Source organism: Macaca mulatta, chromosome 7, assembly GCF_049350105.2.
Source record: "Macaca mulatta isolate MMU2019108-1 chromosome 7, T2T-MMU8v2.0, whole genome shotgun sequence".
Lineage (NCBI taxonomy): Eukaryota > Metazoa > Chordata > Mammalia > Primates > Cercopithecidae > Macaca > Macaca mulatta.
This window is the reverse complement of record NC_133412.1, coordinates 144,024,954-144,313,311: the sequence shown is the minus strand read 5'-3', so window position 1 is coordinate 144,313,311 and position 288,358 is coordinate 144,024,954. Positions and strand designations below refer to the sequence as shown.

The following is a 288,358-nucleotide window of genomic DNA, read 5'->3' as shown; positions in this document are numbered from 1 at the left end:
AGGTCAGAATCATAGCCATAGCAAAGGCAGCAGCTGCCTCACTTACCAACCCCGTCTCACCCCCGTCTCACCCCCCCCCCACCCGGCAACCAGCAGAGAATGTAAGGAGCAGCTGATTAAGCAGAAAGGGACATGCTCCAGCTGAGATCAGATGTTCACCAAGGACTCCCTTGGTCGGGAGAGGACAAGTGCCATATGTCCCCTGCTCAGCACCTTTGAGGTCTGACTCCTGCAGGTGATGGGCCCTGAAGTGCTGCCAACAGCAAACAAGACAGAATTTGCTGCTGAAGGCAGAAAAAGCCACCCCTGGGCTCACGTGGCCATTGCCTGAGCCAGAGAATATGTGCTTAGCATCACTAGGTGCCATGGACACAGACAGAGGTGATGAAGACCAGGTTCTTGTCTTTGGGAACCCACTACCCTGGGCAATGTGAAGTGTAAATGACCCGTGGGCCATGGCAGGGTGAAAAGGAGGCCCCAATACAGAGCAAAACTGCTTGGGAATAGGGAGACACATGCCAGTAGGGAGAAGACACTCCCTTGGAGAGGGTTGCATCAGAGCTGTGTCTCAAAGTGTGGGTAGGATTGTAGTGGGTGGAGATGAGCGGAGAGAGAGATCACAGTCTATGTGGGAGGAAATGTGGAAGGGGGATGTTGAGCGCACATCTGAGGAATGGGGGGTCTGTATGTGCCTTTGATAAGGAAAGAGATGTGCAGTGCACCGTGCCCATTAGCATCTGCTGTGTGCCGATTAGCATCTGCTGTGTGCTAGACACTTGGTGGACATAGTAGAGGCTACAGGAAGTGAAAGAAAAGCAAATACTCTTAAAATGACAACACATTTGTGCATTATAAAATATCCAGAGGTCACAGGCAGAAAGGTCCATGAGCAAAAGATAGAGCAATAGAGTTCAGAGAAGGGGTTACATTCCTTGGGGCCTGTTTTTGGAGAACTGTGGGTATCTAGGAAGCAGCCAGGCAGGCAGGCAGGTAGACTATCTGATTAACCAGGAACTGGCCTTCCTATAAATAGAACTAGAAAGTGTGGCCCTTTTCCCTTGGTGTTCTACCTCCACGTTCAGCAACTTCTCCCCGGCTGCCTGACACTGAAGGATCTGTTCAGTATCCCCGGGCTGTGCCCTTGACAAGCTGCTATGGCTGTAAGGGTGACCTGGCAAGTAATAAGGAAAACTATCTAAAGCCTGGAAATAAGGCCAAGAAGATATTTGTATGTCCTTTCAATGTTGTTCTGAAATATTAACAGGCTTGCCTAACAATTATTAATCTTCTGGGAGAATGTACTATATTGTTTGACTATCCTGTTTACTATTAACTGAGGCCTCAAACTCTGAAGTTACATGTTAGCCTGCAGAGTTGTGTAGATGCAAATGATTCCCATCCAGTAGAAAAGATAACCTCAAATATTAGGGTTAATTGCCCTGTAGCGTGTTAACCAGTTTTGTACCTAACCTATGTATCCAATATTCTTTCTTTAATGGGACTATATAAACTCCAATGCTTCAAATGCTTTTTGTTTGTTTATGGTTTTTAAAATTTTCTTTCCAACTGTGTAGCTTTGAAACTAGTTTTGGCTGGGCATGGTGGCTCGCACCTGTAATCCCAGCACTTTGGGAGGCCAAGGAGGGTGGATCACGTGAGGTCAGGAGTTTCAGACCAGCCTGGCCAATATGGTAAAACCCTGTCTCTACTAAAAACACAAAAATTAGTGTGGCATGGTGGGTGGGTGCCTGTAATCCCAGCTACTCGGGAGGCTGAGGCACAAGAATCGCTTGAATACAGCAGGCAGAGGTTGCATTGAGCTGAAATCTTGCCATTGCATTCCAGCCTGGGCGATACAGCAAGACTCTATCACCCCCCCCCCAAAAAAGAAAAGAAAAAAAGAAAGAAACTAGTTTTAACAATGTTTTCTTCTTAATTCAAGCCATTATTCTCATTAACATCTGTTTCCTGTAGCAATTTCCATTAGAAAGAGTTTTTTATTGTTATTGTTAAAATTTTAAATTATATTTTATTTTTTATTGATATATCATAGTTGTACATGTTTTGGGGATACATGTAATATTTTGATACATGCATACAATGTGCAATGATCAAATACAGGTAATTGGAATATCCATCACTTCAAACATTTTTCTGTTGGGAACATTAGAATTCATCTTTTCTAGCTATTTTGCAATATACAATAAATCATTAACTATAATTTCCCTACTGTGCTATTGAATACTAGAACTTATTTCTTCCATCTAACTGTATTTCAGTCCCCATTAATCAACTTCTCTTTATGCCCCATTCCTCCTTCCCTTCTCAGCCTGTGGTAATTACCATTCTAATCTGTACCTTTGTACAATCCACATTTGTTTTTTAGCTCCCATATACGAGTGAGAACATGTGATATCTCTCTCTGTGTCTGGCTTGTTTCAGTTAACGAAATGACCTCCAGTTCCATCCACATTGCTGGAAATGACAAGATTTTATTATTTTTTGAGGCCGAATAATATTCTATTGTGTACATGTCGCACATTTTCTTTATCCATTTATCTGTTGATGGACACTTAGGTTAATTCCATGTCTTGGCTATTGTGAATAGTGCTGCAATAAACATGAAACTACGATATCTCTTTGATATATGTAAATCCTTACTTTTGGATATATACCCAGCAATGGAATTCCTGGATCATATCGTAGTTTTATTTTTAGTGTTTTTGAAGAACTTCAATACTGTTTTTCATAATGACTGTATTACTTTACATTCTCACCAACAGCATATGAGCATTTCTCTGTATCTTCTCCAGCATTTTTTTTTTTTTTTGTCTTTTTGCTAATAGCCATTTTAACTGTGGTGAGATAATATTTCATTGTGGCTTTGATTTGCATTCTTCTGATGGTTAGGGATGTTGAGCATTTTTTCATATGTCTGTTGGCCATTTGTATGTCTTCTTTTGAGAAATGTCTATTCAGATCTTTTGCCCATTTTTAAATTAAATTATTCAATTTTTTGCTATTGATTTGGGTTCCTTATATATTTTAGTGATTAACCTTGTGTTGGATAGATCATTTGAAAACATTTTCTCCCATTCTGTAGGTTGTCTCTTCACTTTGTTAACTGTTTCCTTTGCTGTGCAGAGGCCTTTTTAGCTTGCTGTAATCCCACCTGCCTATTTTTGCTTTTGTTCCCTGTGTTTCTGAGGTCTTCTCCAAAAAATCTTTGTCCAGACCAACGTCCTGTAGCATTTCACCTATATTTTTTTCTAGTAGTTTCAAAGTTTCAGGTCTTACATTTAAGCTTTTAATCCCTTTTGAGTTGACTTTTGTAAATGGTGAGAGATGGGGGGTCTGGTTTCATTCTTCTGCATGTGGATATTCAGTTTCCCCAGCACCATTTATTTAAAAGACTGTCCTTGTCCCAATATGTGTTCTTGGCACCTTTGTTGAAAATCAGTAGGCTGTAAGTGAGTAGATTTATTTTTGAGTTCTTTATTCTGTTTCATTGGTCTGTGTGTCTGTTTTTATGCCAGTGCCATGCTATTTTGGTTACTACAGTTTTGTAGTATAATTTGAAGTCAGGTAGTGTGGTGCCTCTAGCTTTTTTCTTTTTGCTCAGGATTGCTTTAGCTATTCAGGGTGTTTGTGGTTCCCTACGAATTTTAAGTATGTTTTTTCTATTTCTGTGAATAACATCATTGGTATTTTGGTAGGGATGGCATTGAAAATATAGATTGCTTTTGGGAGGATAGACATTTTGACAATATTAATTCTTTCAATCTATCAGCATAGGATGTCTTTGCATTTGTGTGTGAGTTCTCTTCAATATCTTTCATCAGTGTTTTACAGTATTCCCTATAGAGATCTTTCACTTCTTTTGTTAAATTTATTCCTAGGTATTTTATTTTTTATTTTTGTAGCTATTGTAAGTGGGATTGCTTTCTTGACTTAGTGTCAGCTAGTTTGTGATTGTTGTATAGAAACACTACTGATGTTTTTAGCTGAGCATGGTGCACACACCTGTAGTCCCAGCTACTGGGGAGACCAAGATGTGAGGATCGCTTGAGCCCAGGAGTTTGAAACTTCAGTTAACTATAATCACACCACTGTACTCCACTGTACTCCAGCCTGAGTGACAGAGCAAGATCCCATCTCTATTCAAAAAAAAAAAAAAAGATGGCCAGGCATGGTGGCTCACACGTGTAATACCAGCACTTTGGGAAGCCAGGGTGGGAGGATTGCTTGAGCCCAGAAGTTTGACACTAGCCTGGGCAACATAGGGAGACCTCATCTCTACAGATAATTTTTAAAAATATCTGGGGGTGTGGTGGCATGTGCCTGTGATCCTAGCTACTCTGGAAGCTAAAGTGGGAGGATCAGCTGAGCCTGGGAGGTCAAGGATGCAGTGAACTATATTTGCGCCAGGGCACTCTAGCCTGGGCAACAGAGCAAGACCCTGTTAAAAAAAAAAGAAAAGAAAAGGAATTACTGATTTTTGTATGTTGATTCTGTATCTTGCAACTTTGCTAAATTTGTTGATCAGTTCTAAGTCTCTTTAGGTTTTTTAAACTTAAGATCATGTTGTCTGCAAACAAGGTTAATTTGACTTCCTCTTTTCTGATTGAATGCTCTTTATTTCTTTCTCTTGCCTTATTGCTCAGACTAGGACTTCTGGTACTATGTTGAATAAAAGTGCTAAAAGTGAGCATATTTTCTTGTTCCAGATCTTAGTGGAAAGGCTTCTAATTTTTCACCATTCAGTATATTAGCCGTGGGCTTGTCATATATGGTCTTTATCATGTTGAAGTATGTTCCGTCTATACCCAATTTGTTGAGGATTAAAACAAATATTTTTTAGGCCAGGCATGGTGGCTCACATCTGCAATCCCTGCACTTTGGGAGGCCAAGTCAGGCAGATCACTTGAGCTCAGGAGTTCAAGACCAGCCTGGGCAATATGGCAAAACTTCAACTCTACAAAAAATTACAAAAACTAGCTGGGCATGGTGGCATGTGCCTGTAATCCCAGCTACTCAGGAGGCTGAGATGGAAGGATCTCCTGAGCCTGGGAGTTTGAGGCTATAGGGAGCTGTGATCACACCACTGCACTCCAGGCCGACTGACAGAATGAGTGCAGCAGCAAAATCATAGCTCACTGCCACCTCAAACTCCTGAGCTCAAGCAATCCTCCCACCTGAGCCTCTGGTGTAGCTGGGATTACAGGTACAAGTCACCGTGCCTGACTTGTTGAGGATATTTATCATGAAGGGATGTTGGATTTTATCCAATGCTTTTTTAGTACCTACTGAAATGATCATATGGCTTTTGTCCTTGATTCTATTGATATGATGCATCATGTTTGTTGATTCACATATGTTAAACCATCCTTGCATCCCTGGGATTTATCTCACTTGATCATGGTGAATGATCTTTTCAATATGTTGTTGAATTTAGTTTGCTAGTATTTTGTTGAGAATTTTTGCAGCGATGTTCATCAGGAATATTGGCCTGTAGGTTTTTTTGTTGCATCTTCCAATGCTCTTTGAACCAGCCTTACCATTTCACTGTTTCCCTCATTAATGAATGAGTTGAATAAAGTTGTCAACCTGTGTTCAGTAAGAAAGTCATGCTTTTAGCTGGGTACAGTGGCTCACACCTGTAATCCCAGCACTTTGGGAGGCCAAGGCGGGTGGATCACCTGAGGTCAGATCAGCCTGGCCAACATGTGAAACCCCGTCTCTACTAAAAATACAAAAATTAGCCAGGTGTGGTGGTGCACACCTGTAATCCCAGCTACTTGAGAGGCTGAGGCTGGAGAATCGCTTGAACCTGAGAGGCAGAGGTTGCAGTGAGCTGAGACCTCGCCATTGCACTCTAGCCTGGGTGTCAAGAGTGAAACTCCATCTCAAAAAAAAAAAAGAAAGTCATGCTTTTAACTTTTGAACATTATACTTACTCAGTTAGAAATTGGGGGTTCTAAGTATTATGAGAGAAAAAAATGTGAATTGACATTATAACTTTATGATAGACTAAGAGAGTCATTACTCAGTTCCACTGTTAACAAAAGGAACCAGAGATCCCAAGGCGGGGATCTATCAGAAGGAAGAGCTTATATAGACTAATTCAGTATGTTCACAGGTGAGGTTTGAGATTGCTTTGCTCATGATGTGTGGCTCAAGCTGTAAGCACTCCCCAGACTTGGAAACCTTAGGAAACAACAGCAAAATATGTGAGTGTAACATTTAAAGGACAGTCACCTTGGTGCCCCCATGTGCAGGCATCTGGACCAGGTTGAGTGTCATTCCAGCAGGGCAGGGCACTGGTCACATTGATCTGTGTAGGACTAGTTTGCATCAAGGCACCATTAGCAGCAATGACAATGGAGACCTAGGTCCCATGCGTGTCTGATCAGATATTCCCACCCCAGTCCCACTCTGCCTGACATTTGTACTCCAAACTGGTAAACTTGGTCACACCTATTATATATACATGAGGGCATGTAAGAGATTTCCTTTCAAATAAGAAATCCTGGCCAGGCATGGTGGCTCACACCTGTAATCCCAGCACTTTGGGAGACCAAGGAGGGTAGATCACCTGAGGTCAGGAGTTCAAGACCAGCCTGGCCAACGTGGTGAAACCCCATCTCTACTGAAAATACAAAAATTAGCCAGGTGTGGTAATCCCAGCTACTCAGGAGCCTGAGGCAGGAGAATCACTTGAACCCAGGAGGCGGAGGTTGCAGTGAGCCTAGATTGCGCCAGTACACTCCAGCCTGGGTGACAGAGCAAGACTCCATTTCGAAAAAAAAAAAAAAGAAAAATTTGGAAAAGTCTTCTCTGGATCTGTAGGCAAGCATAAATAACCAACCAACCCCATGAAGGAGGAAAGGAAAACCCCAGAGAGCATGAGCATCCTCCAGTGGTCACTTAGATCAGTCTGTGGGGCAGACCACGGCAGCTAGGTTGGGGTTGTGTATCAGTTTTGCCATGTAACAAATCATCCCACATTAGTGGCATAACATAACAATCAACATTACCACGAATCTGTGCATTGGCTAGACGGTTCCACCAGTCTAGGCTGGACTCTGCTGGGTGGTTCTACTCCTTGCTGCAGACCTGTGGGTCGGCAGGGGTTGTTCTGCTCCCTTGCAAGAGGGCAAATGGAAGAACATGAGGCCTGTTAGGCTCAGAACCATGCACCATTACCTCCATTGGCATCATTGGCTAAAGCAAATCACACAGCCAAGGTTAAGGTCAAATTTTTGCCTATAATTAGGCCATGGCAAGGGTTCGGATGCAGGTGCAGGGTTCAGGAGAGGTGCAGGATTGGGGCCATCATTCCTAGGAGAGGAAGGGTTCGTGTGAAACCTGTGCTAATGGCCTATGGAAGCCCCAACCTCCTGCGTGCTTGCCTCCTTCTGGTGCAGCAGGCAGGGCTGGGCTCCCTGTCAGCTGTACCTCCACGTGCCCAGCCAGTCTCCAAGGGAACCAGGGCCAAGTCACACAACTGAATGGCACTGGGCCTGTGAAAAAATAATCATCTCCTCACTCTTTTTTTCCTTCTTTCCCTTCCCTCCTCTGATGAATATCGTAATCATTTCAGAGTCGGTTCCTACAGCCCATTAAATTGGTTCTTGTTCCACCTCATTGTGCAGTGGAAGTTTCAAATCAGTTTAATTACCGTGTTGGCATCCAGGGACAACGCGACATGTCAAGTGGATTCTAATGGAGGCCTTGTGTTTACTGTGATGGTGTCTACAATTATCAATAAAATTTCTTGCAGCCCCTGTTGCCCTCCCTCGTGAGGATGGAGAAGAATTCTAATGACTAGACTGTGGACTGTGAGTTGGGGCCTCAGGACATAGACAGATAATCAGGGAACCAAACAACCACAGTTACTGTTTATTGGGTGTGACCCAATGCCCAAGCCATGGTTACTATTTATTGGGTGTGACCCAATAATATGGTGAGCCCTGGGAGGTATGTAATTGTGTGGGGGTCATGGACCAAAATTCAGGGAGCTGGAGGGGGTGAGGAATTTCTGGATGTGGCTGAAGTCAGAAACTGTTTCACACCAAATTTCCTGGCACTGTAGAAAAGAACCGTGTGCGTGCATGTGTGTGTGTGTGTGCGTGCGTGTGCACCTGTGTGTATGTGTGTAAGAAAGAAAGAGAGGAGAGAAACTGGATGCGGTGGCTCATGCCTGTAATCCTAACACTTTGGGAGGCTGAGGTGGGTAGATCACTTGAGGTCAGGAGTTCGAGACCAGCTTGGCCAACATGGTGAAACCCTGTCTCTACTAAAAAATAATACAAAAATTAACCAGGTGGGGTGGTGGGCACCTGTAATCCCAACTACTGGGGAGGCTGAGGCAGGAGAATCACTTGAAGTCAGGAGGTGGAGGTTGCTGTGAGCCAAGATCACACCACTGCACTCTAGCCTAGGTGACAGGGCAAGACCCCGTCTCAAAAAAATAAATAAATAATAAAATAAAGAGAGAGAGAGAGGAGAGAGAAAGAGGTCAAAGAGCTGAGTAATTAGAGAACACACTTAAGCCTTGGCACTTACAGCCAGCAGCCCCCAGCCAAGGCCATGCAGATGGGGGGAGGTGGAGTGGAGGAATGTGAATTCCACACACTCTGCAGTCATGGCCACTCTGTCCCCATCCTCATTGTCCAGAGGAAACAGAGACCATGGTGGCCAGGGCTTGCAGCAGCCAGCAGGAGCCCTGGCTGCAGTGAGGTGCCTAGCTAGCTCTCTACTGGTCCACAAGGCAAGACAGGAGGACAGTGCAGGAGCAGCCCAGAGTTCCAGTGCGACTCAAGTGACAGCAACCACCCAGATTACTGCTCTACAGCAGGCTGGTGAGATTCTCCAAGTTCCTCTCCACAAGGAAGTTGCAATCAGGACCTAATGCCTTCAGCTGATTCTGCCCCTGGGGGTAGTGGATTTATCAGGGAAGGACGCCCCGGGAGCAGAAGGCTCAGGTCATGATAGTGACACAGATGACCAAGCCATTTCTTCTGAATAGTAGATGAAATGTGTTCTTACATATACTGCACACTGGAGACATAGAACATAACAGCTGTACACATATTCTCCCTACTACTTCACAACCTTGGGAAACAGACATGATTATTACTATCACTCCCATTTTACACATGAGGAATCAGAGGCTTAGAGGGGTTAAATAAATTGCCCAAGTCACATTTCTTTGATCCCATAAGGAGTTTTCAGTCCTTCTCCTCTTTGTTCTAATTCTCTGAGGTTAGACCCATTTTCATCCAGCAAGAACTGGCCAAAGCCTGGTCAGTCCTGTGCATGGACAGAGCAGGGCAGCAGGCTGGGAAGAGAAAACAGCCTGGAGCAGGGCAGATGAGCTGGCTGGAGGTGATGGGGCAGGCTGCATCCCACAGTTCAGTGCCAGGGTGACAACAGACACTCAGAGGATCTCTAAGGAGACTCAGATGTGCTTGAAGGACACAGGGCTTCCTGACGCTCCCAGGATGTAGGTTTAAATGGCAGTTATCCAAATCTCTAAGGAATGGTTGGCTCTCAAGGGCTGGGGAAAAGAGAATCTACAGAAACCTGGACTGTGTGTGCTGCATTCCAGATATATGGTAAGTGCCGTGGCTTTTACATACATTAACAGGTTTTATCATCGAATTTTTTTTTTCTTTTGAGACAGAGTCTTGCTCTGTTGCCAGGCTGGAGTGCAGTGGCATGATCTCAGCTCACTGCAACCTCTGCCTCTCTAGTTTAAGTGATTCTCCTGCCTCAGCCTCCCGAGTAGCTAGGACTACAGGTGCGCACCATCACACCTGGCTAATTTTTGTATTTTTTGTAGAGACAGAGTTTCACCATGTTGGCCAGAATGCTCTGGATCTCCTGACCTCATGATCCACCCTCCTCAGACTCCCAATGTGCTGGGATTACAGGTGTGAGCCACCGCACCCAGTCTACCACATTCATTTTTAACTGCTGCATAGTGTTCCACTGAACAAACATATCCCTCTTTCTTTAATCAGTCCCTTACGGGCAGATGTCATTCAGACTGTTACTAGGGTTTTTCAGTTACAAAAATGCTGCAGTGAGCATCCTTAAGCCTATATCTTTACGTACATATATGAGTGTCATATAACATCCCTGAATTTTAGTACATTTATTTGAAATGCTTTAAACTAGATGTGCTTTGGATTTCCATTTTCTTCTGGATTTTGGAATAGTTGCACACTGGTTGCATATCCCAAATCTGAAAATCTGAGATTCTCCAATGAGCATTTCCTTTGGGTGCAATGTGGGTGTTCAAAAAGTTTCAAATTTGGGGGCATTTCAGATTTCAGATTTTTTTATTTGAGATGCTCAACCTATAGGCACATGGCTCCCAGAATAAAGACTACATTTCTCGGCACTCCTGCATTCAGGTATGGCCAAGTGACTAAGTGCTAGTCAATGGGACATAGCAGAAGCGATGCGTGTAACTCTGGGATTGCTGCTTTAAAGGGAAGAAGGGTGGCTGTGTACCTTTCCCCATTGGCCCTGGCTGGAGTGTGGATGTGGAAAGGAGCTCTTTTCTATTATGCAGATGAGGGTGGCAGTCTAAGATAGCAGAGGAACAAAATATGAACCCTGGGCCCGCAACATCATGGAATCACACACTCCCACACCAACAACTGTAGATTGATTAAGCTGGGCTACTATGTCCAGAAAGAGATATGCCTCTGTTGTGTTTAAGCCACTGTTATTTGGGTTCTCAATTACGGCAATCAATCCAATACTCTAATTAAAATTAATACATTCATAGGAGAAATTCAGAGCAGTGGAATTGTTACATCAAAAAGTATATGCATTAAAAAATTTGATTACTAATGCCAAATTGCCTTCCACAGCTGCTGCACTAATTTATACTCCCACTAAGAGTACATGATGGCACCTGTTTCGCCAGAGCCTTGCCAACACTGCACATTATCAAGCTTCAAATGTTTGCCCGTAGTTGAAAAATAGGTAATAATTAAAAATTTTACATTAATGTAATTATGATGGAAAGGCAGAGTCTATGCCTATGTTTATTATTTTTTGCATACATTATCTTCCATCCTTATGCCAATTATATGGCATGTTATTATTATCAACATTTCGTTTACCTCTAAAATATTAACTGTGCAAGATGGCACAGTGCGTAAGTGATGGAGCCAGCTCCGAATTCGAGTCTGACTCACTCTAAAACCAGAGCTCTTTTATCTGCCTCGCCAGGGTTTCCACCTCCCTATCACCACCTGTATGTGTACTGAACAGGAACATGAGGGCCCAGACAGGCAGATCGGCCTCCATGGCCAGGTCCACCTGGGCCCACTGAAGCATCGATAAATTACGATCATCAGCTCTGACCTCAGGTAGTTGGACTCATGAATTCCTGCTTAAGACAGAGGTAGCTGTGAGGTCTTTTTCTGCTTTTCTCATTGAATGGGAAAGGCTACCAAGCTTGACCAACTTGTAAGCATCTTCAAAAACACTTCTTTTCCTTTAGTTGTGTTATGTCTAAAACCAGTGGAGAAAATTGCCGTTCAGAATAAAAGTTGTAGCATGATCATCGATACCCTACATTCTAGGCAGAGAACAGCATCCTGACCAAAAGAAGAGGCCTTTGAGCTTCAATTTCCTCATCTTTATATGAGAATAATCATTAGCTTCTTATCTTTGGTGAGAGAGAAGAAGTAAATGTAAACGTATGCTTTGTAAATAGTAGACACTCCATAAATTGTACCTGTTACTTTTTAATTGTTAGGACTTCTTTCCAATACCCCTGCAGCTCACAGGTCTATGAAGTACACACATTCATACTGATATAACTAGGCCTCATTTACGAATTCATTCAGAAAATATGTATTGCTGAGTCTTGACATCTTTGGGCATGACATGAGGATAAGAGTCATAACACCAGCTAACACATGCATAGTGCTTACACCAATCCAGGCACTGTTCTGTTCTTTTCATGTACTGACCCACTTAACCATCACAACCACAACCCTAATCTGGAGGATCCCGATCTTACAGATGGAGGAGTCTGAGTTGAGAGGGGCCAGTGATGCCCACCTCTCAGAGCTTAACACTGGCGGCCTGGGTGAATTTCTTACACCTCCTGTAGCCACACCAGGCTTCTCATCATTCTCACTGCTGTTCCCAGGTGTTCCTCCCCTTGGAGAATATCCTAGTCACCTGTATTAGTCCATTCTTACACTGCCATAAAGAAATTCCTGAGACTGGGTAATTTATAAAGATAAGAGGTTTAATTGGCAGGGCTGTGAGACAATTAAACCTCTTTTCTTTATAAATTATCCAATTAAACAGGAAGCAAAGCAGCTTCTGCTTCTGGGAAAGACTCAGGAAACTTAGAATCATGGCGGAAGGTGAAAGGGTAGCAGACACGTCTTAACGTGGATTAAGCAGGAGGAAGAGAGAGAGCAGGGAGGTGCCACACACTTTTAAACAACCAGATCTCATGAGAACTCACTCACTATACAGTACCAAGGTGGGGATGGTGCTAAACCATTCATGAGAACTTTGCCCTCATGATCCATCCAATCACCTCCCACCAGGCTCCACTTCCAACATAGGGGATTACAATTGAATATGAGATTTGGGTGGGGACACAGATCCAAACCATATGATTCTGTCCCTGACCCCTCCCAAATCTCATGTTCTCACATTCCAAAATACAATCATCCCTTCTCAAAGGTCCCCAAAGTCTTTTTTTTTTTTTTTTTTTTTTTTTTTGAGATGGAGTCTCGCTCTGTCGCCCAGCCCAGGCTGGAGTGCAGTGGCACGATCTCGGCTCACTGCAAGCTCCGCCTCCCGGGTTCACGCCATTCTCCTGCCTCAGCCTCCCGAGTAGCTGGGACTACAGGCGCCCACAACCGCGCCCGGCTAATTTTTTGTATTTTTAGTAGAGATGGGGTTTCACCGTGGTCTCGATCTCCTGACCTTGTGATCCGCCCGCCTCGGCCTCCCAAAGTGCTGGGATTACAGGCGTGAGCCACCGCGCCCGGCCGGTCCCCAAAGTCTTAACTGAGTCCAGCATTAACTCAAAAGCCCAAAGTCCAAGTCTTATCTGAGATAATCTAGTCCCTTCCACCTATGAGCCTGTAAAATAAAAAAAAAAGAGAGTTATTCCCAAGATACAATGAAGTTACAAGCATTGGGTAAATACTCCCATTCCAAAAGGGAGAAATACGCCAAAAGAAAGGGGCTGCAGGCCCCATGCAAGTCTGAAACCCAGTAGGGCAGTCATTAAATCTTAAGCTCCAAAATAATCTCCTTTGACTCCATGTCCCACATCCAGGGCACACTGGATGCAAGGAGTGGGTTCCCAAGGTCTTGGACAGCTCCAGCCCTGTGGCTTTACAGCCCCTGTGACTGCTCTGATGAACTGTTGTTGAGTGCAAGTTGCTTTTCTAGGTTCATGGTATAAGTTGTCAGTGAATCTACCATTCTGGGGTCTGGAGGATGGTGGCCCTCTTCTCACAGCTCTGGTAGGCAGTGCCCCAATGGGGACTCTGTGTGGGGACTCCAACACCACATTTCCCCTCTGCACTGCCCTAGTAGAAATTCTCCACGAGGGCTCTGACCCTGCAGTAGGCTTTTGCCTGGACATTCAGGCTTTTCCATACATCCTGTGAAATCTCAGTGGAGGCTCCCAAACCTCAACTCTAGCACTCTGGGTACCCACAGGCTTAAGACCATATGGAAGCTGTGAAGGCTCATAGCTTGCACCTTCTGAAGCAGCAGCCTGAGCTGTACCTGGGCTCCTTTGAGCTAAGGCTGGAGCTGAAGCAGCCAGGATGCAGGGCACAGTGTCTTGAAGCTGCTCATGGTGTCAGGGTCCTGGGCCTGGCACACCAAACCATTCTGTCCTCCTAGGCCTTTGGGCCTGTGATGGAAGGGGCTGCCATGAAGGTCTGTGAAATGCCTTGGAGGCCCTTTCCCCATTTTCTTGGCTATTAGCTCTTGCTTTCCTTTTAGTAATGCAAATTTTTGCAGCTGGCTTGAACTGTTCCCCTGGAAATGGGCTTTTCTTTTCTACCACATGGCCAGGCTGAAAATTTTCCAAACTTTTATGCTCTGCTTCCCTTTTAAATATAAATTCCAGCTTCAAGTCATTTCTTTGCTTGTGCACATGAGCATAGGTTGTTAGAAGCAGCCAGACCACTTGCTGAACACTTTGCTGCTTAGAAAATTATTCTGTCAGATCCATAAATCATGATTCTCCAGTTCAAAGTTCTACAGATCTGTAGGGCAGAGGCATAATGCAGCCAACCTGTTTACTAATACATAACAAAAGTGACCTTTGTTCTAGTTCCCAATAAGTTCCTCATCTCCATGTGACACCTCCTCAGCCTGAACTTCACTGTCCATATGACTATCAGCATATTGGTTACAACCATTCAACAAGTTTCTAGGAAGTTCTAATTTTTCCCTCATTTTCCTGTCTTCTTCTGAGCCCTCCACACTCTTCCAGCCTCTGCCCATTATCCAGTTCCAAATCCGCTTCCACATTTTCAGGCATTTTTATAGCAATGTCCCTCTTCTCAGTACCAATTTTCTGCATTGCCGAGACCAGCTCAGTCATGGGGACCCTAACACAGTGGTGCTAGAGGAATTAAAAGCACACACACAGAAATATAGTGTGTGGAGTGGGAAATCAGGGGTCTTACAGCCTTCAGAGTTGAAAGCCTCAAGCAGAGATTTACCCACATATTTATTGACAGCAAGCCAGTGATAAGCATTATTTCTATAGATTGTAGATTAATCAAAAGCATTCCTTACAGGAAATAAAGGGATGGGCCAAAATAAAGACATGAGTCTGGCCAGTTATTTGCAGCAGGAACATGTCCTTAAGGCACAGATCACTCATGCTATTGTTTGTGGTTCAGGAACACCTTTAAGCAGTTTTCCACCCTGGGTGTGCCAGGTGTTCCTTGCCCTCATTCCAGTAAACCCATAACCTTCAGTGTGGGCATCATGGTCATCATGAACATGTCACAGTGCTGCAGAGATTTTGTTTATGGCCAGTTTTTGGGCCAGTTTATGGCCAGATTTGGGGGCCTATTCCCAACACTGTATTAGTCTGTTCTCACATGGCTATAAAGAAATAACTGAGACTGGTAATTTATAAAGAAAAGAAGTTTCATTGGCTCACAGTTCTACAGGATATACAGGAAGTATAGTGGCTTCTGCTTTTGGGGAGGCCTCAGGAAACTTAGAATCATGGCGGAAGGTGAAGGGGAAGCCAACATGTGTTATGTGGATGAAGCAGGAGGAAGAGAGAGGGGGGCAGGTGCTGCACACTTTTAAACAACCAGATCTCATGAGAACTTGCTTACTATACAGTACCAAGGGGGGCTATGGTGCTAAACCATTCATGAGAATTCTGCCCCCATAATCCAATCACTTCCCATCGAGCCTCACATTGGGCATTACAATGGAACATGAGTTTGGATGGGGACACAGATCCAAACCATATCACTGCCATTTCCTTCCTGGCGCACCTCCAGCATCACCTTCTCCTCCCTCCCTTTGTATTGTTTCCTACCCTGCTTCTGCCTCCCCTCAAGCCTTCTCAATTCCCTGCTTTATTGTAGGTCTTCACTGAGACCTATGACAGCCCTCAAGGGCAGGGATGTGTCTGATTCATCTGCACATCTTGGGCCTGGTCTATCCAGGCAGAGGCAGCCTTTCCAGAGAAGAACTAAGGGAACAAGAACTCAAGGGAACAGGCCAGGAGCTCCCTGGTTTAATGGAACTAGGGAGAATTTTGCAATAGTATCTGGATTCTTACAGTACTGGTCCATCTCTGTACTTCTTAGAGTATAGGAGAGAAGAGCTGACATCCACAGAGCCATGAGACCTCATTGAAACAGGGGGGAAATCTGCCATTTGGAAGACATGGCAGGAACATCTCCCACCCGACTCCCTTTTCTGAGACAGAGAGAAGCACTCACAGGAACATCTGCCCACACAGCCTATGGGAGCAACCACTTCCTGTAGACCCTGGTGAGCGCTGGCTGGGGAGAAGGGGAGAGCGGCAGCAGCCCAGCATGTTGCCAGGTGGCTAAACCTCAAGGACAGTATGTGCCCAGTGGATCCCTATGCTGATGTCTCCAGGCTGGCTTTAGGCTGGCCCCTTCTCTTGTGTTTGGGCTTTGTATTCTGGGAGAAGTTTCCCAAAGATTATGTCCTAAGACAAGACAGTCAGGTCAGGAGAAAGAGTTCCTGAGTCTCCCTGAACCTAAGCACCAGGTGCAGGGGCCCAAGGCTTCATGGCCATGGGGTGCCATGTGCCCGCTTTGGCATGTCCAGGAGAACTAAAACCCATCCAATACAAAAAGGGAAAAGTCCAGGGGATTTCCATCAGACAAGAAATCATAAAGTTGTACATGTTTTGCCTGACTTGAATCCAGCCAGATTTCTAGGCGGACCCGGGGAAGAAGTCAGTGGGTCAGAAGGGCACTTTCTTGTGGGACTTTGGCCTCTGACTACTGCCGGCACTACTGGACCAGGAATGCCTTGAGGATGGGGATGGAGTATGACTCTTTTTTGCATCCCTAGCCGTTAGCACAACCCGTGACATACACTGAGCTATCAATAAGTTTTTATTGATTGAATTAATGAATAGAAGGATAAATAGATAAAAATGAATGAAATGAAGATCATTAATGGATCTTTTCTTATTATTATACTTTAAGTTCTAGGGTACATGTGCACAACGTGCAGGTTTGTTACATATGTATACACGTGCCACATGAGTGTGCTCATTCTGAACAAACTGTCAAGGACAGAAAACCAAACACCGCATGTTCTCACTCATAGGTGGGAACTGAACAATGAGAACACTTGGACACAGGGTAGGGAACATCACACACCGGGGCCTGTCGTGGGGTGGGGGGAGGGGAAGGGATAGCATTAGGAGATATACCTAATGTAAATGATAAGTTAACGTCCATTAGGATCTTGATGATTCTAGTTTAAAATGCCAGTCATTAGCTAGACCACCCCTCCCACCACCACCACCTGGTAACTAACATCATCTTCTTTCCCAATAATTAGACACGTTTTATGATAACTTAGGTCACACCTGCCAAGATGTCCCACATTTTACCTACTGAGACTAGAGAACAAGAAAATTCCCATGTGTGCTTCCAGGATAAAATCATTAGACCTTATTAGTTGAAAGACTTTGAAGAACATTATAACTTCCTTTTCCCAATCTATAAAATGGAGGTAAAAAGCATAACTATCTCCAATTATCTCCGAATTAAATGAGATAATTCATGTAAAGCACTGAGCTGAGTTCAGGGCATCTATTAAGTTCTTAATAAATGCTAGCATCATTATTACTGTCATTCCTGGTAGTCCAGGATACCTTTTCTTTTCTTTTTTCTATTTTTTGCTACAGGGTCACCCACTCAGTCTGTTCCCCAGGCTGGAATGCAGTGCACAATCATAGCTCACTGTAACCTTGAACTCTTGGGTTCAAGCAATCCTCCCACCTCAGCCTCCTGAGTAGCTGGAACTACAAGCATGAGCTATCATGCTTGGCTAATTTTAAATTTTTTTTGTAGAGACTGGGTCTCATTTTTGTTGCCCAGGCTGGTCTCTAACTTATGGCCTCAAGCAATCCTCCTGTCTCAGCCTCCCAAAGTGCTAGAATTGCAGGCATCAACACTGCACCCAGTCAGGATACTTTTTCAGTGGACTTTAATTCCTTCATACTTCCTGTTTTATAATATTTTAGAAAATGGGATTTCCCACTGTCAATGTTATTCTTGCCTGCCAAGCACAGGTGTTCTGTCTTTGAAAAGGACAGAGGCTTCTCTTTGAAAGACAGAGCCTCAGGACGGTGGTGGCTGCTGCCTCCAGACTGTGGTCTCCCCAGAGCAAGCTGGACTGTGAAGTCTGCCAGCCCCAGAGGGACTGAGCAGGAACTAGGTCGAGCAATGGCCTGGTGGCCACTCTGGATCTCCCGCCACTCTTGTCCCGCCACTCCCACCTGCAACAGAGGGCACTCCTCGCTCCTCTGGGCTGCGGCTCCCCAGGAGAGCTGCAGGGGGAAGGTGCTCTCACTCTGGCCACAAGACTGCTGAACGCTGTTAATTTCAGAGCCAGAGGGTGGATTCTTCTTCAGGTTGTCAGCAGCATCTATCCCCAGCACGGATCCCTGTCAGCTCCTGCAGGCCCCATTCTGTGAAAGGAAATGGGAGACTCAGGGTCAAATCATTTGGAAAGACAGGAGTTCAGGCCTTGACAGAGTAAGAAAGAGGTCAAAGCCTGAGTTACTGCCTTTACTGGGCTTCATTTCCATACAGGAAGGTAAGGCAAACACAGCAGCATAGCACGCTGTTGCTGAATGGAACTCAGGTTGATCTGGTCTGGCTTTTCCATTGTTCAGCTGAGGACACCAAGAGGCTTGGTAGCCCTGCCCAAAGTCACAGAGACACCTTGGGCTGAGCCCGGACCTGAGCACCCAGGTCTCAGGCCTCGTGCTCGACTATCCTTTTTTGTAGGGTGTAGTTTTTGTCATAAGGGAATGGCCACACTTTGCTGAGGCAGCCTGGGACTTGTTGCTACCGGCATCTAGTGGGTAGAGGTCAGAGATGCTGCTGAAAACGGTACATGTATGACGGCTCCACAATAAAGAACTGTCATGCCTGGAGCGTCAACTCAGCTGGCCCTGTCAGCGAGTGTAGGTGACACTCTAGGCTGACCCCCCATTCTTCCTGGAAGAATGGAATTGCAAGAGGGGAAAAAACGGAGGAGAAATAGCTTGTAGTTGAGCATTTCCGCTGTTTGGTGAGAAAACAGGTGTAGTGTTTTTTTCTGACACTTCTGATACCAAGTGTGTGGAGTGTGTTCCACACTTGTGACCCGTGACTCTGACATCAACAGGAATCCGACAATCAGTTCAGTTCTGACACTAACTCTGGAGTTAGAGCCGACCGCGCATGTCCAAGGCTCCGTCCCAGACTGCCCCCGCTTCAGACGCCAGCCACAAGTCCAAGAAGCCGCCCATACTTCTGACCGACTATACATTTGGGAGTTTCTACAACCCCTTCCTCAGTTTTGATAATTCACAGCTCATAAAACTCAGGAAAACGCATTAACATTTGCCCATTGGTTATACAGGATACAATTCAGGAACAACCAAATGGAAGAGCTGCATAGGGAGGAGAGGTTTCCATGCCCTCTCCAGATGCACCATCCTTGAAGTGCATCAATGTCTTTCTTTTATTTTTTACACAGCGTCTCACACTGTCACCCAGACTGGAGTGCAGTGGTGAAATCGTAGCTCACTATAGCCTCGACGTCCTGGGCTCAAGCAATCCTCCTGCCTCAGCCTTCCAAGTAGCTGAGACTACAGGCACGTGCCACTATATGGCTAAATAAAAAAAATTTGTTTGAGGGGCTGGGCACAGTGGGTCATACCTGTAATCCCAGCACTTTGGGCTTAGGTGGGAGGATTGCTTAAGACCAGGAGTTTGAGATCAGTCCGGGCAACATAGTGAAACCTCGTCTCCACTAAAAATAAAAAAAGTTGGCTGGGCATGGTGGCACACGCCTGTGGTCTCAGCTACTCAGGAGGCTGAGGTAGGAGGATCACCTGAGCCCAGGAGGTCAAGGCTGCAGTGAGCTGAGATCGTGCCACTGCACTCCAGCCTGGGCAACAGAGTGAGACTCCCATCTCTTAGAGGCTGGTCCTGAACTCCTGGCCTCAGGTGATTCTCTCACCTTGGCCTCTTAAAGCAATGTTTTTCTCAACCCAGAAGTTCTCTGAATCTCTGTCATTTAGGTTTTGTTCTTGTTTTTATTAAAACAAACTTTTTTAAAGAGATAGGGTCTCTCTATGTTTCCTAGGCTGGCCTCAAATTCCTGGGCTTAAGCAATCCTCCCACCTCAGTTTCCTCAGTAGCTGGGATTACAGGTTTCAGCCACTGCATCTGACTTCACTTAGGAGTTTTTTGGGAGATTTTTATCTGACTTCATTTAGGAGTGTTCTTGCGGGGGTGGGGGGGTGGGGGCAGGGATTTTAAACACAGCTATGCTGCTGTGCTTCTCTTACTTTCCTACATGGAAATTAGGCCCTTTAAAGGTAGTAACTCAGGTTTTGACCTCTTTCTTGCTCTGTCAAGGCCTGAATTATGCAGGCATGATTGATGAAATCATTGGCCTTTTGATGACTGGACTTAATCTCCAATCCCTTTTCTCTCCTTGAAGGTCAGGAGTGAGGAGGCGGGGCTGAAAGTTCTAACCCTTAATCACATGGTTGATTTTTCTAGTGACCAGCCCCCATCCTGGAGCTATCTAGGGCCTCTCCGTGATTCATCTCATTAACATACAGGGCAATCAATTCCAAGGATTTTGAGGCGCTGTGTCAGGAACCAGGGACAACGACCAAATAATTATTGTGTATTATACCACAGCAAGCCCCGGATGGCTCAACGTCTTGGGCTGAAAGGGAGGGGCTGCTTGAGTCATGAGACAAGAGAACAACAGTGGGAGGTGTCCTCTGTGTTCATACTCTCCTGTGCAGCTTGGTGAGCCTCAGGCTTTACAGGATGTAGGTGGTGTGGGCCCTCCATTACCTCATCCTATACTCAGGCTATGAAATGCGTCAGATGCCAGGATTCTTGTAAAAGTTCGGGAGAGGCTGCTATGGTCAGAATGTTTTTGTTCCCTCCAAAACTCACGTGTTGGAAACTTACTCCCCAGTGCAACAGCATTGGGTGGTGGGGCTTACTGGGAGGCGTTTGGTTCATGAGGGTGGAGCATGAGTGGATTAAAGCCAGTCTAAAAAGGGCTTGGGGATGTGGGTTCTGTCTCTTCTGCACTTCTGTCCTGTGAGGAACAGTGATTGCCCTGCTCTGGAGGATGTCATGTGTAAGGTACCATCCTGGGGGTGGCCCTCTCCAGACACCAAGCCTGTTGGCACCTTGATCTTGGACGTCATAGCCTCCAGAACTGTGAGAAACAAATTTCTGTTCTTTATGAATTACCCAGTAATGTTTATAGCTGCACAAAATGGTTTAAGAAAGACGTCATAGCAAGCTTCAGTTTTTACTTTTTCCCCTTGCATCTGAACAATTGCAAGCAGAAGGAACAACTGAGTGCTTTATTTCTGCAACCACCATGCTGCTACTGAGTGAAGGGAAGGGAGGGATAAGAGCTTGCCTTCTTTCCTTGTGTTAATTGCAGCATCTTCCAAAACCCAGCAAGGAAGGCATGAAGTGAGCCTACCCGGGCCAGTCTCCAGATGAGGGGACTGTAGCTACAGATTGCTATGCTTCCTGTTGGTGGTGGTGGCAAGATTTCATACTGTCCTGAGCTTGCCTTTGCTCAAAATGAAAGGCATTGACACCAAAGGAAGTGATGAAACTGTGGGCATTCTACGCTTTAGAAATTTGATATTTGGAAACCTGCAGACCTGAAGAGGCAGTAGCGTCTCCTGAAGATCTGATACCCAAGTGCTACCCAGACAAGGAGCTGACTTGTCAGGAAGTGTGGTGGACCTTGACGCAAAAACTCAAACCACAAATGTTTCACTTCTAAATTTTGCAGCCTTTGTTATACAGACATTTTTGTTAAGCCCTGTATAAAACAATGGGATGACTGAGTTCTTTCCCTTCCTCATGGTGACTATGTGCATCTTCTATGAACATTCCCATGTCATGTGGTCAGCTTCCAAGAAAGACTTTACCAATGAGTCTGTTTACAGATTCTCAACCAGAGGACTTACAAGAATACACAGTAGCTATTCTTTTGGGATGCAGAGATACATGAGCCCCAGACCTCGTCCCCAATCAGGCAATTGGGTGAGAATGGTGTGGTTGTTGATGGTGGGAGGACAGGGATGGTGGGGAGTTTCCTGGGGAGGGTCCACCACTGAAGAAATCTCTCTACCTCCTGGTTTGATCCAGGCTTTCCAGGGATAAAATAAGAGGGGAAAACAAAGAAGTAATCATTCCCCAGCCCCGAATATGCCCCATCTCTGACTCAGCTCCCAGCAGAGCAGTAACAGGTCCCGGCTTATCAGATGGCTTCAGAAGTGGGTGGGTGCCTGGCTGTGTGCCGTTAGGAGGTCTCAGCAGCAGCCTCTGAAGTCAATTGCTTGGCTGGAATCTACACGTGCTACTCACTAGTGGGGGAACTTACAGCAAGTTACTTTACCTCTTGTAAAAGCCTCAGTTTTCTCATCGGTCAAAAGGTAGAACTAATAGCAGCTTCATTCACAAAAGCTGAAAGGTGGAAGCAAGCCAAGTGTTCACCCACTGAGAAATGCATAAACAAAATGTGACCTAGACATACATGGAATACTATTCGGCCTCAAAGGAAGAGAATCTGGACACGCGCTACAACACAGATGAACTCTGAAGACCTCCTGCTGAGTCCAAGGATTCCACTTAGATGAGGTACTTAGAGCCATCAAATTCATAGAGATAGAAAGTAGAATGGTGCAGTTCAGGCGTTCAAGACCAGCCTGGCCAACATGGAAAAACCCTGTCTCTACTAAAAAATACAAAAATTAGCCAGGCGTGGTGGTATGCACCTGTAATCCCAGCTACTCGGGAGTCTGAGGCACAAGAATCACTTCAACCCAGGAGGTGGAACCAAGATCACACCATTGAACTCCAGCCTGGGCAACAAGAGCAAGACTCTGTCTAAAAAAAAAAAAAAAAAGGAAAGTAGGACAGTGGTTGCCAGGGGCTGGAGGAAGAGGGAAATGGGAAGTTCTTGCTTAATGAGGGTAGTTTCAGTTTCGCAAGATGAAGAGTTCTGGAGATGGCTGGGAGGATGGATGCACAACAATATGAATGCACTTAATGCCACAGAACTGCACACTTAAAAACGGTTACAGTGGCAAATTTTGTGTATGTGTATTTCACCATAGTTTTTAAAAATAAATTAAATAAGTAAGGAGAAATAGTACCTACATCAGGGTTGTTCTAGGATTAAATGAGTTAATTGAGTCAATTCACTGGTTCTCTACCAGAGAGCTTTTGTCCCCTCCACTATGCCCCCCCAGGAGACATTTTGTTCTAAACTGAGGGTCAGGCTGCTATTTCTCGCTGCCCAATAACGAGATGCAGATGAACTGGGGGGCAAGAGAGGTTTTATTTTCTGCAGTCGGTTACAGGGAGAAGGCCTAGAAATTACCGCCAGACCAACTCAAAATTACAAAGTTTTTCAGAGCTTATATGCTTTCTAAGCTATACGTCTACATGTAAGTGTGCATTCATTGAAAGACATAAGTGATTAACTTCTTTTAATCCATAACTAAGGTCTCAGTCCTGAAGACCTTCCTCTGGAGCCTCAGTAAATTTACTTCATCTAAATGGGTCCAGGTGCTGGGGTGATTACCCTTATCTTGTCTCCTGTTAAATCACGGAGGTTTGAGGAGTTCCTTTAGACCCCCAATAAACTTATTTGTGGAGGCCTGGGGAGTTTCTTCAGACCCCCAATAAAACTCGTTTAATCCTAAAAGGGTCCTGTTAAGAATTCTTTCGTTATTCTGTCATGCTTTAAGTCCCAGGAAAGGCCTAGGCAAAACTCTTGGTGGGCTTGTGTTACATTCCAGCCTTTGTATAAGGGCACTGGCTTTTTTTTTTTTTTTTTTTTTAGCTTTTAATGTTTAACTTAACCATGCAATCAGTACTGAAACAGTTGTTATGGAGGCCTGTGTTAGTGAGACCTGGCCTGCCACAATTTGACAAAAGTTGGTTACCACAACTTGTAGAAGGCGGGTTGGTGCTACTGGCATCTGGAGGGTAGAGACCAGGAATATGGACGGGACAGTGCTCCACATCAACACATCAAATACCTGTCCTGCCCAGGATGCCCAGGTTGAGAAGTTTCAGTGTAAAGTACCTGGTGCAGAGGCCAGAGGCGGTGGCTCACGCCTGTAATCCCAGCACTTTGGGAGGCTGAAGTGGGCGGATCACCTGAGGTCAGGAGTTCAAGACCAGCCTGGTCAACATGGTAGAACCCTGTCTACTAAAAAATAACAAAAATTAGCCCGGCATGGTGGTGCAGGCTTGTAGTCCCAGCTACTCTGAAAGCTGAGGCAGGAGAATCGCTTGAAGCCAGGAGGCAGAGGCTGCAGTGAGCTGAGATTGCATTACTGCACACCAGCCTGGGCTACACAGTGAGGCTCTGTTTCCAAAAAAAAAAGAAAAAATAAACCTCCCTCGTAATTTCTATTCGTTGTCCTCATTAAGATTGGGTGTGTGCACACATCCCTCACCTGAGTGTGTGTCGGCAGCACTGAGGCCCCTGCACCCAGAGGCTGGCTGCCTGCGAAGTCCTCGTAACCCAGGACGCAAACGATCGTTGTGGCATATTAGAACACCAGACGCTAGGCGTCCTTCGCTGCAGCGCAGTCACCTTGTCGCCGTCAGCGGTCCCTCTCTGTGCGGATGGAAGCAGGGCAGTTTGCTCTTTGTTCTCTACAGGCTGCCCTCACCTCGCTGTCCCCTGAGAGGAAAGGGTTGGTGGCCGAAGGCACGTCCAGAGCCATCCTTACAGCCCCGCGTGCAGCCTCTGGTGAGAGTCAGTGCACCTTGCACACAGATTCTGCAACACCCAGGATATTTCCACCGGCGATTGTGATGGTAAAGTTTAGGGTGGCAGGGGTCGTATTTAACCAGGAGAAAACTTACACGTGGCAAATGCGCAGAAGTATAGGAGTCACGCAATAGATGTGCGCACGAGAAACGGCCACTGCCAGTAGTGTGCAAACTCCTGGCTTAAACAGGTCCTAAGAGCCTTTCATTCATTGATTTTTCCTTCCTCACCTCTCTTTTGGGAGGCGCGCATGTCTTGGGGGTCACTTTTCCATTCCTCTGACCCCAGCACCCCACCCTCAGGCTCTCGCCAGCGTCGGCTGAGCTCCTGCTGCCATCTTGTGGCCGTTCACGCAAGGTGCACCAGAGAGGCGGAGCCCCTGCTGTCCTTGTCCTAGGACTTGATTTGCAGATTTGGGAGCCTTCCTGACTCTAGGGTGCTCATTTCCTTCACGAACAGAAAGAAAAGCCACTCCTGGGCACACTGCTGTCATGTGTGAGGCTGGAAGCACTCCCTACCATGGGATTCTCTCAACTGTCCCTAATTTGCATCTCTAGTCCTCACGTGCAGTGCAATTCACTGTGTGTGTGTGTGTGTGTGTGTGTGTGTGTGTGTGTGTGTGTGTGTGTGTGTGTGAGAGAGAGAGAGAGAGAGAGAGAGAGAGAGAGAGAAAGAGAGAAAGAGAGAGAGAGAGAGAGATTATTGATAAGGGGCAGGTACAAGAAGCAGGGTAGGCACTGATGCTAGTACTGCACTTCAAAGTCCTCAAGGAAGAAGTTGCCTCATTTTGAACCAAGGATTTGGTTGTCTCTAGAGAGGAAAAATGGGAGCTGCAGAGCTCATGAAAAGCTCCATCACAATGAAGGATGGTCTTGTCTTTTTAGCCACATCTTCCCATTCACATTGCAGCATATTGAGATCTCGACACTGTCTCCACTCTTTCTTTGGCATATGCCTTCCAATTTGAGCTCCCCTGAGGTGAAGAACCTTTCAAGTCCACAAGCTGCATCTCACACAGGGGCTGAGCCTAGGGAAGGTATTAAATGTTTCTTGAATGAAAGAACCTTATCTTCATTCAGATGCTATGTGATCAGCATATCCTGTCAATTTTTCTTCCAGAAATCATTTTCCTATCCCTAGCCCCCTCTCTTTATTCCCAGTGTCAATGTAATGCATGCCATGTGCCATTCAGCCACCCAGATTTTCCTTTATGATGAGATGCTCATTCCCCTTGACTGCACAAAGTTAAGTCCCTCCCCAGGGATTGCCCTCCATCCAAAGGAAACGGATTCACCCAAGGTTACATCTCCTCCTGGGGGCAGCCCACATTCCATAACTAATCAATGCTGGCGGGGGTGGCCCCAGCCCTTGTACCTAAAATCCACACAACTCCAAAGGACCACCAGAGACCCAGAACTTCCTGTGGGATTGGCTGAGGCCTCTGTGGTGACTGCATTGCAGTTCACCTTCTCCCTCTGCCCAAAGTGCTTCCTTTGCTCCTCCCAGGTTGAGGGCTATGGTTGCCCTGGAGAAAGACAGCAAAAGGCCGAGGGCAGTTACTCTTTGCAGAGCACAAAGTGTCAAAGTCCAACAGGCCTCCTTGGTAGCATATAAAGAGATCGTTGTCTTCTTCAACCAGAGGGCAGAAGCAGCTGAGGCTCCGAAGGGAATGGAGCTCCAGAGAAGACTGAACTCTCAATTTAGACAAGTCCACTATGCCAAGGCCCCAGCTGGGAAGGAGACTTGAGATGGGAATCATGGCAGTTCTAGAGTTGTCTGTGAGATTGGCTGAAATCTCTGTCATAACTGCATTACAGTTCAACTTGAGGTTCTTGAAACCCCAGGTCCTCCAAACACTGGCCTACAGATGTGACCCATACCCCTCTGCTTAAAGACAACTGAAAGACTCCTCATCCCTTTCATAACCTACTCCCACCTCCCTGTGTGGCTAAAAACTATGGTCAAGCCACAACATAAAGAGGCCAGGAATGTACTGGGTCCCCTGAGGGAGAAGGAGACCATACATCAAAGAAGCTATAGGGCCTAGCCAGCATGTACTGGCAGAAGCAGAGAGGATATATATGGGATGGGGTCTGGAGGGCACTGAATCTAGAGAAATAGAACATAAAGTTGGATAATAGAGAGTTTATTAATATGAGGACATTCTTCTATGATACAAGATGAATATCCTGTTGATATAGACAGGAGACAGGGAAATACTGGGTAGAAGAGGGCAGTTCCTCAGTAAAGGCCCCACCCTCAAGCCTGGATACCCATGGCCCTAAATGGGAACAGTCATTCCTGTTTTCACGTTCAAAAGTTGCCTTTTGGCCTGCCACACCTGGTTATCCTGTACCCATATAAACCCCCAGCTCCAGGAGTGGATGAGCAGATGAACAGAAGAGCAGCAGAGAAGGAGAGAAGAGAAGGAACATTGGGAAGAGTTCAGCTGGGGACAGTTGGAGAGGAAATCAGCCTCAGGACAGCCAAACTCCAGGGAAAGATCACCTTCCTACTTCATCCCCTTTCCAGCTCCCCATCCATCCCACTGACAGCCACTTCCACCACTCAATAAAACCCCCGCATTCACCATCCTCCAAGTCTGTGTATCACCTGATTCTTTCAGAACACTGGACAAGAGCTCAGGATACAGAAAGCTGTCACACTGGCCCTCTGCCCTTGTGAAAAGGCAGAGGGTCTACTAAGCTGTTTAACACTTAAGCGATCAGTGGATGGCAAAGCTAAAAGAGCGCACTGTAACACATGCCCGCTTGGGCTTCAGGGGTCCCAGGTGTCCACCCTTAGATGCTGCTGTGGGGCCGGAGCCCAGAAGTGCTCGCCCCGGCTCCTGCACCTGCCTGTCTGTGTGCTTCCCCTCCCATAAGGGGTTTGAGCAGTGGCTGTGGCCAAACAGACAAGCCACACCCCATTGCACGTCCTGCGAGGGGGGTCAGGGAACTCTCCCATGTCCCTATCGAAGCTCCTATATGCAAATATTCTGCTAGGTTGATTCCTAGAAGCTAGGAAAAATCACCAGCCCATACTAAGTGAAGTAGAAATGCCAGAATTGCCATGGCAAGTGATAGAGAAAGGGGCCAAAGGCCCAGAGAAGCGGGCTTGATAACACAGGCATTTTATATAAGGTGAGAAAACCCACCAGCCAATTATGTTTCGTAGGATGGAGGCCTAGAAAGAATACTTTGACTAGCAAAGTGATCAAAAATGTGTTGATAAGAGGGGCACCAGCATGATTGAAGAAGCTCAGTGGTGGCCGTCCTTTGTATACCAGGGCTGAGACTAGCAAATGCTCTTATAGAACTAGCTTTCCCTATAGCCACGGGATGATGGGGTTTCAAATTAACAGAGGCCAGGAAGCACGTGGCATCAGAAACCAGGTGTATGTAATTACTGTAATAAGGAACAAGGTTGGAGTGGCAGCCAGGGCAGCCTGATCCAGAGAGAATATGACAATTGTTAATAGAACATGGCATTCTGAAGGTCAAGATAGATATGTGGGCAGCCACCAAGGGTCTCACTCAATCTATACAATCAAGGAGTCTGAGGGAAGCACTCTTATAAAAAGTCACAATCTGTTGTCTAGTTTCTGCACCTGGGTCAGTTTTCAGACCTAGAACTTAGTGGCTGAAAGAAGAGCTGGGCCCTCAGAAGAACCTTGCAACACCACAGCAATGTATATGCTATGATTATCTTTATTTAGCCTTCCCCACAGGACCTATGGGCCAAGGGCAATATCCAGAAACTTTGAGGACTGGTTGGACACAGACACAAGGCCTGAGCTAATAGATATTGGACACCCAAGCCACCACCAGGGAGAATGGAGGGTGAAGAGGCCATACGGGGACCAGCTAAGAAAGTCCTGGTGCAGGTCTCATGGTGGGCTCGTTGGGTCAGAGAACTGTCCCATGGTTATTTCCCATGTCCTTAAGCATATAAGCAGAATGGACATATTTGGCAGTTAGGTGAACCAACTAGTTAATCAACCACATTGGGGAAGGCCAAGTGGAAATCTATGAAATTTCTCCCCACTTCCAGCCAAGATGGTAAATCACAAACAATACTATTAACATATCCTGTGGGGACTAGAAGGGACATAAAGGAGAGGGTTTGTGGCCTCCATATTCCAACTGATTCACTAGTCATCCAGCCGCCCAACAGGTTCACGTTGCCCACTGCCTAGACAGAGCCGATTTATCAAGACAGGGGAATTGCATCGGAGAAAGAGTAATTCACATAGAGCCGGCTGTGTGGGAGACGGGAGTTTTATTATTACTCAAATCAGTCTCTCCGAGCATTTGAGGATCAGAGTTTTTAAAGATAATTTGGCAGATAGGGTCTCAGGAAGTGGGGAGTGCTGACTTGTCAGGTTGGAGATGGAATCATAGGGGGTGGAAATGAGTTTTTCCTGCTGTCTTCTGTTTCTGGGTGGGATGGCAGAAATGGTTGAGTCAGATTATTGGTCTGGGTGATGTCAGCTGATCCAGGGAGCACAGGGTCTGCAAAATATCTCAAGCACTGATCTTAGGTTTTATAATAGTGATGTTATCCTCAGGAGCAATTTGGGGAGGCTCAGACTCTCACAGCTGGAGGCTGCATGACCCCTAAACTGTAATTTCTAATCTTGTAGCTGGTTTGTTAGTCCTACAAAGGCAGACTGGTTCCTGGGCAAGAAGTAGGTTTTTTAGGGAAAAGGCTAGTATCAATTTTGTTTCAGAGTCAAATCATAAACTAAATTCCTTCCCAAGATTAGCTTGGCCTATGCCCAGGAATGAACAAGGACAGCTTAAAGGTGAGAAGCGAGATGGAGTCAGTTGGGTCTGATCTCTTTCACTGTCATAATTTCCTCAGTTATAATTTTTGCAAAGGTGGGTTTCAGTCAGGCCCCTACAAAAAGCATACAAATGTGGTATCTTTCCTAGAGCAAATTAACACTGTATCAGGTACACGGCATACAGCCACTCTGGCAAGTGTATTCTTATCCACCCCTGCAGAAAATGAGCACCGGAAGTAGTTTGCATTCGTGAGGTGAATAACCCTTTGCATTTGTAAGCTTGCCCCAAGGTTAATTCTCTGCCCTCTGTCAAAATATAGTCTGAAGAAAGCTGAACCTTCTGGACATGCTGCAGAACATTACATTAACCCACGACATTGATGACATTATGTTGATCAGACTGGATGAGCAAGAATTGGGAAGTCTAGTGGGAGATAAACCCTATCAAGATTCAGGAGCCTGCTGGGACATCACCTTCAAATTAAAGGACTCAAAAGGAATCACATGCCCTATACGATCAACCTGGGTTCTGAGGTCAGCATAGTCCATTCATGGGGACATTAAACATTATTCTGGCCCATTTGCCAAGACACATGGAAAGCTACCAGCATTGAGTAGGACCCAGAGGAGGAAATAGCTCCACAGCCAGTCCAGGCTGTGGTATAAGCAGTCTTGTCACTTGGTCCATGCAACCTGGTATTCAAATTATCTGTGATTGAGAAAAGATGCTATATAGAGTTTATGGTAAACCTAACTGGAGAATCACAATGTAGACCCATAGGGTTCTGGAGTAAGGCAACAGAGAACTATATGCTACAGTTTATATATTTGCAACAGATAATTACATACTATTTAGAAACAGCTCCAGGTTTGCCACTGGGGCTTGGTAAAGAGTATTTGATCACACAACTTATCAGACACTAAGCCACATGTCTGAGGGGGCCTAGCAGGAATCCATCCTAAGATGGAAGGGGTACAGAGGACCTACACAGACTGTATGAGCAGGTGGTGCAGACCCTCCCATGTCATTCACTACTGTCACACAAGGACCTTTCCTCAGCTCACGCAGATGGCCAATAGGGTGAGGGGTGAATCCCTTATAACCAACTGATGGAGGAGGAAAAAAGCCAAGTTTGGCTCAAGATGGGTTGGTTCGATGTGTGTATGCAAACCATTAACGGGCTGCTGCAGCAATACAGCCCCATGCTGGTGGCCTTTAAAACAGTAGTGAGGGAAATCAGAGAGAGGCAAACGTCAGGCTATCAGGTCATCCACTTTATGTGGAAAGAGAACAGAGGCCAGAAAAAAACACGGACTCAGGGGAATAGCAAATGGCTGGGCTAGTTGGTCAGGGGCCTAGGAGAAAGCAAAGACTGGGGACAAGGGTAGAGGCACATGGACGGATCTCCAGGAGTGGGAATGGGATGTAAAGATCTTTGAGTGCATGTTCATGCTCACCAGAGAGTACCTGCTGTGGAGGAGGCACTCAACAACCCAGTAGTCCGAATCATTGGTAGTGGTCCAAACAAGTAGTAGTCTAGTTGACATCAGCCGTCTTCTTCAATGGCCACTCTTGTGCTGGCAAAATGGGTGCATGAGAGGAATAGCTATGGTGGCAGCACGGACAACATGTAAAAAGATTCCATTCACCAAGAGTGATCTAGCTACTTACTGATGCTGCCAAATATTTAACCTGAGTGCAACAGTAAGCAATGCTGAGTCCTGATACAATACCCATCCCTTAAGGAGGGCAGTCATCGCTCTGATGGCTGGTTGCTCACGCTGAGCCCCTTCCACTCTAGATGGGAGCAGTTGTTTATCTTGACTAGAGTTGACACATGTTCTAGGGTTTTGCCTTTTCTGCTTGTATAACTTCAGCCAACAGTGTCATCAAGGATTTATCGTGTGTCTGATTCACCAAACACATGACCATGGGACCCACTGATCCTATCACATACTGTAGAAGCTAGTGACTTGATAGTGCAATTGGATGGTCCTTTAAAAGTACAGCTGAGATGCCAGTTTGGAAACAATATTCTTTGAGGATGGGGTAGCATCCCTTAGGATGTGGGGTACACCCTAAATCAATGACCATTATTGTGGTTATGTGGCCCCAATGGGTGGAATACATGAAACTGAGAACCAATAAGTAGAAACAGAAGTGGCCGCACTTACCATCTTTACCAGTGACTCACTTGGAGAATTTGTTCTTCTTACTCTTGCAGCTTTAGGCTCTGTGGGTCTAAAGATCCTGGTTTCCACAGGGGGACACTTCCATCAGGAGAGACAGCAAGAGTCCCATTCAACTTGAAGCTGTTGCTGTTGTAGCTGGACCCAGGTTCAGCTGCTCACGGCTAGAAAGCCAGACATGAGAGGTGAGAGTTGGTGGAAGGAAAAGTTGGCTTTAAGCAAGTGCTAGCAGGCTTGTGGAGCTGGTCTTTACAACTTGGTTATTTTTCCTTCCACCACCCTCACTTCTCATGTTTGGCTTTCAAGGGGTGAGCAGCCAAACCTGGGTCTGGTTACAAACATGGCACCCCATTAGATACGAACTGACCCCCAGCCCCAGCTCTGCCAGCCATGACTACAGCTTTAATTAGACAAGAGACTGATTTTAATAACTTTCTGCTAATAAGAGATCATGAGTATGCACTAGTTCCGCCCTGCTTAGAGAAATTGTGCACATGTATGCCTTTGTGTCCCGGAAAGAACTTTTTTTTTTTTTTTTTTTTGAGACAGAGTCTCTCTCTGTCACCCAGGCTGGAGTGCAGTGGCACAATCTCGGCTCACTGCAAGCTCCGCCTCCCGGGTTCATGCCATTCTCCTGCCTCAGCCTCCTGAATAGCTGGGATTACAGGCGCACACCACCATGCCTGGCTAATTTTTTTGTATTTTTTAGTAGAGACGGGGTTTCACCTTGTTAGCCAGGATGGTCTTGAGCTTCTGACCTCGTGATCTGCTGCCTCGGCTTCCCAAAGTGCTGGGATTACAGGCATGAGCCACTGTGTCTGGCTGAAAAGAACTTTAGACATATAGGGCCTAATTGTAATAGATTTAAATGTAAGTCTCCACCCCAAAGGGAACATGGGTCATGTTACATGCATATTTGTTACATGTCATGAATACACTTTCATGCATATTAATAGCTCCTCCTATAACCTGTCACATATATGTTTAGCTAACCTGTCATGTTGTCCCCACAGGAGCTCTGGGTACAATTGACAGCAGGGAATGTGCACTGTAATTAAGACTGAACACTGTGTGTACATTCCAGATAACTCTGGAAATACATGCTCAACCCTACAAGATAGGCACAAGCAAATTAATGCTATGTCTGATCCCACAGTGTCCTTAAATCAATGGCCCTCTTCATGATCTATAATAGGTCCCTCCTGGTGAAGAAAAAAAAAGTTGCTCATAATTTTGTTACCAGGAAGGGGTCTTGATCCAGACCCCAAGAGAGGGTTCTTGGACCTTGCACAAGAAAGAATTCAGGGTGAGTCCATAAAGTGAAAGTGAGTTTATGAAGAAAGTAAAGGAATAAAAGAATGGCTACTCCATAGGCAGAGCAGCAGCATGGGCTGCTCAGCTGAGTATACTTATAGTTATTTATTGATTATATGCCAAACAAAGGGTGGAATATTCATAAGTTTTCTGGGAAAGGGGCAGGGACTTTCTGGAACTGAGGATCCCTCCCCTTTTTACACTATATAGGGTAACTTCCAAACGTTGCCATGGCATTTGCAAACTGTCATGGCTGGTGGGAGTGTCTTTTAGCATGCTAATGCATTATAATTAGCATATAATGAGCAGTGAGGACTACTAGAGGTCACTTTCACTGCCATCTTGGTTTTGGTGGGTTTTGGCCAGCTTCTTTACCACATCCTGTTTTATCGGCAAGGTCTTTATGACTTTATCTTGTACTGCCCTCCTATCTCATCCTGTGACTAAGAATGCCTAACTTCCTGGGAATGGAGCCCAGTAGGTCCCAGCCTTATTTTACACAACCCCTACTCAAGATGGAGCTGCTCTGGTTCAAATGCCTCTGACAACTTTAGGCATGATTATAGGGATATGTTTATTCTTCTGCTGTGGGCTGTATTGCTGTTACACACTCACTGTGACGCTCCAGCAGATGTCTTCTGTAAGTCCAGGGACTCACAAATACTTTCAACTCCAGGAAGACAGGTTCCATTCCGCGGCCCCCTAACTATGCTGTTTTTCAGCAGGAAGTAGCCAGATGAACACGCCATCCCTATTCCATAGAGATGGAATACAACTCAACAGTGGGGGAGTTTGTAACCAGGAACCTCAGTTTTAAAAAGTGCCCACTTTCTTCTTCCTTCCCTCTCTAGGCACTCCCCTCTGACAATGCATGCTTATCTAATTATGCTTTTGCTTAAGAAATCCCAGAGGCTAATCTTGAAACAAACCAGGCATGGAGCTTCCACTGTGGAATTCTCCTGCTTAAGGGGAGTCACGAACAATTAATCCACCACCACTACCAAGGTGGAGGGCGGGTGGGTTAAGACAATGCCAACTAGACCTTGAGAAAAGTGATGATCTAAGAAAGCCCTCGGAACAGGACACACAGATTCTGCACCTGCACTCTGCCTGCATGTCTCCCATACCCAGTTTCCCTTTCAAAGCCCTATGGTAAAATTTAAAATTTAAGGTGGTACTTCAGAACACTAGTTCACCATCTTCTTGGTTTGCTGGCTCTCCATTTAAACCTGCTTTTCCTCCCTTCAACCCTCTGTCTGGCTTTTGCATGGTGAGCAGCTGAATCTGGGTCCGTTTACACTGTCACCTAGTCACTTGTGTGGAGACAAGCAGGCAAGGAAAGAAGCTACCACCATGGCAGGGGTAACCCACCAGGATCACCAGGAGGAGGCGGGGCTGTCACACAGTGGGGGTAGGAGGGCACACGTCTGGCATTCAAGTGATCCACTAGGGTGTCTCATGCAATCCCTGCCCAATTTAAATGCAAGATTGTCAGCCATGTAGAGCAGACACTGAGAATCAGGGCATGCGGACTAGAAGTTCTGAACTCTCAAGGATGAGGGAGCTTGGGTCGCACCAGGAAGTAATCCACTTTGACTAGCAGAGGTGCTGGCTAAGGGGAACTCTCAAAAGGGTAGTAGGGGAGTGAGATATGCAGAGATGAGCAGTGCAAGAACTAAGAGGGATGTTGTGGTATTCTGCCCAGATTCCACTTCAGGAGGGAGGTCATCGTTCCCCTAGATTCCAGAAGTGATCCCTTCCCAGGAATCACCCTCAGCATTCTTTTTAAAATTCAGGACATCTTAGAAGGGCCATCTAGCTCCAGGCCTCCCCATGGATTTTGACTAAAGCCTTTGTTGTAACTGCACTGCAGTGCCATTTTTTTCTCTGTCCTATTTGCTGCTGCTGCTTTTTTTTTTTTTTTTTTTTTGAGACGGAGTCTCGCTCTGTCGCCCAGTCTGGAGTGCAGTGGTGCGATCTTGGCTCACTGCAAGCTCCACCTCCCGGGTTCATGCTGTTCTCCTGCCTCAGCCTCCTGAGTAGCTGGGACTACAGGTGCTCGCCACTACACGCAGCTAATTTTTTTTTTTTTGTATTTTTAGTAGAGATGGGGTTTCACCGTGCCAGCCAGGATGGTCTCCATCTCCTGACCTTGTGATCCACCTGCCTGGGCCTCCTGAAGTGCTGGGATTACAGGTGTGAGCCACCACGCCCGGCCCTATTTGCTTCTTTCACTCCTTCACACACATTGTTCCTAAAAGCACTCTACCCCAATAAACTTCCTCTGCAAAAATGTCAGGCTCAGAGTGTGCTTCCACAGAACCTGACCTACTGCAGTCAACATCTTAGTTAGTCCAGGCCAACGTTGCCTGGCAGCTGAATTACTGTAATAGCCTTCAATGACTTCCTTGGGGACTCCCTTTCAATGCAAATGTCCTTTAGGTCTGCAGTCTAGCTCCTAAAACTAAAAAGTCTGTTCAATTTAGCACTGATAATGTCAATTATAAGCTTATCTTCCCAGATGCAGAACAAAGACAGATGAGATCAATGTTGCATAATCTATTCTTTTTTAACTCCCCTTTTCTTCTTCAAACACTTTTTTTTTTTTTAGACAGGGTCTTGCTCTGTCACCCAGGCTGGAGTGCAGTGGTGCAATCATAGCTCACTGCAGCCTTGACCTTCCAGGGCCAAGTGATCCTCCCACCTCAGCTTCCTGAGAAGCTGGAACTACAGGCACAAGCTACTGCACCTAACTAATTTAAAACAATATATGTATTTTTTTTTGTAGAGACAGGGTCTTCCCATTTTGCTCAGGCTGGTCTTGAGCTCCTGGGCTCAAGTGATCCTCCTAACTCAGCCACCTGAGTAGCTGGGACTACAGACATATGCCACCATGCTCAGCTAATTTTTAAAATTTTTTGTAGCGATGAGGTCTTAGTGTTTCCCAGGCTGGTGTCAAACTCCTGAGCCCAAGCAATCTTCCCGTCTTGGCCTCCCAAAGTACCGGGATTATATGTGTGAGCCACTGCATCTGGCCTAAACTTTCTTTTAAAAATTAGACTTTACTTTTCATGTCTTTGAAGTATTTGTTTGCTCCTAGTTTAAAAGTTATAAGAAAAAATATTTGATATAATTCTCCCCCTGCCCTAAATTGATGGTATATTTGGGAAAAATAATTATTCTTAGTTAGAAATGTAATAAAGTAGGAGGTCTTGTAAAGAGGTATCCTTTGAACTGTAAGATGAAGGGAATTTCCAAGACTTAAAACTAGTAAATTTGACACCTGTGGTTAAGATCTATTCTCCCCAAAGCAGGAAGGACAAGGGCTGCAATAACCCAATTAAAGTGGCTAGGCAGAGGTAGGAGGTGGATGTGAAAGCTGGAGCCTAACTCAGTTGTATGAGCATAACCAAAGCAAGAATTTGATCGTGGAAGAAATGGGGTTGTTCTGCTTGGAGTCTTGCAAAAGGAAGTCACGTTGGGCGCAGCGGCTCATGCCTGTAATCCTGATACTTTGAGAGGCCAAGGCAGTTGGAAAAGGAAGTCAACGAAAATTTTTGTGTTTGCTGGAGTAAGGATAAAAATGAAAATAATTATTCTATTACTAGTGATTCAGGATTTTTCTCAGCCCCTTCATGAGACTTGTGACAGGGGTTCCCCGTTTACTTGGCCTGCCGCACTAAACCCCTTGTGGGAGGCAGCATGTGAGTGAGTGTGGGATCCAGCAGGCCACTCTGGGTGCCAGCAGGAGCAAGCTCCGTGTGAGGGTGCCTGTGACTCCAAAGCCCCAAAGGGAATGTTACAGTGCTCTCTCAGCTATGCAGTCTGCAGACGGCTGTGTGTTAACAGCTCAGTTGGCCCCCTGCCTTGTCACGTGGGGTGGCTGCCCTCCACCAGTGAGGGCAAAGGGCCAGTGTGACAGCCTTTTTGAGTGCTTGCACTTGGTGGCTCCCAAGCTCTTGTCCAAGAAGAATGCAGTTGCACAGATACTTGAAGGATGGTGAAGGCAGATACTTTTATTGAGTGATGGAAGTGGCTCTTAGTGGAGAGGGGAGTTGGAGAGGGGATGCACAGGGCAGTTAGTCTTTCCTGAAGTCTGACCACCTCTTCCCTGAAGTCCAGCCATCTCTCCTCTCTACCAATTGAATCTGGGGTCTTTATAGGCACAGGATGGGGGTGGGGTGGGCCGTAGGTAGTTTTGGAAAAGGTAACATTTGATTGGTAAAAAGACATTACTCAGAAAGAACCAATCAGGATATGGTGGGCAAACAGGAATATTAGTTCTCACTTTGGGCTGTGAGTTTCAGGCTAATTTGACTTGAAGGTGGGGTTTCATCAGGACCTGCCCATCTGCCTAGAATTTCTCTGTCGCTCGCCTCTATCACTAGAACAGTAAAAAAAAAATAATAAAGCATGTGTCTCCCAACACCGGAAGAAAAAATATACTTCCTTGTGCTCTGTGTTCATTAACTTCTGATGCCAGTGTGGCCTCTCAGTTATCTTCTGACAGGAAGCTGGGAGTGCCCTAAATCTCTAGAACTGTAAATTAATAAACTGGCATATTGATCAACATATTGATCTGCTACTTTTATTACCATTAGTTGGTTCTGAGGCTAATTCAGGTTAGCAAAAAAATTAAGTTTATAAAATCTTTAGGTTCTGAAAAAATCACGTTTAAGTACTAACTCCTAACAAACCCTAAAACCAACCATATTTCAACAGTCAATCTGTCCCTCTCCATCCACATTAATTCCAGCTCTTATGTCAGCTTTCTCCTTTATCTAAAACACATCTTGTACTTTTGAGGAAGTAATGTTAATAAAAATTTCATTATGAAAAAATGCATCCCAAATTTGATTTTATTTTCCATGTTATCTAGAAGAGCAGAGACTGAGGATCTTGGATTTTTAAAGGTCTCATTTGCAGTTTCCATGAGGCTTGCTGTGTGGCCATGGGCAGGTGAGCCAGGAGAAAAGGTGAGCCTTGGTGTTATGCCAAGCCATCTAATTACTAGAGACACCAATGCCTCCCGTATGTTTCGCTAGCCACCATTTTTTTCTTTTTTCTTTTTAAAAAATTTTTTATTATACTTTGAGTGCCAGGGTACATGTGCACAATGTGCAGGTTTGTTACACAGGTATACATGTGCCATATTGGTGTGCTGCACCCATTAACTCATCATTTACATTAGGTATATCTCCTAATGCTATCCCTCCTCCCTCCCCTCACCCCATGACAGGCCCCAGTGTGTGATGTTCCCCTTCCTGTGTCCAAGTGTTTTCACTGTTCAATTCCCACCTGTGAGTGAGAACGTGCAGTGTTTGGTTTTCTGTTTGCGATAGTTTGCTGAGAATGATGGTTTCCAGCTGCATCCATCTCCCTACAAAGGACATGAACTCACCCTTTTTTATGGCTGCATAGTATTCCATGGTGTATATGTGCCACATTTTCTTAATCCAGTCTGTCATTGAGAGACATTTGGGTTGGTTCCAAGTCTTTGCTATTGTGAATAGTGCCACAATAAGCATATGTGTGCATGTGTCTTTATAGCACCATGATTTATAATCGTTTGGGAATATACCCAGTAATGGGATGGCTGGGTCAAATGGTATTTCTCGTTCTAGATCCTTGAGGAATTACCACACTATCTTCCACAATGGTTGAACTAGTTTACAGTCCCACCAACAGTGTAAAAGTGTTCCTATTTCTCTACATCCTCTCCAGCATCTGTTGTTTCCTGACTTTTTAATGATCACCATTCTAACTGGTGTGAGATGGTATCTCATTGTGGTTTTGATTTGCATTTCTCTGATGACCAATGATGACGAGGATTTTTTCATGTGTCTGTTGGCTGCAAAAATGTCTTCTTTTGAGAAGTGTCTGTTCATATCCTTCACCCACTTTTTGATGGGGTTGAGTTTTTCTTGTAAGTTTGTTTGAGTTCTTTGTAGGTTCTGGATATTAGCCCTTTGTCAGATGAGTGATTGCAAAAATTTTCTCCCATCTGTAGGTTGCATGTTCACTCTGATGGTAGTTTCTTTTGCCACACAGAAGCTCTTTAGTTTAATTAGGTCCCATTTGTCAACTTTGGCTTTTGTTGCCATTGCTTTTGGTGTTTTAGACATGAAGTCCTTGCCCATGCCTATGTCCTGAATGGTATTGCCTAGGTTTTCTTCTAGGGTTTTTATAGTTTTAGTTCTAACATTTAAGTCTTTAATCCATCTTGAATTAATTTTTTTATAAGGTGTAAGGAAGGGATCCAGTTTCAGCTTTCTACTTATGACTAGCCAGTTTTCCCAGCACCATTTATTAAATAGGGAATCCTTTCCCCATTTCTTGTTTCTGTCAGGCTTGTCAAAGATCAGATGGTTGTACATGTGTGGTATTATTTCTGAGGGCTCTGTTCTGTTCCATTGGTCTATATCTCTGTTTTGGTACCAGTACCATGCTGTTTTGGTTACTGTAGCCTTGTAGTATAGTTTGAAGTCAGGTAGCATGATGCCTCCAGCTTTGTTCTTTTAGCTTAAGATTGTCTTGGCAATGTGGGCTCTTTTTTGGTTCCATATGAACTTTAGTTTTTTCCAATTCTGTGAAAAAAGTCATTGGTAGCTTAATGGGGATGGCATTGAATCTATAAATTACCTTGGGCAGTATAGCCATTTTCATGATATTGATTCTTCCTATCCATGAGCATGGAATGTTCTTCCATTTGTTTGTGTCCTCTTTTATTTCACTGAGCAGTGGTTTGTAGTTCTACTTGAAGAGGTCCTTCACATTCCTTGTAAGTTGGATTCCTAGGTATTTCATTCTCTTTGAATCTATTGTGAATGGGAGTTCACTCATGATTTGGCTCTCTGCTTGTGTGTTATTGGTGTATAGGAATGCTTGTGATTTTTGCACATTGATTTTGTATCCTGAGACTTTGCTGAAGTTGCTTATCAGCTTAAGGAGATTTTGGGCTGAGACAATGGGGTTTTCTAAATATACAATCATGTCATCTGCAAACAGGGACAATTTGACTTCCTCTCTTCCTAACTGATTACCTTTATTTCTTTCTCCTGCCTGATTGCCCTAGCCAGAACTTCCAACACTACGTTGAATAGGAGTGGTGAGAGAGGGCATCCTTGTCTTGTGCCAGTTTTCAAAGGGAATGCTTCCAGTTTTTGCCCATTCAGTACAATATTGGCTGTGGGTTTGTCATAAATAGCTCTTATTATTTTGAGATATATTCCATCAATACCAAATTTATTGAGAGTTTTTAGAATGAAGGGCTGTTGAATTTTGTCAAAGCCCTTTTCTGCATCTATTGAGATAATCATGTGGTTTTTGTCTTTGGTTCTGTTTATATGCTGGATTACGTTTATTGATTTGCATATGTTGAACCAGCCTTGCATCCCAGGGATGAAGCCCACTTGATCATGGCGGATAAGCTTTTTCATGTGCTGCTGGATTTGGTTTGCCAGTATTTTATTGAGGATTTTTGCATCGATGTTCATCAGGGATATTGGTCTAAAATTCTCTTTTTTTGTTGTGTCTCTGCCAGGCTTTGGTATCAGGATGATGTTGGCCTCATAAAATGAGTCAGGGAGGATTGTCTCTTTTTCTATTGATTGGAATAGTTTCAGAAGGAATGGTACCAGCTCCTCTTTGTACCTCTGGTAGAATTCGGCTGTGAATCCGTCTGGTCCTGGACTTTTTTTGGTTGGTAGGGTATTAATTATTGCCTCAATTTCAGAGCCTGTTATTGGTCTATTCCAGGATTCAGCTTCTTCCCGGTTTAGTCTTGGGAGGGTGTATGTGTCCGGGAATTCATCCATTACCTCTAGGTTTTCTAGTTTATTTGCATAGGGGTGTTTAGAGTATTCTCTGATGGTAGTTTGTATTTCTGTGGGGTTAGTGGTGATATCCCCTTTATCATTTTTTATTGCGTCTATTTGATTCTTCTCTCTTTTCTTCTTTATTAGTCTTGCTAGCGGTCTAACAATTTTGTTGATCTTTTTAAAAAAAACCAGCTCCTGGATTCATTGATTTTTTGAAGGGTTTTTTGTGTCTCTATCTCCTTCAGTTCTGTTCTGATCTTAATTATTTCTTGCCTTCTGCTAGCTTTGGAATGTGTTTGCTCTTGCTTCTCTAGTTCTTTTAATTGTGATGTTAGGGTGTCAATTTTAGACCTTCCCTGCTTTCTCTTGTGGACATTTAGTGCTATAAATTTCTCTCTACACACTGCTTTAAATGTGTCCCAGAGATTCTGGTATGTTGTATCTTTGTTCTCAGTGGTTTCAAAGAACATCTTTATTTCTGCCTTCATTTCGTTATTTACCCAGTAGTCATTCAGGAGCAGGTTGTTCAGTTTCCATGTAGTTGAGTGGTTTTGTGTGAGTTTCTTAATCCTGAGTTCTAGTTTGATTGCACTGTGGTCTGAGAGACAGTTTGTTATAATTTCTGTTCTTTCACATTTGCTGAGGAGTGCTTTACTTCCAATTATGTGGTCAATTTTGGAAGAAGTGCGATGTGGTGCTGAGAACAAAGTATATGCTGTTGATTTGGGGTGGAGAGTTCTGTAGATGTCTATTAGGTCTGCTTGGTGCCGAGCTAAGTTCAATTCCTGGATATCTTTGTTAACTTTCTGTCTCATTGATCTGTCTAATGTTGACGGTGGGGTGTTAAAGTCTCCCATTATTATTGTGTGAGAGTCTAAGTCTCTTGTAAGTCTCTAAGGACTTGCTTTATGAATCTGGGTGCTCCTGTATTAGGTGCATATATATTTAGGATAGTTAGCTCTTCTTGTTGAATTGATCCCCTTACCATTATGCAATGTCCTTCTTTGTCTCTTTTGATCTTTGTTGGTTTGAAGTCTGCTTTATCAGAGACTAGGATTGCAACCTCTCCTTTTTTTATTTGTTTTCCATTTGCTTGGGAGATCTTCCTCCATCCCTTTATTTTGAGCCTATTTGTGTCTCTGCACATGAGATGGATATCCTGAATACAGCACACTGATGGGTCTTGACTCTATCCAACTTGCCAGTCTGTGTCTTTTAGTTGGAGCATTTAGCCCATTTACATTTAAGGTTAATATTGTTATGTGTGAACTTGATCCTGTCATTATGATGCTAGCTGGTTATTTTGCTCATTGATGCAGTTTCTTCCTAGCATCGGTGGTCTTTACATTTTGGCATGTTTTTGCAGTGGCTGGTACTGGTTGTTCTTTTCCATGTTTAGTGCTTCCTTCAGGAGCTCTTGTAGGGCAGGCCTAGTGGTGACAAAATCTTTCAGCATTAGCTTGTCTGTAAAGGATTTTATTTCTTCTTCACTTATGAAACTTAGTTTGGCTGGATATGCAACTCCGGGTTGAAAATTCTTTTCTTTAAGAATGTTGAATATGGCCCCGACTCTCTTCTGGCTTGTAGAGTTTCTGCTGAGAGATCCGCTGTTAGTCGGATGGGCTTCCCTTTGTAGGTAATCTGACCTTTCTCTCTGGCTGCCCTTAACATTTTTTCCTTCATTTCAACTTTGGTGAATCTGACAATTATGTGTCTTGGAGTTGCTCTTCTCGAGGAGTATCTTTGTGGCGTTCTGTGTATTTCCTGAATTTGAATGTTGGCCTGCCTTGCTAGGTTGGGGATGTTCTCCTGGATAATATCCTGCAGAGTGTTTTCCAACTTGGTTACATTCTCCCCGTCACCTTCAGGTACACCAATCAGATGTAGATTTGGTCTTTTCACATAGTCCCATATTTCTTGGAGGCTTTGTTCATTTCTTTTTACTCTTTTTTCTCTAAACTTCTCTTCTCACTTCATTTCACTCATTTGATCTTCAATCACTGATACCCTTTCTTCCAGTTGATCAAATTGGTTACTGAATCTTGTGCATCTGTCGCGTAGTTCTCGTGCCATGGTTTTCAGCTCTATCAGGTTATTTAAGGACTTCTCTAGATTGGTTTTTCTAGTTAGCCATTCGTCTAATCTTTTTTCAAGGTTTTTAGCTTCTTTGCGATGGGTTCGAACTTCCTCCTTTAGCTTGGAGAAGTTTGATCGTCTGAAGCCTTCTTCTCTCAACCCGTCAAAGTCATTCTCCATCCAGCTTTGTTCTGTCGCTGGCAAGGAGTTGTGTTCCTTTGGAGGGGGAGAGGTGCTCTGATTTTTAGAATTTTCAACTTTTCTACTCTGTTTTTCCCCCACCTTTGTGGTTTTATCTACCTTTGGTCTTTGATGATGGTGACGTACAGATGGGGTTTTGGTGTGGATGTTCTTTCTGTTTGTTAGTTTTCCTTCTAACAGTCAGGACCTTCAGCTGCAGGTCTGTTGGAGTTTGCTGGAGGTCCCTCCAGACCCTGTTTGCCTAGGTATCAGCAGCGGAGGCTGCAGAAGAGTGAATACTGCTAAACAGCAAATGCTGCTGCCTGATCTTTTCTCTGGAAGCTTCGTCTCAGAGGGGTACTCGGCCATGTGAGGTGTCAGTCTGCCCCTACTGGGGGGTGCCTCCCGGTTAGGCTACTCGGGGGTCAGGGACCCACTTGAGGAGGCAGTCTGTCCATTCTCAGATCTCAAACTCCATGTTGGGAGAACCACTACTCTCTTCAAAGCTGTCAGGAACATTTAAATCTGCAGAGTCTTCTGCTGCCTTTTGTTTGGCTATGCCCTGTCCCCAGAGGTGGAGTCTACAGAGGCAGGCAGCCTCCTTGAGCTGCGGTGGGCTCCACCCAGTTCGAGCTTCCGGGCTGCTTTGTTTACCTACTCAAGTCTCAGCAATGGTGGGTGCCCCTCCCCCAGCCTCGCTGCCGCCTTGCAGTTAGATCTCAGACTGCTGTGCTAGCAATGAGGGAGGCTCCGTAGGCGTGGGACCCTCCGAGCTAGGCGCAGGATATAATCTCCTGCTGTGCTGTTTGCTAAGACCCATGGAAAAGCACAGTATTAGGGTGGGAGTGACCCAATTTTTCAGGTGCTGTGTGTCACAGTTTCCCTTGGTTAGTAAAGGGAATTCCCTTACCCCTTGTGCTTCCCAGGTGAGGCGATGCCTCACCCTGCTTCAGCTCTCGCTTGGTGGGCTGCTCCCACTGTCCTGCACCCAATGTCCGACATGCCCCAGTGATATGAACCTGGTACCTCAGTTGGAAATGCAGAAATCACGTGTGTTCTGTGTCGCTCACGCTGGGAGCTGTAGCCTGGAGCTGTTCCTATTCGGCCATCTTGGAACCACCCTTCTCTTTTTTCTTTTCTTTTTTTTTGAGATGGAGTTTTGCTTTTGCCACCTAGGCTGGAGTGCAATGGCACAATCTCAGCTCACTGCAACCTCCGCCTCCCAGGTTCAAGCGATTTTCCTGCCTCAGCCTTCCAAATAGCTGGGATTACAGGCTTGTGCCACCATGCCTGGCTAATTTTTGTATTTTTAGTTGAGATTGGGTTTCATCATGTTGGTCAGGCTAGTGTTGAACTCCCGACTTCTAGTGATCTGCCTGCCTTGGCCTCCCAAAGTGCTGGGATTACAGACGTGAGCCACTGTGCCTGGCTGCCATCATTTTTTCCGTTGGCCCTCTCATCCATGACCCACACTACCTGTAGGTTGCCTTTGTGACCTGAATTTCAAGGGGGTGACTATAGAGAAACAGCAATGTTAATGAGGAACATGTTGGAACTTACAGAACTGAGTATTTTTCTGGTTTCCAGAAAGGAAAATATTTGACCCCAGTGAAGTTATTTTTGGCTTTCTATTTTCTGGCCCCAAATCTTCCAAGAAAAAGTCTAAGGTCACACAAAATGAATCATATGCCTGTGGATTGGGTAGTTTTCAGTAGTTAAACCATTTAACTTTTCCAAACACTCATCCCACCAAGCTCAGGAAAAACACAAATTTCACTCCCTTCTTACCTGAAACCTATTTCAGTCCTTTGGTTACCTGTGGAGATTTTATTTCATTTAGAATGAATGGAAAGGTTAAGCTAGGGCTGGAAAAGCACCCTGCATTGGCTAAATCCTGTCTCTGCTATTGCTGCAGCTGTAACTCCCCAGGGGGTCCTGTCTGAAATGGAGGAGAGTCAATAAGACCTTAGGCTAGGCTGGGCCTGGTGGCTCATGCCCGTAATCCCAGCACTTTGGGAGGCTGAGCTGGGTGGATCATGAGGTCAGGAGATCGAGACCATCCTGGCTAACACAGTGAAAACCCTGTCTCTACTAAAAATACAAAAACAATTGCCAGGCGTAGTGGCACGCACCTGTAATCCCAACCACTCAGGAGGCTGAGGCAGAAGAATTGCTTGAGCCTGGGAGGTGGAGGTTGCAGTGAGCCAAGATAGACTCCATCTCAAAAAAAAAAAAAAAAAAAAAAAGGGGCCGGGCATGGTGGCTCAAGCCTGTAATCCCAGCACTTTGGGAGGCCGAGACAGGCGGATCACGAGGTCAGGAGATCGAGACCATCCTGGCTAACGTGGTGAAACCCCGTCTCTACTAAAAAAAAAAAATACAAAAAACTAGCTGGGCGAGGTGGCGGGCGCCTGTAGTCCCAGCTACTTGGGAGGCTGAGGCAGGAGAATGGCGTGAACCCGGGAGGCGGAGCTTGCAGTGAGCTGAGATCTGGCCACTGCACTCCAGCCTGGGTGACAGAGCCAGACTCCGTCTCAAAAAAAAAAAAAAAGAAAAAGAAAAAAAGAAGACCTTAGGCCAGGAAAGTCACTGCCTAGACAAGTGAACAGGAAAAAACTCACTGTACTGTAACAAAAAACACTGATTTCAAAATCCCAAGTAATGTGACTCTGTCATCTAACCAGAGCCTGCAAGAGTACAAAATGTTGGTCAGATCTTGTGTATGTCTCACTGGTCTAGACATCTCTGCTTTACCTGAGGTGTCTGGCCTACCTCTATGATACATTTTGGACTGGATGGGACACAAACTTCAGATAGCCGCCATGCCCACGCCCACTTCTGAGGCCACTGATCTTGTTTTCCCTCAGCTCCTATTATTCTAGTGGATTGGTTTGTACTACAAAACCCTGTGCACTACTCTCACTACTCTAACCCTCCAATAGTGGCTGGGTACAATCTGTAGGCTAGCTAGCAACTGAGGCATGGCTGAACCTGAAATAAAAGAATATAGTAATTAAAGTCAAGGCAAAGGCAAGTCAAAGCTTAAGTAATTAGATGTTATAATAGATGGGTGAGGATGCCAATTGACATCGAGAAAAGACTTGACAAGAGGTTAGCTTGTTTCAGATCAACGCTTCAATCAAAAATAATGAGGAAAGCTGTACAAAGCATAAAAATATACTTGAAGGCATTTTAGTGCTACCACGGTAACTAACACTTTAGGGGTCAAGAACCCAGAAAGAAGGGAAGCCCAGAGAGAGAAGAGCGGTATTTGGTGTTGTAACAGAACTGTCAGGTTTGTATGTCAGGTTTGTTTGCCAGAAGTAAAAGTAGATAATCTTGAGGAAGATTATAACATCTACAGCCTCAATTACGTACAGATTTTCATATACAGTGTCTGGCATTTAATCAGAAATACACAGGCAAACAAAAGACAAAACAGAACCAAGAGAAAAAAAAAAAAAAACAGACAACAGAAACAGAATTACAGGAGACCCAGATGTTGGAATTATCATATACGAGCTTTAACTGTAGTTAATATGTTTAATAAATTAAATAGGGAGCAAGAATATCAGCAGGTAACTGAAAATATACTAAAGAATCAAATGCAAATTCTGGAACTGAAAAATACACAAATTAAAATTAAGAACTCAATAGATCAGTTTAGCAGAATATTAGATATAGATGATGAAAGAAAAATAAAAACTGGAGGATATGTAGAATAAAATATTTAAACTAAATATGGAAAGACAAAAGATAGGAAATTCAGAAAACAACATGAGATAAGGGACATGGTTAAAAGGTGTAATATACGTGTTTAAATGTGGTGTGAGAGGAGGAGAGAAAAATAATATGGCAGAAGGAATATTTGAAGAGATAATGGCCAAGATTCAAGAGATAATAAAAAAACACTTTGGCAAGATAAATACAAAGAAAACTACACATAGGCACTATATGGAAAGCTATTAAAAATCAAAGACGAAAATAATTGGTGGATTAAAAATACATTGCCCTTAAAGGAGCAACAAGACTAAAAAAACCATGAAAGGTAGAAGACAATGGAATGATTCCTTTGAACTGCAGAAAGAAAATAACTACCAAGCCAAATCTCTGTATCTCACAAAAACCTTCAAAAATGAAAACAAAAAGACATTTCCACAGTAAGAAAAAGAAAAACACAAGGAATTTGTCACCAGCAGACCAAGAAATGGTAAAGGGAGTTCTTCATGTAGAAGAAATATAATTCCAAAGAAACCACAAAGATACAGAAAGGGTTAAATAGCAGTGAGAAGAATAGGCTGGGCGCAGTGGCTCATGCCTGTAATCCCAGCACTTTGGGAGACTGAGGCGGGCAGAACACCTGAGGTCAGGAGTTCAAGACCAGCCTGGCCAACATGGTGAAACCCCGACTCTACTAAAAATACAAAATTTACCCGGGTCTGGTGGTGTGCTTGTAATCCCAGCTACTCGGGAGGCTGAGGCAGGTGAATCACTTGAATCCAGGAGGTGGAGGTTGCACTGAGCTGAGATCGTGCCACTGCACTCCAGCCTGGACAACAGTAACATGAGCAAAACTCTGTCTCAAAAAAATAAATAACAAATAAATAAATATGTGGGCAAATATAAATATATATTAAATAATATATTTAAAGTTTAAAATATACAAAGTTACAAATGCATGACAGAACAGTACAAAAGATGGAAAGGGAGTAATGGAGTTAAAGGTTCAAAGGCTCTTACATAGTTCAGGAAGTGTTAAAGTACTCAGTAGACAAGTTGTAATTTTGATAACCACTAAAAGAACAGTAAAAATATGTACAAGTAATATGCAAAGGGAGGGACATACTAAAGCAAATGATTTATTCCAAAATGTGATGAGAGATATGCACACAAAAATGGGACAAACAGGATACAGTAAGATGGTAAATTTAAGCTAAAAATAACAATAATTATCTTAAATATAAATGGACTAAATACTCCATTTAAAAGACAAAGATTGGCCAGCATGGTGGCTGATGCCTGTAATCCCAGCACTTTGGGAGGCCAAGGCAGGTGGATCACCTGGGGTCAGGAGTTCGAGACCAGCCTGGCCAACATGGTGAAACCCTGTCTCTACTAAAAATACAAAAATTAGCTGGGTGTGGTGGTGCGCACCTGTAATCCCAGCTACTCAGGAGACTGAGTCAGGAGAACTGCTTGAACATGGGAGGCAGAGATTGCAGTGAGCCAAGGAAAAGAAAAAAAAAAAGGTTGACAACAAGATTAAAAATCCTAACTATATGGTGGTTTATACTGGGCATGGTGGCTCATGCCTATAATCGAGCACTTTGGGAGGGCAAGACAGGTGGATCACAAGGTCAGGAGATCAAGACCATCCTGGCTAACATGGGGAAAGCCCATCTCTACTAAAAATACCAAAAATTAGCCGGGCATGGTGGCAGGTGCCTATAGTCCCAGCTACTCAGGAGTCTGAGGCAGGAGAATGGCGTGAACCCGGGAGGTGGAGCTTGCAGTGAGCTGAGATTGTGCCACTGCACTCCAGCCTGGGTGACAGAGCAAGACTCCGACTCAAAAAACAAACAAAAAAGGCATACCTTACATATAAAGCATACAGAAGTTGAAAGTAAAATGACAAAGCTATCCTATATAAACCTGATATAGCTATACTAACACCAGACAAACTAACTTTAGGGCAAGAAGTATTACTAGAGAAGAAGAGAGCATTTCATACTAAAGGCGACACTCTATAAAAAAAACCTCCAAATTTATACGTATCTAATAACATAGTCTCAAATATATAAATCATAAATTGATGAGTAACAAATGTAGAACTATAAATTTTTCCCAAAAAGTCTATAATATACAGAATCTGAATAACATAACAAAACAGAATTGATATATATATATATATAAAATATATAAGGCTATCATTGCAGAACATGCATTTTTCCTCAATTGCCAATTGCAACATTTACTAAAATTGACAACATACTGACCCAAAAAGCAAGGCTAACAAGTTCCAAAGAATTAATATCATACAGTTTATCTGACTACAGTTAAGTAATAACTAGAAAATAATCTCTAGAAAATCATCCGATATTTGGCAACTAACAAACATGAGTCTAATTAATCCATGGTCAAAGAAGAATTCATAATGGAAATTAAATAATAGTTGAACTGATTAGTTTTAAAAAAGACATATCAAAACTTGTCTAATGCAGCTAAAGCCAACGCTTAAAGAGAAATTTATAACCTTAAAATGTATACAATAGAAAAGAACAAAAGCTGAAAACCAAAGAACTGAGTGTCCATCTTGAGAAGCTAGAAAAATAACTAAATAACAGAAGGAATAATTATAAATGCAAAAATGAATAAAGTAAAACAAACAAAACCAAAAATGATCAACATAACCAAAAACTGGTTCTTTGAAAAGGCAAGAGAAGGCAAAAGTAAGCAGTATCAGGAATGAAAAAGGGGACTTATCTACAGCTATTACAGAAATACTGAGTTACTTTATGTCAATAAATTTGAAAATGAAAATGAGATGGACATATTCTTGTAACAGTGACCCTCACAGCATAGTTTACAGTCCTCTGGGAGTGTTCAAGACTGTCTTAGATAATCAAGGAGGTCAAAATTATTTTCATCATACTACTAACATATCATCTTCCCTTTTATTAGCTATATTAACATTTGTAATAACTGTGCAAAAGCAGCGGTAAAACTGCATAATTTGTCAGAGCCCATCATGGCAAGTCTATTTCTCTTGCCAGTGATTGGTTTAGAAAACCAGGGCATAGGAACAAATTAAGGATCTTGTATACCTCAAATGTTATATTGACGAGACGCAAGAATAAACACCCTGTGGTTTAGGAGAAGTTTTTCCTTTCAAGAAAGGTAACTGGAAGTGGTTTTTTCCTTTCTGGATGATGATGTGTGTGGAATGCAGCCCAGAACTACAGGCAACTGTCTCTCACCTGAAAAGGAAGTGGGCACACAGAGGTTGGAGTTGAGAAAATTACAGATACACAGAGCTGAAGTAACATGAATAACCCAATCCTGAAAGCTCAGTTTCATTTTGTAGTGAGCCAGTTTTCTGTTCCAGCAACTTTTAAGTTTTTGCTTTCTTGAAATTGTTAACCCAATTAAATTAACATTATAGAATTCACTGCTTAAATAAATCCTGTTTCATAGTGCAAATGTAGAAAAGGAGTCTCTCCAATTTACAAGATAGACAAATTTTTCTCTAAACAAAGGTGCACCTTAGACATTTGTACTACACTGTAGAGTTACCACTGCAACATTTGCGGAATTTTGTATTATTAATTGGTATACAACTGAGAAGTGGTGTGCGGTGCATTATTAATGAGTAAACTCATTAGCAGTACAGCCGACACTTTAAAAAACACAGGTTTGAACTGCATGGGGCAACTTACATGTGAATTTTCTTCCGTCTCTGCCATACTTGACAGTAAGACCAACTCTTCCTCTTCCTCCTCAGCCTATTCAATGTGAAGGCGATGAGGATGAAGACTTTTATGATGATCTGCTTCCACTTACTGAATAGTAAATATATTATGATTAACATTTTCTTTTCTCTAGCTTACCTTATTGTAAGAATATAGTATATAATACATATAACATACAATCAATCAACTGTTTATTGGTAAGAGTTCCAATCAACAGTAGGCTATTAATAGTGTGAAAAACATGAACCTGAAAGAGCCAATTCTTCCAGATGAATCCCAAGTGGCTAATTGGCCCTGGATTTAAAATGGAGCCAAGCAGCCATTTGCTGACTGGGATCACACAGAAACTCTAAGTTCCCTGACAACCCATACCTTTTTATCTTTGGAACTATCAGAGCTCACCTGAGCCAACCAATCAAGGCTCCATTGTATTGACCAATCGGAACTGAGCAAGTTTCAATTCTTCATTTGCATAAAAGGACCTGATTGGGAACCTTGGGTAGGAACTTTTGCTATAAAATCTCAGTCTTGGGCCCCGTGCGGGGCTCACGCCTATAATCCCAGCACTTTGGGAGGCTGCCCGGGGAAGATCACCTGAGGTGGGGAATTCGAGATCAGCCTGACCAACATGGAGAAACCCCGTTTCTAATAAAAATACAAAAATTAGCCAGGCGTGGTGGTGCATGCCTGTAATCCCAGCTACTCGGGAGGTTGAGGCAGGAGAATCGCTTGAATCCGGGAGGCAGAGGTTGTGGTGAGCCGAGATCGTGCCATTGCACTCCAGCCTGGGCAATAAGCGAAACTCCGTCTCAAAAAATAAAAATAAAAAAATAACACCCCAGTCTTCCCTTTGTTCTCTGGGACGTACCTCCATTTTACACCAAATGCTGCATTTCCCCAATTTGCAAATTGTTCACTGAAATAAAGTCTCTTTCCTCCAAATTCAAGATAGCCTTTGTTCGCAGGAGTTGGTTTGGAGAAGTCAAAAGTTATACGCAGATTTTCAACTGTGCCAGGTGTTGGCACCCCTAATCTCTGCGTTGTTCAAGGGTCAACTCTATTACAAACACACAGAGGCACTATTGGGTATCTGGTTAAGTTCAGTGTTACCCTGGGATGCCGACTTTATATGATAAAGACAGGTCAAGAATATTTGCTTTAAGATGAGGAGTATTTTATATAGGCCAGTTGCTTCTGCATCCGTAAACAGTGCTCTCAGAAGAAAAAAGAAACCTCGGACTGAAAGATGACTTTTCCCTTTGGGCATGGTTCACTGGGCACTGAAACTGAACGGAATCTTTAAAAGTTTCACAGACAAGGTAGATTCATCTCGTTATTTGCTGTCAATGCTTATCTTGAGAAATTGCAAAGCAACCTAGGGATCCTCTTGCATTAAATTACATTTTCCCAAGGATGAAGCTTAATTATATTCAGTCGCCGTGGATAAGCACATATGAAGGAGGAATTTTTTTTTTTTTTTTTTTTTTTTTTTTTTTTTTTTTTTGAGACAGCATCTCGCTTTGTCACCCAGGCTGGAGTGCAGTGGTTTGATCTCAGCTCACTGCAACCTTCGCCTCCTGGCGGAGTGATCTTCCCACCTCAGCTTCCCAAGTAGCTGGGACTACAGGCACACACGACCGTGCTCGGCTAATTTTCAAATTTTTCTGTAGAAAAGGGGTCTCTATTGCCCAGACTGAGAAAAAATATTTTATGTAAGTGCTGATTAAATACCCAGGAAGCCACCATTCTGTCATGCCCTTAACTTCACAAAGTGTTGCTTTCCACTCTACCCCAGGGAAAAACACACCTAACATGGCAAGATTCATTGGCTACAGTTCAGCAAAACATTCTTGGATCCTTTAGGAGGAAAAATCTTACACAAACTGCACTTTAAGAATAAGGTTGTGCAGGATCTGGATTTAAAAAGAAAAAAAAAAGGATAAGGAAGAAGTTTTATGGGACCTAAATTTCATGTCAATAGCCCTTTGAATCTCTGGCTTTACGATGAATGCAACTTATCCAGGGAATGCTTCTCTTTGAAGATGTGTTTTATGCCACTGTGACCCTAGAAGAAAGATACCAAATTATTTGAACTCTGATGCAAAAGGCATATAATCTGTATCCTGCTGGTTCTGGTTCTAATAGTTAAAATGATGCATTAAAGGATTATAAGTGATTTAATCAAGAATATGTCTATTCTCATTTTAAATTAGCTTGCATTTTCTTTAAGTATATGTGAAATCACTGAGTTATTACACACTGCAAATATAAACAAGTTTGTACCTGCCTGATTTTGAAGACCATAATCCAAATGTTCTTTCCATTTTCTGTATTGTAATTTAGTCTGTGATTGAACACACATTTTTATCCTACATGTTCCATCTAATATTGTTAATATGTAACATCCAGATAAATTCAGAAGATACAAACTACAACCCTTGTACTAAGAAAAGTGTGAAACAGACTATCTTTTAACATGAAGTATGATATATGCTTTTGATCTACTGTAAGCTGAAGCACATGTTTACAGGCCAAAGCTTGTTTAAAATTATTTCAGAACCAAGTGTGAACATGCCATACAGAACTTAATATAGTGTACTCTAATTTTTCTCAATTTGACAAAAAATGGACAGAAAGCAAAATGAAAAAAAATTTATTTCCTCAGTGTTTTATCCACTGTCAATACTGTATTTTTGATGCAATATATTTGCCAAAAAAACTCAGCCTTTATTTTCCATTTTAAACAACTACAATATTTACAAGCTGTTCAGAATAACACTCAGACACACACACAGTCACAGACACACGTAAGTACATATGTCCTTATCTCTGGTTTATGCTGAATGCTGGTAAAGGCCATGAACTTTCCAGAGCCCATGATCAGAAAAGGAAAACCCATTTTCCTTTCTTACGTTCACTTTCCTAGAATCATTTTCAATATTCCTCCTTCCATTTCCTCATGCTGAGCTCATTGCCAGACTTGTATAGGGTTAATCAGTTTTTACATTTTACTTTTACTTAAACCACAAGCTTTTGAAAAGCATAAGCAGACATGATCCCCCCACCCATTTCTATTATTTTGGTTGTAGAATCAAGCTTCATATATAAAAAGTCTTGTTCAGTCACAAGTACACTAAACCCAAGAGTCATCTGGAGCAGCCATCTTATGCTCTATTACTACTCTGCTCTGAATTCCGGGGCACCACCTCATTGTGCAGGTAACACCCAGGAATTCATCCCCATCACAGTGTTAGATGACCTTTGTTCCTTTCTAGCTTGGCTCCACTGAATCATAAATTGTCAGGTACAGAGCTGAGGCATAAGAAAAAAGGTGTAACCCTATATAATAGGTATAAGTCTTAGAACGGAGTTGTCATATAACTTTGTGGTGACGATCAGCTCTAGTTCCACCAAACAATGTGAGGTTGATTCCATAAAATGGCAGATAATGAAATTCAACTCACAAATGTAAGTTATTTATCTTAATTCAGAAAGAGTATGTGGCTTGTAGGCAATAAACTGTTATACATAATTCTTGACAGATGACTCTGGTGAGGTGATTCAAAGAAGAAAATATACTTCTGTTTCAAGCACTTACTCCACTCATATCCTACCTGATTTATTTGTATAATAATTAATTCCTTTCCAATTGCAATTCTTCCTAGACATTTAACAAGTAAAAATAAGACGGACTGGGTGCATATCAACCAAATTAAGAAAAAAAAGATAAATGAAGAAAACGATTGGCTTTTTAATACTTATTTTTAAAAAGCCACATTCAATGCAATATTAGAATTATGCTGTCCCAATGCATGGTAGTATCTAATTTTCTTCTTCCTCAACACCAATAAAGCAATATCCACGTAAGACTGAAACAGAATGTCCAAAGTCCATTAGCAAGTTCCATGTACCACATAAGGCTTGACTGACGTTATTCTCTCCACTAATCTTTGAATTAAAGGAAAAGCCTCTAGAATAAAAAGGGACATTTTATACCTTATCTAAACCATGTATCCTATCAAAAGAGAAAATTAACTGGGTCTGTTTCCAAAGTAACTTTATATGATTACATTACACAGAAAAAGAATACAAATGAATAATGAGGACTTAAAAAACAAACCACACACACACCCCAGAAAAGGCTTTGTCCATATTCATGAAAAATTAATTAAAATAAATATACATGAAATTAACAATCTGGACAGCAGTTTATAGTTAAGTAGCTAGTAAATACAAGTTCAAATAATTCTGACAAAATCATTATTACCTTTTTCTCAAGTCACATATTTATTTAGGCGGAAAAATGCTTGAAAGCTAGCTATACGAAAAGGACATTTTTAGACACTGGGTGAATCTTCAGCTTAAAAGGCCCAGTGCTGGATGAATGACTCACAACAGCAATCCACCAAATGCAGAGCTGCTAAGCAGAGGCAGAAGGATGCTACTCAGAAGCACAGAGGAATTTATCAAGGCTAAGCTAACCTTGCTGAAAAATGTGAGGCTGAGTTTTATATTTTGGTATGTGATCGAAAAATAAACTCATTCAGAAAGAAAAACACATCTTCTTACTAGGTTTCCTACACAAAAACTTATATTTTCATTGCCTGACATTTAGTATACAGAGTAATTCTCCACATCTCACTTAGGATACAAACATTGTCTGACTACTTCTGTTTTAAGAATTAGAAGTATTTCAGATATACTTGAAATATTTTCCAAAATACTTCAAATCTAATAGAAATAGATTATCATCCTCCAGTAACAAAGTCAAAAAAGGCAGAACACTGGTTAAATTTGTCCACTCATTTCCTAAAAGGTAATCTCTTAAAAAATATACATACAGCCTCACCACTTACTCTTCCAAGTTCCTTAAATATCACCATCTTATGTTAATCTAGATTCTTGGAAAAATTAAAGTTCTTTACCAAAAGTCAACATTAAAGTTTTATCCAGTGTTGAAACTGGTGAAAAAGAGAGTTCATACCAAGGTATAAGTTGGAAGATTAACCAAAAGCTTAGTGAGGAGTTAAAAAATGTTTTTTTGCCACTGAATGAAAGAAATAAAGGAAAAAAAGGCAACAATTTATAACTCATTCCATGATTACCTTTCTCTCAAAAGAGGAGGTGGGAGAAGAATTAAACAAGATAAAACAAAGATTTCAATCGTACAATTCCATTAAAAGGAAATGAATAAAAAAGCTAGTATTTTAGTTACATCTTTTAACTTTCAAATTATGGAAATCAAAGCCTTGGCAATTTATAAGCTAAAGACATTAATGTATGCTGAAGTCTTGTACATAACTGAAAAGAGTTAAGCAGATAATCTAAACGAGTCACTTACTATTCTCTGGGGGGTGAGGGGTGAGGCAGGAACAAGAATTTATGATCAATTTAGTTAACACAAGTATGTTTATTTCCATATAATAATTTAGATCAAATTATTCTTAAGAATGAATCTTTCTTCAATTATCACCATTTCCCCGATGCAATTACTAGAAAAGTATTATGATTTTTAAAAGGTTGTCAGTTTTAGACTCTTAAGAAAAACAACAGGGCTTCTCTCAGGTTCTAATTTATAAACTCACTAAAGAATTATATGTTAACAAAATTCAACTTGTTTTGAGAAAAATATATACCAATTGTTACCCAAAATCAAAACCCAACATATATGTTCCATATAAAATCTAGTCTTGCATTTGAAATCTGACTTTTTTCAGAGTACGTGATGTGTTTAAATTTTTTTTTGGAGGAGGGCTAGAAATTAAAACATTCTAGCCCTTCTGATTAAATCATGTAAAGGTCAGATTTTTTTTCTGTGTGGGAAAATGAATTATCTTCCATCTAAGATTGAAAAGCCTCTACTTATCTCTTATCTAGGCAATGACCATGAAAAGATCATATTCACTTCAGGAAGGGAACAAGCAGCAGGGAACATAGTTCCTTTCAGAAGATTTTAAAAATATATGTATATAGAGAAATAGATTATAAATTCAGTTTCAGAAAAAAACCCTCCAAAACCGAAAACAACACTAAACTTCAATGGCATACTGTAGATCTGCCAAAATGAGGCAAATGCAGAATATAATGACAGTATCAGAAAAATACATTTTTAAATGGTCAATTTAGAAAGGGTACCTTTGTACAAAGGTTCAGTAAATCATTTCACAAGTATTTTTAAACAGTAAATTTTGTAAAGTGTGAAGTCTATGGAAATGTCAACACAAGGCACATTAGGTTCTGGATGACCACAGAAGTTTAAAATTAGAAAAAGGGAAAATAAATAGGTTTTAAAGTGGAAATGCAGTAAGATTTGTATGTTCACTATTTACTTTCTTAGTTTTCATTCCTTCTACTGTAATGTTATGCTATAATGTGAGATCTACATCAGAATTAGTAGGAAAAACAGCTTCTCTCTTCTGTCACCTCCACAAAAGATACTTTAAATCTGTACTGTCTAATAGAGTAACCACTACTTACATGTAGCTACTGAGTACCTGAAATATGGCTAATGACCTATGATGAAATAGTAATACTTTGACTATACTGGATTAAACAAAATGTGTCATTAAAATTAATTTTACCTGTTTCTTTCAATGTTCTGTTCACAAGGGGTAGAAAGATGGCTGCTCCTAAATGCTCAGAGGAGATGTACAATTTTCTTTGGAGTTTCACACCAAAAGGGAAAATTTTATCAAGGATTTAAAAAAATGCTAAATTTGCAAATTAAATCTAAATTGAAGTTCCCATATCACCCAATTGTAAATATGAGTAATATATTTCCCTGAATATACACTTTAAAAAAAATAAAATTTAAGTTATGACACAACATATGAATTAAGTCAATTTCACAGTTATAAATATTTCAATTTACAGCTACACACTATAAATTACAAGAAATAAAATTCAAGTAACAGAAAAAGAGGGGAAAAATAAAAAGCAAAATTATTAAAGAAGGATTTAATAACAATAACTGCACCATTTGGATAATTTTATTTGAAAAAAATTTTACTTGATTAACTGAACTGCATGTGAATAACTTCAAGAGCTAGAAACTCATAAATAAAAGGCAATCGAGCCTTTCTTTAAATTCCTGGACATTCATCTGCTTCTTAAATAAAAGTGTTTTCTTCCCAGAAGCACGCCCAGCAGAGCTTGCCCTGGTGGAGAGAAGCAGAGCGCGTGGGCTCCTCTGAGATGTAGACACAGGAGCTGGCAGTGGTGTTCACACGACCGATCCGCTGACTATTGGCTCTGGGCAATGTCAATGATGAAGCTATGTATATCTTGAGATTCCATATTCACTTTAAAGAAAATATCCAATGTCCTGGCATGAAGTACACACTACTAACAGAAAAATGAGCAGCACAGTTCCTGCTACCTATGTTTATAAGGAAAGGGAAGGGGCTAATCCCAAAGGCAATTTAAATAATGGTATTTTATTTTTATATATAAATAAATGATCTGAGAAATCTCAGACTTTAGTGCATTGCTGTAAAAAATTAGTGCAGTTTTTTCATTAAAGTTTTTAGCGCTCAAGGAATAAGATAAATCTATGTCTGTTCATAGTCTCTTTCACTGTACATTAAACTTTTATACTGCTATAAGTCAAACGGAACATTTCTACACTTGTCTGTTTTTAAAAATTAAGGTAAATGAATTTCATGTTCTATGACAAAACATGGCAATTATTTTTGGCAAAGAAATTAGAAAAATATGAGATCATAGTTTAGAAATGAAGAGTTTGTTGATTTAAAGCATAGGCAATGCGTAGGAAAAACTTTTTTTAAGGATGTATTTTAACAGAACTTTATCCTTCATGCAAAATGTTTTCTCGGCAGCTAACTTAAAAAAATATTTCAGCTTTATTTGGGGATGGAGACAGTGACAGGAGTCAGGGTGAGGGGCAAAGGAGAGGCGCTTAACCAAGCTCATTCTGTTTTCAGTCTCTCCCACATAGGATCAAAGTGATACTTGCAGGCATCTTCTGCTCGCTCCTCTCTTTTTCCAATGCCTTGGAATTGAGAGGGATAAAGAAATGTCTTTATAAAACACTGGCTCACACTTCAGCCCCAAGTTCTAGTACCCCAGTTTCAATTACAGTCACATATTTATCATCAATCTGGACCAGAAGTACTGCCTTGTCGATGTGGGATCTAGTACCTGGATCTCTGCTGCAAGGCACCCATCGGTGAATCACCTAATGATTTAGAATAAAATAAGAAGTTAGTGCTGGAGACCTGGAATATACTCACAAACTCTTACCCTCACCTAGGATTAGTAGTAGCAATTTTGTCTGAAAATTATACATAAGTATAAAATCAGCTAAAACCATGCATCCAAGTGAGGCGGACTTCAAAAAAGGCAGAGCCCCAGACCGCTAGCTTGTAAAAGAACTTACATGGCCTTCCATGCCCTCCTGCGGACTCCAGTCTTTCCAGCTATTTCTCCCAGCTTTTAACCGAAGTCCTTCATCAGGCCACTGTAGCTCTTTCCTTTTAGATAGGTTGATCCCTTCCAGAATTTGACTGGGATCTACAATCTACATGGTAAATAAAAACATTTCCAATTCTTTTTTTTCTTGATGATGAAAAATTACATAATCTCAAACAAAATGTTTTTCACAGGACTCTGTGTCTCAAGTTATTTTTTAAATTCCTATAATGAAATTTAAAAAAAAATCTGAAGAGCTACCTATTGAATTCTTTTCAGTCTCTGGTAGACCTCACTGCAATGGCCATGTGACAATGGCTGAACAAGGAACATGTATCACCACCACAAAAACCATTTGCTTTCAGCTTTTAAGTTTGAAGCAATTTTTCCCCAACATTCAAAAATATTCTAGTCTTGAGACAAAGTGAGATAAGGTGTGTTTTCACAAGAGTCCTTCATTCAACAAATAAGAAATAAAAACCAATAAGCAACAAAAACAGCACAAGACCACCTCTGGGCTTACTTACTTGGACTCTGTAAATCACTTCTCCCTTTCTGGCATGTGAATTATTGGCAGGACTTAAAGTGTTGCCTGGCTGTGCATCAGTGGCACTGCTCTGACCTCCCTCTGTTGCAAGAAAGCCCACGAGAGTGTGATGTTTGCAGGCTGGGATGCTTTGGCTGGAGCTGCTGGAGGAAGGGAGGCCGTGCTGCACACAGGCCAGGCCACTCTGAACTGAGGGTTCCATTTGGTTCACCATCGACAGTCGGGATTGGATGGATGATGGCAAGTTTCGAAGCGATATCTGACTGGTGGAAGAGCGCCGACAAGGCACAAACCCAGTGGTGGACATCCGGAGGGACGAATGCCGGCTGCTGTAGCAGTAGGAAGACTGGCTGGCTACTGAGGCCCGGGCAGGAGACTGTCTGACCAGGCCCGATTGCACAGAGTGAGAGCTGTGGCTAGTGCCTAGGAGGAGAAACAGCAGCACTCACTCAAAGTAGAATGACTCAGACACAATACTTTTTTGCAGCTTCTAAGACTTTTTCCCCTAAGCAATTAATTGGTGAATTGATAGAACTTAATGTTTATGCCTAAAACTTTTAAAGTTAAGAAAAGAAATATGTATCTGAGATCTGTTTTCTTCTGTGGTTTCTGTAATATATTTTTTATTTGCTAAAGTTTTTTAAAGTTCAAATTCTGGGGCATACGAAAGATATAATTAATAACTAAATATTTTACAGCAAATATCAGGACTTAAGGTTGTAATAAATCCTAAAATATGTTTCACAGAAATATTTTAAAAGAACAAGAATACTTCCATAATATATCAGAAATGAAGTATCTCACGGAAATGAGAAGGTCAGAAGGATTTACTAAGAAATACTGCATTATCTCACTTGTGGAATCTGAAAAACCCAAACTCACAGAAGCAGAGAGCAGAATGGTGGTTGCCAGGGGCTGGGGAAGAGGAGGTGTTGATCAAAGGATCAAAATTCCAGTAAGTCAAGAGGAACAAGCTCTGGAGGTCTATTGTACAGCCTGGGAACTAGCGTTAATAATAATGTGTTGTATGCTTAAAAATTGCTGAGTAGCTCCTAAAATGTTCTTACCACAAAGAAATAAGTATATGAGGTGATGGATATGTTAACTAGCTTAATTTAATCATTTCACAATATATTCACATATCAAAACATGATGTTGTATACCATAAATACATATAATTTTTGCCAGTTAAAAAAGAGAAATATTTATTAAGGCCCTACTATGTGGCAAGCTCTATAACTACTATTTTTCAAAGTATAGTATTACTGCCCTTTCAACTTCTACCAAGGAAAAGCTACACTGCCTATAGAGAGACAGTGAATACCACGCACTACTAAATAGGAATGATTAGTGGCACTGAAAAGCAGGTTCTTCTGCCTTTTTCAAGTGGCTTGATATAATTCTTTGGACTTGTCTTTTTCTTGACTTATAAGAGTAATGTAAAATTAATTACATTGAAAACATAGTTACATGTACTTTTTACCTGAAAAGAAAAAGAGCTCATCAAGGTAAGAACAAAAAGTACATTTAAAGAACACTGAAAGTTTTAGGTTTTCACTCAGAAGCAAAAAAAGAACATCCAAAATGTTGATCTAACAGGTCTCTTCACTTAAATCCCATTGGAATATATCTTTAAATTTAATAAATGTCTTTAAATTTAATAAATGTCTTTAAATTTAAGTAAATGTCTTAGAACTTTATCTGATTCATGTGAAGCAATCAGGGGGGCAGTCGGGGAGAGGATCAACTTCTCCATCTGGCTGGATCAACTGCCCAGCCATATGGAAACAGTTGAGACCTTATTCCTTCTGCACACCAGGTGGATTGCGGATCTCATGTCAAAGGGAAATTAATAAAAGCATACTTTGAGGGCCTAGGGACAGGGAAAATTTTCTTAATTAGGACATAAAAAGTACTAATGACAAAATAAACGATTAGTAAGTTGTTCTCACTAAAATTAAGGACTTCTCATCAGAAGAAGGCAAGTAACTCTTCACAGTAGGAGAATGAAAAGACAAGGGACAGCATGGGAAAAGATATTTGTGGTACAGAAAACTGAAAGAGCTCAAATCCAGAATATAAAACACAAATCAATAAGAAAAAGATAACCAAATAGAAAAATAGGCAAAAGATGTAACTAGGCACTTTAGAAAGGGGAGCTGCTGATAAATTCATTAAAAACTTCCATTCTTAGGTATCAGAGTAATGCAAATTAAAAGAATAAAATTAAAGACCACCCCTTCTCCTGCCACCCTGGAGCAAGCCTGGAGCAAGCAAGAGCAGAGGCAGGAACTGACAATCTTCAAACTTACTAATCATTTATTTTGTCATTAGTACTTTTTATGTGCTAATTAAGAAAACTGTCCCTGTCCCTAGGCCCTCAAAGTATGCTTTTATTAATTTCCCTTTGACATGAGATCTACAATCCACCTGGTATGCAGAAGGAATAAGGTTTCAACTGACTCCACATGGTTAAAAACAAAACAAAACCTTTCTGGAAAGATTTTTGGTATTATATATCAAGAGTCTTATTCTCATAAGCTTTGGCCTAGTGATTTCATTTTTAAAGTCTCTGACCGATGAAAATAATAAATGATTACAAAGACTTATATACAAAGATCATTACAACATTATGTTAGAAGAAAAACCAAGTCATTGTCCAACAGGGGAGAAGTTAATTATAATAGTTAAATATTGTTAGCCTTTAAAAATTATATTTTCAGCTGGGCATGGTGGCTCATGCCTGTAATCTCAGTACTTTGGGAGGCCAAGGCGGGCAGATCACAAGGTCAGGAGACCGAGACCATTCTGGCTAACATGGTGAAACCCCGTCTCTACTAAAAACACACACACAAAAAATTAGCTGGGCATGGTGGCATGCACCTGTAGGCCTGGCATGCACCTGTAGGCCCAGCTACTCAGGAGGCTGAGGCAGGAGAATGGTGTGAACCCAGGAGGTGGAGCCTGCAGTGAGCCGAGATCATACCACTGCACTCCAGCCTGGGCAACAGAGTGAGACTCCATTTCAAAAAATAAAAAATAATAAAAATAAAAATAAAAATTATATTTTCAAAGAATCCTTAATATACTAAAATGTTTACATTGAATTATCAAGTTTTAAAAGTATATATACAAATAAATATATATTTTATATATATAAAATAATATGAACAAATGGAATAATGTACAACTTGGAATAAAAAAAATTCTATTTCTGGGCCGGGCGTGGTGGCTCATGCCTGTAATCCCAGCACTTTGGGAGGCCGAAGTGGGCAGATCACAAGGTCAGGAGATCGAGACCATCCTGGCTAACACGGTGAAACCCTGTCTCTATTAAAATTCAAAAAATTAGCTGGGCGTGGTAGCGGGCGCCTGTAGTTCAAGCTACTCGGGAGGCTGAGGCAGGAGAATGGTGTGAACCCAGGAGGCAGAGCTTGCAGCGAGCCGAGATTGTGCCACTGCACTCCAGCCTGGGCACCAGAGCCAGACTCCGTCTCAAAAAAAAAATTCTATTTCTGAATTTCCAAGTAGATCACATATATATACTAATCAGCCTCTATGGCTAAGAAGCTAACGTTAGACATATAACTTTGTTTCATATTACCTAGTGTTGGAGGATAAGATGTGACAGGTGGGTGGAGTCCAGTTCCTGATCCCTGCCCAGGATTTGCAGTGCTTCCCTGGGACACGTTGCTGTGGGGATCATTGGCGGTAGTTGCGCTGTTACCAGTGCAGGAAGTCCCGCCTCCAGTATCAGAATCTTCAATATTGCCACCACTGTTACATCCAGCTCCGCAACCTTTCCTAAGCCTAGGAACAAATACCAAAGTAGGAAGCATTATCCCAAGATCCCAAGGAACAAAAAAACTCATTACGTTTTCAAAGAATGGCTTAATTAAGAACTATACCCATCATATTCACTGCCTCAAATCTTTTATAAACTCTATTATCTTTCCTGCACCATAATAAAGAACCATATATAACTCAGTTGTACCATTAAGATCATAGCTGGAAGTGGAATTTTTATTTATTTATTTATTTTTTTTGGGGGGGGGGGGGACGGAGTCTTGCTCTGTCACCAGGCTGGAGTGCAGTGGTGCAATCTTGGCTCACTGCAACCTCGACCTCCCGGTTCAAATGATTCTCCTGCCTCAGCCTCCTGAGTAGCTGGGACTAGAGGTGCCCACTACCATGCCCAGCTAATTTTTGTATTTTTAATAGAGACGGTGTTTCATCATGTTAGCCAGGATGGTCTCGATCTCTTGACCTTGTGATCTGCCCGCCTCAGCCCCCCAAAGTGCTGGGATTACAGGCGTAAGCCACCGCGCCAGGCCTGGAAACAGAATTCTTACCAGTGCCAACGTCTGTTCAGTGACTCTGAAGTATGTAACCCCTGAAAACCTAATTCATTTATACTGTTAATATACTACACTTGAAGAGAGGTGCTGAAATCATTTTTTCCTATTTTTAAAAAATGGAGAGTGACTAAGCAAACAAGGACAATTGGGCACTCTATCTCTCTCTATGCCATTTGTCTTAGGGGGAAAGAACCTCTTTAAGGTATCCAGCATATTAGATCTTTTTTGGAAAGAAAATTTCTTTGAACACTCCCCTGGCTTATATTGTGCCTTCTGTTTGGGCAGAGATTGAACATTTGAGAGTTTGCTAATTTAATTGCCAGATTTGGTTTTCTTAAGCTATATTTAAGAATCTGAACAACACTTATGTTCTGCAATATTTCTTCATCATCCAAACTATGATGTTCCTACACCAGACATCATAATTTACTAGACAAAAGACAAAGAAAAAACATCATGTGAATATCTGAAAACACTGTAAATTTCAGATCTGAATGAGAATGTATTGTTAAAAAGTCAGTAGTATCTCTGTATTGCCATCAAGTCTCAATGTGTTCAGAGTGCTCCCCCTAGTGTTGGAACAGAATGGTAAATCAGAAAAAGTAATCAACTTGCATGTTATGTTTTTCTCTTAATTTTCCGTTTGTATAGAAAAAATATCCAAATATTCTAATAGTGGTAATATAAAATAGAAAGTTAAAAAAAAATTAAACAAATAAAGGGTATTTTCCAAGATTCTACCAAGTAACAGAGCAATGGTTCTTAAACCACAGTTATACATCATATTTATCTAATAAGATTTTGAAGGTAAGAATGCTCAGATTCTACTTCTTGAAGTTAAGAAATAATGGGTTCATATTGTACCATGGCATCTGTACTTTTTTCTACAAGCTTCCCAGGTGATGCACACTGCCTAGATTGACAGGGTCAGGAATACACCAGCACTGAATAATGCAACCCCTTGGCTCACCTGTGCCAGGTTGACACTATGAAGTTCCTGATATTTCCCAAGCTGATAGGACCCCCAAGAATGTCTTTAAGCTGTTCGTGGCTGTCAGAGTAAGAAGTTGTCAGGGGTGAGACAAAGATTGGGTAGCCAATAGGTTGATCACAGGATGAGTTTATCATGTTTCTCAGGGCTTGCTTTGCATTTTGGATGCTACCTCTCTCTGGGTTACGGTTACGTAGAAAAACAAGCTCCTGCTGTTGCCCTGCCCAAAGACCCCGGACACATTCCTTATTCACCTGAAAACCAGAACACAAGGGAATTAGGTTAAGGGGCCAAGAATAAAATTCACAGAAACAGAAGAGCAGAAATGGGAGGAATACAAAAGATATTATGATAACCAGTTGTGAAAAGCAGGGAACAAATATAAGTAGGTCACGTTTAAATAGGAGGTAATCAATTTCCCTTTGTCATTAGCAGATTGCTAAATAATAAGTATCTACAGAGCTCTTTCTTCATGCTCTGTCTTTAAAGTATTAAGTAAAATGAAGTCAATTTAGTTTTTTAAATTGGCAGAGCACTGATAAATAGGATAATAGGTATCTTTTACAGAAATGAGAGATAAATATTTAGAGTTGAAAGAATGTTTATGACATTTGTGGGCTGATTAATGTAAATTAAAAAATAAATAACTATAAACTATCAAAATTTCAGAAATTAAGTGTCTTAAAGCCCTGAGATGTTTAAAAAAACAAACAAACAAGAAAAAGTTAGAAAGAACTATTTAACTTCTGATCTCTATTAAGTACATGGTATGCTATCATTTTGCAACCTAGGAATCATATTATATTAGCAATATGGTGCTGACTTTTTAAAAAGAAATGCTGCTCAAATTGCATATATAAAAGATACAAGACCTGCCATTTAATGGATAAAAGACTGTCAAAACTGAAATAACCAAAAATTTTAAGGCTTTATGGCACATGAGAAACTTTCAGAGGACAGAATAAAGTACTGAAAAAAATAAGTCAAATCAAGTGCTCATAAACAAGAAAGACTAATGTAATATCGTCATTACTTTTTTTTTCTGTGAAAAAACTTTAAATCACTTTTTAAAAGTTTACATAAAGGCTGGGCGCGGTGGCTCACACCTGTAATTGTACAGTTTTGGGAGGCTGAGTCAGGTGGATCACTGGAGCCCAGGAGTGTGAGACCAGCCAGGGCAACATGGCAAAACCCCATCTCTACAAAAAACACAAAAATTAGCTGGACATGGTGGTGCATGCCTGTAGTTCCAGCTTCTCGATAGGCTGAGGTGGAGGATCACCTGAGCCGAGGGAGGTCAAGAGCCTGCAGTTAGTCATGATCATGCCACTGCATTCCAGCCTGGGCCACAAAGTGAGACTCTGTCTTAAAAAAAATAAAAATAAAAAATAAAAGTTTAAATCAAGTTATTCAACTTTTAATTTTTGGACACAAATAAATACCTCAAACACTTACTTTAATGACCCTGAAGCTCAGGTAGCGTCTGTTGAGCATGATGATTTTATACTCATTGGTGCCATCATCCATGACATGCCGCAGAGCAAGCAAGGAGGGAGAGTTGGCAAGTACTGCACTCCGCCACGCAGGGTCCCCTTCATGGGCTATTACGAGGTTTTTCTCATGAGATACTATGGCTTCATACAGCACAGTAGGGTCATCATATTCATCTGGAGAAGTAAAATGATCCTAAATACAAAAATAATATATAAATTTTTAAAGGAAAATAAGAGAACTGATAACTTCTACAGTTACTTAGTGAAAGTTCTTAAAAACTAGTTTAATATGAATACTTCAACACATGTTAATATTAGAGATAAATTATAGATTCTCAATCATAACTGGGTTAGGAATTAGCTCATTACTGCTATAATATTTTGGTAAATTCCTCAATCCAACCCTCTCCTCTAAGTTCCAGATGAATAAATATCATTTCTGGTTTTTATGTGTTTTGTTTTTCTCTTTCAAGTTGGTTTTTCATATCTTTGCTCATGTTTTTTTTCTGTTGAAGGATTACGTCACTATTAGCCAAGGAAGGCTAAAACTATATAAAAGGTCTCTATATTGTGTTTCTTTTTAACTAGGTATTTTTCGTATAAAGTCATATCTCTAAAATGGGTTCTAATATACCACTTTATCCTGCCTCTCATCTAGTTAAGATACAGCTCCAATCTATGAGCTTTGATCACAGATCTGCGGTCCTAGTCCTAGAGAAGTTGGTAAAGTTTTCTCGGAAAAGCCTCTTGGTCTTAATAACTAATCATTCATTTGATAGTTATTCAGTATTTACCATGTACAAGACTCTATGGCAGGCAGCATAGATGAAACAAAGAAGATACGAAATGTATCTCCCTATTATAAAACCCACACATTAACAGGGACAGGACATATACTGAAACAACCATAATATAAATCTGTAGTTTTGAAATGGTATATTAAAGAAATGTAAATATTATAGGCTGCTTTCATGCTTATAGTTGGGAGGTTGACAAATTTCTGTATCCAGGTAAAGTAATCCATTTGCACTCAAGTCAACTGACCAGAATTTGTGCTATGTGAAAGGAGAAGAGGGAGAGTAAGAGATCTATCTTAAGGATAGAGCCTGTTAGCTGGGGGGTTGAGATATGTGAGATAATACTGTACACATAAATAATGCTTCACAATATAAAATGTTCTACACTATTTCACTGGAATCTTACCACAATCTTGTCAAGTAGGTTGGGTTGATAATACCTGCATTTTGGATGTTTAAAAATTGAAGCTTAAAGATGCTTAATTGCTTCCTAAGTTTAGGAAGTTAGTAAATGCCAGGCAGAAGATTTTGGACCTTGAAGACTGGTATTCTGGAATAACTCAGTCAGACAAAATAAAGAAAAAAGAATAAAAGAAATGAACAGAGTCTTTGAGGAATATGGGATTATGAAAAGCAACCAAACTTACCAATTAATGACATTCCTGAGAGAGGAGGTGGAAAAGTAAACAACCTGAAAAACATGTTTGAGGGAATAACTCAAGAGCATTTCCCTAATCTTGCTAGAAAGGTAGACATCCAGGTACAAGAAATCTGAGAACAGCTGTGAGATACTATACAAAATGAACATAACGAGGCATACAATCACCAGGGTGTCCAAGGTCAATACTAAAGAAAAACTCTTAAAGATCAGATCACATACAAAGGAAATGCCATCAGGTTAATAGTAAACTTCTCAGAAGAAACTTTATAAGCCAGAAGAGATTGGGGCCTGTTTTCAGCATTCTTAAAGAAATTCCAACCAAGAATCTCACATCCTGCCAAACTAAGCTTCATAACTGAAGGAGAAACAAAATCTTTTCCAGACAAACAAGTGCTAAGGAAATTTGTTACCACTTGACCAGCCTTACGAGAGATCCTTAAGGGAGCTCCAAACATGGAAACAAATAATACCTGCTACCACAAAAAGACACTTAAGAACACAGCCCACAGACCCTATAAAGCAACCACACAGTAGAACTATGAAGTAACCAGCTAACAACTTCATGATAGGACCAAAACCTCACATATCAATATTAACCTTGAATATAACACCCTACTTAAAAGACACAGAGTTGCAAGGTGGATTAAAAAAAAAAAAGATTCATTTGTCTGGTATCTTCAAGAGACCCATCTCACATGCAATGACACTCATAGGTGCAAAGTAAAGGGGTGGAGAAAGATTTATCATGCAAACAAACAAAACAAAAGAGCAGGGGTCACTATTGCTACATCAGATAAAATAGATTTTAACAACAGTAAAAATGAGCACAAAAGGTCATTACATAATGACAGAGGGTTCAATTTAACAAGAAGATATAACTATCTTACATATATACGCACCCAACATTGGAGCAACCAGATTCATAAAACAAGGTTTTCTCGGCCTACAAAAAGACTTAGCCACAATAGTAATAGTAGGGGACTTCAATACCCCACTGACAGTGTTAGATCATTAAGGCAAAAAACTAACAAAGAAATTCTAGACTTAAATTTGACACTTGGCAGCCAACTGAATCTAATAGAAATCTACAGAATACTCCACCCATCAATCACAGACTACACATTATTTTTATCTGCACATAGAACATACCCTATGACTGACCACATGCCTGGCCATAAAGCAAGTTTCAATAAATTAAAAAAATCAAAATAAAAGTAACCATACTCTTGGACCACAGTGGAATAAAAACAGAAATCAATACCAAGAAGATCTCTCAAAACCACACAATTACATGGGAATTAAACAACTTTCTTGTGAATGACTTTTGCGTAAAAAAATGAAGTTAAAGCAGAAATAAAAAAAATTCTTTGAAACAAATGAAAACAGAGATACAACATGCCAAAATCTCCAGGATGCAGCATCTATGACAAACCTACAGCCATCATACTGAATGGGCAAAAGGTGGAAGCATCTCCCTTGAGAACCAGAACAAAACAAGGATGTCCACTCTCACCACTCCTATTCAACACAGTACCAGAAGTCCTACCCATAGCAATTAGACAGGGGGCAAAAAAAAGGCAAGCTAATCGGAAAATAAGTCAAAGTATCTCTCTTTGCTGCTGATATGATTCTATACCTAGAGAAGCGAGAAGACTCTGCCAAAAGGCTCCTGGAACTGATAAATGACTTCAATCAAGTTTCAGCATACAAAATCAGTGTACTAAAATCAGCAGCATTTCTATTAATCAATAATATTCAAGCCAAGAATCTGGAACTGTTGACTTCAATCAAGTTTCAGCATACAAAATCAGTGTACTAAAATCAGTAGCATTTCTATTAATCAATAATATTCAAGCTGAGAAGCAAATCAATAATGCAATCCCATCTACAATGCACTCACACACACACACACACACACACACACACACACACACACACACACACGAATACATCTAACCAAGGAGGTGAAAGATCTCTACAAAGAGAACTACAAAACACTGCTGAAGGAAATCAGACGTGACACAAATGGAAAAACATTCCATGCTTACGGACTGGATGAATCAATACTGTTAAAATGGCCATACTGCCCAAGGCAATCTACAGCTTTAATGCCACTCCTATCAAGCTACCAATGTAATTTTTCACAGAATTAGAAAAAGCTTCTAAAATTATATAGAACCAAAAAAGGAGCCTGAACAGCCAAAACAATTATAAGTAAAAAGAACAAAGCCAGAGGTATCACATTACCTGACTTCAAATTTTAAGGCTACGGTGACGAAAATAGCACGGTACTGGTAAGAGACAGACACACAGACCAATGGAACAGAATGAAGAACCCAGAAATAAAGCTGTACACCCACAGCCATCTGAGCTTCAACAAAGTTTTGAAAAAATACACAATGGAGAAAGGACTCCCTATTCAATAAATGGTGCTAGGGTAGCTGGCTAGCCACATGCAGAACAATGAAACCAGACTCCTACCTTTTACCATATACAAATATTAACACAAGATGGAATGGATTAAAGATTTAAATGTAAGACCTTAAAATATAAGAATCCTAGAAGACAATCTAGAAAACACCATGCTGGACATCAGCTTTGGGAAATAATTTATGACTAAGTCCTAAAAGCAATTGCAACGAAACCAAAAACTGACAAGTGAGACTTAATTAAACTGAAGAGCTTCTGCACAGGAAAAGAAGCTGTCAACAGAGTAAACTGACAACCTACAGGATGGGAGAAACTATTCACAAACTATGCATCCAACAAAGGTCTAATACCCAGAATCTATAAGGAACTTAATTCAATAAGCAAAAAACAACCCCATTAAAAAGTGGGCAAAAGACAAGAACAGATACTTCTCAAAATAAGACATACAAGCAGCAAACAAATGTGAAAAAAAATGCTCAACAACATGAATCATCAAAGAAATGCAAATCAAAACCACCATCTCACACCAGTCAGAAAGACTATTATTAAAAAGTCAAAAAACAAGAGAGGCTGGCAAAGCTGAGGAGAAAAGGGAATGCTTATACACTGTTGAAATGCAAGTTAGTTCAGTCACTGTGGAACGCAGTTGGAGACTTCTCAAAGAAACATAACTACCATTTGACCCAGCAATCCCATTACTGGGTATAAATCCAAAAGAAAATAAATTGTTCTACCAAAAATACACATATACTCTTATGTTCATTGCAACACTATCCACAATAGCAAAGATGCAGAATCAACCTAGGTCCTCATCAATGGTAAATCTGATAAAGGAAATAAGGACTACTATGCAGCCATAAAAAAGAATTAAGTCACTTCCCTTTGCAGCAATATGGATGTGGATGGAGGCCATTATCCTAAGCAAATTAGGGTAATTCTTAGAAGGTACCTCTCTTCTAGGAATTGCCTTCAGCTAATGGAGCTACCTGGTTAGGAAACGCTGGTGTTGGGGGCGGGGAGGGGTACATCCTTCTCTGTATGGGATGAGAAGTAAGGAAGTACACAGCATAACTTTTGGAGATACTGCTAACTCCAGAGCTGCTTCTAGAATCCAGCTAAGGCTAGAATTCAGCTAAAACACATTTTGCTGAGCTGCTTCCCTTTTTCCATCCCACTTCTAACACTTCTTTACAAACATTTCTTGAGTGCACCCCTCAATTAATCTCTTGCACAAGAATCTTGGACTCTAACCTGTTTTTAGACCACTTGATCTAAGATAGCATTCATAATATACTGATAAGCAGTTCTTAACTTCTGTATATCATACACCAACTCTCCTAATTTTTATTTTAAATACTGAGTTCATATTTTCCTATACAAGCAGACAGTCAGATGTCATCTGATACACTATCTTTTAGCAAATAGTTCTACTAGGTAAGGAATGCCATCTTTGTAGAGTAGTATTTTTACAATTACTTGAATGAAAAATAAAAGTCCAGACATAAGCAGTAACATTTTTTTCTACTTTTTTTTTTGGAGACAGGATCTCACTTTGTCACCCAGGCTGGAGTGCAGCGGCGTGATCATACCTCACTGCAACCTTGACCTCCTTTGCTCAAGCAATCCTCTCACCTTAACCTCCTAAGTACAGGCACACGCCCCCATGCCCAGCTCATTTTTTTTTTTTTTCTTTTGAGACGGAGTCTACCTCTGTCTCCAGGCTGGAGTTCAGTGGCACAATCTCAACTGACTGCAGCCTCCTAGGTTCGAGTGATTCTCCTGCCTCAGTCTCCCAAGTAGCTGGGATTAAAGGCACACACCGCCACATCCAGCTAATTATTGTATTTTTAGTAGAGATGGGGTTTCACCTTGTTGGCTGGGATGGTCTCGATCTCCTGACCTCGTGATCCACCCACCTTGGCCTCCCAAAGTGTTGGGATTATAGGCATGAGCCACTGTACCCAGCCCAGCTAATTTTTAAAAAAATTTTTTGTAGAGACAGGGTCTTCCTATGTTGCCCAGGGTGATCTCAAACATCTGAGGTCAAGCGATCCTCCTCCTGCCTCAGCCTCCCAAGGTGCTGGGATTACAGGCATAAGCTACTATGCCTGGCCAATAATCACATTCTTAAGAAAATGAACAAAATGCTGGAAATTATCAGGCATGCCCAAAGTGGAAAATGTTTCATCTTGTTTAAATATCTCTTCACTGGCTTTAAAATGCTTGAATAAATATGTAAAGTTCTACGTACACTGAAAACTGTGAGGTGCCTCTGTATGTGGTGATTTGGAAAGATGTCTATGTCATATTAAATGAAAAAAATAGCATGTTACAATTAATTTGCATAGCAAAATTACATTTTTAAAAAGGAGCATATCACACACATAGATGAAAATGTATGTGCTTAGAAGAAATCTGAAAAGATACATCAAATTACTGGCAGTGATTGCTTCTTGGGGATACTGTACAATAATATGGAGTGATGGAAAGATGTTTATTATTGAGCAATGTTTACTTTTTAAGAATATTCAAGAGACATTATCAGTTTTACTGGTAAAAGTTTTCAGAAGAATTTTAGAAATATACTTGAGATGTTATAAGCAGATGCACAGGATACACTTTTTTAGAGCAATGAAACTCATTCATTAAACATCTACAGTCCACTGTCCCAAGCAAGGAGAACATAAAGATTAATAAGAAATTATTCCTGTCCTCGAGGATATCACAGACCATAACATTTTTAGCACATAGCATATGTAAACTCATTTGGATTTTGATTGGTTTATTTTAGTTCTAACAACTATGTAATCCTCAAAGAGTGCTAATAAAGGAAAATAAATAAGGAGGAAATATATTTTACAAAAGCAATTAGAGGACAAGAAAGAGAACAGATGAAAAAAGGAATTTGCTTAATCTGAGTTTTGGTTAATCTTCTTCTGCAAAACTGGGATTAAAATAACTTTCTGGGTTGTGGTGATTTAATGCATATGAAAGTACTGTGTACATGTAGGACACTATACAATAGTAAATACTGTACAGATCATAACAGTTTCTTCTTGGGGTTTTTTTTTTAGAGACTAGGCGTTGCTTTGTCGCTCAGGCTGGAGTGCAGTGATGCAATCATAGCTCACTGTAACCTCAAACTCTTGGACTCAAGTGATCTCCCATCTCAGCCTCCCAAGTAGCTGGGACTAAAGGCATGCGATACCTTGCCTGGCTAATATTTCTGTTTCTTTTTTGCAGAGACGCAGTCCCGCTATGTTGACCAGGCTGGTCTCAAACTCCTGGACTCTAGAGATCCTCCCAACGGTGCTGGGATTATAGGCGTCAGGCACCACGTCCGGCATACCATAACAGTTTTAGTTACCAAAAAGTAAGCACATGTAATACATAAGGTTGGAGAGGGTGGGGAAAGAACTATAAAGAAAAAAGTCCAAAAACACCTATGAAGTACTAAAAGTACATCATCAAAGACTATGTCTGAAAGGCAAAGGTTAACAGAAATTTTGTATTTTCAGCTCTCTGGAAACAGAATCTTCTTAAAAGTCAAATTGAAATACAATTTACAACAAAATGCACCCATTTTAAGTGTACAGTTAGATGCATCTTGACAAATGTGCATACCCAGGTAACCACTGCTGCAATCCAGATATAGAGCATTTCCATCACCTCAAAAAGTTCCTTCCTGCCTCTGGCATTCACTCTCTAAACTCCAAGTAACCACTGATCTGCTGTTTGTTATTAGTTTCTTTTTATTGCTGAGTAATATTCTTTTGTGTGGATATACCATAATTTGTATGCCTGTCTGCTGATGGACATTTGAGTACTTTCCAGTTGGAGGTTATTACGAATAAAAACACTATAAACATTTGTGTTTAAGTCTTTGTGTAGACATATACAGTTGACCCTGGAACAACGCAGGGGTTGGGATGCCTATCCCTATGCACTCTAAAATCCATGTATAACCTTTGACTCTCCAAAAAATGTTAACTACAAATACCTCACTGTTGACTGGAAGCCTTACCAATAACATAGTCAATTAACACATAGTTTGCATTTTACACATATTATATACTGTATTCTTACAATAATGTAAGCTAGAGAAAAGAAAATGTTATTAAGAAAATCATAAGGAAGAGAAAATATATTTACTGCTCATTAAGTAGAAGTGGATCATCATAAAGGTCTTCATCTTTGTCATCTCACATTTGGAATAGGCTGAGAAGGAGGAAGAGGTGGGGTTGGTCTTGCAGTCTCAGAGGTGGCAAAGGTGGAGGAGGTGGAAGGAGAGGGAAGAGAAGCAGGTACCCTTGGTGTAACTTTACCAAAAACCATTATACGTTTCTGACATTTTTCCTTTTTCATTTCTTTAAAAATGTTTCTATATAGTACCAATTCTTATTCTACCTTTTGCTTTAGTTTTAGTGTCCACATCACAGAAGGGTCCATGCTGTAAAATAAGTCAAAAATCAGTCTTGAATAATCCGAATCACTCTGCCAGACTATGTAAAGTCAGCTTGTTTTCTGGCACTGCTTCCTTGTCGTCCTCATCATCTGGTGCTGGCTTGGAAGCATTCATCTCCATAAAGTCATCTTCTGTTAATACTTCTAGTGTGGTGCTTAATACCTCTTGAATCCCTCCAAGAGCCACACCTTGTAATCCTTCATCCTCTACCTTTTTTTTTTTGCCATATCAACAATCTCTTTCATGATTTCCTTGATTGGCTCTGTCATAAATCCTGTGAAGTCATGTACAACATCTGGGCACAGTTTTCTCCAGCAGAAATGTTTTATTTTGTGTTTGATAGCTTCCATGGCTTTTTCGATAACAGCAATGGCATCTTCAATGGTGTAATCTTTCTAGACTTTCATGATGTTCTATCAGGGTTCTCTTCCATAGCACTGACAATCCTTTCCATTGAGTACCATGTGTAATGAGCCTTAAAGGTCTTTATTATAACCTGATCTGGAGGCTGAATTAGAGAAGTTGTTTGGAGGCAAGCAGACCACCTCCGCACCTTCGGTGTTGAACTCATGGGGTTCTGGGTGGCCACAGGCACTGTCCAATATCAAAAGAACTTTAAAAGAAGGTCCTTTACTGGCAAGGTACTTCCTGACTTCAGGGACAAAGCATTGGTGGAACCAAACCAGGAAGAGTTCTCTTTGTCTAGGCCTTCTTGTTGTACAATCAAAATAGCAGTTGGTGCTTATCTTTTCCCTTCAAGGCTTAGGGGTCTGCGGCTTTATAGGTAAAGACAGTCCTGATCATAAACCCCTCTCTGCATTTGCACAAAACAGTAAACTTAGCTTACCCATTCCTGCCTTAAATTTTGGTGCTTGGTGCTCTTCCTTACTAAAAAGTGTCCTTTGTGGCTTCCCCACCCCCAACCCCCACTGCAGAATAGGGTACTTTCACCTGCATTAAAGATCTGTTCAGGCAGATATCCTTTCCCCTCAATGATTTTCTTAATGGCATCTGGAACTCGTCTGCTGCCTCTTGGTTGGCAGAAGCTGCTTCTCCTGTTATCTTGACATTTTTAAAGCCAAAGCTCTTTCTAAAATTATCAAGCCATCCTTTGCTGGCATTAAATTTTCCAGCTTTAAATCCTTCACCTTCCCTATGCCTTAAGTTGCCATATAATGACTTCACTTTTTCTTGAACCATATTAGTGTTTTATATAGGTATGCCTTTCTTATAGAAATCCTGCATCCAACATAAAAGCTCTATTTTCAACATGAGATGAAAATGTATTTTGTAAAATGTGCAAGGTTTTCCACCTGCTGGTGCAGTAACAGTGGAAGCTTCACAAATTTTTTTTTTTCCACACTGGTCCTTAAGATGGATTTACTTATCTTGGAATGGTGGGCAACCACAGTTGCAGACCTCAATCTATGGCACATATCAAGCAACTCAACCTTTCCTTTTAATGTCGTGACTTTTCTGTTTCATGGGGGCCCTTTCAGCATCACTAGTGGCGCTATGTATGGATCCCATGGTGTTATTTCAGGTTATGGTACTGCACTAAACACAATGAGAAATACAGGAGAACTGCAAGTGAGCTCTTTTTATTGAAATACACAATTTACTGGAAAGGCGAACTGCTCACACAGAGATGATCAGTGCCACACGGCGTTTTAAGCACATTCCCAACATTTGAGCTCACAGAAAAAGCAACAGAAGGTGACTATGACATTACTGTAGTGGTATAATATTAATATGTACCACAGTTAACTTTATGTAGTTACGATTTAATACTGCATCTTTGTTTGTTTACATTTCTTTCAACTGCAGATGGTGCCACGTATAGTCTATAAGTGTTTTTGTAAGTTTTGATAAATTTTAACTTTTTATAATAGATTTCTGTGTGTTTTATGGTAGCAAATAATAAAATAAACTAGTATCTATGTGTATTTTATGCATTCATGACATACCTAAGTTTGTCTTATTTTATTGATAATTCTAGGCTTTGTAGTTCATCTTTTTCAAAGTGTTGTAAATTTCCAAAAAAGTTTCCAGTACATTTACTGAAAAAAAATCTGTGTATAAATGTAGCTATGCAGTTCAAACCAGTGTTGTTCAAGGATCAATTGTACTTTAATTCTCTTGTATAAACATCTAGAAGTAGAATTGTTGGGTTGTAAGGTAGATGCATATATCCTTTCTTTTAGTATATGAGCCTATTGTTCACTTTTATGGATTTTCATGAGCACATGAACTTTGGCAATGACCAGTACTGATTTACACATCTAGATTTTCCTGCCTGAGAGATCCTCATAGACAACCTAATGTCTTGCTCAAAGTGATGATCAATAAATGGCTGTTGTTTGTGACTTTATAGGTCAATCTCCACCCTCCCAGAAGGTATATCAGAATTAAGGAACTTCTTCAGGTTGCATTACATTGTCCACCTCCTCTCCTCCCCTCATCCCTCCATGGTTCCTGGGTTCCAATTCTACATTCTCACCTCCCTGTTTATAAATGTTGTCAGTCCTGGGGCATCATCCTCAAACAGTATTCCATTTTTTCAAAGAGATTTTCAAATAATGTGTTCCTTATTAGTAATGTTCCTAAAGAATGTGAAGTTTTTAATTTAATTCCCACACTTTATATTATACTATAATGACTTGAAAAGTAAGTTACATTTTATTTGGGGGCAAAATATTCAATTATATTTGAGCACTGCAGATACACTTTAATGAGTCTTATCACGAAGTCTCTATCATCAGATCTGGTAACTACCATCCAGTGGAATGGAGGAACAAGTGCCAGTACTTAATTTCACAATATATTCTTGCAATCATCTAGGGCTTTAGAAATGCATTGTAGGGCCTCACTTTAATGTCATTACCCTATTAAGATATTTAGGTAAGCCTAAGTCTGTCCTAATCACCTATTATTCTATAAAACACATAGAATGAAATTCATCCTTCAGTAACAGCAGTACTTGTAACACTCCTGAAGTTTACTACACTACATTTAGAGTTGGCAAATATTCATACAGGGAATAGGCAGGAATTACAATGATATGAAGTCAAAATAAGTATTATGGAGACCAAGGACCTTTACTTATTTCATGCCTATATCTGTCACTCTCTAATGTTAATATTCAAATTTACTATTAGAAACATAGGTTCAGGTTTTAAAGATTTAATATATCTTGTCATGAAATCACATTTTTCTTTTATTCAGATCAGAATATTTCTCAAAAGGTTCCTAAGACACATAATTTGGAAGCTGATATGCTTTGGTTGTGTCCTCACCCAAATCTCATCTTGAATTGTAGTTCCCATAATCCCCACATGTCCTGGAAGGGAACCAGTGGGAGGTAATTGAATCATGGGAGCAGTTACCCCATGCTGCTGCTCTCGTGACAGTGAGTGAGTTCTCATGAGATCTGATGGTTTTATAAGGGGTTTTTTCCTCCTTTTGCTTGGCACTTCTCCTTGTTGCCACCATATGAAGAAGGATGTGTTTGCCTCCCCTTCCGCCATGACTGTAAGTTTCATGAGACCTCCCCACCCCTGTGGAACTGTGAGTCAATTAAACCTCTTTCCTTTATAAATTACCCAGTTTCGGGTATTCCTTACAGCGGCGTGAGAATGGACTAATACTGAAATCATGTGAAGAAGGATCAGTAAACACCAGTAATGAATTAGAAAAATCTCATCTTACCTGATGGAGTTTAATGGACATACGGATCCCAGGGACTACTACTTTTCTTAGCAATTCCATGTCAGCAAAGATCCATTCATCTCGAATTGAAGAAATACGGAAATCTCCTTTAAATAGGGCATGCAATCCATAGAGGAATGACTCTAAATTACTGTTAAGATTGGAGATAAAAGTTCACATGTTTTGACAAAGGTCTTCCATGACATTGATTCTTACATCTGCGTGTGCATCAGAATCACCTGGAGTGTTTTGAAAATACAGATTCCAGGAACTAATGTCAGAACCCTGAACCAGAATCACAAGAGATAGGGCCTGTCCGACCTGGGACCCTTATTTATGAACCACTGTAATAGTGAATCCATGAAAATAAACAACAGGCAAAGAGCCTATAGATTTGGTTAAAGTTAAAATAAATTAAGAAAAGCTTAATGGAAAACATGTAGTTATCACAGAAAAAATTCAAAATATGTGAAATTCTGATTCATTTGGATGTATATGTTAGGAAATTCAGTTTAGATTTAGAGTCTCCAAATCTACTACTATATTAGAAGTATAAATACCCTGGACAAAGACTGCAAGGAAATACGGAAAAATAGAAATGAATGAATTTGTTAGAAAAATAGATGTAAACAGGAGGAGGCCAATCAAAATTCATGGGTGGTTATATTTTAAAATTTCTTTAATTCATTATATTCTCGTTATCAGTGGCTACCCACACATGTGTGAATTTTAAAAACCAGTTCTGTTAACCAGTTAGGACAGCTCAACTATGTTCAAGAAGATGATGTATAGAAATATAAAATCTAAAAAGACTTTACAATAAATTAGCATAGAATACAGGCTTCCACGAAAAATGATTTCAGATTTAGGTAATACAGCTTCCCATACTCTCTTCCTCAGAACAGAAATGCCTTCTTTACCTGGACATATGATGGGATGCAGTCCCCAAAGCTCTCCGTCCCAGTACACAGAGTCCATAACAGAGAGTCACCAGGGATGAATCTTTGTCCACATCCAGTGGCTTTAAAAAACAAAAAAACATTTGTTATCAGAAAGGCATATAAGTATTTAACAAATCATAAATCTAATTAATATAGAGAAAAGACAAAGAATTTTAAAAGTACATAATTTCTATCTCCTCAAAATAAACTTAATAAAACTGTATGAAATGAAGCATGAATGTGTATGGGGAGTTTCTTTGGAATCCTTAAATAAAATATAAAATTTCATAATAATGGAACATAATTAAAACAAAAAAAACTGACTCTATTATAAAATGTTAGGATTTTAGCTAAAGATTTCAAAGTACTTACTGGGATTATTGATACTACCCTCTCCTGAAAATACAATATTTCTATTTATTAGTTACTTATTTCTTTTCTTTTTTTTTCTTAACTACTTATTTTTTACCATAACTTGACAAGCAGGCAATTAGTGGCAGATGAGTTAGCCTATTAGTGACTATAAACATAGTAAAGAAAATCAGGCTGGGCGCGGTGGCTCAAGCCTGTAATCCCAGCACTTTGGGAGGCCGAGACGGGCGGATCACGAGGCCAGGAGATCGAGAGACGATCCCGGCTAACACGGTGAAACCCCGTCTCTACTAAAAAATACAAAAAAAAAACTAGCCGGGCGAGGTGGCGGGCGCCTGTAGTCCCAGCTACTCGGGAGGCTGAGGCAGGAGAACGGCGTAAACCTGGGAGGCGGAGCTTGCAGTGAGCTGAGATCGGCCACTGCACTCCAGCCTGGGTGACAGAGCAAGACTCCGTCTCAAAAAAAAAAAAAAAAAAAAAAAAAAGAAAATCAAGTTGATATTCACAAATATTGTTTCTCCTCAACCTTTTTATTTTTTAACAATTACATACTTTACAGTTGAAAGAAGCTGGTAACTGTCCTGTTTCTCCCTCTAAGAAAGTCGAAATAATAATCACTGATTACCTTACATAATACTAAAGAAAATCTTGGTAGCATCTCAGTTACCAAAAAACAATCCAGGGCAGTGCTTCTCAAAGTATAGTCCCAAGACCAACAGTATCAACATCACCTGGAAACTTGTTAGAAATGCAAATCTCTGGCCACTCCAGATCTCTGATATCAAATTCTAGAGATGGAGTCTAGCAGTCACTCTCCAGGTGATTCTAATCCATGCTAAAGGTGAAGAATCAATGATACAGGCTAATAATTAGCTTAATTATTCTAACTTTGCCAATGGTATTTATTTTTGGCTTTATAAACCATTAACTTATAAACACAATAGGGGAACACTCTAAGATATTAACTTACTATAGATAGGTTAATTATCATGAACTTGATAATTTAGTTAATGGCGACTGTGTTAGAGATGTCCTAGTTACTTGCCAATTAGATTGTTTCTAAAGACATATTACCTCTTACAGCACATACTCTAGTTTCATCAAGTAGGCATTTTGAAAAAAATTTTGGGTCCAGGTTACAAAACAGCAAATAAAGAGTATGAGAGCACTAGTTTAAAGAAATACAAAAGAAAAATATAAGAGAGTGGGTGTAGAGTTGAAGTCGTATAAAAAAAAAATACTAAAGGTAGTTACAATGGGTGATAAAATGACAGGTGATCTTCACTCTTTTTTTCTTCTTCTCTACCTCCCTTTCCCTGTCAACTTTCCAGATTAAAAATGTATTGTTTCTGTGATGAGAAAATTTTTTTTTAAATTCAGTTCAGATTTACCTCAGCCAAGATGATTCAATAGAGACCATATCTACCCTCCTACCTGAAACAGCCAAAGAACTGGGCAGAATACATGACACAACAGTTTTCAGACACTGGACACTGGTTCCTGAGAGACAGGAAACAAATGAGGTAGCCCTACAACTGACTGAGCTTATTACCTAGAGAGTTTCCAGACCACAAGAAAGGGGAGCACAAATTGAGCCAGAGGCCTCTGAGTCAGCTGGAGCTCACAGGGCAGAGTGCTAGAGAGAGAGCTACTGAGAGAGGGAGGTGAGGGAACTCAGAGATCTGCAGCAGAGTGCTGATCAGCACACGCACAGAGGACCCTAGGCTGAGAAAAGAATCATCCCAACGGAATAGAAAGGAATAGCAGAAAACCTTGGGACTGGCTAGAACACTCAGGATGGCATTGTCTTGGTCATGGGGAAGAATTAGCCCCAGACTAACAGCTGCTCTGATCCCTCCAAAGCAAGCCCTGAAAGGATCAAACTGTCCCCAAAGAATTTAACTGTGTCACAAAATGAAGTTCAAGAATTATTTACAGGAATACAGAAATATCCAGCACCCTTGAGGGTAAAATTCAAAAGAATGACATCTAATAAAAAATTGAAAGGCATGTAAGTAGCAGGAAAATAGGATCCATAATAAGAATAACAATCAATTAACCACTCAATCAAAACTGACCCACAACTGACACAGATGTTAGGCTTAAACCACAAGGATATTAAAACAACTATTTTAACTATATTCCATAAACTTAAGAAGGCAGAGGAATGACTGAGCATGTTGAATGAGACATAGAAGATTTGTAGAAAGGACCCAAATCAAAATTCTAGAGATACAAAATGAAGCAATGTCTAAGATAAAAAATATACTGAATGGGATTATTGGTATATTAATTCAGAAGAAAAGATAAATGATCTCAAAAAGTTAGCAATAGAAACTATGCAAAATGAAATACAGAGAGAAAAAAGACTGAAAATAAATGGGGCATCAGGGAGTTGTACGACAATCAAGCAGCCTAATATAAACATAATTGGAGTTCCTGCAAAAGGGGGAGAAGAAAACAGAAAAAACTATTTTTAATAATAGTGGAGGGAGAGTATTGGAGTAATCCAGAATTACTCTGATCCTTGTTGATAAGGAAAATAGAGAACCAGGCACCCGTGTGGCTCCTAAGGATGGGCTGAAGCTGGGGTCTGGGCCTTGTGACTGAGAAGACTGTTAAAGCTAAAACCACCTCTATTCCTGCCTTGATGACACCTATCCAGAAGTAGAAAAATGCTCCCCTTTTAATCCTATAGATTTTGAGAATTTTGACCTGCCTGAGAAGCACCGGAATGCACACCTCCCCTTGAATGGCGTGCCTCTCGTGGTTCTGGATGGGAGAGAGAACTGGAAAAGCTGTTACAGCTGGGGTCCCCCCTCACCAGTGAAGATGCCCTCTCCACCGTAGGAATCCAATTTGTTGCCGTCTCCTTTGATCATTCTGTTGATCCTGAATGTTTGCTTATGACACAGATATTTATATTTCTTAGTCTTTTATAGTTTGTGTTTTTATTAATAAAGCATTTACTAGATTTTTAAAAAAATCATGAAAAGTCTCCAAATCCGAAAAAAATTATGTACCTACAGATTCAAGAATCTCAATGAACTTCAATAACCACAAACAGGTGGCTGGCAAGATGGCCAAAGAGGTGGCTGGCGAGATGGCCAAACAGGAACAGCTCCAGTCTGCAGCTCCCAGGAAGATCAAGGCAGAAAGGAAGTGGTTTTTGCATTTCCAACTGAGGTACCTGGCTCATCTCATTGGGACTGGTTAGACAGTGGGTACAGCCCACTGAGGACAAGCAGAAGCAGGGTGGGGAGCTGCCTCACCTGGGAAGCACAAGAGGTTGGGAACTCGTTCCCCTAGCCAAGGGAAGCCATGACGGACCGTGCCATGAGGAATGGTGCATTCCAGCCCAGATACTATGCTTTCCCCATGGTCTTCACAAGCCAAAGACCAAGAGATTCCTTTACGTGCCTATGCCACCAGGGCCCTGGGTTTCAAGCACAAAACTGGGCGGCCATTTGGGCAGACACCAAGCTAACTGCAGGAGTTTTTTTTCATACCCCAGTGGCACCTGGAACGCCAGCGAGACAGAACTATTCACTCCCCTGGAAAGGAGGCTGAAGTCAGGGAGCTAAGTGGTCTAGCTCAGTGGATCCCACCCCTACAGAGCCCAGCAAGCTGAGATCTACTGGCTTGAAATTCTCACTGCCAGCACTGCAGTCTGAAGTTGACCTGGGATGCTCAAGTTTGGTGGAGGGAGGGGCATCTGCCATTACTGAGGCTTCAGTAGGCAGTTTTCCCCTCACAGTGTAAGCAAAGCCGCCAGGAAGTTGGAACTGGGCAGAGCCAACCACAGCTTAGCAAAGCCCACTGTAGCCAGACTGCCCTTCTAGACTCCTTCTCTCTGGACAGGGCATCTCTGAAAGGCAGCAGACCCAGTCAAGGGTTTATAGATAAAACTCCCATCTCCCTGGGACAGAGCACCTGCACCTGGGGGAAGGGGTGGCTGTGGGCGCAGCTTCAGCAGACTTAAACATTCTGCCTGCCGGCCCTGAAGAGAGCAGCGGATCTCCCAGCACAGCATTCGAGCTCTGCTAAGTGGCAGACTGTCTCCTCAAGTGGGTCCCTGATCCCTGTGCATCCTGATTGGGAGATACCTCCTGGCTGGGGTCAACAGACACCTCATACGGGAGAGCTCTGGCTGGCACCTGGCAGGTGCCCCTCTGGGACGAAGCTTCCAGAGGAAGGAACAGGTAGCAATCTTTGCTGTTCTGCAGCCTCCACTGGTGATACCCAGGCAAACAAGGTCTCAAGTGGACCTCCAGCAAACTCCAGCAGACCTGCAGCAGAAGGGCCTGTTAGATGGAAAACTAACAGACAGAAAGGAATAGCATCAACATCAACTGAAAGGATGTCCACACAGAAACCCCATCCGAAGGTCACCAGCATCAAAGACCAAAGGTAGATAAATCCACGAAGATGAGGAAAAACCAGTGCAAAAAGGCTGAAAATTCCAAAACCCAGAAGGCCTCTTCTCCTCCAAAGGAACACAACTCCTCACCAGCAAGGGAACAAAACTGGATGGAGAATGAGTTTGACAAACTGACAGAAGTAGGCTTCAGAACGTGGGTAATAACAAAGTCCTCCAAGCTAAAGGAGCATGTTCTAACACAATGCAAGGAAGCTAAGAACCTTGAAAAAAGGTTAGAGGAATTGCTAACTAGAATAACCAGTTTAGAGATGAACATAAATGACCTGATGGAGCTGAAAAACAGCACAAGAACTTCGTGAAGAATACAAAAGTATCAATAGCTGAATCGATCAAGCTGAAGAAAGGATATCAGAGATTGAAGATCAACTTAATGAAATAAAGCATGAAGACAAGATGAGAGAAAAAACAATGAAAAGGAATGAACAAAGTCTCCAAGAAATATGGGACTATGTGAAAAGACCACACCTACATTTCATAGGTGTATCTGAAAGTGATAAGGAGAATGGAACCAACTTGGAAACATTCTTCAGGTTTATTATTTAGAAGAACTTTCCCAGTCTAGCAAGACAGGCCAACATTCAAATTCAGGAAATACAGAGAACACCGAAAAGATACTCCTCGAGAAGAGCAACCCCAAGACACATAATCGTCAGATTCACCAACGTTGAAATGAAGGAAAAAATGTTAAGGGCAACCAGAGAGAAAGGTCAGATTACCCACAAAGGGAAGTCCACCAGACTAACAGCGGATCTCTCTGCAGAAATCCCACAAGCCAGAAGAAAGTGGGGGCCAATATTCAACATTCTTAAAGAAAAGAATTTTCAACCCAGAATTGCATATCCAGCCAAACTAAGCTTCATAAGCTAAGGAGTAATAAAATCCTTTATAGACAAGCAAATGCTGAGAGATTTTTGTCACCACCAGGCCTGCCTTACAAGAGCTACTGAAGGAAGCACTACATATGGAAAGGAAAAACCAGTACCAGCCACTGCAAAAACATACCAAATTGTAAAGACCATCGACACCATGAAGAAACTGCATCAATTAACGGACAAAATAACCAGCTAGCATCATAATGATAGGATCAAATTCACACATAACAATATTAACCTTAAATGTAAATGGGCTACATGCCCCAATTAAAAGACACACACTGGCCAACTGGATAAAGAGTCAAGACTCATCGGTGTGCTGTATTCAGGAGACCCATCTCATGTGCAAAGACACACACAGGCTCAAAATAAAGGGATGGAGGAATATTTACCAAGCAAATGGGAAGCAAAAAAAAAAAAAAAAAAAAAAAAGCAGGGGTTGCAATCCTAGTCTCTGATAAAACAGGCTTTAAACCCACAAAGATCAAAAAAGACAAAGAAAAGCATTTCATAATGGTAAAGGTATCAATGCAACAAGGAGAGCTAACTATCCTATATATATATGCACCCAGTACAGGAGCACGCAATTCATAAAACAAGTGCTTAGAGACCTACAAAGAGACTCAGACTCCCACACAATAACAGTGGGAGACTTTAAAACCCCACTGTCAATATTAGATCAACAAGATAGAAAATTAACAAGGATACTCAGGACTTGAACTCAGCTCTGGACCAAGCAGACCTAATAGACATCTACAGAACTCTCCACCCCAAATCAACAGCATATACATTCTTCTCAGCACCACATCGCACTTCTTCCAAAATTGACCACATAGTTGGAAGTAAAGCACTCCTCAGCAAATGTAAAAGAACAGAAATCATAACAAACAGTCTCTCAGACCATAGTGCAATCAAATTAGAACTCAGGATTAAGAAAATCACTCAAAACCACACAACTACATGGAAACTGAAAAACCTGCCCCTGAATGACTACTGGGTAAATCACGAAATTAAGGTAGAAATAAATAAGTGCTTTGAAACCAACGAGAACAAAGACACAGTGTACCAGACTCTCTGGGACACAGGTAAAACAGTGTTTAGAGAGAAATTTATAGCATAAATGCCCATAGAAAAAACTGGGAAAGATCTAAAACCAACACCCTAACATCACAATTAAAAGAACTAGAGAAGCAAGAGCAAACAAATTCAAAAGGTAGCAGAAGACAACAAATAACTAAGATCAGAGCAGAACTGAAGGAATCAGAGACACAAAAAACCCTTCAAAAAATGAATCCAGAGCTGTTTTTTTTGAAAAGATCAACAAATAGATAGACTGCTAGTTAGATTAATAAAGAAAAGAGAGAAGAATCAAACAGACACAATAAAAATGATAAAGGGGATATCACCACTGATCCCACAGAAATACAAAGTACCATCAGATAATACTATAAACACCTCTACGCAAATAAACTAGAAAGTCCAGAAGAAATGGATAAATTAACCTGGAAGAAGTTGAATCTCTGAATAGACCAATAACAAGTACTGAAATTGAGGCAGTAATTAATAGCCTATCAACCAAGAAAAGGCCAGGACCAGATGGACTGAGAGCTGAATTCTACCAGAGGTACAAAGAAAAGCTGGTACCATTCCTTCTGAAACTATTCCAAACAGCAGAAAAGAGGGACTCCTCCCTAATCATTTTATGAGAACAGCATCATCCTGATACCAAAACCTGGCAGACATACAATAAAAAAAGAAAATTTCAGGCCAATATATCTGATGAACATCAATGAGAAAATCCTCAATAAGATACTGGCTGACAGAATCCAGCAGCACATCAATAAGCTTATCCACCATAATCAAGTTAGCTTCATCCCTAGGATGCAAGGATGGTTCAACATATGCAAATCAATAAACGTAATCCATCACATAAACAGAACCAATGACAAAAACCACATGATTATCTCAACAGATGCAGAAAAGGCCTTTGATAAAATTCAACACCCCTTCATGCTAAAAACTCTCCATAAACTAGGTATTGATGGAACCTATCTCAAAATAAGAAGAGCTATCTATGACAAACCCATGGTCAATATCATACTGAATGGGCAAAAGCTGAAAGCATTCCCTTTGAAAACCGGCACAAGACAAGGATGCCCTTTCTCACCACTCCTATTCAACAGAGTACTGGAAGTTCTGGACAGGGCAATCAGCCAAGAAAAGAAATAGAGGGTATTTAAATACGAAGAGAGGAAGTCAAATTTTCTCTGTTTGCAGATGACATGATTGTATATTTAGAAAACCCCGCTGCCTCAGCCCAAAATCTCCTTAAGCTGATAAGCAACTTCAGGAAAGTCTCAAGATACAAAATCAATGTGAAAAATCACAAACATTCCTGTACATCAATAACAGACAAACAGAGAGCCAAATCATGAGTGAACTCCCATTCACAATTGCTACAAAGAGAATAAAAAACCTAGGAATACAGCTTATAAGGGATGTGAAGGACCTCTTCAAGGAGAACTACAAACCACTGCTCAAGGAAGTAAGACAGGACACAAACAAATGGAAAAATATTCTATGCTCATGGATAGGAAGAATCAATATTGTGAAAATGGCCATACTGCCCAAAGTAATTTATAGATTCAATGCTATCCCCATCAAGCTACCACTGACTTTCTTCACAGAATTGGAAAAAACTACTTTAAATTTCATATGGAACCAAAAAAGAAACCACATAGCCAAGATAGTCCTAAGCAAAAAGAACAAAGCTGGGGGCATCACGCTATCTGACTTCAAACTATACTACAAGGCTACAGTAACCAAAACAACATGGTACTGGTACCAAAACAAATATATAGACCAATGGAACAGAACAGAGGCCTCAGAAATAATGCCACTCATTTACAACCATCTGATCTTTGACAAACTTGACAAAAACAAGCAATGGGGAAATGATTCCCTATTTAATAAATGGTATTGGGAAAACTGGCTAGCCATATGTAGAAAGCTGAAACTGGACCCCTTCCTTACACCTGATACAAAAATTAACTCAAGATGGATTAAAGACTTAAACATAAGACCTAAAACCATAAAAATCCTAGAACAACAACTAGGCAATACCATTCAGGACGTAGGCATGGGCAAAGACCTCACGACTAAAACACCAAAAGCAATGGCAACAAAAGCCAAAACTGACAAATGGGATCTAATTAAGCTAAAGAGCTTCTGTACAGCAAAAGAAACTATCCTCACAGTGAACAGGCAACCTACAGAATGGGAGAAAATTTTTGCAATCTATCTATCTGACAAAGGGCTAATATCCAAATCTATAAGGAACTTAAATTTACAAGAAAAAAACCAACCCCATCCAAAAGTGGGTGAAGGATATGAACAGACACTTCTCAAAAGAAGACATTTATGTGGCCAACAGACATATGAAAAAAAGCTCATCATCAATGGTCATTAGAGAACTGCAAATCAAAACCACAATGAGATACCATCTCATGCCAGTTAGAATGGTGATTACTAAGAAGTCAGGAAACAACAGATGCTGGAGAGGATGTGAAGAAATAGGAATACTTTAACACTGTTGGTGGGAGTGTAAATTAGTTCAACCATTGTGGAAGATAGTGTGGCGATTCCTCAAGGATCTAGAACCAGAAATACCATTTGACCCAGCAATCCCATTTTGGGTATATACCCAAAGGATTATAAATCATTCTACTATAAAGATACGTGCACATGCATGTTTACTGCAGCACTGTTCACAATAGCAAAGACTTGGAACCAACCCAAATGCCCAGCAATGATAGACTGGATAAAGAAAATGTGGTACATATACAACATGGAATACTATGCCGCCATAATAAAGGACGAATTCATGTCCTTTGTAGGGACATGGATGAAGCTGGAAACCATCATTCTCAGCAAACTAACACAGAGACAGAAAACCAAACTGCATGTTTTCACTCATAAGTGGGAGTTGAACAATGAGAACACATAGACACAGGGAGGGGAACATCACACACCAGGGCCTGTTGGGGTATGGGGGGGCTAAGGGAGGGATAGCTTAGGAAAAATACCTAATGTAGATGACAGGTTGATGGATGCAGCAAGCCACATGGCTTGTGTATACCCATGTAACAAACCTGCACGTTCTGCACATGTATCCCAGAACTTAAAGTATAATAATAATAAAAAAAGAAACATGAGAAAACTACACTAAGGCACATTGTATTTAAATTGCTTAAAACCAGTAATAAAGAGAAAATCTTAAAAGCAGCCAGTGAAAAAAGATATTATATTGTACCTACCATTTTTTCAGAGGAACAAAGAAAAGAATGACAGCGGACTTCTCATCAGAAACAATGCAAGCCAGAAGACAGTATAGCAACATCTTTAATTTGCTGAAAGAAAAAAACTAGTTCAAGCCTGGTAGCACTATTTTGTTACTGTTGGAGAAGGCATGTGCCCTACTCCCGAAATTGCATTAGAAATTCTCACCAAAAATTCTTGCTAATACTAACAATAAAGTGAAAGAAATACTTATCGTTTGAAAAGTAGGAGAAAGAAACTGAGATGAATCCTTTCATTTTGGCATTGAAGGTAATTTTAATGCAGTTAGTTCAGGATCAATCTTATACTATCTTGAAAGGGAACTACAGAAGAAGGGTCTGAGGCAGTTTTTAAACATTCAGATGAGGGCACTACAGCTTGAGTCAGCAAGTCTGGCCTGATTAACGTCCCCAGGAAGAGGTTATTCCGGGAATGCTGATTCACAGAATAGCATCCAAGATCTTAAGGAGATGAAGATAATCTTGTTCAACTTAAAAGAAAAACTAGGGCAAACGGGAGACCATATAGCTGGAAAAATACAACTGATAATCTTCTTCTACAGAGACTGTAAGAATAGAAAATAAAACAGACCAGGATTAGTGAAATAAGCTACCTGAAGAGACTGGGGATACCCAAGTTTAGAGGTAAACCTTTTGAATATATGATTTATTACCAATCAGGACTTCCTTGAGCCATGTTCATGACCTCAGCAATAATCTCTAAAGGTCCTTAAGGTAGGATGGAACCCTGTTCCTGAGTGGGTACACTGTGAACCCCTAGCAAAAAACATCATGACTAAATCACAACAAAATAACCAATATCATCTGAGCCAAAGAAGAGCTATAGGATAATATGACTGTTCCCATTACTTCTCCCAACAAAAGTCAGTCCAAGGATTTGAGAACAGTATGCAAAACATTTTAAGTATATTTTATTTATGAAAAAATAAAACTACTTGTTATATGTTTGGAAGAAAGAAGTTTAGCTTTGAGGTCCTCTATTTCCAGCCACTGTCTACTGGTCTTCTGAGCCTTCTGTGAGGTTCTTTTATCCAACTCACTATCCCTTCTTTTAAGATATACTACTCTGCTCCATATAAACTGCACATCTAGTACAAAAGCTCAAAGCCACCACTCAGAGAGGAAGTACAAGATGCTCCTGTTCTTACTGATGGAGTAAAAAGAGGCTGATATGATGGCTGTCTTACTCTAAGTGGTGGCAAAGGAAGGACTAAACCAAGTGCTAAATCTGAAGATGGTCAGTATGTACCTCCTAGACCATGATGAAGGCACCAGTTGTCAAGATAGCTCACTACGCTACATGATAGTGGGTAAATCTGTACATAGGATGCTGGTGGTTCAACTACACAAGTCTTTTGCTTAAAAAGCAGTAGTAGTGGCAGGAATTAGCTTTGTAATCACAGGCCTTGGCATTGCGATTATGTTACATGGAGTCTGATCAGGGGTGTGATACTACCACAAAAATCATGAGACCTAGAAGGAAGCCATAGTTGCTGAAGTCCCTAACTCATCTTACTTTTAGGATAAAACATGTTATCCTAATGTGTGGATTGGGAACCACCAGAATTTAAATCAGCCCTAGTGATTCCCAGCCTAGACCTAGATCAGAATCTTATAGGTGGGGCCCAGGAATCTGAACTTTTACAAGTTCCTATGCCTTTTTTACTCACATTTGAAATCAATGGTCTAGATCCACACTGTCCAATGTGGTAGTCACTAGCTACACAGGCTCCTAAATTTAAATCAGTTAAAATTCAATAAAATTTACAATTCAGCTTTTTAGTTGTACTAGCCACATTTCATGTGTTTCACAGCCACATGTGGCAGTGACAGCACATTTCCAACACTGCAGAAAGCCTATTAGCCAGCACTGGTCTAGACTTTGTATTTGGGACAAACACATCTAATTATCCTTAAGTGTGGCAGAGAGAGGTAGAATTTCTTAAGGACTAGATTTTGAAGTGTAATGCGTGGAATGTGAATGTATGTGCATGCTTATGCATGCCCAGGGTAGAGGAGGTGCTACCTGGACAATGAGACTGGGACACTGCAAATGAAAGAAAGCGGGAGGTCACTTCCTTTAACCTGTTTCGGCAGAGTTGGTTTGGCCTAACCATAATGAACCAGTTAGGTTATCTTAACCAGAAGATCAGAAAGAGGAAGGTCTGGAAAAACTGACCTCATAAGAACAGGGACATTCTTTGCATCTTTGGAGAAACTTGGATTCAAAGAGTTGTAAATGAAATAAACTCTACCTTTGCTCTTCGGGAAGAGCAGTACTCTATCCAGTTGAGGTAAATCACACAGAAACTCTCCCTAGATATGCCTGCCAGTCGGTGGTCATAGTCTTCATCAATGTTTGGATTAAAGGTTGGGTCCACATCAACATAATTGCGATCGGCACACAGACGAAGTCCTTCCTGCATTGTCTCATTAGCTAGCCACTCCTCTAGCTTAGAAGAGGTCGTAACATAATAAATGATACCCTAACATGAACAAGACAAAAAAAAAAAAAAGAATTCAGATTAAATTACAATTTCAATTTACTCAGATTCATCAATGAAATAAATTCCTATTATTTATAATGATATAAATTCCCCCATTACAATTATTTATAACGATATAAATTCTCCCTCAATATTCTACATATATATTTTAAGAATACTATAATATACCTCAGGCCTTACTGGATGAAAAAACATCTAATACTTTAAAATCACAACCACAAATTCAACAAAGCAACTTCAAAACAATTCTGTTTATTTATTTTATTTTATTTTATTTTACTTATTTATTTATTTATTTAGAGACAAAGTCTTACTCTGTCGCTCATGCTGGAGTGCAGTGGCGTAATCTCGGCTCACTGCAACCTCTACCTCCTGAGTTCAAGCAATTCTCATGCCTCAGCCTCCCAAGTAGCTGGGATTACAGGCACCTACCACCACACCCAGCTAATTTTTATATTTTTAGTAGAGATGGGTTTTCACCTCATTGGCCAGGCTGGTCTTGAACTCCTGACCTCAAGTGGTCCATCCGCCTCAGCCTCCCAAAGTGCTGGGATTACAGGTATGAGCCACCGCACCTGGCCCTAATCTATTGATTTTAGAGCTTTTGAACTTAGGATATTTCAAAAGAGGTAAAAAAAACTTTACTGTAGTGCACTTATCTTGAATAATTTATCATAGAGAGTTATTAAGGCCATCTGGTGGTCCTAGGCCAAGTTATAGAGATATATATTTATAACTAGAGAAAAAAATGCCACACACACACACAAGTAAAAAATATTGTGAAATCAATCTCTAGCTTCCTGAGGTTAGGTTTAGCCAAACATTAAATGGAAGGCTCAATGTTCATCCCAATCAGCAAATAAGGTGGTGAGGAGAGGTAACAACATAAGATATGAAAATTTCAGGCTGGGGATGGTGGCTCATGCCTATAACCCCAGCACTTTGGGAGGCCAAGGTGGGAGAACTGCTTGAGCCCAGAGTTTGAGAGCCTGGGCAACATAGCGAAACCTCATCTCTACAAAAAAATAAAAAATTAGCTGGGTGGCATGCACCTGTAGTCCCAGTTACCCAGGAGGTTAAGGTGAGTGTATTGCTCGAGCCCTGGAGGTCAAGGCTGCAGTGAGCTACAATTATGCCACTGTACTCCAGCCTGGACAACAGAATGAAACCCTGTCTCAAAAAAAAAAAAAAGAAAAAGAAAAGAAAAAAAGGTGTGAAAAATTCAGATGTTGGTTATTAAAGCTTAGCACACGTTTCCTCCTTAAAAATACTGGTTTTACCTGTAAGCCCCTAAGTCGCAACCATACTGTATTTCTATAAACTCTTTAGCAAAAATAGAATCTCTTGTGCAGTAAAGGATTAACCTTGCCCAATGAGGGATTTGGCCTTTACCCTTGGGTTATAGGGGGTAACCTCTAAGCCTTGGCATGCCCTTCCTGTTAAACAGTCTTTGTTCAGCTGAGGACCTAGAGCCACACAGTATCAGCACGACCTCTGGACGTCCTGGAGACTTATGTTGGCCATGTGGATGGTCAACCATGCCTACATGACAGGACACCAAGCTCAAGCAAGCTTCCTTGGTGGACAACACCCCGTGAGTACTGCCATGCTTCACTGCTGGGAGAAACAGGCATCTGCACAACTCTTAGCAACTTACTGAACCTATGAGTGGTCTTGGGGACCCCAAAATTACAGTTGATGTCAGAAGCGAGGGTGGTCTTGGGGACCTCTTGAATTTTGCAATACTTTTATTCAGTTTGTTGAATGAAAGCTGTGCAAAGCAGTGGTCAAGAGCAAGGGCGCAAGAGTCAGACAAGCCTGGGTTTTAAGCCCCAAACTCTACTTGTTAGAGGACCTTGGCCAAGTTAACTTCTGATCCTTAAGTTGTTTATTTGTAAAATAGGGAAACACTTATTTACAGAATTAAGTAAGACAATCATGTGTGTATGCGTATTTGTGTGTACATATTCCTTAGCACAATGCCTAAAACACAAGCTACAAATGTCTAGCTATTATTAATGAATGAATGGAATGAATTTCAGTAAACAAAGAGAAAGCAAGACATTAGTAGGTCTATTTTTATGGACTTTTCTGGATGCTAGAGAATTTAAATAAGTACTCAGAAGCAAAGCATAAGTTAAAAAAAAGTATATACATATATATACTTACATATATATATATGTTATTCCCAAGAAGAAACTCTTGATTATCTGAAGATCTAAGTAGACACATACTCTTACCTTGACATAGTAAGTTGTGAGTACTTTCCGAAGATCAAAAACTTGAAGCATAGAAGCAGCACTATTATCAGTGATGCTATACCCCTCTAGAATATACTTTGTGACTATCACTTCCCAAGCTAGCCATCGCTGGCTAAATGCAGCATTAAATGAAAGCATGTGAGGAATATGGCCAGGTTCACAACAGCAAAATCCTTCATCTTCCTCTACACCTTCAGTAATGGCCTCCACTTCCCGTTGTTGACAGTAGGTACCTTAAAGAGAGACAGAGAGGGAGAGAGAGAGACCATTACAAAGGGGAAAAACCAGAAAGTGGGAAAAATGAATGCAAGGACACATGAGATTTAGAAAAAATACATATTTTATCACAATTGAAAGTATATGATAGATTTGCCTTAGAATATTCATTAATGAATTATAGCAAACACCAGAAATCACGCATATTCTATATTCATATCCTGCCAAAACACAATGTGCATTAACATTAGCACACTACAGTTTTTTTGTTTGTGTTTTTGTTTTGAGACAGAGTCTCCCTCTGTAGCCCAGGCTGGAGTGCAGTGGCGTGATCTCAGCCCACTGCAATCTCTGCCTCCCGGGTCCCAGTTCAAGCAATTCTCCTGCCTTAGTCTCCAGAGTAGCTGGTATTACAAGCATGCGCCACCAGGCCCAGCTAATTTTTGTATTTTTAGTAGAGACGGGGTTTCACCGTGTTGGTCTTAAACTCCAGACCTCTTGATCTGCCTGCCTCAACCACCCAAAGTGCTGGGATTACAGGCCTGAGTCACTGCAACCACACTAAGGTTCTGATAATTCATGTGGTAAAGTAAATTTGTATTGACTTACTGATTTCTAAATGTTTCAAATGGGTTTACAATTGTGTTTGTATCAAATGAAGCACCAAAGAGTAAAGGCACATCTCCTGAAAGTCTGAGTTAATTTTAAAAATACAAAAACCAGTGGAATGTTATTGAAGTAAAAATACAAAAACAGATTAAATATACAATGAGACCCATAGCAATCTAGTGCCAGCAAAGTATCATCTATTACACTAATGTCAGTTTTCATTTTGTTCTGTGGTCTTGTTTCAACTCAATTTGTAAATTCCTTATATTATGTAAAGACTATAATCATACTTAACTGTATAAAAATCATACTTAACTGTATAACTTACCATGACACCTAGTCCCAGCTGATGGTGGTGGTGGTACAATGAAAGATAAGGCTAAAAAGGTTTTTATGGCCAAGCTGAGGAGCTGTGCATTTAGCCCTCTATGGCCCTCAATAATTCCACTATTTCATTTTTTTGTTTAATAACTGTCACCAACACTTCCATAATAATGTTACATAGTGTCGACAAGAAAAACCCTTGACTTGAACCTGACACTAACAGGAATACATGCTGTGGGTGACCATTTTATATGATACTCCCTAAAAATATATAGGCATATCTTGTTTTACTGTGCTTTGTTTTATTGCTCTTTGAAGGCACTATGATATCTACAAATTGAAGGTTTTTGACAACCTTGTGTCAAACAAATCTATTGGTACCATTTTTCCAACAGCATGTGCTCACTTCCTGCTCTGGATCACATTTTGGTAATTCTCTCAATATTTCAAACATTTTATTACTATTGTATCTATAATGGTGAGTCCTCATGACTCCCTATCACGAGAACAGCAAGGGGAAAATCCACCCCCATGATCTAATCATGCCCCACCAAGCCCCTCCTCCAACATTGGGGATTACAATTCAACATGAGATTTGGGCAGGGACACAAATCCAAACCATATCACCGGGATGGGCCAAAAAGTTAGGCCTCATGTACCAAATGGCCAAGTTGTGAATGCAAAGGAAACATTCTTGAAGAAAATTAAAAGTGCTACTCCAGTGAACAAACAAAAGATAAGAAAGCAAAAAAGGCTTATTGCTGATATGGAGAACGTTTGAGTGGTCTGGAGAGATCAAACCAACTATAACATTCCCTTAAGCCAAAGTCTAATCCAGAGCAAAGCTCTAACTGTCTACAATTCTATGAAGGCTGAGAAGCAAGGAAGCTGCAGAAGAAAACTGGAAGCTAGTAGAGATTGGGTCATGAAGTTTAAGGAAAGAAGCTGTCTTCACAACGTAAAAGTGCACGGTGAAGCCGCAAGTGCTGACATTAAAGCTGCAGCAAGTTATCCAGAATATCTAGCTATGATCATTGACGAAGCTGGCTACACTACAACAACAGATTTTCAAAATAGACTAAACATCCTTACATGGAAAGAAGATGCCATCTAGGACTTTCACAGCTAGAGAGGAGTCAATGCCTGGCTTCAAATCTTCAAAGGACAGGCTGACTGTCTTTGAAAGGATCCAATGCAGCCGCTAAGTTTAAGTTGAAATGCTCATTTACCATTCCAAAAATGCTAGAACCTTTAAGAATTATGCTAAATTTACCCTGTGCACTATAAATGGAATAACAAAGACTGGATGACAGCACATCTGTTTATAGCATGGTTTACTGGATATTTTAAGCCTACCGTTGAGATCTTCTGCTCAGAAAAAAAGATTCCTTTCCAAATATTACTACTCATTGACAATGCACCTGATCACCCAAGAACTCTGATGGAAATGTACAAGGACATTAGTGTTGTTTTCATGCCTGCTAACACAACATCCGTTCCGCAGTCTGTACATCAAGAAATAATTGCAACTGTCAAGTCTTACTACTTAAGAAATAAATTTTGTAAGGCTATAGCTGCCACAGAGGGATTCCTCTGATGACTCTGGGCAAAGTAAACTGACAATTTCCTGGAAAGGATTCACCATTTTAGACGCCAGTAAAGACACTCATGATTCATGGGAGGAGGTCAAAATGTAAACACTAATAGGAATTTGAAATAAGTTGATTGTAACTCTCATGGATAACTTTGTGGGGTTTCAAGACTTCAGTGGTGGAAGTAATTGCAGATATGGCAGGAATAGCAAGAGAACCAGAATCAGAAGCGAAATCTGAAGGATGTGGCGGAATTACTACAATATCCCAATAAAACGTAAAGAGATGAGGTGTTGCTTCTTATGTTTGAGAAGAAACCAGTTTCTTGAGAGGAAATTGACTCCTGGTGAAGATGTTGTGAGCCTTGGTTAAAACAACAACAAAGGATTTAGAATATTACATAAACTTGATTAATAAAACAATAGCAAAGCTTGAGAGCACTGACTCCAATTTTGAAAGAAATCATACTGTGGGTAAATGCTATTAAACAGCATTGCATGCTACAGAGGAATCCTTCATGAAACAAAGAATCAATAAGTGTAGCAAACTTCATTATTGTCTGATTTTAAGATCTTGCCAAAGCTGCCCCAATGTTCAACAATCACCACCCTGACCAGTTAGCAGCCATCAACATCGAGGCAAGACTCTACATCAGCAAAAAGATCACAACTCACTGAAGGCTCAGATAATCCTTAGCATTTTTTAGCAGTAAATTTTTAAAATTAAGATATGTAGTACATTCTTTCTTTAGCCATAATGCTATTGCACATTTAATACACTACCATATAATGTAAACATAACTTTTATATGCAGTGGAAAACCAAGCAATTTGTGTGACTTGCTTTATTGCAATATTTACTTTATTGCAGTGGTCTGAACCCAACATGCAATATCTCCAAGGTATGCCTGTAATACATATACATGTATTTCAAAATAGTAAGAACATATGCAATATTATAAAGTGTCTTTTAAACCAATAATAGAAATGAAATTTAATCAAATGTTTTCTGACATCTTTTGAAGACCATGTTTTACTACAGTGACCTATTAAAACAGAAAGAATTCTATTAATTTGCTAATATTTAAATTGATGTAAAAACTGAAAAATGGGTGAATATTTTTAGAGATACTATATGGTTTGGCTGTGTCCCCACCCAAATCTCATCTTGAATTGTAGCTCCCATAATTCCAAGTGTTGTGAGAGGGACCTGGTAGGAGATAGGTGAATCATGAGGGCAGTTCCCACATACTGTTCTCATGGTAGTCAGTCTCGAGAGAGCTGATGGTTTTATAAGGGGTTTCCCCTTTTGCTTGGCTCTTATTCTGTCTTGTCGGCTGTATTGTAAGATGTGCCTTTCACCTTCTGCCATGACTGGGAGCCCTCCCCAGACACGTGGAACTATAAGTCCATTAAACCTCTTTTTCTTTATAAATTACTCAGTCTCAAGTGTTTATCAGCAGTGTGAGAACATACTAATATAGGCACTTATAAAAAAGGACTGCTAGTTTCTGCTTACTTTGCAATTGCAGGATTTTTGCATCTATAGTCACAATCAAAATTAAACTATACTTATTTTTTATAAACATATATACGTATATATACACATATATACACATATGTGTACATGTATATATACACATACATATATACACATATGTGTACATGCATATATACACATACATATATACACATGTGTACATGTACATATATACATATATTTGCCTATATGCACATATGTATATATCAATGTATATTAAACATAAATTATATATATTTATATATGCACATATACATGCATGCATGTATATTTATGTGCATGTATGTGCATGCATATTTATACATGTATGCATATATACATGCATGTACATATACACTTATGCATACACACATGTATGTATATATGCATGATGCATATATGTATACATACATGTGTACGTACATGTATATATGTACATAAGTTCACATAGAAATAACTAGTTTAATTTTGCTTGTGACTACAGATGCAAAAATATATGTATATATATTTTTGCATACATATATACATATGTATGTGTGTGTGTGGGTGTGTGTGTGTATATACAAACCTAAAAAGCCTACCAACAAAAAGAGTCCAGGACTGAAGGATTCACACAGTATATGTATACATACATATGTGTATATATACATGTATACATGTGCATATATGTGTATATGTATATATACACACGTGTATATATATATATGTGTCTGTCTCTCTCTATATATATATATTTTGAGATGGGAGTCTCATTTTGTCACCTAAGCTGAAGTGCAGTGGTGTGATCTCGGCTCACCGCACCCTCCACTTCCTGGGTTCAAGTGATTCTCCTGCCTCAGCCTTCTGAGTAGTTGGGATTACAGGTGCCCGCCACCATGCCTAATTTTTTTTGTATTTTTAGTAGAGACGAGGTTTCGCCATGTTGGTCAGGCTGGTCTCGAACTCCGGACCTCAGGTGATCTGCCCACCTTGGCCTTCCAAACTGTTGGGATTACAGGCGTGAGCCACCGTGCCCAGCCCACTTAGTCGCATTTTGGTATCAGTATTACACTAGTTTTTTAAAAGCTTGGAGAAATTCAGCTTTTTTCTCCATGTGCTACAACGAGTTAGAAATTTCTAGAATAAACTTTCTGAGCTTTTTTTTTTAAATTGCAAAACTGAACAAACTGCTCCTGAATGAATACTATAATGACTACTGGATATATATAATGAAATGAAGGCAGAAATAAATAAGTGCTTTGAAACCAATAAGAACAAAGACACAACGTACCAGAATCGCTGGGACACAACTAAAACAGTGTTTAGAGAGAAATTTATAGCACTAAGTGCCCACAAAAGAAATCAGGGAAGATCTAAAATCAACACCCTAACATCGCAATTAAAAGAACAAGAGAAGTGAGAGCAAACAAATTCAAAAGGTAGCAGAAGACAACAAATAACTGAGATCAGAGCAGAACTGAAAGAGAGACCCAAAAAACCCTTCAAAAAATGAATCCAGGAGCTGTTTTTTTGAAAAGATCAACAAATAGAAAGACTGCTAGCTAGATTAATAAACAACAAAAAAGAGAAGAATCAAATAGACACAATAAAAAATGATAAAGGGGATATCGCCACTGATTACACAGAAATACAAAGTACCATCAGAGAATACTATAAACACCTCTACGCAAATAAACTAGAAAGTCTAGAAAAAAATGGATAAATTCCTGGACACATACACCCTCCCAAGCATAAACCAGGAAGAAGTCGAATCCTTGAACAGACCAATAACAAATTCTGAAATTGAGGCAGTAATTACTAGCCTACCAACCAAAAAGGGTCCAGGACCGGAAGGATTCACAGCTGAATTCTACCCGGGGTATAAAGAGGAGTTGGTACCATTCCTTCTGAAACTATTCCAAACAATAGAAAAAGGATTCCTCACTAACTCATTTTATGAGGCCAGCTTCATCCTGATACCAAAACCTGGCAGAGACACAACAAAAAAGAAAACTCCAGGCCAATATAGCTGATGAACATCAATGAGAAAAATCCTCAATAAAATACTCGCAAACTGAATCCAGCAGCACATTAAAAAGCTTATCCACCATAATCAAGTCGGCTTCATCCCTGGGATGCAAGGATGGTTCAATATACGCAAATCAATAAACGTAATCCATCACATAAACAGAACCAATGACAAAAACCACATGATTATCTCAATAGATGCAGAAAAGGCCTTTGATAAAATTCAACACCCCTTCATGCTAAAAACTCTCCATAAACTAGGTATTGATGGAACCTATCTCAAAATAAGAAGAGCTATCTATGACAAACTCATGGTCAATATCATACTGAATGGGCAAAAGCTGGAAGCATTCCCTTTGAAAACTGGCACAAGCCAAGGATGCCCTCTCTCACCACTCCTATTCAACAGAGTATTGGAAGTTCTGGACAGGGCAATCAGGCAGGAGAAAGAAATAAAGGGTATTCAAATAGGAAGAGAGGAAGTCACATTGTCTCTGTTTCCAGATGACATGATTGTATATTTAGAAAACCCCAATGTCTCAGCCCAAATTCTCCTTAAGCTGATAAGCAACTTAGCAAAGTCTCAGGATACACATCAATGTGCAAAAATTACAAGCATTCTTATACACCAATAACAGAGAGCCAAATCATGAGTGAACTCCCATTCACAACTGCTACAAAGAGAATAAAATACCAAGGAATACAACTTACAACGGATGTGAAGGACCTCATAAAGGAGAACTATAAACCACTGCTCAAGGAAGTAAGAGAGGACATAAACAAATGGAAAAACATTCCATGCTCATGGATAGGAAGAATCAATATTGTGAAAATGGCCACACTGCCCAAAGTAATTTATAGATTCAATGCTATCCCCATCAAGCTACCACTGACTTTCTCACAGAATTAGAAAAAACTACTTTAAATTTCACATGGAACCAAAAAAGAGCCTGCATAGCCAAGACAGTCCTAAGCAAAAAGAACAAAGCTTGAAGCATCATGCTACCTAACTTCAAACTATACTACAAGGCTACAGTAACCAAAACAGCATGGTACTGGTACCAAAACAAATATATAGACCAATGGAACAGAACAGAGGCCTCAGAAACAATGCCACATATCTACAACCATGTGATCTTTGACAAACCTGACAAAAACAAGCAATGTGGAAATGATTCCCTATTTAATAAACGGTGTTGGGAAAACTGGCTAGCCATATGTAGAAAGCTGAAACTGGACGCCTTCCTTACACCTTATACAAAAATTAACTCAAGATGGATTAAAGATGTAAACGTAAGACCTAAAACCATAAAAAATCTAGAAGAAAACCTAGGCAATACCATTCAGGACGTAGGCATGGGCAAAGACTTCACGACTAAAATGCCAAAAGCAACGGCAACAAAAGCTAAAATTGACAAATGGGATCTAATTAAACTAAAGAGCTTCCGTACAGCAAAAGAAACTATCATTAGAGTGAATCGGCAACCTACAGAATGGGAGAAAATTTTTGCAATCTATGCATCTGACAAAGGGTTAATATCCAGAATCTACAAAGAGCTTAAACAAATCTACAAGAGAAAAACAACCCCATCAAAAAGTGGGCAAAGGATATGAAGAGACACTTCTCAAAAGAAGACATTTATGTGGCCAACAAACAGATGAAGAAAAGCTCATCATCAGTGGTCATTAGAGAAATGTAAATCAAAGCCACAATGAGACACCATCTCACGCCAGTTAGAATGGTGATCATTAAAAAGTCAGGAAACAACAGATGCTGGAGAGGATGTGAAGAAATAGAAATGCTTTTATACTGTTGGTGGAAGTGTAAATTAGTTCAACCATTGTGGAAGACAGTGTGGCGATTCCTCAAGAATCTAGAACTAGAAAAACCATTTGACCCAGCAATCCTGTTAATGGGTATATACCCAAAGGACTATAAATCATTCTACTATAAAGACACGTGCACATGTAAGTTTATTGTGGCACTGTTAACAATAGCAAAGACTTGGAACCAACACAAACGCCCATCAATGATAGACTGGATAAAGAAAATGTGGCGTATATATACCATGGAATACTATGTAGCCATAAAAAAGGGTGAGTTCATGGCCTTTGCAGGGACATGGATGGAGCTGGAAACCATCATTCTCAGCAAACTAACACAAGAACAGAAAACCAAACACCGCATGTTCTCACTCATAAGTGGGAGTTGAACAATGAGAACACATGGACACAGGGAGGGGAACATCACATACCCAGGCCTGTTGGAGGGTGGGGGGCCATGGTAGGGATAGCATTAGGAGAAATATCTAATGTAGATCACTGGTTGATGGGTGCAGCAAGCCACCATGGCATGTGTATACCTATGTAACAAACCTGCATGTTCTGCACATGTACTCCAGAACTTAAAGTATATTAAAAGAAAATTGCGACATGAAGTTGAAACTATTTCTTAGGTTTTATGTGTAATTACTTCACTTTTCTTTCTTTCTGGGAAGTTTATCGAATGTTTTTAAATGAAGAAAAAACACAAGAGTTGTATTTTGTGCAGATCACTGTTAGTGGTGGACAGAAATCAGATGTGGCAAGAGGAAATGTAAAAGTTTGGACAGTTACTCAACTGAGGTCTCTTTGTTCATAGCAGCAGAATAAGGAGAATGGGATACCTGAATTAAAGCAGAATGTTTTTACTCTACAATTCTAATCCCAAGAGTATTTCTACCCAATATGCCCTACTAATATATTTTGCTCAGAAAATGAAGTCAATAAGTATAGGAATATTAATAATTGAAAAAAGAATTTTTTTCTGAGCAAAATATATTATGAGGAAATATTCTATTTTCAATTATTAATATTAATTAATAGGGATTCTAGGGTATCTATAAGGAACTATTACCAATTGTTCCCTGGATTAGCTAAATCTTCCAGCCACTTCATAATGAATATACTGATAAAACTAAATAAAACAATCATGAAAACTAGATATGTTTAAACTAATCTGAGTAAAAATGGAAAGGAATCCAGTCAGCCAAACATACTATTGATGTGTAAAGTTTGACTTGTAAAACTGTACCTGGTAGTTTACACTTAGCAGTAAAAAATTAATATGGAAGAAGGTGTTATCAGAAAATTCTGATATAGACAAAAAAATGACTCATAACCCAAATTTTTCACATAAAGTTTACATGTAAAGAATCTAGAGCATCTGTAAAATAAAAATGGAAATGAGAAGTATGAATTGGTTTAACTAAGATCTATAAAAACTGACCAAGAAACTTGTTTCGATATTACTTAAAAGTAAGCATCCAGGATAGACAAATAAAATTTAAAAATAATAAATTGGCTGAATGGAGTCTGTCTCAGAAAGTAGATAAAATGCTCAGCAGATCCAAATATCTGCCTGGCAAAATAATGACACTTTGGATTAATATTTGGTGGAGGGGTAGGTGAGACGGGATCACACTATAAAGAAAAGAAAGTAACCAAAGATCACATTGACATGTGAGCAAGAATATACTCATCCCTCATGAGAGCTCTGGAATGAACAGAAAGAAGAAAAGGCTATACACTTATATTATTTAATCATTCTACGAAACTAACAAAATACCTATTATATACTAATTGCTGTGTGTGATAGGTACTGGGTATATAATGATAAATGAAGCACATGTGATTCCTGCCCTTGGGAATCTGCCTATATTCTAAAACAAAGATTGATCAACTTCAGCCCTGGGCCAAATCCAAGCTTAGAATGGTTTTGATATTTTTAAGGGGTAATTTAAAAGAAAGAAAAAACAGCAAAGAAGAATATGCAACAGAGAATGTGTATGGCTCTCAAACCCTAAAATATTTACTGTCTGGTTCCTAACAGAAAAAGTATGCCAACCCTTTGGCTAGAGAAAAAATAAACTTTAAACAATAAACACAGTCACATGTTGCATAACTCTGGGGATACATTCTGTGACATGCACTGTTAAGAAATTTCGTTGTGCAAACATCATAGAATGTACTTACACAAACCTAGATGGTACAGCCTACTACACATTTTGGCTATATAATATAGCCTATTGCTCCTAGGCTAAACACACCTGTACAGCATGTTATAGTACTGAATAATGTCGCTAACGGTAACACAATGGTAGGTATCTGTGTATCTGAACATATTGAAACACAGAAATGGTACAGCAAAAATATGGCAAAAAGATAAAAAATGGTACATCTATATAGGGCACTTGCCACAAATGGAGTTTGCAGGACTGGAAGTTGCTCTGGGTGAGTCACTGAGTGAGTAGTGAGTGAGTGTGAAGGCCAAGGGCGTTACCATACACTACTGTAGACTTTATAAACACTATACCTTAGGTTACATGAAATTAATTATTTTCTCCAACAATAAATTTACCTAAGCTTACTGTAACTTTTTTACTTTATAAACTTTTAATTTTTTAAAACTTTTTGACTATTTTGTAATAATGTTTAGCTTAAAACACAAACATATTGTATAGCTGCATAAAAATATTTTTTCCTTATATCCTTATTCTGTAAGCTTTTACCTATTTTTAAAATTTTAATTTTTTTTTTGCTTTTTAAACTTTTTTGTTAAAAACTAAGACAAAAACACACACATTAGCCAAAGCCTACACAGGCTCAGGGTCATCAAGATCACTGTCTTCCACCTCCACATCTTGTCCCACTGGAAGGTCTTCAGAAGCAATGACATGCATGGAGCTGCCATCTCCTATGACAACAATGACTTCTTCTGGATACCTCCTGAAGGACCTGCCTGAGGCTCTTCTTGAGGAGGTATCACTCTTTGAAAAATTGTGTCCACAACAGTTTGCTTGGTTTGTTTCTTTCATTCATCAGAGATTTGCTTGTATGCAGATAATGCAGCAAGAACATTCCTCTCTATTAATGAAAACCTTTTGGTGTTACGGTCCATGTTTTCAAAATTTTAAGGAGCTTGTTGAGGTCTGCAAAAGATTCTGCTAAAACCCTTCACTGTGAACTTTCTTGGGTTTCATCTTTTTCTTCTCTAGCAGTTTCCCTTTCTCTTGTCTGTTCTTCAGCTATGAGTTCCTGTTCCAGTTCCAACAACCCCTCATTAGCCAGTTCCTCAGGAACCACCTCTAGGAGCTCATCAATGTCACCCTTGTCCACACCATGGTTAAAGTTGTTTGCCATCTCCAAACACAGCCATGTTGATTTTTGCAATCTCTTCATCCTTGGCAAATCCTTTGAAGTCACAGATGAACCTCTTGAGTGTCTTCTTCCAGATGCCATTCATACCCGCATTGGTGACATCACCCTAAGCAAGGTTCTTGATGCAGTCATAGACATAATCCTCCCAGAATTGTATCAGTGTCTTTTCAGTGTCTTCCTCAGTTGCAGAAATAGTCTGGGTAAATGTCCTTCTCAGGCAGTAGGTCTGAAAAGCTGCTATAACTTCTTGATCCATTGGTTGGATCAGAGAGGTGGTATTTGGAGGCAGAAATACCACTTTGATACCAGGATAAAGATCCCCAATAAAAGGAGGATGTGTGAAGCATTATCAACAACAGGCACAATCTTGAATGGTATGTTATTCTCCAAACAGTACTTCTCCATTGTGCTGGCAGAGTAATTCAGGAGGGCATCTAGGAAGAAAAGCTGGGTCATTCAAGACTTCTTATTGCTCCTGCAATACACTGGCAGTGTGTGCTTAGTGACAAGCTTGAAGGCCCTGGGGTTCTCACTGGGCCAGATCATGAAGGGCATCCATTTGTAACCTGCAACATTTCTCCCATGCAAGACTGTTATCCTGTCCTTAATGACTTGAAAGCTGGCATTGACTTGGCCTCTTTATGGATGAAAGTCCTTTCCAGTATGTTTTCAGAATAGCAAGCTTTCATCTATACTGAAGATTTGCCCTGTGAAGTAATTTTCCTCACAATCAGCTTATCTAGAGTTTCCAAAAATTCTTCGGCTGCTTTCACATCAGCATTTACAGACTCACCATTCACCAGCTTTCACATTATGCAATAAATAACAATTCTTGAATAAAATCACCCAGAGCTAGCAGAAAATTCAACACTGTAGTTGTGTTCAACCTTTTCTTTCAATATCCCAAACAAACTTTTTGTTTTGTCTGTGATTGTCGTGATGCTGAGAGGTATAATATGCTTCTGTGTCTGGTCTTCAGTAGTTTTTCCATATATGATTTAGGCCCTTTTCAAATTTTTGTTCATCTTTTTGTCTTCAATGAAGCAGATCCTTTAATGGCTTCTGTCACTTTGCTCTTGTTCTTCAAGATCACAGCTATGGTGGAATGTGACACAATTACCTGGCAATAACCATTGCTGATTTGCCACCTTCATAGTCCTTAACCACTTTTAATTTAGCTTCCTGGTCAATCTACTCGATGTGGCCTCTTCCCGGCAACATTAGCTGTGAATTTGGTACATGTAGGGGCCATAAAACAAAATGACACAAGATCAAATCAAATACAGAGAAAATGATGCAATAAAGAGATACAGTAAATGTGAGATGTATGACTCTGCCACTGGTATAACAAGACATACTGCTCTAAAGTAAACTTTTTTTTTGTAAGTACAAGGAGGACATTCTAACCATAAAAAGTATAGTATAACATAGTAAATGCATAGTTGTTTATTATCATTATCTAGTATTATGTAGTGTATATAATTGTATGTGCTAGATTTTTATATGACTGGTAGCACAGTTTTGTTTATACCAGCATCACCATAAACACAAGTAATGCTTTGTGATAGGACAGAATGGCTACGATGTCACTAACAGGAATTTTTCAGCTCCATTATAATGTTAAGGGACCACTGTGATATATGCAGTCCATTGCTGCAGTCCATGACTGTGTAAGAATCTAACAATAAAAACATGGTAAAACGAGATAATCACATACGATAGGTGGCTAGAGAAGGCTTCTCTGGGAAAGCGACATTCAGGCAAAGGAATTAGCCAGACGGAGGATTAGGGGAGGAAGAGAGATGACTGGTACTTTCTGGCAAAATGAAGGGCAATAAGGAGTCCTTAGCAAAGAATTTAGCACATCTAAGAAACTGCAAGAAGGCCAATGTGGCTACAGTGAGTGCGGATAGTGCTGTAAAGTGAGGATGGAGAAAATGGCAGAGGCTAGATCACAGAGTACTATATGATGTGTTCGGGCATTTGAATTCTATCTTAAATGCAATGAGAAATCACTGGAAAATTTTAAGCATAAGAATGCCATGATCAAATGTGTCTTTAAAAAAATCCCGGCTGGGTGTGGTGGCTCACACCTACAATCTCAGCACTTTGGGAGGTCAAGGTGGGAGGGTCACTTGAGCTCAGGAGTTCAAGACCAGTCTTGGCAAGATGGTGAGACTCCCATCTCTACAAAAATTAAAATTAAAAAAAAATTAGCCAGGAGTGGTGGTGTGCACCTGTAGTCCCAACTGCTCAGGAGGCTGAGGCAAGAGGCAACTCCTTGAGCCCAGGAGTTTGCGGATGTAGTGAGCTGTGATCATGACACTGCATTCCAGCCTGGGTGACAGAGCAAGACACCTGTCTCTTAAAGAAAATAAATGCTCATGTCTGAGTTAAGAATTAAAGGTATCCCTTGTTACCCAAATCTATAGGATTTCAAATAGTCAAGGTTGCTGTATTTTCAAATTTGAGTTTCGATTGGCAAATAATTAGCATTTACATAGCAAAAGATTTATCCAAAAGTTTATCTGAATCTACTCAATACCAGAGACTGAAAATCTGGATAACTTTTCTGATTTGGAGAACTACTGATCAATATGATGGAGTGAGTAGACGGTAAGAAGAACACTCCCCTTCCATTTCACATATGTAGAAATGTTAGATAAAACAGCCTCCCAACACATTTGTTTTAAAAATTAAATTAAAATTTAAAAATAAGGATGAAGTCTTCAGGTGCCAAAACTTAAAAAGGAAGCTAAAAGTCACTGCAGTAGTAGGAATGGTGGTAAGGGTATGCTAACTTTTGGATGAGCCTAGTTGGATTAGGTTTGAACATCCTGGGGTTAAGACTCCAGAAGGTCCTAGGCTTCTGATGGGAGAGGCAGAAACAAATATTCATAAGACAAGAACAGGATATTTTGAAGAATGAGAGAATATGAATGGATTATAAACAGATCACAAGTAAACATCAACATTTACTCCATTGAGTGCTGCACAGCTAAAGATTTATTTCTAGCCAACAATGTAACTTCTAGACTAGTACTTGCTCCACTAACATAGACACTCCGTAGCTAAGGTGCAAGCCTTCTTATGCAACACTAGGATGAAAATAAAGCTGTGGGGTTATAGATCTGGCTTCGCCCTCTTTCTAATCAAATGCCTTCTTGTTTCTATTCCAGACTAAAAATGCTCCAAAGCACTTCGAATAGATAAAAAACTCTCTGAAAACTCTTAAGTCAAAATGTTTCCTACACTGGAAAGATATTCAGTAACAGGACTTGAAACATCCAATGAAACCAGTTTCTACTCGTGCTTACATGTTATTCAGTTTTACAGGAATTGATAATATCAAGTTGATGTTTCTGAATGCATGATTTTCTGTAAAGAAATAACTTTATCAGTACATAAAACTGTAGAGGGCTGATCGAAAGGAAAATGGCCAGTAACTACTTAATGGGTACAGCGTTTTATTTTGGAGTGATGAAAATGCTCTGGAATGAGACAGAGGTGGTGGCTGCCCAACACTGTGAATGTACTAAATGCTCCTGTGATTTCTTCGCCCTAAACATTAATTTTATTTTATGTGAATTTCACCTCAATTTAAAAAAATTGTTGAAGACAAAGGCATGGTGTCTATATGAACGTAACTCAGTTAACTATTCTGCCTCACACAAAAATTCAGCATTCCATGCTGCTAGCCGTCCAACAAATTTATGCAACTGGTCACAAAAGGGACCAGCAAGAAACCATGCACAGAACAACAGAAATTCAACATATCCAGGAAAACAAATCAACTATACACTAACACTACTACTTTTATATATAAAGCCATACTGCAAATATGATTCTTCTTGGAATATGGAATGTGGGTGAAAAAATCTAATACTTACTCTTTAACAACTTTTCTCATTCCACAATCCCAAATATCTAATTCTATGACAACTTCTGGTTTGAGAGAGAAACATGTAAAAGTAAGGTGCCACAGGAGTATGCTACAGAAATAAAAGGTGAATGAATGTCTTACCTCTGAATTCAAGTCCCCGCAGCTGAAAAGTGACCAGACCATTGCCTATCTCTATAAGGTGTACTAATGCATTGAGATAGTCAGAGGCAAGGATGAAACAGTCCCCTGTACTGTAGTTTCCCCATCGTCCTAGCAGCAAATCACCACAGAGGCTGTGTTGTAGGGATCTAGTTAAATGCTCATAAAAGATGGAATTCAGATTGTTGTCATCTGATCCTATAAAAAGGGATTTAAAAAAAAGTTAAATTTCACCTTAAGTCCTCTTGACAAACAAGATTGTTAAAAATATTAAAAACTTCTCGCACATATTTATTTGACAAGGAAAATAACATTCATACCCTTACAGTTTCTACATAAGTAAAACACAGGAAAATGAATTTAGATTTATAAGTCACATAACCTCCCAGAATCTATGGTTCTCATTCACAAAATGTGAGAATTTGACTTGAAGCAATCTAAGGACTTTTCGACCTCCTCAACAGTTAGCAATTATTCAATAAAATATGCCTTATAATTAAAACCATGTAAGAGAAATGAGAAAAATAAAAGAATTCAGAAGAAGAACAAAAAGACTATTTAGTAAAGGAAGCAGATAAAATAATACAAGATTTGAACAAATAAAACATAATACAAGATTTGAACAAATGAGACAATCAAAAAGAAGTTGGTTAGTCAATATTAGCCATGTTGAGACGAAGGGGAGGGGAGGGGAGGGGAGGGGAGGGGAGGGGAGGGAAGGGAAGGGAAAGAAAGAGAAAGAAAGAGAAAGAAAGAGAAAGAAGAAGGAAGGAAGGAAGGAAGGAAGGAAGGAAGGAAGGAAGGAAGGAAGGAAGGAAGGAAGGAAGGAAGGAAGGAATTAAAATAAACATCACTTAATAGATTATATGACCATCTCTAGAAGTAACTCATGCAAAGCAATAATCTGTAAATGCATGCCCCAAGTATAGTATTGCAGAACGGTAAGATATTCAAAGTGTAATAATCATTTTAAACCTAGCCTAACTGAATAAAATAATGAAAGGAAACTCCAAATTCTAATGTCAACACAATGGCTGTATCAATTCTATGTCAGCACAACACAAAAATGTATATACTGATTCAGGACATGGCCTTTGGTTATGCAGAATGGCGTCATCAGCAAGATAAATCTAGCCCCTTACAAGCACATACTAGAGCTGAAATGCTTATTTTCTCTACCAGAACATGATGATGATGGTCATTAGTATCAAATAACTAGTTCTCCTTAGTCCAATGTTATCACTGAGAATTAATCAGATTTGAGGGAATTTATGAGTCAAATGGACGCAAATATTCCAGTGTATTTGAGAGTAATATTCATTTTAGTAAATTAATACACTGAGGTTCTGGTTGATATGCTAATCTCTCATTCTCTGTGACAGATTACTATTGAGTGGGCCAATAAAATGATGTTTCCCAAATGATAAGACTAAGAACCACACTTTAGATAATGGTAACACCAGCAAGGTGTCACCCACTAAAGCTCTATCCTGACTGGCATATGCCCCCACTTGATGACATCTCTGTACACAATAAACTGAATCAAATTAAATTAATATTGACCTAAACATTGAGGGAAGGGTGGAAGGAAACATATTAATAAAACGTGTCAGTCTGATTACAGACCCTTGAAAACATCTGACCAGTTTTATTTTAACATTTTTCTACATTTTATCCTATGTAAGAACTATCTTTGAATGGAATTTTTCATTCTTATAAGCTTTCTTAAGATGCATTTTATAAACGGTGGATATATAAATTGTAGATACTGTAATTCATATATGTTTTGCAAAAGTAAAACAAATACTTAGTTTTTAAAAGTGAATATTTGGGATTCATAGAGGATTCCCAACAAGTTAGGAGTGAATATAAACATATATATATATAAAAACAAATCCTTAGACTTGCCTCCTTATTCACAAATAGAGCTATTACCTGGATTTCTATCAAGCTGGGAAGCCAGTCTGGTATTTGAATGATCCACTCGTTTTGTGCTAAAGAAAATAAAACATTTTTAGTAACTTTCTTTACATTAAAAAATATTTAACAATTAAGAGTGAGGGAGAAACTATAGGAAACATATAAAATAAAGGTTACCACTTTATGAAAATCTCTGGAAAAAACCTGTGATTAGTATAACAATAAAACGCCTTGTTAGCACACTTTTAGGAATTAAAATTCTCCCCCCTTCACCACACATGAACACAGCAGATTTTTTTTTTTACTGTACAGTGTATGGAAAGATATCTATGCACGCACTGTGATAAAAAAGCTGACCAGGATGAAAAAAATGTATACTGTACATGGTTCTTAAAAATTCAAAGAGGTGAGAACATTCTTTGCCAAAGGAAGGTATAATCTATTAATGCTCAGTGATGCAATGTTCTTTGGAACAGTAGTTCCCAAAATGTGGTCCATAGAACCTAAGGCTCTTTTGGGCAGTTTTCCAGATCAAAACTATTTTCAAAGTAACACTGAGCTGTTACTTGCTTTTTACATTGTGTTGACAACTGCACTGGTGGTACTAAAGCAATGGTGGGTAAGACTGCGGTGCCTGGGCATGAATCAAGGCAGCAGCACCAAACTGTTCTACCCTTCGCTGCTACACTTGCACAATAAAGCAAACAAAAAATCCAAGTTGCACATAAATATGTCCCTAATGAAGCAGTAAAAAGTATCAAACTTATTAAATCTCAACTCACAGTACAGGCCTTTTTAATACTCTGTATGGCAAAATGAGAAAATATATATGAAGCACTTCTGCTGCCTTCTGAAGTACATTGCCTGTCATGAGGGGAAGCATTTGTGCAACTGCTTGACCTCTGAGCTGAACTAGCTGTGTTTTTTTCTTGGAACACCATTTTTACTTAACCCTGATGGAAAAATTATGAGATTATTTAGATGTGGTCATTTGACAGATATTTCCCAAAAATAAAGAAAGTGAGCCTGTTATTTCAAGGAAAACAACCGGCAATACCTGTTGACAATAACAAAAATCTGAATTTTCAAACAAAAATGAAAATTTGGGAAACTCCTATCTACCACGATAAGCTTGACAGCTTCCCAATAATTAAAATTTCTTTCTGATTGGTGGTGATACCAATGAACATATTTTAAACATCATTACATAATAAAATGTGTCAACATTTAGAAAATCTACATTACTCAGTGAAGTAGTATTTTCCAAATGACCAATATAAAATGTTACAAAAGTATGCATGGGTAAAAGATCCATTCAGGGTGTAAGACAGATGAGTGGATTTTGATGTCATATAGTTCCAAAAGTTCACAGGCATGGTTTTAGATTCCATATTGCAAGTAACTTTTAAGAAGCTCCCATTTCTTGGGTTTCAGTGAAAAATCAAAGAAAAATATCCAGGATTGTCTTAAAAGGCTACTAGAATATTTCTTTTTTGCCTGGGCAAGGTGACTCATGCCTGTAATCCCAGGACTTTGGGAGGCCAAGGCAGGTGGATCACTTCAGGTCAGGAGTTCCAGACCAGCCTGGCCAACACGGTGAGTGTGAAGCTGAATTTTTTTTTCAGATACTTCAATCAAAACAATATACTGCAGATGATTGAATGTATAGGTAGACACGAGAATCCACCTGTCTTTTAATATGCCAGACATTAAGAGATTTGCAAAACTATGTAACAAGGCCACTCTTCTCACTAATTTTTTGGGGGAGTGTAAATATAGTTATTCATAACTTTAAAATGTTATTTACACAAATATACAATAGATACATCATTGTTATTTTTAAATTAGTTAATAAGTAAACATTTGAAATTTTTGAGTTTTTCTTCCCACTCTAGTAAATATTAGTAGATAAAATCCGTATTTTTAAAACTCTAGTGTTTCCAATAACTTTTAAGAGCATAAGGCCGGGCACAGTGGCTCACGCCTGTAATCCCAGCACTTTGGGAGGCCGAAGCGGGTGGATCACCTGAGCTCAGGAGTTCAAGATCAGCCTGGTCAACATGGTGAAACCCCTCTCTACTAAAAACATAAAAAATAGCCAGGCGTGCTGGTGGGCGCCTGTAATCCCAGCTACTCGGGAGGCTGAGGCAGGAGAATTGCTTGAACCTGGGAGGCGGAGGTTGCAGTGAGTCAAGATGGCGCCATTGCACTCCAGGAGGCGGAGGTTGCAGTGAGTCGAGATTGTGCCATTGCACTGCAGCCTGGATGACAAGGGCAAAACTCTGTCTCAAAAAAAGAAAAAGAAAAGAAAAAAAAGAGTATAAAGGGGTTCTAAATCCAAAAAGTTAAGAACTGCAGCCATTGAACATTACTTTGGGCTAACTGGTCCAGAATAATAATAATAATAAACAACACCGAAATTCACCAAAATGGGAAATACCATGTGTGGTTTTAGATAAAGGACCAGAGATTTAGTTTCAAACCTACAAACTAGTCCACTGTTTAAAAGGTGAGATTACAATTTTCACCTATTAAATATGCCAATTTGTGAAAGTATAGAGAGAAAGACAGTAATGGAGATGGTCAGTAGAATTATGAATTAGTACAAGCTCTTTCTAAACCAATGTGTTAATATACATTAAAAGCCTTTAAAATGTTTATGCTCCATAACTCATAACTCCTAAAAGCATTCCCTTCTAGGAATGTTTTCTGAAATAAAATGAAATTTGGAGAGATTACATACAAATACAGTTACTAAGCTTTAGATTAAATAGCTAGCCCAAGGAACTAAGCCTAAATGGAGAAAATAATTCATGCACAAAGATGGTCATTAAAAACTTATCTTCTCAAAATAGCAGAAATAACCTATAAAAATTTAGCTTTAGAAATAGCCAGGTATTTCTAAAAAAACTATAACTCATTATGATGACTGTTATAATGATATTATATAGCAAAAAGTTGCAGAGTATTATTAATGTGAAATAATTCTAATATCACTGAAAGAAAAAAATATAAAAATGAACATATTCAATCAGAACAATGTTTAAAAATATCTTCTAAGTAGAAAAAAATGGTTGGGCACAGTGGCTCAAGCTTGTAATCCTAACACTTTGGGAGGCTGAGGCAGGTGGGTCGCTTGAGCTCAGGAGTTTGAGAGCAGTATAGGCAACATTGTGAAACTCTGTCTCTATAAAAAATACCAAAATTAGCTGGCGTGGTGGCTCAAGCCTGTAGTCCCTGCTATTCGGGAGGCTGAGGCAGGAGGATCACTTGAGCCCCCAGGAGGCGGAAGTTGTAGTGAGCCGAGACGCACCACTGCACTCCAGCCTGGGCAACAGAATGAGATACTGTTTAAAAAAAAAGACAAGAAAAATAAAAAAATAAAAAGTAATTTCCTCTGGCCTCTTTTTTTATACACTTTTCAAATTTTAAAAATATTTATAAAGTTTTAGCAAAAACAAATATTTCAACACAATAAATTATGAACTATAAATTCTAATAATAATGCTGTCAATAGTTTTTCCTAGTAGAAAAGATAAAAATTGTCTTTCAAGTGTTTTACTTTACTCACTTATAGTCTCTCTCCCAGAATTTCACAGGTCGGACATATGAAGTGATGAATATTGCACTTCCCAGAAAGGGGTTCAGTGGAGTAGAGAAGAAGGCCGAGACAGCAGCCTGAATAAACAGCATGGCTGAATCTATGAGAAAACTAGTTAAGGACACTGAAATTCATCTGAGCACAGATACCAAAAAAACCTCACAAAAACCTAGCAGATACATTTAGATTACATCAATTAGAGAACTGAGGGTCACCAGAAGAATACAAAAGAAGGTATCGCTGGGCAGCCATTAAGGGGTCACCAACAGAAAGACGTACAGAAAGTTCAACCTGGTATGATGTTTTCAAAGAAGCCAAATCAATATTTGCTAATACGTATTTAGTAAAAGTTCATATATTAATCTTGGGAAGAGATGTTAGAGTTCAATTTTCCACAAGGTTAAAACTAAAGCTTGCAGATACCGTAAGTCTGTCTTTCCATATCAATGTGGTTACTAACCCTTACTCCCTTACTATTATTTAGAAAACACTAAGAAATAGTGGGAGTAGAAAATTTTTTACAGAAGTTTAATTCTATCAGTTTCATATCACATTATGAAAAAATGTTTTGTACTTTCATTTATTAAAAAATAATACTAAACATTTCTTTTATGTATTAAAGATTCCTGGACTTTAATATTCACATATGCAAATGTAAGATTTAAAATCAGCATTACTTTCTTACAAAACCTGAATACTTTTCTTATGTTCAGATGATCTGTGGGCTACAGATATTAATACAAGTTAAACAATCAACAGTATAGGTGTGGATATAAAAGGTTATGGTTGTTTTTTTTTTTTTTTTGAGACAGAGTTTCACTCTTGCTGCCCAGGCTGGAGTGCAATGGCGCGATCTCGGCTCACCGCAACCTCCACCTCCTGGGTTCAAGAGATTCTCCTGCCTCAGCCTCCCGAGTAGCTGGGATTACAGGCATGTGTCACCACACCCGGCTAATTTAGTATTTTCAGAGGAGATGGGGTTTGTCCATGTTGGTCAGGCTGGTCTCAAACTCCCAACCTCAGGTGATCCGCCCGCCTCGGCCTCCCAAAGTGCTGGGATTACAGGCGTGAGCCACTGCGCCCGGCCAAGATTATGAATTTTTGACAATTTATTACACAGTAAACTTTATCTATGCCTGTGAAAGATTATGCCTATAAACCAACGTTCTTGTCAAGGATATGACTGCCCATTCTTATTAAACTTTAATTAGAAGGATACGAGGAACTGCAAAAGGCTGAGCAAAGGCATGGAAAGCAGAACCCCATGTGATCTGCCACGGGGCAATATAGGTATACACGAACTGCAGTTTATAAAGGAGTTCCCAAAGCTGCAGGAGGAAAAGAATAGCTGTCAGTAAAAAAAAAAAAAAAAAAAAAACTTATCAGATATTTGAATTAGAAAATGAAAAATCTGTAAAATGTATTTTCCTAATAGGGAAATGGCATTGAAATTATTTGCCATTTGCATAATAGGAAAAGATATATCAACTGCCTAAATGCTGCACTTATTTCTGAGTAAAGACACTTTCTAAGTAAAGATAGGTAGCTATATATGGATTTATGTTTCATCTGTTTAAAAAAAAAAAAAAAATTCTATGCCCTCTACTGGCCATATTACGCTACTACAAGCAAAACAAAGAAAGGTAGAAAGCAGTCAAATAATTGTTCTTGAAAAAAAAAATCAAGATGTCTGCAAAGCTAAAGTAATACATATATTTATTTTATTCTAAGACACATTTTTCCGCAAATTTTAGTGCTATGGAAACTGAGTATGTTTTAAACGTAATGTCAAAAGGAATGTGAAAACAGCAGCTGTAATACAGTTGTCACCGTCTGTTTCCATAGAAATTTAGTTGTGTATACTAGGCATCTGTTCATAACCTTAATTGCTGTCAGTGGAAACAGGATACACATTTTAATTTTATTTAAGATTGGATATGTTACAGTTGAGCAGTTTTTCAATGCTGAATCAGAGTTGCTGTACTTGTCCAAGACTGCCTCTGCATGATTAGGCAACGATCCCCTCATCCTTTAAAATACTTTAACTGATTTACAAATGAACTTACTTAACTTCCAATTTAAAAAAAGAAATCACAACTCCAACCAATTAAAAAATTGTAGATGAACTGCAGTATTTTTGCCATGATTCAAAATTATTTTTGCCATGACTCAAAATTATGCAGACCTCGGCACTAATGTAATCAGGATCATGGTAAGTAAAAGCAGCGTGTATATATCATCATGATGCCATTACAATGACTTAAAAGCAATGACTCAGAAACCTCTTCAGATTCTAAGTGTGAAACAAACTGTACTTCAATTTTAACTGTAACATTAAAGAAAAGAACAATATGTAACAATATGTAAGGGTTGGTAGGTAAAGGGATTTTTTTATACATGTAATTTTTATTAAAAGGTTATTAAATCCATGATATACCTTACAATGATATCTTAAAGTAAAAAATATATCTGAAGAAATCCCTTGAATACCACCGATTGTCACTGTTAAATTCTATCTACTGACCAATTCGAATACAAACTCAAAGGGACAGCTTTCTCTGTTTTGTTCATTGGTGTAGCTTAAGCAACTAGAACAGTTCTAAAACAGTTTTTTGTTTTAAAAAATATGTTTAACAATAAAAGTATTAAGAAAATCCAAACTAATGCAGAGTTAAGTGTAGCAACTATATTTCAAAGATTATTTACTTTATATTTTACTGCAACTTTCACTTTATTCCAACCAGTATAAGATGAAATACAATTTTCAATCTAAATATTTGAGTTTGTGAGAAACCACATGCTTCTTTATACAATTCTCTGATTAACTTTCTGGCTTCCTCCTTTGGTTAATAACCATACTCACTAGAAGAGGAAATAAATGATAAAAATGCAAATTAGTGACTGAACAGATATAATACCGAAATATTTTCGAAGCTATTTATCACAATATTGAAATTGACTATCAGTGAAATGGCTTTCCATTTTTACTGTTCCCCATCCTAGATCAGACTACTATCACATCTGAATTACTGCCATCATCGCTTAAGCTGTTCTCCGTACCTTTAGGTTCTCTCTTCCCCAACTGAAGCCAAATGTGGCTGACCAGGCTAACTTTCCTAAAATTGGAATTTCATTGTGTTTTGTAGCTGTTCATTTGCTTCAGCTCTCTGTTACCTATCAAATGGGATAATATATGTCAAAGTCCTTTGTATGTGGTCAGTGTTAACATGAAATTTAATCACTATTTCACTGACAAATAATCTGACTGTACAGCCTATTTCATTGAGAAAGGTAGTGTGATTCAGCAAAATGATTCTTGGGTTAGGAGGCAGAGGACCAAGATTTTACCATCTAATTTGTAAAAGGCCTAAGAACATCTATCTTATGGGTGGATAATGAATTTTAGCAGCAGCCTGTAAAGTTCAGAGTATTCTGCAAATGTCACATCAATCTAATTTCTGACTGCTCCCACCTAGCCTCAATCTCCTCAGCATCTACCTGTTTCACTGGCCTACAGAGCCCAATTCAATTATTACCACTTCTGTTTCTAAAATTATTCAAAACTATATACTTTTTGAGAGATTCTATATATTTCAAAATATATACTTATTAATGTTTCTCTAATTGTTTTATATAACTTAATCTTATCTTCTCAGTGATAGCAAGAAATATATCTTTTATAAATCACAGTGACTATCTTTGTTTAGGGATTCCAATGTGCTCCTAAATAACTGGTTGAAGAGAGATAACTTAAACAATAATAAATCAAATGAAATGTAAGAAAAATCCTGACTAAATAGCGTATAACTCAGGGAGATAGTTTTTATAGATAAGGATATTCCTTTCAGTGATAAATTACCTTGTTGAAGAGTATGGACATAAAGAAGAGATCCAACAGCATGGTCTCTGAAAAAGCTTCATAGTCAAATTTGAAAAAGAGCACAGTAAAGATGACTGTGACATACTGATATGTAGGGCTGCTAAAAGAGGATCGTAGCAACTTCAAACCAGCAATGGTGATCATTAAAGCACCTAATCTGTGACGCAAAGAAAACACAAATCAACTCATGACTGAAAACATTAGAAGAGACAGTAACTTAAAATAAAATTCACCATTTACTTTACTAAGCCTACAATATATACATTAAATGTAAGCTTCCAAAAATGATGTATACAGCTAGATAAATCACATCCTGAAAGTATCTGACTATTCCCTTTTAATTCTATTCATTATGATTCTTATCCTTTATATAAGGGACCATGTTTTAAAAATAATCGTATTATAATTCTGACATCTGATTCTCTATTTTCTCAATATTTCTATTACTTTAACACCAACTGCATTTAGCAAATGAAAAACATTAATGCAGACTCAACAATAGGTACCTACTCTATTAGGCAGGCTCATCAGATGACTATGGAGGCAACTGACCATTTATATAAGTTACACAGTGCATCAAAATAGCCATCTAATATTAAAAATTAACCTTATTTTTAAAATGTCCTCTCATAAAATATCAATTGACAATGAGATGTCTGGAGTAGAGAATATGCTAACAGCAGAAACAAATGTTTAAAAAAGGGAAGTCAAGGACAAAATGTCACCTAAATTTTTAATCTCACAGTGCCTTGCATGAAGGAAACAATTATTTAATATTTGATCAACAACTTAAGACATTGTTTATAACAGCCCCCAGTAGTCAGACAATATTAGAAGACTATTATACTTACTCTGTATCCAGTTTCTTTGGACTAGCAATTGTCTCTGCACTGCTGCTCAGTTCATTGAGAACAATCAATGGATAGATTATATTCTTCTCCACAAAAAGAAGCCACACATGAAGTTTCTCAAACCACATCATCGTGGCTGCATCTAACAAGGCAGTATAAATCAAGAAGACTACATGTCATCTAACGTATGAAGTAGTTTGTCAATGTGATGAGAAAGAAAAATTTTACAACTCAAATTTAGTACCAAACTACAAATAAAATGTTTTTAAAAAGCAGTACTTTAATCAACTGTCAACTTCTGTGAGCTCTCAGATACTTACAAATTTGCAAGTTAGACACGATTTATCATTTAGATGAGTTTCAAACTTTAATTCTTGAAACCTCAGTTTTTAACCATAACTTTTCTCATTTATGCTTATAACTTATCAAAAAAAGATTACTGAAGATCATTAGATTGCTCCTTCCAGCCAAAATAAAAATACGATATGATTTGAATTCGCATACTTAAGAGCAATTTTCATTGCCAATAATTTTTTTCCAATGCTACAATATTATTTCATCGGGGAAAGTGTCTGGGATAAACTAAAAGATTTAAAACATGGTTCTTTGGCTATCTGAAAACAGTATCACCTGGTTTTAGGAAGTTCTCTAAGATATAATATTTTTTCTTTGAGTTGCTAAAATCAGTACAACGAAAAAAACAACTTTGCTGTTAGTAGTATAAATGTCAAAATGTTATGCTGAAACAAAATTTGTATTTAGACTAAATATTCTAAGGTTAAAAAAATAAGATCAATAATTTATTTTAACGAAAAGTGTTGGTCTTTAAAACAAACTAGATATGTGTCATCATTTATATATGAAAGCAGTAATAGTTCACCATTAAAAACATATCTCATTCTGAGTTATTTTCCTGATGGTATAAATGGGCCAGATTCTTATGCAGTTTCATGTCATTTTCCTTTTTGAGGAAGCTTTCAAGGGCTTCAGAGTTCTCTAAAAAAGTTATCTTCAAGCAATTGAATGATTTACTCTACAGTAATTTGCTAACTGAAAAAAAAAGTGTGAGAAAAAAGTTGGCTTATTTAATAATCATTGGTATACAATAAATTATGACATAGGTATAAACATTATTATTTCTCTAAACTGAGGAAGTACAATATATTATAGATAATGGGGCCAATGAACAAGAGCTGAATACTTGAACAGGAAAGAAACGTCAGGGTTTACAGTGGTAAGGAAAAAGCTTGGCGAGTGAATTAGCCTTCTATCTCTTTTCCATCATTTTATACCTTATTGCAAATCTGAACTAATAACAGCAATTAAAAATGTTTTTAATTTCTTTTCACGTTGTCAACTCTTTTACACTCCTCTCTGGTAGGACACAGTGTCTCTGACAGAAACAGGAACAAAGACCTTTCCACCTCCCTACACATTAAGTTAAAACTATTTCAAGTAGAGAGGCCTTAAGAGGACTGGATTGCCTGTATGGCACTGAAAACTAATTAGGGGGAAGAGTAGGGTCAGGAAAGAGAAGTAATGGACATACAAAAGAGGATTCATCAATGAGAAGTCTGTGAAGAACAATTTAGAGAGGCGAGAAGTAAGTTTCTTCTGTGGAAAATTGGCATTGTAACACTGACACTCATATTTCAGCTAAATTAATGCATCCTGCAAGAGATTAGATTCATTAACAGCTTCAAACTTAAGCAAAAAAACACAAGCCAAATGTTCCGTGATGATATTCATTTAACTCAGTCATCTATCAATATAGCAAAGGGAAAAACTCGGAATATTAAAAAGAAAAGTGCTAATGAAATACTTACTTCGAACTTCATACTGATTATACTCGAGTGTCTTTAGCAGAGGATGAGAGAAACAGTGCCATGGTAGCTGTTTTCTAACTTGAGGCAGCACATAATGGGTTACAAAACCCACAAAGCCAACCAATGTATACAACACATACTTGAGGGCAGGCTAAAGAAAATAATAATAAAAGTGATAAAATTAGGAGTGATTCTGAGACTTACCGTAGAAATTCTAATTTGTCAGTTCAGTTTTCCATCTGATAATGGACAATGTCCATTTTAGAATATAAGAACTAAACATTTTTCTACGGTTAACATTTCTAAATTATGTAGTTTGTTCTAATCAGCCTTGAAAGTTAGTGACTATTCATGTATCACAGATATTTTGAAATGTGTTAACTACTTTCTCTGGTGTCTTACACTATTGTATAACAAGAGAGTGGCCTAAGGTGTATTGCCTATTACATGAATGTTCTACGAGATGTTCAGAGCAATGTATTAAATTGTTTTTAGTAGCAGAGATGATGGGGTAAGGCGGGGTCCACCCGGAGCAGTTGGCTACGTGCACTGGTTCACAGTACATGGCTTAGCACACGGCTGTATACCTGTCCCCTGGCATAGAGACCCAGGTGCCCTGCGGCCGCTGGCTTTGGTCACTGTGGTAATGTCATCTATAACCATCACTGACCTGTTCATCACAGCCAGCAAGAGCCCAGCCCAGTCTCTCCACTGCTACCCCTCATGCTTCGCAGCAGGGTCATCTGTTCCTTCCTGGATTGCATCACCAATTACAACAAGGCCTAAAAGCTTGATGCATACCTGTACAAGTGCACAGGACAGAGACCATTTGTGACTATGAAGGTTGTGGCAAGGCCTTCAACAGGGATTGCCATCTGAGTTGCCATATCCTGATTCATACTGGAGAAAAGTCATTTGTTAGAAAGACGTATGCATCTTAAAACTTTTCTTCCCTGCTACCACCAATAGCCAAGTATGCTGACTGGAGACTCATGGACCAGCCTGCCCAGACCCAACACCACAGGCACCCATGTATGCCGATCCATGGGCCAAGGACTAGTACACCTGACCCACTGCAGCCACTACTGGCGTCTGAGGACTAGCCAACCTAGCATCTGTATCCCCGGCAATGCCTCACCACAGCCTCTATGAACAAATGCAGCCTGAGTCACTGAGGAATTCACAGACATGACTAACGCCGATTATGGCCAAAGAAATCATATGGAGAATACGCTACCATGCACAACCAGAATCAAAGACAAAGCATCCTGTCCAACCAACACTATACATATATCTAAAGGAAATAGTCTTTCTCTCCAAACGCCAATCCATACAATTGGAAAAACTGTTATATCAGATGTATCAATGTAAGGACACAAGAAACATGAAAAAGCAAGAAAATGTAACACCTCCAAAGGAACATAATAATTTTCCAGTAATAGATACCAAAGAAAAGGAAATCTATGAAATGTCTGAAAAAGAATTCAAAATAATGATATGAAGGAAACTCAGTGAGATACGAGAGAACACATAAGAGTAATACAAAGAAATCAGGAAAACAATTCATGATCTAAATGAGAAACTCAACAAAGAGATATATCATAAAAGGGAACCAAACAGAAATTCTGGAACTCAAGAATTCAACAAATGAAATAAAAAATATAAGCAAGAGCTTCAACAATAGATTAGATCTAGCAGAAGAAAGAATTTCTAAACTTTAAGATGGATCTTAAAAAAAAAAAAAAAAACGGAAGGAAGGAAAGAAGGAAAAAAAAAGCTCACATGATATATATGACACTGCAAAAATGACCAAATATTTGAATTTTGGAGTTTCTAGAAGAAATGAGCAAAGGCATAGAAAGCCTATTTAAGGAAATAATAGCTGAACACTTCCCAAGTCTTAGACATCTAGATACAGGAAACACAAAGTTCTCAAATACAATTCACCCAGTAAGGTCTTTTCCAAGGCACATTATAGTCAAACTGTCAAAAGTCAAAGACCAAAAGAGAATTCTGAAAACAGCAAGAGAAAAGGGTTAAGTTATATACAAGGAAACCCCCATTAGACTAACATCTAATTTCTCAGTAGAAACCTCACAAGCCAGAAGAAAATGAGGTGACACATTCAAAGTGCTGAAAGAAAAAACTCTCAGCTAAAAATACTATACCAAGAAAAGCTTTAGCCTTCAAAAATGAAGGAGAAATAACATCTTTAGCAAAAAGCAAAGACTAAGAGAATTTATTACCACTAGACTGGCTCTACCAGAAATTAATGAGTCCTATAATTAGAAGCAGAAGGATGATATCTACAATCATGAAAACACATGAAAGGATAAAAACATTGGTAAAGAAGATAAACGAATGATTTTTTTAAAAAAAAGTCAAATGTTATTACTACAAAAAACCAATCAAATTGGAGAGTAAATAATAAAAGAGGAAGAAAGGAACAAAGGATATATAAAACATTCAGAAAACAATGAACAAAATGATGGGAGTATGCCTTCACCTAGCAAAAAACCTTGAATGTAAATGGCTTAAATTCCCCAGCTAAAAGATATAGATTGTCCAGATGTGTATACTGATATCAACATAAATAAATAAAAATATAGTCTGCTTGAATTTTTTTTTAAAAAACAGTCAAATTATATGCTGCCTATATGAAACTAATTTCCCCTGTAGACACACACATAGATTGAGAGAAGACATTTAAAAATATATTCCAGACAAACAGAAACTAAAAGCATACTGGCAGAGCTATACTTGTCTTAGGCAAAATAAACTGCAAGTCAAAAGACATGAAAAGAGACAAAGAAGGCCATTATAATAATAATAAAGGTATTGGCCGGATACAGTGGCTCATGTCTGTAATCCCAGCACTTTGGGATGCCACGGCAGGTGGATCACGAGGTCAGGAGATCGAGACCATCCTGGCTAACACGGTGAAACCTCGTCTCTACTAAAAATACAAAAAATTAGCTGGGCGCAGTGGCAGGCACCTGTAGTCCCAGCTACTCAGGAGGCTGAGGCAGAATGGCGTGAACCCGGGAGGCGGAGCTTGCAGTGAGCTGAGATCGCACCACTGCACTCCAGCCTGGGTGACAAAGTAAGACTCTGTCTCAAAAAAATAAATAAGTAACAAAGGGATCAATTCAGAAAAGGGTATAACAACTATAAAGACATATGCACCCTACACCTGAGCACCCAAATACATAAGGCAAATATTATTAAAGCTAATGAGATAGACCCCAATAGAATAATAGTTGGGAATATCAACGCCTCAATTTCAACATTGCACAGAGCACCTAGACAGAAAATCAACAAAGAAATATCAGACTTAGTCTGCACTATAGAACAAACAGACCTAGCAGACATTTATGTCATCCAATAGCTGCAGAATACACATTGTCCTCATTAACACATGGGACATTCTCCAAGACAGACTATATGTTATGCAACGAAACAAGTCTCAGCAAATTTTTAAAAATTGAAATCATATGAAGTATCTTCTCAGACCATTATGAAATAAAACTAAAAATAAATAACAAGAGGAACTTTGGAAACTGTACAATTAAACAGATATTAAACAATGTGCTCCTGAATGAAAACTGGGTCAACAAAAAAACTGAAAATAAAATTTAAAAATTTCCAATACAAATGAAAATACAACATACTAAAACCTATGGAATATAGCAAAAGCAAATGCTAAAGGAAAGAGTATAGTATAGTATAGTATAGTATAGTATAGTATAGTATAGTATAGTATAATATGGTACAGTATAGTAAAGAATATAGGCAATAAATGCCTCCATCAAAAAAGTAGAAAGACTTCAAACAACCTCATGATGTATCTCCAGGAACTAGGACCTAAGAAAGGTAAGAGCAGAAATAAATTAAATTAAAATGAAGAAACAATACAAAAGATCAAGGAACCAAAAAGTTGGCTTTTTGAAAAGATAAATGAAATTGACATACCTTTAGCCAGAAAAAGAAAGACCCAAATAAATAAAATCAGAGATGAAAAAGGAGATATTACAACTAATAGTGCAAAAATTCAGAGTATCATTAGTGGCTACTATGAGCAACTATATGCGAATAAATTGGAAAATCTAGAGAAAATGGATTAAGTCCTAGACACATACAACCTAACAAGATTGAACAATGAAGAAATCCAAAAGCTAAACAGACCAATAACAAGTAAAAAGATAGCAGCCATAACAAAAAGTCACCCAGTAAAGAAAAGTCCAGGACCAGATGGCTTCACTGCTGAACTCTTCCACTGTTGGTGGAAATATAAATTAGTAAAACCACTATGGAGAACAGTTTGGAAGTTCCTGAGAAAACTAAAAATAGAGTTACCGTATTATCCAGCAATCCCAATGCTGGATATATACTCAAAAGAAAGGAAATCAATTTTATTGAAGGGATATCTGTACTCAATGTTTGTTGCAGCACTGTTCATATCAGCCAAGATTTGGAGGCAACCTAAGTGTCCATCAACAGATGAATGAATGGATAAAGAAAATGGGGTACATATACACAATGGAGTACTACTCAGCCATAAAAAAAGAATGAGATTCTGTCATTTGCTATACCATGGATGGAACTGGAGGTCATTATGTTAAGTGAAATAAGCCTGGTACAGAAAGACAAACTTCACATGTTTTCACTTATTTGTGGAAGCTAAAAATTAAAACAAATGAACTCATGGAAATAGAAAGTGGAAGGAGGGATGGTTATCAGAGACTGGGAAGGGTAGTAGGGGTGGTGGGGGGAGACAGTGATGGTTAATAGGTACAAAAAGTAGAAGAAAGAATGAATAAGATCTAGTACTTGATAGCACAACAGGGTAACTACAGCCAATAATCATTTAATTGTACATTAAAAATAACTAAGAGTAATAACTGGATCATAACACGAAGGACAAATGCTTGAGGGGATGAATACCCCATTTACCATGTGATTACTACACATTGCATGACTGTATCAAAGTATCTCATGTACCCCATAAAAATATACACCCATTCTGAAAAAAATGAAGAATGTCTAGAGAAATAATGGCCAAAATTTTCCAAATTTAATAAAAACTATAAACCACAGATTCAATAAACCCCAAGCACAAAGACATGAAGAAAACTATGTGAATGTACATCATAATCAAATTTCTAAAAACTAGTGATAAAAAGATAATCTTCAAGCAGTAGAGAAAAAGTTATCTACATAGGAATAAATTCAGTCAGAAGCAATAAAAGGGAGAAGACAGTGGAACAACATCTTCATGTACTAGAAGAGAAAAAACCTGTCGTCTTAGAATTTTATACCCAATGAAGTATCTTTCAATACCAATAGTGAAATAAGGACTTATTCAGAGCTACAAAAGCTAAGGAAAGTTGCAGATTTTCACTACAAGAAATGTCCCAGGACAGCAAGAAAGGGGGATTTTAAACTGGAGAGGAAGCCGGGTGCAGTGGCTCATGCCTGTAGTCCTAGCACTTTGGAGCCAAGGCGGGAGGATCACTTGAGCTCAGGAGTTCCAGACCAGCCTGGGAAACATAGTGAGACTTCGTCCCTAAGTAAAAAAGAAATGTCCTAGGAAATCTTTCAAGCAGGAGGAAAAATGACACCAAATGGAAACATGGATATGCACAAAATAATGCAGGGCACTAAATATGATAATTACATGCCCTACAGATGAAAGAAATAGTCCTTGATGAGCTGTACTTAAGGAACAACACCTAAGAAGCCTTACCCATACCTGAACCTGATTTAGATTATAACATTCTAGACTTCCAACTATACTGGAATGAGACTTTTGGGGGATATAGGAGAGGGTATGTGCACTTTGCATTTAGAAGGGATGTTGATCATGGTGGTCTACTGATGGACTGCGGTAGTCAGCTTCTGAAGTGGTTCCCATGATCCTTGCCTCTTGCTTTTATACTTGAGTATATTCTCTTCTCACAATGTACCAAGGTTAGTCTATGTGCACAACAGAATATGGAAGAAATGGTGGCATGTCATTTCCAATACCAGGTTATAAAACAGTACAGCTCCTGTCTTGGGCTTTCTCTCTCAAGGATCACTTGCTCTGGGGGAAACAACTGCCATTTTATGAGTACAGTTAGGTAGCCTATGGTGAGGACCACATGGAGGGGAACTGAGGTCTCCAGCCAATAATCAGAAGGAACTGAGGCCTATAAACAGTGAACCTCAGATGATTGTAGCATCATGAAAGATCCAGAGCTAGAATCATCCAGCAAAGCCACTCCCAGATTCATAACCCAGAGAAATCATGAGAAAATAAGTATTTGTTGATAATAAAAAAAAAAGTCATGTATTTCAGCACTATGGACAAACATTAAAATCTAATCAGAAATTAGTCCAAACAAAGTTATAAGTCATGTGCTGCTTAACAACAGGATACATCATGAGAAACGTGTGGCTAGGAAATGTCATCATCGTGCAAACATCAGAGTGTACTTACACAGACAAGACACTGAGGCTATGTGGTAGAGCCTATTGCTCTTAAGCTACAAAAATGTACAGCATGTTACTGTACTGAATACTGTAGGTGACTGTAACACAATGGCAAATATTTGTGTATCTAAACATACACAGGCTGGGTGCAGTAGCTCACAGCTGTAATTCTAGTACTTTGGGAAACTGAGACAGGAGAATTGCTTGAGCTCAGGAGTTTGAGACCAGCTTGGGCAACACAAGAAGACTCAGTTTTTACAAAAAACAACAACAACAACAAATTATTTAAATTAGCCTGGTGTGGTGGCGCACATCTGTAGTCCTAGCTACTTGGGAGGCTGAGTGGGAGGATCGCTTGAGCCCAGGGGTTCAAGGTTACAATGAACTGTGATCACAACAATGCACTCCAGCCTGGGTGACTGAGTGAAACCCTGTCTCAAACAAACAAATAAATAGAAGGAGAAAATGATTCCTTACCTGCAATACTGTGAAGACTGTGCTTACATGAATAGCAAAATATAGCACACCAATTACAATGCATACTACCAGGTCAGACTGTAATCGCTCACTCTGTAGGGAAAAAAAGAATTATTAAACAATTACATAAAAATTTTTAAAATCTTTTACCTTTATTCCCCATTGGCACAGTTTAAGAATTAACTTTTTGCCAGGCTAGCTCAGTCAGTATTAAAGAAAAAAAAAATAATTTTTCATTGATACTTTCACACTTCTAGATTCATTCTCTCTCTCTCTCTCTCTCTCTCTCTCTCTCTCTCTCTCTCTCTCTCTCTCTCCTCTCTCTCTAAGATGGAGTGCAGTGGGACAATCTCGGCTCACTGCAACCTCTACCTCCTGGGTTCAAGCGATTCTCCTGCTTCAGTCTCCCAAGCAGCTAGGACTATAGGCACACACCACCACGCCCCACCATACCTGAGTAATTTTTTGTATTTTTAGTAGAGACAGGGTTTCACCATGTTGGCCAGGCTGATCTCTAACTCCTGACCTCAAGTGACACGCCCATCTTGGCCTCCCAAAGTGCTGGGATTACAGGTGTGAGCCACCACACCTGGCCACACTTCTAGATTTCTTACACATATTAACCACAAAAAATCTTATTTATCCTCAATTTCCTCATATTTTGGCTTTGACACTGTAATACTAAAGAATTGAACAACTTACCTAATTCTGCATGCCGTATAACATATTGCAATAAAGTCTTTTAGAATGAAGATTTTATTCCCCCATTGGTCTGTAAGTTTTACTTTTACATATGGGGAAAGGAGATAAGGTACCTTAAGGTACTGTAATTTTTCATTTAGAGCACTAATGCTCTACTCATATATGTTTGTTTTTGAGACAGGGTCTCACTATGTTGCCCTGGCTGAAGCGCAGTGTCTATTCACTGGTACAGTCATTGCACACTAGAGCTCAGAACCCCTGAGTTGAGGGGATCCTCCAGCCTTAGTATATCCTTTGGATAACTTATACTTTCATTGGTCTTTTGACATGTGAAAACTGTTATGCTTAAGTCCATTTTACTTATTAGATTTTGGTTCTATCAGTGGTTATAGAAAAATCAGAAACCTCTTGATATCTTTGGTCATCAACAGACCTCTTAGATTTATGCTTATAAGCCAGATTCAGAATATCCTACTATACTTAACATGAAACATTCTCTGTCCACATGGAAACCGAAGTTAGAAAAAAGTCATTCTAACATCTTGATATAGTTTTGTATTTCTAAAGTTTCTGAAAGAATATGTGAACAGGTCAAGTGCACTGAAAGTAAATGTGTCTAATTCAACATCTATATAAATTCAGTCTTTTGCAAAGGAAAATGACCTAAAACTGAGAAAAAAGATTTTGTTTTATTCCACAAATAGATATGAATTTACAGAAATCATTTTTCAAATAATTACTAAAAGAATACAAGCAACATTATAATTCATGAAATTAGAAAATTTTAAAAACTACTGCATTTACTTAAGTACATTAGTACAGATTATTGTTCTCTCCTTCAGCCTAGAATACACACACAGTTTTAAGACTGGCCTTAAGAAATAAAACAACCTAAAAAACTAATAAATGACTTACAAAGGCCATTTTTTTCAACAAGACGAACAACAACAACAAAATGAATCTAATTTGTGTTAATGCTGATCTTTCAGATCCTAGTCTAAATCGAATAGGAATAAAAATTCTATGGCCAATGAAATGACTTAATTTCATCTGACCTAAAAATAAAATGCTTAGTATTCTGTTCTATGCACAAACCAAGTCTGAGGAATGAGCATTTCTTACATTTTAATATTTGGAATAAAGACAACAATGTACAACTAATCCTATAAATTATAATTATACATTTTTCTCCAATTACTAATGACTTTCAAAAAGTGTTCCTCATACAACATGATCAACTGTCTAAGATTTAAGTCTTTTAGGTGATTCTAAATGTTAAAACTTACAACAGAATTTCTAAGTTTTTCAGGCAGTGGATCTTTTACTTCAGATAGAGGGTCTTCTGGATTTTTCTCTTCCATTTTTGGAAAAATCTTGGATTGCACTAAAGAGCTTTATGTGAAAAAAAAAAAGAAAAAAATAATAGAAAATACACATATAATCTGAAAATCAGTGATTCAAATGGGCAATGAAGTTTATGATAGAAAACCAAATGATTCGAGTATATTTAATCATTACCAAATGAGAAATTCTAAAATGTTTAGGATACCATAAATAAGCATACAGTGAAAATATTTTTATTAAAACATAGTTTCAATAATTGGGAAGGAAAACACTAATATTCCCAGCCAACCTGATTAGAATAACCCAAAGTTAATATATTTTGAAACTTATTATAGATTAGGCCAAAGCACTTTGGAAAGGCATTGGAAAAAAGAGATCTTGAAAGTTATTTGAAAAAAACACCAACTTACTTAAATTTCTTTAGTTCAGTAACAATTGGGTTCACTTACAAAAGTACAGACGGATCACTGCTTTGTCGGCTGAGATGGTAAGACACTGCCACTAATAAACCACAAAAAATGGAGAAAAGTACTGGAATATGCTGGCCATCCCAAGAATCCTGTAGAAAAACAAATTTAACAGAATAATATGCTTCTAATTTACAATACTTCACATAATCCTTTTGTGTCAGTATTTTGGAAAAAGACAATGAACTTAAATTCAACAAAAGTTTTTAGCCATGTTATTAATTGCATTTTATTCCAGAAAAATTTAGATTTATTACTTTCTGATAAGCTAGAATCTGGCCACTAGATGTCTTTGGTACTAAAGCTACAGATTTTTTTCAGGGGGAGAGCACTAATGCTCTACTCATATATGAGGAATAATTTGCTTTTGATGAATATGGCTATCAATTCTTTCACATTTTAAATGCTATTAAGTTTGCAGTAAACTGTGTTCCTTTTGGAAGAATAAGATATCTTGGTATAGTAAATTTTATATACAATAATAGAGTAGGAAAAGACAACACATGATACATTAGGCAAAAGAAAAGGCTGACATTTGGTGTGTTACTCTCTTGATGCCTTTGCCCATGTAATAAACTACTATGTCCTCCACAGCACTGAGCAGGCATTCAGTAACTGTTTTCTGAAAGAATGACTACATATACCCAGAAGGAAATACTACAAAGGCTATCTTCCAAGGCCAACCACACATGTGGTCACTCCATGTGAGCTCTGCTCATTGTAGCATCTCTGGAGTCTATCAGCATGATACCTGGCAGAGAGTGGGCAATACGCTAACTGGAACAGGTTACAGTTCTTAAGTATGTCCTGTGTACGTAGACACTATTCTAATCCTTCATTGTTCTCTGGAGATTCGGAAAGGAAACATGGTAAGAGTGGGGACCCAAATGGCAGTTTTTAATACAACTTGCCTTTTTCCCACTTAAAAGCAGACTTGGAAATTGTTTCACATCATAACGCAGACATTTTTTTTAATGGCTACATCAAAACCTTATCATCATATTGAACACTGTGTAGAGCTGCATCCTTAGATCTTTATTTCCCAAATAATTTTTACAGTAACCTTGAAAATATACACTATTACCCCCAATTTATAGATGAGAAAACTAAGGCACAGAAGAGGGTTTAAGTAATTTGTCCAGTTAAGCAGTAGAGCCAGAAAGTGAACTCTTGATATGTTTGAATATACTGAAAAGAAAGTTAAACAATATCTTAAGAGCTTGAGAATGAAAGGGAGATAAATACATACAAAAGCAAAGTATAGCAGAAAACAAAAGATATGAAGGAAGAGCATTTACACAGTGATAATAAAGTAAACACAGGTATATAAGGGAGACAAGAGAGGCTACATGTGCAGTGCAAGCTGGGGTGAGAGAAAGTAAGTCAAGCCTCTGGGAGACCCTCTCTTGAGCAACCCACTTTCTCAGCATGAGAAAACTCTCTCTCTCTTTCTCTTCTTCTTTGTCTACTAATCTTTCCACTCCTAAACCCACTCCTTGTGTGTGTCCGTGTCTTGAATTCTTTCTTGGCGCGAGACAATGAACCACAGTGCCTAGAAAGAGCCATGAAGTTTGCCTTTGAGGAGTTCCGCCTGTGGTACCAGTTTGCTCTGTCCCTGATGGCTGCTGGAAAATCTGCTCGTGCTGTGAAGGTGCTGAAAGAGTGACTCTACCCGAAGCCAGACAATGCCACCATCCCTCTCCTCACTGCCAAGCTATACATGGGCTCCCTGCACTGGCTGGAAGAGGCTGAAAAGTTTCCCAAAAGTGTCATTGATGTGAGAGAGAAAACATCAGAGTTCAAGGCCAAAGGCCACTTAGGTCTGGGGCTCATGTACAGACATGAGCAGGACCTGCTGACGGTGAGAGACGTCCTACCCACAGAGCTGTTGAGCTGCAGAGCTGGGCTGCCTAAGTCTATACTGCAGGATTACCACAGTCCCCTTCTGTCTCAGGAGGTGGTTGAAGTTGGGGCATTCTTGTGTGCTGTCCTGTGGAGCCCTAGGTGCTGCTGTCCTCTTTGTTTGGTCTGATGGGAGAATGTGAGGGCAGGCAGAAAGGTCCTGTGCCAGGGCTTCTGGACCTTGTTTTCAGGTGCATTATGCTGTTGGTGCACTGGGCACCTCGCTGGGCTTTGAGGGATGACTAGCCCACTCAGCCTTGCACCTGCACCTGTCCCAGCACTTGGACCCCAGGCCAAGGGATGTTGGATTTGACGTATAAGAATATAGACAAGTCAGGGACAGACACTTCCAAGGAGCTTCCCTTGACTGGTCAGGAAATGTCCCTTCTCCATTGGCACGTTTTAATTCGCAGATATGTACATGTGCAGTGTAGCAGCTCACCAGACACCCAGGGCTCTTGGGTGCAGTGATTTTGGATGTGCTTAGAGTTCTGGTGGAAGGGCTTTTGGCTAAGAAAAAAGTCTTGTATACTTCGTGAAGTTTTCAGTGATGTTTGCAGAAAGTTTAAATTAACAACCTTTTTCTGAACTGTTACTGCTCCTTAATTATGTTGTTAAATATAACACAAATGTAAAAAAAAGAAATCTCAGAAACAAATGGATAACTTAATGAATTTGAATTAGTATAAGATAAAATATTCTTATAACCATCGCCTTGCTCAGGACCTCATTTATGATGATGAGGGAAGGAATACGGGAGACAAAAGCCATAAATTCCTGGACATAAGCAGGGAATTTGGCTTTGAGCTACTTAATGGCCAAGGGAATTTTAAAAATAACACTGGTTATATGGGGAAAAAACAAAAAGCCAAAACCAAAATGCATGCTAGATTTCTTGGGAAAACAAACAAGAATTGGCTGTCATCAAGATTTAAAAGAAACATCTTGACTGAGTCTTTACAGAAGGGACGCTAAACAAAGCATTGAAGGACATCAACATGACAGCCCCATGATAAAGGGACCACCGTTTTCTCACACACACTCTTGGAAGATGCCTCCGTGCAAATGACAGGCATAATACTGAAAGGAAATGTGGGCAAGGAAACCCTAGAGGCGGTCAGACAGCCTGGTCCAAACATGCAGCTCTTGGATGGTTTAACCTAATCTAGGGATGTAAACTAGAATACTCTGAGGAATAAATGGAACACATGCATTCTAAACTAGCTTCTAAAAAAAAAAGAAAGAAAGTCAAGCCTCCAACTTTCATACAAGGCAGTCCACAGGTTCTGCTGAAGATGTCAGAAAATACAAGAAGCAGAAATGAAAGGTAGATCTATAGAGGTAAATGCCAAAAAGAATCACTTAAAAATAGTAAGTCTGAGGAACGTAAAATGGGTTAGGAGATTGCTGTTCTTGCTGTAAGTCTTGTAAAACTATTTGACACTGTGATATATGAATGTACAACTTTGATAAAAATTAAAACTAAAAAAAAAAAAAAAAAAAAAAAAGATGTCCAGCACAGCCACTTTGGAAAACTGTTAATTCCATTTCTAGGTATTTACCCAAAAGAAATGAATACACATGTCCACAAAAAGACTTGCACAATGATGTTTACAGCAGGCTTATTCATAACATTCCTCAACTAGAAACAACTCAAATGAGCATCTCTAAGACAGTAGGTAAACTGTGATACAGTCATACAATGTGGGTAAGAAGGAATTAAAACTAAATGGAATACTTATCTACAATAAAAAGAAACAAGCTTCTGATACACACAACTTGGATGAATCTCAACAGTATCACACTGAACAATTAAGTCAGATACGAAAGAATACATATGGTACGATTTCATTTATATGAAGTTCAAGAACTGCAAACCTAGTGTATAGTGAAAGATAACAACAGTGAGGATTAGGAGAGACAGGACAAAATACGAGGAAATTTTCTGAGGTAATGCAACTATTTTATATCTTGATAAGCGCATGATTACACAGGTGTATGCATTTGTCAAAACTTACCAGATTGTGTACTTCAGATATTTGGATTTCACTATATGTAAATTTTGCCTCAACTAAAACGAGTATTTAAGAAACAAAAAAAAAACAAAAGATGCCTGTTTTCATTTGACAAATACTTGACACTACTTACTACTCTCAGATAAAAGAAGAACATTCTTAAGTTTATCTCAAAATGACTTGTTTATTTTATTTAGATTAAAAATTCAGAAATATGTATTGAAAGCAATTCATGAACACCACCTGTTGTCTGCCTCCCTGCTAATTCGTATGTTGAAATCTCAATGCCCTGTGTGATGGTACTAGGAAGTTGCACCTTTGGGAGGTCATAAGGTCCTGATGGTAGAGCCCTCATGACCAGGATCACTGTCTGTAGAAAAGGAACCCCAGAGGGCAAGTCCTGTTTCTGCCACTGAGAATATAATAAGTTAGTGTCTGCAACTGGGAAGAAAGACCTCACCAGAACCTGACCATCCAGTACCCTGATCTCAGACTTCCAAGCCCCGGAACTGTGAGTAATAATTTTCTATTGTTTATAAGCCACCGTCTATGGTACTTTGTTAAAGCAGCCTGAACTGAGACACATCCTTAACTTACAAATTATATATAAACACACAGACAGTTAACTACTACTCTGTTGAATCACTAACTAGAAGAATCAAAAGCAAACCAAAACCTAGATGCCTTTAAGTTCTTAATGGATTCTGATTCAGAAGTGAAAGAAAGGACATAAACTATGAAAAACAAAACTGCCCAGGGAAATTGGCCTAGGTCAAAAGGTAGATCTGCTTCACCCACTGTAGTGGACCTTGACTTCCTTCAAGGTCTAAATGTTTTTATTTCATTACATAACAGCCTAAATATCTTAAAAATATGAAAACATCAAGAACATTTAAACTTTATTAATAGGATGTACTAGGATGGTTTTAAAGAAAAATTTTTAGCTTTTAATGAACTATGCATCATACTAAAACGTTTAAGAAAAAAAGAGTAAATACAAGGAAAGCAGATGTCACATAGATGTAAAAGCCTGTATTTGTGAACAGATTAAAAATAAATAAATTATTCCTAAAGGCATGCAATAAAGTCTCCAAATAACTCTAACTATCCAGAAGTAACCACTGTTTTCAAATTCTTGTATATTCTTCCATTATTATTCTATGTAACTACAAACTTTCATGTGGGCTTTTAAAAAAGCACAAAGGAAACACTGATTTTTTTTTTTTTTTTTTTTGGCCTATTACTCTCCCTTAAAAAAAAAAATAGTATGTCTTAAAGATCACTTCACATTAGCATGTAAAAATGTATTTTATTTTTTTTCATGACCAGTCACAAATGACAGATATTAGGTTATTACCAGCTTCTGCTGTTACAAAAACTGCTTTAATGAAATCCTTGTACAGGCATACCTCGGAGACATTGTTGGTCCAGGTCACCTCAATAAAGCAAGCTGCAGTAAAATGAGTAACACAAAATTTTTGGTTTCCCAAAAGTTATGGTTACACTATATTGTAGTCTATTAAATGTGCAATAATGTTGTGTCTTAGAAAAAAATGCGCATACCTTAATTTTAACATTAATACTTTAATGTTAAAAAATGCTAAGGATCATCTGAGCCTTCAGTGAGGTGTAATCTTTCTACTTGTAGAGGGTCTTGCCTCGATGTTGATGGATGCTGACTGTTCAGTGTGGTAATTACTGAAGGCTTGGGTGGCTGTGGCAATTTCTTAAAATAAGACAATAATGAAGTGTGCTGCACTGATTGACTCTTTGTTTCATGAAGAATTCCTCTGTAGCATGCGATGCTGTTTAATAGCATTTTACCCACAGTAATGATTTCTTTCAATATTGGAGTCAACCCTCTAAAATCCTGCTGCTGCTTTATCAGCTAAATTTATGTACCATTCTAAATCCTTTGTTGTCATTTTAACGATGTTCAAAGCATCTTCACCAGGAGTCAATTCTATCTTAAGAAACCCCTTTCTTTGTTCATCCATAAGAAGCAACTTCTCATCCGTTCTAGTTTTATGTGCTTTCGGTAATTCACTCCTATATATTCAAGCTACACTTCTAATTCTCGTTCCCTCGCTATTTCTATCACATCTGCAGTTACTTCCTCCACTGAAGTATTGAATCCCTCAAAGTCATCCACAAAGTTTGGAAACAACTTTTTCCAAACTTGTGTTAATATTGATATTTTGATCTCTTCCCATTAATCCTGAATATTCATAATGACTTCTAGAATGGTGAATCTTTTCTAGAAGGTTCTCAATTTACTTTGCCCAGATTCATCAGAAGAATTACCATCTATGACAGATACGGGCCTTACAAAATGTATTTCTTAAATAGACTTGTTAGTTGAAATTACTTCTTACTGCACGGGCTACAAAATGCCCATTTGTGTTAGCAAGCATGAAAACAACATGAATCTCCTGTACACCTCCATCAGAGCTCTCAAGTGACGAGCTGCATTGTCAATGAACAGGAATATTTTGAAAGAAATCTCTCCTATGAGCAGTAGGTCTCAACAGTACACTTAAAACATTCAGCAAACCATGCTATTAAGAGATGTGCTGTCATCCAGGCTTTGTTCCATTTACAGAGCAGGCAGAATACATTTAAGGGCCCTGTGATTTTCAGAATGGCAAATGAGCACTGGCTTCAGCTTACTGTCACCAGCTGCATTAGCCCCTAATAAGAGAGTAGGCCTGTCCTTTGAAGCTTTGAAACCAGGCATTAACTTCTCCTCTCTAGCTGTGAAAGTTCTAGATAGCATCTTCTTCCAATACAAGGCTGTCTACAATGAAAATCTGTTGTTACTGTAGCCACTTTCATCAATGATCTTAGCTAGATCTAATGGGTAACCTGCTGCAACTTCCATATCAGTACTGCTGCTTCACCTTGTACTTTTATGTTATGGAGATGGCTTCCTTCCTTAAACCTCATGAATCAATTTCGGCTGGCTTCCAAATTTTCTTCTGCAGCTTCCACAACTCACTCAGCCATCAGAGAATAGAAGTGTTAGAGCCTTGCTCTGGATTAGGTTTTGGCTTAAGGGAATGCCGTGATTGGTTTGATCTTCTATCCAGAGACCACTAAAACTTTCTCTGTATCAGCCATAATTACGGCTGTTTCTTTTTCTTTTTTTTTTTTTTAATTTATTTATTATTATTATAAGTTGTAGGGTACATGTGCATAACGTGCAGGTTTGTTACATATGTATACTTGTGCCATGTTGGTGTGCTGCACCCATCAACTCGTCATTTACATCAGGTATAACTCCCAATGCAATCCCTCCCCCCTCCCCCCTCCCCATGATACGCCCCGGTGTGTGATGTTCCCCTTCCTGAGTCCAAGTGATCTCATTGTTCAGTTCCCACCTATGAGTGAGAACATGCGGTGTTTGGTTTTCTGTTCTTGTGATAGTTTGCTAAGAATGATGGTTTCCAGCTGCATCCATGTCCCTACAAAGGACACAAACTCATCCTTTTTGATGGCTGCATAGTATTCCATGGTGTATATGTGCCACATTTTCTTAATCCAATCTGTCACTGATGGACATTTGGGTTGATTCCAAGTCTTTGCTATTGTGAATAGTGCCGCAATAAACATACGTGTGCATGTGTCTTTATAGCAGCATAATTTATAATCCTTTGGGTATATACCCAGTAATGGGATGGCTGGGTCATATGGTACTTCTAGTTCTAGATCCTTGAGGAATCGCCATACTGTTTTCCATAATGGTTGAACTAGTTTACAATCCCACCAACAGTGTAAAAGTGTTCCTATTTCTCCACATCCTCTCCAGCACCTGTTGTTTCCTGACTTTTTAATGATCGCCATTCTAACTGGTGTGAGATGGTATCTCATTGTGGTTTTGATTTGCATTTCTCTGATGGCCAGTGATGATGAGCATTTTTTCATGTGTCTGTTGGCTGTATGAATGTCTTCTTTTGAGAAATGTCTGTTCATATCCTTTGCCCACTTTTTGATGAGGTTGTTTGTTTTTTTCTTGTAAATTTGTTTGAGTTCTTTGTAGGTTCTGGATATTAGCCCTTTGTCAGATGAGTAGATTGCAAAAATTTTCTCCCATTCTGTAGGTTGCCTGTTCACTCTGATGGTAGTTTCTTTTGCTGTGCAGAAGCTCTTTAGTTTAATGAGATCCCATTTGTCAATTTTGCCGTTGCTTTTGGTGTTTTAGACATGAAGTCTTTGCCCATGCCTATGTCCTGAATGGTACTACCTAGGTTTTCCTCTAGGATTTTTATGGTATTAGGTCTAACATTTAAGTCTCTAATCCATCTTGAATTAATTTTCGTATAAGGAGTAAGGAAAGGATCCAGTTTCAGCTTTCTACTTATGGCTAGCCAATTTTCCCAGCACCATTTATTAAATAGGGAATCCTTTCCCCATTTCTTGTTTCTCTCAGGTTTGTCAAAGGTCAGATGGCTGTACATGTGTGGTATTATTTCTGAGGACTCTGTTCTGTTCCATTGGTCTATATCTCTGTTTTGGTACCAGTACCATGCTGTTTTGGTTACTGTAGCCTTGTAGTATAGTTTGAAGTCAGGCAGCGTGATGCCTCCAGCTTTGTTCTTTTGACTTAGGATTGTCTTGGAGATGCGGGCTCTTTTTTGGTTCCATATGAACTTTAAAGCAGCTTTTTCCAATTCTGTGAAGAAACTCATTGGTAGCTTGATGGGGATGGCATTGAATCTATAAATTACCTTGGGCAGTATGGCCATTTTCACGATATTGATTCTTCCTATCCATGAGCATGGTATGTTCTTCCATTTGTTTGTGTCCTCTTTTATTTCACTGAGCAGTGGTTTGTAGTTCTCCTTGAAGAGGTCCTTTACATCCCTTGTAAGTTGGATTCCTAGGTATTTTATTCTCTTTGAAGCAATTGTGAATGGAAGTTCATTCCTGATTTGGCTCTCTGTTTGTCTGTTACTGGTGTATAAGAATGCTTGTGATTTTTGCACATTAATTTTGTATCCTGAGACTTTGCTGAAGCTGCTTATCAGCTTAAGGAGATTTTGGGCTGAGACAATGGGGTTTTCTAAATATACAATCATGTCATCTGCAAACAGGGACAATTTGACTTCTTCTTTTCCTAACTGAATACCCTTGATTTCTTTCTCTTGCCTCATTGCCCTAGCCAGAACTTCCAACACTATGTTGAATAGGAGTGGTGAGAGAGGGCATCCCTGTCTTGTGCCAGTTTTCAAAGGGAATTTTTCCAGTTTTTGCCCATTCAGTATGATATTGGCTGTGGGTTTGTCATAGATAGCTCTTATTATTTTGAGGTATGTTCCATCAATACCGAATTTATTGAGCGCTTTTAGCATGAAGGGCTGTTGAATTTTGTCAAAAGCCTTTTCTGCATCAATTGAGATAATCATGTGGTTCTTGTCTTTGGTTCTGTTTATATGCTGGATTATGTTTATTGATTTGCGAATGTTGAACCAGCCTTGCATCCCAGGGATGAAGCCCACTTGATCATGGTGGATAAGCTTTTTGATGTGTTGCTGAATCCGGTTTGCCAGTATTTTATTGAGGATTTTTGCATCGATGTTCATCAGGGATATTGGTCTAAAATTCTCCTTTTTTGTTGTGTCTCTGCCAGGCTTTGGTATCAGGATGATGTTGGCCTCATAAAATGAGTTAGGGAGGATTCCCTCTTTTTCTATTGATTGGAATAGTTTCAGAAGGAACGGTACCAACTCCTCCTTGTACCTCTGGTAGAATTCAGCTGTGAATCCGTCTGATCCTGGACTTTTTTTGGTTGGTAGGCTATTAATTATTGCCTCAATTTCAGAGCCTGCTATTGGTCTATTCAGGGATTCAACTTCTTCCTGGTTTAGTCTTGGAAGAGTGTAAGTGTCCAGGAAATTATCCATTTCTTCTAGATTTTCCAGTTTATTTGCGTAGAGGTGTTTATAGTATTCTCTGATGGTAGTTTGTATTTCTGTGGGGTCGGTGGTGATATCCCCTTTATCATTTTTAATTGCGTCGATTTGATTCTTCTCTCTTTTCTTCTTTATTAGTCTGGCTAGTGGTCTGTCAATTTTGTTGATCTTTTCAAAAAACCAACTCCTGGATTCATTGATTTTTTGGAGGGTTTTTTGTGTCTCTATCTCCTTCAGTTCTGCTCTGATCTTAGTTATTTCTTGCCTTCTGCTAGCTTTTGAATGTGTTTGCTCTTGCTTCTCTAGTTCTTTTAATTGCGATGTTAGAGTGTCAATTTTAGATCTTTCCTGCTTTCTCTTGTGGGCATTTAGTGCTATAAATTTCCCTCTACACACTGCTTTAAATGTGTCCCAGAGATTCTGGTATGTTGTATCTTTGTTCTCATTGGTTTCAAAGAACATCTTTATTTCTGCCTTCATTTCGTTATGTACCCAGTAGTCATTCAGGAGCAGGTTGTTCAGTTTCCATGTAGTTGAGCGGTTTTGATTGAGTTTCTTAGTCCTGAGTTCTAGTTTGATTGCACTGTGGTCTGAGAGACAGTTTGTTATAATTTCTGTTCTTGTACATTTGCTGAGGAGTGCTTTACTTCCAATTACGTGGTCGATTTTGGAGTAAGTACGATGTGGTGCTGAGAAGAATGTATATTCTGTTGATTTGGGGTGGAGAGTTCTATAGATGTCTATTAGGTCTGCTTGCTGCAGAGATGAGTTCAATTCCTGGATATCCTTGTTAACTTTCTGTCTCGTTGATCTGTCTAATGTTGACAGTGGAGTGTTGAAGTCTCCCATTATTATTGTATGGGAGTCTAAGTCTCTTTGTAAGTCTCTAAGGACTTGCTTGATGAATCTGGGTGCTCCTGTATTGGGTGCATATATATTTAGGATAGTTAGCTCTTCCTGTTGAATTGATCCCTTTACCATTATGTAATGGCCTTCTTTGTCTCTTTTGATCTTTGATGGTTTAAAGTCTGTTTTATCAGAGACTAGTATTGCAACCCCCGCTTTTTTTTGTTCTCCATTTGCTTGGTAAATCTTCCTCCATCCCTTTATTTTGAGCCTATGTATGTCTCTGCGTGTGAGATGGGTCTCCTGAATACAGCAGACTGATGGGTCTTGACTCTTTATCCAGTTTGCCAGTCTGTGTCTTTTCATTGGAGCATTTAGTCCATTTACATTTAAGGTTAAGATTGTTATGTGTGAACTTGATCCTGCCATTATGATATTAACTGGTTATTTTGCTCGTTAGTTGATGCAGTTTCTTCCTAGCCTCGATGGTCTTTACATTTTGGCATGTTTTTGCAATGGCTGGTACCGGTTGTTCCTTTCCATGTTTAGTGCTTCCTTCAGGGTCTCTTGTAAGGCAGGCCTAGTGGTGACAAAATCTCTAAGCATTTGCTTATCTGTAAAGGATTTTATTTCTCCTTCACTTATGAAACTTAGTTTGGCTGGATATGAAATTCTGGGTTTAAAATTCTTTTCTTTAAGAATGTTGAATATTGGCCCCCACTCTCTTCTGGCTTGGAGAGTTTCTGCCGAGAGATCTGCTGTTAGTCTGATGGGCTTCCCTTTGTGGGTAACCCGACCTTTCTCTCTGGCTGCCCTTAAGATTTTTTTCTTCATTTCAACTTTGGTGAATCTGGCAATTATGTGTCTTGGAGTTGCTCTTCTCGAGGAGTATCTTTGTGGCGTTCTCTGTATTTCCTGGATTTGAATGTTGGCCTGCCCTACTAGGTTGGGGAAGTTCTCCTGGATGATATCCTGAAGAGTGTTTTTCAACTTGGTTCCATTTTCCCCCTCACTTTCAGGCACCCCAATCAGACGTAGATTTGGTCTTTTTACATAATCCCATACTTCTTGCAGGCTTTGTTCATTTCTTTTTCTTCTTTTTTCTTTTGGTTTCTCTTCTCGCTTCATTTCATTCATTTGATCCTCAATCGCAGATACTCTTTCTTCCAGTTGATCGAGTCGGTTACTGAAGCTTGTGCATTTGTCACGTATTTCTCGTGTCATGGTTTTCATCTCTTTCATTTCGTTTATGACCTTCTCTGCATTAATTACTCTAGCCATCAATTCTTCCACTTTTTTTTCAAGATTTTTAGTTTCTTTGCGCTGGGTACGTAATTCCTCCTTTAGCTCTGAGAAATTTGATGGACTGAAGCCTTCTTCTCTCATCTCGTCAAAGTCATTCTCCGTCCAGCTTTGATCCGTTGCTGGCGATGAGCTGCGCTCCTTTGCCGGGGGAGATGCGCTCTTATTTTTTGAATTTGCAGCTTTTCTGCCCTGCTTTTCCCCCATCTTTGTGGTTTTATCTGCCTCTGGTCTTTGATGATGGTGATGTACTGATGGAGTTTTGGTGTAGGTGTCCTTCCTGTTTGATAGTTTTCCTTCTAACAGTCAGGACCCTCAGCTGTAGGTCTGTTGGAGATTGTTTGAGGTCCACTCCAGACTCTGTTTGCCTGGGTATCAGCAGCAGAGGCTGCAGAAGATAGAAATTTCTGAACAGCGAGTGTACCTGTCTGATTCTTGCTTTGGAAGCTTCCTCTCAGGGGTGTACTCTACCCTGTGAGGTGTGGGGTGTCAGACTGCCCCTAGTGGGGGATGTCTCCCAGTTAGGCTACTCAGGGGTCAGGGACCCACTTGAGCAGGGAGTGTGTCCCTTCTCAGATCTCAACCTCCGTGTTGGGAGATCCACTGCTCTCTTCAAAGCTGTCAGACAGAGTCGTTTGCGTCTGCAGAGGTTTCGGCTGCGTTTGTTATTGCCCTGTCCCCAGAGGTGGAGTCTACAGAGACAGGCAGGTTTCCTTGAGCTGCTGTGAGCTCCACCCAGTTCCAGCTTCCCAGCAGCTTTGTTTACCTACTTAAGCCTCAGCAATGGCGGGCGCCCCTCCCCCAGCCTCGCTGCTGCCTTGCCGGTAGATCACAGACTGCTGTGCTAGCAATGAGGGAGGCTCCGTGGGTGTGGGACCCTCCCGGCCAGGTGTGGGATATGATTTCCTGGTGTGCCTGTTTGCTTAAAGCGCAGTATTGGGGTGGGAGTTACCCGATTTTCCAGGTGTTGTGTGTCTCAGTTCCCCTGGCTAGGAAAAGGGATTCCCTTCCCCCTTGCGCTTCCCAGGTGAGGCAATGCCTCGCCCTGCTTCAGCTCTTGCTGGTCGGGCTGCAGCAGCTGACCAGCACCGATCGTCCGGCACTCCCCAGTGAGATGAACCCAGTACCTCAGTTGAAAATGCAGAAATCACCGGTCTTCTGTGTGGCTCGCGCTGGGAGTTGGAGACTGGAGCTGTTCCTATTCGGCCATCTTGCTCCGCCCTCTCTCTCTTCTTATCATTTCCTGGAGTAGTACTCTTAATTTCCTTCAAGAACTTTTTGTTTGCATTCACACCTTGGCTAACTGTTTGGCACAAGAGGCCTCGATTTAGGCCTTTCTCAGCTTTCAATATGCCTTACTCACTAAGCTTAATCATTCCTAGCTTCTGATTTAAAGTGACAGCTATGCGACCATTCCTTTTGCCTTGTGAACACTTAGAGGCCATTGTGGGGTTATTGATTAGCCTAATTTCAACATGGTTGTATCTCACAGAATAGGGAGACCCAAAGTGAGGGAGAGAGATGAGGGAATGACCAGTCAGCAGAGCAGTCAGAATACACACCATGTTGATCTGTTAAAGTTCACCATCTTCTATGGGTGCTGTTAATGGCACTCCAAAAACAATTACAATGGTATCAGACATAACTCATCACCATAATAGAAAATAACAATAAAAATTTTAAATATTGCAAGAATTACCAAAATGTGACACAGAGACACAAAGTGAGCACATGCTGTTAGGAAAATGGCACCATTAGACTTGCTTCACACAGGGTTGCCACAAGCATTCCTTTTGTAAAAAACACACTATCTGTGAAAAGTAATAAAGTAAAGCACAATAAAATGAGGTATGCTTGTACATAATCTCTGCTTGTGCATAACAAGTATATCTATAGATTTACCACACTACAATGAGTGATATTTAAAACTAAAATTGTCTAATGCAAAAGTGATGCCCCAGAAAGAAGAAAAAAACTTTACCTTCCTGCCTGCCTTAGGATGCAGGAATCTACCTGGCAGCTTTATAGCTGCTGCCATTCTGCTGTATAATTATAGTTGAATAGGCCTTTCTAAACGAGGCTAGAAAACTTACCACACTTATTAACTTCTGTGACTACAATTTCCAAATAACAATTCACTTTCCAAACCCTGATTCAAAACACAAATCTACAACTTGAGCTAGGACCGTTTACAGGTGGCACATGTGGGAGAATCCTGGATTTGGACCTTGTTGCCGCCAGTTCTTTCCTGGGCTTAGCTCTATCAATTATCTCCCATCCACTAGATTTCCCCTCCTTGCCTTTTAGAGCAATTAAGTCTCAGATCTTTTTTAAAAACAAAAACCAGAAAACAACCCCCATTATGTGTGCAAGCTTTCCAACTGCACTCTAGAAAGAGTAGAATATATTTCCTTAATATATATTCAAACCTACTTATATTAATCTGGCTTCCTTAATCCAAAACACTAATATCCTATAACTGCCAAATTCAATAAAAACTTTTTTCAGACTCATACTGCCTCTGAAATTTCCTTTGTGTGATTTTGTTGTAACCAACACTTACATACTGGTATTTCCCATAGTCTTTCCTCATCCATTTTCTCTTGTCAATCCACATTAAGAGTCTTTTTCTTACATTTTATTCAATTTTATGGATGACTTCTAAATCCATTAATCATGACATCAAACCTCTGTACATGTAACTAGCTACTATGTATCTCTGGATACCCCATAAATATCAACAAATCAAGTGTTCCAACATAAACAATCACCTTCCTCAACAAATGCCAAGGTTTCCAGTCTTGTGCATTAGCACCATATCTAACCAGCTGTTCAAGTCAGCACCCAGAATCATCCTGGATCCTCTTCTAGCTCATATATCTTTATCCAGACAGTCTACAAATATATTCATGAAATCTAATTTTAGTTAAGTACCTCATAATTTCAAGATTAAAGTGGAACAGTCTCCTTTGATCCCTCCTGCTTAGACTTCAATCTTCACAATGGAGAAAAGTAACCTTTCTAAAATGCAACTCTGATCATTTCCTTTCACTGCCTCAAATAAATTCATGGTTTTGCATCTTTACCCCAACACATTCAGGATAAAAGCTATTTCATGATCCAGCCTTTGCTTACCTTTCTAGCCTTAGAGGAATGACCTTAGATGTCATCTTTCCTCATGTACCCAAACCTCCAGAAATTCCAAATCATTTGCCATTTCCTCTACACAACACATTTTCTTTACAAGCCCATGGGTCTTCATCTCTTGCTTCAATTAGCTAATGCTCAAAATCTGGTTATATCACCTTCCTGGAAAATTGTCTTTAATCTCTTTTGGCAGAATAAAGTAGTCTTAATTTGTATACCCACAGAACTGCTTTCATAACCTTCGTTATGCTGTATTGAACATGTTGGTTGACTTGTTAATCACCGCTAACCTACAAGTTCCTTCAAAGCAGAAAACGGTTTAGCATAACAGCTGGTACACATAAATGCTCTACAAATGCTACTTAAATGAGGCAAAGAAGGATCTGTGAGTCACTTGTCATAGTCCTTTCAAACCTAACATTCTCTGGTTGTCTTGCACTAGTTGCCAAACAAAAAACGAAAGCAACCCACAAGTATGCGTGAGGAGCTGAAAGCTGTCTACAAAAATGTTTAAATTTTTATGTTTACAACTTGTTGACCATCTTTTAAAGGGAAGTTCATAAGGCTCATTCAGATCTTCTAACCCAATGACATTAAATTTCAGTATATTACTTTTTATTAGCATGTATCTTAAATTGCAGTCCTTGAACTTGTTTTTATAAGTTTAAAAAACTGTGATATGAAAAGTAGTTAAATTCTTAAGTAGAATTTTAAAATTGACTTCACATTCTGTAATTACTATGCCTACCCTTATACCAGATGAGCCTAGTTTTCAATAATCTGTTTCTAATATTAACCTATGACTACTGCAGGAAAAATAATTTTCTTTTAGTAATGGTTAACTATTAAACTGTTTTCAAATTCAAAGTAGTTGAGAATGAGAATAATGTTTAACATATGAAGACCACGAAAATTAATGCTAAGTGGCCCCAGGGGAAAAAATCATTATTAGTTGATTTTAAAACAACATTCATATAGAAATACAGCCTTAAAGACAAAACATACTATAATTTATTGCTCACCTTTAAAGCTCCATAACATAATCCATACAATAAGGCTACTGCCACAATGCTACAGATAAAACTGTAAAGTGCTGCAAGCAGGCTTGTAGTGGCTAGACAGGAGAAGAAAAAGGAAAGAAATATTTTATTAAAATATATGAAAAAAATTAAAAGGTCACTGAAAAGCATTTAAAATATTATAATGGCAACTATCATTAAATATCTACTAATCTAAATTTTAAAAATTCAGTTACTTCATTTTGTTCTTTCAAAAAGATTTTGACATGACAGAGATTTGCTATCCTGAATCTTTGTTACGAGATAAACTATATTCATCTTGGAAGTAATGAACATTTATATGTAGCAAGAAAAAATTTTATCTATATTATGCTTCAAAAATCTATCTATTAACAAAAAATGTGGAAAAATGAAGCTTTCAGAGGCCTGAAAAGGAACTGGAGATGTATTAAGTGTTCACTGAAAAATATTTATCTATGTAAACAGAACCTGTGTTACCCACAGAAGTAAATCTGTATTCCCATGTGTTAGTTTTCAGAAAAAAGTGTAGATCTAATTGCTAACAATAACAACAACAAAATAGATACTTTAGATACTGTAGATCTAATTGCTAACAATAGCAACAACAACGAAATAGATAATTACTAATACTCCAATGGGCATATTAGTAATAAGGAACAGGAGATGGCTAAGATATCTAGACTTTACTTTTAAAACATGGGTAACAGACTTTCTTTAATTTAATAATAATAATCATAAAAGAAATCTACAGAAAAAATTCCTTGAGATATCAGAAACCTAATACCTTGCACAAGTTTGTAAATTATAGTATGACAAAAGCCCATTATCATAAATTACCTACACTAAGCCCTCCCCATAGTATTTAGGGTAATATAACACCAGTAATAGTCCCTAAATATTCAAACTGTCTTCTACCCATTAAGCCATGCTGATTGATGAAATGAGTTCTGTCTTAATTCATACTCATTCAAAAAATTTTCAGAACATTAAAAATTCTCTAGTATGATATACAGCAACACAGAAAAACTCAGTTTCTATCTAAAATTAAAGCCATGATGTCAACTTTTCATCAGCAGAGAGGATTTCAATGCATATGCTTGGAAAATATATGAGGCCTGAAAATGTGAAATGTGTAGAGAAATGAACTATAAAGTTACAGTAATCTCTTTCCCTTTCATTTTCTCTACTTGCACACTCATCTTTCAGTAAAATTTTAAATGGTTAAACTAAATAATGGTATATTTTAACCATGGTGTATGCTGATATGATTATTTTCAAGTTCTACAAACCATTATCTATACCAGGGTAATATGGGTATTATCTTATTTTTAAAATAAAATATACATATGATATGGAAATAGATTTTCTAAGTATATCAATTCATAGCCACATATTCTACTCAATGAACAGAGATAGTTCTTAAAAGCTTATTTATTAGTAAAATGCTTTTATTTTGGTGTTACCATTCTAAGGATAAAACAAGGCTCTGAAACCAAATATGAAGACCTACTAAATGCACATACTGGTTTAAAATCCAAATGTAATGCTATGTATCAAACCTCAATCTATTCAGGATAGATCATCTTTTATAAATACCTCTTAAGTACATATAGGTTCCATGTAAACTCACTACAACTTTTAGTTGCAGACATTATTTTATTACTTCTTACACATCTGCTTCATTATACCTGGCTCTTTCTCTAAAGTAGCAGACTTGACTATTTTTTTCTATCCACAAATTAATTGCTTCTCAGTCTTCAATTACTTAATGTCTTTTTTTTTTTTCTAATTTCAAGCCTGAAGTGAAAACTGGAAAAGCATTTTAATGGTCAGTTTATTACTTCATGATCTATAAAGGTAATACTGTCATCTATAATTTTTATAAAGAAACACTCACCATTACCACCAAAAATATGAATATCCAATTGTTCACAAAGGTACATTACAAATGTATTCACCTGAGGCAGGAGACCAATGAAAAACACTATTGGGAAACAGAGTGTAAACACTATAAAAAGAAAGAAAAGTATATTTAAAAATATTATACTATATCCATTCTTGTGTCTACTGAGAGGTCATAATTCATTTTTTTGGTCCACTGAGAGGTCATAATTAATTTTTTTTAAATCCCAAATTAACATAAACTACTAGGCAATTTTTAAAAGACAGTATTTTAAATTATACATCTCAACAAAAATTGCTTGGTTAGTAAATAACATCTTTTCAATCATAAACAATACTTTTTAAAGTTATTTCAACCATTTTCACATAATAGAAACCTAAGATAACAAAACCAAAAAAAAATTATCCATTACATTTACTCCAAGAACAAAAGAATTACTATAATATTTGCTCATCATTAGCTTTATTCACTCATAATAGTCCTATCACTTTGTTTCTCAGAGCAGATAACAACAGCAAAATAAGCTTATTAAAAACTATTTAAAGCTGTATAATTGATATATTTATCAGAAAAATGTTGATATACAAATAAATTCATTTTAAGATTAGAGATACTTTAAGATGACTCACCTATAACTAAATCCCTGGCTGATATAAACACCAGTGGATTGGTAAAAGTTATTCCATATAATTTGAACTTGGTTGCAGTCAGGTTTCTGCTACCATAATCCAAGAGCCAAATAAGACCACAACATAAGCAGAAATAAACTGGTCTACTGTAGGCAATGATACGATTATGACCCTGAAAATGAGAAAATGATATTTTTTAAAGTCAGTTTAGTTAATTTTAAGAGTCACAAATAACTACTGAGATCACTGATGGCTTCATTCTAAGGATTCATAATTTTTCCATATGGAAGCCAGATTTCTGACAATCACAGAAAGGATTAACAAATATAGAGAGGAGGAAGAGTAATAGAATGAACTCTTGAGATACTGGACTGAAACAGAAGTATCAGTGTGAAGTTTTTTTGTTGTTGTTATTATTTATTTATTTATCTATTTATTTTGAGACAGGGTCTCTCTCTGTCACCCAGACTGGAATGCAGTGGAGCGCTCACAGCTCACTGTAGCCTCGGCCTCCTGAGCTCAAGTGATCCTCCCGCCTCAGCCTTCCAAGTAGCTGGGACTACAGGCACACATCACTGCGCCTGTTTAATTTTTTTAGAGATAGAGTTTCGCCATGTTGCCCAGGCTGGTCTCAAACTCCTGGTCTCAAGTAATCTGCCCACACTGGGCTTCCATAGTCTCATTATTTTTAATATGCATATAGACAGATATAGGAATAGGTTATATATATGTATACATGTGTGTATATATGTACATACATACATACACCTCCTAGCTTTATCCACTAAGAGGACCTAGATGCAATGAGATTCTAGCAATAATGATTACTAGCAACCAGATCTTACTTTATAAATACCCTTACCTACCAAAAAAGGTGGGGGGGGGGCTCCATAGAGAAAAGACTGGTTTCTGGCTACGACAGGGAAAGTATAAGATGACCCTGGAACATATTGTTGTGACAAAAAGGTAGAAAGTACTTAAAGAATGACAGAGATATGTCAAAAGGACACAGAAAGCAGTGTGATGGACTCCCAATGGCTAAATCAGGGACAATTTGAGCATCAAAATAAATACTACTAGTAACATTATAGTCCATTGAATAAAATAATCAATTTATCCACACCAATATATACATACATATATAAGAAAGAGGGGAAAGCTCTTCCTTATAGTATTAATAAAAGGTCAACTAATAAATGTAGAAGGAATGATGGGATGAGAAAAACCATCATTTAGCAACCAATAAGTAACTGAATCAGGCAAGAAACATCAGTAGATACTAAAACAACTGGATAGAAATTTATGGAGGACACATATACAGTCTCAAGGTATCTCTCCATGAGGTATTTATTTTATTTATTTATTTGAAGTATTTATTATCTGTAAGAGAAAAACAGTAACGTTACAGTAGAGTACTGGTTCTTAAGGAAGTAGGAGGGGGTTTTGCTCCCCAGTGCACATATGGGAATCTGGACACATTTCTGTTGTCACAGTTGGTGAAGTGGTGCTACCAGCATTTAGGAGGTAGCACCAGAGAGGATGCCAAACATCCTACAATGCATTGGACAGCATCCCCCACCCTCAAACAAAGAATTAGCTGGCCAAAATGTTAATACTGCAGAGATTTCAGACACCCTGCAGACAATACTCTTAACCAGAAGATCAAACTTAATATCACTAGTAAAAGGATAAATCAATATGTGCTTCCTAATACGATGTACTTTTGTAGTATTCCTACTTTAAAAAGCATGGCCTTATCAAATCAGAAAGAAACATCATCAGCACCATAAGACAGGGTGAAAAAATAAAACTTAAAAAACATTTTTTAAAAGAAAAAAACATCAGACAAACTCAAATTAAGGGATGGTCTATAAAATAACTGGCCTATATCCATCAAAAATTTCAATATAATGAAAGATAGTTACCGAAGAATTGCTCCAGATTAAAGGAGATTTAAGAGACCAAACATAATCAGGGACTTTCTTTGCCAATGAAGACAATAGGCAAAATCTATTTGAGTAAGATCTACATATTAGAAGACAGCATTGTATCAACATTAATATTCTAATTTTGATAATTATCTTGAATTAACATAAAGGAATATCTTTGTTTCTAAGAAACACACACTGAGACACTTAGAGGTAAAGGGGCATCATGTCAGCTAGCACAGAGAAAGAAGGAAAAAAGATCACGTGCTAGAAAGGGATTAAGCAAATATCATAAATGTTAACATATGGATCTGGATGAATGGTATCTGAAATTCTTTGTACTACCCTTGCAACTTTAAGTTTGAAATTAGGCCAAAATAAAAAGTTAAAAAGCAATGTTTCCATATATTATTGCACTTCAAAAATATTCTTGCAAAATAGTAAACATAATCAGTCAAAAAAAAAAAAAAAAACTTGCTTCTTTGTTTCATTTTGCTCATCCATTCCCATTATTCATTATTCCAGCAAAAGGATTAAAAAAATTATATTCAAGGAAAAAAATCATAAACTATTCTTGAAGTCTGTTTTTGAACTACTTTAAATAGAATATCCTTTGTTCTATTAAAAACTCAACGTAGATCTAAAATTGGATTCCACTTCACAATACATAGTGCTAGGCAGATAATATTTTTGTCTAGTCACAAAGTGAATAACAAAGTTTTTATTCAATGGTCTTGACACCAGACTCATGTATTACTTCTTTATTCTTGCTCCTAATGGTACTCAAGTGAAGTTCTTCCTACATCAAAATTATATTTTCAATACTTATTCATAACCTATTATTCAAAATTTATTAAACATAAATAATAATGAGTTTATAAGAACCATGTCTACTCCCTGAAACAGACTGTCAAACAATGAATTATTATGCTCATTTCCAACCAAGTTTAGAGTCCACAAGTACAATGTCATTTTATTTCAAGCTAACAAAACACCTGTATTTCTAGTAGTGTGTCAAAACATGGATGAGGAAAATAGTAACATAAATTTTAGTTGTTTGATGCATTCCAAACAAAACAAAACAAAACAAAAAAACAAAAACCAAACCACAAATGCTATGATAAATGTTAACGACCTACAATATACAGCCATATTAAGAGTGACTTACATGTCTGGGAGAAGAAGAATCTGGTTGAACACTCTAAAAATGAAACAGAAAGATAAATTACACTCTTGAAGTCTTGCTAATTTTACAACCAACTTTCAAAATGCCTGAAATGATCTTAAGTAAATATTCCACAACCACAAAATGACCTATATTAATAATTCTGTTCCAGAGATGAAACTTCAGCTCCAGATACCAGTGTCACTTTGATATTAAAAACATCTCAAATCTTTCCTGATAAGAGTCAGGAAATAAGATTATTTATTATTTATTTATTTGTATCTATCTTAATGTTTCTGCAATAGCATATGATAGATCCATCTTACTGTTTGGCTTGTTATAGACAAGTGTAGTTAAGGTATACTACATACAAGTATAGCATTTCTCGGCCGGGCGCGGTGGCTCAAGCCTGTAATCCCAGCACTTTGGGAGGCCGAGACTGGTGGATCACGAGGTCAGGAGATCGAGACCATCCTGGCTAACACGGTGAAACCCCGTCTCTACTAAAAAATACAAAAAACTAGCTGGGCGAGGTGGCGGGCACCTGTAGTCCCAGCTACTCGGGAGGCTGAGGCAGGAGAATGGCGGGAACCCGGGAGGCGGAGCTTGCAGTGAGCCGAGATCTGGTCACTGCGCTCCAGCCTGGGCGACAAAGCAAGACTCCGTCTCAAAAAAAAAAAAATAAAAGTATAGCATTTCTCACAGGACATTATTCATTCAGGAAATATACAATAATAGGGGTTTGCTTATAACAACAATTCTAGTTCTGCCCATAAATTCCAGCTTACTAAATAATTCAATGGTATTTGTAATAAAGATATTATCTGCATTTTCATATCAAAATAATCAAATAAGTAAAGCTGTATCCTTTTAAGAGACTTTATTAACTTCCCATAAAAATGTTCAGAAGGTATTATGCAGCTACGTCCCTAATCATGACTTTTCTCCCAAGTTTCAGTTCATTTCTGACGGCATACCATACAATTTCACTAGGATTGTCTAGCACCACCCTACCATTCGACATTGGGCCGAGCTGAGTTTGGCATTTGGCCCTTGGCTAGATTGGACTCCAGATAATCCATAAACTCTTTTAATCACAACACCTATCTTCTAAAAGCTTCTGTTCTTGTCTTTCTTATTCCTGTTTATGACATTATTATTCTTCTTGTCAACTAGTTGCAAAAATCTGTCACCTTTTACCTTTTCCATATTTAACCACATTAACCTGAAAGCAGTGGACAAAATTAATTGGACCATGGAGACACCAGAGCCAGAAAACGAATTTAAATGATTTAAGGCACTAAAGGTATAGTACAAGAATGACAACCAGTAATTTTAATATAGAATCATTAAATGTTATCAAAGGGACTGAGTTACTTGTTATTAGGGATCAAGGAGGAAGGAGCGGAGACTCTAAGATTTTTAGTTGGTATATCACTGCCAAAAGCAAAGATATTGGGAAAGAAAAATTAACCAGGAGATGATTAATTTGCTATTTTTAAAATGTCTGTTAGATATATAGGAATAAAGCTTGCAAAAGAGGTGAAGACTTTGAGATATAAATCTGGACATAACTCATACACAAAGTCAACAAATAAAGTAATAAAAAAGGATGACTTCAATGCCAAGGAACTGTAAACCGAGAAGATAACCACATAAAATCCTAGAGAATTCTCATAAATTAAGCAGTTGAAAGAAGAAAGAGGGATCAACAAAGGAAAAGAGAGTCATCTGAAAAATGCAAGAAGCATGAGGGTGGTATAAAGTCACAGATCAAAAATGAGAAGAATATCAAAATGGAAGAGTATCCATAGGTATTAAATGATGTACCATTCATAAAGCACGGAGACTTAAGAAAATCAATTTAGCAATTAGATTGATCATTAGCAACCACAAAGACTATAATGTCAGTACTGCAATGAGGAAAGTATGGACGGGTCTTAAAGAAATAAAGCAGATGTCCTAGGCTTACTCCACATGTCTAGCTATAAATGGAGAGAGAAAAAAAAGGATGGACAGTTGTTAGTAAACACAGAACTACGTGAATGGTTTTCCAGCTGTGGGAGGGCTCCTCTTCAAGGAGAACTACAAACCACTGCTCAAGGAAATAAGAGAGGACGCAAACAAATGGAAAAACATTCCATGCTCATGGATAGGAAGAATCAATATTGTGAAAATGGCCACACTGCCCAAAGTAATTTATAGATTCAATGCTATTCCCATCAAGCTACCACTGACTTTCTTCACAGAATTAGAAAAAACTACTTTAAATTTCATATGGAACCAAAAAAGAGCCCATACAGCCAAGACAATCCTAAGCAAAAAGAACAAAGCTGGAGGCATCACACTACCTGACTTCAAACTCTACTACAAGGCTTCAGTAACCAAAACAGCATGGTACTGATACCAAAACAGATACAAAGACCAAAGGAACAGAACAGAGGCCTCAGAAATAACACTACACATCTACAACCATCTGATCTTTGACAAACCTGACAAAAATGGGGAAAGGATTCCCTATTTAATGAATGGTGTTGGGAAAACTGGCTAGCCAAATGCAGAAAACTGAAACTGGACCCCTTCCTTACACCTTATACAAAAATTAACTCAAGACAGATTAAAGACTTAAACATAAGACCTAAAACCATAAAAACCCTAGAAGAAAACCTAGGCAATACCATTCAGGACATAGGCATGGGCAAACACTTCATGGCTAAAACACCAAAAGCAATGGCAACAAAAGCCAAAATTGACAAATGGGATCTAATTAAACTAAAGAGCTTCTGCACAGCAAAAGAAACTATCATCAGAGTGAACAGGCAACCTACAGAATAGGAGAAAATTTTTGCAATCTATCTATCTGACATACGGCTAATATCCAGCATCTACAAGGAACTTAAATTTACAAGAAAAAAAAAATCCCATCCAAAAGTGGGTGAAGGATATGAACAGACACTTCTCAAAAGACATTTATGTGGCCAAAAAACATATGAAAAAAAGCTCATCATCAATGGTCATTAGAGAAATGTAAATCAAAACCACAATGAGATACCATCTCACGCCAGTTAGAACGGCAATCATTAAAGTCAGGAAACAACAGATGCTGGAGAGGATGTGAAGAAATAGGAAAGCTTTTATACTGTTGGTGGGAGTATAAATTAGTTCAACCATTGTGGAAGACAGTGTGGCAACTCCTCAAGGATCTAGAACCAGAAATACCATCTGACCCAGCAATTCCATTACTGGGTATATACCCAAAGGATTATAAATCATTCTACTATAAAGACACATGCACATGTATGTTTATTGTGGCACTGTTCACAATAGCAAAGACTTGGAACCCACTCAAATGCCCATCAATGATAGACTGGATAAAGAAAATGTGGCACATATACAACACGGAATACCATGCAGCCATAAAAAAGTATGAGTTCATGTCCTTTGCAGGGACATGGATGAAGTTGGAAACTATCATTCTCAGCAAACTAACACAAGAACAGAAAACCAAACACTGCATGTTCTCACAAGTGGCAGTTGAACAATGAGAACACATGGACACAGGGAGGGGAACATCACACACTGGGGTCTGTCAGAGGAGGGGAAGTAGGGGAGGGATAGCATTAGGAGAAATATCTAATGTAGATGACGGGTTGATGGGTGCAGCTAACCACCATGGCATGTGTATACCTATGTAACAAATCTGCACATGTATCCCAAAACTAAAAGTATTAAAAAAAAAAAATCTACTACTATTAAAAAAAAAAAAGAATGCTAGTTCTTATTTTAACAAATACAGTTTTCTTTTAGGCCGGGTGTAGTGGCTCATGCCTGTAATCCCAGCACTTTGGGAAGCTGAGGCAGGTGAATCACAAGGTCAGGAGTTTGAGACCAGCCTGACCAACATGATGAAACCTCGTCTCTACTAAAAATACAAAAATTAGCCAGGCATGGTGGCATGTGCCTGTAATCCCAGCTACTCAGGAGGCTGAGGCAGGAGAATTGCTTGAACCTGGGAGGCGAAGGCTGCAGTGAGCCAGATCGTGCCATTGCACCGCAGCCTGGGCGACACAGCAAGACTCCATCTCCAAAAAACAAAACAAAACAAACAAAACAAATACAGTTTATTTTAATATAAAAAATTTGTTTTTAGGAAGTTCTAATTTACATACAATTATTTTTAAGGTTTATGTCCCCCTTTGGCTCTCTACACAATCTTGTGTAAACATCCAAGAAAAGTAAGCCTAAAAATAATTATCTTACTATAATTCAGTAATTACTACAAAATCCTCTGCCTTTTAACACAAATATAATTCCATAGCATAAAAAGACGAGATGCTGGTACCTTAAGCAGTGAGTATTGACAGCTGGCTATGACAAGGCAGAACTGGAAGACCCAGATATCTCTGAAGAATCCTTGTATGAGAAGAATAGATCCCAAAAAGGCCACGAGAATAGCCAGGATGACAGCTAACACATTTTCCAGGATCTCACGATTTCTACAGATAGAAAAACTTATGAGTAAGTATATCATAAGTATAAGAAATTAACCAAATGGAAAAAAGGGAAGACATAAATATGAAGTTCCTAATATGCCAGATGTCTTTTTGGTACTGAGTTTGAACAAGGTTTTAGATCATACTGAAAACAAACTAGTTTCATGTGGACACAACATGAATTCTTATATACAAATAAAACATGCTACAATGAATTCCGATTACATAATATAGTTTTAAATTTCTATTTTAAAAATGTTACTCTCCTTAATATCTGCTTTTCTATTCTATTTGTTGCAAAATAGTTAACAAACTTGGATGGCAAATAAAATACGTACACAAAGAATCACATTATGTTTAAAAACCAAAATCTCTAGTTTCTAGAAAATTAAATTTAAAACATTTGTTACATGGCAAAATTGTAACAAAATTCTGGCACTAAGTGATTTCACTTCCCCCATCTCTCAGTCATCTGAAAGAATTAGAAAATTCACTTATTAGAATTATTTAAATATGGGCTCTTACATATCTTGAAAATGAAGGTAGTGACAAAGACCTCTATCTGCTTCTATTAAACTTCCTAAGACAATTCTATACTTCATTAAACTGACATTGAAAGAGAAACAATATGATGCTCGAGAGAGATATATATAGCAATAAAGATTATTTTTATGTCATACACACACAAGAATCTATCTCATTACTTCTTTGGAAATTTTATTCACAAAATGTTATACAAATACATCCTTTAGTATTTCCCTAAAATACTTTTAAGTCATATTTTTAAAGACTATTAAAAAATGAAAAAATGCTCAGCACATCTCGTACATAAAGAAAGCAGGACACAAAACCATGGGCACAGCAGGATATAAGTTCCGCTATTAAAAAATTAAACATATAGGTTAAAAAAGACAATATACCAAAAATGATATTACTACTAACGCTTCTCTCCATGGAATAATTATGGTTTGCTTCTGTCAAAACTTTGTACATATTTAAATTTTCTACAATAGTTAAGGAATTACTTTTATAATCATAAAAAAACTTAACAAATGTATTAACCCAATTCCATATTTATCACAATCAACTGGGCCTAAAAATAAAATTCATAAACATCTTTGTACTACTTCATTTAATGGTTCTACCAGATAAAAAAGTTCAACAGTATTTCCAAATCAATAAATTACTGGCATTTCCATTTGATTTTAGGTGGTAGTTATGCAATTTCAGGTTTGCTAAAATTTGATGACCTCTTTTCAATTCTGGGCCTGCCTGAATAGTGCCTCCCTTGTCATTGAACAGGTATTGTCTTTGGATTTTTAAAAATTTTCCATTTTGATGAGTCCAATGTATCAATTTTTTTTTTAAATGATCTTGGTTTTGGTGTCAGAGTCAAGTAATTTTGCCTAATCCAAGTTCATAAGAGTTTTCTCCTATGTTTTCTTTTTTTATTAGAAGTTTTGTTTTAGGTTTCACATTTAAGCCTATGATACATTTTCATAATGTGGCACAAGGTAAGGCTACAAGTTCTTTATTTCTGTTTATTTTTGAGATGGGGTCTTGCTATGTTGCCCAGGCTGGCCTCAAACAATCCTCTCACCTCAGCCTCTTGAGCACACACCTCTGCGTCCATCTCTATTTTTTCGCATATGGAAATCCAATTGTTCTACCACCATTTGTTGAAAAGGCTATCCTTTCTCCATTTCATTCATTTGAATATTATTTTGATGCCATCTGGGCCTAGAGCTTTCTTTTTGGGAAAATTTCTAAACTACAATTTACACTTATTTAATAGATGTAAGACAATTAAGGTCATGTAATTCTTTCAGAATGAAATTTCATAATTTGTCTTTGAAGAAATTTGTCCATTTGTCCAATGTTGAATTTATTTGCATGTAGCTGCTCATATCATTCTCTAATTATCATTTAATGCCTGTAGAGTCTGTAGTCATATCATAACTCACATTCCTGATATTGGTAATCTATGTCTTTCCTCTCCTTTTTTTTTTTCTGCCCAGGCTGGCTAAAGGTTTATCAACTGATGTTCTCAAATTTTTCATTTCCTTGATTTTCTTTATTATTTCTGTTTCCTCATTTAATTGTTTTGTTCCTTACTATTATCTTCCTTCTGTTTACTTGGGCTTATGTGCTCTTGTTCTTCTAGTAAGTGGAAGGTGAAGTCACTGATTGGAGACCTTTGTTTTCTAATCTAGGTGTTTAGTGCTATAAATTTTCCTAAGTACTGCAGGTTAGTGGCATTCCCAAAATTCAGATACGGTGTGTTTTCACTTTCATTTAGCCTGAAATACTAATTTATCTCTTGACATCTTCTCTAATCGATGGGTTATTTAGAAGTGTTTAGTTTCCAAATATTTGGGGATTTTCCAAGGTTCTATTTGTTATTAATTTACCATTTAATTCACTATGTATGACTGGATAGTAGACCTTTTAAAATTTAATAACTCTTGTATTATGGCTCAAGATGTGACCTATCTTAGTAAATGTTCCGTGAGCACTTAGAAAAATGTATACTCTCTTGTTATGGATGCAGTGTTCCATAAATGTCAACCAATTTAGGCTGGTTGATAATACTGTTCAAGTTCACTATCTCCTCACTGATTTTCTAAATAATTATTCTATCAAGTATTTAAAGAGAAGTGCTGAAATCACCTATAACTGTGATTTGTCTATTTCTCCACTTCTATTAGCTTTTGCTTTATGAATTCTGAAGCTCTGTTTCAGGTGTACAAACATTTAGGACTGTTAAATCCTGTGGATTAATTGACTCCTTATCACTACGAAATGGGCTTCTTCACCGTTGGTAATATTCTTTGTTCTGAAGTCTACTTTATCTGACTTTAAAACAGCCAGTACAATAAGCCTTTTGTTAATGTTAGCATGGTATATCTTTTTCCATCTTTTAACCTGTTTGTTTTTATTTTATTTTGGTACAAAATAAAATAAGTATTTGGTCTATGTTGCCCAGGCTGGTTTTGAAAACTGGGCCTCAAGAGATCCTCCCACCTCAGACTTCCAAAGTGCTAGGATCATAGGCATAAGCCACCACACTGTCCTCTGTTTTTATATTTAAAGTACCTTCCTTGTAGGCAGCTTGGAGTTAAGTGTTGTTCTTTTTTATATAATCTGCCAATTTCTGACTTTTTCTGACTCTATCATCTTGTCATTTGTTTCCTATTTGTCTCATCTATTCTCTGATCTTTTTCCACCTTATTGATTAACAGTAATTTTTATAATCTATCTTATCTCCTTTTTGACATATTAGCTACAACTCTTTTGTTATTTTAGTGGTTTCCTTACGATAGGTTTTGGTAAGAATTTTTTAAAATATGTTCATAGAGACAGAGTCTTACTAGGTTGCCAAGGCTGGCCTCAAACTCCTAGGCTCAAGTGATCCTCCTGCCTCTGCCTCCCAAAGTGCTGGGATTACAGGTGTAAGCCACTGCGACTAGCTTAGGGTTTACAATATACATTTATGACAGTCTACCTTCAAGTGATGATCACTTCACATATAAGAAACTTAAAATAGTATGCTTTTATTTCTCCCCTCTCTGCCTTTATGCTATTATCATAAATTTTACTTTTACATGTTATAAACCAAAGCATTGTTATTTTCATTTAAACAGTCAGTTATCTCTTAAAGAAACTTACTAATAAGAAAAAATCTTTTATATTTATCCATGTAGTGACTTACCATTTCTATTTATCTTTGCTCCTTTGGGCAGACTTATATTTCCATCTGAGATCACTTTCCTTCTGCCTGAAAGACATCCTCCAACATTTTTTGTAGTGTGGGGCTGCTCATAAAGAATTCTTCCCATTTTTTTCTGATCTGAAAATGTCTTTATTTCACTTTGGTTTTTAAAAGGTATTTTTGCTATGTATAGAACTGTAGGTTGACAGGGTTTCTTTCTTTTCAGTACTTTAAAGATGCTCCTCTATTGTCTTTTCACTTCATTATTTCCAACAATAAAAAGGATGTCTTCTTTATCCTTGCTCCTCTTTTTTTCTCTTGCAATTTTAACAATTTTATCACCGGTTTTGAGCAGTTGTGTGCCTTGGTGTAGTTTTATTCAAGTATTTTATGCTTTGAGGTTCACTGGGCTTCCTGAATGTGTATTCACAGTTTTCATCAAATTTGGAAAGTTCTCCACCCTTATTTCTTCAAAATCTTTTGTCTCCTTGTTTCCTCTTGTAGTTGTCCCACAGCTTTTTCTCATTTTGTTTTCATACTCTTTTCACCGGGTACAGTGGACTCTTGTTTCATTCTGGATAGTTTCCATTACTATGCCTTCGAGTTCACTAATCTTTTCTTCTACAAGGTGCAATCTACCATTAATCCCATCCAGTGTATTTTTCATCTCGGGGATTATAGTTTTCAACTCCGTAAGTTTGATTTGGGACTTTTAAAAGTATCTTCTATGTCCGTAGTTAACTTTTTAAACATATGGAAAGCAGTTATAACTGTTTTAATGTCCTTGTCTGCTATGCAAGCTACAGTTTAGTCTCAAATGATTTATTATTCTTGTTACAGGTCATTTTCTCATTTCTTTGTACAGCTGGTCATCTTTGACTGAATCCTAGACATTGTGAATCTTAACTTGTTGGGAGCTGGGTATTTCCGGATTTCCATAAATCTTCTTAGATTTTATGTTACTTGGAAACTGTTTGATCCCTTCAGGTCTTGATTTTATGACTTGTTAGGTGGGTGTGAAGTAGTGCTCCTGCTAGGGCTAATTATTCCCCACTTTTAAAGATCTTCCTGATTATTCTACATAAGGCACCATAAAATATGAACCCTAAACGTCTCCAATCTGGCTAGTAGGGACATACACTATTCCTAGTGCTGTGTGATTGCCAGTAACTGTTCCCCTGTTCCTTTTCACGTGGTTCTTTCCCTGGCCTCAAACAGTTTCCTCACATACAGGAATTTATCCATACTCTGCCAAACAGTCGAGGCAACTCAATGCAGATCTCTAAGGTTCTCTCTCTAAGCAGCTCTCTCCTCTCTGACAGTCTGTCCTATGGGCTCTAACTGCCATAGTCTCCCTGGACTTTCAGTTCTATCTCCTTAACTCAAGAAGTTGGCTGGACTCTACTTCAGTTCTCCCTATCTTGCAGCCTAGAAACTCTCTCAAAGCATTAAGCTGGGGCAACTGTAGAGCTCATGTTATTTGTTGTCATCTCTCAAGAATCACTGTCCTTTTTCCCTCATCTCCAATGTCTTGAAAACCACTGTTTCATGTACTTTGTCTATTTTTGGTTGTTTCACATGGGATGATAAATTCAATCCTGTTACTCTATGTTGACTGGAAGCAGCTGTTGGTCACCAAGTTTGTAATACAGTAGACTCATGTGTTTGCCATTAAGGTAGCAGTGTTAAGAAACCCGGAAACAGAAGTTTCCTCTTATAACTGTTATATAGAACTTTGCATCATATTACCTACAACCTTAAGACCATCAACACCTCATATTCTTTGGCTTTTGAGTAGCAGTTGTTTGAGTCTAACTGATTAACAAAAATAATTTCTTTGTATAAAGATATTGAAATTGCAACCAAAACATTTTTAATGGATTTAAGACAGTCAATGTTTAGAAGCCCTATTACCTTAACTTTTATCTCAAGAGGACAAAATCAGAAAACATCTCCCAACATGATAACCTAAAAACCTGGACACTTCACCTTAAAAATAAAATCTGCATATATCATTAATATCACACTATAATCTCACCTATCAAACAGGGCCAAAAGTGTGAGTCTGTCAAAGTTAATGCCGATCCACAGCTGGGGTAGAATCCAAAAGCGATAATAGTGTTTAACCTTTTGGGCAGCTTCTTCTGTTGGGCCGTACGTAGCTGCCAAGTCAGGGCTTAGATCAATGTCCTGTTGCTCCAACAAATCTGTATCAATGGTCAATAGTCTATTCAACCGAATCTGTGGGAGAGAGAGCTAAAAGAAAGTCAGCATTGAAAGGCTTAAAATATCTTCAATATTTATTTGTTTATTCAAAATAAAATATCTTCATAATTCAAGAGTTACTCAGTTAGCTTATCAGTTATCTGAGCCCCTTAATTTTCTTCTCTAATACACTTTTTTTTTTGACATGGAGTCTCATCTGTCACCCAGGCTGGAGTATAGTGGCGCGATCTCGGCTCACTGCAACCTCTGCCTCCCTGGTTCACACAATTCTCTGCCTCAGCCTCCCGAGCTGCTGGGATTACAGGTACCTGCCACTATGCCCGGCTAATATTTTTTCTATTTTTTGTAGAGACGGGGTTTTACCATCTCGGCCAGGCTGGTCTTGAACTCCTGACCTTGTGATCCACCCGCCTCGGCCTCTCAAAGTGCTGGGATTACAGGCGTGAGCCACTGCGCCCAGCCTACTCTTTATGAATATGTTATCACTACCAGAAACTATAGAAGGTGACAATAAAAAGTGAACTAAAACAAAATTAATCAATAAATCTTTTGTAAATAATTGACTAGAAAGTGTTTAAAATCTTAAGATTTTTCTCAGGGAATGCTTAAGAAAAAATCTTAAGATTTTATAACCATATAGCTAGTGAATCCATTAAAACCACTTACTGTGAATCCTTAGTGGCTTCTCTTCTCCCTGTCACAATTTATAGTCTTTTCTCCTTAAGCTTTGAACCTCATTATCAGTGTTAAATCTGAGCTCCACTGCATTGGATCCAATGGCAGCAACTCTCATTTCTTCTCATAGTCTCTCATCATTGTTGTTACTATATTTCCAAATCCCTCTGTTTTTTTGTTTGTTTTGGCAAGCTGCTCACCTGAGGCTATACAAATTACTACACTACATTTCTTTTAACTTCAACTCATCCATTCATCAGTTTACCAGTTTTCTTTTCCTCAGAAAGCATCAAAAGTTGACTGTATCTGGCACAGCACTAGGCAGCATTTTGCTATCTCAAGGTTCCCATACCATTTAAAAGTAGAAAACAATAAAACAATCATCTTCCCATGTTTGCTTTCCTATGGAGTTTCCTGGAATACACTATAGACAAAAAGTAGGGACGGTTTTTACTTTTCAAACATGTATCTGGGTATAGTTGAGAAAATTTACTTCCAATATATAACACAGTCATTTCTATCTCTAAGCACTGACAAATACTTTCCAAAATACTTTTTAAAATACTCTATCCCAAGGCTTCTTAACCTTGTACTTTGGTTTCTTATCAAAGGACTTAGAAAAAGAGAGCAACTGGAGGACAGCAAAGTGATTTTGCCATATTTTCAAAACATTTTTTGGTAACTTCATCAATTTTATGGCTTTTATAGCTCTCTATAAAAATATATATTTCAGATTTAATCTGAAAATTTATCATGTTGTAAAAATAAAGAAAAACCTACCACATCATGTGGATAAAATCGAACTGAGGTAGAACTGGATACATGAGAATCTGTGTCACTAAAATAAAATAAAAAAGACGTTAGGGAACAAACAGTTTGTCAAACAGAAAGAAAAATATATCCTTTAACAATCACATGAGATTCACATATCTTCACTTTTCCATGTTAACTTCAAAATGCAAAATAGCATTTTCCTAGAGTCGTGATAAGAGCATAGCCTCTGGGTCAGTGACTACATTCAAATCTCTTCAACTGAATGAGATCTTGGACAAGTTACCTACCCTCTTCATACTTCCGTTTCCTCTTCAGTAACATATGACAATAGTATCTATCTGTATCACAAGGTTCTTGTGAAAGTGTTTAAATGAGATAATCCAAAGAAAGCAATAAACATATTGCCAGAAGCCAGTAAAGACACAATAAATTTAAGTATAATGTAATAACCTACAACATAATTCAGTTTCCACAGTTCAGTTATGTTTGGATTTCAAAACTTGAGGCTTTACCACATTTATGGTGTAAGGAATTGTTCTCTTGAACTACATTAAACATAGTAACAGCATTTCTATCCCTCCATCCTCCTACTGTTTCCGTTGTTACAGAATCAGGGTAACAGTCCAATTTAATAATTTTTTGAGAGGGTGAATTCTGAAACTAGACCAAAAGAGCTTAAAGAGCATAGTTATCTATATGTTCTACTTTTTTAGCATGTGAAGCTAAATGACTGCAATATTTTAGTGCTTCAAATGGTCCCTCAAAACAAAAAAATAAGTAAACAGCCCACAGATGTCTAACATTTAAATAGATGTGATCTATTATTAAACAGAAGTCCTAAAATAAGAATCAATAACTCTTGAGGGGAAAGAAAGCTAATTAATCAAGAACAGGTTTCAAAGTGCAATTTGAATAGATAAGCAATAAGATCAAAATTTTAGAAAACAAACATTTTAACACCTTCTAAAACTATAATTGTGTTATATGATCAAGATTTCTAATTTATTTGCTCTTCTCCTGACTTCATTACCTTACAAATTCCTTCGGGGGGGTGGGAAGAAACTAAAGGTAACATATGAGACATATTTTAAGAAATTCTTCCTTAAAGCCAGTAAAAGAAATTTTAAACAAAATGAAAGTTGATTATTTAAAAAGGTACCTGACCAAACACTTAGAAGGAATTAAAATTTTAAAATTACATAAAGAAAGAGAACTGACAGGCTTGAACTTAGTTATGTAAGAACTTATAAGAAGAGTAAGTCCTGATTAGCTTTTATACATTATACAATATATAGAGAACATGAAATTTACAATTAAATTTGACACTGTGGGAAAACACTGTGCCCCTATAAGATCTTTGGGATATCTTGATTTAGTTTTTAAAACACAGAATAGCTTTTGTTTTAAAAATAATACTTTCTTTTTTCCATAGCAAAAAAAAAATCTACCTTAAGTTTTTAGAAACAAATGCACTATGACAAATTATTAGAGTAAATATAAAGATGTTTTCAAAATAACTTTTATATCTGACCTGGTGACTACAGTTAACCATGTACTGTATACTCGAAAATCACTAAGAGAGCAGATTTAAGTGTACTCACCACAAACAAGATTATAAGTATGTGAGGTAATACATGTTAATTTTAGCTCAATTTAGCCAATGTATACAGTATTTCAGAACATCAGGTTGTATGTCATAAATATTTATAATTTTTATTTGTCAGCAACACTAAACAATTATAAAAAACAAAAAAATTAACTTTTATAGTTCTAGGCTTAAAAACATTAAACATGGCAAACATCTGAAAGTACATACACTCCTAATATGACTTCACACATACCAGATATTGGATGCTCTTCTTGCTGCTGGTTCAAAATTCACAAGTGACATATCACAGCCACCAGTCTCATACAGCGTAGAAGAGAACTTACCTAGCAAATAAATGATTATTTTAAAAAGCGATTAGAATACTCAGAATTTTCCCTTCACGATATACTAAATTTCGTAAGTTTTTACATCCTAAGAAAACATACCATAACCTTTATAAAAAAATATTTTTAAAACAATAATCTGCATATAATTCAGCATGATGTGAGTTGAAAAGGAATGTTGGACAGTAGGCTAAAACATCGACATACAAAATCAGGTATTAAAAGGAAGGGACTTAAGTCAGCTTTGCAATATCAATCTCTTTTTTCTTTTTCCCACAGCACATTCTCTATTCAGGTGATCATATGAATGAATTTAACGTTTAAAAATCACCTGACAACTACTTACAGGGGGTGAGTAGCCATTTGCAAAGCTTCTTAAGTTTGAAATAGCTCAAACTACAAGCCCACAAAATCGTGTGACTGCATTCTGAGCTGTGTTTCTAAGAAGAAAAGTGTCCAAGTGCATCTAAGAAAGGTCAGTGAATTGAAAGAGCTAGTATTGCTGGTGATAATTAAATTATATTATTTAATGAACATTACTTGTATGTTTCTACCACAAGAGCACTACGAAACATTTAGAAACAGCAATTGCTATAACCAAGTATCACTATGAAACTGACAAAAGCTTTAAAAATCATATTGATTGCAAATGTTGCATATGAATATAGATTTTTTTAATTCTCTTAAGATGAACTTTATAATATCAAATGATTTCTGATAATGAAATTTTAAAACTCTACATACTGCCTGAGATGTATTCTTCCCCTTTGAGGATCTATGGTAGCCATATTGGTGATGAAAAGGGAGCATAAATTAATTAATATAAATTTCCACGAGGGCAATGAAATGAGGTGTACAACTCTGCAACAACTTTGTCTAGTCCAGGGTGCTTTTTGAGTATTTATGAGGTTTTTATTTTATTAGCTGGAATTAATGAGGTTCAAAATAGGAATCTTTTTTTTCTTTTTTTTTGAGATGGAGTCTCACTCTGTCACCCAGGATGGAGTACAGTGGTGCAACCTCGGCTCACTGCAAGCTCCGCCTCCCAGGTTCACGCCATTCTCCTGCCTCAGCCTCCCAAGTAGCTGGGACTACAGGCACCTGCCACCACACCGGCTAATTTTTTGTATTTTTAGTAGAGACAGGGTTTCACCATGTTAGCCAGGATGGTCTTGATCTCCTGACCTCGTGATCTGCCTGCCTCGGCCTCCCAAAGTGCTAGGATTACAGGCGTGAGCCACCACGCCTGGCCAAAAATAGGAATTTTAAAGGGCAATGTTGACTTGATGGCAAGGCTAAAAGTCAGATTTTTTTCCATGCCTACAATGCAAAGAGTGTGCAATAAGGATTTTTTATTTAAGTGAAATGCTTGAAAAAACGTTAGTAAAAGGACTCTATAATGTACTAATATGACTAAGGGTTTACAGAACATCTCAAGCATTACTTCATTCTTTAAAATGACTAGAACCAGAAAAAAATAACAATTTGAATTATTTGAGTATGTTCTATGGATCATAAAAGTTATGGTGTTTTCTGTAGCCACATTTTTTTTTGTCAGAATAATATATTCTTGAGATAAGTTGGGGAAAAAAAGGTTTTCTATGAAATGCTCAGTTCATTTGCTGTCTTTTTTCAAGATGTGAATTATTTAAGATGGCCCCCACCCCCGTCTTTAAGTCATAAGTCATTCATCCTTAGCACCTCTAATAGAAACTGGATTAATGAGCTAAAATGAAATGATACAAGCTGTCAACTTGGCTACTTCTTAGATGTATCACTTTTTTAAAGTGGTAGGGTGAATTACAGAAGTTGCTACCAAAAAAAATTAAAAATACTGGCTCACTTAAAATTAAAAAAAATTTTAATTGTAGTTTTTTATGCTCTGTTCTGTATTCATTTATTGGATAGTCAATAATTAATGGTGCTATCATAATTAAACTTACATTAAGAGAAAAAAGAAATATCTGCTCAAAATCACGGACTGCATAAATGCAGAATTATTATTAACTACATTAAATGACTAAATCATAGATTAACAAAGAGCAAAGGGCTTGGTTACTCCATGTGAAAGTAAGAACAGAACGCATAAATGTATTGTCATAACATACTTTATACGTATTTTAGAAATAAGTTAATTCTGTATTCAGTAGAACTTAAACTGTCGTAGTATTTCTCAGCATGTAAGCTTTCCAAAGGATTTTTATTAATATATATGTTCTGTTCTTGGTATACTAAAAATAATATGTATCTGTAACAAAATCAGCTAAAGATATTATCTTTGTAATTTTCAAATGAAACAGTAAAAGAATATGTCATTATACTACCATGTTTTCTTTTATGTATAAATATCTAATATTAAATTTATATAGAAATAGTTGCATTTTAAATAAGTAAACATAAAGAATGCAAAAAAAAGCTTTTCGAGACAGAGAGTTGGAAGAATTGAGTAGTTCTATTACTACCTAAATTTACAACTCTGAATGATTCTATGCAAATTACTAATAAGTAATAAAATCTAAAAATTTAAGCAGAAGCATAAATATGTCTAAAAGGGAGGCTATGATTTTAACAGAAGTACATGACTTCAACAGTGCTTTTCTTCTTTTCCTTAAGAGACTTTTGTCTATTAAGCAGAAACATGTTTAGGTTCTCAAAAATACACATGGCACTTATCAGAACAAACTAACATTGTAATAAGGCCTCATGGTGTAGTCCCAACTTCACTCCAAAAGAACAATTCTAGGTACTTTAGAAGTACCAAATTTTACTCCGAAGACGAACACATCAGAAAAAAATTACACTAAAAATGTATTTTAATGTGCTAATGTAACCTACTGAAGGCAGCTTAAAAAATAACCAACCAGAAATAAATATATATTACTATTGGTTTATAAAGATTATGTTAAATTTGTACAAGTTTTCTTGGCATACACAGCAATTTTACTATTTCTTTTGGGATTAAAACCATCATATTTAAACTTTAGGTCCAAAGTAAAATGTGCCATTACAATACCCCTATTTTAATATTATTCTGCATTAAGAAAAATGCTTCAATACTAATTTTTTCTAATAAACAGAGAAGAAAGCAGAGCAAAGAAATATGTCCTTCTCACATGAATTTGGATTATAAACTAAGCCATCTCATCATGATTCAACTGTAACCAATTAATTATATCTGATAGAATGCCTCTGTCATGATTTAAGGAGAAAAAAAAATCAATTTCTAACAAAATAAACAAGATTACAAACTGGAATTTCAGACTTGTAAAAATTATACTGGCCAAGGGTCTGCATCTCTAAAGACACATACACAAAAAGCTGATATGCCAGACTTGTAAAAATTATACTGGCCAAGGGTCTGCATCTCTAAAGACACATACACAAAAAGCTGATATGCCAGGCACAGCAGCTCATGCCAGTAATCCCAGCATTTTGGGAGGTAAGGTGGGAGGACTGCTTGAGCCCAGGAGTTGAAGACAAGCCCAAGCAACATAGACCTTATCTCTACAAACACACACACACACACACACACACACACACACACTAGCTGGGTGTGGTGGCATGTGCCCATGGGCCTAATGACTTGGGAAGTTGAGGTGGGAGGATCACTTAAGCTGAGGAGGTTCAGGCTGCAGTGAGCTGTGTTCATGCCACTGCCCTCCAGCCTGGGCAAGAGAGTGAGACCCTGTCTCAAAAAAAAAAAAAGTTAAGATATCTGGCATTTCTTAGCAGTCTTATTGAATACTGTTATTGTTCATAAAATTTGTTAATTACACACAACCATTCTTTCAAAGTAATATTTCAAAGTAACAACTATAGGTCAATAAATAAGTGATGAGCAACAGGAAGATGAGTAAAATTGGATACTGACTTAACACCAAGGATACCTGAAGCATTTGCCTAGAGCCATGAACGGTCCAGCAGGCAAATTCTGATAAACATTCCCAAGATACTGATAGAAGACATGGGAAGTTAATGGGATTCTCTAACTTGTCCTATCAGTAAAAATCCTCACCACACAACACGAAGTTGAGCACATAAGAATTTTAAGAATAGGACTCACCTAAGAAACTCAAATTGCATTCCTTTTTTTTTTTTTTTTCTTTTCTTTTTTCTTTTTTGAGACAGAGACTCATTCTGTCACCCAGGCTGGAGTGCAATGGCACAATCATAGCTCACTGCAATCTCAAACTCCTAGGTTCCAGGGATCCTCCCACCTCAGCTTCCTGAGTAGCTGGGGCTGCAGGCACATGCCACCACGCCTGGCTTACTTTTTAAAAAATTTTTGTAGAGATGGGGGTCTCGCTATGCTGCCCAGGCTGGTCTCAAATTCCTGGGCTTAAGTGATACCTCTTGCCTTGGCCTCCCAACATGCTGGAATTACAGGTGTTAGCCACTGCGCCCAGGCTGTTATATTCTTGACATCACTCATTTTTCTAAAGATACCTATATGTATCTTGGAAGGAGGTGGTTACTAGAACAAATCATCTATAGGGCTTTTCTAATTCCAAGTATCAAAAACAAAAGAAGTCTCTTAAATTTCTTGGATAATTTTCTTCTTTAACCACCGACCTCCTCAACCTTCCCTTCATTCTGTGTCCTCCAAGCCAGATGCACTTCTACATTGACTTCTCTTTTTTTAGTATTACTCATAGGGCAGAGAGGGGCTATAAGAACAAAGAGAGATGCATGGGCAGTAAATGTATAAAGTGAGTTTTTCAGAGACATTTGGGGGACCACATACATTCTATATGACTGAAGTACTCAATAATAGAAACGTTATTCAAAAAATAATCTGACGGAGATAGCATTGTGTTCATAATGCAATCTCAATGAATATACTACTATACTTTTAAAGAGAAGGCCTTTAAATCCATTCTAATTTCTTGGATAGTACCTCCCTTATAATCGTAAGTGCTGACTCAGTTTTCACCCAAACAGAAATTACTCCCTATATTGCTGCTTACTGGTTAACGCAGCGGTCCCCAACCTTTCTGGCACAAGGGACTAGTTTCATGGAAGACAATTTTTCTATGGATCCATGGGATTGGAGGATGGTTTCAGGATGAAACTGTTCCATCTCAGATCATCAGGCATTAGATTCTCATGAGGAGCGGGCAACCTAGATCCCTCGCATGTGCAGTTTACAATAAGGTTCACGCTCCTATGAGAAATGAATGCTGCCACTGATCCGACAGGAAGAGGAGCTCAGGCAGAAATGCTTGCTCCCCACACCCCGCTCACCTCCTGCTGTGCAGCCCGGTTCCTAACAGGCCACAGATCCATGCCAGTCCGTGGCCTGGGGGTTGGGGACCCCTGGGTTAAGGGACTTGTTTCTCCCTAGATTAGGGGAGAAATAAAGGAGTCCAAAAACTTTTCCTGTGAAGGGTCAGATACTACATATTTTAGGCTTCATGGGCCAGATAACCTCTGTTGCAACAATTCAAGTCTACAGCTGTAACATGAAAGCAGGCATAGACAACACAGAACATAAATACAAATTTTATTTATTTATAAAAACAGGTAGGTATAGAGCTGAACTTAGCCCACAGGTGGTGGTTTGCCAACACCTGTCCTAGACCAAGAATCTTAGGCTCCAAAAACTTCTTTAATCCTCATGATACAATGGAAATCAAGTCACTATGTCCTTGTAACTTCAAGTTTCAATATTTAGAACAAGTCTTTTTTCTTAGTATGTGCAATGCTGTTCTAGCTTTTTAAATCAGACAAATAACGAAAAAGGTAGGTGTAAGAAGAAAGTCTGGTTTAGAAGACAGTTTTGGGGAACTGGTAAGGAAAGACAGATATCTCTATTGCTTGGCAACTGTAAGAGAGATTTACATACTGATATATTTTACTGACATGGCTATCTGATTATCTAGTTCTGAGTTAAGAAAACATGCTTTAATTAATTGTTAAAGACTTCACTCCTGCTTGCTAATCCCAAATCAGCCGAACTTTCCAAAAGTGAATGTACAAGTTCATATTTTGCTGTGATTTCATTATCCATTTTTGTTTTCAAAAAGACAAGTTATTCTTACTTGGGTAAAATAATCTATAATAATGATATTGATGACATTAAGATTGGTTAGGTAAACAAAAAGACAAGCCACAAAATGGGAGAAAATATTTGTAATTTGTATCTGACAAATAAGTTGTATTTAAAATATCAAAAGAACTCACACCTCAACAGTTAGAAGACCAACAACCCAGGCTGGGCGTGGTGGTAATCCCAGCGCTTTGGGAGGCCGAGGTGGGCAGATCACCTGAGGTCAGGAGTTCGAGACCAGCCTGACCAACATGGCAAAACCCCATCTCTACTAAAAATAGAAAGAAAAAAATAGAAAGAAAAAAATAACTAGGCGCGGTGGCACGTGCCTGTAATCCCAGCTACTTGGGAGGCTGAGGAAGGAGAATCACTTGAACCCAGGAGGCGGAGGTTGCAGTGAGCCTAGATTGCCCCACTGCACTCCAGCCTGGACAACAAGAGTGAGACTCCATCTCAAAAAAAAAAGAAGAAGAAGAAGGCCAACAACTCAATTTTTAAAATGAGTAAATTTCTGGACACACTTCACAAAAGAAGATATATATGTATGTGGCCAATAAAAACATCAAAAGATGCTTATTATCTTTAGTCATAACAGAAATTTAAATTTAAACCACAACGAGTTACCATTATATACCCATTATGTCTACAATTCTAAAGGCCAGTGAAAGAAAATGTTGGCAAGAAAGGGAACTACTGGAACTTGGTGGTGGGGATGTAGAACTGTTTTCAAAAAGACAGTTTAGAAATTTTATTCACGACAGCCAAAAACGGGAAACAATACAACCATCGCCAGGTGAACAGATAAGCAATATACAGCCTGCTCATACAATGGAATTCTCAGCAGTAAGAAAGAACAAACTACTCACACATGCAAGCAGTACGATGAATCTCAAAAAGCATTACACTACAGGAAAAGTACATACGAAAGGCTGTATACTATATGATTCCATTTATATCAACTGCTAGAAGAGGGAAATCATAATGATAGAAAGCAGATTAGTGGTTGCCCATGACCAGAGGCAGCAGAGAGATGGACTGCAACAGGGCACAGAGAATTTTTTGAAGGTGACAGAAACATTCACATCTTGATTAAGGTATTTGATGGGTATACACATCTGTTAAAACTCCTTGGATTGTATACATTTAACAGATGCCATTTACTGTACCTAAATTATATATCCATAAAGTTGACGAAGAAACAGGAAAATAAAGACTGACCAGGTAAGAGTCTGATGAGCATGTAACAGCACGCCATCAGTGAAATTCCCACCAGATACTAAGATATGGGGGAATTATATTGGTATTTGCCGTTCTGTTTCATGGTTTCATTTAAAAATTATTACTCATTGGAAAATTAAAAAGTAGTATGTAAAAAGAAAGTTCCTCACTACCCAAAGATAGCCACTGCCAAGAGCATTTTCTGTGTTCCTCTGAACAGAATCTTCCCCTCACTGAATTTCTGCTGGGCTTTTGTCTACCTAGTTAGAGCCATTTTTCAGCCTCTCCCGTGGCAAGAAGTTGTCACATGATTATGTATGGCCAATGAAAGGTGGGAGAAAATGAAAGGCATGTTTTCCAAATCTCAATCAGGAAGATAAAGGCTAGATGTCCTTGATCTTTTCTACTCCATCCTCATTCCTGTTTGCTGGAAAATGTCAATGATTAAAGCAGGCCCTTTGGACAAGGCAAGAAAGCCACATGTGAAAGATAACATAACCCATCCATCATGACAGGAATAGATCCCATTAGACTCCCAATGGTTCTCATGAGAGAAATAGAAACTTGTCTTTCATTTCAATGATTTTGGAAGGGTCTTTCCTTGAAAGAATCTAACATATATTCCAACTAATGCATATACTAACCAGCTTTATATTAGAATCTTAATAATTATTAATGTTAGAAAGCAGATAATCTAGTCTAGAGATTCAATGAATTCTTTACAACATACTAGTGAGAGACAAATTAAATATCTCAACCTGTCCCTGTAAGTTTCTGTAAAATTCCTAGAGCTGTTCACGCACCCAAAACTATCTGAAATAATATTCTAGTAGTCTTCCCACAATGATAAACTTCTGAGCATTATCCAGGGGATGAAGAGTAGATAAAATTCATCTAGATTTACTTCTAACTTGTAATATTTGTGGCGATCCTCCCAAACTCTACCAGATAAAGTATAGACCAGCGCTTTCCATAAAGCAATTAACAGTATATAGCAAAGCCCCAATAATGTATATTCCCCTTGACTGATAATTTCATGTCAACATTATTTACCCTAAGAAAATAATCACAGCAGCTATACACAAAAGCTTATGTAATGGACATTCAGCACAGTGTTCATTACAATAGTAAATATCAGGAAACAACATGAAGACTAACAATGGGGTTAGTTAACTGGTTAAATAATGATATAATATTTTATCAATAATGACAAAGATATTATATAACAAGTTTACAATTGTCAAACACTGTTCTAACTGTATGCTTAATAAATATAATCCTCACAATAAACCTATGAAGTAGGCATTATTTTTGCCATCTTTTGATAAATGAGGAAACTGAGGCACAAGACAAGACAATAACTTTCCCAAGATCGCATAGTTAATAAGTGGTAAACATTTGAAGCCAAGAAGTCTGGCTCCAGAGTCCACTATATTGTACTGTCTTTCATATACATCTAAGTGACAAAAAATTCTGCAGCCACTTAAAAACAAATTAAAGAGGCTGGGCGTGGTAGCTCACGCCTGTAATCTCAGCATTTTGGGAGGCTGAGGTGGGCGGATCACCTGAAGTCAGGAGTTCGAGACCAGCCTGGCCAACATGGCAAAACTCCGTCTCTACTAAAAATACAAAATTAGCCAGGTGTGGTGGCGCGCGCCTATAATCCCAGCTACTCGGGAGGCTGAGGCAGCAGAATCTCTTGAACCCAGGAGGCAGAGGTTGCAGTGAGCCAAGATTGCACCATTGCACTCCAGCCTGGGCAACAAAGTGAGACTCTGTCTCAAAAAAAAGAAAAAAAAAAAACAAGGAACAGCTAATAACATGAGTAAATGTTCAGACTGCTAAATGAAAAAAGCGAGATACAAAACTCCAACAGTAGCACAAAAGTCACATAACATGATCCTAACTCTACTTTTTTAAGTGCATATAAACATGTACATTTAAAAAGACTGGAAGGAATAAATTACAAAATACTAATAGTGGATATCTCCGAGTGATGAGATTGTAGATGACTTAATTTTCTTCATGGTATTTTCCAGAATCTGTCAACTTGTATTTCTGTTGTAAGGATGGAAAAGCACATTCTAATTTTACCAAAACAAAGTAGAATATAGCCCTTAAACTTTTTAATACTTCTTCCTTGGAAACATAATGAAGTATTTTTATTGTTTTGGTCAAAATAAACATTTTACTTTCATTCCCCAAAAAGGATCAAAGAATAGAATTTAGTATTTTTTTTGTACTCAAAACAATAATAAAGGACAAAATCAAGGTTGCTGCAAGAGGATGTAACTTTTTTGTTCAGATGAATGAAAATCATCTACCATAACATAAGGAACTGACGTATAAACTCTAAGATCCTTTACAGTCCTCTGACTCTGTATTAATAGTAACAAGGAAAAGTATTAATAGCCCAAAATGCTACAGAGTAGTGTATACAATCTTTTTTAAAACACCAAGACTAACTCTAATAAAAGTGACTAAAAGTATTGTAGATTCATCTGAGTCTCTGTTTTTTTAAAGTAGAAAATTTTAAAGCTTCCAAATTATATTTCTGCTACGAACTGCTTAATAGGAAGAGCAATGTTGCCAGGTTTCCTTCAATAATTCTCCTATAGCCAACTACATTTTCAAGTTAAGAAGCTCTAGAATAAAGCAGATTACCTCAAAGAATACCTCCTTTGTCAATCCTTATCCAGTAATAAAACAAAAGAAAACCTAAGGAAAATCAATTCAAGCATCAAAAACTCAGATACATTAAGAAAGTCTTACCCAGAGAAATACTACTCATGATATATATGTGCTTTGTAATTACGTCTTGATAAATATAAAACTTTCCTGTCCTCATGTCTTGTCAACATTGTAACAGTAATTTTTAAATTTTTCACATAAAGACAAAATAATAACTTCATATACACTTTCAAAGCATTTCCTCACCCCAACCACTAATTTCATACACAGAAAAAAACCACAGGCAATGTTTCCTGTTCTATCTGATCTCATCTAGAACATTTTGTTTGAGATGTTGTGTTGCACATTAAGAGTGTAACTACCAGCTATAATGGCAAGTTTCATCATTGCATCAACTTATTAGTCTTAATTTATAAGAGAAAACTAGGATTAGTAACTGAGAAGTAATTGCCAAATTCTATAGAAAAGATTAGTAGATATAAAATGGAACTATAAGGCTACCTGAGTTCAGAGTCTCTTGTGTGACTTAATCTGGGCATTACTAAGTCACAGCTTGTTTTATTTAGTTAGAATTTTTGTGTTTAATTCAAAAAACAGTAAAAAAAAAAAATCAGTAACAAATAGCAATTCCAATAAAAGACCAATCAGAAGAAAATTAACCCTTAATATGTGGTCTTTAAAATAAAGAGCAACATATTACATTGAAGAATTTGAGAAATTCTGATAGAACTATCATTTTCAAAGATGTTAACTTCCAAAACTCATCCAACACTTCAGTCATTTGAACCCAATTTTTTTTTAATTAGGTTCACATGGAAATGAAAGCTATAAATAAGAAAGAAAACCATCTAAGGTTTTCCTTTTCCTTTTTTTTTTTTTTTTTTTGAGACAGGGTCTCACTCTGTCACCCAGGCTGGAATGCAGTGGTGCAATCTTGGTTCACTGCAACCTCCACCTCCCAAGTTCAAGCAATTCTCGTGACTTAGCCTTTTGAGTTACTCGGATTACAGGTATGTACCACTATGCCTGGCTATTTTTTGTATTTTTAGTAGAGATGGGGTTTCACCATATTGGCCAGGCTGCTCTAGAACTCCTGACCTCAAGTGATCTGCCCGTCTTGGCCTCCCAAAGTGCTAGGAGTACAGGTGTGAGCCACCGAGCCCAGCCTAAGTTTTTCCTTTTAAATTATGCCACTTATAATTCAAATTGTAAAATTAATCATGATTAATTTTGCTTGCTGAATACAGATGATACAAGTACTTTTCCCTCTGCTTAATAAGCTACTAATAAAATCCTTGTAATACTATTTTCAGTGAATTTTTCCATGATGTCTAATGTTTCCTGGTAACCTCAAAAAGGCAGAGAAATAAGGATTCTCAGGGTTTAGTACAGGAAATGGATATGGTTACCTATTGTGACACCCCAAAATAAAGATGTAGAAAACACAGTTTAGGAAAACTATCTAGGCTTAGAATTAAACAATGTCTGATTCAGAGTTTTTTTCTTTAATCCAAAATGGTATACGTACATGTACATACACAAACATATGTACTCAAACATGTATTAGTGCATATGCATGTATGTTTTATATAAACAAATTATGCATATGCATATACTTTCACATGTAAAAACTGGTTAAAATTTTTTAATAGAAGCAGCTAAATTTGGAAGCCAACTTTAACATATTTGAGTATAAAGTACCCAATTCATTCACGTATTTTCATTTACATAATTCACTGCTAATTAAAATCATGTAGAAAATTAAACCACACAACAAAAATATTCTAGCTTCTCTACCAATTCCTTTAAGTGCAGTTGCAGTTCATTTTCAGAATGTTTTTTGGCCAACTTTATAGGCTTTGGAACAGGTATACACACTCCATTGATTGTTCTGTGCTAATTATTACTAAGCATTCAATTTGGTACCATCCAAATACGACAGAGCAAGACCTAGTTTAAGGTGGCAGTTAACAGAAAAGATAAAACCCAAATTTCAAGAGAATATCCTGAATATCCACCAGCAGATGCTAAAGTCGTCTCCAACCAGAGGAGGTTTTTTCAATCTTCAGAACTGGAAAGGCAGTTCCTCATAAATATTTTCAATAATTGGCATGTGGATTTAGAATGAGACTTTATCATTAAAGCTTGCTTAGCAAATTTTTTGAGCAAACTAAGAATTCTTATGGTGGAAAATAATCTACTGTTTAATTTTATGCTTGATCTGATAAAAGTCTAAAACTCTGAAAGGGATTAAAATGAAGCCTTTTATTTTAGCCAATCTACTACTATAAAGCCAATGAACAATGAGATGGTGACTGTAATTTTATATTCACAGATTCACAAATCCTTTGGGTTAAGCAAAGAGAAAGAGCAATATAAAGTAATTATATAACTGAATATATTTGCAACTAAAGAAGTATTGCTTACAACTAAAACAAGTAGCTAAATTGGAGTCTACCTCATTCTCCCCCAAGCAGCCTCCTTATAAATTTTCTTGCCTCTACAAATCACAAACTCAAAAGCAACAGCATTCCAAATTTAAAATGTTTTATTGCTTTCTCATTTTATTTAGAAATCACCATACATTCTAATGTTATAAATATCTTAGTTTACCATTTTCAAGTGTCTGTGAGATCTGCTGAAGATGACACTTTTCATCAATATGCATACATACTTATTAATACCTCTCTACAACTCAGCATTTTTACAAAATAGAAAAAGAGTCAATAAATAGGTAGCATATAAAGTTTTATTAAATCCTAATTTGGGCAACTTATACCTCATATCCTTCCAGTTGAAACAGTAACTTTATAAGTAAAAAGCAATTATAACATGAATAAACAAAATCACAATGAGTAAATGCTTTCAAGTGAATATTTCTGAATAACTAGATTTTATTTACTTAAACCATTACTAACCTGTATTCTGAGAACAAGAAAGCTAGATTATACAGAGACACAGAAACCAAAGTAATATAAAGTATCATCCTTAAATAATGCATAACACAGACATTTGAGTAGATATGTATCACTGATGTTTAACGATACCACACCTCTGAGAATTAATTATTCAATAATTTATATGTTTATAGATATATTGACAAGAACAAGAAATAAGCTTTATAAAGTTATTATGTGACACTAGTACGGAGCCATGTTGTCCTCAGAGTACTGTATTTTGAATTAAAATAAATCCTACTACAGATGACGGACATAGTGTGAAAAATAGAATATCTTAAAGAAAGATTCTATAGTGGCAGACAATTAGAAAGCACTTTTCCCTTTCCTAAAGCACATTCAAAATATTCAAAGAAATTAAAGTTTAGTAAGAAACTTTTTTTTAAAAGTCAACGTTTTCTCCTATATAGTACAAATGCCTGGGAAAAACAGAATTGAGTGTGAACATAATTAACACTTTAACTACCTATTAAAAATGGACATGACCAAAAGAAAATGTAGAATAAGAGTAGAGAGAAACATAAAAGGAAAAAGCAAAAGTCACATTTTCCTAATACACAGGGCAAATCCTATATAAAAAGCACTCCTATGCATAGTTCCAAAATGAAGCTATCTCAAAAAAGAACTGTAATCGTTACCCATCATCTGCTGCATTAAAGTTTTTGTATCATCAAGATTACATAAGGCCTGCATACCAAGTTCATCGTGCAAACTGCTACCGCCTACAGCAGATGCATTGTCATGTGATGCTTCTAAGTGGACACTCCCATTTCTCACCAGCAAGGAGGCACTAGCACTGAGCACTGCAGCCTGGGAAGGGGGGCGGGACTGGACTTTGACCTGGGCTGTGGACTGCTGGCCTTGCTGACCATCTTGAAGGCTAGGAAAAAACATGGATTGGGGAGACATTACAGGGAAGAAAAGAGAAAACAATACCTAGATTGAAGTCAATATAGAAAACTGATTTCAAAAAGGCACTTTTTCTCAACATAACCTAAGAAAGAGCCAACAAACTTTGTAAAATATACAGATTACACTGCCAACTTAAATCTTCTGGTCCTTATAAATTTGATTTGAAGTGACAAATGCAGTCAACATTAAATGTACATGTAAATTGGTTAATCTGCAACTTTTTTCCACCACAAGCCAACTAAATTCTACTGTAAGGAAAAAGAAAGCAGCAAAAAAGAATCATAAGTACTTTCAATATATGTGTGCTGCAGCTGGTCCCCGATGGATAAGCCCTATATTTCAGCTAAATATGCACTTTCATTTATAGCCCTGTAATAACTCTAGAATTGTTCTTTCAAATATTCTGAGCTCTCAAACTCACAATAAAACAAGTTTGTATGCACTTGAAAACCAAATAATCTTTATCAAATGCAACCAAAATAACAATCTTGAATGAAAAAAAATCATAAACTAGTGCAAGAAAACCAGAAAAGCTGACTCAACCAAGTGAAATACAAATGGCCATGGGATACAGTCAGAAGTAGAATTAATATAAAGTGTTATCTATAAAAAGTTTACATCTTTCTGAAATAAGGCGTGCTTTATATATAAGGTAGTAGTTACATTCCCATAACAAATTTTGTTATTTCCTCTTCCAAACCATATTCCAGTCTCATTTACATGGATCCATCATTTGGAAAATCTTTAAAATAATTGAGAAACTAGTAATTTCTCAAAGGAAATTAGGCCTAAGTTTGATAAAATTTTTAATTACTTGGTATTTTGAGATTAAAATTTACTTATTAGAAATTTTAATAAAAAATTATCTAAATTAAGAGACTACATTAACTCATTTTATACTTTCATATTTTTATTTATGATACTATGAATTTTAATGTTCTTAGTATAATATTTAGTCAAATTTAAACTGACAAAACTCATGAAAAAATGTTTTGAGTATAATTATTATTCTCTACATGATGTTCAATGCAACTCTGCAATCTGTCGATTGAAGTTTACCTTTAACAATCCCAGAGTCTGCAACTAAAATTATTAGACCTCTAGAATGAATAAAAGAATCCTACTTAGGATGGACTTATTCAGTTACTTTATCATTTTTCATGAGTATCAACATCTCTCTAATCCTTTGAATTCGATGTAATTGTTTCTCTGGTACACATAAAACAAACTCATGTATTGCGGAATGACCAAGAAATAAAAGGCTATGTTGAAACATATATATATATATATATATATATCTTAAGCCTGTGGTTATGATAATAGACTATATTCTGGAACTATGCTGTCTGATACAGTAGCCTGTGACTATCCAAATTAATTAAAATTTTAGTTCCTTGGTCTTGCTAATATTTCAAATGCTCAGTAACTACATAACATACCTAGTGCTACCAGAGCTAATAGCTACCAAAGCAGGCAGTAGCAAGTACTTAGTGTCTACCATATAGAACAGAACAGATCATAGAATATTTCCATCGTCCCAAGAAGTCCTATTAACCTGCAGTACTTCATTTCACCAATGGAAAGCACACATTCTAGGCAGAGGATAGGAATGCACACAACATATGAAAAAACTAAGTTTACAAAATGTGGAGTTGTCAGTCCTTACTGGCATTATTTTTTAAGCCATAATGATAAAAGTATTTAATAATTTCTTCAGACTGGAATATTTGTAGAATAGAAATAAATCAGCAGATAATCTTGGGAACTAATATAATCAGGTAAGTTTTTTATCTTCCATACACATATAATTTATGTTACTCTTCCTCAGAACCTATCTAAACTTATCCACAAACCTTACCAAAAAGGACAAATTTCACAAGGAAGAAAATACTGAGAAAAAAATGTTTTAGTAGTAAATATTACAAGTTAGAAGTAAATCTAGATGAATTTTATCTACTCTTCATCCCCTGGATAATGCTCAGAAGTTTATCATTGTTATTAAAAAAAATGTTTTCATAGTTCAGGTACCATGTGTCCCTTCAGGTTCAGAAGACACAGAATTTTACAAAATAGGTACTCAACAAATTTTTCCATCAATTTTTTCACTTGACATCATAAGCCAAGTTGCCATATGGCAGTTGGACGTATTTTGGCATGAAGTATTTGAGTATGTGCTCATCTTCAACACAGAGATGCACAATGTATACCCAATATACAAAAAGGTTTTTAAGATATTAGACAATGCATAAAAATCAACTCCAGAATTAAAAATAAATAAATAAAATCAGAAAAATCCATGTTATTAGAAACATCAGGTTTTTTACTATCAATTTAGATAATTTTTATTAATTTAGATAATTTTTATTAAAATTTCTAATAAATTTTAATCTCAAAATACCAAATATTTAAAAACTTTATCAAACTTAGGCCTAATATCCTTTGAGAAATTACTACTTTCCCAATTATTTTAAAGATTTTCTAAAATGATGGATCCATGTAAATGAGACTGGAATATGGCTTGGAAGAGAAAATAACAAATAAATGTTGATGTCTCTTGAATTCCTATTGTTATTATCCTTTAACAGAAATAAAAAAGTCCACAATTTTCACATAACTTGTTAGAAAACATATTCCTGGAGGGCTGCACTTTATCCTAAACTAATAATGGTACAAATAAATCTTTTTTTACACTTCTATGTCAAAACTACCAGTTGGAGTAAGGGTAGCAACTATTTTATAACACTGCAAAAGAAAAGGCAGAAGTTTAGGTCTAAAACTATCAGCTATCACTAGCACCACTGACATGCAATCTTAATTGTTAACATTTCTACTATGAATGACTGAAAAATAGTTGGTCTTCGTCTTTCCTTCTTCTGTATCACTTAATTGGCACTTGACACATTCTGCTTATACTGCTAGTTACCTTCCTATGTGTCTCTCCAACTAAAATGTAAAGTCTAAGAGTATGATTACATAATTCTTATATATCTCTATATTCTAGAAAAACCCAGATGACTGTTTTGTATAAAGTACAAAAAAATATATTTGGTGGATTCATTTCTGAGCACCACAAAGGGGCCCCTATGAATTCCTAATCATGAATTCTTTAGTTATTACTATGACCTTATTTTATTACAGATTTTTAAATTTTGTATTAAAAAAATAAATTTAAGAATATATTAAAGCGTTTTTCCCCTTCCCCGAAATGCACTGATGATTTCATTCCATTCCAGCCCATTAACTAGAATTAAAAAGATACACATTTAGGATAAATGCAGAACTCTTAATATTTGAATTATAAATATTTTAAATATTTGTCTTTTTTAGGCCTAACTGGGAAGAATTAGCAAAGGCCAACAAAACCTACCTATAAAGCAAACAATTTTTTCAAATAAAACTTTAAAAAATAATTCTGAAACAGTATATTTTTATAAGCATTATAAAATAAATTCAAATTCTCTTTGTAAGAAAACTGATAATTCACTCCCAATCCTTGGGGACATATATTTTACCAAGTTGCCTTTTGGATGGTCACTTACTTATTCATTAAAGTTTAAAATAAATTAGTATATTTACTAGTATTTACATATCACTTGCAATGAAAGTGTTGCCATATCTATTCCATTTCTTTTTGACAATTTTTCCAAATTTTAAATGACCATATCATCCTATATTTATTTAAAGATGAGATTACTATTCTGTAACTCACACTGACAAATAACACAATATTCTTTACCTGAATTTTTTTACAGTTACAAAAGATGAATAAATTGGTGTTTCTCCCTAATTCCCCATAGATAAATGTTATTGTACTTTACCCATGATGAAGTCAGCTTATTTAAGATATATGTAACCTTGGTACTAGGAATATCCTAGAACCTCAACAAAAACTACAAGCTGATTACTAGACAACTACTTTTCAAAAACTATAATGTGAACCCTTGAAAAATAAGTAGTAGGGGCTGGGTGCGGTGGCTCATGTCTGTAATCCCAGCACTTTGGGAGGCCAGGGCGAGGGGTGGATCACGAGGTCAGGAGCTCAAGACCAGCCTGGCCAGCATGGTGAAACCCCGTCTCTGCTAAAAATACAAAAAATTATCTGGGCATGGTGGCAGGCACCTGTAATCCCAGCTACTCAGGAGGCTGTGGCAGGAGAATGGCTTGAACCCAGGAGGCAGAGGTTGCAGTGAGTCGAGATTGTGCCCACTGCACTCCGGCCTAGAGGACTGAGCAAGACTCCGTCTCAAAAAAAAAAAAAAGGTAGTACACAACATCCTCATTTGAATGGTAATGTATTTCAAACCCTAGAAAAACACAGGAAAATTGTAGGTGACTGGTTGGAGTTAGAACACAGCTCTTTAATATTCCACCTGATAGAGGACAAAAAACTAATTTGTCTGCATATGTTGCTAAGTGGTATCCAGCAGGCTCATTAGTGGCAAAGAATGAAATAATTTTTAAAAACTGAAAAGCAAAAGTTAAAAAAAAAGTTTAAGATATATAAACATGGAGTAAGAAAGCAAAAAAGTTGCCTTTGGCAAGTATTATTCAAGGGGCAAAAAGAAGAGGTTAGAAACAAAATAGAAAAAGTAAACTAAAATGCTGAGCTCTTTCTGCATGTTGAGATTATGCCCCAAATCCATCAGCAGAAAGAAAAGTTACTTCAGGCAGGAAAAGGCAAGGTAGAGAGGAAAAAGAACAGGAACGCTCACAAAAAGCAAAGGGCTCAGAAAAGGTTTCTAGAACAAGCGTTTCTTTTAAATTGATTGTCTTCTCATTTTTATATTTTAAATATTGGTTTAATTAATCCACATTACTTTTTATAGAATTTTGACTTATTGAAGAATTAATTAGGAACATGATCTATGAAAGACGAAGTTTTGTTTTGTTTTGTTTTGTTTTTGAGATGGAGTCTCCCTCTGTCACCCAGGCCGGAGTACAGTGGCATGATCTTGGCTCATTGCAACCTCCAATTCCTGGGTTCAGGCAATTCTCCTGCATCAGCCTCCCTGAGTAGCTGGGACTACAGGCGTGCACCACCACACCCAGCTAATTTTTTTTTTGGGGGGGGGGTAGAGACAAGGTTTCACTATGTTGGCTGGTCTCAAACTCTTGACCTCAGGTGATCTGCCCGCCTCCGCCTCCCAAAGTTCTGGGATTAGCGTGAGCCAGAGCACCCAGACTTTTTATTTTTATTTTTTAATTTAAAGGAGCTTTAATTGAGTAATGAACAATTTGTGAACTGGGCAGCCCCCAGAATCACAGCACATTCAGAGATATTCCAGGGGTGCCTCGTTAAACACAAAGTTCTTGACTGTAATGTAAAATCTAGGAAAACAAGCAAGTCTTAAATCTCAGGGGAGTATGAAATAAAATATTTTAAAGAAACCAGGATTTTGCTTGTTTCAAGAACAAGGTTTTAACAAGAGGAGTTTATCTGTTCCAACCTACCATGTACTTAACAGCAGTTATTTCATTAAATGCTCTTCCTTTTGAATTTGAAATTAAAATGTAGCTGGAAAATAATTTGTAAAATGGTACTTTTGGGACACAGAGGCTAATAAAAGTATTTTGTATAATATATGCACTGCTTAAGTAAGCATATGTAAAGTATTTATATCCATTTTTGGGGCAGAACACAGTGGCTCACGCCTGTAATTCCAGCACTTTGCGAGGCCAAGGCAGGTGGATTACTTGAGGTCAGGAGTTCAAGACCAGCCTGGCCAACATGGCAAAACCCTGTCTCTACAATAATACAAAAATTAGCCAGGCATGGTGGTATGCGCCTGTAATCCCAGCTACTTGGGAGGCTGAGCCAAGAGAATCACTTGAACTTGGATGGCGGTGGTTGCAGTGAGCCAAGATCATGCCACTGCACTCCTACCTGGGCAATAGAACGTCCCCCGCCCCCCCAAAAAAAGTATTTATATCTGTTTTTGTATTCTTAAAATAAATTAAAGCCCAAGTCTTTTGGATAGATTTTTATATTTCTAATTCAGGGCATGGATTCATCAGATTTGATGGAATTAAGAATAAAGTAGTTACTAGAATTTTAATGAAAAATTATCCATAATGTTACGAATGGATGTTTTCTTAGGACTACTGGAAAAAGTTATGATGTTTTTGTTTACTATACTACAGAGCTTGAAAAATTTAATAAAGATATACATATAAATATATATCTCTCTCCAACTGACCACACTTCACATAAATTATATATGTTAGTTCTGTCATTTACCAGATCCTGGTGATTATAAAAGGCACCAAGTTTAGGCAATATAAAATAAAATATATCATATTTTAGTGAAATAAAACAAACTGGCTTATCAAGTTTAAGTGAATTATTTGTTATTCCTCAACAAGCTCACCACTCAGTTTGTATTTGTTCATATGATATTAAATAATGTCAAAATATTGGGGAAAATGTTGCATTATTATTTGAAGTGAGAGAAAAAAAAAGGAAAGCTGACTAAGACCTACTATATACATCCTATAACTGCCCTCAAGTGATTCTGCAACTTAAAATTGACTAAACCAATCTGATCATTGTGCAACATAAAGCATGCATAATGCAACAGGCTCATGGTCACATGCAGAAAAAGCCGAAAAGGGCTTAAAAGTATAGGAAAGAAACAGAAAGGAAAAGAAAAACAAAGCTCTTCAAATGCTTTCTTGGGACTGGCGGAACAGATTAGAAGGGCTGTTACATGCATGCTATACTTGGTGGAATTGAAAATACCATACCTTAGGGGTGATCCGATGAGCAATGTAGGAGGGGTAGGGTTACTCCCTGCATTGTGCCGGCGCCGTACTGCCTGGCGCCTAAATGTGCTGCGTTCGCGGCGAAATGACACTGCCTCCTCGCTGGCTTGTGCTGCTGCATCAAGACAGACTTAGGTCAAACAGGAGCCTAGGTCAAAGATGTAAATAGCAGCTGAGCCTGGCTTTCCCTTGACTTCCCACCCTCATGGGTAAAGTGAACTTGTCTAATCAATCCAAACTGTTTTCACATGTATACTGTCAATCTGTCCTATCAGGCAATACACAAAAAGTATCTGTCATTTATTTAAAGATAATTGTTTCTTTAAAAATAATGTTTTTGACTTATTATCTAGCCTTGCCATCTTCTCTTCAACCTCAATTTCCTATTTTTAAGATCTCTGTTGTTTTAAATCTTTTCCTGAAAGTTTCATTTATTTTGGTCCCATATTCCTCTACCGCCCCGTTAATTAAGTCAACCTTAAAAGCACAGTATTGATTAGTTTCCACTAATGGGAATAGGGCATTAGTTTCTTACATTCATGAGTATTGTAAAAACAGCAAAGACAGTACATTTTACTGCTGATGACAAAGAGTAAGGCAGTAAGTTTATCTCACAGTACCCTGTGCCATAATTTTGGCAGCATTAAATGAAACCTCTGGTTGTGAAGTTGCAAAACCAGTGTGTTAATTCAACAGAGCATGAATATATCTTACTATGAAGGTACTTCATTACCATCAAACTTTATTCAACGCCATGCCCCTGGCTCTGGTCCACTCAACTTTAGGAAGCAAATATCAGCAAATTGGCAAGCACAGGAACTCATAGCTTAATCTAACAAGCTTGTACTTTATTGTTTGTACCTTTTTAGTTTGTACTAAAGCCAAGCATACAACATGAGAACATCACAACAATGGCTTAGAAGAACTACACAGATCTTACAAAACCACACCGATCGACTGATTTAGGTTTCTAAAGCAAAATGTAAAATGATTTTCACCCATTTAAATATAAAACAAAACAACTGTGTGATCTAAATAATTTGGGAATCATTTTGCTTTTGAGAAAGGGCATTTTGATGCTAAATATGAACAAAAACACAAGTTAGCACAGAAACATTCTTTTCAAACATGAAATTTCCTTTAAATTCCTTTACTTGTGGGGTAAAAGTCCATGTATACAAAAATTATATATGGTCTATTAGAACAAAAGATGCTGATTAAATCCGGTCATCTACAACTGTGGCTATTTAAACTTAAATTAAAATTAAAAATTCAGTTCTTGAGATTCATGAATCATACTTCAAGTGCTCAGTTGCTACATGTAGCTAGTTGTTACCATTACTGGACAGTGCAGATATAGAACATTTCCATCATCACACAAAGTTGTTTTGAACAGTACTTATCTAGACAGATAAGGTTGCCTTTTTGTTACCACAGCTACAAGGCACATTACATACTTTGCCAATTCCTGACAACCATGACTTCAATGAAATGAAAATGCAATCAGCATTGCCACAAAGGAGAAAACATGTATTAGGGTAGGGCAATCAATGGATGAAGGACGAAACAAAGCAGAGAAGAAAACAAGCCAATTGAGGGAAGAAATGAAAACTGAGATGAGCAATTGGTATACTTGCTAACAGTTCTTAGACATCAGTAAGGTTTAACTCAGGTTATGGAATTTAAATCACTATTTAAAAACTCAATTCAAGAATTATTTTGTGGAATATTATATTAAAGATTTCTCTTCTACAGTTGTTACAAACTATTATGCTATTATTTATAAAGCATTATTTGTAACAAACTACTACGCTCAATTTACAAGTCAATCCAACTACATCAAGAGACTTTCAAACATTTTTTCTAGTTGTAGATACTGTTTCAACCAAAATAGCAGAGTAAAATTTACCCAGACATAATTTATAGAAGATAATTTAATCCATAAAATGTACCAAAATTATTCAGAAGGATTTGGGGAAAAAAGCAGTATGTAATCACTGAATATTGAGTATAGGAAGAAGAGAAATAGGAGATGGTTTTCTTTACTATCTTCCTTCTACTGAAGACTTCATGGTGTTAATCTTAAGTAAAAGCTAATTATTCCATAGTACTGGAGTGAAAAGACAAACTACAGTGTCCACTTTTAATCAAAATGTTTCTTGGTTTCTTCAGAAAACAATTTTTTTTTTTACTAGTAATACACCATTTATATTGTTATCTGCAAAATAGCTGCATATTATATCACTTACTTTCTTAACAGTCTTGGAAACACATTAAGATGAAAGTTTAGGCATCCAGTGAACAATGTTAAAGTGGAATTATGATTACTGTCTATGTTGTCTCTTATAATATTCAGGGGGTAAACACCTACTGTTCCAAGAATTTTCAAAATGTTTACTATGGCAACTGCTTTAACAGTATCACACATTCAAGGGAAAATGCCACACTACAATTTATGGTCACAGTATGTAAGATTAAGCCATGTCCCTGGGAATGTGCTACTTACAGAACAGCTCTATTTGGAATACAGTAGAGTAGGGGTCCAGTTCTATTCCAGCCAAAGGAGGAAAAATGTGTCTTTAAAGCTTAAAATAATTTGCTGTAAGCACAGTCACATATGTTATAGCCATACTTGATAAAAATTCACTTCCAGAATCCAATTGTAATAAACTCTTTTTGAATCATTTAACTTTATAGAAGAAAAATAGTAAACCAAAAAAAAACAAAAACAAAAAATCTAATCTTTTAACTAGGGAATCAGAGAGAAGGGAGAAAATATTTTAAAAACTGTTTTTGGAGTTGACATTTTGACGCTGCTTAAAACCCAGTATCTCTGGCAAAGAAGAATGAAATTAATTCAATAGTAAGAGCATAAAATGCAGAGAGTGAAAAATTAGCACTCTAGGACAACTAAACTTTATGCATGTGTAGGTAAAAAAGAAAAAACATTCAAGCAATTCAAAAACCGTGAATGACAAGTCATATAAAATACTTCCAAGGGTATATATCCAGAGAGTCATATATTTTTAAATGTATTTTTTCAAACTTACACGTCTCGACTTTCTATTCATTTATTTGTGTTAAAAAGACTGACTTCACGATCATAATAAGTTTAAGAGGCACCTTCAGGCCAGGCGCAGTGGCTCACACCTATAATCCCAGCACTTCGGGAGGCCAAGGTGGGTGGATTCCCTGATGTCAGGAGTTCAAGACCAGCCTGGCCAACAGGGCAAAGCCCTGTCTCTACTAAAAATATAAATATTAGCAGGTGTGGTGGCAGGTGCCTGTAATCCCAGCTACTCGGGAGGCTGAGGCAGGAGAATCATTTGAACCCAGGAGGCAGAAGTTGCAGTGAGCCAAGATCGTGCCACTGCACTCCAGCCTGGGTGACAAGAGTGAAACTCCATCTAAAATAAAATAAAATAAAATAATCAAAACAAAATAAAATAAAAATAAGAGGACACTTCAGGTAATTTAGCTTTTTACTTTAGTTATACTGACGCAATCACTCAATTAAGTTTAAGCATTTACTAAATGCCTAAGTTCAATTCATGGACAAACCAAAAATATTCTCTGACATTTTAGACAGCTGTGATCTGGTCCGTTCCTGAAGATAACAAAGAAAGTTTAATCCATAATACACACCTCCTACCTCAGGAGTTACTTCACATTTATCTCAATGAGATAAGGAAAATGCTACACATTCTAAAATGAATTATTTTAGTGCAACTATTTATTTTTTACGGTAGTATTACAATTACTATCAGTTGGTTTTACTCTGTGGATGAAAGCAGAGAAAGCATTAAAGGCACTAATATACTTCTAGAATGGCTGGGATGCCCAAAGAGCAAAATTTAATGAGGTAGGAGGTAATGGCTATCCGAAGTCTATCTCAAAAATTGGAAACTGTGAATATAAATATATACAGATAAAGATGCTATTTAAAAATGATGTCAATCATATACCTGATTAATTTATAAAAGAATTTGTATGTAATAAGTTACTTTCTAGTTGTCATGTACTGCTATGCTGGCATCTTGCAATAGCTCAATTTCAATTAAATTGATAAAAATTTAGACAGAGGAAATTGCTCAGATGTTCTTTTCAGTGAGAAATGTTTATTGTGGGGGGAAAAAGGAGTAAATCTGGAAAGATCATGTAAATAAAAATATGCATTTAGTACTTCAAAAAGATCAGGAAAAATGCTATTAGGAAATTAAATTCTTAAGAAAGATGACAAAAGTATGAAACGAACAGGTATATATACATCTTGGAAAAATAAAAGACATCTGCAAACATTCTGAAATACATTGTAATGTTCAGGACAAAAATGATTTTACCTAACAACAAAATTACTATATAAAGACATAAACATTCAAGTAATTTTGCAAAAACATTCTAAAAGGAATGTTTTATTAGTCTAAGCATGAAATCCACTTTATCTAAATAGTTTTTCCCTTTCATAGTTTGTCAGCCAAGAATGATGCTACCATCAACATGCAAAGATTTTCTTCCAATGAAACAACAAATGCTTTTCAAGCTCATTCTTGTTGGAAATAACAAAAAATAAATAAGTAAATAAATAAATGTTTTTAAGTGTCATTTTCTGGGAAGCCAAAGAACACTGCTCAATTTCTAAGCATCAATTCTGAATTAAAATAATTTCCATCTGTGAAAACATTTTAAAGGACTGGCCTACTTTTTGACAAGCCAAGGAACTGGAGCAAACAATAACAAAATTATTAGCTATGGCCAGGCACAGTGTAATCCCAGCACTTTGGGAGGCCGAGGTAGGTGGATCATAAGGTCGGGAGTTCAAGAACAGCCTGGCCAATATGGTGAAACGCCATCTCTACTAAAAATACAAAAATTAACCGGGTGTGGTGGCGGGCACTGGTAGTCCCAGCTATTTGGGAGGCTGAGGGAGGAGAATCGCTTGAACCCGGGAGCCGGAGGTTGCAGTGAGCCGAAATCACGCCACTGTACTCCAGCCTGGGCAACAGAGCAAGACTCCATCTCAAGGAAAAATAAAAAATTATTAGCTAAGCTTTGAGTTAAAGAGAATTTGCATATCCTTACTGATATTTTCCACAAGTCCACCAGCCAAACAAATATAACTTAAGTATTACTTACTTTTATAGGTGATTTCTAATCCTTTTTAACCCTTTGTGAATGGGATGAAAGATATCAACCCTTCAGATACAATTTTGCATCTACTTTCAGAAGAGTCCCTTACTAAAGGGTCAGTTGTGATAAACACATATATTTGAAGTGACATTTTTGAGAGGTAACACATCCTTATATATGAAAGACATCACTGTCTTTGTTTATATAATGAACCTACAATAAAGCATTTTCACATTTCTACACTCATTAGGTTAAGCTCATTGGAGTCTGATAGTTAACTGTGAGACAGGTCTAGACGGTTATTATTCCCGTTTTACAGTTGAGGAAATTGAGGCACAGATTTTTTTTTTTTTTTTTTTGAGACAGAGTCTCACTCTGTTGCCCAGGCTGGAGTGCAGTGGCCGGATCTCAGCTCACTGCAAGCTCTGCCTCCCGGGTTTACGCCATTCTCCTGCTTCAGCCTCCCGAGTAGCTGGGACTACAGGCGCCCGCCACCACGCCCGGCTAGTTTTTTGTATTTTTTAGTAGAGACGGGGTTTCACCGGGTTAGCCAGGATGGTCTTGATCTCCTGACCTTGTGATCCGCCCGTCTCAGCCTCCCAAAGTGCTGGGATTACAGGCTTGAGCCACCGCGCCCGGCCAGCACAGATTTAATGACCTGCCAGAATATTAAGACAGTAATTAGAGGTAGTATGAAAATGTAACCGTTTGATGCCCAGAACCTCACTGCTGAGAGAAAGAAAAACACTGTAATGTTTGTTCCTACTTGACAAAATCAGGCATGGGCTGGTTTTGGGAATTCTATATACAAACATGTATTTGCTTCACCAATAAACACCTCTTTTCTTGATATTGTTGTAAAGGAAGATAATTTTGCCAAACCTATTTTGCTGTATTTCATGAGCCGCCTTCTATGCGATTTTATATATGTCTAAGCTTTTTTCACAGTAAAGAACATCTTTCCTTAATGAAATCAAGGTCAGCCACATATACAATGAGTATAGCATTATACTTTAATACAGTATTAAGTTATGCTATTATGATGTCCTTGAACACTATTAAAATTAAAACGAAATCTGCCCCTGCATTTAATGACCACGCACTGCTGGGTTTCCTGCTTTGGCTTGTAGAGCTATTACAGCTCCTCTTTCAGGGTTAGCTGTGTATTTCTTCTGCTGTCATTACTTCAGCTTCTATAAGTACCCATCCCTTCTACTAATTTGCTGCTTCTAACTTTCCATGTGGACTCGGAAATCAGAAAATTAAGTTTATTAGACTTGAGAGTCCTTCTATTTAGTAAATTACAAAAACTATAATTTGCATTTTCTTGTCTGTTTACTGGTCTTTATCTTCTATCTAATGCTCAATGATATTTGGGTACAAAATAACACACCTTCAATTTATGTGTATAGCACAAACCCTCATAAATTTTTTATTGAAAAGATCTGACTTTTCTTTAAATAATTGTTTCTTTAAAGATTATCTTTGGTTCCCAACACAATATTATATTAGGATCCTATTTCATGCTTACAGAATAGTGACTCAAACATTATATTTAAAATAAATTTCACAGAGAAATAGAGGTTAAACAATTCAGAAAAAAGCACAAAGAATAATAAGTAAACACAAACCTCTCCACTCGGGCTATTCTTTGTAATCCATTAAGTGATACAGAAAATATGCTATAATAACAGTATTGAATCACACAGGAAATAAGTTTAAATGGCTCAAAAGAAAAGGACTTCATTAAAAGTAATACAGGGTAGAAAACACAGGACATTTTTCTGCCATATAGCTTGTATGTAGTTTTCATTTCTTAAAATATTAGCCATAAATTAAAGATATGACTTATAATTTAAAAAGAAAAATTAAGTACAAAACAAGAGATCAACAGAAAATGACTTAGTTTGAACTTAAAACATATTTCCTGTCTCAGTAATCACAAACCATTATTGATGAAATTCAGTTATAACCAAAGAACTTGATTAATGATGACAGGGCATATGAAAACAATCACTTGTTATGTGACTAAAAAAGATAAGTTATATGACATACTACTGCCAAAATAACGTTAAAATCCCTGTCACTTAATTGATGTTAATAAAAAATGTTTTTCCTATTAGCATTATGTAAGATACTAGGGAATCAGATATTTTTTATTTTTACTAATGAGTTTCACAACGGCACACTTAGACTATCTCTAGTTTATTTCTACATTTAATCATTTTCTTCTACTTTAATTTTATACCACTGAATTAATAAGGTTAAAGGACAGGCTACATTGTGTAGCATAACTAACTGGCCTTGAATAGTCACAGCAGCACTAGTAAGCATTTACTGTGTGCCAGGCACTGTTATAAGCATTTTCGTGTATTAACTGCCTAGTCCTCACAACAACCCTATGAGATAGATACTATAATCATCTTGTTCTAAGATGAGGAAGCTGAGGTTTATAAGTAGATTTCCTAGAGTCACAACAGTGGAGCCCACATATTAACAAAGGTATTTGACTCCATGTCACTAAACTAGATTACCTCCTATTTTAGAGTACTTTATTTTAGTACTTTAAAGTATATTTCCTGAATTCCATCTCTCCACACTACCACCACCACCTACCTTAAAATAAAACGAAAAGAAATTGGTTATCCACACCTTCATATTCTTCAGGACAAAATCTATCTATGGCTTATGCCTAGGTATATGAATGGCCAAGCAGTAACATGATTGGTTGACAGGTTTCAGTAGTACAGTATGTAAGGGAGGACAGCCCAGAAACATTTCTTCTAAATTGTCAGACAGTGCTATAACAGGTAATGTTAACATAAACAAATATCTTTAAACAGTATTTGAGAGTCTCTGTAATTTTTAAATAATGAGAACCAAAACAAATCCCCTCCCACCACCTCCAAACTTTCAAAAAGCCCAAATAAACTCCCAACAAAACCCCTATATTTAGTTATGATAAAAACCAATTTAAAAACTCCCAACACATTTAAGTGCTTTAGTTTTGCTCTTATTTGTATTCTAAACCCAGTGAAGCTCAAATAAAAATAGCCTGTGCAATGCCTTCCCTAGGCAAAAAAAAAAGTTTTTAAACAGCACACAGACTATTACATTTCTTCCACCAAAGAAGATATTTTTATTTCATTATTTCTTATTAACATTTAATGGAGTTATTTAAATAAATAAAAAGAAATGCGTACAAACAAAAGAAAACAAAAGCTAGAGCCTGGAAAAACGAGGGCTAATACAGCTTAAAGAACAGCACTGAAAAGCAAATAACACCTTTCAAGTAACTTTTCCTAAAAAACAGTACCCATGAAAAGGAAATGACATTTCAAATATAAAGGTATGAATTTACTACATACTTTTGTACATATTTTTTCAGTATTTACTTTTCAGCAATATTCAGAACAGTAATATTTTTCTACCATAGCATGTTCACTTAAAATTCATTTTGATAACTTTAAAAATTAAGCTATATTTTAAAATCCAGTGGTTTCCTGCATACTGTGAACATACCTGATATAATTTGTGTGAGAAATCACTACAAGCATTACAGGTTGTTTACAAAAAAAGAGAACTATATCCAGGTCAAACACTCGAGAGAATTTAATTACTCTATTGTCACCAAATGGTTATAACCACTTCAGATATAGTTAGTTCTCAATATTTAGGTTTGATAAACTACATTTTTCTTCAGGTACTAGATAATTTCTTTATGTTCCCATTAGAAATAATCTGGCTAGAAACTTCACCCAAAAAAAATCTAGGAAAATGTTTACCACAACATGGACTTTTAAAATACTTTGGGTGATATTAACATCTTTGAGAAAAAGCATATATTCATATGTTTCAGAATGTTTGTACAAACAAAATCCAGCTTAACTTTTAATAAGTGACTGAACATTACTATATCAAACAGACTATAAACTTTAAAGACAGAAGCATAAATAAAGAGAATGGGGGTAGAGGCTAAAAAAACTAAGGTACTAACAACAAAAGACCTGATTTTTCTGATTCTATTCAAGAAGCAGATTCCATAAAAACCAGAACCAAATAAACAAACTATCTTGGACAGAAGAAAACAGCAAAATAACAACTCTGAAATAAAGAGGTCAACACACACACTGACAGAATATAAAATCACCTATCCAAATTTGCACAATTCTCCAAAAACCTGAAATAAATAAGCTATTACTTTAACCAGAACACCATCACTGTTATTATGGAGGCATCTTACATCAATTAATGGATACCAAATGCCAATATAAACTACACATCTGAATTTAATAAACTTTAAGAATAACGTGTGAAATTATAGGAAAAAAATAGTATTTTCCTAACACCTGAACCTTGAGTAAGCAAGAAATAAAACCAAAGATACAGACTTAAAAAAAGAACCACAATTCTCAATGTACATAATCAGATTTAAAGCAATATTTGGAAAACTCTTATATAACAGGCTGAGTGATCTAACTTTGAAAGTTCAGTGTCATGTACTGTATAAGAGATGACTGAAACTGGTTTGGTGCCCTTAAATAACTACATATTTTATTGTTGCTATTGTTATAAAAAGGAAGAGGGCTAATTTTTATTATTCCCAGCAAAATATTAACAGGTGGCAACTGGCTTAGAAACTGGTGTTCTTGACACCATCAAGAACAAATTGACATATTCAAGTATTGCAACCAAAAAAATACGTTCTTGGGGTTCATACCAAAACCTTTTCTAAGATAACCACCTACTTCTCCATTCAAGAAAGCTTATTTTAATAACACAGTGGAAGGGGTAATATTAACAGAAGCATATTTTAGTAAGTACTACTCTAATTAATAGTATGAAAAAGCAGTGACTCTTAGAGAAATCTCTTCTTACAGTTCACTTACCTCCACTGACTGCATCTTGCTCTTCCCCTTCAGGAAATGCGACCTGGTTTGGCAAGCTATTCCTAGATCGAGTGACTGTCTCTAACTGGGAAGCCCGTCCTAATAAAGATAGCTCATCTAGCACCTCTCCCTCTTTGGCCTCAAGATCTGATTTTGAAGTGGTTAAGGGCTTGATACTTTCAGGTGCCATTAACCTGTTTGAGTCATTCAAACATGCTACTGTGCCACTGTCCAGGCTCAACACTCGGGCACGAGTCTTGGCACTATTTGTGCTAGAAGTCCGTCGTGTTGCACGCTTTTTGCTGGTTCCTTCAGGAACCAAATGAGCTTTGTGTGTGTGTTCAGAGTCTGTGCCCCTTTCTTTATGAGTGTGTTTGGTCTTTAAAGCACTGTATCTGCCCTCAGGAGACTGACAGGAATGAGAAGTAGTGCTAGATGAGCTATCACTGCTGAACTGGTGAGCAGACTGAACACTTGATGCTCTACTCAAGTCACTTTGATCACTAGAGTCTTCGTCATGACAAAATATAGCACTGTGTGGCTTGGTGCCAGAAACTCCTCGAAAGCAAACATAGTCCCTATGCCGGCTTGAATCAAAACTGCTAGCCCGTTTTTTTCCTGTCCGTCTCCTGCCTGACTTGTGGGCAGAAGCTGTCCGATGGATTACGCTAGAAGATTTAGGTCGAACATCCCCTTCCTTTTGCTTTCCACCAACATCTTTACACACTTTGGAATCCACAGAAACAGCTGACTTATCACTCTTCTCTTCTTTGTTTTCCGGAGTGTTCCCAGGTGGTCTGTCCCCTTGGGAAGTAAATTCATTTGCATGGGGATTTTTATTGGCTTCTTCAGATGCAGAGGGGCTGAGACCTCTCTGGTTGTGCACCTCTTCAGAGGGGGTGGGGTCCTTGGCCTCATGAACCTCACTGTTGGTACTCGCTTCCATGGCAATCTTTTCACTGCTAGTCCTTTTGTCACTGGCACAGCTATTCTTCTCCTCTGGGCCTGCACAGCACTCCTTTTTCCTCCCACTTTTTGTTCCTGCTTTAGGAGACTCCTCATGCTCTGACAAGACGCTCTCTACATGAGTTGAGCTGGTCTGCTCACTTTTATAGCTGCTGACAGTACTGTTAGTGTCCCGGTCCATTCCACTACAGTAGCTTTCTGTTGACCCACTACTCCGTGTGCTCAGGCTCCTCAAGCTGTCCATGCTTTTTTCTGCTTTCAAAGGTTTGCTCTTCCCACTTTTTGTGGGTGGCTGAGAAGTGTTGATTTTCAAGTCACCAGCAAGCTGAAATTCCCCAGATAAACCAGAATTTTCCACCAAGGATTCTTTGGATCCAGAAAGAGGTTTGGAAGATTCTAACTCACTAACTGGATCTAACCCACGTCTTTGCTGATAAAGGGGAAAATCATTCATTGAAGTGTCTGGAAAAGCTACAGCAGAGCTAGAAGTCCGTGGTACACCTCGCGGCCGGTGGTCTTTTCTATAAGAGTGTGAGTGTAAAGGTACAAGAGAAGCTACTTCTGTGTCACAGGCACTGGACAGAGACTGATCAACATGGTGGTGGTGCTGGTTATGACTTGGCAGGCTCACTTTGTCACTGAAGTCCCTTGGCAAGTCCTGTCCACAAGAGGATAAGGAAGGCTGAATAGAGATGAAGGAGTCATTGGAGACAAGACGAAAGAGCTTCCGATCAGTTGCCAAATCTGTTTCAAACACATGTTTGGAAATGTTAAAATAAATGTATGATCTGCTTTTCTACTGTTTCACAATGGAAAGAATTCACTGCATACAGTAAATCAAGTATAAACAATTTCTCAAGTAGTTCACCAAAGAGCTGCTTTCTGTTTCACAGCTGCACAAAGAAAGCATTCTACTCACGAACTGAACTGAACTGAACTTCCAAACTTTGAGTTCTTCAATTGGCCTCAGAAAGAGTTCTATAGACTATCAACAATAAAATAAGAGGCAACAAAGGATTATACTTAAAATAGGCCTGGATTTCTAGGCAAGCTCTGTCTACAACTTACTAACTTGGTAACTTTGGGTTACCCCCTGTAAATCTGTTTCCTTATTTGTAAAACGGGACATCAACTTCACTGAGTCATAGGCAAGGAAATAACTGAGCTAATAACATATATTGCTTGACACAATGCCGTCACAATTAAAGGTGGCTATCATTATTTTACCTAACACAATATTAAAATCCTTTCAAAAAGCTAACACAATTATTTTACAAATCAAGAAAACCTAGAGTAATCAGAAACAAACCAACAAAAATAGGCTGACCAATGCCCAAACAAGATATAATGATGTTAAGACATCCTCTTGCTGTTCAGAATGGTAAAAACAGCAATAATTACAGAGTAAAATATTGAATTTTTATCTTTCATTATTGGTATAGCAATTATAAAATACTTCATGAAAAAAATACTTATATTCTTGTATCTGTAAGATCACTGCTTTAACCCTCCATCCAGACCAGTGATTAGTGACTTATCATACATACTATATATATAAATGTAAATATAGATATAAATCAATGCACCTACCTACCTACCTACATTGTAATTTATCTTGGAATATAGCTTGACAACCAAACTGCAAAATAGCTGATTTTTAAATATATGTTTTGCCAGACAAGGACATTTGAACCTGCTGTTAGTTCAATAAAAATAAAAATTATTGTCTTATTTGTCATAGATGGATAGACGAAGTAAAATAATAGATTCTATAGTAAATCTGAGTCTTCCCAGTAGAATCTCAATGACCAAAGTAGACATTTCTCCCTAAGATTAAAAGAAAGGAATGAGTTATTAAAAATGTTTATGTACTTTTTAAAAATCTAAATGTAGATTTTGCTATGATTAATTAATTAAAAACTCACGGATAGCCTCTGGAGTGTACCATAAAAATTGGAGTTTATAAATGTCCAATTATACTTTATCTTACGTTTTAAAGTTTTCAAGGTAAGTAAAACCCATGTTCTCTATTATTTTCCCAACACAGCTGCTACAGTGGTTGGGTTCTTATATCTTCTAAATATCAAAATTTAAAAGCTAGCATTGTATTTTTTGTAGTATTAAATTATATAGAGATATAATTAAATAGAGATATAGTTATTTCTAAAAACTCTATATCTCTAATAAAGCAACTATCAGTTGGTGTGATATTCACATTTCAAGGATATGAATTTTACAGAAAACTTAGCGACTCTGAGCAAGAAGTTGAAAATCACTAAATCTAAGATAACAAAAGATTTTTTAAATGCTAATGATCAAAACCAACTTCCTTCTGAGGAATTGATAAAACAGAAATGTAAGTATTTCATTTTAAAAGACACAGCCAAACTTACTTTAATACATGCACTTTTTTCAATACTGCTAAACAAATATACCACAAAAGGTTAAATTTTGTCAGAAAAAATTTAGGTGGTTTCAGGAAATTTTCAAGTAAATACATTTTTTCTTACTGTTACCCATATGAAAAAAATTATATCAAAGTTAAGAGGCTCAAATCAACACAAAGAGATACTATTTTTCATCAAATCAAACTTTTTTTAAACAATTGTTATTAGTGGCATTTAGAATAAGAAAGGCATACTGCTCATGGTGGTACCAACTGGTGTAACCTTCTTAAAGCAATCTCGCAATATGGCCAAGGAACTTGAAAAGGTATTCTTAAATTGAAGGTAAGAAATCGTTGCTAAAGGATAGAGTCAAATATGCGTCCAAGGTTTTAGCACAAAGTTGTTCATGTCATGTTATTATAAAAGTTCTTAAAACAGAAAAGTATAACAATGTCCTATAAATAATGGTTGAAAATGTAGTCCACTAATAATTTCATACACAAAAAAAATTTTCAAAGATTATGTAATAATATGAGAAAATAATTCAGTGAAAAAGGTAGCACTGGCCAGGTGCAATGGCTCATGCCTGTAATCCCAGTACTTTGGGAGGCCAAGGCAGATGGATCATGAGGTCAGGAGTTCGAGATCAGCCTGGCCAACGTGGTGAAACCCCGTCTCTACTAAAAATAGAAAAATTAGCCGGGTGTGGTGGTGGGTGCCTGTAATCCCAGCTACTTGAGAGGGTGAAGCAGGAGAATTGCTTGAACCCGGGAGGCGAATGTTGCAGTGAGTTGAGATTTCACCACTGCACTCCAGCCTGGGCAACAGAGCAAGACTCAGTTTCAAAAAAAAAAAAAAAATCCAGTTCTGTAAGTTTAAATGAATGCTAATAGAATACGTGCATATATTTTTATAAATGTGAAAAGGGATATACCACAGTTAGCCATAAAAAGAAATAACATCCTGATACATGCTAGAATAAGGTAAGTGAAAGAAGCCAGACACATTAAAAAAAACATATAATTGTGTTTATATGAAATGTCCAGAATAGGCAAATTCATAGAAACAGAAAGTAAACTGGAGGTTGTCAGGGGCTGCTTGAAGAGGAAATGGGGAGTGTAATGGGTGCAGGTTTCTTTCTGCGTAATGAAAATGTTCTTGATTTAGATAGTGGTGATGGATGCATAATATTCTAAAAACCACTGAATTATATCAAAGCAAAAAAATATGAAAAAAAGTGATATGCAAAAAGAAGTTTCTCAGTGGCAGAGGTATAAATTTTTTCTTCATACTTAACTATATTTTCTAAAGTTAACATATATATTACTTTTATAAACAAAAATTGTACCTTCTTTCTCTCTCTGATCATCCCCATCGATTATGGATAATAATCAATTATACAAACATGCTGTTATTTCTCTTACAACCTCTTACAAAATCGAAATCCCTCCTTTATCTTTACTTCTCCTGCTTGCTATCATCTTTACAAAAATTCACTGAAAGAGTTGTCTATATTCATTGTCTGATTCTTCCCCTCCAATTCTCTCTTTGTATTCCAATTTAACTCCCCTAAGACTGTGCTTATCAAGGTCACCGACACCCTCTACACTGTTCAATCCAATGGTCAGGTCTCAGTCTTCACGTCACCTGACCTATAAGCAGCACGTGATGAAGGTGGCCAGTCCATTCTCCTTGATCACACGGGGATAACAGTCTTGCTTTTCCTTTGATCTCACTAATTGTTCCTACTCAGTCTCCTGGACTTCTTAAACTAAAGAGGCACAGGGTTCAGATCTTAAAACTTTTCACTTTTTCTTTTCTTCTCTTCTTTTGAGACAGAGTCTTGCTCTGTCACTCAGGCTGGAGTGCAGTGGTGCAATCATGGCTCACTGCAGTCTTGATCTCCCAGGCTCAAGCAATCCTCCTGCCTCAGCCTCTCAAGTAGCTGGGCCACAGGTGCACAGCACCACACCCATGTAATTTTTTACAGTTTTTCTTAGAGACAGGGTTTCACCATGTTGCCCAGGCTGGTACTGAACTCCTGGCCTCAAGCAACCCTCCCACCTTGGCCTCTCAAAGTGCTGGGATTACAGGTGTGAGCATGGCACCCAGCTAGAACTTTTCACTTTTCTACCTATACCCCTCTTTGTAAATCTCATCCAGTTCTCTATCCCCATGACAAACCAAAATTCAAAAATACCTGTAACTAGTTCCTCTACCTTCTACCCAGCCCTCATATTCACATGGGTCTGAAGTTCTGATCTTGGAAAGGGAAGACATGAGCAAGAGGTAGGGAAACTGTAGATTATCTTAGAAGTGAAAAAGTTGAAGATACACCCCAATATCCTGTTTTCCCCCAGTTATCCTGAATCAGGTGACAAAATGAGTGTCAACTAATCAACTAACTGTTAACCAACTAACTAAAGGCCATTGTCCTGTAAATCCAAACCACAGGAGTAAGAGTCCCAAATGGTATTAAAGCCAGCATGAACATTTGCCACTAGGTGGCGCCAAACCACAGCTAGGAAAAGGGATTTGGATCAAGAAGTCAGGCCACAGAAACCCCAAGCAGCTAACAAGTATACTTGCCCTGATACTTCATCAACTTCATAATACCCAACCCCTTAACTGATATGACTGATTTTTGTTGTTTTTATTTATCCACTGACAACTCCTGAATCTAAAACCCCCAACCCAGACCTCTTATCTGAAATCTGGACCTATCTACTCATTGCTGTATACAGGTCTAACAGCACCTGATATGCCCTGAACTGAACTCCCTAACTTACCCTCCATGCTCTCCCCACCCCGAATCTGCTCCTCCTCAGTCTTCCCCGCTTCAGGTGGCAGGCCCCCATCCTCCCTGATGCTTAACTCAAAAGCCTTTGAGTCATCCATGACCACTACTTCTCTCACACAGTATATCCAAATCCATAACCTATCTTTTTAGTATCTTACACACACACAGTCAGACTACTTCTCACTACTCTGATCTGTGCTCTGGATTGCTGCAATCATCTGCTAAGTGAGCTCCTGCTTCAACTTTTGCCCCTTTTAAAATATTCCTCAAAATAGGAGCCAGAGTGATTCCGCCGAAATGAAATACAACCCTTTAGCAGTTCCTCATCTCACTCAGAATTAAAATTAGCACACTTAAGATGGCTTACAAAACTCCATACTGTTTGGCCCTTCACTTACTCTGAGCCAGCCACAATATTTCTCAAACTTGACAGGCATGCTCCCGCTTTGGGGCTTTGCCCTTGTTGTTCCCTCTGCGTGGAGGGGGCCCCTCCCCTCAGATATCCTGAGAGCTCACTCCTCCTTCTTCAGGTCTTTGCTCTCAGAGAGGCTTGCCCTCAACTGCTCTATTTAAAATTAAAGTTTCCCTAGTCCCCACCAATCCCTATCTTCTGTCTCTACTTACTATAGTATATGTTGATTTCTACCGGTATGATTCCATATTAATAGTATGGAAGCCACATGAGAGTGGAACTTTTTGTCTTTTTGTTCACTGATTTACTTCCAGTACTTAAAACAGTGCCAAGAGTACTCAACAATATTTTTTAAATGTTAAATATATGGAAAAATGTTGCATGATAAAAGCAAGTTTTAAAACTATATGAAAGTAGTATAGTATAGATTTTAAAAAGCCTAATTCAAAACCAGATTTGGATTATAGGACTGTCACTTTGTAGCTGCGTGACTTTGAGCAAGTTTCTTATAACTTCTCTCTAAGCAGTAACATGTTCATCTGTAAAGTGAGAATAATAACAGTACCAATTTCAAACGTTTATAGTGAAGATTAACTGGGTAAATGCATATAAAATGCTTAGAAAAGGACTTAAACCAGGGGTTGACAAACTAAGCCCCATGAAGCCAAATCCAGCCCTCAAACTTGTTTCTGTAAACCAAATTTTAGGCTGGCACAGCCATGCCCACTATTTATGTATTGTTTATGACTCCTTTCACTCTACAGTGGCAGAGTTGAGTAGCTAAGTAGCAAGAGAGACCACATGGCCTACAAAGCTATTTGGTCCTTCACAGAAAAGTATGCCAACCCCAAACTTGACCAATAGTATGCACCCAGTGAATGTTAGACATCACTGTCTATGTTAATATATAGTTGCAAGGGTAGATCTGTGTGTATATAATTCCCAACCTACCAGACTATAAAAATCTTGTTTGTATATGGTACTTTCCAGATATAAAATAAGATATATAATCCCTAAACGCAAGGGCACCAACCCCTCTAAGATTATTATCTAGTTGTTGAGACACTGTGATGGTCTCATATTATAGAAAAGGATATTGTACTTCTCAAAGAAATTGATATTGACTGATTGATTGGTTGACTGATTGAGAGAGAGAGAAAAGGTCTCCCTCTGTTGCCCAGGCTGGAGTGCAGTGGCACTATCACAGCTTACTGCTACCTCAGCCTCCTGGGATCAAGCGATCCTCCCACCTCAGCCTCCCAAGTAGCTGAGACTATAGGCACATACCATCATGCCTGGCTAAATTTTTTTATTATTTTTTGTAGAGACAGGCATCTCACTATGTTACCCAGGCTGGATTCAAACTCCTGGACTCAAGCAATCCTCCTGTCTTGGCCTCCCAAAATGCTGGGGTTACAGGCATCAGCCACCACAGCCAGTTGATTCACCTTTAATTTTCTTTTTAAGTTTCCATACCACACAGTACGTACATACATATGTACGTACCTATGTATGTGTGTTTGTTTATTTATTTGAGTGTCACCCAGGCTGGAGTGCAGTCACATGATCTCGGCTCACTACAACCTCTGCCTCTCAGGTTCAAGCAATTCTCGTGCCTCAGCCTCCTGAGTAACTAGGATTACAGGTATGCACCACTATCCTGGATAATTTTTGTATTTTTAGTAGAGACAGGGTTTCGCCATGTTGCCCAGGCTGGTCTCAAACTCCACCCACCTCAGCCTCCCAAAGTGCTGGGATTACAGGCATGAGCCACTGTGCCCCGCCCACACAGTACATGTAAAGGTCTTTTCGGTTTTAGGAATGAGGTATAAGGTTAGATAAGAGAGTCCACAGAAGCAAAGAAACAATGAGAGGGTACGGTAACTCAAAAAAAGGAGAGAGTTACAATAATAAACTTAAAATTCCAACGGTAACAAAACATGCTTGTAAGAAATCAACCTGGGAAAAATATTAAATGAATGGGCAAATGTCATAATTTAGTTATCCGTTTGTAGCCTCATAAACAAGTTTCATAATTAAGAATAAAAAATTTGTCAGCCTGTCTGCCCATCAAACATCACCCGTAGGTTAATAAAAATAACAGGGTTATAACACGGTGGCAATAGTGAGAAAAGTTTCTAACCTAGTTCTGGTTCAGGTTCTGATTACAGAACTTTGGAAAATCTCCATTAGAAAATGGGGATGACATATCTGTTGCTTTATGTTTGAAAATTAGAAATCAAACATGAAAATGTGAGTTTAAAAAGACTCAATAAAATTCAAAATATTTATTTACAATTGAGTTGAAGAAAAAAAATCACAAATAGCCAAAATTTCTATTAACAATCTGCTACAGGAAGTTACCATGTTGGTAATAGATGCACGGTTTCTCAGTAGGTCCAACAGCAAGTTATTTCTCTGTGATATGGTTTGGCTATTTGTCCCCCTCCGAATTTCATGTGGATCACCAATGTTAGACGTGGGGCCTGGTGGGAGGTGTTTGAGTCATGAGGGTGGATCCTTCATGAATGGCTTGCTGCCACCTCTGCAGTAATGAGTGAATTCTCAGTTTATTAGTTCACACAAGAGCTGACTGTTTAACAGAGCAGGCATGGCACCCCTCCCCTCTCTCTTCTCATCCTCTCTCACCATGTGACATGCCAGCTCCCCTTCCCCTTCCACCATGATTGGAAGCTTCCTGAGGTTCTCACCAGAAGCAGATGCTGGCACCATGCTTCTTGTACAGCCTGAAGAACCGTAAGCCAAATATACCTCTTTTCTTTACAAGTTACCCAGTCTCAGGTATTTCTTTATAGCAATGCACATGAACTAAGACACTACATCAAAACTTATTGCTGTTTTTGCAGTTGGCAGGAGATGAAGCAGCTGGCATTTAGAGATTGTACCGAAGGAAAGTAACAGTTTTACATATTACATACTAGGTTATCCCTAAGCTGGGCTACTTGGTCTGACCAACTAAAAGAATAGCAGATTCTTATCTCCCATCTCATATTCACTCTGGGGCATATGCTCATAGAATTTCTCCATATTTATCTGGCAGAACATGTATAACTGAGTTCCAGTAAGCTAAAAGCCTGTATAACTCTGTATTACTACTATCCCAGTAACATTTTATATTAATGTTTCCTTAAATACCATATTAAATTGTTATAAACTCCTGCCAGATTGTACACAGTATATTCTACAAATTAACTCTGATCACCACAGTATATGACATCATGGTAAAGTATAATGTTCTTACCTTGTTCTTCACTTCCTTCCTTACAAAGACTAGAACTTTGGCCCAGACTTAAACTGATATCATCAGAAGTCTTGGCAGTGTCTGTATCTCCTACAAAGTTAAGAGAAACATGTGAGGACCTTACATTAACAGTAAGGCTGTAGTGTGGCCCAACCAAGGAAGTATTAATACATCAAGGAGTACTGATGTCTATCAACTAAAGCAATTTTTGTGTATCAAAGATTACAATAATGGAAGATGCACTGAACTAACAGGAAGTATCATGGACTATCAGAGCATTTAATTATTCTCACAGAACTACAAACCAAACAATATAACATGGAAAGCTTCAAAATGTAAACTAATCAAACTATTTCTTTAAAAACAAGTGGATTTTTAAAAGGAATGCAAATTACATAACTCGAACCAACATGAATTTCCTTCCCAGGGAAAATTAGTAACCTAAAAAACTGTAGGGTAAAAACAATATGAATTATCTGAATAGATCAAACAGCAGAAAATAACTTACTTTTTTTGTTGTTTCATTTGTGCCCATATTCAAAGGTTTCACATCAAATTATTTAGTTTTCCATGAACCCCACTAAAACCCACAAAAGTGTTTTCCCTCTAAGGCAAGGAAGTTTCTTGTAGATCAAAACTTATGTAATTCATGCAATGTAATGTAAGTGGTCACTTTTGTGAAATTTGGATGATGAAAGAGAACACAATTTAAGTCAAGCAACCTTTAATAAGATAAATAATTTTATCTATAAAATAATTTCAAGAATGATTTTTTTCATTAAATGTGAATGTATAATACTGTTACCTTCACTACAACCAAAATGAAAGGGAAAGTCAGGGGCAACTTTTAAGTTAGATCACACCTACCTTTAATAGTTGCTGCTGTTCCAAGACGCGAGGAACCAGATCCAATCTGAAAATATGACATGAAGTAAGTAAAACTAATTAAAATGCTAGCTATGTCATTATCAATACAGACTAGCAAGATTATCAAACAAAATTATATGACCAAAACATGTTATTGGTCACTTTTATCAATATTAAAAGATACTTGTTGGACAAGCTCTATTGGAGCCACTTAACCTGTTGGCTGTGGCACAGGCTGCACTTGTCTTACTGATGTGCAGAGCTACCCAATCCCTCTGTGTGCTCAGGACTGATGGAGCCCCACCAAAAGCCAGATCCTCCAATCTCCAGCAACTCATGTCACACAACTATCACTGTTATACTACACCATGATATGTTCATGTTATAAACAAAAGCAAAACCAGGCTTTATGTCTACCTGAAATACATTTAGACTTCTTAGGGTATAAAAGGAAGGTTTGGCAGACAAACATTAACATATGCTACCAAGTGCAACATTAAGTCTTACCATCAAATTGTTAGTGTATCATTATGTACCTTCTTTAGTTGGAGACAAAAAGTACTTCTTCATAGACAGAACATTAAAAAATAAATCAATAAAAGTCTAAGGCATCCATGAAAAAGGAATTTTTAGCACAAACTGTAAGGAGAAAATTAAAACCTGATTGTTGAGCTTTTAGTGCTTATATTCAAGATAGTTTAACACTTTCCTAAAATTTCACAGCCATTATTTATTATACTACCATGAAAATAATATAAATAAGTACTACAAATTCCACATTAAGGAAATCAAAGATAACATAACAGTTACTAAATCAGCAAGTCTCAGCAACTCTTCCTATAACTCGTTTCCATGGATTCTAAGAAGAAAACAGTCAAGCAAAGTTAGCATTGTAAAATAAAATTAAGAACATTCATATAATACTTTATACTTTACTAAAGTAGTCTTCCTCTTCATTGGTTTGATTTAGTTAGGTGTATATCACAAAAAATACACTCAAAATATAGGTTAATGTTGACTCTGAAGGGGCATGAGGGCCTTTCTTGATCTGGATGGCAACTGAATGGGTGCACACAGATGTAAAAATTTACTTAGCTGTACACTGAAGGTATGTACTATGCTGTATAAGTTACATGCCAGTGAAAAAGTAAATAAAAATAAGCATACATATATAGGTTGAAACTACAAATAAACTCTTGAATTAGTCAATAAAAAATAAGCTTTGTAATAATTTTGAACTATTTTATTAAGCTTGGTTCTTCTAGTTTTTCCTAATTTCTGCTTTCAATTAGCCATAAAAGACATTGCAATTTGCCAGCAAGAAAAAACCAAAAAAGCATTTTATCACAAAAGAAAGTTTCATTCTTACACCTGCTACATAAGTTACAGAATTAACATATGCTATTTTTCTACTAGAATTAAACAAAACTTCCTAGACAGAAATTTAAAAACAAACAAGAAAACAAAAACACCATTTTATGGATACCCATCTAGGAATTTAAACTTAAAAAAAAAAAAATTTAATATGGATATGGTAGTCATTTGCTCAGAAGCTCACAAAGTATTCCCTTTCTCCTTCTTTAACAATCTCCCTATTTTGTTCCAAAATTAGTCATACACCTTCTGATATATGAGAAGTGGGCCCAGTCCCCGGTCTAGAGGTAGGTGTATGAACTAGTTCTGGTGAATGAACGTGTGGGAGAATGTACTGGAGGGCTTCAGGAAAACGTCTTTGTGTGTCTGAGAAGAAAGTCATCAAGGAAAATCTCTGTCCCACACTACTGCTTGCTTCCTAACTTTTCAAACAGGGTCTTGATTGAAGCTTCTGTGCTCATCCTGCAACCCTGAGGAAAAAGCCTAGAGAACTGCAGAGATGCCAATCCAGAGGCCTAACATTAGGCTGCTAAATAAATGTCACACAATCACCTCCAGATTTAGGTGAAAAACAACTATTTCTTTAAGTCACTATTAGTTGAGTATTCTACTACTTGCTGACAAAAACATTCTTAACAGGTATAATAGAGTAGTTACATTTTATTCTTCATACTTTTCTGCATTATACTTCCCCTCAAAATATCTAAAAATCATGACTATTTACATGTGAAACAACAGGGCGTCCAGAATATAAACTATAGTACATCCAAATGCAATGCATTCCCCAAAGTATCACTGTAGAAAAACACTTAATGATATTAATGTTCATGATACAATCAATTATGACATTACGTATTATTTTAATTTTCCTGTTTACCCTCACTTGTTAAATTTCCTAAAAATGAAAATTTAAAAATTAAGAAAAAATAGTATATTTCTACACCTGGGGGTGAAGTTTTTTATTTAAGTGCTTTGCATAAACTAAAATATTCCACTGTTTCTTCTCTATGACAAGTGCCATAGGAAGGATTATGGATACCAGGGAAGAAAGGTTACTTCTAACTAGAGAGCATATCAGGCAAGGCCACCTCCACCAAGAAGCTATGCCTGTCTCTCCAGCTGGAAACAATTACTTTATCCTATGAAATCATTAGCTCTTCTTCTGTACCATTCCTACAGCAATTTTTACTTCGGTTTTTTGTTTGTTTGTTTGTTTGTTTGTTTGTTTGTTTTTTGAGACAGAGTCTCGCTCTGTTGCCCAGGCTGGAGTGCAGTGGTGCCATCTCAGCTCACTGCAACCTCCACCTCCCAAGTTCAAGCTATTCTCCTGCCTCGGCCTCCTGGGTAGCTGGGACTACGGGTGCATGCCACCACGCCCAGCTAATTTTTTGTATTTTTAGTAGACACAGGGTTTCACCATATTAGCCAGGCTGGTCTTGATCTCCTGACCTCGTGATCCACCTGCCTCGGCCTCCCAAAGTGCTGAGATTACAGGCATAAGTCACCACGCCTGGCCCCTTGGTAAATATATCACATCTTTATCTTTGGTTACTTATATCACATCTACTATAAGATCACAATCTCTTTCAGTATAAGACCCACTCCCCAACTCACACTAAGTAGAATGCCTTGAATACTATTGGGCACTAAAATATTTGAAGGTAGAAAAGTGACAAAAGGAAAGAGAAGGAGGTAAGGAGAGGATGAAGGTGGAGAAAAGAAAGAATGGAAATGCAGGGTAGAAGATGAAAGGGAAAAAGGCAGAGGTGAAGGAAAGAATGGTAACAATGACTGCAATGTAGCTACTATGGTCAGCGGGTTCACGGTTTAGTACACAAGAAATTCACATAAAATACGATAATGCGTAGCAGTATCTTACACATTGTATAATAAAACACATACAAGAAACAACAGTATGTCTATAACGGTAACATCTCCAGCAATCTGCACACAGTCAGACTCTACCTCCTCACTTCAGCTTCTCTAAAGGGTAAGAATAATTATGGCACCATTTATTTTGTCATAAACATTATAAAATGAAAACACTAAAATCCAAGTAGCACAATAACGTCCAATATTTGCCCATTTTTATTAAAAAGTTATTATTTTAAGTAAAAGGTATGCTGTGTGTTTAACAACATGCACACATGCTTTAATCACAGTCAATAAGGGACTCCCTCCCTAAAACAAACAGGCAAGTTCCAACAGACAGGATGCCAAGGTCACAGGATCCAAAAGTGCCTGGCCATTGCTGGCCCTTCCATCTGTCCTATTACAAAAAGGAAAAAAGGTCTCCAAAAGATGATTGGAGAAATCTAGGCTTACTTTCTGGGGGTCTGATACTACCTACATTTGTCAATAAGAAGAAAGCCCAGGGTTAACTAAGAAAACAAAACATGCAGCCATATTCAAGAATTGAGTTATTTCATTCTATAAAAAGAAACCGAGAGAAACACAAGGCCAACAAAAAAAAAAAAAAAAAAAAAAAACAGGATCAAGGATAGTAACCCTTGCCTTCAAAAAGGCATTGTAAAATTTGTAACAAAAAGTATCAATCTAAGGCTGAGCATGGTGGCTCACATCTGTAATCCCAGCACTTTGGGAGGCTGAGGTGGGCAGATCACCTGAGGTCAGGAGTTCGAGGCAGTCTGGCCAACATGGTGAACCCTGTCTCTACTAAAAATGCAAAAAAATTAGCCAGGTGTGGTGGCAGACACCTGTAATCCCAGCTACTTGGGAGGCTGAGGCACGAGAACGGCTTGAACCTGGGAAACGGAGGTTGCAGTGAGTCAAGATTGTGCCACTGTACTCCAGCCTGGATGACAGAGCAAGATTCTATCTCAGAAAAAAAAAGTATCAATCTAATTAATATGTCATAGCTCTTTTCACAGTCTTTAAACAAACAAACAACAACAACAACAACAACAACAAAACTCTGACATCTCCCATTCTATGAGTTTGTTATGGAAGGAAGACAAATTTAAGAACCTACATGTTCTGTACTATAATCGATCACAACCAAAACTGTTACCTTCAACCATTTAGTCATTCACTTTAAATCATGAACATGCTAATCAAATAGAGTCAAATCTTCTATCAAAATATATTAGAAAACAAGACCCTGTTCAAGATTTTGATTCATATAGTGTTTTTCATAACATTGTTCTTAGGGCTACCAATGCAGAAGAGTAGAAGACTACAGGACAAAATTGGCAGAATTACGTCTGCTATTTACTCATTTGTTAAATGAGAAGCTACGTCTGATCTACCTCTAATGTTTTATTACCTAGACACATAAAGATAATTAGCAATCATTAATTTAAAGTCAACTGTACACAAGGCAGTATATAAGACAGGAGAAAAAAAAGAGGAAAATCTACTCTGTAGAGCCTTATAAAGTGCCATATAAATAAGTACTCCATCTGCAAGAGAAAGGGTCAACACCATAAGGTGTTTGAAAATCTTGAGAAATGTAGGTTACAAGAAGTTAGTTACACCAGAAAATAAGGATGACTAAGTCTCTCTCTAGGACAGAAAGGCAGGAGAAAAGAGAAGAATGGTTTCAATCCACAAGCTGTGTCGTATGATAACAGGAAGACTGGAGTGAGAAGTGAGGTCTAGTCCAGACCCTGATATAAATCAGCTATTTCTTTTTCTATGTAATGAAAGGACTGACATAACAACCACTAAAACCTATAGTTATGTAAAGGTCTACTATGAGAAGACCGTGAACATTTCCAACACAGTTCATAGAATTTTACTCTACCCAATGAAATCATCTGCTGAGAAGAACAGCAGGAGTAACTGGGACTTTGATTAGTATCCAGGTATTTAGGATGAATAAGAGAACTAGAGCAGCAAAGGTCCAGCCAAGTTTTGAAGTAATACTTTAAGAGTTACCATTTTAAGTTAAAAGTTACATAGTAGAAAGACATTAAAACTGGTAAAAGCAAATTTGTTTTTTACTTTTAGGCTTACCATTCAACATCTTGAACACTGAGAGATTTTCAGCATTTACTTTTATTTTTATTTTTTGGCCACATTTAAACCGGGGGTAACCACAGACATCTACATCTCTCCAATACAGATGATGTGAAGGTAAATAAAACAGTGCAAGGTGGAACCTAAATTTCCTAAAGGTATTCACAATCGTTATAATCAAAACTATACACCCAAAGATGAGTCTGTAGTAATGCTCAAAAATATGTAATTAATCAATGTGAAAAGTAAGTTAAAAAGAATATTACTAAAGATGTTATTAATAAACAATTAAAAAATATTAATCAGAAAAATGTGACAAAACATCAGCCGACTTAAAGACATGAGAATAACGGAGACCACCATCAGGAGGAGGGAAAAAGGCAAAATAAAACAGCACAGGTTCCTACCTGGTTGCTTGGATCTAGACCGGCATAAGAATTTCTGGAACTGCAACCAACTGGGGGTGTGGCCTCTCGGATAAACTCAGACATTTCAATCCCTCCACCAGGATCACTGTGGAGAAAAAAATGAGAAAAAGAGTAACTGTCGTTATTTTGACTCCAATGCTTTTCCTTTGTTAATTTTTTAAGTTATACTTTTTTCTACAAAACTAAGAGATCTGATTTTTAAATCAAGCAAATAGCAAAAAAGGTAAACAATGATCATTCTTCATTTACAAGTCTGATAATTGGAACTATTTTATCACCACATCGCTACTTGAAAATATGTAAAACTCTCTTATTCCAAACTGTCTACATCCAATCCAACATTAGAAACTGGCATTAATTACAATTATAGCATACTAAATATGTTATGATATGTGCTATCAAACCACTCTCGCAAAGAAATGATTGCCATTTGCTTCCCAAGAGCAAAGAGAAATTGTTCAATTGTAAACACAGGATGTAATCAGATATTACATTAACGACTCCCCGCGAGATCAGTCCGAATGAGCTGCGTGATACAGTGATGAACACACAAGAGAACAGTCGCCCTGGTCAAGCTATTTGTATTTGTATTCTTCAAGTAAACAGAATTTAACTAGAATACTAACTTGTTTTACAGAACTGGAAACCTAAGATTTTAGATCTATACATGTTTAGAAGGCCAAGGTTAAAAAAGGAAAGTGATGCTACGTAGTAATGACATAGAAAGACAAGAGAGAGAAAAGTACTAGGTTCAAAGCCCTGGAGAAGCCCAAACACAGTACTTACAGATAACAGTAACCCAGATTTACAGGGAAAAACCACACACCAAATTTCACAAAACTTAGAAAATGCTACATAAGGTTCCTTAGGAAGATAACTCTTAGCATAAGTCATAATCCTACTTTTTGCCCAGAGATTTTTTACTCATTCTACCTGGTATAAACAGAGTAAGTAGTCAATAATTTTTTTTTTTTTTTTGCTATTATCTGGATAAAAGTTACAATATATGTGTTGGATATTACAGAGGATGTATCTTGCTATCTGGCATCCAATTCAACTTTCTGATTATTTAAAAAAAAAAAAAAAAAAAGCAACACCAAATTCTTCAGGTAAACCACCTCATCCCAAACTCTTACAAGTTTTTGGGTAATGTTGACCCCACCCTCAGGTTTAGGATTGGGCTCTACTGTCCAAAGTCATCAGCATATCCCATTCTTGTGGTCATTGAGATTAGCTCTAGAATAAGCACAGGACCCAACCCAGGCTAGTATGAATCAGGCCAGGAGTGTCTTGTTGATGAGAGGATATTTCTCTATATCTGCTCCTCTTAATGTTGAGACTTAAGGCCTGGAGGTGCTGCAGCCATCTTACAAACATTAAGTGGGAGTCTGTTCTAAGAAGCCAACTAATAGAAAAGAACAGAACCTGGCTAGAAGAAGAGAAACAGGGACATGAAGTGACAGTTTGAAACACTGCATCTGAAGACATCCCTCACATGCAGACTTCTCAGTAATGTGAGTAGCAAATTCCCTTAAGCTTTTTTGGGTAGAATATTTTGACAGCTGCAATCAAAAGATATAAGCAATGTATAATTTTCCATTTAAATATTTAACAGTATAGCAGTTTGAATTCTAGTGTTTTTATTATCTATGATCTCATAATTATAATGTCCCTGTTTGCTTAACAGGTTCCTAACTGTAAGCCATTGACTACAGTCAGCTAACAAAGGTTCAGCAAAGAAAACTAGCTTTCTAACTTACTATTCAATTATAAAAATAAAATATATTGGAACTCAGGTAAACATATGGCCAATTCAGTATACAAATACTCATGTGTGAGAAATGTAGAACATGCTCACATTTAAAAGCTGTCTGGTGTTAATTCATACAAACTATGTAGGCCAGAGGAGAAATTTTTCTAAATTGGGAAAACTTTAAGTGTGTATATAGAGGCACTATCACCACACTGAATTAGCAATGACTATTCAGCAATATTAGGGTTTCTCCACTAGAATGCATCCTCTAAGTGAGATCCAAAGAAATCAGAAGATGGAGAGCAAGGTACAGATTAAGAAATGAAATAACACAGAAAGGAGAGAGAGCCCTCATCTTGCCTAGTCTATACACACACACACACACACACACACACATCAACTTTATTGAAATATGATTCACATATCATACAATTCTCCATTTTAAGCTGTATAATTCAGTGGTTTTTAGCATATTCATTAAATTATTAAACCACTGCCAAAGCCAATTTTAGAGCATTTTTATCATCTCAAAAACAAGCCCCTTTAACCATTACTACCCATCACTTTCCATCCTCCTTAGCCCTAGACAACCATTAATCTAGATTCTGTCTCTACAGATTTCCCTGTTCTGGACATTCTATATAAATGGAATTATATGTGATGTTTTGTATCTGGCTTCTTTCACTTAGCATAATGTTTTCAAGGTTCATCCATATTGTAGCATGCATCAGTATTTCACTCCTTTTTATAGTCAAATAATATTCCACTCTATGGATAAACCACATTTGTTTATCCAGTCATCAACTGATGGATAATCCTGCCTAGTTTTATACATCACTTCTGATAGCAAGTCCAAATTACTACAATCTGAACATACAGTTATTATTAATAATAAATAAAAACATGCTGGGTATGTGGTTCATGCCTGTAATCCTAGCACTTTGGGAGGCCAAGATGGGCAGATCACTTGAGCCCAGGAGTTTGAGACCAGACTGGGCAACATGACAAAACCCCATCTCTACAAAAACATTACCCAGGCGTAGTGGCATGTGCCTGTACTCCCAGCAACTCAAGGGGCTGAGGTGAGCACATAGACTTAGCCTGGGAGGTAAAGGCTGCAGTTAGTTATGACTGCACCACTGCACTCCAGCCTGGGCAACAGAGCAAGACCCTGTCTCAAAATAATAATAATAATATAATAAAAACAAATATTTGCTAAGTACTTATTATATCCAGTCATAGGAGTTTGTGCTCTATTTGCATTTTCTGATGAAACCTGCCCTAATATTTATAAGTGCTATTATTCTCCTCTTACAGTTGAAAAAACTGAAAACCAAAGGCATAAAAACTTGCCTAAAGTCTCAGAGAAGGAATGAAACATAAATTGAGTCACTGGTAGATGGAGTTCAGGTGGAAGAGGAGGACAGCAATAATACCTCCTCAGCATTCTGCAAATAAGTTATCACATCTGCTCTTTCTTTATTTCCCACACACTTGAATACAGGTACTCGGAACCAGCATGGCCTTAGATAAGACAAAAAACAGGTCTGTGAAACTCTAAAGCCCACATTCTTGCTTTTTTGTTTTGTTTTGTTTTTTTAAGAGACAGGATCTCGCCCTATCACCCAGGCCAGGGTGCACTGGTGCAATCATAGTTCACTGCAGTCTCGAACTCCTGGGCTCAAGTGATCCTCCCACCTCAGTCTCCCGTGTAGCTGGGGCTACATGCCCATGCCACCATACCCAGCTGATTTTTTTTTTTTTTTTTGGTAGAGACAGAGTCTTACTATATTCAAAATCCTGGCCTCAAGGGATCCTCCCACCTTGGCCTCCCAAAGTGCTACGATTACAGGTATGAGCCACTGCACTTGGCCCTCATTCTTTCTAAGAAAACATACTGCCTTACACCAAATAGGCATTTGTGTCTTTCCAGTTCAAATCTGAAAGTAAACACCATTATTTAGAGCAGGGATTTTTAAACTCAGTGCTATTGACATTTTGGGGGCACATAACTATTGACTGCATTGTAGGATGGCTAGCAGCATCTCTGGCCTTTACCCACTAGATGCCAGTAGCAGCCCCTCAGTGTGACAACCAAAAAAAGCTCCAGACATTGCTAAATGTGCCCTGGGGGACAAAATTACCCCCAGTTGAGAAATAATGATTTAGAACTAACGGTCAACGAACAACAATGCATGGGAAGAAAGGAGATATCAAAGGAATAAAAAAGATGAAGAGAAAAAATGAACAGGTGTTTTTATTTTTAAAAAAAAAAACCCCTCTAGTAAAATTTCTGCACTTCTTTCTTCTCTATAAATTCAGAAATAAAACTCTTAGCCAAGCTGTAGATGTTCTAAATATAGCTAAACATATAAAACAGCTGAGTAAGAGTTTTCTTTATTGGCAAGACTTGCAGGTTTGCAGCAATGGAGATTTCAGCACATACCTGGAAAGCATAGTAGTTTATTATTCGCACAGAAGCAAAGTGGTCTACTGCAGTAAGCAATACACCAAATTCAGGTAATATCTACCTTTATGCCTTAACTTCCCCATCTGTTAAGAAAAAAAACAAACCAGGTACAGGGAAAGGCAGAAAAGCAGAAGGGGTGCAATCTGAATTACAGAGATGTCTTCACAAACTAATTTGTTGATTATTAGGATCGTATTGATTGCTCGTGCTCAGGCTTTGATCAGAAACTTGGCAACACCATTATAGTACCAAGTTTGTAAATCTGGAGTAAAATGATGCTCATAAAAATAAGAATAGATAAAAAACAAAGTTCCTATATTCACAGGAACAAAGTTCCTAAACAGCATAATCTCTCTCAGAGAACAACCTAAAATCCAGCTTCATACAGTTTAAATTGATCTGTAGTTTACAATATCATAAGCATTACTGCCATGAGAAACATAGAGAAACCATGATCTTTCTTCAAATGTTTGTATTCAAATCGTAAAATTCGATGTTACTTCCTGAAGCATTAGAAATGTAAAAAAAAAATTACTGACTGATTCTTTCTCTAAAATAAAGATTTAACCATTTTTTACCTGCTGTACCACATAAAAGAGAGACCAATGAAAACCATAAAGCTCAAGTGGTTCTGCTATACTTACTCATTCATACAACAAATTGAGAGCCACAATGTACCACACACAGGGACAGGCTCTACATATACAAGTATTTATTTTCCTATTAATTTCTTTTCCTCAGAACAGAACATGAGATTCACAAGTGGGAGGGCAAGGAAAGGAGATGTCAAAAATAAAAACCTACAACAAAGATCTTACTTAATAGTGAAACTTAAAAACATTAAAGATTAGAAAAAAGACAAGGATGTACACCGATAATATTTCAACTTAACCATGTGCTAGAAACCACAGCCAGTGAAAAAAATTAAACAAGAAGTATAAGGACTAGAAAGGTAGAAATAATTGTGATCATATAGACAAGGGAACATCATTAATAAGGGGGTTTAATAAGATTGCTAGACACAAAATTAGCTGCAACATTTTAGGGGGGAAAACAAAATTATAAAAAATTTTAGGCCGGGCGCGGTGGCTCAAGCCTGTAATCCCAGCACTTTGGGAGGCCGAGATGGGTGGATCATGAGGTCAGGAGATCGAGACCATCCTGGCTAACACGGTGAAACCCCATCTCTACTAAAAATAAAAAAACTAGCCGGGCGAGGTGGCGGGGGCCTGTAGTCCCAGCTACTCGGGAGGCTGAGGCAGGAGAATGGCGTAAACCCGGGAGGCGGAGCTTGCAGTGAGCTGAGATCCGGCCACTGCACTCCAGCCTGGGCGACAGAGCGAGACTCCGTCTCAAAAAAAAAAAAAAAAAAAATTTATAGTAGCATAAACACTATAAAATAATAAATTTCCTTTTAATGGAGAAAATGAAAAACTACTACTGAAAGATACTTACAAAGACTAAATAAATGGAGAGATTCAATATTGTAAAGATACAAATTCTCAGCAGAGGGATCTACAAATTTAGTGTAACTCCAATAAAAATACCAAGTTCCTGCAGACTTTCTCTAGCAGACTCTAAAGTTTACATTAAAAATCCAAGAGCCTAGAATAGCAAAGTCTCTCCTAAAAAAGAATATGGTGGGAGGTTTGCCCCACTGGCTATCAAGAGTCATTTTTTAAAACTGATAAGGATGGTGTGGTAATGGCACAGGCAAGCAGATCAACAGAACAGAACAGAGAGCCCAGAAACAGGCCACCAGAAATGAAAATTTAGCTTATGCCATAGAGAGTGCTACAAATTACTCAGGAAAAGATAGTTCATTTAACAAATACTGGGTAAATCCGAGATTCATAAAGAAAAAAATAAGCCTTAAGAACCTACCTGATACTACAGACCTAAATAACTTTGGGTGGAATTGAAATGTGAAAACAAAAGAAACAGGAAACTTCAAAAAGACAATACAGAATACCTTTCTGATCTCTGTGTAGAAAATAATTAAGACACAAAAATGCTAGGTGGGCACGTGAATCACGCCTGTAATCTCAGCACTTTGGGAGGCTGAGGTGAGTGGATCACCTGAGGTCAAGAGTTTGAGACCAGCCTGGCCAACATGGTAAGACTCCATCTCTACTAAAAATACAAAATTAGCCAGGCATAGTGGCACATGCCTGTAATCCCAGCTACTCAGGAGGCAAGGCAAGAGACTCACTTGAATCTCGGAGGCACAGGTTGCAGTGAGCTGAGATTGTGCCACTGCCCTTCAGCTTGGGCGACAAAAGCGAAACTCTGTCTCATTAAAAAAAAAAAACACAGACAAAAAACAAAAAACCTGATTACTAAAAAGTGGTAAATTTCATTGTTCTAAATTTAAGAATATATGATAATCATAAGAAACTTTAAGGAAAGCAAAATGACAAGTCAGAAGTGGGAGATGACTGTAATATATACATAACTAATAAAGGAATAGTATGAATATATAAAAAGAAATCCTATTAATCATTAAGAAAAAGACAACTCCAAAGAAAAATGAAAGAAAACATAAATGAGCACTGGAAAAAAGAAAAACCTAAATGGACCACATATAAAAAAATAAGATGCTTAACCTCATTAGTAATCAGAAAGGTTAACTGAAAGTCACAATGAGACACCTTTTACACTTCATGAATGGTAAATTTTTTCAAGACAGGGTCTTGCTCTGCCACCCAGGCTGGAGTGCAGTGGCGTGATCAAAGGTCACTGAACTCTTGAACTCCTGGGCTCAACTGATCCTCCTCCCTCAGCCTCTCAAGTATCTGGCACTACAGGTGCGCACTACCATACCCAGCTAAATTTTTGTTTTTTTATTTTTTGTAAAGACAAGGTCTTGCTATGTTGCCCAAACTGATCTGGAACTCCTGATTCCAAGCTGTCCTCCCATCTCTCTCTCCGAAAGTGCTGGGATTACAGGCAGGAGCCACATTGCCCAGCCAATTTTCTTTTTTTAAACCCCAAATCAATAGCTAAGTGAACGGCAAATTTTTAAAGTTTACCAATATCAAATGTTGATGAGGATGTGAAACAATAAGGACTTTCATACACTACTGGTGAGAGTATAAATTGGTAAAATCATTTTGGCACACAGCTTGGAATTGCCTGATAAAACTGAACATGAAAATGCCCTATAAACCAGCTTACATAAACTAGATATACACATGCACCGCAAGACAAAAAACACTAGAAATAATCTGAACGGCTATAAATAGAAGAATGAATAAATAGACTGTGGTCTATTCTTACAGTGGCAGACTGCATGTCAGTCAATATGAATAAACTCTAGCTACAAACATCACCATGGGTGAGTCAATAAAATATAATATACTGTGCAAAAAAAGAAAAATCTCTCATACAGAAGTGCATACAGTATGATTCTCTTAGGATGTCCTAAAGCAGACAAAAATAAATAAATATATTCAGGGATATCTACAGAGAGTGTGTAACAATAAAGAAATGCAAGGGAGCTATTCACAAAAAATTCAAGATTATGGTTACTCCTGAAGGGAAAAGTGGAATGAAATGGGAGAGGAATGTCATAAAGCTTATATGGTATTTTTATAATGTTTTATTTCCTAAGCTGTGTGGTAGGTAATGAAGTAGTCACTTGATTATTGCTAACATAGCATTTGGAATATATATTTCACAATAAATTTTAAAAGTAAAAGAAAATGGAAAAAACAATTCAGAAGCAATGAAAAATATATATAAGATCCAGAAATAATTAGAACAATTATCAAGTGTTACCATGTGTCAGGAATTATTCTAAGAGCTTTATATATATTATTTCATTTATTCACTGTAATAATAATATGAGATAGTTCCATTATTTTCCTCATCATTCTGACAAGAAAGCCAACTCATAAAAAGCTTAAGTAACTTGTCCAATGTCATACAATTAAGAAGCTTTGGCTGACTGAGTGCAAAGTCTGCATTCTGCTTGCTTATCCACAATGTAAGAGTATGCATTTCTTAACAGAAATAGAATAGGCCTAGGAAATGTACATAAACCATTTTAAAAATGTGAAATAACACATAAAAGATAAGCAAATAAAGAGATAAATAAAATCATAAGAAAATAAACGGAAATCTCTCATCTATATCCCTATTTTAAAAGTTGAGTTTCTACAAATTTAATAGAATTGTCATCAAAATTCTAATGGAATTTTCTGGAGGATGAGCACACACGAAGATATCTCACAAAAGTAAGTATATGCATGAGAATAGCCAAAATAATATCAAAAAATGTCAGGCGTGTTGGTTCATGCCTGTAATCCTAGCACTTCGGGACACCGAGGCAGGCAGATTACTTGAGGTCAGCAGTCCAGCACCAGCCTGGCCAACATGACGAAACCCTGTCTCTACTAAAAATACAAAAATTAGCGGGGTGTGGTGGTGCATGCCTGTAATCCCAGCTACTTGGGAGGCTGAGGCAGAAGAACTGTCTGAACCTGGGAGGTGGAGGTTGCAATGAGCTGAGATAGCACCACTGCACTCCAGTCTGGGCGACAGAGCAAGACTCCATGTCGAAACAAACAAACAAACACCCCCCAAAAAAATAATAATAATATCAAAAAAAAAAATACTGGAGTCACTCACAATGCTAAGTATTAAACATATTATAAAGTCACTATGATAAAAACAATATGGTATAAATGAAAAAAGGCAGAAAGATGAAGCAGAAAACTAAGTTCAGAAACTAACATAAGTACATACAGTATACTACATGAAAATAAAAGCATTTAAATTTACAGGGAAAAAAATCTGTTACTTAATGAATGGTGTTGTGACAAACAAACCTAAACAAATTAAGTTAAAATGTTTTCAAACTGACAACAATTTAACAGTAAAAGTAAAATGATAAAAATACTGAAAGTAGATACAAAGATCTCAATGTATTGTATATTTATATAATTTGAGGGAAGGAAAATCTTAGAAAACATGTTATCAAAAGCAGAAATAACAAACTTACAAAATGGAACACAGAAAAATAAATTACAGGATATAAAGAGACTGACAAATAAAATGCTATAAACTGAGGAAGAATATTTGACACAGAAGAGCTAACATCCTTTGTTAAAAAAAAGTCCCAAAGTCAATAGCAAAAAAAAAATCCACTAATAGAAAAATACACAATTCACAGAATAACAAATATACATGGCAATAAGAAAAATACCTCCATTTTACTAGTAATTCAAAAACGGAAATATTAATTATTTAATTATTTAAATATTAAACAATGATATATCACAGTTTTTCAAATTACTAAATACTCAGAGCTGTCAAAAGTGCAAAAAAAAGAGGCAGCTGAATTTCTGGTCATAGTCATTAAATGGTAAAATCTTGGGAATTTGGCAATACATATTGGAAAAGTTTAAAATGTGCATAGCATTTCTAGTAATTCCACCTCTGAACAACTATGGTAAAACATTTAATCATTTAAAATTTAAACATCACAGTTATCTAATATTTAAATTTCAAAATAATTGATATAATTAAAAATAGGATAAAATACATCCACATAATGAGACACTGTGCATCATTAAACATAATATCACAGAATAATTGTTTTCACTACTTCAAATATTTGCTGAGTACCTATCATTGCCAGACACTGATTTTGGAACTGGGAATATAATAGTTTGTAAGAAAAATAAGGTCCTTACCTTCAAGAAGTTCATAAATGCAAATAAATGTTAAGATAATTTCAGATAGTGATTAAGGCGATAAAAATTATGAGGGTAAAATATGTTTAACAAACAGGGTACTCATGTTAAGAATAAGGAAAAAATGTAATTGAAAAGGAATAAACAAAGGCTTTCAATGCCCTGGAAAATATATAGAAATATCACCTGTCTTAACAGAGGAGTGCCCACTTTTTGTTATATTATTTATGTCTTGATGTCTGAAATATTTCATATTATGCTCAGTGGAAACAACTGCTTAGATTATTTGATCTTTCTCAACTTGGTTTCCACATCTGTAAATCAGGGATAATAACTGCATCTACCTGCTAGAATTGTTTTGAAGTACATCAAGTATTCACAAAAAAAACTTTTCCAAGAGTTATACCAGGGGGTACCTACGATTTTCTGCAAGGTCACAAACTTTCGACTAACAGCTAAGTTTCTAAGGTAAGAATATACAGTTGAAAGAAATGTACAATACATTAAGTATACAACTTACAAATGTCAGTAAAATATCACAATTTGCTTATATATATATATACACACACACATACACATACATTTTATTTATATATATAAACAAAAATAAATGCTGAGATTTATAAGCCATGCTCAATAATTTCTTTAGGCTGTTGGTTTTGATCTTTAGCGTAAGTAACTATCATACAGTAGTGTATTGTTCTAACCTGTCTAGTAATGAGGCCAAGAAAATTGATTTAATCCCCTGAACATGCCAGTTAGCTTAGCTCTCTTCTAATATTAAAATATGTACCCATCATTGTATCTACAGTGGTAAGATCTAACACTGCCTTAAAACCATATAAAGAAAACAAGTACAACATAATAATCACATCATTATACAGATAACACGATCTAAATCATTAAAATCTGAATGATAAAGGTTTCCTTACCTCGGTCCATTACTGTCTTTTCTCCTGGTTGAACAGTTGCCTTGCTCAGCTTTGTTTCGCTGATCCGTGAACTCATTTGCAGTCCTATCTACAACTTCTCCAGCATCAAGTGCTCTGTGTAGTCGATAGTTGACCATCTTCAGAACAATGAAGACAGCAGCTATCACAGGACAATAAACTGCTACTATAATCATGGAAGAAGGAAGGGCCTTTAAGAGAAGGAAAATAAGGAAATACATTTTAAAATATTTTCTATTGTATTCAATTAGAGAAATCTGTATCTGAAATAATAAACACATTTACACACAAAGCAACAACTATGTTACTAGCACTAAGCTGCAAAAGTACTGATACAATTTCACTGCCCAATGCAGTGAAAAGACACTAGCTACATGTGGCTACTGAGTACTTGAGATATGGCTAGTTTGAACTGAGATGCAAAGTGAGAATAAACACTGCATTTCAAAGATTCAATATAAAAAAAAATGTAAAATATCTCAATTTTTATGTTGATTACATGTTGAAATAATACTTAGATTATACTGGTCAAATAAAACATTATTAAAATTAATTTCATGTGTTTCTTTTTACTTAATGTGGCTACTAGAAAATGTTAAATTACATATATGGCTTGCCTGCATTACATTTCCACTGGACAGCACAGGTATACAGTCCATGCCAAAAGCCTTACCATACACTTGGAGAACAAAGGTATCACATTACAGCATATGTGAATAAATCCAGGTTGTGATTCATATATAATGCCTGTTTATGGACTCTGTGCAACCATTTTTTAGGATACATTCTTTGTATTCCCAAAAATTGGAAGTTAAAACAGTCATGAGAATGGCCTTAGAACTCTGACTGTAAAACTGGGTAAGATACGGAAGACATGCAAAATCCAGGTGGGTTTTATTTTAAAATAGTTAAACATGTAAAATACTTAAAAATTGTAGCCTGCCAAACAAAAAGAATAAAAGACCACAAACAGAATCAAGTAACAGATTAACTGAAATAAGTCAGCCAAACATCCTGGGTGGGGGGCTGAAGGCCCATCACACAGGAGGATTCAGTGATGGGAAATGTGAGTCCATGGGTGGCAGGCCTAGAGACCAGCTCACTGGGAAGGCAAGGCCTAGAGTCACTGTTGGGAGAGGTAATACAACTAGGCTCAACTTACCCCAATGTCATGAGAATAATCACCCAGACATCTATAGCTCTAGACCCCACATGCTTTCACAAGATTCAATCTTAGTTATCCGAGAACATGACCCCAAATTGACTTTAAAAGAGTAACCTCTAGCCAGGCATGGTGGCAAGCACCTGTAATACCAGCTACTCAGGAGGCTGAGGCAGGAGAATTACTTAAACGTGGGAGGTGGAGGTTCTTGGAGTGAGCCAAGATCATGCCACTGCACTCCAGCCTGCAACTCCATTTCAGAAAAAACAAAAGAAGAAGAAGGAGAAGGAGAAGGAGAAGAAGAAGAAGAAGAGTAACCTCAAATCACTTGAGACAAAAATAAAACGGTCTTGATGAGCCAGGCAGGTTTAGAATACAGATATGATCAAAGTTCCTCTAAAAAAAAAAAAAAAGTGTCTGAGAGGGAAAGAGTGTGGGTTGAAATTAGGAGAGAAAAACATAAAGTCCACAAAGTAATACTTTTGTGTTGAGTGTGGGCATAATAGGTGTATATTAAATATTTGGCATTTTTAAATACTTGGATTAAGAAGTCCTGCATATTAATGTATCTAAAAAATTAAACTTGTGATTCCAATTTAAAATGTTACTGAATAACTTGTTTGGGCTTATAATTTTAAGTTGGGAAACACATTTAGAAGTTTACAAAATCCATAAATATCAGATTTGGAAGAGTTGAGTACTTGTATGATATTGTGAAATATGTATTTAGTCTTCATCCCCATTTTCTGGCATAAACTCTTAAAATCCTTGGAATCCCCAAACTGGTAAGTGTCTTTTTGTTCACTATTAGCTTGACTGGTGCCTGGAGGCTCCTGGATAGCCTCAGGAGCCAGGGCTGGTTTCCAGGGGAACCAACCTCCTGATTAGAGGTTGGACTGAAGTCCCAACTCTCAACCTCCAGGGAGGGAAGAGGGGCTGTAGGATGAGTTGATCACTGTATTAGTCCACTCTCATGCTGCTATGAAGAAATACCCAAGACTGGGTAATTTATAAAGAAAAGAGGTTTCATTGACTCACAGTTCCACATGGCTGGGAAGCCCTCAGGAAACTTACAATCATGGCAGAAGGCACCTCTTCACAGGGCAGCAGGAGAGAGAAGTGAATACTAAGTGAAGGGGGAAGCCCCTTATAAAACCATCAGATCTCATGAGAACTCACTGATTATCACGAGAACTGAATGGGAGAAATGCCCCCATGATTCAATTATCTCCACCAGGTCCTACCCTAGACACATGGGGATTATCACAATTCAAGGCGAGATTTGGGTGCGGACACAGAGCCAAGCCCATCATTTCACCCTGGCCCCTCCCAAATCTCACATCCTCACATTTCAAAACACAATCACGTGCTTCCAACAGTCCCCCAAAGTCTTAACTCATTCCAGCATTAACTCAAAAGTCCAAGTCCAAAGTCTCATCTGAGACAAGGCAAGTCCCTTCCACCTATGAGTCTGTAACATCAAAAGCAAGTTAGTTACTTCCTAGATACAATGAGGTACAGGCACTGGGCAAATATACTCATTCCAAATGGGAAAAATTGGCCAAAAGAAAGGGACTACAGGCCCCATACAAGTCCGAAATCCAGCAGGGAAGTCAAATCTCAAAGCTCTAAAATGATCTCCTTTGACTCCATGTCTCACATCCAGGTCACTGATGTAAGACGTGGGCTCCCATGGCCTTGGACAGCTCTATCCCTGTGGCTCTGCAGGGTACAGCTCCCCTCCTGGCTGGCTCATGGGCTGGCATTGACTGTCTGTGGCTTTTCCAGGCACATGATGCAAGCTGTTGGATCTACCATTCTGGGGAATGGAGGACAGTGACCCTCTTCTCACAGCTCTGGTAAGCAGTGCCCAAAGGGGACTCTGTATGGGGGTGGAGGTCCAACCCCACATTTCCTTTCCACAGTGCCTTAGCAGAGGTTTTCCATGAGGGCTCCACCACTGCAGCAGACTTCTACCTGGACATCTGGGCATTTCCATACATCCTCTGAAATCTAGGCAAAGATTCCCAAACCTCAATTCTTAGCTTCTGTGCACCCACAGGCCCAACACCACATGTAAGGCAGCAAGGCTTGATGCTTACACCCTCTGAAGCAACAGCCTGAGCTGTACATTGGCCCCTTTTAACCACAGCTGGGATGCAGGATACCAAGTCCAGAGGTGCACAAAGCAGCAAGTCCCTGGGCCTCACCCAAGAAATCATTTTTTCCTTCTAGGCCTCTGAGTTCGTGATGGGAGGGGCTGCCGTGAAGATTTCTCACATGCACTGGAGACATTTTCCCCATTGTCTTGGTGATTAACATTTGGCTCCTCGTTGCTTATGCAAATTTATGCAGCCCTCTTGAATTCCTCCCCAGAAAATGGAGTTGTGTTTTCTATTGCATCATCAGGCTGTAAATTTTCCAAACTTTTATGCTCTGTCACCTCTTGACTGCTTTACTGCTTAGAAACTTCTTCCACCAGATACCCTACATCATTTCTCTCAAGTTCAAATTTCCACAGATCTCTAGAACAGGAGCAAAATGCCGCCAGTCTCCTTGCTAATAAAGCATAGCAAGAGTCACCTTTATTCCAGTCCCTAATAAGTTCCGCATGTCCATCTAAGACCACCTCGGCCTAGACTTCATTGTCCGTATCACCATCAGTATTTTGGTCAAAGCCATTCAACAAGCATCTAGGAAGTTCCAAACTTTCCTACATCTTCCTGTCTTCTTCTGAGCATTCCAAACTGTTCTAACTTTTGCCTGTTACCCAGTTGCAAAGTCACTTCCACATTTTTTAGTATCTTTACAGCAGTGCCCCATTAGCTGGTACCAATTTAGTGTATTAATCCATTTTCATGCTGCTATGAAGAAACACCTGAGACTGGGTAATTTATAAGGAAAAGAGGTTTAACTGACTCACAATTCTGTATGAATGGGGAGGCCTCACAAAACTTAACAATCATGGCGAAAGGCACCTCTTCACAGGCAGCAGGAGAGAGAAATGAGTACCCAGTGAAGGGGGAAGCCACTTATAAAACCATCAGATCTGGTGAGAACTAACTCACTATCTTAAGAACAGCATGGCCGGGCGCGGTGGCTCAAGCCTGTAATCCCAGCACTTTGGGAGGCCGAGGCAGGTGGATCACGAGGTCAGGAGATCGAGACCATCCCTGGCTAACATGGTGAAACCCCGTCTCTACTAAAAATACAAAAAACTAGCCGGGCGTGGTGGCGGGCGCCTGTAGTCCCAGCTACTCGGGAGGCTGAGGCAAAAGAATGGTGTGAACCCAGGAGGCGGAGCTTGCAGTGAGCCGAGATTGCGCCACTGCACCCCAGCCTGGGCGACACAGCGAGACTCCGTCTCAAAAAAAAAAAAAAAAAAAAAAAAAGAACAGCATGGGGAAAACCACCCCCATGATTCAATTATCTCCACCTGGTCCTACAGCTGATACGTGGGGATTATCACAATTCAACGTGAGATTTGGGTGGGGACACAAAACCAAACCATATCAATCACCAAATGATGTAATCGATCATGACTACATAATGAAGCTTCTATAAAAACCCAAAAGGCTTGGATTCAGGAGCTTCATGATACCTAACACACACAGGATTCTGGAGGGTGGCATGCCTAGAGACAGCATGGAAGCTCCAGGGCCCTTCCCACATGCCTTGCCTCGTGCTACTTTTCATTTGTATCCTTTGTATTAATAATATCTCCAGGTAGACAGTATCAGAATTGAATTGAGTTGGAGGATACCCAGCTGGCGTCTGATGAAGCACCTGCTGCAGAAATTGGTTGACTGCTTGGTATGCGGGGACACCCCCACACATCTGCTGTCAGAAGTGTTCTGTGCTGTGATAGTATACTAGGAGAACAGAGTTTGTTTTTTCTCTCAACTTGCAAACATTTGTCAGATAATTTAAATCCTTAAAAATGAATAATAAATTTACAAAGGTCTTGAGTTATTTAAAAAAGCCTTTTTAAGTTATTTTTAAAATATGTTAGATCTGTAAAGAGTTGAGTTTAAAATTCTTAGTTTTAAGATGGCTGAATAGGAACAGCTTCAGCCTACAGCTCCCAGCATGAGTGATGCAGAAGATGGGTGATTTCTGCATTTCCAACAGAGTTACCGAGTTCATCTCACTGGGGCTTGTCGGACAGCGGGTACAGCTCACGGAGTGTGAGCCCAAGCAGGGCAGGGCATCGCCTCACCTGGGAAGTGCAAGGGTTCAGAGAATTCCCTTTCCTAGCCAAGGGAAGCTGTGACAGATGGTACTTGGAAAATCGGGACACTCTCACCCTAATACTGAGCTTTTCCAACGGTCTTAGCAAACGGCACACCAGGAGATTATATCCCACACCTGGTTCAGAGGTTTGGACGCCCACAGAGCCTCACTCACTGCTAACACAGCAGTCTGAGATTGAACTGCAAGGCGGTAGTGAGGCTGGGGGAGGGGCGTCCGCCATTGCTGAGGCTTGAGTAGATAAACAAAGCAGCCGGGAAGCTCCAACTTGGTGGAGCCCACGGCAGCTCAAGAAGGCCTGCCTGCATCTGTAGACTCCACCTCTGGGGGCAGGGCATAGTGGAACAAAAGGCAGCAGAAATTTCTGCAGACTTAAACGTCCCTGTCTGATAGCTTTGCAGAGAGTAGTGGTTCTTCCAACACGGAGTTTGAGATGTGAGAACAGAAAGACTGCTTCCTCAAGTGGGTCCCTGACCCCTGAGTAGCCTAACTGGCAGACACCTCGCAGTATGAGCCGACTGACACTTCATACAGCCGGGTGCCCCTCTGAGACGAAGCTTCCAGAGGAACAATCAGGCAGCAACAAATACCGTTCTGCAATATTTGCTGTTCTGCAGCCTCTGCTGGTGACACCCAGGCAAACAGGGTCTGGAGTGGACCTCCAACAAACTCCAACAGACCTGCAGCTGAGGGTCCTGACTGTTAGAAGGAAAACTAACAAACAGAACGGATATCCACACCAAAATCCCATTGTACATCACCATCATCCAAGACCAAAGGTAGACAAAGCCACAAAGATAGTGAGAAAGCAGAGCAGAAAAGCTCAAAATCCTAAAAATCAGAGTTCCTCTTCTCCTCCAAAGGAACCCAGCTCCTCGTCAGCAACAGAATAAAGCTGGACGGAGAATGACTTTGACAAGTTGAGAGAAGAAGGCTTCAGATGATTGGTAATAACAAACATCTTCCAGCAAAAGGAGGATGTTTGAACCCATCACGAAGAAGCTAAAAACCTTGAAAAAAGATTACACAAATGGCTAACTAGAATAAAGTGTAGAGAAGACCTTAAATGACCTGAGGGAGCTGAAAACCATGGCACAAGAACTATGTGACACATGCACAAGCTTCAGTAGCCGATTCCATCAAGTGGAAGAAGGAGTATCAGTGACTGAAGATCAAATGAATGAAATCAACCAAGAAGAGAAGTTTAGAGAAAAAAGAGTAAAAAGAAACGAACAAAGCCTCCAAGAAATATGGGACTATGTGAAAAGACCAAATCTACGTCTGATTGGTATACCTGAAAGTGATGGGGACAATCAAACCAAGTTGGAAAACACTCTTCAGGATATTATCCAGGAGAACTTCCCCAACCTAGCAAGGCAGGCCAACATTCAAATTCAGGAAATACAGAGAATGCCACAAAGATACTCCTTGAGAAGAGCAACTCCGAGACACATAATTGTCAGATTCACCAAAGTTGAAATGAAGGAAAAAATGTTAAGGGAAGCCAGAGAGAAAGGTCGGGTTACCCACAAAGGGAAGCCCCATCAGACTACCAACGGATTTCTCTGCAGAAACTCTACAAGCCAGAAGAGAGTGGAGACCAATATTCAACATTCTTAAAGAAAAGAATTTTCAACCCAGAATTGCATATCCAGCCAAACTAAGCTTCATAAGTGAAGGAGAAATAAAACACAGACAAGCAAATGCTGAGAGATTTTGTCACCACCAGGCCTGCCCTACAAGAGCTCCTGAAGGAAGCATTAAACATGGAAAGGAACAACTGGTACCAGCCACTGCAAAAACACGCCAAATTGTAAAGACTGTCAATTCTAGGAAGAAACTGCATCAACTAACAGGCAAAATAACCAGCTAGCATCATAATGACAGGATCAAACTCACACATAACAATATTAACCTTAAAGGTAAATGGGGAGCTTGCAGTGAGCTGAGATCCGGCCACTGCACTCCAGCCTGGATGACAGAGCCAGACTCTGTCTCAAAAAAAAAAAAAAAAAAAAAAAGGAAATGGGCTAAATGCTCCAATTAAAAGACATAGACTGGCAAATTGGATAGAGTCAAGAACCATCAGTGTGCTGTATTCAGGAGACCCATCTCACATGCAGAGACACACATAGGCTCAAAATAAAGGGATGGAGGAAGATCTACTAAGCAAATGGAAAACAAAAAAAAGGAGGGTTTGCAATCCTAGTCTCTGATAAAAACAGACTTTAAACCAACAAAGATCAAAACAGACAAAGAAGGCCATTACATAATGGTAAAGGGATCAATTCAACAAGAAGAGCTAGCTAGCCTAAATATACATGCACCCAATACAGGAGCACCCAGATTCACAAAGCAAGTCCTCAGAGACCTACAAAGAGACTTAGACTCCCACACAATAATAATGGGAGACTTTAACACCCCACTGTCAACATTAGACAGATGAATGAGAGAGAAAGTCAACAAGGATATCCAGGAATTGAACTCAGCTCTGCATTAATCGGACCTAAAAGACATCTACAGAACTCTCCACCACAACTCAACAGAATATACATTCTTCTCAGCACCACATCACACTTATCCCAAAATTGACAACATAGTTGGAAGTAAAGCACTCCGCAGCAAATGTAAAAGAACAGAAATTATAACAAACTGTCTCTCAGATCACAGTGCAATCAAACTAGAACTCAGGATTAACAAACTCACTCAAAACCGCACAACTACATGGAAACTGAACAACCTGCTCCTGAATGACTACTGGGTACCTAACGAAATGAAGGCAGAAATAAAGATGTTCTTTGAAACCACTGAGAACAAAGATAACAACATACCAGAAACTGTGGGACACATTTAAAGCAGTGTGTAGAGGGAAATTTATAGCACTAAATGCCCACAAGAGAAAGCAGGAAAGATCTAAAATCGACACCCTAACATCACAATTAAAAGAACTAGAGAAGCAAGAGCAAACATATTCGAAAGCTAGCAGAAGGCTAGAAATAACTAAGATCAGAGCAGAACTGAAGGAGATAGAGACACAAAAAACCTTTCAAAAAATCAATGAATCCAGGAGCTGGTTTTTTGAAAAGATCAACAAAATTGATAGACCGCTAGCAAGACTAAGAAGAAAAGAGAGAAGAACCAAATAGATGCAATAAAAAATGATAAAGGGGATATTACCACCAATCTCACAGAAATACAAACAACCATCAGAGAATACTATAAACACCTCTATGCAAATAAACTAGAAAATCTAGAAGAAATGGATGAATTCCTGGACACATACACCCTCCCAAGACTAAACCGGGAAGAAGCTGAATCCCTGAATAGACCAATAACAGGCTCTGAAATTGAGGCAATAATTAATAACCTACCAACCAAAAAAAGTCCAGGACCAGACGGATTCACAGCCGAATTCTACCAGAGGTACAAAGAGGAGCTGGTACCATTCCTTCTGAAACTATTCCAAACAATAAAAAAAGAGGGAATCCTCCCTATCTCATTTTATGAGGCCAGCATCAACCTGATACCAAAGCCTGGCAGAGACACAACAAAAAAAGAGAATTTTAGACCAATATCCCTGATGAACATCGATGCAAAAATCCTCAATAAGATACTGGCAAACCAAATCCAGCAGCACATCAAAAACCTTATCCACCACCATCAAGTTGGCTTCATCCCTGGGATGCAAGGCTGGTTCAACATACACAAAACAATAAACGTAATCCATCATATAAACAGAACCAAAGACAAAAACCACATGATTATCTCAATAAATGCAGAAAAGGCCTTTGACAGAATTCAACAGCCCTTCATGCTAAAATCTCTCAATAAATTCGGTATTCATGGAACGTATCTCAAAATAATAAGAGCTATTTATGACAAATCCACAGCCAACGTCATACTGAATGGGCAAAAACTGGAAGCATTCCCTTTGAAAACTGGCACAAGACAGGGATGCCCTCTCTTACCACTCCTATTCAACACAGTGTTGGAAGTTCTGGCCAGGGCAATCAGGCAGGAGAAAGAAATAAAGGATATTCAACTAGGAAGAGAGGAAGTCAGATTGTCCCTGTTCGCAGATGACATGATTGCATATTTAGAAAACCCCATCGTCTCAGCCCCAAATCTCCTTAAGCTGATAAGTAACTTCAGCAAAGTCTCAGGATACAAAATCAATGTGCAAAAATCACAAGCATTCCTATACACCAATAACAGACAGAGAGCCAAATCATGAGTGAACTCCCATTCGCAATTGCTTCAAAGAGAATAAAATACCTAGGAATCCAACTTACAAGGGATGTGAAGGACCTCTTCAAGGAGAACTACAAACCACTGCTCAACGAAATAAAAGAGGACACAAACAAATGGAAGAACATTCCATGTTCATGGATAGGAGGAATCAATATCGTGAAAATGGTGACCAAAGTAATTTATAGATTCAATGCCATCCCCATCAAGCTACCAATGACTTTCTTCACAGAATTGGAAAAGCCTACAACATTCATATAGAACCAAAAAGAACCCGCATTGCCAAGACAATCCTAAGCCAAAAGAACAAAGCTGGAGGCATCACACTACCTGACTTCAAACTATACTACAAGGCTACAGTAACCACAACAGCATGGTACTGGTACCAAAACAGAGATATAGACCAATGGAACAGAACAGAGTCCTCAGAAATAATACCACACATCTACAACCATCTGATCTTTGACAAACTTGACAAAAACAAGAAATGGGGAAAGGATTCCCTATTTAATAAATGGTGCTGGGAAAACTGGCTAGCCATAAGTAGAAAGCTGAAACTGGATCCCTTCCTTACACCTTATAAAAAAATTAATTCAAGATGGATTAAAGATTTAAATGTTAGACCTAAAACCATAAAAACCCTAAAAGAAACTTAGGCGATACCATTCAGGACATAGGCATGAGCAAGGACTTCATGACTACAACACCAAAAGCAATGGCAACAAAAGCCAAAATTGACAAATGGGACCTAATTAAACTAAAGAGCTTCTGAATGGCAAAAGAAACTACCATCAGAGTGAACATGCAACCTACAGAATGGGAGAAAATTTTTACAATCTACCCATCTGATACAGGGCTAATATCCAGAATCTACAAAGAACTTAAACAAATTTACAAGAAAAAATCAACCCCATCAAAAAGTGGGCAAAGGATATGAACAGACACTTCTCGAAAGAAGATATTTATGCAGCCAACAGACACATGAAAAAATGCTCATCATCACTGGCCACTAGAGAATTGCAAGTCAAAACCACAATGAGATACTATCTCACGTCAGTTAGAATGGTGATCAGTAAAAAGTCAGAAAACAACAGATGCTGGAGAGGATGTGGAGAAATAGGAACACTTTTACACTGTTGGTGGGACTATAACCTAGTTCGACCATTGTGGAAGACAGTGTGGTGATTCCTCAAGGATCTAGAACTAGAAATACCATTTGATCCAGCCATCCCATTACTGGGTATATACCCAAAGGATTATAAGTCATGGTGCTATAAAGACACATGCACACGTATGTTTATTGCAGCACTATTCATAATAGCAAAGACTTGGAACCAACTCAAATGTCCATCAATGATAGACTAGATAAAGAAAATGTGGCACATATACACCATGGAATACTATGCAGCCATAAAAAAGGATGAGTTCATGTCCTTTGTTGGGACATGAATGAAGCTGGAAACCATCATTCTGAGAAAATTGTCGCAAGGACAGAAAACCAAACACCGCATGTTCTCACTCATAGGTGGGAACTGAACAATGAGAACACTTGGACAACAGGGCAGGGAACATCACACACTGGGGCCTGTCGTCAGGTAGGGGAAGCGGCGAGGGATAGCATTAGGAGATATACCTAAATGGTGAGTTAATGGGTACGGCACACCAACATGGCACATGTATACATATGTAACAAACCTGCACTTTGTGTACACATATCCTGGAACTTAAAGTATAATAAAAAAAATAAAAAATAAAATTCCAGTTGTTTAATTTAAAGCTTTAAAAATCTAATATTCATTATGAAAAAGTACTCTGAATAATCTTTTCTGAGCAAAATGGCCACTCTCAAACACACAACACAAACTGCTTTGATACATATAAACACATATACATTTCAGAGAATTTACAAAAACTGTGTGACACTGGCTTCCATCTGAAATATCTGTCATAAAAAACAGAATTCCTGGAAATTATTTAGTTCAATACTCTCATTTCCAGACAGGAATTTGAATGATTTAGCCAAGATCACCCATCTTGATATCAATATTATACGAGGTTTCTTATGCCTATTTCAGTGCCCATTTTGCTATATACCACACTGCCAATTCCATTTTCAAATGTAAAATGTCGAAAAATAAGAGTTCCATTGTAATTCACTGTAGTCCACATTAAGATAAAAATGATTCATATTAATTAAGTGGATAGAAAGGCAACAACCCCGACATTATTACTCAGTGTTAGACAAATTCATTGAAAATATTAATGGCTCTGCCAAATGGGAAAAGATAAAAGAGTACTTAACACTGAATGGTCTACAGGATCTGCCTCTACAAAAAGAGTCAAAGATTATGGATGCTTAAAACAGATCTAAATAAACTCTCTCCTCCTCCTATTATATTGCTAACAGCAGTGGCCAACTGGGTGTCAAAAACACACCGAAATGTGCAAGATGTACATATTAAGTGTAGAACTTCCTTTTAAAAATAGGGACAGTGTCTCGCTATGTTGCCCAGACTGTTCTTAAACTCTTGGCCTCAAGTGATTCTCCCACCTCAGCCTTGCAAAGTGCCGGGATTACAGGCGTGAGACACTGTGCCCAGCTCAGAATTTCTTTTTTAAGAGCACTGAACAGTGAAAAGACTTAGAACAAAATAAAAATTTAGGTGACCATTACATACTGGAAACCAGTACCTGATGAACAATACTTGCATTTTCTATTCAAATTACAAAAGTTATTTTCCACTATCTGATTTAAATGCATAAGCCCTGTCAGTGATTATTCTTGAGGTTTCTGGGTGACAAAGGCCAGCTGTGCTGTAACAGTTTAACCTTTCCCAAAGGGGGTAAAAGTGCATAGACACACACTGGTCTGTCTGGTGACTTAAACTTATTCTCTACTCTACTTGGATTACTTTACTGGACTCTCACCTGATTCTAGAGCAGCTGATAATATTACCAGCAGATCATAATAGATCATAAACCCTTCCTGTAATTGTGATTCACATTGTCATGCAACCTATCTGCAGAACGTTTTCATTTTACAAAACTGAAACCCTCTATCTATTAAACAACAACTTCCTTTCCCCATCCCCTGGCAACCACTATCTACTTTGTGTTTCTATAAATTTGACTACTTTAATGTTTTATTTTTTCAAGCCCAAGGCAAGCAAGAAGTTCTGGGAAAGTCTGGAACTTCCTAGAGACTTGAGTAATTTTAATGTGAATATTCTTAACACTGACACTACTGAAGAGTACACTTAAAAATGGTTAAAATGTCTGTACCCAGTGGTTATGACTGTAATCCCAGCTATTCACAGGAGGCTGAGCGGGGAGGATCAATTGAGCCCAGGAGTTCAAGTCTAGCCCAGGCAACATAGTGAGACCCTGTCTCTGAAAAAAATATTTTTTAAATGGTTAAGATAATAAACTTTATATTAAGTGTTTTTTACCACAATTTTTTTAAGCTAGATGGATAAATATTTCACTTTGTTTTCTCTCCAGTAAGGAAAGAAAACGAAATGTTGAGAAACAAGCTAGGAAACCGAGCCATTTATCCCACAGTTTAGTCTTCTTAAACTCTGATAGCTTATCCTTAACACTAAAAATTGCGCAATTTCATCCAGGAATGATAGGTTCAAGCTATTCAAGATGCCAAATACATTTCTGATAGGACTCTTGAAAATGCCACTTGGCATCACAGAAATGGTCATACCAGAATTATCACAGTCATTAGGTAACCTTATTATTTCATTTAAAAATGCAAGTGAATAATTTTCCCCTGTGGCTACCACTTTGCATGGTAAAAGTGCAATCTTTTATACATACTCCTTTCCTTGTGCGGCAATGTAAAGGCTTTGTTTTAGATTAATAACTTTCATTATCTCCTTCACCACTGGCTCAAGATCTGGAAGCACACTGTAGCCAAAGACTGCTTCCTTAATACACGTGTAGTTGTTCTCCATCAGAATGAATTTCAATGCATCTTTTCCAGTCTATGTTACAAAGTGATTATCAATTAAGTCTAACACTTAATGTCAACTAACTTCTAATACTTAGTGACTATGATGTGCAAGGTACATTTTTAAGTGCTTTAAGTATACTAACTCACTTAGCCTTCACAATCACCTCATGGCTCTATTATTCTTCCCATTTTCAAGATAGGGAAGCTAAGGCACAAAACCAGACATTAGAGAGCAGTTTGGCTACACAGTCAGGAGTCAGCAAACTTTTCTCTTAGGGCCAAACAACATATACTTCGGTTTGTAGATGATCTGTTGTAACTACTCAACTCTACTGTTATAGCGTAAAAGAAGCCATAGATATATAAATAAATGAACATACTATGTTCCAATAAAACCTTATTTATAGACATAAATCCAAATTTCATATAATTCTCACACATCACAAAATACTACTTCTGTTGAATTTTTTTTCAAGCATTAAAAATGTAAAAATAATTCTTAGCTAATGGGGCATACAAAAACCTCCATGGGCCACAGTTTGCTGATCTCTACTCTAAATGAAAAATTCTTTTCTTCTCTAACCAACAACCCGAACAAAAGGTCATCAAGCTCCTCTCCTTCATACACGCCAACTACAAATCTATCACTGCCAACACCACCAGTTTCTTCCAACAGTAAAGCAAACTAGCTGCTAGTAAACATAGGCCAGTAATTGCTCTTTCATAATGTATGAAATCAAGGCACATTCATCGTGGCATTTAGTAACAAAAGTAACAAAATTCTGAAAACAGCTCCTCTAGCTTGCTCTCCAAGCAAAATAATTATAATTATTTTTTTAAGTAGTTTTACAATTTTGGATTATACCTTTATGTTTTTTGGTGTCTTCCCCCTCAGTCAGAAAATGTCAGTTTACACTAGAAAACAATGGTTTAGGATTATTGTAAAAAATGCAATTGGTTCCATAAAAATCCCTAGAAAAATAATAAAAACTTCAATAGACATGTCACTATTTGACATAAAAGATAACTTACTAGGGACTAGGAACAAAGTCTGTCAGCACAATAAAAGAAAAATTTAAAAATAGATTCAAACACAAAGCCTGTGTCTTACAGTCTCTCTTAAAAAGGTAGATTAATTGTAAGAAAAATCATAGAAAGTAAAAACAAAACCATCTAGATCACCCTTTCAAAACACAAAGATACCCAAAAGTTGACATTTCTTCACATCTCCTTATACTAGATGTTTTTCCTCAAAACGTTTAGCTATAAATGTATAACAAATAAATACAATTGTCCCTCCCCAGAAGCTGTACTTTGCTGCCTTATAATATACTATAGTTTCATATCCAGCCATTAGAAAAAGTTGAGTAAGTTTTGTTTCCAAATTTAAAACACTAAATTTATTTAGATTATTCGATTATTCTTTTTGTTTTTGCTTCTTTGCTTTTGTTTTTGAGATAGAGTTTCACTCTTGTTGCCCAGGCTGGATGGAGTGCAATGGTGCGATCTCGGCTCACCACAACCTCCGCCTCCCAGGTTCAAGCGATTCTCCTTCCTCAGCCTCCCGAGTAGCAGGGATTACAGGCATGCGCCAACACACCCAGCTAATTTTGTATTTTTAGTAGAGACAGGGTTTCTCCATGTTGGTCAGGCTGGTCTGGAACTCCCGACCTCAGGTGATCTGCCCGCCTTGGCCTCCCAAAGTGCTGAGATTACAGGTGTGAGCCACCGTGCCCGGCCCTAGATTATTCTTAAATCCATGTTTCTCTTTGTGTGGTTTGAGATCTCTGAATGTTCCCAACTACCAAGGTAAGAAAACAGTGCTCCTAGTGAGCTATGGCAGAAATAATCACTAGCATATTTATTGAGAAAAACTGAACTTAAACTTTATTTTTTTGGCTTTAAAGTTCTGTCTGTTCTGCTAATAGTATCTTGTAGAAAAGGAACTAAAAATTAAATAATACCCAAAAAATCTGGCAGATAAAGACAAAAATTAGCAGAATTTGAAAGCAGTATGCCTTATGCCCTAGACATGGGGAAAACACACACACACACACACACACACACACGCACACTAATCCTATCCTAAATTGTGAGTTCCATCCATCAATATATCTGGACTAACTTTTCTTAACACTCTTTCAGGAGATGAAAACTAAACATTTATAACAATAGGAGTGCTAGCTTCTACTGTCTGCCTAAAAATCAGTCCATCCTATGGCTGTTTACATTGTGGGCAAAGTACTAAGGGGAAAAAGAACTAACCATTTTTTTGTAAAGCTCTAAGATGGCCAATTGGCCTCAAGTTTTAGCTTTTCTACTGGTATACCTGAAGGGGTGGGGAGTTGGGAACACCTCCACTTATTCACAATGATAGAAAAACCCCCTTTGGCTTTTTCCCAGAGAAAATGGGCAAGTTAATTCCTGCAGTGTTTGCAATTCAGTTCCATAGCTGTCCCACCTTTCATTTTTGGTGGATGGAGAGAATGTTGGGGAGAAGGGAGAAAGAAGGGCTTAGTATTCAAATATTGCCTGTAAATTTAGAAAATGTTAATTAAGAGGTATCAGAAAGAATATGAATGTTTTTAATAAGGCTTACAGTTTTCCATATACAAGCTGCCCCTAAAGGACTCAGAAAAGGCCCTGATATCAACAGCCATGGCTCCAGGGATTTAGCCCTCTTGCCACAGTATTCTTTGGGGATTGAGGTAAAGCATTCCAGTTAGAAGTCTCCTTTCAGAGGATGGAGCTGCAGAGGAAAAGGAGAAAAGTACTCTCAATGTTGAGATTCAGGCATACTTTCCCATAGGAAAAAAAAAAAACAAAACATAATATTCTATTGAGCTAACTACACAAGGTCAAACTAATTTCAGAGGGCCAGCTGGGAACCTGTTTAACAAACTCACAGTGCATTTTCCCTAAAGGCAACTGGTTTACAAGTGAGCTACTGGAACTTGAGCCTACCCATATTTCTGCAAATGTCTGCTACATAAATATTTTAATATAAATAGAATAATTAAAAATAATAGATACTATCTGTTTTAAAAATCTGTATATATCTTTTAAAAATCTGTGTATGTCACTCCATAACCTACATTTGTATTAATATTTACATTTTTAGCTACAATAGAATGCTCTTCTTAGGGAGGTAACAGTCAAAATTTATGCCACATCACCCAGCTGAAAAGAGACTAAATATAATACATGCAAGTCATTGGCAACAGGTATTGAGTCTATTACTCGGGGCAGAAGTCACTATGCCAGGAGCTAGAGATGAGCAGCTTGATCCATATGAAGCCAGGTACAGTGACATTCGCCTGTAGCCCTAGCTCTTTGGAAGGCTGAGGTGGGAGGATTGCTTGAGTCCAAAAGTTCAAGGTTGCAGTGTCCTATGACTATACCTGTGAACAGCCACTGCACTCCAGCCTAAGCAACATAGGTAGACCCTGTCCCTTAAAAACATACATACACACACATACACACACACAACATATGCACAGGCACACACACACGCATGAGAAGAAAGGGCACAGACATAAAAAAGAAGGGATAAAGAAAAAACCCAACAAATAAATGTGAGGATGTATACTGAGGGACTAAAATAATTTTATGTACATTATAGGATTTTTCCTATGCTTTTATTTAAAGAAAGAAAATCATTTATACAATTTGAATCTATAAATTGTCATGAAAGTCAATGTCCTCATAATTAAAATGCTACGTATATCTTTTCTGCTCTATTTCATGAAATGATTTTGTCCAATTTATTCACATATTTTTAGCAACAGAAGTTTCTTCATCACAGAAGTCATTATGAGTTATCTAACCCAGGTTTACATAGCACATCTACATCATCATTTCAGTATAAGTTTGAGTTCTCACACTTTCTGAATGTATGTATGATGCTGTTCCTAGGAGTTCTGTGTATCCAAATGTCCATGTGTACTTAACTAGAACAACTGTTCTTTTTTTCACTCATCACATAAGTACATATTCTTATCTCCATAAGCTACTTTTTAACTTAATCTTTAACAAATTTATTATGACATCCAACACTTGCAAATTATTAAGTTATAATCCTCGTAACAGTTAACGATTAGCTATGCTTAATTTTTAAAAACTGTTTAAAAATCAAGTCATGTTGCTACAAACACATAAAAAAACAACTGGATGAAAAACAGTAACTGGGCAAGTGGCAAGTAATACAAAAGACTTTGTAATGAGTCAGATAATAGAATTCTTTCTTGGCTGAGGGATACTTTTGGGTTAGGGGGCACCTAGCCTAATAATCAAATACATATAGTCATATGGTAGACTAGAGATAGAATGCTTCAAAACAAGAGCAAGACGGTAAGGGGGAAAAAAAACACTGAATGTACAGCAGAGCTTTCCCCTAGTTTCCAAAAGCATCTTTAGATTACTGCAGAGAACAAAAGTAGTAATAATTTTCATGTAATCCCAAAAAGGTATCCAAACAATTCCTATCTAGAAGAATTTGTTAAAGATAGCACACTTTGAAATTTTTCAAAAATGAAGGTAACAAAGAGATAGGCCCCAGAACACAACATACCCAACAATCTAAACTTTATAGATAAAAATAGTGACTCACAAAAACCTTATACAAAATTAACTCATCCTATCCTATGTGTTGAAATGGTTTTCTGATGAGATTAGGTACCTGTTCTCAAACCATCAAGTAGCAGCAAGCCAAAAGTGTAATTTTTTTAAAAACTGCTATGTCTCAGAATTATAGCTGGTTATAAAAATAAAGCAGAAAGGTAGAGGTATGTATGCATATTAAATAGTCTGGTACAGATTTGTCTCCCAGTATTATCCAGTTGGTATCATCTGGAGACTGCATGCCATTCTTTACCCCAAAATTCCCAAAATAAAAACTGAAAGAATGGCTATATAAGAATATAACTTGAGAGGCACTAACAATGTTTTGATTTATATGTGATTTTCTGAGTAAACCTAACCATTCTGGAGAAAGGAAAAGGTGCCCTATACTAGGAACTATCTTAATATCTCCTTTTGTAAATTAGTAACAATATTTTACTGTATAAATCACTCTTTTATTTATCAGTCTAAGTAAATCCCTAAGTAAATTGATAAACACTGAATTTCTAGATGGTAAATATGAGGACCACAGCTGTCTCATAGCAAGTCCAGCTTAAATAGCTTGACCTATCTCTTTCTCCCATTTGTTTCTGATACATTCTATTGCAACAGTTTTTCAGGATTCACAATAAGTAAAAGCATTCATTAACAAATTCTGTCAACATGACATTGCAATTCCGAAGAATTAACAGCTAGGTTATTGTTTTAACATACCTTACAAAATGCCAGTTCAGGATACATTTAATGGGATTACCTTATGAGCAAATACATTAAAAACAATGAGATTCTCCTTGTTCCTATATAAAAGTATAACTATACGCTTATAGACGTAGTATAATAAGCAAGCACAAAATAAGCAACAACACAAGGCTTTTAAGAATCAAAATAATTCAATAACAGAAGTATTAGGCCAAAGGAAGAGTCAAACTACGAGAATTAAGTAAAAATAAATATTTTTAAATGAAATATTAATACACAAAAAAAATAGATCAAAAACTATTTTGCTTATATTCTTTTCTGTTTTACTAACATTTAGTAGAAGAAACCGCAAGCTGAATTCCTAACACAAGAATGAACATCAGGCTGGGTGCAGTGGCTCATGCCTGCAATGCCAGCACTTTGGGAGGCCAAGGTGGGAGGATCACTTGAGGTCATGAGTTCGAGACCAGCCTGGCCAACATGGTGAAACCGTCTCTACTAAAAATACAAAAATTAGTGAGACTTGGTGGTGCACGCCTATAATCTCAACTACTCGGGAGGCTGAGGCAGGAGAATCGCTTGAACCCGGGAAGCAGAGGTTGCAGGGAGCCAAGATCGCACCACTGCACTCCAGCCTGGGCAACAGAGTGAGACACCATCCCCTGCTCCACAAAAAAAAAAGAGAACGAAAATCAGTAAGATATATAAACTTTAAAAAGTATATTAGCTCTCATAAGAGCATTACCAGAACCCATATATCATTTCCATCACACTTGCCCTGAGCTCAATTTGCTTGAAACAGAATGATGGTGTTGCATGCTGTATAATCCATTCCTACCTTTAAACAAAAGTACTACAATTACGCATGTTTAACATACTATATTTAAGGTGAAGTAAATGTGAAAGATGCCTAACAGAAAAAAATTTAAAAATGTAGAAGAGCATATCCTACCACCACCATAAAGGCAACTAAGACACACTTAAAGAACAGGAGCATGATCCATTCACGCAACAATTTACTGAACACCTATTAAGTCTCAGATATTCTACTAAGGAATGATAATACAGAAATAAACATGATCCTTTCTCTCTTTGAGCTTCTGAGGAGAATGACAAATTTAGTTTTACCAAGTACTACATACATTGGATTATGTTGCCACAATCCTTTAAAGAAAGTACTGTTATTATCTTCATTTTAAAGATGAGAAAACTGAGGCTATGAAGTCATATGCCCACAGCTGGTAAGCAGCAGAAAGTAAAGCGATACCCAGTCTGACTCCACAGCCTGCGTTTTTAAGCACTAAACTATACTGTCTCCCTCCAATGCAGTGTTTCTCACCCATTTTCTTCATTATTGTCCTCCTAAGTAGCCTTTTCAGACATTCTTTTCCTAACCATGCTCCCTGTGAAATTTTAATACCAGATACACTGCATAGTTGTATGTGCTGCATGCACATCTGTACTTTATATGTAAAAAGAGTAAGATATTTTTCTCACACATGCATCCTTCAAGAGCTAATTTCTGCCCCCTTGAGGGTAACACCACACCCACTGAGAAGGTAAACTCTGGAGCAATGTTCCTCGCTGTGGGCACGGTTGACACTTTAAGCCAGACGATCCTTTGGTGTGGGGAGCTGTCGTGTGCATTATGGGAGGTTTAAAACCCCCTTGGTTTCTACCCACTACAGGCCCACAGCACTGTTGTTTCAAGGTTAGGTTAAAATCTCCCAAAAGAGGTTTTACATTCCTTGAAACATGCAGCTAAGTGGCAGCAATTGCTTCTCTTGCTGCTATTTACATATTCATGAGGACTACAGTACAAATTTTGTTCATAATGAACTGGAATGGACCGGATATACACAGACTGTAAATGCTGCATCTCTGTAGCAAGAGTGAAGGAGGAGGTGTGACGGCAGGAGCAATGGCAAGAGTATCTGATACAAGCACAGCAAGGAAAGAACCCCACATTAGACCCGTAAGTGAAAGCACATAAAAGTTTAATGAAATTCATTTATAATGTGTGCCATAGAACAAGACTAACCCTGGCCCCAAATGATCAGTGAGACAAATTATCTCACTTTAAGTATATACAAGAACCATAACTAAATCCCTGGGAGAACACTATACTAAATGGACTTCCACTGTATTCACATAATATGTTGATCAAGAAGGAGAGCCAAGATTAAGGATATAACTAGATGGAGATGGGAAGGACAGTTCTGAGAGGTCTGAATCCAGAACACACCGAAAAAGATCAGGAGATGCTCAGTTCATGTCAAATCAATCACAGGTAGGCTTTCAAATGCAGACTAATCCGAAAGAAGCATCTTGTATGATGGTGGAGGGTGATGGAAGGTGGCTAAGGCGGTGATCCTGAGGTCAAAAGGAAAAAATGGCAGGGGCAATCTATGTAAACATGAGCCAGTGATTTAACCCCTAGGAGCCTCTGTCCTCTGTAAAGGGGGATTTACAGTATCTTCATCTCACAAGGCTATGATGAGGATTAAATGAGAACATACGAAAGCATATGGTGCATGGGTATATAACACCACAATAAATATTTGATATTTTTAATAATGTTTAAGCAGTGTAGTGACAAAATTAAGAGAAGCAAATAAAAAGACCTGAGTAGATACAGTTCAGGGCAACCAAAGATGAGCTACATTAAACAAAAAAAAAAAAAAAAGATGAGGTAAGTGAGATTTGTGAGCCCTCAGAATACAAAGGTAAATATTAGTCTGATACTGAATGACCAGAAGTCACTAGAAAATGAATAGAGAAATATTTCTGTAAAATGGGGGGAAAAAGAATCTATTTTTCAAACAAAAACAGTATGCTTGACAGCAAAACACTAGAATTCCCTTTAAAGTAAGGAACTAGACAAGGCTGTCTTCATTTTCAACATTATTTAACACAGACATACAGATGTAAAAGTACTATGCAAAACAATTACGTAAGATAAAAAAGCAGGCCAGGCTTCGTGGCTCATGCTTGTAATCCTAGCACTTTGGGAGGCTGAAGCGGGCAGATCACTTGAGGTCAGGAGTCCAAGACCAGCCTGGCCAACATGGCAAAACCTCATCTCTACTAAAAATACAAAAATTAGATAGACGTTGTGGCACACGCCTGTAATCCCAGCTACTGGGGAGTCTGAGGCAGGAGAATCACCTGAATCCAGGAGGCGGAGGTTGCAGTGAGCTGAGATCGCACCACTGCACTCCTGTCTGGGCAACAGAGTGAAACTCAGTCTCAAGTTTAAAAAAAAAAAAACAGAAGTGAAAACTGTTATTTACAAATATAATTGCATATCTGAAAATGTCTTTAAAATCAACACAACAATGTAAGAATAAACTAGTTCAGGCCAGGAGCAGTGGCTCATGCCTGTAATCCCAACAAGCAGTTTGGGAGGCTGACATGGGTGGATTGCTTGAGCTCAGGAGCTCAAGACCAGCTGGGCAACATAGCAAAACCCTGTCTTTACAAAAAATACAAAAATTACCCAGGCGTGGTGGGGTGTGTGCTTACAGCCCAGCTACTCAGGAGGCTGAGGTGGGAGGGTCACCTGAGCCCAGAGAAGTGGAGGCTGTGGTGAACCATGATCACACCATGCACTCCAGCCTGGATGAGAGAATTAGATCCAGTGTCAAACATAATAAAATAAAATAAATAAAATAAAATAAAATAAAATGGAATAAGCTAGTTATATAAGGTGACTAGTTCAAAATAAATAAATTAAAATCAAAAGTTCTGGATGGAACCTAACACAAAAAGGACATTAAGTGAAAACTAAAGAAATCTGAATAAAGTATGAACTTTAAGTTAATAATGATGTATCACTATTGGCTCACTGGTTGTGACAAATGCACCACAGTAATCTAAGATGTTAACAAGAGGAGAAATCGGATGCAGTGTATATGGGATCTCTCTGCACTATCTTTGAGACTTTTCTATGCATTCTAAAACAAGGTTTATTTTAAAATATCTGGAGGGCAATTTGGTAGGTTTTTTTGTTTTGTTTGTTTTTTTTCTTTTGAGACAGTCTCACTTTGTGTCACCCAGGCTAATCTCAGCTCACTATAGTCTTGACCTCCCAGGCTCAGTCAATCCTCCCACCTCAGCCTCCCAAGTAGCTGGAACTACAGGCACATGCCAACGTGACCAGGTAATTTTTTTGTAGAGACAGGGTTTCCCCATAGTGACCAGGCTAGTCTCGAACTCCTGGACTCAAGCAATCTGCCTGCCTCGGCCTCCCAAAGTGCTGGGATTACAGGGGTGAGCTACAGTGCCCAGCCTAGGCAGTATCTTTCAAAACTGCAGAAGTATTAACCCTTTGACAAAGCAATCATATGTATAGGAATTTATCTTAATAATATACGTGGACACATGTGAAATGACTGTGCAAATTATTTACTGCAGCATGTTTTGTGTTAGCAACGGCGGTTAAAAAAAAAATCTGTCAGCAGGCAACAGGTTAAATAATACATCCAAGCAATGGAATACTATTCACTATTAAAATATCTCAAGAAGGCCGGGCATGGTGGCTCACGCCTGTAATCCCAGAACTTTGGGAGGCTGAGGTGGGTGGATCACAAGGTCAGATCAAGACCATCCTAGCTAACACGGTGAAACCCCGTCTCTACTAAAAAATACAAAAAATTAGACAGGCATGGTGGCGGGCACCTGTATTCCCAGCTACTAGGGAGGCTGAGGCAATAGAATGGCGTGAACCCAGGAGGCGGAGTTTGCAGTGAGCCGAGATGGCTGTACTACAGCCTGGGGGAAAGAGCGAGACTCCGTCTCAAAATAAGTAAATAAATAACTCAAGAAGCCCTTAGCTACCGATGGACAGATGTTTAAGATATATTAAGTTGGGGGTGGGGGAACCAGTATATACACTAGTATGGTAGGGGACAGGCCGACAGATATATTTGAATTTTCATCTTTATGCTACAGTGGGATTCACAAGAAACTGTTCATAGTGGTTTCTTGTGGGAGGTGGTACACGAGTAGACAACAGGAGGATCATGTGCAGGTAGAGAACCTTTCATCATCTTTTGGAGTTTTGTTGGTTTTTAATCATGCAAATTTATTGCCATATTTTAAAAGTATTGGAAGAAAACATGAATTTTTAAAAAAATCTTTAATAGGTATTAGACAAAAACATGAATTTTTTTCTTACAAGCCTTTAATAGGTATTAGATGAAAACATGAATTTTTTACAAACCTTTAATATGGGAGAATTTTATAGCATGGAGAAAATTGGTAAATGTGAATACTATATATTTTAAGATTATATAATAAAAATAGGGGAAATCTTTAATAAACCACAATAACTAATTTTTATATATACAAATAACTCTCACAAATCACTTAGAAAAACAACGTGTCAAAAAAGGACAAAATATACAAACGGCAGTTAAAAGAAAAAAGATGTGTGTGTGTTTACTAAGCACATGAAAAGATAAAGAATTCATGATTAAGGAAACATAGATTAAAACAAGATGACATTTTACACTACCACATTGAGAAAGATTCATAATAACCAATGTTGGTACAAACAAAAGGAAACAGATCCTTTCACATACTGGAGAGAATATAAATTGGTAGATTTGTTTGAGGTATTATTTGTCAACATCTAGTTTGATTTTAAATGTGCATACCATTTGACCCAGTAATTTTTATAAACTAATGCTACAAATCCCACAAGTCTTATATACATAAGTGTTCACTAATGCGTTGCCCAGCATTGTTTGTACTAGCAAAAAAAAAAAAAAGGTAATGACCTAAATGTCCCCCACCAGGGAACTAATAATTTATACAACGAGTTACTCTACAAATGGTTCAAAAAATGAAGAAGAGTTACATGTACTTCAGTGGAACCTGCAACACAGTATAACCCCATTGGCTGTTTCGAATACATACATATATGAATATATGTTTGTATATATACACTACCTAGAGGTAACAACCATTATCTCTGAGGCGTGTGAACTGGTAGGGTGGATGATAGAGAACAGCAGACTTTTATTTTGGAGTATATATACTTAACTACTATCTGGAATAATTTCTACAACTTGTATTATTTTCATGACAAATACTTAACAAAGGATTTTTAACTTAAGGGTGAACTGCTCCAGAAATATACTATACTGGGTAAAAAGCACTATATAAGTTATATTATTATCAATACCATAAAAGTATAAATTATTGCCCAAATCAGTTACTCAGCAATTTCTTCACTGCTGAAAAAGGGAGACGAGTTAAACTAGAACCTAAGTAGGAAATAATAACATGTTTTCAGGCATTCACAAATAACAGACCTCCCAGTACAGTGACTGTTAACTTGGAATGGCCATCAGAATCACCTATCCCAACATATATTTTGAAAAACAACTCCTCCTCCAAATGTACCAACAGACAAATTTAAAATATTGCCTGCAGCATTTAGAGGGTGATGTGTCATAATGTTTGCAACATACTGTCAACTGAGTCAGATATGTGTGTGAGAGAGACAGAGTATGTACAGAGAAATACCATGCATCTTTATATAGTTGAAACAAATGTGATTTTTCAAAAAGGTTCAAAATAGTGGAATCTAGGTGAAGCATTCTTTCAATTTTCTTGTACATTTGAAAATCTTCATATTCAGAAATTGAAAAAAGATCACTTCAAGTGTATTTAAAGTATTTTAAGTGTATTTTTCAATAACACATCCTGGTATTCTTCAAAATTCCTGTGACATTAAGGGAGTAAAGTAAGATTTTTGATATCAAAGCATATTTTTGTTAAGATTAGCTATCTTTATTCTTACTTTAAAAATATCTTTAGCAGCCTGGACAACATAGGGAGATCTTATCTCTACAAAAATTCAAAAATTAGCCAGGCATGTTGGTTCACATCTGTAGTCCTAGCTATTCAGGAGGCTCAGATGGAAGGATTGCTTGATATATAAATCAAATATATATGAAATTGAGGATTTCGTTACTAAAATGCCAAAAACAACCCAAAATTCCTCTTTATTCCCTATCCAAGTTCATTTCAGTTTTGTTATGAGGGTCATAAGGGTCTGTGAGGCTTGTGGAAATTATGTGTAATGTATCTTTGTGGTATAAATACTGCTGAGTGAAAATGATATTGGTTTATTTAGGTTTTCTGAATTGTTTGTTTTTACATCATTTCTTTTAACCATTCTAGATATATACCAGGAATGTTATAAATAATATTCTCAGAAGTTAAAAAATAACTCGCTCAGAAACCCTTAATGTGTTAAATAAATTAGAATACTTAAGCAGAGCAAAACACTACATCCAAGAACATACATTCTTTTAACAATCTTTTCCCCAGAACAAAGATTCATTTGCCCAGTGGGAAGATTATGGAAACGCTATTCCAGCACAAATAACCTCATAAAGGTCCCACCATAAGGCCTACCACATTGCTCAGCACATAGTAAAGGTTCTGAATGTATGAATATCCTCTGCATAAAGCATTCTAGGAAATAATTACATCCTCCTTCCAATTCCTGAGCACTTTATGACACATAAGGGATTAGTCATATTCTACCTTATAATATGGCTGTGTACTTGTCTCATAGCCTCAATTTATAAATGAGGAAAACCAGTATTATACAGGGAGCCAAGAGACAGGTGTCCATACTGTCATAAATGAGGTCTAGTCTTTTTCATCTTAGAATTATTTAATTTTATGAAATGTGGCATATGTAAAATACCTGTTTTAAAATAGCCTAATATAGGTTAATGGTTACCCTATATTAGGTTATTCAAAAATACTCAGAATACTCTCCCCCTCTTTTGTCCCTCTAAAATGTATCTATCATAGATGTAAAACCTTTTGCTAATTTTTCTCATAAGATACATTTGACAAATTGTTATACATTGTACACATCCTCAAAGAAGAGAATTCCAGCCTGTTAGGGGAAAAGAAGAAAACCATATTAAAGATGATACTAAATGCAACACAGTATCCTGGATTGAAGGATCTTGAAACAGAAAAAGTACAACTGATGAAATCCAAATAAAGTCTACAGTCCATTAATAGTATTGCACTAATGTTAATTTCTTATTTTTTGAAACCCTGGTTATGTAACATTTTAATATTAGAGGACACTGGGTGAAGGGTATACAGGAACTCTCTCTACTATCTTTGCAACTTGTCTGTAAATCTAAAATTATAACAAAATGTAAAGTTTTAAAGATGACAACTGCGATAATTAGATCTGTTGAGTATATGTCTAGACAATACTCAAACAAGGAGTGAGGAGGGGTAGGAAAAGGAAAACAGCCAGATATGTGATTCAAGCTTCTCAAAGTTGTGACTAATCTTCCTGCCTGTTCTCAGGGCAGTTGGCACTCAGGGTTCTGTTTGGCTTGTTCAAAGCTCTACAGAATGCAACTTTTTTTCCCCCTTAAAACCTCAAAGGAAATGGCTTCCTTTTCCCTAGGTTTTCTTTCCTTTATTGAAACACAAAGCAACTAACACTGACAGTGCAAGTTATAAAAGATGCAACTGCTCAGGTTCCAGGGACAAAAGAACTCTGAACTGTTTTACAATTCTACCAAATAAAGCATCTCTTGGGGAGGACAAGCAGAGAAACCAGAAGAACCAGAATCAGTAGCTACTTATTCATCTATAGTATTCAGTAAAGTTCATCTATATGCTGAAGAAGTCAACAGCAGTCAACTCTATAGAATGTTTGTTGTAATCTTCTCTTCTCCATATTACTAGTCTGTGCTGTTCTAGCATTATTACTCTCAGGTGTCTCAACTCACCTGCCAAAAAATTCTTATCCCCGCCAGCTTTCCTCAGAGACACAGGAAAATCATTTGATTTAACTCAGATTAAGTAACAGAAGGAGGCACTCAGTCTCTTTCAACGAAACATTTCTGCTTGTCAGTTGCTTGCTGTGAAAATTAATTACAAAGAATAGGAAAAATCAGATCAAATTTCTTACACAATATATGTTAGTGCAGTAAACATCTTTAATTTGGACTAAAAAAGCTGAAATTTTAAAAATATTTTAAGAAAACTTCTGTCTACTGTCAAGGACAAAATATTACTGATACTTATTACTGAATGTTTTATCAAATAGTCCACTGAGTTGGGTGCAGTGGCTCATGCCTGTAATCCCAGTGACTCTGGAGGCCAAGGCAGAATGATCATTTGAGGCCAGGAGTTTGAGACCAGCCTGGGCAACACACCAAGACCCCCGCCTCAACAAAAAATGTTAAAAAGTAGCTAGGTGTAGTGGCACTTGCCTGTAGTCCCAGCTACTCAGAAAGCTGAGACAGGAGGATCCATTGAGCCTATGAATTTGAAGCTGAAGGGAGTTATGATCACACCACTGTACTCCAGCCTGGGTGATGAACAAGACTTTGTTTAAAAAAAAAAAAAGAAAAAGAAAACCACCACCAGCACTCCACTGAACAAGAAATTGACAACAATAACACCCTGTTTTGGAAAAGTGTTGTTTGAGAGTGGGAAAACAAGTACTCTCAATACTGTTGACAGAGATTTAAATTAGCACTACCTTCCTAGAAGGCAATTTGGCGTTTTTAACCATCCTCCTCTGCAAAATGCAGGCGGATCGTATGTTGTTGCACTTAGCTTTACGGTGCTTCAAAGATATTGCATTTTGTACAAATTGAAAAGCGGTGACACCTCTGTGGAGCACATCTCTATCAGCACCATTTTTCCAACAGCATGTGCTGACTTTGTCTCTGTGTCACATTTTGGTGACTCTCTCAATATTTCATACTTTTTCATTATTATATCTGTTATAGTGATCTGTAATCAGTAATCTTTGATTTTACTATTTTAGAATTAAAATAGTATAAATTCTAAAATGAAATAGTAAAATCAGAGATCTGTTGATGGGAGCACCATCAACCTTGCCCATAGACGATGGCAAAGAGTGTTCAAGTGAAAGGAAAAATCACCTGTCTCTCACTTTAAATAAAAAGCTGGAAATGATTAAATTTAGTGAGAAAGGCACATCAAAAGCCAAGACAGGTAGAAAGCTAAGCCTCATGCACCAAAAGTCAAATTCTGAATGCAAAGGAAAAGTTCTTGAAGAATATTACAAGTGCTACTCCAGTGAACACACAAATAAATAACAAAGCAAAGCAGCCTTATAGCTGATATGGAGAAAGTTTAAGTGGTCTAAATAGAAGATCAAACCAGCCACAACTTTCCCTTTAGCCAAAAGCCTAATCCACAGCAAGGTCCCAACTCTCTTCAATTCTATGAAGACTAAGAGGTGAGGAAACTGAAGAAGAAAAGTTTGACTTAGCAGAAGTTAGTTCATGAGGTTAAAGAAAGCTGTTGCCATAACATAAAAGTTTACATGAGGCAGCAAGTGCTGATGTAGAAGCTGCAGCAAGTGATCCAGAAGATCTAGATAAGATCACTGATGGTGGCTACACCAAACAACAGATTTTTGGTGTAGATAAAACAACCTTCTGGAAGAATATGCCATCTAGGACTTTCATAGCCAGAGAAGGTAAGTCAATATCTGGCTTTAAAACTTCAAAAGACAGGCTGACTCTTTTGTTAGGGTCTAATGCAACTGGTGACTGTAAGTTAAAGTCAATGTTCATTGGCCGTTCCAAAAATCCAACAGCCCTTAAGAATTATTACAAATTTACTCTGCCTGTATTCTATAAATGGAACAACAAAGCCCAGAAGATATCAGATCTGTTTACAGCATGGTTTACTGAATATTTTAACCCCACCTTTGAGACCTACTGGTCTGAAAAAAAGATTCCTTTCAAAATACTACTGCTCCTTGACATGGTACCTAGTTATCCAAGAGCTCTGACAGAGACATAGAAGAAAATTAATGCTGTTTTCATGCCTGCTAACACAACATCTATTCTCCAGCCCCATGGATCAAGGGATAATTTTGACTATCAAGTCTCAGTATTTAAGAAATACATTTCATAAGGCTGTCAGACAGTGATTCCTCTGATGGATCTGAAGTAAACTGAGAACCTTCTGGAAAGGTCTCACCATTCCAGATGCCATTAAGAACATTCAGGATTCATGGGAGGTCAAAATATTAATACTGACAAGGTGTCTGGAAGAAGTTTATTCCAACCGTCGTGAATGACTTTGAGGGGTTTAAGACTTCAGTGGAGGAAGTCCCACAGATGTGGGGAAAATAGAGAACCAGAATTGGAAGCAGAGCCTGAAGATGTGACTGGATTGCTGTAATCTCATGATACAACTTGAATGGATGAGGAGTTGCTTCTTACGGGTGAGCAGTGAAAGTGATTTCCTGAGATCCAATTTGCTCCTGGTGACGATGCTGTGAACACTGTTGAAATTACAATAAAAGATCTAGAATATTACATCAACTTAGCTGACAAAGCAGTAACAGGATTTGAGACAGCAGACTCCAATTTTGAAAGAAGTTTTACTGTTGGTAAAATGCTATCAAGCAGCATTACATGTACAGATAAATCTTTCATGAAAAGAAGAGTCAATTCATGTTGCAAACTTCATTGTTGTCTTCTTTTAAGAAATTGCTGGGGCAATTCTTAGAATTGCTGCCACAGCAATTTCTTAAACCAACCTTCAACAGTCACCCCCTGATCAGTCAGCAACACTTAGGCAAGACCCTCCACAGGCAAAAAGATGACAACTTGCCGAAGGTTCAGGTAATCCTTGGCATATTTTTAAGCAATAATGTATATTTTAATTAAGGTATATACACTGTATTTTTGACACAATGGTACCGCACACTTAACAGACTACAGCATGGTGTAAATATAACTTTTATATGCACTGGGAAACCACAAAATTTGTGACTCATTTTATTGCAATATTCACTTTATCGCAGTGATCTGGAACCAAACTTGCAATATCTCCAAGGTACACCTGTACTCTCTTTCCCTGGCTCTTTTTTCATCTTTATTTTACAACTCTGTCTTCCTTTGCTGATTTCTAAATGCTGTTTAGGCCTTGGAATTCTGTCCAAGACCATTTTCTTTTTAATGAGATAAACTTTTTTCCCAGAAGATCTATGCTGGTAACTTGCAAGTAAATTTTACCCCAAATTTCTCTCCTGAACATTCCTCTTCAACACTCTGAATTCATGTTCTCCAATCTCAAAGATACTTTCAAAATTGTTCAACAATCCTACCATCCCTTGATAGTTCACTTTTCCACTCACCAAAAGTAAGAATAGCATGTCATATTTGGGGGATCTTCCTCAAATCTTAAATATCCGCCTCACTTCTTCTTCTTTCACTCTCAGCAGAACACATTCACTGTCCTTTAATGAGATTACATAAATCATAAAAGATGAACCTCAACTTTTCCCATGAACTGTTTATCCCTTCCTCCATGAGCATTCGCATTCATCCTTGCCTCCTTCCTTCCTCCTCTGAGGAAAATCCTTTACCACATGTGCTTTCGGGACCACAATACTATTTTGTATTCCAGGAACCCTGCATTATCTACCCATTTCTCATTCTCATATTTATATTCTCTCTCAATATAAAGATTCACTCAATACTTGTAAAATGAGTATTTATCAAAGAATATAATCTAACAAGTCTATTTTTAGGAACTTATACAAAACACTAGTACAAATATTTAACTACAAGAATATTCACCCTACTGTTTTCTAAATAGCTAAAACCTAGAAATGACTTACATAACCAGTAAGAGGGAAATGATTAAACTGTAACACATATGATCTACTACAGAGCTATTAAAAAGCTACTTCCTCCCACCCATGGAAACACTCATAATTTAAAGTGAAAACTGGAGACTCGAAAACAGTATGAATTCTATGAGCCCATTTTTGTAAGCAAAGAAGTATTTAAAACTCCAAACATTATTTTGGTTACTAAAATGTTCCCCAGACAGGGGTGACGGAATTACCAATGGTTGTATTTTCTTTTTACTTATCTATAATTTCTGATTTAGACAAATAAATCAGAACAAAAAGATTTTTAAATTAAAACATGGTCTTATTTGAAAAGAGAAAGGGGTTTTGCGATTCAGTAAAGTTTTCCAATGTCTTTGAGTTCTGATAAAACCTATCCTCGTGTTGACATCTTTACATATAGTAGCCAAAAACTGGGAAAAGCCTAGCTGCTCATCTACATGGGAATGGATAAAGGTGAGCAAACTGTAGCACAGCCATACAAAGGAATATTACTCAGCAATAAAAAGGAACAACACTACTGATTCAACAGCATGCTTTAATCTCAACCACGTTATGCTGAGTGAAGGTGGCTTACACAAAGCATGTGCTACATGATTCCATTTATATGAAACTCTAGAACACGATAAACTAATATATAATGGAAAAAAGTCAGAACAAGGATGAGAGGACTGACTCAGAAGGTCAAGCAGAAACTATCTGGAGTGATGCTGATATTCTACAACATGCCAAGTCTACACTACGCAAATGTGTGCATTTATCAAAACTCACTGAATGGTTCGCTGAAGATTGTGCCTTTAGAACCCTACCTGACAATGTACCTGCTGAAGAGTTTAGGGGTGATTTGTATAGAAGTGTAACTTACTTTACATGCATCTCCCTAAAAAAGGGTGGACAGATAGAGGAATAAAACAGACGGAGACATAATATTTAAAAACACAGAATCCAGGTGGTGGGTACAATTTTCTCAACTTTCCTATATGTTTGAAAATTAATAAAATGTTGAAAACTTTAACTCTCAGTAAAGTCAGCTAGAGAAAGCAAATTACCTGATTGAATCTGTGTATTCAAAGGCTGGGAAAAAAAAAGAAACTTTCCTAGTTTTCTAATTACCAAATGATTTTATGATTTGCAGTAATTTTCAAGCAGGAGAAAACACTCCACCTTTATGTAACAAAAGACAGAACATTTTATAAATCGACTGCTTTTTTTGTAAATTAATAAACTTTTCTATAAATTGACAAATATGGCTGCTTTCTTGGAGACCTCATTTGTCTTTTTTCTTTTAGATTCAGCAAGGTACATGTACAAGTTTGTCACATAGGCATATTAAGTGATGCTGAGGTTTGGCTTCTAATGATGCTGTCACCCAAGTAGTGAACACAGTAGCCAACGGATAGTTTTTCAACCCTTGCCCACTACCCGCTTTTGGAATCCCCAGTATTTATTGTTCCCTTCTGTGTATCTGTGGGTACCCAAATGTTTAACTCCCACTTATAAGTGAGAACATATGGTAGATGGTTTTCTGTGTAAACCATCTTTGGACAGTGTACCCTTAATTTATTATAGGTAATATAATGGATAATATAATACCTATTTATTATAGGTAATATAATTTATTATAGGTAATATAATGGAAAAGCCATGACCAGTTATGGAAATAATTAGATTCACCTTGATCCTAAATATTGAAAATGCTGGTAAAAGGCACAGGCTGTAGATTTAAACAGCCCATCCACTAGTCATTAACCTTTCCCTAAAGGATGCAGAAAATAATACTTAAAAATCATATGTACAATTGCTAATTTATAGCACAGTAACTTTTCTAGCTTGATCTAAACTTTTAGAGAAATATAAATTTTAAAATATGAAAATCCCTGTTTTAGTCATCTTAACTAAATCTTGTTTAAAATGATCTTTAAATACTTTTAAATTGGGGGGAAGAAAATGACCTGAGAGCTTTAGAATAATCCTCACTAATAAAAGATACATCATTCTAAAGATGATAAAGATCAGTTACAGAAAACAATGAAGACAACCAGGAAGAAAATGTTGAAACCTTTATAAATTTTGTTAATGATTTAGTCTGAATATAATCTCTTCACAGATTTATGTGGTATATATTACTGTATATATCATGTATGTATGTATAACTGCACAGTTGTATGCACAAGAAGCCATATGTGCTGCACTTTCAATGATTTGTTTTTCAAGGGTCATTTTGTATTTGATTTTTCAGTAATTTTATATTTGATTTTTGTCTTAGAGACTGACACTGAACCTAACCCCTAAGTAAGCAGCTCCACCATATAATACAGCCTACCACAGTCCTCCCTCCACCTCCAACTATTCTACGTCAGTTAACAAGTCTAAAAAAGCTTCACATGTAAAAAAAAAATTCATTCAACAAGTACTTCTTCAGATCCTAATATGAGCCAAGCAGTCATGCAGACACTTGATAAACACTGATGAGTAAATCAGACCTGGCCCCTGCCCTCATGGAACTTACAAGGTATGACAGTGGAAGGTGTTAGAGCGGGCAAACAAGTAAACAAACAAAAAATACATGTCTGTGGTAAGTGCTATGGAAGAAAGTTATGGGACGGAATGATGAAAAAAAAGAGACGGAACCTCTTTATGGCTATCAGGCTCGGCCTCTGTGAGGGGATAATACGGAAGTCCAGCCCTAAAGATTAAGTAGCAGCCAGCTTTAAAAAGAGCAAGAGGGAAGAGTGTCCTTTCAGAAGGCACAACACGTGCAGAGGTCTCACAGGAGGAAAAGGCTCCGTGGGCTAAAGTAACAGAAAGAAGGCCAGTGTGACTACACCACAGTGGGAAAACTGCACAAACTGTAAACAAAGGCAGAATAAGCTCTGGTGAGGGCCTGATAAAGATTCTGGATTTTTTTCTAAGTGCTGAAGAAAATCTTTAGAGAATATTTCAAAGAATGACACAGATTTATGTCATTTACTCTGAGCAGAAAGGGGTAAGATCTGCTCAAAAGCAAGGGGTGGGGGTAAGCAACTAGATACAAGACAGTGCCATTAACTAACATGACAGAGTGAGGAAAAACGTTCTGTGGCAGTGTTGTTTACGGGGGAAATCAGAAGCTTTTGGGCATGATACTTTTGAGATGTCTGTGAGACAGCCAAGAGGTATGTTGAGTAGCAGCTGGATGTCAGTCAGGGGCTGGGAGTTAGGAATATTCATCAAGTTATTTAAACTTACCTAGAGTGTTTATAAAATACAAATCAATAGGTCATACTCCAGATCTACTGAATAAGAAAGGGCTTGCACATCATTAACATTGCCAAGTGATTCCAATGTCAACTGGAGTCTGGGAACCACTAACTTAATAAATTTTGATTTTTTTTTTTTTTTCAGGCAGAGTCTTGCTCTGTCGCCCAGGCTGGAGTGCAGTGGCGCAATCTTGGCTCACTGCAAGCTCCGCCTCCCGGGTTCACGCCATTCTCCTGCCTGCCACCATACCCAGCTAATTTTTTGTATTTTTTTTAATAGAGACAAGGTTTCACCTGGTGTTAGCCAGGATGGTCTCGATCTCCTGACCTCGTGATCCGCCCACCTCAGCCTCCCAAAGTGCTGGGATTACAGGCGTGAGCCACTGCGCCTGGCCATAAATTTTAATGTTCTATTTAATCACCTAGGGATATACTGCTTTATAGAGGAAAATAATATATTGAGCAATATGTTATGAAAATGATTTGACTTAATAATCCAGAGCTATTTAGTCTCCTCCAGTCATACAGCATCATAGAGGAAACACTTCCAAACAGCCATTTTTTCAAATGACATTTACTGAAGGCCATTCTGAAGGTAAACAATTTCTTCTATTTCATAAATATTTTCTTGCAAAACACCCACGAAATATCTCACAAATGAGTAAACCACGGTTCAGAAAGGTGGAGTCTTGCCTACAGGACACACAATCAATAACAAAGCCAAGATTCAAAAATCAAGACACTAATTCCAATTTGCTTTCCACCGTACAAAAATGCCACCCACCCCCTAAAGCTCATCATCTGTGACATGTACAAAAATAACTGTAACTAGATAAAAAAAGAATGAGTACCTTAAGGGAAACAGACAGGACAATCAGAATTAAGAAGCAAAATTTTTTTCTCTAATTTCACTACTTAAAATATGTTTAACTAGTTGATATATATATAGAGAGAGAGTCCACCTTTCAAATATCCACAAACGCTCCTAAATAGACACCAAAAGTGTTTGAATCCTATACAAAAAGTCCTAAGACTTTCCTAACTCAATGTACGATCTCTCCACAGATTTAGGCACTTTTTTGGGAGGAATAAATAAAAGGCAGCCTGTACAGTGACTTTGCCTTCAGAAAGCTCTGTGTAAATCCCAGCTGACGACTTGCCTACTAACAGTAAAACCTCATGAGGTCACGGGGTTAAAGAACCTATACTTTTAAAACAGTCATTATCACTTATAGTTATTATTGTAAGAGCATGCAAATAATAATCTATGGCTGTCTGAGATTTCAACACAAAATGTTCGATTTTGCCTTATTTTTGGCATATACTTCAAACTGTCTACCTTTTACTAGTATGTTTCCTAAAATGTTTACAAATCCTCTGTCCTGACCACCCCTGGTCTAGGATTCATCTCCTGACTATAAGATCAGGGTCCCTCTTTACTTACCCTTTCCTAGCAGTTCTAACAGTTGTTCTAACAGAAACAACTCATTAGCCCCAGGCTAGATTTTAAGTTCCTTGAAAGCAGAAGCTGTGTCTTGTCCACTTCTCAATCATTCATAGGAGTACTACCATGTGCTTTACACTCATCTAGGTCCTAAAAATACAGCAGTGAACGAAACTAAGTTCCTGCCCTCTCAGAGCTTATATTCTAATAAAATAAGAAAGACATAAAAACAAATAAATAGATATCAGTTAGGAATAAACACCATACTATTTTAAAAGGTGGGCTACAGAGTGTTGTGAGAGCCAGGAAAGTTGCTATTTTACACAAGCTATCAAAGAAAGCCTCACATATACGAGAACCTGCAAAAAGTGGAGCAGCCACACAGGTATCTGGAAAAGAGGAGTCATCCAGAGAGGGAAATGCAAGCGCAAAGGCGCTGAAGCAGGAACATACTTCTCGGCAAGAAGAGTAAGGCGGCAAACGTGTGTGTGGTTGTGAGAATAGAGACACATGAGAGGGCAGGCTCTGAGAGCAGAATGACATGATCTGGAAGAATCACAGAGGCTTCTGTGTGGAGAATAAAGAACAAAAGCATTGAACCTCATTAGAGAACTGCAATAATCCAAGAGAGAGAACGGTGACGAACCAAGGGAATGATGGCAGCCGTGATGATGATGGTGGTGGTGAGAGGAGGAGGAGAAGGAGGAGGAGTCTAGTTAGGTTTTGAAGATAGAGCCCACAAGGTTTGCTGATGAACTGAATGTGAAGAAAGAAAATAATGAGAGTTTTTAAAAGGTTTAGGAAGAGTGGGACTGCCATTTATTGAGATAAGGAAGTCAGAAGCAATCTCAGAAAGTGTCTAGTACATGGTAGACACTCAAATATTTGAGAATTCAGTTTAACTGAACTCCCAAAATGAAGGAAATAAACTCACTGTATTGGTTTCCATTTGCTCTAATATTCTTTCAGCAACATTTGCTAATTACACAAAGAGACTTAACCATGACCACACAGTTTACTGCAAGTGTTAACAAAGAAATCTTATACTGGACCCAGAAACTAATCCTTACCTCTCAAAAATCATTTTCAGTTTTAAATCTGCAATTCTTCTGGACATAAAAGATACCTGCTTTGAAAATGCTGTGACAGCCTGAGGATTCTTACACCCAAAGTAATTAACCCGTTCATTAATGATGTCATATTCCTGGAAGGTATAGTAGTGCAAATAGAACTCCCTAGGCCAGAATTAATTGAAAATTATAACACTTCACGATAAATGTTCAGAATGCAACAAGACTGAACAAGTCCCCCTAATAAAATAAGCCACAAGCCATCAGCATTTCTTAATTGCTTTTTTTTTTAACCTCAAACAATAAGTCCCTTCAAAACAATTTCAAGGAAAAATGTGAATCTGCTTGAGAATGTGAAATTTAGCACATCTTCCCCCAAGCAATTTTCCTGCCAATTAGTGAAACTGAGCTTCACTTAGGGAAGAATTGGGTGTCCTCACCTTTTGCACTTCTCATAGTGGTACTCCGGGATTTTCTAACTCAGCACCCTGTCTCTAGCTCCACGAAGAACCTCAAAGTTAGCAGAAATATATTCAAACGAATTCTCCTAAAATAAAAAGCTCGGATCCTTTCCTCCCCTCTGACTACTTTAAAATTTTGTAAGAAGCTTTAAGTATCATCTCTGTCCACAAGAGTTTCCCTAACGCCCCACCCTAACCTAAAGTGCTTTAAAAACTGTGCTTAACAACTTTCAATGTCGCTTTAAAAACAGAGATGATTCAGAGAAGCTGATCGCACCGAATTCAGCAACAGGCAGTACTCTCCCTATTCCTATCCGCCAAAGGCCTTGAACCAACCCAAACAAATTCGCTGAAAGGCCAGCCAGATTCCCCGTATCTCCCCGCTCCCTCCCCCAGGGAGGCCAGGAAGCACCACGGCCACCAACCCCCGGGCTGAACAGAAAAGATCCGCTGCGAAGCACAACAACGGTTTTTTAGAGGCAGGAAGGTTCCGAGCTGGGTTTTCAGTCACCACCCAGGACCCCTGGAGGACGACCCCCACACGCACTCAGAGCAGAGCAGCACGGTCCCCCGCGCTCCGCACGCGGATTACCGGCGAGGCGGCGGGCGGCCTCTCCCGGGAGCCCCGGGCGAGGGCCGCGGCGGGGGCGGGCAGTGCCCGGTGCCCAAGGAACCCAGCGAGCCAAGGATGGATGCGGCGTCCCCTAAAGGCGCAGAGCGCTCGGCGCCTGCCACACAGCCCCACGGGCGGTGGGCCCCGACGGGGAAGGCCTAGCCGAGTGGCCGTGGGAGGAAACCCCAAGAAGGGGCCTAGGACGCTGCCGCTTCCCAATGAGCGGGCGGGGGCAGCCGGCGCGAGCTGCCGTGGGCTCGTTGCTCGTGTCACCGCCGAAACCGGGGAAGCCCCGAAGAGAGGAGTGGGAGCACGCAGCGCGGGCGGGGGAGCCTCACACCGAGCGGGTGGCGGCCCCCAGGGGACGAGACCCCGAGGAAGAGGAAGAGGGCGCGACCCCAGCAACGCCCCACCGGTTCGCGGGGAAGGAGCCACCCGCTCCCCGCCCCCACACTCACCATGTAAAGGGTGAAGGGCAGGCCCAGCAGAAAGAGCCACAGGTAGAGGTGCAGCGCGTTCACGAAGGTGGCCTGGTGCGGGTCGTAGTACCAGCCCCCGCTGAGCGCGGCCCACACCCCCTGTCGGAGGATCTGCAGCGTCTGCGACCCCATCCCCACCCGGCGCCGCCGCCGCCGCCGCCGCCGCCGTCCCCGCCCCGGCCCCAGCTCGGCCTCGATCGCCGGAGCCTGCAGCTGCCCCGTCTATCCCCCTCCGGAGCTCCGGGAGAGCGAGCCGGCGCCTCGGCGGTCGCTGGTGCTGCTGCAGGAGGAGGAGGCAGCGAACGAGGAGGAGGAGACCCGGGAGGAGGAGGCGGCGAGCGGCGGGGCGGAGGACGGCGGAGAGGAGGAGACCGGCCTCCGGAGTGCCGCCGCCATCTTGTCTCCTAACACCCGGAGCCGCGGCCCGGCCCCCGCCACCCGCGGCCCGCCAGCGCCCCCGCTGCCGCCGCCGCGACCCCCGCCGGCCGCCAGCCTTGGGCCCGGCAGAGATGGAGGCCCGGCGCCCGGGAGCGACGGAGAGGAAGCCGCGCCCCCTCCAGCTCCTCCTCTCCGCTCCCTCCGCCCCCTGGGCCGGCTACCCGCGGGTGCGCGCCGCGCCTGGGCCGCCGCGGGCGCCTCCTGCTGACGTCCGGGGGAAGCGCGCGACAACGCGGCACGGGGCCGGGGCCCCGGGGACTGCGGAGGTGCGGAGACGCGGCTGGCAGGTCCAGGAGACCCCATTCTGCCCGTGGTAGACTCCCTGGCAAGTTCACCTACCAGTCTCTAACCGGGGTCTTTCCGACTTCGAAACTAACCTTGACTCCAGAAAAGCGTCCCGCCTGTCATTTATGATGTTTATGAAAGACCTAGGAACAACTGAAGCTAACCACCTGAGATACTGAAGGCCTGGAAGAATACTGAAGGCTGATGACACTGTTGAAAAGTCATAAACGCATCCAAGTTCAGCAAGAACTGTGTTGGCCTGTGTGTGAGGAAAAAATAGCCACTTCCAGATTGGGAGAATGTACTACTTCCAAAAACGAGTTAATAGAAGTGGCACAGAACATGGAAGTACGGAGTGGACAGGTTACCATTTGAACGCGGTGATTGTATTTTTAAATGTGCTGTAACTAGCAGCCATTTTTATCAATGGGCCAATCTCAACAGGGTTGAAAAAGATTAACTGTGACTCCACCCCAAATTACAACAGGGTCTTGTAGGTCTCTTTTTATAGCTGTGAAAACGGAATCATTCTTGGCTCTGTGTAATGTTTATAAGGCGTGTCTGATCTCATTGAATAAAATTTTCTAAAAAAGAGTTTGAAGTTTGAGTTTATTGAAGTTTGGCTTTTATAGCAATAAAAGTACTCTGTATTCCCAGATTCAAGTTGCTATAATTAATGAGGGAAACAAGAGCCAAAGGAAATTGGTGATATTTTAAGAAGAGTAATGAAAAACCGTTACAATACCTCCCAGTGCCATACCACTTTATAGTTGCTCAAACACTGTCACACCCACTTCATTCAGACCTCAGGACAACCCTTTGAGGGCAGCATAGCAGCTATTGTTATTTTATGGATGAGAAAACCTGTAAACTCAAGTAAGTGATTGTCCAAATGCTTATGGCCACTTATTGCTCATAAGCAGTAAGTGGTTGAGAACTCTAAAACCAGCAGTCGTGCTAACTGCATGTACTGAACTTTGGAAGTTCATTTCTCAAGGCTCTCCACCTTGTTGTCCATTTCAGGTAAAAGTTTGAACTGATTAAGAACAGCTCAGCACCTTCTGGTTATCTGTGACCAGCTTAAATATATGACCAGTTGTCGTCAAAGTGCAAATTCTTAGGGCACCACTCCATAGAAACTCTGTGGGATGGGACCAAGCAATCTGTTTTCACAAGTCCTCTGGAGGATTCTAATGTACCTTACCACTGTAGAACACCACACCGTCCCTAGCCTTGATTTGTTTATGTCCTTATAACCACGAAGCCATTGAGTTCCAGTAAGATACCTTGAAATTGAGAGATGTGAGTAAACACTGGACAAAATATACTTTAAAATATATTTGTATATCTGAAACCAAAATTATGATTAAATAATGCAATTTTACAATTAAAATAGTGGCCTTGAAGCTGGTGTCATAGATACCAGCTATTGTCAAGTTTTCATTTGTTTTCCCTAAAGGAGACAGGAAAGCTCTCTGGGAAGGTTTTGGAAGTAATCCCAACCTTTCCAACACAAAGAAAGATGTAAACAAGGACAAAATTCCAATACCACATCAGTTTCCACAACAGCAAAGATCCGCTATGGTTTAACATAAAAGGATTAACTGTAATGAGGGTGAGGTGGATGGGGAGAAATGGAAACTAGAACCAGATACATCCATGGAATCGGAGGCCAACCCAGCTGGTGTGATAAACGTTCAGCCAGAATGCGGTATCTGGAGGATATGGAACCGGCAGCAGGCCAGGAAGGCAGCCGGCATCAGGCCTGTTAAACAGAGAATGTGGGTGTTGTAAGCCAATGGACAGCTGGAACACATAGCCTTGGAAAACCCAGGAGCGGGCAAAAATTGGGAAATCATGGCAAGCCTTGAGAAAGTGTGTTGCTTATAGCAAGGCCCCAGCTTCAGTGCTGGGGTTTTCTAGGTCTGCCCTTTAGTTTCTACAGGGAACTGATGAAAACAGATAGAATTCAGATCCTTGAGATCCTTCACTGAAGGCCCAAGTTTGAGGACTCAACAGGACAAAACAAATATTCAAAGGCTGGATTTTGGGGGACAGAGTGAGACTTACAAACAAAGCAGGAGCCTGATACCTAGAACTAGGACCAAATTTCACACTGAGCATGGTTGCCTTATGTTGAAGTCCCAGAGTGTCAATATAAAGCTCTAGTTGCCCTCCAAAATGACTGGGATGGATCCCAGAACCTAGAGGTGGGAGTCACATGGCAATAGCCACTGGGTGAAAAGGGGTTAGCAGGACTGGCAGGCCCAGAGAGTAGAAAAGGCAGTTAGAGACTACATCTTTCAGCTCTGGACTGGTAGAGGCATTTTAGAAAAATACTAATTAACTGACTTAGGGAGTAGCAATTGAAAGTATCCAGTGAAAAAACTGACTTTTCCAAATGACTGACTCAGTCACTGGGGCAAGGGGGAGAAAGACAATCCTACCGTGCTCTCCGGAGCTCTCAAAATGTTTATGAATGCTGCCACAACAAGCTTCCTATTTTATAAACCAGAAGCTAAGGCCCAGAGAGGCTAAATTGTCTGCCCAAGGTAGCACACTCTATCATGCCCATAAAACATAAGAGCAGGACAAAAATCCAGGGAACTAATTTTGCTAAGTGTTAACCCTCTTAGCCGTGCATAGAAGCCATTAATAATGTTACACTTAGCATGTCAAAGTTAGCAGCCATGACGTACTACCAAATCGCCATTTGACATTTGCTCATCTCTCGGCTAATCCTATTAAAATTATATTTTCTGACTAGCTCATAGTCCTCCTGGGGACTGGGAGTACTCAACAGCAGATGCTCTCTCCCGCCTGAAAAGGACAAAGCTGAATGTACAAAATCTAATAACCCCACCCAAGCCCACCTTGGAGCAGTCATGCAAACTGCAGCTCTGATCCATTTTTGTGTGGCAATTATCTACTTTAGACATTATGGCCCACATGTCCTGCCAATGATCCAGATGCAGTAAGTATCCACGTCTTCCCCCAGACGGGCCCCTTTTCTTTGTCTTAGTGAAACCAACATTCCCCTGCTCACTCAGACTTGGAACTTCATATATCCTTCCCCACTGTCTAGTCTCCACAATCTTTCTCCTGCTCAACCCTTCCTTTACGTTGCCATATAATCATTCTGGCAAATCCCCGCATCAACTCATACCCAGCAGTCTCCTATTATCACCAATTTCTCCTCTTCTAAACCATTCTACCTTCCACCAACAAATTAATCTCCCTAATCCACTTTTCTTAAAAGCCTTTAATTCCCTTCAGGACTAAAGGGATACTCCTTAGCCGGGCAAAGTCCCCGGCAACCTGAATCACGATTTTCTCCAACTTAACTGCTGCTACTCCCCAGCATGAACCCTTTTTATTGGTGAATATCAGTATAACTATTTATGCTTATCAGCCCACTCATTTATTAATTTCTGCCACCGTGCTTTTACTGACACCATTTGCCTTACTTAGAAAACATTACCCCGGCCGGGCGCGGTGGCTCACGCCTGTAATCCCAGCACTTTGGGAGGCCGAGGCGGGCGGATCACAAGGTCAGGAGATCGAGACCACGGTGAAACCCCGTCTCTACTAAAAATACAAAAAATTAGCCGGGCGCGGTTGTGGGCGCCTGTAGTCCCAGCTACTCGGGAGGCTGAGGCAGGAGAATGGCATGAACCCGGGAGGCGGAGCTTGCAGTGAGCCGAGATCGCGCCACTGCACTCCAGCCTGGGCGACAGAGCGAGACTCCGTCTCAAAAAAAAAAAAAAAAAGAAAACATTACCCCTCCACTTGCCTACTAAAATTCACTATGACTACTCCAAACACATTCTTCTATTTTTTTTAACAGCCTAGAGCACTCACATGTTCCACTCATTTAGCACTTAATTATGTGCTACTTCAAATCCCTCCATCTAAACTGTACATTCCTTGAGGGCAAGGCACTTCTCAGCATGTTCCACAGGGCCTAGTAGAGAAAGCTGTTAGCATCAATTAACAGTCAGTTCATATACATTGATTAAACAAAGCACAGAAACGAATGGCTTTCCAATTAGAGATTTTAATCTGATTTTTCTTTTTTCTTTTTCTTTTTTTTTTTTTTTTTTTTTTTTTTTTTTTTGAGACGGAGTCTTGCTCTTGTTGCCCAGGCTGGAGTACAAGGGCGTGATCTCGGCTGACTGCAGCCTCCACCTCCCGGGTTCAAGCGATTCTCCTGCCTCAGCCTCCTGAGTACCCGCCACCACGCCCAGCTAATTTTTGTATTTTTAGTAGAGATGGGGGTTTCACTATGTTGACCAGGCTAGTCTTGAACTTCTGACCTCAGGTGATCCACCCGCCTGGGTCTCCCAAAGTGCTGGGATTACAGGTGTGAGCGACCATGCCCGGCCTAATCTGTTTTATCATTCATTTGGTAACTCTTCAACATTTCAAAGAATTTCACCAGCTTAGAATAGCAGTTCAAGGAAGGAAAAAATAATATGAAATGAAGGCGAAGAGAATTTGGAAGAGAAGGCTGGGCATGGTGACTCACACCTATAATCCCAACACTTTGGAAGGCCTAGCTGGAAGGATTACTTGAGCCCAGGAGTTCGAGACCATCCTGGGCAACATGGGGAAACCCCATCTCTACAAAAAATACAAAAATTAGGCTGGGCACGGTGGCTCAAGCCTGTAATCCCAGCACTTTGGGAGGCCGAGACGGGCGGATCATGAGGTCAGGAGATCAAGACCATCCTGGCTAACACGGTGAAACCCCGTCTCTACTAAAAAATACAAAAATCTAGCCGGGCGAGGTGGCGGTTGCCTGTAGTCCCAGCTACTCAGGAGGCTGAGGCAGGACAATGGCGTAAACCCGGGAGGCGGAGCTTGCAGTGAGCTGAGATCTGGCCACTGCACTCCAGCCTGGGCGACAGAGCAAGACTCCGTCTCAAAAAATAATAATAATAATAATAATACAAAAATTAGCTGGGTGTGGTGGTGTGCACCTGTGGTCTTACCTATGCAGGATGCTGAAGCAGGAGGATCACCTGAGCCTGGGAGGTCGAGGATGCAGTGAGCTGTGATTGCACACTCTAGCTTCAGTGACAGACTTAGACCCTGTCACAAAAAAAAAAAAAAAAAAGGAAAGCAAAGAAAAGGAAAAAAAGAAGTGCCCTAGAATTCTTCCATGAATCTCTTTTAGCCATTTGCTGTGTACTACTTTAGATCACATCAGGAAAACAAATATCAAATGGAAACTTCCCAAATCTTGCATAATATAGTTATAAAATACCATCATCTGGATATGGAGCTAAACAAGTGAAAATAAAAGACTTTCTTACTAACTAGGAGATGATTCTTCTTGGAAATCTCAACCCAATCTCCTTTTTTTTAAATGTCAACTCCATATGATGAATAATGTAAAATATGTTTTTAGTGACACCAGCTAGTTTAGTAATTCTTGTTATGGTTTTGTGTCATCCTGAGAGTGTCTTCTGTTATGTCTCAAAAAACTAATTCACTTTTCTTAAACTTACCACACTTTGGGAGCAGGGCGATGAAAGGAAAGGGAAAGCATACAAGATATTGTGAAATTCCCCAAATATTGTGAATCCCTAAATTAAAAATAATATACTCATGCATTGTTTTTCATCTTTTGATATTAAATGATTCTTCTATGCCAGTCTGATGTCTAATGTGCTTCACTATATCACATGAAAGAGCTTGTTTATCTTTTTTTTTTTTTTTTGAGACAGGTTCTCACTCTGTCACCCAGGCTAGAGTGTAGTGGTGCGATCTCAACACTGCAACCTCTGCCTTCTGGGTTCAAATGATTCTCGTGCCTCAGCTTCCTGAGTAGCTGGGACTACAGAAGAGCGCCACTACGCCCAGCTAATTTTTGTATTTTTTGGTGGAGACGGGGTTTCACCATGTTGGCCGGGCTGACCTCAAACTCCTGACCTCAAGTGATCCGCCTGCCTCGGCCTCTCAAGGTGGTGGGATTATAGGCATGAGCCAGCACGCCCGGCCTTGTTTATCTTTCTATTTCAGCGGGGGTAGCATAATTCCAACAGGACTTACTAGGCCAACTGATGTGGTCTGATGATTCTCTGAAGAGTTCACCCCCTGTGTTAGTAGCTACCAGTGTCATCCCAAGCGCCTCCCTGTAGTTAAGTGGAAATGAGAGTTGTCGCCTTTGGAGGCCAGATGTCTGTCTCCTCTGGCAAGGAACACCAGAAACATCCCTTGGTGAGAAGGTGGTGTTCCTAATGGAAAGAGCCTGGGGACTGGAATCAGATGAACCTGTGTTTTAATCCACCTTCTGCTACTTTCTAAATTAGTCCTAGCCCCGAGTCAAGGAATCCAAGCAGAATTGAAGAGTCCTGGGGAATTCAAGGTTGCAGACTCATTGCATTTCATTTTGATGGCTGGAGCTTTTTTCTAATGACAAAAAGAACGTCCCAGTGACGTCATAAAAAGATCTTTCCCTTGGAGATTTTTCACTGCTTTCTTTATGGAAACCTTGACAGTACATGGGAACATATTTCTTATTAGTTTTTTTTTTTTTTTTTGTCCATTTGTTTGTGGTTTTTGACTTTTAGCGGGGTTTTTGTTTTGTTTTGCCTCACCCACTGTCACCAGGATTCAGTAACTGTTAATATACATAAGTATTTTCTAATTATGTACAAATATATGTTTTGTATTACATTATAGGAGGGTGCTATGTATCAGTATAAAATCTCTCAAATTAGTAAAGATCATGACGCAAAGTAAAACCTCCCTGTTCTTCCAGTTTTCTTGCTCCCTTTATCTCAATATTTCCTTCCTGTAAATTCATTATATGCTTAGGTCCTATGACAAGTGTTTCTCAATGTGTATAGTCCATGAATGACCCCAAGTCAAAATCTTCTGTTAAAAACAGAATCCTGGCCGGGCGCGGTGGCTCACGCCTGTAATCCCAGCACTTTGGGAAGCCGAGATGGGCGGATCACGAGGTCAGGAGATGGAGACCATCCTGGCTAACACGATGAAACCCCCGTCTCTACTAAAAATACAAAAAATCAGCCGGGCATGGTGGCGGGCGCCTGTAGTCCCAGCTACTCGGGAGGCTGAGGCAGGAGAATGGCGTGAACCCGGGAGGCGGAGCTTGCAGTGAGCCGAGATTGTGCCACTGCACTCCAGCCTGGGCGACAGAGCGAGACTCCGTCTCAAAAAAAAAAAAAAAAAAAACCACACAGAATCCTAGAGCCAGGTGCCATGGTGCACACTGATAATCCCAGCTACTTGGGAGGTTGAGATGGCATGATCACTTGAGCCCAGGAAGTTGAGATTAGCCGAGGCAACATAGTGAGACCACATCTCCAAAAACAAACAAACAAACAAACAAGCAAGCATATAATCTAAGTTATGGTGCTTTATACATAGGGTATTGAAAAACTCCCTCAGTGTTGGGTATCTCTGAAATAGTACAAACACCTATTGTTTTCTATCTTTTGATATTAAAAGATAGAATTCCAAGCAGCCAATAGAATACTGAAGTATCTTTTAATGAACTAATAAGGATTGATCTTTAAAATATATGGTGAAGTGGCTGGGTGTTGTGGCTCACCCCTGAAATCCTAGCACTTTGGGAGGCTGAGGCAGGTAGATTGCTTGAGCTCAGGAGTTCAAGACCAGCCTGGACAACATGGTGAAACCACATCCCTACCAAAAAAAAAATACAAAAAATTAGCTGGATGTTGTGGTACATGCCTGTAATCCCAGCTACTTGGGGGGCTGAGGTGCAAGGATCATGTGAGCCCAGGAGGTCCAGGCTGCAGTGAGCTGAGATCATGCCACTGTACCCAAGTCTGGGTAACAAAGTGAGATCCTGTCTAAAAAAAAATGTGTGTGTGTATATATATATATATATATATATATATATATATATATATATATGAAAAAAGTATAGAACAGCATGTGTCATAAGAGAAAAGAATATATTGCTTGTGATTATCTATGTACTGAATGTCCCCAGCAGAACATGTGAGAAAATGGCAGCAGGAATTGCCACAGCGGTAAGAGACCTTACTTTTGATTGTATATCTTTTTTCTTAATGAATTTTACATCATGCACATGTTATCCTTTTCTTTCTTTCTTTCTTTCTTTTTTTTGAGACACAGTCTCACCCTGTCACCCAGGCTGGAGTGCAGTGTCAGCCCCCTCAATCTCCGCCTCTTGAGTTCAAGCCATTCTTGTGCCTCAGCCTCAGTAGCTGAGGTTACAGGCAGGCACCACCACACCCAGCTAATTTTAGTAGAATCAGGGTTTCACCATGTTGGCCAGCCTGGTCTCAAACTCCTGACCTCAAATGATCTGCCCACCTTGGCCTCCCAAAGTACTGGGATTACAGGCCTGAGCCACTGTACCTGGCCCACGTTACCCATCTTTAAAAAGTAATAACCTGGGGGAGAAAGCTGATTCCTACCTTGTACCCAAGACTTGCTAGATTGAAATCTCTCACATGGAGCCTGGAGACATGCATTTTTAACAATCTTCTTTATTATTCTGCAAACTGGTATTGAGAAGCACTGTCCTTGGCCTTTCCTTTTTAAACACTTCTTTCCTCTTTTCTTTCCTCTGAGCTTCCTACCATCACCACCACCACCTCTTCTCTTCCCCTCATTTCCTCATCCATGGTGGATCTCATAGTTTTGCAATTCAATCATGCCACAGCTAGTGATTTTTCACTTCTTTCTCCCCAACCTTACCATCGGCCAAAACTATGGCACTGGATGGATTTGCTTTCTCTGCCACCAGCATGCAGGCTAACACTTTCCAGGTTGTGACCCTGTTACCTGGACTCCTCCTGGCAGTTCTCCGGTTCTTACTCAGCACTTCTTGTGTCTTTCTTAATGACTTTTAAAATCTCACCAACGTCTTTCACACAACCCACACCACCCTGGCTCCCATAGAAAACACAGAGGGTGTTGGACTGTAATTCCTCAGTCTCCTGCCCCCTCCCACTTATAAATTTATTCATATATACAGTCATCCTTCGTTTTCTTTTTTCCTTTTGCGGTGTTGTTCTGCCTGAGAAAATGGCTTCACCTGTGCTCTCCACCCCACCACCTAAACCCTACTGGGTTTGTTAACCTTGGTCCCTCAGGTACCACCAGCTTTCCCTTTCTGCTGGCACTTTCCTCTAGCCCAGAAGCAGGCACTCTTATCCTCAGGGCTACTTCCTCCTCTCCCTCGCAGCCAACTGTCTTAAGAGTGAAACAGTGTCTTTCACCTGCCTTGACCTTCACTCTCATCACTGCTTGTGCCCACGTCATCAATGATTTCCTAGTTGCCAAATCCAGCAGGCATTTTTCAGTCCCCGGCTTATTTAATCTCTTTGCTTCCAGGTCACTGCTCCCTCTTCCTGGTTTCCTCCTCTCTAATTACCCTAGACTGGAGTCTCCTTTATGGAATCCTCATCTCCCCTCTACTTCTCAGGGTTATCAGAAAATAAATAAGGGGAAAAATATCTCATCCACTTCAGCATTCTTTTTGATCCCGAAGATGATGAGACAGCCTCCCAACCTGAATTATGTAGTGACCCTCAGCCTGTGGAATGACTAGGAAATGAAAACAAATTCCTTATGAGGGGTGATTAGAAATATGACACCTCAAAAATAATGTGAAAAATCATGTCTGAAGAACAGAAAAATGAGCTCTGCTTTAAACATGACAGCTGTATTCTAAATTTGCTTTTGGGGTTTTGTTTTAAATCCGTCAGTCCTAATAGCCTCGAGTTTACTAGGAATTCTTAAACTTCCTAATCTCTAATTTATGCAGAGGTTTTATAAGCATTTATTTATTTATCTATCCATTCTTCCTTCAGACTTGTATTTTGAAAACCTGACAACTTATTGAGAGTTTGCTCGGGCCAGCCTCTCTATGATTTTATATCCAATTGGTCTTTTGTGTTTAGTTTTAATCCTAAAAGTAACACATTCGTGGTATTTTTATCTGAGAAAATATAGGAAAGAGAGAGAAAGCTTAGTTAATAGGCCCACTACCCAATCACAACCAGTGTTAAAGTGTGATAATTTTTGTCCTGCTCTCTCCAGCCTTTCTGCCCTCTGCTTCTGTGCTATATTCTAATTGGAGTTCACAGCCTGATTTGGAAAGTTTTTATATCAACACATGCCATGTGCTTTGGCAGTTTGCTAAGTCTGAGAAACTTCAGAGACATTTTTTCCTTCTGACTTACCCATGTGTTTCACTTAGATTCTTGGAAACATTCTCTATGCTACATGGCTACTAGCCTGCAGCTTCAAGTAACAGAAAATTCTATTCAAACTCACATCGACAATAAGGAAGATGATTGCTTCGTACAACTGGAAGTCCAAGAGGCAAGCAGGCTGCAGGAGCAGTTTAATTTAGTGGCTCTGAATCTGTCTCTCTGCAATGCCCTGTGATGACCTCCTATGTGTGTTGGCTTTGGCCTTAGCTGGCTTCTCTCATGGAGGCAAAATGGCTATAGCCATTGCAGGTTTCACATAGCAATGCCATCAATTAGAAGTTCACCTAAGAGCAAGGAAATTTCCCTCCCAGGAACTTCCAACATACCTTTGGTTACATCCTTATTCTTGAGTCAACCCCTGTCCTCAGGGCACTGCCATACACTGACTCATTCTGGCCTGGGTTCCCGAACCAATTACTGCCCAGGAGAGTGGAATTATCCTTAGATCAGTCAGTCCCAAATGTGAGCTGAAGTATAGGGGATATGCTGGGAGGGATAAATGCCTACATAAAACTGAATTGTGTTGGGAATCAGAGAGGAGGAATAGATGCTGAAAGCCTGTTTCAGAACACCGTCATCAAACACGCATATTGTCAGATTTTTGGATCTTTGGTAATTTGATAATTGAAAAATGATGGCTCTGTGTAGCTTTAATTTGAATTTCTCTGTTGTGAGTGAGGCTGAGCCACTTGCATGTTCCTAGGAGCCATGTGTACTTTTTCTCCTCAGGTCCTGCCTGTTCATATTCTGTGCCAATTTTTCTTTTCTTTTTTTAAATTTTAACTCTTACTTTAGATTCAGGGGGTACATGTGCAGTTTCGTTACAAGAATATATTTCCTGTTACTGCAGTTTGGTGTATGATTGAGCCTGTCACCCAGGTAGTGAGCATGGTACCCAATAGACAGTTTTTCAACCCTTGCCCCCCTTTCTTCCTTCCCTCCTTGTAGTCCCCAGTGTCTATTGTGCCGGTCTTTATGTCCAGGTGTACTCAATGTTTAGCTCCCACTTATAAGTGAGAACATGTGGTATTTGGCTTTCTGTTTCTGCATTAGTTGGCAGCTGTATCCATGTTGCTTAAAGGACGTGCTTTCATTCTTTTTTGTGGCTGTGTAGTATTCCATGGTGTATACATGGCACATTTTCTTTATCTAGTCACTGCTGGTGTCTTTGTCCATTTTTCTATTGCATTGTATGTCTTTTGCTTTCTTATTTGTAGAAGCTCATTATATGTTAGGGAAATTAGTTTTTGGTCTGTAATAGAGCTAGGCATATTTTTGCAGTTTGTCATTTTTTGACTATGTTTATGCAGAAATTTTGATGTTGAAAGATTGAATTTATGAATCTTTTATAATTCTGGATTTAATGTCATCATTAGAAATGCCTTCTCCACTTTAAGGTGAATAACTCTCTTTTAGTTTTTTTCCAATACCGTGATGGTATCATTTTATGAATTTAAATATTAATATCAACTTGGAATTTATCCAGGTCAGGTGTAAGGAATAAAATTCAACTCTGATGTTTTTCTCATTTGATTGACTTTCATATTATACTGTTCCATGATGACAGCTGCTTCTTGTTTTGTGACACTCAACGTTTTGCCAATATTCTCTACAGTTGTTTTAAAAATCTAAGTTTTCATCGACTTTAATTAGAAAAACAGTAACTCACAGAGTTTCTGTAAGTTACCGTAGGCCATGATATATTTTAGAGGTTGGGGAGAGGATTTCTTTGGAATCACACAAAGAATAATGCTTGTTGCATTTTAATAATCATTGCTTTTCGGAAATGTGCTTACTCAGGTCCTTTACTCACTATGCAAATCATTAAAAACAATAACATACGGTTCAGTGATTTAAGGTACTTAAAACTGGCACATTAAAAATTCTACTTGTCAACTTAGGCCCTTTTTAGATGTGGGATGATGAATGTTTTTCACTCTCCTATAGGACTGGGGGAGGTAGTTTGTCCTTGGTTGCATTCTAAGACTATGCCGAGTCCCAAAGTCTTTCGTTGTTGTTGGAGACAGAGTCTTGCTCTTTTGCCCAGGCTGAAGTGCAGTGGCGCAATCTCAGCTCACTGCAACCTCCACCTCCTGGGTTCAAGAGTTTCTCCTGGCTCAGCCTCCCGAGTAGCTGGGATTACAGGCATGCATCACCATGCCTGGCTAATTTTTTTGTATTTTTAGTAGAGGCAGGGTTTCGCCATGTTCACCAGGCTGGTCTCGAACTCCTGGCTTTAAGTGATCTGCCTGTGTCGGCCTCCCAAAGTGCTGGGATTACAGGCGTGGGCCACCATACCCAGCAAGCCCCAAAATCTTAATCAAGAAACAACCCACCATGGGGGAATGAAGCCCCCTTTAAGACTATACAGGATAGGGGAGCCCACCAGCAAAGACAAACAGAGACACATCTCTGTTCCTTAAGCTGTGGATTTTGACAGTGGGACTGGCCAAATCCAAACACTCAGAAACACTCTACTTGACTGCCTTTCACTGCACGGAGAATGAAATATGCATTGTGATTCTCTAGTGGGATAGAAACTAACGTCTATCCATAACAACAGGATGTCATGGCCACTGCTGAGTAGAAATCTTTTGACAAGTACAAACAGACCTTTGCTGTAGCACTGTCACATTGCATTATAGTTATTTGTTTACTTTTCCGTCTTTCCCAGGAGCCTGGGATTTCTTTAAGAGCGGAAGCTCTTTGTCTTCTTTGAACCCTATAGCTTAGTACACTCACCCCTGTGTGTTGGAATGTGCTCATTGTATGCTCTTTCTCTATGTGCGCAGTGTACTTACACATCCCACTCTTTAGTACTCACTGTCGAGCAGCCACCGTGTGTCAGCCACTGAATGAAGGCACTTCACATCACTGCCTTTTAAAAATTCTCACAATAGTTCTCTGAGGTAGGTACTTCTATTTTCCCCATTGTAATAGTGAGGGAACTAAGGGACAACAGATAGGTCAAGTAACTTGCCCATGGTCATACGGATAACAGGTGATGGAACCAAGACTCAAACCCCAAGTGGTCTAACTCCAGTTAGACCAGTGCCCGCTGCTCACAACAGCTACACTCCATTGTTTCTCCCCAGTGTGTTGGGAAGAAAATAAATTCTATATAAAACAAGTACATACATTTTGCCTTCTAGAAGAGTGGCATAATTTATCTCCTGGGATATGAGTTGTTTTGTGATTGCTGTTGTTTGTTAGAAAAATGCTTTGATGTTCCTATTTCAGTAATCCCACTCCCACTCCACCCAGGGCAGAGGAAGAAGGGAGTGAAACAAAGAAGGCTAAATTAGTTTGTATGAGAGAGAAATAGGAATTTGTGAGGTTTTCACTGGCTGCTCAGAGAGATTGCCTACGGATCTGAAAAGAAGATTGAGATATGAGAGGGTGGAGAACTCTGGCCACTCCATGGGCCAGCTAAATCCTACACAAGTTCAAGGGCAGCAGGAAATTTCCTTTGGTGAAGAAGACTTGAGAAATTCAAAAACAACGCTGACCTATCAGCAATGCTTTGCAACCCACAATAAGCATATGTAAGAGGGATTTTTCAGGCAGGAAGAAAGAAAAATCATATCCAAAGTGAAACAGAATGGTCCAGGCAGTCAGGGGGAGGGCAGCAAAGGCAGGGGCTGAAAGCAAGTTTGGAACAGGCCGTAGCAGTGAATCAAGCAAAGAGTCTCTCAGCCCACAACTAAAACAAAGTCACCCATCAACCTACAGGAAATACTGTAACTTTCTACCATGGGCTGAGGGACTTGAACAAAACTGTCTCCCAGGTCAGGCTCACACCTGTGATCTCAGCACTTTGGGAGGCCGAGGTGGTTGGAATTGCCTGAGGTCAGGAGTTCAAGACCAGCGTGGCCAACATGGTGAAACCCCATCTCTACTAAAAATACAAAAATTAGCCGGGCGTAGTGGCACATGCCCGTAATTCCAGCTACTCGGGAGGCGGAGACAGGAGAATTGCTTGAACGCGGGTGGCGGAGGTTGCAGTGAGCCAAGATCGCACCACTGCACTCCAGCCTGAGCAACAGAGTGAGACTCCGTCTCAAAAACCACCACCACCACCACCACAACAACAAAACTGTCTCCCAAAATCTGAGGACATGGGGATATCTGGTTATAGTAACACTCTTTTTTTCCCTTCTGTAAATGAACCCCGTTGCAGTTTGCTCAGCTGCATCAGATAACAATTTCTACCAAGGTGCTTATCATTTTAATGTCAGTGTAGATTAGGGCTTCATTAACCTCAGCCCGTTAGCATTTGGGGGTGAATAATTATTTGCTGCAGGGATAAAGGCTGGGCATTGTAGGATGTTTAACAGCAATAGCATCTCTAGCCTCTACCCACTAGATGCCAATAGCTTTAACACTCCAGCCCTAAGTTGGGAAAATCAAGAAGGTCTTCGGATATTGCTGAGTATCTCATGGAAGATAAAAAGCTCTTCTCCTCCCCGCCATTGAGAACCTGTTGTGTAGATGTAGATCTTTATTTAGTGCAAACTCATATCCTGTGTTCTTGCATCAAAATATGCCTTTTTTAACGTTAAAAAAAAAGCAACAACACAAGTTTGTGTAAAAATGGCTCCCAAACATTTCGAGTGTTTCTACTATCACACTAGCTTGTCCCACCTCCGAATTTCTGGGGAGTGGCCAGGAGTGGTGCTGCAGCAAATTCCCAGTTTTTCAAGAATGTTTACACTGTATTTGTGTCGTAAGAGTGTTTCAGTTTTCGATTGCCTGTATCTGCAGACACTGTAGTAGTATCGCCATTAACAGAACACTGTCGTTTTGATCTTACATACAAATAAGAATTGGGAGTTGGTTATACAAGCTTTCCCTATAAGCAAGAGTCCATTAGAAGTTTCATTGTAAGCGAAGCGTATGTGTTAGGGATGAGTACCCAGCTATGATACATAGCAGGGCTTAAAGGTAGTGTGTGCACTACCATAGTCAGATCTGTCAGGAAGGCTGCACGATGAGCCACATTCTCCACTGATGTCTTTTGGAGATATTCAAAATGGATGATATTCACACAAGCAGGCACACTGTCATAGGAAAACTTAGATTCAAACTTTGGTGAAACCCAGTATTTTCCAGGGAGGAAAACAAGACAATAACTTATAATCACAACAACTATTATTATCTCCACCAGCAATGGTCTTTTAGTGCTATTGCACAGCTATAACTGCTGTATGTGATTACCCAGATAGCTTGCTGCAATTTGACCCATTCTTTCCGCTCAAAAAATGCACTTTAGGCTGGGGGCGGTGGCTCTCGCCTGTAATCTAAGCACTTTGGGAGGCCGAGGCAGGTGGATCACCTGAGATCAGGAGTTCAAGACCAGCCTGGCCAACATCCCTGTCTCTACCAAAAATACAAAAATCAGCCAGGCATGGTGGCGCATGCCTGTAACCCCAGCTACTAGTTCTGAGGAGGTGCTGAGGCAGGAGGATCACTTGAACCTGGGAGGCGGAGGTTGCAGTACGAGATCGTGCCACTGCACTCCAGCCTGGGCGACAGAGCAAGACTCCATCTAAAAAAAAAAAATTTTTTTTTAAATGCACTTCAATACAAGAACATGAGAGACTCTGACTTATGATTCTAAATTATCACTATCAAATATAATTCTTTTGTTAATGATGAATTCTTGTGTGAAACATCTCACAACTGATTGCCATGCAGTGGAACAGAACCTGTTTACAGGGAAGGGTGTAGGATTGGGATTCAGAGAAACTGTGTTCACTTCTGGATTGTAACTCACTGCCTGTTGCTTAAGAAAGCAAGTCTATTTCCTCATCTGTGGAATGCATAAAATAACCTCTTTATCTCAGGCTTACTGAGAGAATTAAATCAGGTTTGAAACAGTATGCTGTAAATTGCCAAGCAAGTGTCAATCATTGCCATTGTCTCCCACAACTACCAGTTCCTTGCATGGGCCACCATGTCTGTAGCATAGCCCCATAGAGTGTCTGGATTTTTCCTGCTACAAGCCCACAGAAAACCCTCCTCAGTGATGCAATACATATGTTAATTTCTTAAGGTTAAAAAATCATTTCTCTAAATTGAGGTGAGTTGATAGACTTTTCCAACCCAAATGTCAGGTCTATTTCAGCAGCTGCTAAAGGAAATAAATTACCCCTACTCCTATTTCTCTCTGCTCCTGCAGAGTAAAACAGCAGCTAAAAATCAAGATTCTCTGACACTATTTCCTTTCTCAGCATTATAGGCCGGTATCTGGGGTCTGACATTAACCATTAGGAATTTCTTCAGCAGCAGCAGACTGGGAAAAGCAACTGCCAGTACTAAAGGAATACATTAAAACTCTTAAAAAAGAAAAAGTCACGAAGATAGATGAATATGCTGAGTTGACTCATACTCTTCGATATAGAGTAATCATCTTGATGGTGACATTCATCCTGACTATGCTAAACAGGTGACCTATTCTATCAGTGATGGCATCCAGAGCCATTGAAACACAATGTACATCATTATGTCATATATGAGGGGAAACTTGACTAAGGTTCCAAGATCCCAAGGGTTTTAATTAATAGGAAAATTTGATTCAATAGTAGTCATTTAAAAAATGAAAGGAAAACAAGGGGAGGGAGTGATAAGGGTGGGAAGCATAGACAGGAAGCTGTATAAAATGCCCTGAAGGCTTGAAGTTGGCAGTATTATAAGTCAGGGCCAGATTAGCTAGGAGACTGAAACAGCCGCAGAGAAAGAGTCCGGGAGCTACCAACGCAACCATTCTAATCATGTTATCTCATCAAGCCAACTCCACTTCCTTTCTTTATCGTCTACTTTTCTAGTGGCTCCACTACCGGCTTCCCTTGCAGAAATAAGAGGCTCAACTATTCCTGTTGGGGTAAAAATGATGAGAAAAATGTCTCAGGATATTTCTGACTCTCTTTTCTCCACTCCCATGAACATCTCTTCTCTCCACCCCCATGAACATCTCTTCTCTCCACCCCCACGAACATTGGGCTCCCCCCCAGGGCCCCAATTCTGCTTTCCTTCGCTTAAAAAAACTTCAAACCAGGCCGGGTGCAGCGGCTAACACCTGAATCCCAATGCTTTGAGAGATTCAGGTGGGCAGATCCCTTGGGCCCAGGAGTTCGAGACCAGCCTGGGCAACATGGCAAAACCCTGTCTCTACAAAAAATACAAGAAATGCGGTGGCTCAAGCCTGTAATCCCAGCACTTTGGGAGGCCGAGACGGGCGGATCACGAGGTCAGGAGATCGAGACCATCCTGGCTAACACAATGAAACCCCGTCTCCACTAAAAATACAAAAAAATTAGCCGGGCGTGGTGGCGGCGCCTGTAGTCCCAGCTACTCGGGAGGCTGAGGCAGGAGAATGGCGGGAACCCGGGAGGCGGAGCTTGCAGTGAGCCGAGATCGCGCCACTGCACTCCAGCCTGGGCGACAGAGCGAGACTCCGCCTCAAAAAAAAAAAAAAAAATGAACTGGGCATGGTGGTGTGCATCTGCAATCCCAGCTGGGGTTACTCAGAAGGCTGAGGTGGGAGGATCAACTGATCTTGAGAGGTCAAGGCTGCAGTGAGCCGTGATCACGCCACTGCATTACAGCTTGGACGATGGAGTGAAACCCTGTCTCAAAAATAAAAAAATTTAAAAAAAAAACCTTAGATCATCCCTTTTCTGTGAAGCCTTCCTTGAACTCTCCAGCACATACTAACTTTTATGTTTCTCAATACCTACAACTTGTACATAACACAGCAAATGGACATAGTAGACATATTTCTGTCTCATGTGTGCTGACCTTTTCCTCCCGAATAGATTATAAATACCTTGAGGACGGGACACATTTTTTTTTTTTTTTTTTTTTTGAGACGGAGTCTCGCTCTGTCGCCCAGGCTGGAGTGCAGTGGCCAGATCTCAGCTCACTGCAAGCTCCGCCTCCCGGGTTCACGCCATTCTCCTGCCTCAGCCTCCCGAGTAGCTGGGACTACAGGCACCCGCCACCGTGCCCGGCTAGTTTTTTGTATTTTTTAGTAGAAACAGGGTTTCACCGTGTTAGCCAGGATGGTCTCGATCTCCTGACCTCGTGATCCACCCGTCTCGGCCTCCCAAAGTGCTGGGATTACAGGCTTGAGCCACCGCGCCCGGCCCAAGGACGGGACACATTTTTAAACTTCTTGAAATCACCTGCCAAATTATGTGATTTGGTGATTAGCACGGCTGGGAGCAACTTAGGCCCTAGAGTATCTCTATAGTTGGGGAGAATATAAAAAGCTTTGGAGGGACTAAAAATGCAAAAATGCAAAGCAGAGTATGAGTTTCTCAACATGATAGCATCAAATCAGCCTTGCTATTGGACCTACACAAACCTTTTCTCTGATTCTAGTAGCCAGTCTTGTTCCTGAAGATCAAGTCCCTAACAGCCTGCGCCTAGGTCCCTTTTCAGTGACTCTTGTTGGTATCTCATTTGTTCTAGATTGTGCGCTTTCTCTTGCTAATCCTTTAAAAAAAAAAAAAAAATCCTGCCTCTGAACCTCACCCTCGAAGGTGCAGTCCCTGCTACCCACTATCCTGAGCAGCCCATTTGGATTTCACAGCTGCCCAGACCTCTGTAGTGTGAGGGCTGTGCTCCACCCACCCGTAGTTAATCGCACACCCTACACAGCACTGGTTGGCAAATCTGCTTCTTTGGTCTGACTCTGCCAAGAGCTTCTGGAAATGCCTGCCTTGCTCCTGGGCCCCTGGCTGGTCTCTGTATGCTTTCCATTTTGCCATCAACTGAGCCATCATTCTGAGATTTAAGAAAAAAATTCCCCTCAATATTAAAGACACAGTAGACACATATACATGCAAATACCCATACTCATAAGTTCCTTTATCATTGAGAAAATTTTTACTACCTTCCTAAATTTATATTCTCCCTTTTCAGGCATTTAGCATCATCTCTAGATCTTCCAATGTTATGCTTGGAATTTTCTTTAAATAAAGGTGGCCCTTAGAGGTCATTTACCGCAACCTTCTTATTTTACTCCTGGTCTCTACTACCCTACCTTTACGCATCTATTTAGAAGCTAGTGGCAGAGGATTTTCACTAATGATGCATTTATCAAGGGATTTTCTATGTCTGTTAGTAAATTACCATGATGCTAGAAGATTTTATAGAAAGTCTCAACTTAGTAATCAGCTACCATCAAAATACATTTATTATTAAGGTAAGACAATTTCCTTCTCAGCCCCAGAAGCGAGGCACATGCACACAAGTATGCACACACCCACACACACTCACACACACTCACAATGTGATCAGCCAGCTCTCTGTGTGGAACAATCAAAATACCTCCCAGCTGGAATGACAGCATCATTTTATTGATGCTGAAATAGGAGGGTGATAAAGCAAGTCTCAGCAGGCATAGCAGAAATGCACTGCTTTTATGATTCATATTTCAAAAATGATGCCATGGGACCAAAAATGCAAAGCAGAGCTTATTACGTGCTAGCAAAAATGGAGTGAAGGGTAGTCACCTCAGTTGTGCCTTTTAAGCTCTAAAGGAAGCAACACCACTACCAATTTTCCCTCCTCACCCTGAGATTGCAATAGACACTTGGATTTGTCTACAGCCATTACTTCATTGTTCTCTATGCTGTGAGTGGGCTAAGAAAATGATGATGTTTCCTGTGTGATGATCTTGCTAGAGCTTTGGAGGTACTAAGGAGAATTGCAAAGAAACAGAATCACTAGTACAGTCATCCTTCCTCCCTGGTTGTAGGGGATGGGGAGAGATTGCTTCCAGGACTCCAGGATACCAAAATCTGGGGGATGCTTAAGTCCCCGATATAAAATGATGTAGTACTTGTATATAACCTATGCACATCCTCCCATACTTTAAATCATCTTTAGATTACTTATAATATCTAATACAATGTAAATGCTATGTAAATATGTGTTATACTGTATTATTTTTATTATTTTTTATTGTGTATTATTATTGGGGTGTTTTTTTTTAGTGCTTTTCATCCTCAGTTGGTTGAGTCTGTGGATGCAGAACCTGTGGATATGGAGGGCCAGATATATTGTCCTCCCTAGCTCCACCTCTTGATGAGGGGCTGTTATTGGCCCCTGCAATAGACTGAATATCCCCAAATTTATAGGTTGAAACCTAACTCTCCACATGATGGCATTTGAAGGTGGGACTTTTGGGAGGCAATGAGATGTAGCCCTCACGTATGGGATTAACACCCTTTTAAAAGAGATCCCAGAGAGGTCCTTTGTCCCTTCTGCCACATGAAGACAGCCATCTACGACCAGGTAACAGGCTCTCACCAGACACAAAATCTGCTGGCCCCTTGATTTTGAACTTCCCAGTCACCAGAACTGTGAGAAATATATTTCTGTGGTTTATGAGCCATTCAGTGTGTAGTATTTTGTTATGGCAGCCCAAATGGACAACACACCCACGCTTTCCAAACCCTGAATCCACAGGGTATGTGTGCTGCTTCTCTCTCTGCTTTGCTCGGGGAGAAAAGAACTCTCCCCTCTATAGAGAACCCCTGGGAATCCCCTCCCCTGGAGGTTTCCGGCTGCTTGCTTTTGACTTTAATTTCTCGTCTCTCACATGCAAGTAAGGAAAACAATACTGGGTTAACATTTTCTAAGCTGTACAACCTTAGGACAGTGCCATTGGAAGGAAAATAGGCTAGAAATCAGAAAAGATGGGCTTGATTCCTATGATTTCAGTCAGATCTTTGCAGGCACTGTTTGTCAGCTCACGTCATCCGTGGGCACTTAGAGCTCCTTGAGTAAGAAGTACTGCCTTCTATAAACATCTCTGCATCTGGAGACTTATTCCTGGACATTGCTAATGAGTCAGTGAAAAAACTCCAAATGATCTATGTATCAATTTCTGTTTTACACTTTCAGTTTATACAATAAATGAGAAAAAGGGCTAAGCTCAATTTGCTGGAAGTTGACAGTCCATTTTTATTTTGAAATCATTGTTGGTAAATTTCATACCAAAGGAGAGGCTTACAGCAAGAGAGTGGAAATGAAAGCAGAAATGAGAAAGCTTATATAGTTTCAATTTCCATGACTCTACAAACATTGATCAATCAACAATGCAGCTCATCCAGGAAAACCAAAACACTTTGTGGTAGGCAGAATTCTAAGCCTCTAAGGTTTCCTGCCCCTGGAATCCATGAGCCTTCTCCCATTTACTGAATCAAACACCAACCTAGGTTCTGCTGTGAAGGGATTTTGCAGACGTAATTAAGGTCCCAAGATAGGGAGATTGTCTAGGTGAGCTTGATCTAATAGCGCGAGCCCTTTAACTCTGAGTCTGGAGGTCAAAGACAGAAAAAGTCAAAGAGGTTTGAAGCGTGAGAAGAATTCAACAAAAGGGAGATTCTCTATTGCTGGCTATGAAGATAAAAGGACCAGGTGGTAAGAAATGCGGCAGTTTCTAGGAACTGAGAGTGGCCCCCGGCTGACAGACAGCCAGGAAACAGGAGCCTCAGTCCCCTAACCACAAGAAACTGAATCTATGACAACCAGAATGAGCTTCGACAAGGCCCTTGAGCTCCAGATAAGAACACTGCCCAGATGACATCTTGATTTAGCCCTGTGAGAAGTTGAGTAGAGTCACGCCTTTTCCAGTTTTGGGGGAAAACCTGTAAAGTAATGAATGGGGAGTTGTTTTAAGGGGATAAATTTATGATGATTTAGCATGCAGCATAGAACTAAAATCCACGCTTCCTGAATGGTTTTAAAGCCTCTTAGCCTAACCCTAAGACCAAAACCCAACCTCCTTCAAAGAGAAGCCTGCCAACCTGTGAACCAAATCTATCAGACAAGCGTCTTGTGATTCAAAGTATAACCCACGGCCCGAAAGCGTACACACGGCCTAAGAAATGCAGCATCTCAGGCCCTATCTGGATCTACTGAATCAAAACCTTCATTTTAACAAATCACCTGGTAACTTGTATACACATTAAAGCGTGAGAAGCATCCGTTAGCATTTTAATTCAGAGCTGGAGATCTGGAATCAGCAAAACCTGTCTTCCCAACTTGGCTCTACAGTTTTACTAGCTATGCGGACTTAGACAACTTGCTTAACCTCTCTGAACTTCTATTAATCGGTAAAATGGAGCAGATAATAATACTTACTTTATAGAGTTGTGGTGAGGATTAAATGGGACAGTATGTAAAGTGCTTTCGCCCTGCCTTTTAGCCTGTCGTTAGCCTGGCAAACAGTAAGGGCTTAATAAATTGTGGGTTATTATTGGATTGGGCACTAACGGCATCAGTTGAATGTAGAGGGAGCAGGTAAACCGTATCTGTTGGAAACATGCAGGATCACTGTAGCCGGCATCCTCATCTGATGAAATATGTTGTCACGCGGCTCCTCAGAGACTGCAAAAGGTTGTGACCTTGGTTTTCTAGCTAACACCATGCCATCCCATCCCAATGCCTGTAATCATCTGTGTATCCCCCCACCCTCTCCCTTGTCAGCATTTAACCTCACTGGGCTTGACCTCACTTAGCTAATGAGATCTGGCCAGAAACCATGGAGATGGTTGTCAGCAACTCGGGACAGGTGGTATCTCTGAACACCAATAGCAGCTCACTCCACAGAAAAGATGAAGAGATGTGCCAGGGGCAGAACACAGCCTGTTTAGCTGTTTTAGCAGAAATCTAAGGTTCTTCTTCTTTTTGTTGGAGGGAATGATGGCAATGGTGACAATGGTGTTGGTATTACTAAGAACGAATGCATAAATCAACAGTGACAAATGACTAATACATAAGCGAGAGAGCATTTGTGATCAATTCTGCAGAGGCCCGTTCCCCCTCCTGGTGGTTTCTTTGTTCTTGGCAAAGACTCCTCTCACTTGCTTTATTTCTCAGCCTGAGCCAAAGCAATCTCTATAGTTCAATATAAATAATGAGGGTGATATTGATAATAACAATAGCTCTCATTTACTGAGTGCTCCAAGTGCCAGGCACTCTTCATATATTATTTATACTCCTTATAACAACTCTTTGAGGTAGACATTATTATGTTCCTTTTTAGCCAAGGAAACAGAAGCCTCAGAGAGGTTAAGTGGCTTGCCCAAGTTTACACAGCAGATAAGATAGTCTTGGATTCAAACCTGAGTCTGTTTGACTCTGGTTTCTTCACTTTATCTCTGCAACACAGCTGTCTTCCTTGACTGGGCTCTTGGCCCTTTGCCTGGACACTGTATCTGGGCCTTCGACGCTACTGCCCAGTCAGCTCCTGAGCTACCTTGCTCCTGTCCTTCCAGGTTTGCACCGCTTTGGCTTCTGTCTTTGCTCAGATCCTCACCTGTCTGGCCCCTGGAAACATACGGCGTTCACCTATTTCTTGTCGATCTACATGGTTCTGCCCACAGGTTTTTTTGTTTGTTTGTTTGTTTGTTTGTTTGTTTGTTTTGAGATGGAGTCTCACTCTGTCACCCAGGCTGGAGTGCAGTGGCACCATCTCGGCTCACTGCAAGCTCCGCCTCCCGGATTCATGCCATTCTCCTGCCTCAGTCTCCCAAGTAGCTGGGACTACAGGCGCCCGCCACCAGGCCGGCTAATTTTTTGTATTTCTAGTAGAGACGGGGTTTCACCGTGTTAGCCAGTATGGTCTCAATCTCCTGACCTCGTGATCCGCCCGCCTCGGCCTCCCAAAGTGCTGGGATTACAAGCGTGAGCCACCACGCCCGGTCCTTGCCCATGGGTTTTCTAATCTCACTGCTCATAA

At 38.7% G+C, this 288,358-nt stretch overlaps 1 protein-coding gene and 2 long non-coding RNA genes across 7 annotated transcripts; 1 reads left to right on the top strand and 2 right to left on the bottom strand.

The window, feature by feature from the left end:
• Window positions 1-41,048: 41,048 nt before the first annotated feature.
• Window positions 41,049-45,228, bottom strand: LOC144330358 (uncharacterized). Its single transcript, XR_013396427.1, has 2 exons — window positions 45,008-45,228; window positions 41,049-44,378 (listed from the first exon to the last, which is right to left on the bottom strand). It is a non-coding gene; the product is annotated as an uncharacterized LOC144330358 (long non-coding RNA).
• Window positions 45,229-53,156: 7,928 nt separating this feature from the next.
• On the bottom strand, window positions 53,157-264,173 carry PCNX1 (pecanex 1). 5 transcript variants are annotated; one of them, XM_015143994.3, is made up of 36 exons: window positions 263,606-264,143; window positions 224,668-224,876; window positions 213,793-213,898; window positions 208,031-208,076; window positions 207,164-207,253; window positions 197,337-199,046; window positions 187,303-187,435; window positions 180,342-180,526; window positions 166,641-166,731; window positions 164,806-164,863; window positions 163,163-163,365; window positions 157,262-157,415; window positions 152,923-152,955; window positions 149,827-149,998; window positions 149,192-149,302; window positions 147,277-147,368; window positions 131,113-131,222; window positions 130,606-130,711; window positions 128,618-128,710; window positions 121,667-121,817; window positions 119,841-119,982; window positions 118,969-119,146; window positions 116,329-116,437; window positions 115,080-115,209; window positions 111,524-111,582; window positions 109,571-109,786; window positions 94,062-94,315; window positions 91,570-91,800; window positions 79,251-79,351; window positions 78,331-78,481; window positions 66,232-66,462; window positions 64,756-65,030; window positions 63,032-63,237; window positions 59,408-59,850; window positions 58,849-58,989; window positions 53,157-58,647 (listed from the first exon to the last, which is right to left on the bottom strand). In XM_015143994.3, exons 1-36 carry the CDS (start codon window positions 263,756-263,758, stop codon window positions 58,507-58,509), a joined length of 7,014 nt encoding a protein of 2,337 aa, XP_014999480.1. In that variant the 5' UTR covers window positions 263,759-264,143; the 3' UTR covers window positions 53,157-58,506.
• LOC144330359 (uncharacterized) lies at window positions 72,144-82,194 on the top strand. The gene is made up of 2 exons (XR_013396428.1): window positions 72,144-73,263; window positions 82,080-82,194. It is a non-coding gene; the product is annotated as an uncharacterized LOC144330359 (long non-coding RNA).
• Window positions 264,174-288,358: the final 24,185 nt, after the last annotated feature.

Bases quoted from the DNA above. Each gene is read 5' to 3' on its own strand.
- PCNX1 (XM_015143993.3), bottom strand. From the start codon at position 263,758: ATGGGGTCGCAGACGCTGCAGATCCTCCGACAGGGGGTGTGGGCCGCG. The intron at 224,877-263,605 runs GTGAGTGTGGGG...CTTCTCTTAAAG, and splicing joins TGCCCTTCACCCTTTACATG to GCCCTTCCTTCTTCCATGAT. The intron at 58,648-58,848 runs GTAAGTTCTTTT...CTAAATCATTAG, and splicing joins AGGAGGGCATGGAAGGCCAT to GTGATTCACCGATGGGTGCC.